Source organism: Myotis nattereri (genome assembly GCF_964212035.1).
Source record: "Myotis nattereri genome assembly, chromosome: 13".
NCBI classification, from domain to species: domain Eukaryota; kingdom Metazoa; phylum Chordata; class Mammalia; order Chiroptera; family Vespertilionidae; genus Myotis; species Myotis nattereri.
The window spans coordinates 53,672,010-53,896,260 of record NC_138088.1 but is presented as its reverse complement, the minus strand read 5'-3'; the positions used below and the strand labels follow the sequence as shown (position 1 = coordinate 53,896,260).

The 224,251-nt window shown below is 46.8% G+C and overlaps 6 protein-coding genes across 7 annotated transcripts; 2 read left to right on the top strand and 4 right to left on the bottom strand.

Annotated features, from left to right (window-relative positions):
- Positions 1–8,619: 8,619 nt before the first annotated feature.
- Positions 8,620–95,870, top strand: LOC308529330 (pancreatic lipase-related protein 2-like; the record flags this gene model as incomplete). Of its 2 annotated transcripts, XM_081105377.1 has the most annotated exons (13): positions 8,620–8,631; positions 8,790–8,838; positions 46,141–46,295; positions 47,970–48,095; positions 49,911–50,045; positions 50,745–50,856; positions 51,997–52,116; positions 53,646–53,765; positions 56,992–57,110; positions 57,585–57,714; positions 60,014–60,125; positions 61,800–61,967; positions 95,807–95,870. In XM_081105377.1, 12 exons carry the CDS (start codon positions 8,790–8,792, stop codon positions 95,868–95,870), a joined length of 1,410 nt encoding a protein of 469 aa, XP_080961503.1. The 2 variants fall into 2 exon arrangements, with proteins under 2 accessions (XP_080961503.1, XP_080961502.1); XM_081105376.1 differs by lacking the exons at positions 8,620–8,631; positions 8,790–8,838; positions 95,807–95,870 and adding an exon at positions 43,774–43,822 and having other exon boundaries at positions 61,800–61,971.
- On the top strand, positions 75,240–93,697 carry LOC308529331 (pancreatic lipase-related protein 2-like; the record flags this gene model as incomplete). Its single annotated transcript, XM_081105378.1, has 11 exons — positions 75,240–75,288; positions 77,564–77,718; positions 79,473–79,598; positions 82,435–82,569; positions 83,267–83,378; positions 84,295–84,414; positions 85,940–86,059; positions 89,304–89,422; positions 89,878–90,007; positions 92,278–92,389; positions 93,526–93,697. The coding sequence occupies 11 exons, from the start codon at positions 75,240–75,242 to the stop codon at positions 93,695–93,697; spliced, it is 1,350 nt and encodes a 449-aa protein (XP_080961504.1).
- A 2,481-nt stretch (positions 95,871–98,351) lies between the features above and the next one.
- Positions 98,352–120,104, bottom strand: LOC308528700 (pancreatic lipase-related protein 2-like; the record flags this gene model as incomplete). Its single annotated transcript, XM_081104448.1, has 13 exons — positions 98,352–98,415; positions 100,516–100,683; positions 101,804–101,915; positions 105,282–105,411; positions 105,872–105,990; positions 109,476–109,595; positions 111,101–111,220; positions 112,113–112,224; positions 112,920–113,054; positions 115,106–115,231; positions 116,914–117,068; positions 119,789–119,837; positions 119,997–120,104. The coding sequence occupies 13 exons, from the start codon at positions 120,102–120,104 to the stop codon at positions 98,352–98,354; spliced, it is 1,518 nt and encodes a 505-aa protein (XP_080960574.1).
- An 8,514-nt stretch (positions 120,105–128,618) lies between these two features.
- On the bottom strand, positions 128,619–142,271 carry LOC308529328 (inactive pancreatic lipase-related protein 1; the record flags this gene model as incomplete). The annotated part of the gene is made up of 12 exons (XM_081105373.1): positions 128,619–128,682; positions 129,309–129,476; positions 130,049–130,157; positions 132,769–132,898; positions 134,049–134,167; positions 135,606–135,725; positions 135,826–135,945; positions 137,394–137,502; positions 138,765–138,899; positions 140,925–141,050; positions 141,535–141,689; positions 142,223–142,271. The coding sequence occupies 12 exons, from the start codon at positions 142,269–142,271 to the stop codon at positions 128,619–128,621; spliced, it is 1,404 nt and encodes a 467-aa protein (XP_080961499.1).
- A 6,419-nt stretch (positions 142,272–148,690) lies between these two features.
- PNLIP (pancreatic lipase) lies at positions 148,691–161,895 on the bottom strand (the record flags this gene model as incomplete). Its single annotated transcript, XM_081105372.1, has 12 exons — positions 148,691–148,772; positions 151,018–151,182; positions 151,745–151,853; positions 153,310–153,439; positions 155,109–155,227; positions 155,776–155,895; positions 156,012–156,131; positions 157,418–157,529; positions 158,246–158,380; positions 159,560–159,682; positions 160,580–160,734; positions 161,850–161,895. The coding sequence occupies 12 exons, from the start codon at positions 161,893–161,895 to the stop codon at positions 148,691–148,693; spliced, it is 1,416 nt and encodes a 471-aa protein (XP_080961498.1).
- Positions 161,896–189,207: 27,312 nt separating this feature from the next.
- Positions 189,208–211,583, bottom strand: PNLIPRP3 (pancreatic lipase related protein 3; the record flags this gene model as incomplete). Its single annotated transcript, XM_081105370.1, has 12 exons — positions 189,208–189,271; positions 189,547–189,714; positions 190,119–190,230; positions 192,884–193,016; positions 198,122–198,240; positions 199,913–200,035; positions 200,132–200,251; positions 200,406–200,514; positions 202,076–202,207; positions 202,845–202,964; positions 207,232–207,386; positions 211,535–211,583. The coding sequence occupies 12 exons, from the start codon at positions 211,581–211,583 to the stop codon at positions 189,208–189,210; spliced, it is 1,404 nt and encodes a 467-aa protein (XP_080961496.1).
- Between the last annotated feature and the right edge of the window lie 12,668 nt (positions 211,584–224,251).

The following is a 224,251-nucleotide window of genomic DNA, read 5'->3' as shown; positions in this document are numbered from 1 at the left end:
CCATTCTGCAAAAAATCAATAAAGTATGTTTTAAAAAATGTGGTGCTCTCTTGTATCTTTGTGGTAATAAATGTTAATGCCCTCGGGTTGACTTTGAGCCATTAGTCTCCCATCCTCCAGGTTCTGGGGTCACATTTGGGAAATGATTTTTCAGACTAGAGCCCAGGCCCGGCCAGTGTTCTCAGTGGTTAGAGCACCAAAGGGTCTCCGGTTTGATTCCTGGTCAAGGGCACATACAAGGGTAGCGGGTTGCATCCCTGGCCCCGGTTGGGGTGCTTATGTGAGGCAACCCTCAATGCGTCTCTCTCATATGGATGTTTTTCTCTCTCTCTCCTTCCCTCTCCCTTCCACTCTCTCTAAAAATCACGGGGAAAAAAGTCCTCGGATGAGGATTAATAACAACAGCAAAATGCTGGAGCCAAGTTGGCTGCAGGTCATGTCTGAAACCGCCCCCCCCCCGCGGTCCGTTGCCACCACCTTTCTCAGGGCACCTGTGTGGCCAGTTCTAACGTAGACCATGCAGTTCTGTCCTATTTGAAAAGCTCATCATTACTTCCACGTGCTGCCTGCCCAGCTGTTAACATCCTAGGGCAGTGATGGCGAACCTTTTGAGCTCGGCGTGTCAGCATTTTGAAAAACCCTAACTTAACTCTGGTGCCGTGTCACATATAGAAATTGTTTGATATTTGCAACCATAGTAAAACAAACACTTATATTTGTGATATTTATCTTATATATTTAAATGCCATTTAACATAGAAAAATCAACCAAAAAATGAGTTCATGTGTCACCTCTGACACGTGTGCCATAGGTTCGCCATCATTGTCCTAGGGCAGGGGTGGGCAAACTTTTTGACTCGAGGGCCACAATGGGTTCTTAAACTGGACTGGAGGGCCGGAACAAAAGCATGGATGGAGTGTTTGTGTGAACTAATGTAATTTCAAAGTAAACATCATTACATAAAAAGGTACGGGCTTTTTTTTTTTAGTTTTATTCATTTCAAATGGGCCATATTTGGCCCGCAGGCCATAGTTTGCCCATGGCTGGTCCTAGGGGGAGGGAGCTGACCCCATTGAAGAGCCTCCTGGATGGCATGCATACCTATGAGCCAATGGAGGGTGAGGGCCTTAAAAATGTGAATTTGCACCAAATGCAAATGAGCCAGGGAGTATTCTGACACAAGGTATTTCTTCCAGCCTCGCCCCCAGACTCCCAGTTCATCTCCCAGGAACAACTTGAGGTTTTTCCAGAAATATGTGTGCACCTATCTCATATACCCCAGCCCCACTTCCACAGCTGGTAGCCTACAAAACACCGTTCGTACCTTGCTTTTTACACTATAAAAATAATTTGGATATTACGGTCTAACTAGAGGACCAATGCATGGAATTCCTTCAAGAAAAGGTCTTCCTTCCCCCGGCTGCTGGCACCGGCTTCCCTCTGTCACCCGGGACCCACGCTACCCTCCAGCCACCAGCAGGCACCTGGGACCCAGGCCTCATTTGCAGCCCCAGCTTCATCCGGAAGGTTATCCAGAAGGACTTCTGATCTAATTAGCATATTATGCTTTTATTTATTATAGATAGTGTAGAAAGAGCCTCTTTAATCTTCATGGGGCTTCACAGATGCCACCAAGGAATGGATGTGGTGTGCTCGTCCCTGCTGATGGGCATAGAAATGGCCTCCAAAATTTTCTTACTGCAAATTTGCATGCATCTAACATCCTTCTGTGATGTGTGTGGCGTGTGGGCCTTCTAGCCTGGCCTCTGCCCTAAGCCCTGGTCTCCCACTGACCCCCGGGCGACCTGCCTACTCACTCCTGGGAACCCGGGGAGTTGGATAGGCTGGAGAGGTGGAGGGTGTCACTTTCAGGGCTATGGATGGTGGAGCAGGGTCCGCCTGTTGAGCAGGAGTGAGAGCATCACCATGTAATTCTTAGCATTAAGGAATGGCTTCATTTAGCAATTCCCTGAAAGGCTGTGTGACAGGTGCGGTGGGCGCTCAAAGGGAACAAGGTGACACACCAAGGTCTTGAGAATGAGGCAGAAGGAGCTCTCCCTTCCCTTTAGGGGGCACCTCTCTACTTTCTAGCAGGACAGAGAGCCAGTTCTGTACCTGGGGATTTTCTTTCATTCTTCCTTCCTCTTTGTGTTTCCTACAATTCTCTTTCCGGAAGCACTGTCCAGCACTCAAAAGCTTGGTCTGCTGCAGTGAAATAGGTCCTTGTCTGAGGCCTTCGAGACTGCCTAGGCCCCAACAGCACTGCCAGTGTGGCTCAGTGCTTGAGGGTTGACCCCGGAACCAAGAGATCACCAGTTCCAGTCCTAATCAGGGCACATGCTCAGGCTGCAGATTTGATCCCTAGTTGGGGGCAACTTATAGAACAGAGGTTCTCGCCCTCGCTGCGTAATAGAGTTGACTGGGGAGCTTTCAAAGGAAATCCCATGTCCAGGTAGGAGCAGGGACCAGTAGGAATTTCTGGAGGGGTCCCAGCACCAGTATTTTTTAAAAATCTGTTGGACATGTATAGCCAGGGTTGAGAACCAAGGCGTGTCTCCTTCTAAGAGTCTAAATGGCACTTGCTAACCTTAAGGCTTACTCATTCTCAGAGTGTGAAATGGGGCTCCACAAGGGGGCGGAGCTGGCCTTGACTCCCAGCTGCCTCTATTTCTACCTGTGCTCCCAGGACCAGGGCAGCACCTGCCTGTGCCTGTCCCCCCACAAACCCCATCCTTCCTCAGTCCCCCACTGAGTCAGAGGTCAGCAGTGACAAGGGTGGGATACAAAGCCCTCGGTGGAAAACCAGGCATCTCCCTGCCTTCCCAGCCTCCCTTGGGAAAAATAATGACGACTTCACAAAGCTATTTCATAGAATGTTATGTTAAATGAACATCAAATTACTTTTCCTTTTACTAGCTTTAAATGCTAATAGTGCCATTCATTCCTGACCTTCAGGAATATGAGATGTTTTCCATGACAACATAAAGAGAGTTCTTGTTTGAAAACGCAAGCTACTTGGGACCACATCTTATTACTTCTAAGTATAGCGTGCGCCAGCTTCTCGCACTTCAGCCGCCCATCTATACGTAGCTGGTGTATATTTCAGTTGACATTTATTGTTCTCCTGCATACGTGCCAAATTCCGTAATGATGACTCTGACAAAGACGTAGAGCTGGGTATATAGAAATTACATCTGCTACCGTGTAATCAGTGTTATCTATCAGAACGCTATTTGTGACAAATCATGTTCAAAATAAAAATTGAATTGATTTTTCTGTGATTTTAATATGGTGCCCTCCCAGCAAGCCTTTGATTGATCCTTAAACACTTTAATGCTCTGTTTTTGTTTGAGGCAGATCAGGAATGGAGCTTGGGTATTCACAAAGCCAAAATGATCTGCAAAACAACAAATTCAAATTTCCAAAAGCAGCTTTATTTGCAAGCCCAGGGAATGAACTTGGTAAAGCTCTCTTTATGGGCTCGCAATGCAAGGACGAGAGCCTCACGCGCACGTTCCCATATTGCGTTTGTACGCATCCGTTTCCATCTAAATTAGACTGTAACTGATGCAGGTCTGAGAGGCCTCTGCCAGGCCTTCATCTTTCCTCTTCTCTCCAGCGAGTGCAGGCTTTTTCTTGGCTAATCCATGCTCCACCTCACCCCCGCCCTCTCTCTCACCAGTGGGTTTGGGCTAATGGCTCTGTGTCCTGGGCATATGGGGGTTCTGTCTCCCACATCCCCCAAAGGGGCCTCTCTCAAGGGGGCACCTGCTTGACCCCTTTTGTTTGCAAAATGAGTCACTTATGACCATCCATCCCCTTGGGTTAACTCCTGGTTAGGAGCAGGGGTGGTGAGGTAGGGCACAGTCCTCCAGCGAATAATGGTCTTCACATTTTTAACTGTGTTTTTTTTTAATTCAAAAAATATTTTGTGATACATGAAAATGACATGAAATTAAACTTTCAGTGTCTGTATATAAAGCTTTATTGGAACACAGCCACCCTCGCTAATTTCCATATTGGCTGGAACTGCTTTCCTGGTAACAGGGCAGAATTCCCACAGAGACCTCAGGCCCACGAAGGCTAAAATATCTAGTATCTGGCCCTTTGCAGAAAAACGTTCCTATCCCCGATTTAGAAAGCAGGGCCAGGAGCCATTTTGCAAAGATTGGTATCAGATGAATTAGTGGGAGCTTACATTTTGATGCATGATGTGACCCCGTGGATGAGGTTAGCACGAGGGCAGTTTTGAGGAACCGCTGTGGTCGTGGGTCCCCGTAATTTCAAGGGCAAAGATCTCAGTGAGCTTGAGCTCAGAGCAGTCATCCCCAAACTCTGTGGTTTGGGAGGGGGACCAGCCAGCTACACCTCCCGTGGTTCGTGTCTGAGAGACCGGACGGCAGGCTCACTGCTCCCGCCCAGGCAGGTGAGGGGTCTGTCTCCTGGTTTCTCTTCTTGGACTTTGGGGGTCACGCTCCCAGGGCTTCTGGAAACTGGAAAATATCCCAACTACTCGCTGAGCCTTGCCCCCGCCCTTTGAAGAGAGTGCCAGCTACCTTGTGCTGAGATGTGACTTATTTTTCTGCAAAGGTACAATCTCTAAAAGATTAAAATATCTCTTAATCAATCCTAATAAGGATTGTGTTATAAATATATTTTTATTGAATTCAACAGAAAGGGAAAGGAAGAGTATCATCTATTGGCCTCTTCCTGCACGCCCTCTGGTGGGAATAAAGCCCGCAACCCAGGCATGTGCCCTGACCAGGAATCAAACTGTGCCCTCCTGGTTCATAGGTTCATGCTCAACCACTGAGATATACCAGTTGGACTCAAATAAGGACTTAAAATACCATTTCTTCCTGATTATGTTAATCATAGCTGTTGCCTGTGGAAAATTGTGGGAAGGGGACTGACACACAAACAAGAAAATAAAAATTACCGATAGCACCATCATCTAAATAACCATTGTTGGCATTATGGTTTAGCTCCCTCTACCTACCCTTTAAAAAAAAATAGTGTTTATGTGTGTGTACACACATGGGTTTGCTGTTATGCCTGTGTTTTGCCTGTACTGTATCATAAATATTTTCCACAGCAGCATTTTTCTATCACACTGTTTTGAATAATCAGATAGACTGCAATCCCAGGTCCTGTGGGGTTTGGGCGGTTGTTCTGGCTTGTATGACACTCACTCTTTACACTCCTCCTTGGTTGCTTCCCTGGACAAGGGTCTTAACCATTTCTGTGCCAGAGGCTCCCTGGCTGCCATCGGAAAAATGTGGGCCTCTTCTCAGAATAATGTTTTTAAATGTAAAATAAAATACAGGAGCTGACAGAGGAAATGAATTATATTGAAATGGTAACCAAACAGTAAAAGGAATCCATTTGTGCAATAGCATCTTCCTTTAGGCCTGTATTGAACAGCAGCGTGTCAGACAGTGTGGTGGCTCTAAGAATCCCAATCATGGCAGAGTAGTGATCCCAGTAGCATCATCTCCAGCTGTTTGTAACAAATGTCATGAGTGTGAGGAGGTGTGAGATTTCCACTGGTCTAAGGTGACAGGTATGACTGTGGTGTGTTCCCTACATTCATGAAAGCAAGCCTAAGTTTCACTCCGTGAAAACAAAGATATAATTCGTTTTTCTCATCAAAGATCTCTTTTTCTCATTGAAGATCTGACTCCTGATTTCCACCCAAGGGGACACAGGGTTCCAGTAGCCTGGTGAACATCCCAGCCCTGGGAGGACCCCAGCAGGACCTGGTGGCTGTTGACCGGGGGAAACGCCACTCAGGTGAGCTGTTCTCTGATTCCTGGACTAATCTGTGGCAGGAACCAGGAGGGCATGGGTGATGGGACCCACTGAGTATTTGAAGATAATGTACTAAACCTTTGGCAAAAACTACAACCAAACCACAGAATAGGTTGGCTGCTACTGCACTGACCGGACAGATGATTATGACCACCCCATCAGTACTTCATTGGCACTTCCAGAAATACTGAATATGGAAAACTTCCTAAGCAAATACTCACAAGGTTTTATTATTATTATTATTATTATTTGCATAACTAATTCACTTCATTGTACTGACTGGGTGGTCATAATAATCTGGCCACTCAGTGTAGTGTGGGCTGCAAATCCAGAAACACAACAACTACACAATTCTGAACCTTCCCTGATAAGGACCGACATCCTCATTATGGAGTGAGGAAAGGAAGGTGCCGAGAGCCTAGCTAATCCCCCAGAGGGACCCCAGGCCTCTGACCCACATCCTTCCTTGGGGGGATGGGAGGGAGTTGTCCAGTGGCCAGCTGCACCTGTGAGGGGTCCCAGTGGCAAAGAGATGGCCCGCTCAAAGGGACTCCTTACAGTGGTGGACCGAGCTTAGCAGCGGCTGGAAGCTCTGACATCCTGGTAGCCTGAAGCCTGGACGGAGGGAGGGAGCTGTCATAGGAACATGGAAGGAGCTGGGGCCATGGGAGGGAGCAGCTTGACAGGAGCTGCAGTCCTCAGGAGAGAAGTACAATCTTGCCCAATGGCAGCACAGATGGGAGGGAGCCTGGGTAGAAATACTCTAACCCTTCCTCCTCCCCTCTGAACTCCCTGAGGCACCTCCCATTGGCTGAACCCAACCAGAGGGCCAAGGGCAAGGCCAAGGGAGGCCACAGAAGCATCCTTCCGGCCACAGGGCAGGGAGGGGGAGGCAGGAGAGATCTAGAAGTTACCCAGCTCACCAGCCCATGAGTCATTAGCTTCCAAGGTCCCATCCTTTCCTCCCGCAATGCCTGATCCCACAGTGATCAAGATATCTGCCAGGTTTGCTGTTCCCGGGAGGCACCTGGGTATGAGGACATGCGTATCCTCTTCTCCGGGGATTGACTGGGTGGAGAGCTGCCTCCAAAGGACCTGGACAGAGAACAAAAGCAAAGGCAACCCTGTTTAGAAACCTGTGCTAGGCTCTGGCCACACAGAAATGACCATCCACACTGTGACCCTCCCACCAAGGCAAGGGCTAAACAGTCACTGAAATATGATTACCAGCTGGGATATGTTCCATGGAAGGAAAATGGTAACATGATTAGATTGTAAGGAAGACCTGGTCCCACTCTGGGCAGTGAGGAAGACTTCTTGGAGGAGGGGGGATAGTTTTACTTCGGTCAGAAGAGAGTGGGGATGGTACGTGTTGGGAAGAGGAAACAATATGCTAAGACCCCAGGGTGGGCACTTTCAAAAAGTGCGCCTGGAATTCAGTGAGCAAGAGAGAGAAACTCTGTCCAGCCGGTGTTGCTCAGTAGTTGATTGTCAACCTATGAACCAGGAGGACACAGTTCAATTCCAGGTCAGGGCACATGCCCGGGTTGCAGGCTTGATCCCCGATCCTGGAAGAGACAGGCCGGGCCACCTCCACCTTCTTATCTCCAGGTCAAAGTACTGTCCACGCATCTAGGAAAATCTTTGAAAACAGACTATATGGTTTCCAAACAAAGCTATCTCTTTAAACAGTGTTTGTTTCACTCTTTCTTGCTCAACAAAGGGTTGCCTTTGCTTTTGTTCTCTGTCCAGGTCCTTTGGAGGCGGCTCTCCACCCAGCCCAACCCCAGAGAAGAGGAGACGCGTGTCCTCATACCCAGGTGCCTCTGGGAACAGCAAACCTACAGACCCCATTCCTGCCAACACCTACAGGCACCAAGACGGGCTTGGGCTCCTGTTTCCGAAGGGATTCTGAACAGGAGGCTGGTGTTCCCTCTTCTCACCTCGGTAACACAATCTTTGACAGCTAAACCTGTAGATTCAGATTAATGGGGTCCTTTCCTGTGAAGCATAGGCACTCCATCTTGCTCGCGTAACTTCCATGTTGCAAAAACTGCTATTTGAAATTGTCCACTAAACATAGATGGTCCTTTGTTCTATGAATTAACTCCGCTATTCTTGGTTCTGTAAACACACTTGCTCAAATAATAGGGAAAAGAAGCTCAATTACCTGGCCTTGCAAGCCGCTCTGCTCCCATCCCTGGTTACTGCCAGGTGAGGTGTGTTTGAGTTATCTAAATGGTACTGTGCTCAAGGCTACAAGCTTCCTGCAGAATATCTCCCACTACATAGGGCTCTTTGTAAAGCCGGCAAAAGTTCCGGAAACCCCATATTTAGGAGACAAGGAACTGGGAAGGTATAAAGGGAAAGCTTCCTCCATATTAGTTTGCTCAGACTCTGGAGATAACTCATCTGAGACTGGCGGCATAATTAAGACTCCAAATTTGGCTTACTGATTAAGGCGTCCTCTGTTTAGCTTGCTGATTTCCAATATAACACCTGTCCCAAAGTCTGTTTTTCCCCCTCTGATCTCACTTTAAAAACCTCTGATCCCTGCTCAGCTGACTATATGCGTTGATGGTAATCTCAGTGCAAAGCACACTTATCCATGTTCCTGTCCTTTCCTCTAAAGAGTCCAAAGGATAAAGCCTGTTTATAAAAGGCCACGGCCACAGTGCGGCTGAGTGGAGCACAGGTGTCTCACAGTAAGTCATGGCTCTGCCTGGGCAGGGCGCTTGGCAGGGATGGGCAGCCTGAGGGACATGGCCCAGAGGGAGCAGCCACTGCGCTGGGATGATCCTGCATCCGGGTTCCACAGAGGTTCTGCCCTCTCCCTGTGTGGGGAGGCCTCAGCCTCAGGGTCCCGCCCGGAGGGACAGCCCGATGGGACCCAGGCACCGGGCTTCCCTGGGCTCCAGTCCCCCTGCTCTGCCTGGGTTGGGCGATGGTTCCCACTGTCTGTGTTTTCATCCATGTAGATGCTGCCCTCCTGGATCGTCGGCCTCCTCCTGCTGGCCACCGTCAGAGGTGAGGGTGCTGTCCCACCCCCGTGGGGAGGAAGGGACCGTGCCTGAGCTGGCCTCTGAGAGGGGCAGCTAGAGGCCTCATCATCATTATCATCATAATGAACAGGGTTATCATTATTTCAACAAAAACAACAATTGCCACCATTGGGGGAGTGTTGACACTGTAGCAAAGACAGGGCAACATCTTGGACACAGATGACCCTGGGGACCCACCCACCCTTTCCCCCAGCAAGTGGCTGTGATGGGGTGACCCAAGTGGTAGGCTGTTGGGCAACGGTGTTGGGGGAGGGTGCTCTCCACAGGGCCCCAAAACCTCAGTACCTTGTGTGGACAAGTGCGTGTCTGCAGCCTAAGCTACATGGAGAACTGTCCTGTTGGGCCTGTGACATGAGTGCCCCCTCCTGTCCCTCCCTCCACATGACTCTTCCCGCTGTTGCCACCTCTGCCTCTCCAGCTCCAATCTGAGTCTTTCCTCTGGCCTCCCTTCTGCTGGGCTTCCTTCTGCACCACGAGTCCTCCTTTCCTCCTCACCTCGCCCAGCCCACTCTTGGCCTCCCTTCCATCTCAGCCATGCAGCAGGACCTGACTCCAGAGAGCAGAGCCCCCCCCCCCCCCCCGGGACTGGCTGCTACCTGGGCCTTTCTGGCCCCTCTTGGTCTCCTTTGGTCCTCTGCTGCCTCCTCCTGCCCTAAATGTGGGCGTCCCACAGAGGTCACTCCAGGCGCTCTCCTCGCCCTTTTCCTGTGGCTTCCTCTTTGCCCAGCCTCTGCTCCCCTGGCTCCACTGTCTCTCTTCCAATTTCCTGGCAGCTACACCAGGGGGTCCCACCACACCTCACACTCACTTGTCCAAACTCAGGCACCACTCCCTACCCCGTCTCTTCACCCTTCCCGTCATTTCCACTGTCACCCAAGACTAGAATGCCTGTTACCTCTCAGACCCACCACCCCTGTACTGCCCCACTCGAACCCCCACTTCTCCGAGGCTCTCCTGCCTCTGAGCCACCCACACTGGGTTCCCGAAAACACCTTCATGGAGCACCAGTCCCACCACCCTCACCAGCACCTCCCATTCACTATCCACCTCACAGCCCTGGTGCCCGACCCTGGCCTTCAAGCTCCTGCATTTGCCACCTGAAGCAAGACTTGCTTTAGTCTCAGCAGCCCTTCTTCTGGGACTGGTCCCTCTTCCTGGAAGGAAGTCAAGGTCATCATGATTCCTTCCCTGTTAGATTTCCCCTCCTCAAGGCTGGGTTTGTACCTGATGGGTCTTTCTCTCGCCTCAGTGCCTAGCTTTCTTCCTAATTAAACTCCCCCAGTTCAAATCCTGGCTCCACCATTGGCTGTGACCTTGGGAGCTTACTTTGTCTCTCTGTGCCTTGGTTTTAACATCTGTAAAATGGAAGTAATTCCTTATCATGGGCTATTTTGAGGCTTAAAGGGAATAATGCTGGTGAAGTGCTAGTGTGGTATCCGGCACAGAGTAAACAGTCTACTCTTGCTTCAGGTGGTGAAAACTGATGAGTATTGTCAGTGTTTGTGTGAATGGCCAACCTCTGGCACCATCAGCTTCGGAGTTGAGGAAGCCTAAGGGAGAAGACCCATTGAAATCCTCTGGATTTGAGCATGCGCCCTCAGTGGGCACTCTCTGTGAAAATGCTTGTGCTGTAGACTAGAGGAAGGACCCTCAGCTGTGGGCGTGGTTATTTGGATCATAGGTTGCATGTATTGAGCCCCTACTGGATACAGAATGAGGCAAAACTCAGTCATCCCTGGCCTTAAGAAATGTACCTTTTCTGAGAACAACAGGGAAAACCTAAAAAATGACAGAGAATAATTGGGGGGGGAGGGGCAATGTGCGTCCACGGGTGACATGAAGACAAGGGGATTGGACTGCACCCACGGTCGGCTGCTGTGCTGGGTGTGGCGCCAGCATCAGGGTCCACCCAGCAGCATCTCTGCGCTACAGAACTGCAGGCGCTGTCATCCCTGATGCCATGTGATGGCATGTAAAGGGCCGTCTGGGGCTCTCCCGGAAGAGGTAGTTTAAAGGCAGAAGGCTCCCAGGAAGCTCAGCCAATCCCCCTCTGGCCTGATGATCAGGGTGAAAACAGCATGAAACAAGCAGATCCCGGTGGCCCGCTGCCCTCCCTGTGAATCAGAATCGTCCAGGGAGGCACTGCGAGTGTGCACAGGCAATCCTTGTCTCCGTGGAATTTGGGGAGCACTGACAGCAGGTGGAGCCCAGCATTGGCCTCGCCACCCCAGGCTGCACCCTGAAACGCCTCCTGTGTAGCTGAGGCGAGGTCGCTCCTCTTCTGAGCTCACAGTGTCCCTTGTGCTTCTCTTTCTGCCCCAGGAAAGGAGGTCTGCTATGAACCTTTCGGCTGCTTCCCTGATGACAAGCCATGGGGAGGGATCGTACCGCGGCCACTGAAGCTATTCCCCTGGCCCCCCAAGCTCATCAACACCCGGTTTCTTCTCTACACAAATGAGAATCCCAACAGCTACCAAGTAAGAGGGGCCTGGCGGGACTGCAGGGCGGGTGGAGTGGGGCGCCCACACTGGCGTCTGCACGCGGTTGTCTAAGGGAAAGGCAGGGCCGTGGGGCGGTCGGGGCGATGCTCCCTCTCTACTGGCAGCCACCTTAGCTCTCAGGATCGGGAACCCCTGATGATGTCTATGGGTGCTGGGCCCAGAAACACCCATATTCCACACACTGTGCACAGGCCTTCCTGGCACTGACCCCCGATCCTGGGAGGAAGCGGGTAGGAGCAGCATTTATGGGGAATCCAGGCCTGGTGTGTCCATCTTCTTCCTGCACTGGGGGTGGGAGGAGAGAAGCCGCTCAGGGAATGAGGGTGGGGGTGTCAGTCCTTCCTGATGAGCCAGAAGACAGTGTGGGAGAGGGAGTTGTTGTTGTTGTTGTTGTTAATCCTCATCAGAGGACATTTTTTCTATTGCTTGTTAGAGAGTGGAAGGGAGGATGGAAGGGGAAAGAGAACAAGAGAGAGAGAAAGGGAGAGAGAGAGAGAGGGAGAAACATTGATGTGAGAGAGACACATTGAATGGTTGCCTCCCATATGAGCCCCAAATGGGGCTTGGGAATCAAACCTGCCACCCAGGTGCAAGCCTTTGACCAGGAATCAATTCTCTGACCCTTCGATGCATGGGCCAATGCTCTAACCACGGAGCCACTCCGGCCAGAGTGAGAGGGGCCATCTAACCACAAAAGCAAAAAGGGCCCTGGGGTGACCTCCAGTCCCCAGAGGGCCTTCGCGTGGAGGCAGGACAGGCTTCCAGGTGCTTAGAAGTGACCAGGAAGATTGTGCTCAGAGCTCAGCTGCTCACAGCTCCACCCCTGACAGTTTGGAGAGCTCGTGACTGGCCATCCATCCCTAAGGCCAGCTGTGGTGGGATTCTAGGTGACAAACTCCACCTTAGAGCCCCCAGCTGGGAATCCCCTTGGACTGGTGATTGGGCTGTTTTTATCTTCTGATCCTTCCTCAGGCGTGGTGCCCAGGGGGCTGGTGAAGGGGCCCCTGGCATGTAGGCCTCAGTTCTTAAGTGCTACAAGCTTGTGGTGCCCCTCAGGGCTCCACTGAACCGCATCTCCCCTCTTTCTGGTGCTTCTGGCCTGGGGTCCTTCACCATTTCTGTTCTAGAAACATCTTCCACCATCTGGGGAAGCCCAGGGGTCCCTTCTCAGGATGATGTATTTAAATGCATGAAATAAAACACATTGGATTACAAAGGAAACCAATTATATTGAAAAACAGTTACCAGAACATTTGAAATGATAAATACATGTCACAGTCATATATATGCTGCTTTATTATTATCTCACTAAATAACAAGATCCACGGGCTGGTCTAACTACGGCCACTACAAATAGTAATGAGAATAACTGATTTTTATACATCTGCGACCACTGTCCTTGACATGAAAATACCCATGGCTCCCATTGTTGACAGAGTGCTGTTATGATGACAGTGGCTTGTTGCCAATTTCATAATTAACAGAAATGCTAGGAAGTCCATGATTGTGGATCTTCCAAATCCTGATCTCAAACCCCAGGTCAGGAACTCCTGTTTTAGCCCCACCCAACTTCGTGGGAGCTGATCCCCTGACCCAGTCTCCCTGGAACTGGCTCTCACAGGCTATTGGCTTAGAAAGGCCAATGTCCCAATTCACCTTTTCCACTTTAACCAGCCGATCTCCTCCATGGACCTGGCGACCGTGAACATTTCAAACTTCCATCTGGACCGCAAGACACGCTTCATCATCCACGGCTTCATAGACAAGGGGGAGGAGAGATGGCTGTTGGACATGTGCCAGGTAGGGCCCTGCCCCCGGCCACTCCCCGCTGAGACCAGCACCCGGCACCCAGATTCAAACACTTTCCAAGTCACTGCCCCTGAGACTGGGAACGCAGACCATCCAGGGACAGATGCTCCTTCCTAAAAACTCTGAGAAAACCCTGGGTCCTCCGGAGCATCCACTGTCAAGTTCTCCCGACAGCCTGACCTGTAGCCTATACTCTCTTCTGGAAACCAAAGAGACCCAGAGCCCAATCCAAACGCCCCAATGCATCAGCAAATTACCTGGCATTTGTCTCGGGTGGTTTATGTGAGACATTAGAAACCAACGTAAACGTGGCCCCTGAAACCCTGCTGTCCCCAGAGCTCTCAGTGAGGGCCGAAAGGATCCATGGCGTCATGTCCCAACCAGAAGCCACTGCTCCCCTGCGCTCACCCAGCACCTGAAATGCGGGGAGTTGACCAAAGACTTGACTGTTAAATTGTATGGACTTTCATTCATTGTAAATAGCCACCTGGGGCCAGTGGCCACAGTATTGGATGGCGCAGTTCTGAAGGTATCAGGAATGTTAGGGATGAATCATTTTTCATAACATCCATTTTCTGAGCACTTCCTCTGAGCCTGACACTGTGATCATTATTTCACAGTCTTTGTCTCATTAGACCGCGCCCCCCCACCCCCCACCCCAAGCAATGTTGTGAGGAAGGTAGAGTTATTTTTCCCATTTTATAGATGAGGAAATTAAGGCAGGAGAAGTTCAACACTTGCCCAGACTTGAATCCAGAGGTGGGAATGCAAAGCCAGGTGTCCTGTCTATAAAATACCACAACCCTGTGTCTGTAGCTTTAGTCTTTAGAGGTGCCCACGGGCATGGCTTTCCCCTTAGTCTGCACTGGGGAGACCTCGAGCAGCTTCTTCCCAAGGGTGTGCTGCTCCTCTGGCGGTTTGGGTGTTCACACGTGTCCCCAAGTCCCAGAAGGACGCCATGTGAATGTGGAGCTGGGAGAGTCAGGGGGACGTGTCCATCCCCAGGCCCTGGCCTACAGGCCACTCCTCCCTGCCTCACTCCCCGGGGTAGTCCAGGCCATCCTCCAGTGAACACAGGCTCTGCAGTGGCTCTTTCTGACAGTTATTTGGTCCCATCACGGGACCAGTCTGAGCTTGGGCAGCACACGGCGGCCACACCACATAATATAAAGGATGCACATGTGGGCAGAGTTGTAGCCCCTCCATCTACATGTCACCCTGTCTGTTAATACCTTCTAGCTCCCCCTATGCGTTGTTGGGAAGATAAGAGCAGCCCTCCCGTGGCTTCAGCACCCAGTGCAGTGGCAGCGAACTTAGTACAAGTGGCAGCCAACTTCCTGTAAAGGACTGGGGAGTAAATAGTTTAGCGTTTGCAGGTCATATGGTTTCCCTCAACCCTGTTGTTGCTCCAAAGCAGAGGGAGAGAGGATGTAAACAAAGGGGTGTGCCTGTTCCCAATAAAACTTGATTTATATGAGCAGGTGGATCTGGCCCTCCCATCACAGTGGGCTAAGCCCTGATGCAGTAAGCGATCCTGTTTCTGCCTGGCTGTGTCAGTAACCATCTGGGAGACCTTAGGCCAGTCACTGACTCCATCCAGGCCTCAGATTTCTCATCTGTTAAGTGGGGATCCGGTACCGAGTTCCTGGTGAAGTGGTGAGGATTAGGACAAGTGGGAGGAATATGAAAACTCTGACACACATGAGATGCGTGGTGGCTGTGAATTCCTGTCTCTGGAGTGTGCGGCCTGTGCCTGTTAATACATTGGATTCTCCCTCTTGTTTTTTCTCCCCAGAGAATGTTTAAAGTTGAAAAGGTGAACTGCATCTGCGTGGACTGGAGACGTGGGGCCAGGACAGGTTACAACCAAGCCGTCCACAACATTCGAGTCGTGGGAGCCGAGACAGCGTTCTTAATACAAGAGCTGTCGGTAAATCCTCCTGAGCCCCATCCTGTGGGGAGGGCTCTGAGGGGGCAGGCAGACCCCGTGCACCCAGAGGCAGCCTGGGGACTGGTGCACAGGGGCTGGTCCTGGAAGCCTGGACACACAGAGGGGGGTTTCCTAAGGTGAAACTGCAGCCTTCCCCTCCTGGAGTGTCCTGAAGATCCCTAGTGGCCTGGGGCAAAGGAACCACTTTGGGCCTCGTTTTCCCCTTTTGAAATAACCCGTCCTTGGAGGCTGTTCTGGGAATGTCAGCCCAGAAGATGGGTCTCCTTTCTCAGAAAGGGGAAAGCCCCTACTGCCTTCTGGAAGGTCTATTCCCTGGCACCCAGAGCTGGGCCCGCTACCCAGGCTCTCCAGGCAGGCCCAGGCCCTGCGGGAGGGGAGGGAGGCCGGGGTGGGTGTGGATGGAGCAGGCAGCGCCTGGTCAGGCTCCCCAGGCCGCCTGCAGTGCACACAGAGGCCGCTGGTCCGCACTGTCGCTACTGCCTTTTCCCTCCCTTTCCCCCCATTTTCTCCTCCCAACCTGGGCAAAGGGACTCCGAGAATATGGTGGCTCAAGGTCCGGTCACGCTGTCCTAGGTGGTCCTGGAGCCAGGTCGTTCCTGCAGAGACCTGTCCCCATCCCCTTCCCCAAGCCAGGGCGTCTCCACCCAGGCCTGGGGTCCCTGATGCCCCATTCTTCCGCAGACCAAGATGGGCTACAGGTTGGAGAACGTGCACCTCATTGGCCACAGCCTGGGAGCACACGCGGCTGGCGAGGCGGGCAGGAGGCTGGAGGGCTCCGTGGGCAGGATCACAGGTAAGGGGTTGGGGACTGGGGTGACAGCGGCGGGATTTTAGGGCAATGGAAGCACAGACACACCCACTTCTCATGGCCAAGGGCGCCCCTACAGTCCTCAGGGACACTGATTTTAGGTGCTGCCAGACTTAGATTTAAAAAATAATTGCCTATACACATTCATGTAAATTACAAAAGATATAAGATTGTAAATGAAAACACGTTTATTAAAAAGAAAAAATATAACTAGCACATTCAACTCATGACTTCAGGGTTATTATTGCTAGAGTACGGCAGATTTTTGAAGAGTGAAATGGTTTTTTAATACGAATTCATCAGTTCCACAAATATTAATTGTTCTGGCAGTGCCAGCTACAGGCAGAAAATGAAAGTAGCTGAGACCTGTCACAGGAAGCACGTGGTAGATAATAAGAATGAATGAATGAATCTCTAGGGAAATGAAGGCACACAAGACATAGACGCAGACACCGCTGAGTCCCGTGTGTATGTCACTGTGCAAACAGTGTGATGCTGTCTCCTTTGCCCAGGGCTGTGTGCTAAGCATTGGGGGAAGAATGGGGGATTCATAGATTATGTTTACAGAGACTTTTTCAGATTGCAAAATTCTTTCTCTTATACCTTTGCATGGGGTTTTCACAATAGCCCCATAAGGTAGTTTGCTGTTATTCCCACTTTCGAGATGAGGAAACGGAGGCTCAGGGAAGACATGAATTTGACCTAGAGCAGAATCTGGGCTAGAATATAGGTCACTGAGTCTTTGGTCCATGCTCTTCCCACCCTTTGCTTCTCTTTGAAGATGAGCTGGGCCAGCCCTTGCTTCAGGGAGAAAGCCACATGGATTTTGTGGATCCGGGGGTTGGAAACTGGTTTGTCACTGTCCACCTCCCCCTTTTAGGACTGGATCCGGCAGAACCAGGCTTCCAGGGCATGCCCAAGGAGGTGCGGCTGGACCCATCGGACGCCATGTTTGTGGATGTGATACACACAGACGCCTCACCCATAGTCCCTAACCTAGGTGAGTACCTCTTGGTGGCCAGGGCTGTAACTGGTAAGAGTAGGTCCAGGGATGGTATTCAACATGGTTAACTACAGTAATAGCTTGGATGCCAACCAGTCAAAGTAAGTGTCAGCTACAAATAAACAGCCAGCCTAGCGCCACTGGTATCAGCCTGTGGCCCCAGGCAGGTCAGACACACACTGGTGTAGCCAATGGAAAGCTGTTGCTCAGTCCTCAAACCCTGTGACCGTCCCTAGGCTCCACTATCCATTCCTGCACTGGTGGTGCCGGAGGGGGGGTAGGGGAGGGGAGGGGTTGAGGGTCCTTATTGCTGCTGCAGAGGCGGGAGAGGCTTCTGCCAGCACTGCTGTGCTCACCAGCCAGAAGCCAGGCTCCCTGCTCCTTAATGCTACCTCCCATTGAGGCGGGAGAGGCTCCCTCAAGCTTGGCAGCTGTGAGCCTGGCTTCTGGCTGAGTGGTGCTCCCCCTGTGGGAGCACACTGACCACCAGAGGCAGCTCCTGCATTGAGCGTCTGCCCCCTGTGGTCAGTGTGCATTATATCAACCGATCGTTCTACTGTTCGGTGGATATGCATGTTAGGGTTTTATTCTATAGGATGCTTCAACAATACTTGCAAAATGCAAAGTTAATGTTTGAATATTTTGCTCACTTCTTTTGTGGAAACTTTGGTTATAGTGTGTGTTGTTGGAAACAAATTATATTCCTTTATTTAATGCTTCAAAAATAAAATGGGTGAATTGATGTTAATTTAAAGAAATGAAAATTTAAAATAAATAAAATTACATAAAAAATTTATATTACATAAACTCAATGTGTTTTTTTTCAATATTTTCTTATGTAACCCCTCATGAAACATGCCAACAAAGGGTATGTTTTTAATAATAATATTGGTTACCATGGGCTGCATTGGACATTTTCTACATAATCACTCCTTAATCATGGTAACAACACTAGAAAGTGGGCATTATTATTACTGTTTCATAGCTGAGGACACAGAGGATTGAAAAACTTTAGTAATTGCCTGAGATCACCGGGTGTGTAAATAGGACATGGATGTGATCACGGGTCTGTGTGCTTAAAAAGCCAAAGCGTCCAGCCATTATGCTGGGCTCTCAATACAACAGTGAGGTCTCAATATAACCTTCTAACATAGAAATCAAAATTTCAGAATGAGTAAAGGAATGGGAATTGCACCAGTCCTGATAGGTGTCTATGATGCATAATGGTATCAGGGGATTCGGTATTGTTCACAGCCTCCCCAGGACAGACAGACAGACAGACACACATGCAAATACACATGGAGGCATACTCACTGCCTGTGCTCGCTCCCTCTTCCTTGTCTTGCTATGGGCTCATGTTGGTGAGGGATCTGCAAAGCCTGGTGGGGTGGCTGTGCTGAGGGGACAGTTTGCCAAGAAGACTCTCGCTCTGGTCGGAAGGAATCGGACGCTCTCTGGGGCCATGACCTGGCCTGGGGACCCCTTCCCTCCCTGCTCACCTCCGCTTCCGATGTTTCAGGTTTTGGAATGAGCCAGAAGGTGGGCCATCTGGATTTCTATCCAAACGGAGGAAAGCAAATGCCCGGATGTAAGAAAAATATCCTTTCACCCATCGTTGATGTAAATGGACTCTGGGAAGGTACGTGCATTAGCAAAGCAAGATGGCAGTGCCCTTCCTGGGGAGCAGGCAGGTTGCGTGGCTGGGCCCTGGTAGCACTGAAATTGCCTTCACGTCCAGGGTGCTCATTCTGTCCCCAGCATTGTCACAGCGCCATGAGGGAATTACTCTGCTTATCCCCAGTTTACAGCTGAAGAAACTGGGTCTGAACAGTCATCAATCTTGCCCAAGGCCACCTTATATTAAAGTTCAATTTCTGGCTGCAAAGTCCCAACCTCATACCCAATTGAACCTGGGACCCTTGATTCTGCAGCCTGTGTCATCCCCCTCATCAGGATGCTGAGGCCTGACATGGATGGGCACGTTGGCAAATGCCAGTTCTAGCTGTGCCCACCCCCACCCCAGCTGCTTGCACCTCTTGCTCCTTGAAGGGTGCCCACAAAGACTTGCAGGGCTTTGACGTTCTTGCCTTTGCTGTGGGCAGGTGCTAGGATGGGAAAGGGACTGAGCTGGTAAAGGACTGAGTGGGGACACGCTCCGTGAATTTGGGGAGCTCGTGCAAGGAGTAGGCAGAGGCCTGGAGGTCTAGGGGGGATGAGGCTTGTGGGTGTCAATGTCAGAAATGTCCAAACCTGTAGAGAATTTTTATGAGTTTATTGGATCCAAACTGACGACAATTGCTGGGAAACATGATCTCAACAGACGGAGAACATGCTCCGGAGAACGGCAGTTTTATTGCTTATTTTAAACATTAGAATAAAAAGAGGAGACATAGGGGGTTCCATGAAATCCACAGGTGGTAGATTACAGAGGGGGAGGAAAGTAAAACCGGAAATCTCTGGAATTAGATAAAAAGTAAAATAGAGGCTCATGCTTTTACATTGGTGGGAACAGGAGAGTTACTGATCAACAAGGACAGCACATAGGGGTGGTATTTGGGGAACAAGGTCACAGTGAGGGGTTCTGGGGTCTGGTGCTCTTATAAGAGGGTGCCCTGAGGGATCTGGAAAAGATTACTCTGATATTTAAAAGGTGCATTTTCTTAGATGCAAAAAGAAAACAGTTTCACTTAAGGTAAAGGTTCCTTGTCACCCTGGCTGGATGGCTCAGTTGGTTGGAGCTTTGTCCTAGATACCAAAATGGTTTTGAGTCTGATTTCTGGTCAGGGTGCATATGGGAGGCAACTGATTGATGTTTCTCTCTCACATCAATGTTTGTCTCTCTCCTTTCCTTTCTCTCTAAAATCAATAAACATTACCTCAGGTAAGGAATAAAAAAAAAGATTGACCTTGGCAAGGAAGCCACAGGCCAGCGACAGGACTACCCTCCATGACCAGCTTTTATTTAGGAATTTTTATGTTCAGCCCACCCCACATGGTTACTTTCAGCCTCTGAGTTACTAAGGCCACCATGCAGGCCTCCCCTGAGGTTCTCAGGTTTAGTATGTGGCCCCTTTTTCGTCCCCATGAGGTCTGCGTTTACATGAGAGACAGGCTCAGTCCCCTACGATTGGTTGACTTACAGCACCACCTCCATCACCTGTCCTTGTCTGGCCTCTGCTCTTCTCCTGTTGCCTCTCCCTGGAGACCAGGCTTCATCTCCCCCCTGCACATGGAGGCTTTGAGTCTGCCATCGTTTCATTTTAGTGTTTATTTGTCTCCACTGGGAGTTTCCCGGTCTTTCCAGACACCCCAGTACCCTGCTCAGGGCCGAGCCCAGAGCAGGCGCTCAGTACAGCCCACTCCACTGAGCAGAGAGGCCTTCTGTGGCATTGAATATTCCATGTGCTTGATGTGAATGAATAGAGTCAATAAAGCAGTAGCCAACATCCACCGTCAGCCACTGGAGCCTTTGAGCGCTCTGCCCAGCACCAGGTAACTCCAGGGAAGACCCCGCTGAAGGAGCACTGAGTCACAATGAGGCTGCTCCTCCCAGAAGCCACCAGCAGGGCCCACATAATAGCAAGGAGCCCAGCTTTAATGAAAGAGGCAATTCACAGTGAACAAGCCCACAGGATGTGCGTCTATTGTGTGGGCTCCCAGTCACCCAGGCGCTGGGCTGGAGGAACAACTAAATCCACTTGCCCCTCTATTATGGGTCCCAGGGCAGCAATTCTGGGTGAAAGAAACAATTAAGGTGGAGACAGGTTGTGTTGTCTGGTGATGACTGTTGGTGCAGGAGTCGCTGGGCCCTGGGGCAGGCAGAGCTAATCCACCAGCACAAAGAGGACCCCAGACCTCCCAGAAGTGGTCCCCAGGTATGTCTGGGATCACTGTGCATCACGCCATGGGAGGTTTTGTACCGAGGAGCTGGAGAAATGAAAAAACAAAAAGAAAACCCCACATTTTCCAAATGAGAGAACTTGGGTTTAAAGAAAAAGGTGGTGGATAAAATGCAGTGACACAGTGGCCTAGGGCCCAGGGGACCTTGGTCTCCACTGCTTTGACCTCAGGGTTTCCAAGGAGGAGGAATTTCTCAGCCTGGGGCCCTGGGCACAGAAAAGCTGCATTCCTGGGACAGGCCAGGTAGGTATACTCTCAAACTGGGCCCTCTGGCCCAGCCCTGTCCACAGTAGCCAGTGGTGGGCCTTCACATGGACCAGTTTTAAAGAGGGAATGCACTGCTGTCATGTAAGCATGGAACATTGTCATGTCAAAGTCACGATGCAGGTTTCTCATAAAAAATCAGAAGACCAAGCAATCTGGGCCTTAACATTCAACAACTGGCTGACAGTGTAAGATTCATTTTGAAAGCTATTGCCTCTCTCCCTCTCTCTCTTCCCTGAAACCTCTCTCTCTCTCTCTGTGTCTCTCCTATCTGTATATATTTTTATCACTATCTCCTAAGCCCCCAGCCCTCATCCTTCACTTCTGTCAGATGCTTAGCCCCTGGAGGATAGAAAACACGTCCATGTTAGAACTCATCCCTCCCCAGCACATGCCCATCCCCAAGTAGGCCCTGCTCAGCACAAAGGCATGTGGGGGGCAGAGGAAAGCGACCAAAGAAAAACCCCATGAATAAAGAAGCCCCAGATACCACCTCTATGTGCTGTAAATGTTGATCAGTAACTATTTTCCCCAAAGTATGTCAAAGTCAATGACAGGAACTTGGAATTGTGACTGAGGCATTAGGGAATGCTGACACTCCTCCATGAAATGAGGAAGTGCCTCCTTATTCAGATCAGAACTTTCAAGCTTCAAAAATGAGAGTCTCCTGTGAGCTCCCGGGGCTTTTGCTTCCTCAGGAACCCGAGACTTTGCAGCCTGCAATCACCTGAGAAGCTACAAGTACTACTCCAGCAGCATCCTCAACCCTGACGGCTTCCTGGGCTACCCATGTGCCTCCTACGAGCAGTTTCAGAAGGTGGGTCTCCCCATGGGCCTGGGGAGGGTAGGGTGGCTCTGTGGTTGTTGGTTTTGTTCCTGTGGCTTGGAACAGAGCAGAGATGTAACTCCACGACTAATAAGAGGAGGTGCTGGTAATGCTGAGCCTCGCAGAGCCTTCTTCCTCCGGGGAGTGGGGTGGACAGGCGGCAGATGGCACAGACCTGACCCTGGAGGGCCTTCCCTAGATCCCCAACTTTTCATTCTGAAAAATTCTCAAAGGATGCCTGCATGGCATAGGTGAGATCCATGCATTAATAAATGGATGGAGGGTAGAGGGATAGATGAATAGAAAGATGATTAGATGGATGAGTGGATGGACTAGGGAAGGAAGGAGGGATGGATGGATGGATGGATGGATGGATGGATGGATGGATGGACAGGAAGATGAGTTGATCAATTGAGTGAATGAATGAGTGAAAGGCCTACCACTCACAGACAAATTTTTGTTTTTCCACTAGAATGGATGTTTTCCTTGTCCAGTCACAGGATGCCCCAAAATGGGGCACTATGCTGACCAATTTCAGGGGAAGACTAGGGCCGTGGGACAAACATTTTTCCTGAACACAGGAGCGAGTGGTAACTTTGCTCGTAAGTTTCCATTGTACGCATTTAAAAGCTGCAAATGATTTTAAAAGGTGTATCAACGTTGTTAGTTAGGACCCTTGGTAGCAATGGATAGAAACTCAACACCAGCCAGCTTAAATGATGATGGAAGGACGGTAGAATGGCATTTGTCTTGCCTCTCACGTTCATCCCTTTAACCAATAATCCTGACCAGTGGAGTAGGTCGACCGTGAATGGCCCCGGCTGGTCACATGTCCACCCAACCCTGTGGCAGGAAGGACGGATCCATTAATAGAAGAAGGCAAAATGGGGCAAAGGCACCCCGTGATTACCCACCATGCTAGTCCCCCTGTTTACAGACACGTGAACATGCTGTGTTTTTTGGTGTTATTTTGCCCAGCTTCTCACTTAAAAAAAGATAGTAAAAGCATCAAGATTTGTTTGTTATAATTAATATTACATGATGGCTAAACAGAAGAGCATTTATTTTCAAAGGGAGTTTTACATTGAAAAACATTTATGCAGCACTTCACAAAACACTGTTTATACACAGTATTTCATGTTACATTCGCGACACTTAGCATAAAGGATAACAGTTGGGAGTATCTATAAAGTCTTACAAACATATTCCTTTAAGTTATAACGCACCTTAGGAAAACATTTGCATGTGTGCGGGAGAAGGTATTCAAAGATGTTCACCTAAGCACTGATTTTATTTTTTTATTTTTATTTTTATTTTTTTATTATTGATTTCAGAGAGGAAGGGTGAGGGAGATAGGAACAAAATAATGAGAGAGAATCTCCGAGCTCACAACCTGGGCATGTGCCCTGGACTGGAACTGAACCTGGGACCCTTCAATCCACAGGCCAACGCTCTATCCATTGAGCCAAACTAGCTAGGGCTAAAATGTAATTTTTTTTTAAATTGTTTTATTGCTTAAAGTATTACAAAGAGTATTACATATGTCTCCTTTTTTTCCTGCCCTTAACATACCCCGGCCTCCCCTACCCCCCAGTGTCTTATGTCCATTCTAAGCACTGATTTTAATACAAAAAGAATGCGGGGAGAAAACTAGATATCCACCACTTGTTAAACAACCACATCCTGTATGTAACCATTCAAGGAAGGATCTAGAAAACCTCTAAGGCATATTAAGTAAAAAGGCAAAGAGCAAACCATCACAGCATATATCCTGTTCCAGTCAGGGTCTCTGCAGAAGACAGAGCTCATTCAAGTGGTTCAATGAGGAGACCTCACTGGAGGGCCCGCTTTTGGAGGAGGGGACAGGGTTGAAAGAACAAACGAGGGATGCTGAGGCGCCCAGAATCTAGTGGCTGCGGGGCGCCAGGAATGGGGTGAAGGCAGCTACTGCCAGACCTGGTACTAGAGCAAGGAGGCTGCAGGGGAGCAAGCACCTCCATCTCCCTCCTCCTGCTGCTGGCCTCCCCTGCAAGCCTCTAACGGGCTGAACCCAAGGGAAAGCTAGTTGCAAGGACCCCATGAGGCTGATCTTATGGAGCACAGGACAGGACAGGGAAGGGCGGTGAGTCAGTCTGGCGTGGGGATGGATGGAGAGAATAGAGAAGAGCAGTGCATACTCTTTACAGAAGGGGAAAATGCCTATATATTTTTATTGATATCAAAGAGGACGGGAAAGGGAGGATAAAATAATAACATCAATGAGGAGAGAGAATCATTGATCAGCACACCCCCTCCTGGGGATTGAGCCTGAAACTCAGGCTTGTGCCATGACCAGGAATCAAACCATGACTCTTCATTCATGGGTCAACACTGACCCATTGAGCCATACCATACAGGCAAAAGCCTAACTTTTTATACAGTCATATGTGTGTGTGTAAATGCTCATAGAGAGCTCTCGGTCAGGGTATCCCAACCTCAGCTCTACTGGAATCCGGGACTGGATCACTTGTGATTGGGGGGCTCTCCTGTGCATTACAGTATGTTTAGCAAATCCATGGCCTCTACCAGCAAGATGCCAGTAGCCCTGCACCCACACACCCCATTCCCTGGGTGGGACAATCAACAACATCTCCAGACAATGCCATTGTCCCCAGGCAGCAACTCACCCCACGGGGTTTGGTTAAGTCTACAGCCAAACTGGGGAGACCCTGAGATGGAGGGCAGGTGGACAGAGTGCTGAGAAAGGGTTTATTCACTTTTTAAAAATTATCTGTGTTATTTTCCCACTGAGAATATGTTCATGGCATAGGAAAATAACAAAAATAAAACCAAAGAAGGCAACAGTAAGTGATTTATCCAAATGTTGGAGCCCAGACGTCTCCCTCTCCCAGTGGTCTTTCTGATACAGTCAGTGGTTGGCCCCCAGGTACCCGGGTATAGTAACCAGCTGCCATCCATACATCGGAACACATACCTGGCTGAATTGGCAAGAGATTATGCTGAGCTGCAATATTTACTCTCCCCTGGGTCCCTCACCCCACCTAGCATTAGAATTCCTGGGACTCCCAACTGCATTGAAGGAAACCATTCATTATATTCACCCCTATCTCCCACTCATGGGGGATTCAGAGCTTGGAAAAAGGATACTCCCATGGGTCATTTTTTTTCCCAACAAGATGAGTTCATTGAACTGATAGTATCTTTTCTTTGCACAGGTTGGAGATACAGGGTATCAGTCACACTGGCTGGAAAAAAGGCAAGGAGTGGGTCCTTCAGAATTGCTTTATATGGAAGCAATAGAAACTCAGGGCAATATGAAATTTTCAGGTAAGTTTGAGAGTAAAGCGAAATGACCACACTTTCTCTAATAGATTGTTAATACAGGATTGGGTATAAAATTCTATATATATCTAGCCATACAGAACCTTTGAATCCTAGAATGTCAGGGCCCAAAGGAAGTCTCTTACCATCTAATTCAATCACCCCATAGGAGAAGAGGGAGGCCCAGAGAGGAAGCACTCGCAATTTTAAAGGCTGACTCCTTCTGGATTGCCAATCACTGCTTCCTTCCTGCTGAAGTTGTGGGGTTGTTGTTGTTTTTTTAATTTTTTAAAATTTTATTTCAGAGAAAGGAAGGGAGACAAAAAGAGAGAAACATCAATGATGAGAGAGAATCATTGATCAGCTGCCTCCTGCACACCCCCTACTGGGGATCAAACCCACAACCTGGGCATGTGCCCTGACCAGAAATTGAACTGTGACCTCCTAGTTCATGAGTCCACACTCTACCACTGAGCCACACCATCCAGGCCTGGCTTAAGTTTTTTGAATATCATGTTCTCCTTAGACAAAGCACAGTTATATGGCAACTCCTTCGCATCCCACACACATACCCCAGGCTCCACTCCTGCTGTGTTCCACCTGAAGCCTGAAGCTAGCTTCCTGTTGCGATGGTAGCCTCAGCTTCTAGCTCTTGTGGTTATATGAGGTGCGTGGTATAACTGTGTTGGATAACTGTGCTGTAAAATTAGATTCTGTTTTGGACTAAGTTTGCATAATAATTTTCATGTTAAGTTAAAGTTCTTTGACTACTTGTTATGCTATATATGTGATGCCCACAGATGACCCCGGCTAAAGCACATGAATCTTTAAAGGAAGATAAGGAGTCCTTCAGTGAAATTAAAGAGGCAATATGCCAACCCAAGTAGTTGACTTCCCTCTAGGTACCAATCAAGACAGTGGGACTCTAGAGTCCAGTATTATTCTAAAGGTGTGTTCTTCACAGATACGTTTGTATTTTAGCGGCCCTGGATGTGCATGGAAGCAGTCAAGGGAATTGCAGAAAACCAACAACAGCAGCCATTGTTTGGAATAACAGGTTGCTATCACCCTAGTATTCATCTATCCAGCTGATAGAACACTTTATGTCTATGTTTGCAGTGGATCACTCAAACCACATACAAAATATGTGCGTGACATTGATGTGGACATCAACGTTGGAAAAATCCAGAAGGTTACATTTCTCTGGAGAAAACATGGGATAAACCTGTTATGGTACAAACTGGGTGCTTCGAAAATCACAGTGCAAAGTGGAGAATATGGGACTGAGTGAGTATCATTCATTGCACCTGTCTTGTTCTCTATTTCCTTATCAATCTATCTCTGCAAACATACATGCATACATTCAATCACCCACACATCCACCTACATATCCTTCTACCCACCCATTCCTTCATCCCTTTCTCTCCATCCACTTAACCATTGACCTATGCACTTATCCATGCAGCCATTCATCTACCCAACAATTCCTCTCAACTCTGCATTTTTCCATGTTTCCATCTGATTTACTTGGAAAAATCAATCATCATTTTCCTTAAGTCAAATTCTACTTGGTCGGAGCAAGACATCAATTGTGAGGCATAGGTTTGAGAAACAGGCCAATAGGAGACTGTTTTATCTCAAACAAGAAGGAAAGCACCTGGGCAGTAGCTGTAGGAAATTTCGGGTTTATTTCCATTGGGTGCATTTATTCATACAAATAGTTTTGCTTGGAGACTGAGGCCTGAGAGGAATACAGACTGTGTGAGGATCTAGCTCCCAGTGGCAAGCTCTTCTCTTGCTGAGAGGATAGAATCTTACTTAGTGAGAGTAGGGAGAGAACATAACAGTGTTTACAATATGCAAGAAAAAGGGCGACCTTAAAAGAGGATGATACGAAACCACAGATGTTAGTGTCTGAAGGAAACTCAATCACCTCTCAACTGCTCTGATGTTAAAATGGGAAGAGTGGGGTTCGCAGAGTCAGATAACGTGTCTAAGGCCACCCAGGAAAGCCAGAGGGAAGAGTATTTGCAAACTATTTTCAAAAACACATATGAAGACCTTGTTCAGCTGCATGACTTAGCTGTGCTGACAGTTCATGGTCATAGGCCTGATTCCTGGGTGTGGTGCTGGAAGGGTCAGAGGTCACTGCGGCTGTGCCAGTACTTTGTTTATTCAAGAGCAGAGCTTGAGCCTGAGGCACGACCAGGACTTGGACCCCAGTCCTCTGACCTCCAATCCAGCCACATTCTGAAGCTGAGCCCTGAGTGAGGCTCATCTTTAGCAAAGACGCCCACAGGAAAGGAGGCGGCCAGGTGTCCTGCATCTCATGGCTGGGTTGTTGCCCCAACTGGACGGGCTTCACCCTTTTCAGGAGTGACCTCCCTCCGTGGTCTTTCCCCCCCAACATCTCTATGGAGATATAAATTTCATAGCCTGTGTTCACCCATTTCAAGTATATACTTCAGTGATTTTTAGTATATGTGCAGAGTTGTGGAATCATTTCTAAAGTCAATTTTGGATCATTTCATCACCCTTCCGAAAAAAACCCACACCTATCAGCCATCATCCTATAACCTCCCACCCCTTTCCACCAGCCCTGGGCAACCTGATTTCTATTTGGATAGATGTTCCTATTCTGGACATTTCATATAAATGGAGTCATACAATATATATAGTCCTTTGTGACTGTCTTTTTTCACATAGCATAACATGTTCCAGGTTCATCCATGTTGTGACATGTATCAGTACTTTATTCCTTTTTACTTCCAAATAATATTCTCTTATATGGATATACCACCTTTTATTTATCCATTTAGCAGTTGATGGACATCAGGGATGTTACCACTTTGGGGCTATTATGAATAATGCTGCTGTGAACATTTATGTACAAGTTTTTGTGTGGACATATGTTTTAATTTCTCTTGGGTACATACCTAGGAGCGGAATTGCTAGGTTATGTGGTAACTACTATGTTTAACCTTTAGAAGAACTGCCAGACTGTTTTCCAAGTGGCTGCCACATTTTCCCTTCCCAGAAGCAATGCATGAAGAATCCCCCAGGTTCTGAACTCTAGGGAAAGTCCCCTCTTGGCAGGTGGGGTCACCCCAGTCCCCAAATTCAATGCCAGGCCCACCCAAAGTCACCGATTTTGAAAAAAAAATGTGTGGTCTGACACAGCTGATTCACTTTTAGCTTGTTAAAGGCCACAGGAGGAGGGGGTATTCTTTAAGTGATTTTGCTTAGTAAGAACCACCTGGACTCTGCATTGTGCTGACGAGCCTTTGAGGCTCAAAGGCCTGAATTCCAGAGTTTGGCTAAATGCTGTTTATTCACCTGAGGTAACATTTTCACAAGCTGCCAAGCCTCACACTGAACATGTTCTCCTCCACAGGTATAAATTTTGCAGTTGCCAGACCGTGAAACAAAAAAGCTTACAAACCCTTTACCCTTGTTAAAAATGTGGTGCTCTGGCCCTCACCGGTTTGGCGCAGTGGATAGATTGTCGGCCTGAATCCTGAAGGGTCCCAGGTTCGATTCCGATCAAGGCCATGTACTTTGGTTGTGGGCACATCCCCAGTAGTTGGTTGTGGGCAGTAGCAGGAGGCAGATGATCAATGTTTCTGACTCCCTATCCCTCTCCCTTCCACTCTGCAAAAAATCAATAAAGTATGTTTTAAAAAATGTGGTGCTCTCTTGTTTCTTTCTGGTAATAAATGTTTGATGCCCTCAGGTTGACATTGAGGTGTTAGTTTGCCATCCTCTGGGTTCTGGGGTCATGTTTTGGAAATGATTGTTCAGACTAGAGCCCAGGCCCCGGCCAGTGTTCTCAGTGGTTAGAGCACCAAAGGGTCTCAGGTTTGATTCCTGGTCAAGGGCACATACAAGGGTAGCGGGTTCCATCCCTGGCCCCGGTTGGGGTGCTTATGTGAGGCAACCCTCAATGCGTCTCTCTCATATGGATGTTTTTCTCTCTCTCTCCTTCCCTCTCCCTTCCACTCTCTCTAAAAATCACAGGAAAAAATGTCCTCGGATGAGGATTAACAACAACAGCAAAATGCTGGAGCCAAGTTGGCTGCAGGTCATGTCTGAAACCACACCCCCCCGCGGTCCTTTGCCACCATCTTTCTCAGGGCACCTGTGTGGCCTGTTCTAATGTAGACCATGCAGTTCTGTCCTGTTAGAAAAGCTCATCATTACTTCCACGTGCTGCCTGCCCAGCTTTTAACATCCTAGGGCAGTGATGGTGAACCTTTTGAGCCTGGCGTGTCAGCATTTTGAAAAACCCTAACTTAACTCTGGTGCCGTGTCACATATAGAAATTGTTTGATATTTGCAACCATAGTAAAACAAACACTTATATTTTTTTATTTATTTTATATATTTAAATGCCATTTAACAAAGAAAAATCAACCAAAATATGACTTCACGTGTCACCTCTTACACGCGTGTCATAGGTTCGCCATCACTGTCCTAGGGGGAGGGAGCTGATCCCATTGAAGAGCAGCCTGGGTGGCAAGCTTACCTCTGAGCCAATGGAGGGTGAGGTCCTTACAAACGCCAATTTGCACATGGCACCCAATGCAAATGAGCCAGGGAGTACTCTGACACAAGGTACTTCTTCCAGCCTTGCCCCCAGGCCCCCAGTTCCTCTCCCAGGAACAACTTGAGGTTTTTCCAGCAATATGTGTGCACCTATCTCATATACCCCAGCCCCACTTCCACAGCTGGTAGCCTACAAAACACCGTTCTTATCTGGCTTTTTACACTATGAAAATAGTTTGGAAATTATGGTCTAACTCAGGCTGGGAAAACTTTTTGACTCGAGGGCCACAATGGGTTCTTAAACTGGACCGGAGGGCTAGAACAAAAGCATGGATGGAGTGTTTGTATGAACTAATATAAATTCAAAGTAAATATCATTACATAAAAGGGTACGGTCTTTTCATTTTAGTTTTATTCATTTCAAACGGGCCGTAGTTTCCCCACGGCTGGTCTAACTAGAGGCCCAAAATATGGAATTCTTGCAAGAGTAGGCCTTCCTTCCCCCAGCTGTTGGCTCCGGCTTCCCTCTGGCACCCGGGACTCTGGCTTCCCTTGCAGCCCCAGCTTCGTCCGGAAGGTCATCCAGAAGGACTTCTGATCTAATTAGCATATTATGCTTTTATTATTATAGATAGTATAGAAAGAGCCTCTTTAATCTTCATGGGGCTTCACAGATGCCACCAAGGGATGGATGTGGTGTGCTTGTCCCTGCTGATGGGCATAGAAATGGTCTTCAAAATTTTCTTATTGCAAATATGTATGCATCTAACATCCTTCTGTGATGTGTGTGGATTGTGGGCCTTCTAGCCTGGACTCTGCCCTAACCCCTGGCCTCCCACTGACCCCTGGCGGACCTGCCCACTTGCTCCTGGGAACCCGGGGAGTTGGACAGGCTGGTGAGGTGGAGGGTGTCACTTTCAGGGCCGGGGATGGTGGAGCAGGGTCTGCCTGTTGAGCAGCAGTGAGAGCATCACCATTTAATTCTTAGCATTAAGAAATGGCTTCATTTAGCAATTTCCTGAAAGGCTGTGTGACAGGTGTGGTGGCGCTCAAAGAGAACCAGGTGACACCCCAAGGTCCTGAAAATGAGGCAGAAGGAGCTCTCCCTTCCCTTTAGGGGGCGCCTCTCTACTTCCTAACAGGACAGAGAGCCGGCTTCCTTCCTCTTTGTGTTCCCTAAAATTCTCTTTCCGGAAGCACTGTCCAGCACACAAAAGCTTGGTCTGGGGCAGTGAAATAGGTCTTTGTCTGAGGCCTTCGAAACTGCCTAGGCCCCAACAACACTGCCGGTGTGGCTCAGTGCTTGAGGGTTGACCCAGGAACCAAGAGGTCACCAGTTCCAGTCCTGATCACGTCACATGCCCAGGCTGGAATATGACCCCTAGTTGGGGGGCAACTTATAGAACAGAGGTACTCGCCCTCGCTGCATAATAGAGTTGACTGGGGAGCTTTCAAAGGAAACCCCATGCCCAGGCCGTCCACGGGAACAATAGGAATTTCTGCGGTGGCCCCAGCACCAGTATTTTTTAAAGAATCTGTGGGACATGTATAGCCAGGGTTGAGAACCAACACGTGTCTCCGTCTAAGAGTCTAAATGGCACTTGCTAACCTTAAGGCTTACTCATTCTCAGAGTGTGAAATGGGGCTCCACAAGGGGACGGAGCTGGCCTTGACTCCCAGCTGCCTCTATTTCTACCTGTGCTCCCAGGACCAGGGCAGCACCTGCCTGTGCCTGTCCCCCCACAAACCCCATCCTTCCTCAGTCCCCCACTGAATCGAGGTCAGCAGTGACAAGGGTGGGATACAAAGCCCTTGGTGGAAAACCAGGCATCTCCCTGCCTTCCCAGCCTCCCTTGGGGAAAATAATGACGACTTCACAAAGCTATTTCATAGAATGTTATGTGAAATGAACATCAAATTACTTTTCCTTTTACTAGCTTTAAATGCTAATAGTGCCATTCATTCCTGACCTTCAGGAATATGAGATATTTTCGATGACAACATAAAGAGAGTTCTTGTTTGAAAACGCAAGCTACTTGGGACCACATCTTATTACTTCTAAGTATAGTGTGCGCCAGCATCTCGCACTTCAGCCGCCCATCTATATGTAGCTGGTGTATATTTCAGTTGAAGTTTATTGTTCTCCTGCATACGTGCCAAATTCCTTAATGATGACTCTGACAAAGACGTAGAGCTGGGTATATAGAAATTACATCTGCTACCGTGTAATCAGTGTTATCTATCAGAACGCTATTTGTGACAAATCATGTTCAAAATAAAAATTGAATTGATTTTTCTGTGATTTTAATATGGTGCCCTCCCAGAAAGCCTTTGATTGATCCTTAAACACTTTAATGCTCTGTTTTTGTTTGAGGCAGATCAGGAATGGAGCTTGCGCTATTCACAAAGCTAAAACGATCTGCAAAACAACAAAATCAAATTTCCAAAAGCAGCTTTATTTGCAAGCCCAGGGAATGAACTTGGTAAAGCTCTCGTTATGGGCTTGCAACGAAGGACGAGAGCCTCACGCGCCCGTTCCCACATTGCGTTTCTACGCGTCCGTTTCCATCTAAATTAGACTGTAACTGATGGGGGTCTGAGAGGCCTCTGCCAGGCCTGCCTCTCTCCTCTTCTCTCCAGCGAGTGCAGGCTTTTTCTCGGCTAATCCATGCTCCACCTCACCCAGAGCCCTTCTCTCGCCAGTGGGTTTGGGCTAATGGCTCTGTGTCCTGGGCATATCGGGGTTCTGTCTCCCACATCCCCCAAAGGAGTCTCTCTCGAGGGGGCACCTGCTTGACCCGTTTTGCTTTCAAAATGAGTCACTTAAGAACATCCCCTTGGAGGTGGGGGGAACACACAAACAAGAAAATAAAAATGACCGATAGCACCATCATCTAAATAACCATTGTTGGCATTATGGTTTAGCTCCCTCTACCCACCCTTTAAAAAAAATAGTATTTATGTGTGTGTGTACACATGGGTTTGCTGTTATTATGCCTTTTTATGCCTGTACTGTGTCATAAATATTTTCCACAGCAGCATTTTTCTATCACAGTGTTTTGAATAATCAGATACACTGCAATCCCAGGTCCCGGGGGGTTTGGGCAGTTGTTCTGGCTTGTTTGACACTCACTCTTTACCCCCTCCTTGGTTGTTTCCCTGGACAAGGGTCTTAACCATTTCTGTGCCAGAGGCTCCCTGCCTGCCTGCGGAAAAATGTGGGCCTCTTCTCAGAATAACGTTTTTATTTTTATTTTTTTTTTCCTTTCTTTTTTTTTTTTTTTTTTTCCTTTTTTTTCTTTTTCTTGTTTTTTTTATTTATTTATTTATTTATTTATTTATTTTTTATTGCTTAAAGTATTACAAAGGGTATTACATATGTGTCCATTTTATCACCCCGCCCTAGACAGTCCCCTAGCCTCCCCTATCCCCCAGTGTCTTATGTCCATTGGTTATGCTTATATGCATGCATACAAGTCCTTTAGTTGATCTCTTACCCCCCTACCTCCTGCCCCCCAACCCTCCCCTGCCTTCCTGCTGCAGTTTGACAATCTGTTTGAGGCTGCTCTGCCTCTGTATCTATTATTGTTCAAAAGTTTATAATGGTCTCTATTATCCATGAATGAGTGAGATCATGTGGTATTTTTCCTTCATTGACTGGCTTATTTCACTTAGCATAATGCTCTCCAGTTCCATCCATGACGTTGCAAATGGTAAGAGTTCCTTCCTTTTTACAGCAGCATAGTATTCCATCGTGTAGATGTACCACAGCTTTCTAATCCATTCATCTACTGATGGGCACTTAGGCTGTTTCCAGATCTTAGCTATGGTGAATTGTGCTGCTATGAACATAGGGGTGCATATATCCTTTCTGATTGGTGTTTCTGGTTTCTTGGGATATATTCCTAGAAGTGGGATCACAGGGTCAAATGGGAGTTCCATTTTCAGTTTTTTAAGGAAACTCCATACTGTCTTCCATAGTGGCTGCACCAGTCTGCATTCCCACCAGCAGTGCACAAGTGATCCTTTTTCTCCACATCCTCTCCAGCACTTGTCGTTTGTTGATTTGTTGATGATAGCCAGTCTGACAGGTGTGAGATGATACCTCATTGTTGTTTTGATTTGCATCTCTCGGATGATTAGTGACTTTGAGCATGTTTTCATATGTCTCTTGGCTTTCTGAATGTCCTCTTTTGAAAGGTGTCTATTTAGGTCCTTTGCCCACTTTTTGATTGGATTGTTTATCTTCCTTTTGTTGAGTTGTATGAGTTCCCTATAAATTTTGGAGATTAGGCCCTTATCAGATATGACATTGGCAAATATGTTTTCCCACACAGTGGGTTTTCTTGTTGTTTTGTTGATGGTTTCTTTTGCTGTGCAGAAGCTTTTTATTTTGATGAAGTCCCATTTGTTTATTTTCTCTTTAGTTTCAAGTGCCCTAGGAGCTGTGTCAGTGAAGAAATTGCTTCGGCATATGTCTGAGATTTTGTTGCCTTTGGATTCTTCTAGAATTTTTATGGTTTCCTGTCGTACATTTAAGTCCTTTATCCATTTTGAGTTTATTTTTGTGTATGGTGTAAGTTGGTGGTCTAGTTTCATTTTCTTGCATATATCTGTCCAATTTTCCCAACACCATTTATTGAAGAGACTATCTTGGCTCCATTGTATGTTCTTGCCTCCTTTGTCAAATATTAATTGAGCATATTGGTTCGGGCCGATTTCTGGGCTCTCTATTCTATTCCATTGATCTATATGCCTATTCTTGTGCCAGTACCAGGCAGTTTTGAGAACAGTGGCTTTGTAATACAACTTGATATCTGGTATTGAGATCCCACCTACTTTGTTCTTTTTCAGGATTGCTGCAGCTATTCGGGGTCTTTTTTTATTCCAGATGAATTTTTGGAGAGTTCGTTCTAGATCTCTGAAGTATGCCGTTGGTATTTTAATGGGAAGTGCGTTGAATTTATAGATTGCTTTGGGTAGTATGGACATTTTAATGATGTTGATTCTACCAATCCAGGAACACGGTATGTTCTTCCATCTGTTTATGTCTTCCTCTATATCTTTTTTCAACGTCCTGTAGTTTTCTGAGTAGAGGTCTTTTACCTCTTTAGTTAAGTTGATTCCTAGGTAGCTTAATTTTTTTGGTGCAATGGTAAACGGGATTGCTTTTATAATCTCTCTTTCTGAAAGTTCACTACTGGTGTATAGAAATGCCTCAGATTTCTTGGGGTTAATTTTGTATCCTGCTACATTGCCAAATTCATGTATTAAGTCTAGTAGCTTTTGGATGGAGTCTCTGGGGTTTTGTATGTATAATATCATGTCGTCTGCAAATAAGGACAGTTTTACTTCCTCTTTTCCAATTTGGATGCCTTTTATTTCTTCTTCTTGCCGAATTGCAATGGCTAACACTTCCAGTACTATGTTGAACAGGAGTGGTGAGAGGGGGCATCCTTGTCTTGTTCCTGTTCTTAGGGGAAATGGTGTTAGTTTTTGCCCATTGAGTATGATGTTGGCTGTGGGCCTGTCATATATGGCTTTTATTATGTTGAGGTATGATCCTTCTACTCCCACCTTGCTGAGAGTTTTTATCAAAAATGGGTGTTGAATTTTGTCAAATGCTTTTTCTGCATCAATTGATATGACCATGTGGTTTTTTTCTTTCAGTTTGTTTATGTGATGTATCACGTTTATTGATTTGCGGATATTGTACCATCCTTGCATCCCTGGGATAAATCCTACTTGGTCATGGTGTATGATCTTTCTGATGTACTGCTGGATCCGATTTGCTAAGATTTTGTTGAGGATTTTGGCATCTATGTTCATGAGGGATATTGGCCTGTAGTTCTCTTTCATTGTGTTGTCTTTACCTGGTTTTGGTATTAGGGTGATGCTGGCTTCATAGAATGAGCTTGGAAGTGTTCCTTCCTCTTGAATTTTTTGTAGTAGTCTGAGGAGGATAGGTTTTAGTTCTTCCTTGAATGTTTGGTAAAACTCCCCTGTGAAGCCGTCTGGTCCTGGGCTTTTGTTTGATGGAAGCTTTTTGATGACTGCTTCAATTTCTTCCATAGTTATTGGCCTGTTGAGATTTTTAGATTCTTCCTGATTGAGTTTTGGAATGTTGTATTTTTCTAGGAATTTGTCCATTTCCTCCAGGTTGTCTAGTTTGTTGGAGTAGAGCAGTCCATAGTATTTTTTAATGATCATTTGTATTTCTGTGGGGTCTGTTGTTATTTCGCCTCTATGGTTTCTGATTTTGTTTATTTGGGTCCTCTCTCTTTGCTTCTTGGTGAGTCTGGCTAGAGGTTTGTCAATCTTGTTTATCCTTTCAAAGAACCAGCTCTTGGTTTCATTGATTTTCTGTATTGTTTTTTTGGTCTCTATGTCATTTATTTCTGCTCTAATCTTTATTATTTCCTTCCTTCTGCTCACTCTGGGGTTTTCTTGTTGCTCTCTTTCTAATTCTTTGAGTTGTAGAGTTAGATGATTTACTACCATGTTTTCTTGTTTTTTGAGATAGGCCTGTAGAGCTATAAACTTCCCTCTCAAGACTGCTTTCATTGTGTCCCATAGGTTTTGGATTGTTGTGTTTTCATTGTCATTAGTTTCCAGAATGTTTTTAATTTCTTCTTTGATCTCATTGGTAACCCAATCAATATTTAATAGCATGCTATTCAGCTTCCAGGTGTTTGAGTATTTTTGGTTGTTTTTATTGTAGTTTATTTCTAATATTATGCCATCGTGGTCTGTGAAGATGCTTTTTATGATTTCAATCTTCTTGAATTTGGGGATACTTTGCTTGTGACCCAATATATGGTCTATTTTTGAATATGTCTTATGAGCATTTGAGTAGAATGTATATTCCCTGGCTTTGGGGTGGAGTGTTCTGAAGATGTCTATTAAGTCCATCTGATCTAGTGAGTCATTTAGGATTGCTGTATCTTTGCTGATTGTTTGTCTAGAGGGCTTATCCAGTGCTGTCAGTGGTGTATTAAAGTCCCCTACTATGATTGTATTGTTGTCGATCTCTCCTTTGATATCTTCCAGGAGTTTTTTTATGAATTTGGGTGCTCCTGCATTGGGTGCATATATGTTTACCAGAGTTATATCTTCTTGTTGTATTGATCCCTTTAGTATTATGAAGTGGCCTTCCTTATCTCTTGTTATGGCCTTCACTTTGAGGTCTATTTTGTCCGATATAAGTATTGCTACTCCAGCTTTCTTTTCCTTTCCATTTGCCTGAAAGATATTTTTCCATCCTTTCACTTTCAGTCTGTGTGAGTCCCTTCTAATGAGGTGGGTTTCTTGTAGACAGCAGATGTATGGGTCATGTTTTTTTATCCATTCAGCCACTCGATGTCTTTTGTTTGGAGCATTTAGTCCATTTACGTTTAAAGTTATTATTGAAAGGTACTTGTTTGTAGCCATTTCTGTTTTTGTGTGGCTGTTTTCTTTCTGAGCTTTTTTTTCTTATTTTTATACCAGTCCCTTTAGCATTCCTTGCATTGCTGGCTTGGTGGTGATAAACTCCCTTAGCCTTTTTTTGTCTGTGAAGCTTCTTATTTCCCCTTCAAGTTTGAATGATAGCCTTGCTGGATAGAGTATTCTTGGATTCAGTCCTTTGCTTTGCATCACTTTGTAAATTTCAGTCCATTCTTTTCTGGCCTGATGTGTTTCTGTTGAGAAATCATTTGACAATCTAATGGGAGAGCCCTTGTATGTAACTTTCCGTCTCTCTCTTGCAGCCTGTAAGATTCTCTCTTTGTCCTGAACATTTGCCATGGTAATTATGATGTGTCTTGGTGTGGGTCTTTTCGGGTTCACCTTGTTTGGGACTCTCTGGGCATGTGTGACTTTTTTCTTCCCCACCTCAGGGAAGTTTTCTGATATTATTTCTTCTAATAGGTTTTCTAATCCTTGTTCATCCTTTTGTTGTTCTGGTACTCCTATTATTCGTATGTTGTTTCGTTTCATGTTGTCCCAAAGCTCCCTTAGGCTCTCCTCCTGTCTTTTAATTTTTTTCTCCAATTGCAGTACATTTTGGGTGTGTTTTGCTTCCTTGTCTTCTAATTCACTAATTCGGTCCTCCGCTTCTCCTAGTCTACTGTTGATACTTTCAATGGAGTTTTTCATTGCAGCTATATCACTCTTCATTTCTTCTTGGGTCTTACTTAAGTTGTTGATTTTTTCATCTGTTTCTTCTAGCTTCTTCCATATGTTATCGATTTTTTCATCAGTTTCGTCTTGCTTCTTGCAGAGGTTGTCGATTTTTTCCTCCATCCGGTTTATGCACTCTAGGACCCTTATTCTGAATTCTTTTTCTGTCATGTTGCATGCCTCTGTATTACTTAGCTGCTTTTCTGGAGAGTCCTCCTTCTCTTTCCTTTGGGGGTTTCTTTGTCTACCCATGTTTGATCTCACTGACATATCTAGACGTTGAGTCGTTCAGTGGTTGCTCCCTTGGTAGCAGTGACTCCTTGATCTGTGGTTGCTCTTCGGGCGGTTGCGGTAGCAGCTGCTCTTCAGTTGGCAGCAGCTCCTCTGGTGGGTTCTGTTCACAGCTGTGGTGGCTCTTCTGGCTGGTGGGCGAGGTTTCACGTACAGCTGCTGTTCCTCGGCAGAGGGTGTGTTGCTCAGGAGGTTGCTGTTGCTTGGACCTGCTGCGTTGATTTAAAGGCGCAAAATACAACACAACAAGGCACCACGTACCAGGCACTATACACAAATATATTCACGATATTAATAACCCCAAATAAAGGTGATCACCCGAATTAAGAGAATTAGGGAACAAGGAAGAAGAAAGAGAAAAAGATAAAAGAGAAAAAGAAAAGAAAAGTAGGGACCAAAAAAAAAGGAGTGCAAAAATGAAATTTGGAAAAAGAAGGGGGGAAAATAAAAGCGAGAAAAGAAAAGAAAAAAAAAAAAAGAGCGAAAAGAGAGAATGAAGTGGAAGAGGGGAAGAGACTTTTTATATGAGGAGAATACTCCTATAGAACAGCCATTAATCCCAACAAATTCCAGCAACAGCTCCCTGGAGATGAATGCAAACTAGAAACAACCAATAATATAACGATGAAAATAGAATGGAGAACACTAATCCCAAAATAAAATAAAGAGAAAATAAAATGGCACTTTAAAAAATGGTAAAATGGTAGCAGTAGTAATACTGGTTAAAAATAAGAAGGTAGTAATTAAAAGGGTAAAATCAGGTGATGGAAAAAGAAGAAAAAAAAAAAAGAAAAGAAAAAAAAAAAAAGAAGAAAGAAAAAAGAAAAAAAGAAAAAAAAATTGGTTTCTTAGTTAAAAGGTGGAAAAAAAAAATTGCAGTAGTGAAGGTCCCTTGGTTCTTCTATTCTTCAGTGTGGCTCGCCTTAGACCTGCCAGGTATCCAGGAGAGTGTTGAATTTCCCTGCGATACACTGTTCCTCTGTGTTGTAAACCACAGTCCTTATTTTAAAGCATACCGCTTTTGTTTCCCAGACTGCCTTATTTTGTGTTTAGCAAAGAGTCAGTTTGTGGGTCAGCCTCTGGGTGGCAGTGTTTTGGGGTTGGCCTCTGAGGCTGTAGGGCCTTTCTGTCCAGTGGAAGTTCACTGCCCAGAGCTGGCTGCGTAATAGTTAGTTACCAGCGCTGTGTTGTTGCTGGGATTGAAAATCCCTCTATAGGCCAGACCCTGTTAACTCCCAGGGACTGATCAGGTTATTTTAATACTTGATCTTGTACAGGGTGGAATCTGGGTGTGGCTGTGCTCCTTGCCTGGGGGCTGGGGGGAGGAGTCTCACTCTCCGGAGAGAATGGCTGCCCCAGTCCTGTGCTCGGGGGTGTCTCAGCACTCAATTCGCTGCCACCTCTCCCGGCTCCCCCTCTCTCCTCAGTCTCTCCCCAGATTCCACTCCTCCGCACACTCTCCCTCTCTTCAGCACAGGTGAGTGTCTGTATCCGAAATGTCCCATGAACAGGATTCAGTGAAAACAATCAAACAAACGCCGGCCGCGGAAACGGGGAAGGCTTGGTTTCTGTAAGCTTCTTCTCTTACCGGCACTGCATGGTCTGGTCAGCTCTTCAGGCTGCCCCCTTTAGGCTCAGTCCTCTGTGATCACAGCACTGAGCTCTCAATTCCCCCGGCGGCGCCAGGAATCCCGCGGTTCTCCTTTCCCCCGTCAGGGGCTGTGCCTGTCCCAAGGGACGCGGCTGCCGCGCGGTCTCCCTCCGACTCTCTGGGTTCAGAGGTCTGGCAAACTTTCCTGCCCAAATCCCTGGGTTTTTTTTACCTTTCCTGGGGAGTTCTGCTCTTCTCGGCTGCAAACCGTCTCACCAGCTGAGCAATTTCGCCAATTCGGTGTGGGTGTTACTAGTTTCAGCTGCTGACTCCATTTGCTCCGGGACACGACCTGGGACGCGTCTGCCTATATCGCCGCCATCTTCCGTCTCAAAAATCAGAATAACGTTTTTAAATGTAAAATAAAATACAGGAGCTGACAGAGGAAATGAATTATATTGAAATAGTATCCAAATAGTAAAAAGAACCCATTTGTGCAATAGCATGTTCCTTTAGGCCTGTATTGAACAGCAGCGTGTCAGACAGTGTGGTGGCTCTAAGAATCCCAATCATGGTAGAGTAGTGATCGCAGTAGCATCATCTCCAGCCGTTGGTAACGAATGTCATGAGTGTGAGGAGGTCTGAGATTTCTACTGGTCTAAGGTGACAGGTATGGCTGTGGTGTGTTCCCTACATTCATGAAAGCAAGCCTAACTTTCACTCCATGAAAACAAAGACATAATTCCCTTTTGTCATCAAAGATCTCTTTTTCTCATCGAAGATCTGACTCCTGGTTTCCACTCAGGGGACACAGGGGTCCAGGAGCCCAGTGAACATCCCGGCCCTGGGAGGACCCCGGCAGGAGCTGGTGGCTGTTGATCAGAGGAAATGCCACTCAGGCAAGCAGATCCCTGATTCCTGGACTAATCTGTGGCGGGAACCAGGGGGGGCATGGGTGATGGGACCCACTGAGTATTTGAAGATAATGTACTAAACCTTTGGCAAAAACTACAACCAAACCACAGAATAGGTTGGCTGCTACTACACTGATCGGACAGATGATTATGACCACCCCATCAGTACTTCACTGACACTTCCAAAAATACTGAATATGGAAAACTTCCTAAGCAAATACTCTCAAGACTTTATTATTATTATTATTATTATTATTATTATTATTTGCATAACTAATTCACTTCATTGTACTGACTGGGTGGTCATAATAATCTGGCCACTCAGTGTAGTGTGGGCTACAAAACCAGAAGCCCAACAACTACACAATTCTGAACCTTCCCTGATAAGGACCGACATCCTCATTATGGAGTGAGGAAAGGAAGGTGCCGAGAGCCTAGCTAATCCCCCAGAGGGACCCCAGGCCTCTGACCCACATCCACCCTCGGGGGGTCAGAGCAGTCCAGTGTCCAGCTGCACCTGTGAGGGGCCCCAGAGGCAAAGAGATGGCCCACTCAAAGGGACTCGTTACAGAAGTGGACAGGGCTCAGCAGCGGCTGGAAGCTCTGACATACTGGTGGCCTGAAGCCTGGAGGGAGGGAAGGAGCTGTCACAGGAACATGGAAAGAGCTGGGGCCATGGGAGGCAGCTGCTTGACAGGAGCTGCAGTCCTCAGGACAGAAGTGCAACGTTGCCCAATGCCAGCACAGATGGGAGGGAGCCTGGGTAGAAATACTCTAACCCTTCCTCCTCCCCTCTGAACTCCCTGAGGCACCTCCCATTGGCTGAACCCAACCAGAGGGTCAAGGGCAAGACCAAGGAAGGTCACAGAAGCATCCTTCCAGCCACCGGGCAGGGAGGGGGAGGCAGGAGAGATCTAGAAGTTACCCAGCTCACCAGCCCATGAGTCGTTAGATTCCAAGGTCCCATCCTTTCCTCCCGCAATGCCTGATCCCACAGTGATCAAGATATCTGCCAGGTTTGCTGTTCCCGGGAGACTCCTGGGTATGAGGACATGCGTCTCCTCTTCTCCGGGGATTGACTGGCTGCCTCCAAAGGACCTGGACAGAGAACAAAAGCAAAGGCAACCCTGTTTAGAACCCTGTGCTAGGCTCTGGCCACACAGAAATGACCATCCACACTTCGACCCTCCCACCAAGGCAAGGGCTAAACAAACAGTCACTGAAATATGATTACCAGCTGGGATATGTTCCATGGAAGGAAAATGGTAACATGATTAGATTGTAAGGAAGACCTGGTCCCACTCTGGGCAGTGAGGAAGGCTTCTTGGAGGAAGGGGGATACTTTGACTTAGGTCAGAAGAGAGTGGGGATGGTATGTGTTGGGAAGAAGAAACAATATGCAAAGACCCCGGGGTGGGCACTTTCAAAAAGTTTACACAAGGCCAGCCCGGCCTGTGCGCCTGGAACTCAGTGAGCAAGAGAGAGAAATTCTGTCCAGCCAGTGTTGCTCAGTAGTTGATTGTCAACCTATGAACCAGGAGGACACGGTTCAATTCCCGGTCAGGGCACATGCCCAGGTTGCAGGCTTGATCCCCGATCCTGCAAGAGTCAGGCCGGGCCACCTCCACCTTCTTATCTCCAGGACAAAGTACTGGCCACGCAGCTAGGACATTCTTTGAAAAAAGACTATATGGTTTCCAAACAAAGCTATCTCTTTAAACAGTGTTTGTTTCACTCTTTCTTGCTCAACAAAGGGTTGCCTTTGCTTTTGTTCTCTGTCCAGGTCCTTTGGAGGCGGCTCTCCACCCAGCCCAACCCCAGAGAAGAGGAGACGCGTGTCCTCATACCCAGGTGCCTCCGGGAACAGCAAACCTACAGACCCCATTCCTGCCAACACCTACAGGCACCAAGACGGGCTTGGGCTCCAGTTTCCGAAGGGATTCTGAACAGGAGGCTTGGTGTTCCCTCTTGTCACCTCGGAAACACAATCTTTGTCAGCTGAACATGTAGATTCAGATTAATGGGGTCCTTTCCTGTGAAGCATAGGCACTCCATCTTGCTCCCATAACCTCGATGTTGCAAAAACTGCTATTTGAAAATTTCCACTAAACATAGATGGTCCTTTGTTCTATGAATTAACTCCGCTATTCTTGGTTCTGTAAAAACACTTGCTCAAATAATAGGGAAAAGAAGCTCAATTACCTGGCCTTGCAAGCCACTCTGCTGCCATCCCTGGTTACTGCCAGGCCAGGTGTGTTTGAGTTATCTAAATGGTACTGTGCTCAAGGCTACAAGCTTCCTGCAAAATATCTCCCACTACATAGGGCTCTTTGTAAAGCCGGCAAAAGTTCCGGAAACTGCATATTTGGCAGACAAAGGAACTGGGAAGGTATAAAAGGAAAGCTTCCTCCATATTTGTTTGCTCAGACTCTGGAGATAACTCATCTGAGACCTCCGGTGTAATAAAGACTTCAAATTTGGCTTACTGATTAAAGCGTCCTCTGTTTAGCTTGCTAATTTCCAATATAACATCTGTCCCCAAAGTCTGTTTTTCCCCCCCTCTGATCTCACTTTAAATAGCTCTGCTCCCTGCTCAGCTGACTGTATGCATTTATGATAATCTCAGTGCAAAGCACACTTATCCATGTTCCTGTCCTTTCCTCTAAAGAGTCCAAAGGATAAAGCCTGTTTATAAAAGGCCACGGCCACAGTGTGGCTGAGTGGAGCACTGGTGTCTTACAGTAAGTCATGGCTCTGCCTGGGCAGGGAGCTAGGCCGGGGTGGGCAAGCCAGAGGGACATGGCCCAGAGGGAGCAGCCACTGTGCTGGGAGGATCCTGCATCCGGGTTCCACAGAGGTGCTGCCCTCTCCCTGTGTGGGGAGGCCTCAGCCTCAGCGTCCCCACCTGGAGGGACAGCCCGATGGGACCCAGGCACCGGGCTTCCCTGGGCTCCAGGCCCCCTGCCCTGCCTGGGTTGGGCGATGGTCCCCACTGTCTGTGTTTTCATCCATGTAGATGCTGCCCTCCTGCATCATCGGCCTCCTCCTGCTGGCCACCGTCAGAGGTGAGGGTGCTGTCCTATCCCCGTGGGGAGGAAGGAACTGTGCCTGGGCTGACCTGTGAGAGGTACAGCTAGAGGCCTCATCATCATTATCATCATAACGAACAGCGTTATCAATATTTCAACCAAAACAACAATTGCTACCATTGGGGGAGTGTTGATGCTGTAGCAAACACAGGGCAACATCTTGGACACAGATGACCCTGGGGACCTACCCGCCCTTTTCCTCCAGCAACTGGCTGTGATGGGGTGACCCAAGTGGTAGGCTGTTGGGCAGCTGATTGGGGGACAGTGCTCTCCACAGGCCCCCAACACCTCAGTACCTTGTGTGGACAAGTGCGTGTCTGCAGCCTAAGCCACATGGAGAACTGTCCTGCTGGGCCTGTGACATGAATGCCCCCTCCTGTCCCTCCCTCCACATGACTCTTCCCACTGTTGCCACCTCTGTCTCTCCAGCTCCAATCTGAGTCTTTCCTCTGGCCTCCCTTCTGCTGGGCTTCCTTCTGCACCACGAGTCCTCCTTTCCTCCTCACCTCGCCCAGCCCACTCTTGGCCTCCCTTCCATCTTGGTCACGCAGCAGGACCTGACTCTGGAGAGCAGAGCCCCCTCCCAGGTCTGGCTGCTCCTCGGGCCTTTCTGGCCCCTCTTGGTCTCCTTTGCTCCTCTGCTGCCTCCTCCTGCCCTAAATGTGGGCATCCCACAGAGGTCACTCCAGGCGCTCTCCTCGCCCTTTTCCTGTGGCTTCCCCTTTGCCCAGCCTCTGCTCCCCTGGCTCCACTGTCTCCCTTCCAATTTCCTGGCAGCTACACCAGGGCCTCCCACCACACCTCACACTCACTTGTCCAGGCTCAGGCACCACTCCCTACCCCATCTCTCCACCCTTCCCTTCATTTCCACTGTCACCCAAGACTAGAATGCCTGTTTCCTCTCAGACCTACCACCCCTGTACTGCCCCACTCCAACCCCCACCTCTCCCAGGCTCTCCTGCCTCTGAGCCACCCACACTGGGTTCCCCTAAACACCTTCATGGAGCACAAGCCCCACCATATTCACTAGCACCTCCCACTCACTATCCACCTCACAGCCCTCGTGCCCGATCCTGGCCTTCAAGCTCCTGCATTTACCACCTGAAGCAAGACTTGCTTTAGTCTCAGCAGCTCTTCATCTGGGACTGGTCCCTATCCCTGGAAGGAAGTCAAGGTCATCATGATTCCTTCCCTGTTAGATTTCCCCTCCTCAAGGCAGGGTTTGTACCTGATGTGTCTAGCTCCTCAGTGCCTAGCTTTATTCCAAATTAAACTCCCCCAATTCAAATCTTGGCCCACCATTGGCTGTGACCTTGGGCAGCTTACTTTGTCTCTCTGTGCCTTGGTTTTAACATCTGTAAAATGGAAGTAATTCCTTACTCATGGGCTATTTTGAGGCTAAAAGGGAATAATGGTGGTGAAGCGCTAGTGTGGTATCCGGCACAGAGTAAACAGTCTACTCTTGCTTCAGGTGTTAAAAATTGATGACTATTGTCAGTGTTTGAGTGAATGGCCAACCTCTGGCACCATCTGATTCAGAGTTGAGGAAGCCTAAGGGAGAAGAGCCATTGAAATCTTCTGGCTTTGAGCATGCGCCCTCATTGAGCGCTCTCTGTGAAAATGCTTGTGCTGTAAACTAGAGGTAGGACCCTCAGATGTGGACGTGGTTATTTGGATGATCGGTTGCATGTATTGATCCCCTACTGTATACAGAATGATGCAAAACTCAGTCATCCCTGGCCCTAAGAAATGTACTTTTTCTGAGAACAACAGGGAAAACCTGAAATGGCAGAGAATAATTGGGGGACAATGTGCATCAAGGGGTGACATGAAGACAAGGGGATTGGACCTCACCCAGGATCGGCTGCTGTGCTGGGTGTGGCGCCAGCGTCAGGGTCCACCCAGCAGCATCTCTGCGCTACAGAATCACAGGCGCTGTCATCCCTGATGCCGGGTGATGGCATGTAAAGGGCCGTCTGGGGCTCTCCCGGAAGAGGTATTTTTAAGGCAGAAAGTTCCCAGGAAGCTCAACCAATCCCCCTCTGGCCTGATGATCAGGGTGAAATCAGCATGAATAAGCAGTTCCTGGTGCCCCCCTGCTCTCCCAGGGAGGCGCTGGGAGTGTGAACAGGCGATTCTTGTCTCCGTGGCATTTGGGGAGCACTGACAGCCGGTGGAACCAAGCATTGGCCTCGCCAGCCCGGCCTGCACCCGGAAACGCCTCCTGTGTAGCTGAGGCGAGGTTGCTCCTTTTCTAGCTCACAGTGTCCCGTGTGCTGCTCTTTCTGCCCCAGGAAAGCAGGTCTGCTATCAACCTTTTGGCTGCTTCCCTGATGAGAAGCCGTGGACGGGGATCTTACAGCGGCCCCTGAAGCTATTCCCCTGGTCACCCAAGGACATCAACACCCGGTTTCTTCTCTACACAAATGAGAATCCCAACAGCTTCCAAGTAAGAGGGGCCTGGCGGGACTGCAGAGCAGGTGGAGTGGGGCGCCCACACTGACGTCTGCACGCGGTTGTCTAAGGGAAAGGCAGGGCCGTGGGGAGGTCGGGGCGATGCTCCCTCTCCACTGGCAGCCACCTTAGGTCTCAGGATCGGGAACCCCTGATGATGTCTATGGGTGCGGGGCCCAGAAACGCCCACATTCTACACACTGTGCACAGGCCTTCCTGGCACTGACCCCCGATCCTGGGAGGAAGCGGGTAGGAGCAGCATTTATGGGGAATCCAGGCCTGGTGTGTCCATTTTCTTTCTGCACTGGGGGTGGGAGGAGAGAAGCCGCTCAGGGAATGAGGGTGGGGATATAAGTCCTTCCTGATGAGCCAGAAGACAGATATAGGAGAGGGACTTGTTGTTGTTGTTGTTAATCCTCTCCAGAGGATATTTTTTCCATTGGTTTTTAGAGAGTGGAAGGGAGGGATGGAAGGAGAGAGGGAGAGAGAGAGAGAAACATTGATGTGAGAGAGCCACATTGAATGGTTGCCTCCCATATGAGCCCCAACTGGGGCTTGGGATTAAATCTGCAACCCAGGTGCATGCCTTTGACCAGGAATCAAACCTGTGAGCCTTCGGTGCATTGGCCCATGCTCTCGCCACGAAACCACTCCGGCAAGAGTGAGAGGGGCATCTAACTACAATAGCAAAAAGGGTCCTGGGAGTGACCTCCAGTCCCCAGAAGGCCTGCGGGTGGAGGCAGGACAGGCTCTTCCAGGTGCTTACAAGTGACCAGGAAGAATGTGCTCAGAGCTCAGCTGCTGACAGCTCTACCCCCTGAGAGTTTGGATAGCTTGTTACTGACCGACCAACCCTGAGGTCAGCTGCGGTGGGATTCTAGGTGACAAACGTCCCCTTAGATCCAACAACTGGGAGTCCGCTTGGACTGGTGGTTGGGCTGTTTTTATCTTCTGATCATTCCTCAGGCATGGTGCCCAGGGGGCTGGTCAAGTGGCCCCTGGTACGAAGGCATCAGTTGTTAAGTGCTACAAGCTTGAGGTGCCCTTCTCACCTCCACTGAGCCCCATCTACCCTACTTTTGGTGCTTCTGGCCTGGGGTCCTTCGCTCTTTCTGTTCTAGAAACATCTTCCAGCATCTGGGGAAGCCAAGTGGTCCCTTCTCAGGATAATGTACTTAAATGCATGAAATAAAACACATTGGATTGCAAAGTAAACCAATTAGATTGAAAAACAGTTACCAGAACATTTGAAATGATAAATACATGTCCCAGTCATATCTATGCTGCTTTATTATTATCTCACTAAATAACAAGATCCACGGGTTGGTCTAACTACGGCCACTACAAATAGTAATGAGAATAACTGATTTTTAAGACATCTGCGACCACTGTCCTGTGACAGGAAAATACCCGTGACTCCCATTGGTGACAGAGTGCTGTTACAATGATGGTGGCTTGTTGCCAATTTCATAATTAACAGAAATGCTAGGAAGTCCATGAATGTGGACCTTCTGAATCCTGTCCTCAAACCCCAAGTCAGGAACTCCTGTTCTAGCCCCACCCACTTCCTGGGAGCTGATCCCCTGACCCAGTCTCCCTGGAACTGGCTCTCACAGGCCATTGGCTTAGAAAGGCCAACGTCCCAATTCACCTTTTCCACTTTAACCAGAGGATCTCCTCCACCGACCTGGCGACCGTGAACGCCTCAAACTTCCAACTGGACCGCAAGACGCGCTTCATCATCCACGGCTTCATAGACAAGGGGGAGGAGACATGGCTGACGGACATGTGCAAGGTAGGGCCCTACGCCAGGCCACTCCCTGCTGAGACCAGCACCCGGCACCCAGCTTCAAACACTTTCCAAGTCACTGCCCCTGAGACTGGGAACTGAGAACGTCCAGGGACAGATGCTTCTTCCTCAAAACTCCGAGGAAACCCTGGTTCCTCCGGAGCGTCCACTGTCAAGTTCTCCCGACCCACAGACCTGTAGCCCGTCCTCTCTTCTGGAGACCAAAGAGACCCAGAGCCCAATCCAAACGCCCCAGAAGCAGAGGCATCAGCAAATTACCTGTCATTGGTCTCGGGTGGTTTAAGTAAAGCCCCCGTGTGACATTAGAAACCCACGTAAACGTGGCCCCTGAAACCCTGCTGTCCTCCAGAGCTCTCTGTGAGGGCGGAAAGGCTCCCTGGCGTCATGTCCCAACCAGGAGCCACTGCTCCCCTGCGCTCACCCAGCACCTGAAATGCGGGGAGTTGACCAAAGACTTGACTGTTAAATTGTATGGACTTTCATTCATTGTAAATAACCACATGGGGCCAGTGGCCACAGTATTGGATGGCGCAGTTCTGAAGGTATCAGGAATGTTAGGGATGAATCATCATTCATAACATCCATTTTCTGAGCACTTCCTCTGAGCCCGACGTTGTGATCATTATTTCACAGTCTTTGTCTCATTAGACCGCCCCCCCCACCCCCTAAGCAATGTTGTGAGGAAGGTAGAGTTATTTTTCCCATTTTATAGATGAGGAAATTAAGGCAGGAGAAGTTCAACACTTGCCCAGACTTGAATCCAGAGGTGGGAATGCAAAGCCAGGTGTCCTGTCTATAAAATACCACAACTTTGTGTCTGTAGCTTTAGTCTTTAGAGGAGCCCAGGGGCTGGCTTTCAGCTTAGTCTGCACTGGGGAGACCTCAGGCAGCTTCTTCCCAAGGGTGGGCTGCTCCTCTGGAGGTTTGGGTGTTCACACGTGTCCCCAAGTCCCAGAAGGACACCATGTGAACGTGGAGCTGGGAAAGTCAGGGGGACGTGTCCATTCCCAGGCCCCGGCCTCCAGGCCACTCCTCCCTGCCTCACTCCCCGGGGTAGTCCAGGCCATCCTCCAGTGAACACAGGCTCTGCAGTGGCTCCTTCTGACAGTTACTTGGTCCCATCACGGGACCAGTCTGAGCTTGGGCAGCACACGGCGCCCACACCACATAATATAAAAGATGCACATGTGGGCAGAGTTGTAGCCCCTCCATCTACATGTCACCCTGTCTGTTAATACCTTCTAGCTCCCCCTACGCATTGTTGGGAACATAAGAGCAGCCCTCCCGTGGCTTCAGCACCCAGTACAGTGGCAGCGAACTTAGTACAAGTGGCAGCCAACTTCCCGTAAAGGACTGGGGAGTAAATAGTTTAGCGTTTGCAGGTCATATGGTTTCCCTCAACCCTGTTGTTGCTCCAAAGCAGAGGGGAGAGAATGTAAACAAAGGGGTGTGCCTGTTCCCAATAAAACTTGATTTATATGAGCAGGTGGATCTGGCCCTCCCATCACAGTGGGCTAGGCCCTGATGCAGTAAGCGATCCTGTTTCTGCCTGGCTGTGTCAGTAACCACCTGGGAGACCTTAGGCCAGTCACTGACTCCATCCAGGCCGCAGTGCTCACGTCTGTGAAGTGGGGATCCGGTACCAAGTTCCTGGTGAAGTGGTGAGGATTAGGACAAGTGGGAGGAATATGAAAACTCTGACACACATGAGATGCTTGGTGGCTGTGAATTCCTGTCTCTGGAGTGTGCGGCCTGTGCCTGTTAATACATTGGATTCTCCCTCTTGTTTTTTCTCCCCAGAAAATGTTTAAGGTGGAGAAGGTGAACTGCATCTGCGTGGACTGGAGGCGTGGGGCCAGGACAGGCTACAACCAAGCCGTCCACAACATTCGAGTCGTGGGAGCTGAGACAGCGTTCTTAATACAAGAGCTGTCGGTAAATCCTCCTGAGCCCCATCCTGTGGGGAGGGCCCTGAGGGGGCAGGCAGACCCCGTGGGCCCAGAGGCAGCCTGGGGACTGGTGTTCAGGGGCTGGGCCTGGAAGCCTGGACACACAGAGGGGGGTTTCCTAAAATGAAACTGCAGCCTTCCCCTCCTGGAGTGTCCTGAAGATTCCTAGTGGTGCCTGGGGCAAAGGAACCACTTTGGGCCTCGGTTTCCCCTTTTGAAATTAGCCGTCCTTGGAGGCTGTTCTGGGAATGGTCAGCCCAGAAGATGAGTCTTCTTTCTCAGAAAGGGGAACGCCCTTTACCGCCTTCTGGAAGGTCTATTTTGAGCACCCTAGAGCTGGGCCCACTACCCAGGCTCTCCAGGCAGGCCCAGGCGCTGTGGGAGGGGAGGGAAGCCACAGTGGCTGTGGATCGAGCAGGCAGCGCCCAGCCAGGCTCCCCAGGCCGCCTGCGTGGACACAGAGGCCACTGGTCCACACTGTCGCTACCCCATTTCCCCCCTTTTCCCTCCAGCCCCACCAGCCCGCGCGCAGGGACTCGGAGAATGTAGTGGCTCAGGGTCCGGTCACGCTGTCCTAGGTGGTCCGAGAGCCAGGTCATTCCTCCAGAGACCTTTCCCCACCCCCTTCCCCAAGCCAGGGCGTCCCCACGGGGCCTGGGGGCCCTGACAAGCCATCCTTCCACAGACCAAGATGGGCTACAGCTTGGAGAACGTGCACGTCATTGGCCACAGCCTGGGCGCGCACGCAGCTGGCGAGGCTGGCAGAAGGCTGGGGGGCTCCCTGGGCAGGATCACAGGTAAGGGTTGCAGGGCTGGGGTGACAGGGGCGGGCCTTCAGGGTAATGGAAGCCCAGACACAGGCACTTCTCATGGCCAAGTTCGCCCCCTCTGGTCCTCCAGGGACACTGATTTTAGGTGCTGCCATACTTAGATTTAAAAAATAATTGACTATACATTTTCATGTAAATTATAAAACATATAAGATTGTAAATGAAAACAGGTTTATTAAAAAGGAAAAAATAACCCTAGCTGGTTTGGCTCTGTGGATAGAGACTCAGTCTGCAGACTCAAGGGTCCTAGGATTGATTCCTGTCAAGGGCATGTACCTTGGTTGTGAGCACATCCCCAGTAGGGGGTGTGCAGGAGGCAGCTGATCAGTGTTTCTCTCTCATCTATGTTTCTGACTCTCTATCCCTCTCCCTTCCTCTCTGTAAAAAATCAATAAAATATTAAAAAATAAAATAAAATAAAAAGGAGAAAATATAACTAGCACATTCAACTCATGACTTCAGGATTACTATTGCTAGAGTACGGCAGATTTTTGAACAGTGAAATGGTTTTTTAATACGAATTCATCAGTTCCACAAATATTAATTGATGTGGCAGTGCCAGCTACAGGCAGAAAATGAAAGTAGCTGAGACCTGTCACAGGAAGCACATGGTAGATAATAAGAATGAATGAATGAATCTCTAGGGAAATGAAGGCACACAAGACATAGACACAGACACCGCTGAGTCCCGTGTGTATGTCACTGTGCAAACAGTGTGATGCTGTCTCCTTTGCCCAGGGCTGTGTGCTAGGCATTGGGAGAAGAATGGGGGATTCATGGATTATGTTTTCGGAGACTTTTTCAGATTGCAAAATTCTTTCTCTTATACCTTTGCGTGGAGTTTTCACAATAGCCCCATTAGGTAGGTTGCTGTTATTCCCACTTTCCAGATGAGGAAACTGATGCTCAGGGAAGACATGCCTTTGACCTTGAGCAGAACCTGGGCTGGAATATAGGTCACTGAGTCTGTGGGCCATGCTCCTCCCACCCTCTGCTTCTCTTTGAAGATGAGCTGGGCACAGCCCCTGCTTCAGGCAGAAAGCTGCATGGATTCTGTGGGTCCAAGGGTTGGAACCTGGTTTGTCACTGTCCACCTCCCCCTTTCAGGACTGGATCCGGCAGAACCAGGCTTCCAGGGCACGCCCGAGGAGGTGCGGCTGGACCCGTCGGACGCCATGTTTGTGGATGTGATTCACACAGACACCTCACCTACATTCCCTAACCTTGGTGAGTTCCTCACTCCACCTCTTGGTGACCAGGGCTGTACCTGGTAAGAGTAGGTCCAGGGGTGGTATTCAACATGGTTAACTACAGTAATAGCTTGGATGCCAACCAGTCAAAGTGGGTGCCAGCTACAAATAAACAGCCAGCCCAGCGCCAGTGGTATCAGCCTGTGGCCCCAGGCAGGTCAGACATACACTGGTGTAGCCAATGGAAGGCTGTTGCTCAGTCCTCAACCCTGTGACCTTCCCTATCTCCACTATCCATTCTTGCACTGGTGGCGGGGGGGGGGGGCGGCGAGAGGGGGACCAAGGAAGGAGTTGAGGGTCCTCAGTGCTACTGCAGAGGCGGGAGAGGCTTCTGCTACCACTGCTGTGCTCACCAGCCAGAAGCCAAGCTCACTCCTCCTTAGCGCTACCTCCCTTGGAGGCAGGAGAGGCTCTGGCTCGCTCTGCAGCTGTGAGCCAGGTTTCTGGCTGAGTGGTGCTCCCCCCTTGGGAGCACACTGACCACCAGGGGGCAGCTCTTGCGTGAGCGTATGCCCCCCTGGTAGTCAGTGCCTGTCATAGCAACTGGTCTTTCTGTTGTTTGATTTGCATGTTAGGGTTTTATTCTATAGGATGCTTCACCTATACTTGCAAAATGCAAAGTTATTGTTTGAATATTTTCCTCACTTCTTTTGTGGAAACTGGCTATAGTTTGTGTTGTTGGAAACAAAATATATTCCTTTATTTAATGCTTCTAAAATAAATGGGGGAGTTGTTCTTAGTTTAAGGAAATGAAAATTTAAAGTAAACAAAATTACGTAAAAAATTAATATCACATAAACTCAATGTTCTTTTTTCAATATTTTCTTATGTAACCCCTCATGAAACATGCCAACAAAGGGTATGTTTTTAATATTAGTGATGGTTACCATGGGCTGCATTGGACATTTTGTACATACTCGCTCGTTAATCATGGTAACAACCCTAGAAAGTGGGCATTATTATTACTGTTTCATAGCTGAAGATACTGAGGCTTGAAAAGCTTTTGTAATCGCCCGAGATCATGGAGTGTGTAAATAGGACCAGGATCTGATCACAGGTCTGTGTGCTTAAAAAGCCAAAGCATCCAGCCATTATGCTGGGCTCTCAATACAACAATGAGATCTCAATATAACCTTCTAACATAGAAATCAAAATTTCAGAATGAGTAAAGGAATGGGAATTGCACCAGTCCTGATAGGTGTCTATGATGCATAATGGTATCAGGGGATATCGGTATTGTTCACAGCCTCCCAGGACAGACAGACAGACACACATTCAAATACACATGGAGGCATGCTCACTGCCTGTGCTCGCTCCCTCTTCCTTGTCTTGCTATGGGCTAATCTTAGAGAGGGATCTACAAATCCTGGTGGGGTGGCTGTGCTGAGGGGACAGTTTGCCAAGAAGATTCTCGCTCTGGTGCGAAGGATTCGGACGCTCTCTGGGGCCATGACCTGGCCTTGGGACCCCTTCCCTCCCTGCTCACCTCTGCTTCCGATGTTTCAGGTTTTGGAATGAGCCAGAAGGTGGGCCATCTGGATTTCTATCCAAACGGAGGAAAGCAAATGCCAGGATGTCACAAAAATATCCTTTCACTCTTCTTTCATATAAATGGACTCTGGGAAGGTACGTGCATTAGCAAAGCAAGATGGCAGTGCCCTCCCTGCGGAGAAGGCAGGATGCGTGGCAGTGCCCTGGTAGCACTGAATTTGCCTCCATGTCCGGTTCATTCTGTCCCAGGCATTGTCACAGCGCCATGAGGGAATTACTCTGCTTATCCCCAGTTTACAGCTGAAGAAACTGGGTCTGAACAGTTATCAAACTTGCCCAAGGCCACCTTACATTAAAGTTCCGTTTCTGGATGCAAAGTCCCAACCTCATACCCGATCAAACCTGGGACCCTTGTGTGCGCAGCCTGGGTCATCCCCCCTCATGAGGATGCTGAGGCCTGAGCTGGACGGGCATGTTGGCAAATACCAGTTCTAGCTGTGCCCACCCCGAACCCAGATGCTTGCTCTGCTTGGTCCTTGAAGGGCGCCCACAAAGACTTGCAGGGCTTTGGCTTTATTGCCCTGTGCTGTGGGCAGGTGTTAGTTCGGGAAAGGGACTGAGCTGGTAAAAGGACCGAGTGGGTACAGGATCCGTGGGTTAGGGAGCGTGTGCATAGAGCGGGCAGAGGCCCGGCGGTCTAGGGGGGATGAGGCTTGTGAGTGTCAGTGTCAGAAATTCTAAACCTGTAGAGAATTTTTATGAGTTTATTGGAGACAAACTGACGACAATTACTGGGAAGAAAAATCTTCACAGACTGAGAACATGCTCCGGAGAACGGCAGTTTTGCAGCTTATTTTATACATTAGAATAAAAAGAAGAGACATGGGGTTCCATGAAATCCACGGGTGGTAGATTAGGGAGGGGGAGGAAAGTAAAACTGGAAATCTCTGGAATTGGATAAAAAGTAAAATAGAGGGGCTCATTCTTTTACATTGGTGGGAACAGGATAGCTAATGATCAACATGGACAGCACGTAGAGGTGGTATTTGGGGAACAAGGTCGCGGTGAGGGGTTCTGGGGTCTGGTGCTCTTATAAGGGGGTGCCCTGAGGGATCTGGAAAAGATTACTCTGATGTTTAAAAGGTGCGTTTCCTTAGATGCAAAAAGAAAACAGTTTCACCTAAGGTAAAGATTCTTTGTCACCCTGGCCGGATGGCTCAGTTGGTTGGAGCTTTGTCTTAGATACCAAAAAGGTTTTGGGTTTGATTTTGGTCAGGGCACATATGGGAGGCAACTGATTGATGTTTATCTCTCTCCCTTCCTCTCTCTCTAAAATCAATAAGCATATCCTCAGGTAAGGATTAAAAAAAGAAAATGATTGACCTTTGTCAAAGAAGCTCTAGGCCTGGGACAGGACTACCCTCCATGACCAGCTTTTATTTAGGAATTTTTATGTTCAACCCACCCCACGTGGTTACTTTCGGCCTCTGAGTTTGTAAGGCCACCATGCAGGCCTCCCCTGAGGTTCTCAGGCTTACTATGTGGCGCCTTTTTCGTCCGCATGAGGTCTGCGTTTAATTGAGCGACAGGCTCAGTCCCCCTAGGATTAGGTGACTTACAGCACCACCTCCATCACCTGTCCTTGTCTGGCCTCTGCTCTTCTCCTGTTGCCTCTCCCCGGAGATCAGGCTTTATCTCCTCCCTGTACATGGAGGCTTTGAGTCTGCCATCATTTCATTTTAGTGTTTATTTGTCTCCACTGGGAGTTTCCCGGGCATCCCAGGCACCCCTGTACCCTGCTCAGGGCTGGCTCAGAGCAGGCGCTCAGTACAGCCCACTCCACTGAGCAGAGAGGCCTTCTGTGGCATTGAATATTCCATGTGCTTAATGTGAATGAGTAGAGTGGATAAAGCAGTAGCCCACATCCACCGTCAGCCAATGGAGCCTTTGAGCGCTCTGCCCAGCACCAGGTAACTCCAGGGAAGACCCAGCTGAAGGAACAGAGTCACAATGAGGCTGCTCCTCCCAGAAGCCACCAGCAGGGCCCACATAATAGCAAGGAGCCCAGCTTTAATGAACGAGGCAATTCACAGTGAACAAGCCCACAGGATGTGCGTCTATTGTGTGGGCTCCCAGTCACCCAGGCGCTGGCCTGGAGGAACAATTAAATCCACTTGCCCCTCTATTATGGATCCCAGGGCAGCAATTCTGGGTGAAAGAAACAATTAAGGTGGAAACAGGTTGTGTTGTCTGGTGATAAGTGCTGTTGCCGGAGTTGCTGGGCATTGGGGCAGGCAGAGCTAATCCACCAGCACAAAGAGGACCCCCAGACCTCCCAGAAGAGGTCCCCAGGTGTGTCTGTGGTCAACGTGCATCACGCCATGGGAGGTTTTGTACCAAGCAGCTGGAAAAATGAAAAAACAAAAACAAAACCCCATAAATTTTCAAATAAGGGGACTTGGGTTTAAAGAAAAGGGTGGTAGATAAAATGCAGTGACACAGTGGCCTAGGGCCCAGGGGACCTTGGTCTCCACTGCTTTGACCACAGGCTTTCCAAGGAGGAGGAATTTCTCAGCCTGGGGCCCTGGGCACATAAAAGCTGCATTCCTTGGACAGGCCAGGTAGGTATGGTCTCTGGTTCTCAAACTGGGCCCTCTGGCCCAGCCCTGTCCACAGTAGCCAGTTGTCGGCCTTCACAGGGAGCGGTTTTAAAGAGGGAATGCACTGCTGTCATGTAAGCATGAAACATTGTCATGTCAAAGTCACAATGCAGGTTTCTCATGAACAATCAGCAGACCAAGCAATCTGGGCCTTAACATTCCACAACTGGCTGGCAGTCTAAGATTCCTTTTGAAAGCTATTGCCTCTCTCTCTTCGTCTCTCTCTTCCACCCAACCTCTTTCTCTCTGTGTGTGTCTCTCCTTTCTGTATAGATTTTTCACACTCTCCCCAAGGCCCCCAGCTCTCATCCTTCACTTCTGTCAGAAGCTTGGCCCCTGGAGGATTGGACACACATTCTTGTTAGAACTTGTCCCTCCCCAGCACCTGCCCAGGTCCGAGGAGGCCCTGGTCAGCACACAGGCATGTGGGGGGCAGAGGAAAGTGACCAGAGCCAAACCCCATGACTAAAGAAGCCCCCCAGATACCACCTCTATGTGCTGTAAATATTGTTCATTAACTATTTCCTACTTGCCTCAATGTATGTCAAAGTCAATTATAGGAACTTGGTATTGTGACTGAGGCATTCAGGAATGCTGACACTCCTCTATGAAAAGAGGAGGTGACTCCTTATTCAGATTAGAATATTCAAGCATCAAAAGTGAGAGTCTCCTGTGAGCTCCCATGGCTTTTGCTTCCTCAGGAATCCGAGACTTTGCAGCCTGCAATCACCTGAGAAGCTACAAGTATTACTCCAGCAGCATCCTCAACCCTGACGGCTTCCTGGGCTACCCGTGTGCCTCCTATGAGGAGTTTCAGAACGTGGGTATCCCCAGGGGCCTGAGCAGGGTGGGGTGGCGCTGTGGTTGTTAATTCTGTCCCTATGGCTTGGAACAAAGCGGAGATGTAACTCCACGACTAGTAAGAGGAGGTGCTGGTAATGCTGAGCCTCACAGAGCCTACTTCCTCCGGGGAGCGGGGTGGGCAGGCGGCAGATGGCACAGACCTGACCCGGCTGGGCCTTCCCTAGATCCCCACCTTTTCATTCTGAAAAATTCTCAAAGGATGCCTGCATGGCATGGGTGAGATGGATGCATTAATGAATGGATGGAGGGTAGAGGGATAGATGAATAGAAAGATGGTTAGATGGATGAGTAGATGATTGGAGGGAGGGAGGTAGGGATGGATGGATGGATGGATGGATGGATGGATGGATGAGAAGATGAATTGATCAATTGAGTGAGTGAATGAGTGAAAGGCCTACCACTCACAGACAAATTTTTGTTTTTCCACTAGAATGGCTGTTTTCCTTGTCCAGTCACAGGATGTCCCAAAATGGGGCACTATGCTGACCAATTTCAGGGGAACACCAGCGCCGTGGGACAAACGTTTTTCCTGAACACAGGAGCGAGTGGTAACTTTGCTCGTAAGTTTCCATTGTACGCATTTAAAAGCTGCAAATGATTTTAAAAGGTGTGTCAACCTTGTTAGTTAGGACCCTTGGTAGCAATGGCTAGAAACTCAACACCAGCCAGCTTAAATGATGATGGAAGGACGGTAGAATGGCATTTGTCTTGCCTCTCACATTCACCCCTTTAACCAATAATCCTGACCAGTGGAGTAGGTCGACCGTGAATGGCCCTGGCTGGTCACATGTCCACCCAACCCTGTGGCAGGAAGGACGGATCCATTAATAGAAGAAGGCAAGATGGGGCAAAGGCACCCCGTGATTACCCACCATGCTAGTCCCCCTGTTTACACACAGGTAAGTATGCTATGGTTTGTTGTGTTATTTTGCCCAGCTTCTCACTTAAAAAGAAGATAGAAAAAGCATCAAGATTTATTTGTTATAATTAATATTACATGATGGCTGAAGAGAAGAGCATTTATTTTCAAAGGGAGTTTTACATTGAAAAACATTTATGCAGCACTTTACAAAACACTGTTTACACACAGTATTTCATCAAATATTTGCGACACTTAACGTAAATGATAACAGATGGGAGTATCTATAAAGTCTTGCAAGCATATTTTTTTAAGTCAGAATGCACCTTAGGAAAATGCTTGCATGTGCGCGGGAGAAGGTATTCAAGGATGTCCACCGCAGCACTAATTTTAATACCAAAAGAACACAGGCAGAAAGCTAGATATCCTCCACTTGTTAAACAACCACATCCTGTATGTAACCATTCAAGGAAGGATCTAGAAAACCTCTAAGGCATATTAAGTAAAAAGGCAAATAGCAAACCATCACGGAATATATCCTGTTCCAGTCAGGGTCTCTGCAGAAGACAGAGCTCATTCTAGTGGTTCAATGAGGAGACCTCACTGGAGGGCCCGCTTTTGGAGGAGGGGACAGGGTTGAAAGAACAAACGAGGGATGCTGAGGCGCCCAGAATCTAGTGGCTGCGGGGCGCCAGGAATGGGGTGAAGGCAGCTACTGCCAGAACCTGGTACTAGAGCAAGGAGGCTGCAGGGGAGCAAGCACCTCATCTCCCTCCTCCTGCCGCTGGCCTCCTTACAAGCCTCTGATGGGCTGAACCCAAGAGAAAGCCAGCGGAAATGACCCCTGGTGAAGCCGACCTTATGGAGCACAGGACAGGACAGGGAAGGGCGGTGACTCAGTCTGGCGTGGGGATGGATGGAGAGAATAGAGAAGAGCAGTGCATCCTCTTTACGGAAGGGGAAAAAGCCTATGTATTATAACATATATTTTTTTAGATTTCAAAGAGGAAGGGAGAGGGAGGAAAAAATTGGAACATCACTGATGAGAGGGAATCATTGATTGGCACAACCCTACTGGGCATCGAGCCTGAAACTTGGACTTGTGCCATGACCAAGAACCGAACCATGACCTCCTGATTCACGGGTCAACACTGACCCATTGAGCCACACCATACAGGCAAAAGCCTAACGTTTTATACAGTCATATATGTGTGTGTAAATGCTCATAGAGAGCTCTAGGTCAGGGGTATCCCAACCTCAGCTCTACTGGAATCCGGGACTGGATCACTTGTTACAGGGGGGCTGTCCTGTGCATTGCAGTATGTTTAGCAAATCCATGGCCGCTAACAGCGAGATGCCAGTAACCCTGCACCCACCCACCCCATTCCCTGGGTGTGACAATCAACAACATCTCCAGACAATGCCATTGTCCCCGGGCAGCAAATCACCCCGCTGGGCTTGGTTAAGTCTACAGACCAGACTGGGGAGACCCTGAGATGGAGGGCAGGTGGACAGAGCACTGAGAAATGTTTATTCTTTTTTTTTTTTAATTATCTGTGTTGTTTTCCCATTGACAATATGTCCATGGCATGGGAAAATATCAAAAGTAAAACCAAAGAAGGCAACAGTAAGTGATTTATCCAAATGTTGGAGCCCAGACGTTTCCCTCTCCCAGTGGTCTTTCTGGTACAGTCAGTGGTGGGCACCTGGGTACCGGGGTATAGTAACCAGCTGCCCTCCATACATCTGAAAACATACCTGGCTGGGTTGGCAAGAGATTCTGCTGAGCTGCAATATTTACTTCCCCCTGAGTCCCTCACCCCACCTAGCATCAGAATTCCTGGGACCCCCAACTACATTGAAGGAAACCATTCATTACATTCTGCCTTACCTCCCACTCATGGGGGATTCAGAGCTTGGAAAAAGGATGCTCCCATGGGTCATTTTTTTTTTCCAACAAGATGAGTTCATTGAACTGATCGTGTCTTTTCTTTGCACAGGTTGGAGATACAGGGTATCAGTCACACTCACTGGAAAAAAGGCAAGGAGTGGGTCCTTCAGGATTGCTTTATATGGAAGCAATGGAAACTCAAAGCAGTATGGAATTTTCAAGTAAGTTTGATAGTAAAGTGAAATTACTATACGTTCCCTAATAGATTATTTATACAATATTGGGTATGAACTTCTATACACATCTAGCCATAAGAACCTTATATCCTAGAATGTCAGAGTTGAAGGAAGTCTCTTAGCATCTAAATCGATCACCCCATAAGGCGGTGATGGCAAACCTTTTGAGCTCGGCGTGTCAGCATTTTGAAAAACCCTTCCTTAACTCTGGTGCCATGTCACATATAGAAATTTTTTGATATTTGCAACCATAGTAAAACAAAGACTTATATTTTTGATATTTATTTTATATATTTAAATACCATTTAACAAAGAAAAATCAACCAAAAAAATGAGTTTGCGGGTCACCTCTGATACTCGTGTCATAGGTTCGCCAACACTGCCATAGGGGAAGAGGGAGGCCCAGAGAGGAAGGACTCGCGATTTTAAAGGCTGACTCCTTCTGGATTGCCAATCACTGCTTTCTTCCTGCTGAAGTTGTCGGGTTGTTATTGTTGGTTTTTAATTTTTTTTAATTTTATTTCAGAGAAAGGAAGGGAGAGGAAGAGAGAGAAACATCAATGATGAGAGAATGATTGATCAGCTGCCTCCTGCACACCCCCTACTGGGGATCAAACCCACAACCTGGGCATGTGCCCTGACCAGGAATTGACCTGTGATCTCCTGGTTCATGAGTCCATACTCTACCACTGAGCGACACCAGCCAGGCCCTGCTTAACTTTTATGAATATCATGTTCTCCTTTTACAAGGCACATTTATATGGCAACTCCTTCTGTAATGGGGCGACCCGCGGAGAGGACCACCAGGGACTCAGATCAAGATTAAGGAGCCTTTATTAAGCTGGCCAGCGACTACAGTTACAGCACCCTGCCAAAGCAAAGGCTGAACTACAGTGCCAACTACAGGAGTTACAGCATTTTTATTTGCAAAAACCACAAAGTTAGTTACAAAGCCTTGTTTACACAATTTGTTCCCAACACAGTACAGCATCAGTACAGTGACCACCTTCCTATCTATGTGTTCGAGGAACAGAGAGTACAGCGTGCCCCGCCTGGCCAAAGCACCAGATGTGCAGCCCAGCACACTTCCCATCCCACACACACAGTCCATCCCCCACTCCTGCTGTGTTCCACCTGAAGCCTGAAGCTAGCTTCCTGTTGATATGGTAGCCTCAGCTCCTAGCTCTTGTGGGTATATGAGGAGCTTGGTAAAAATGTGTTGGATAACTGTGCTGTAAAATTAGATTCTGTTTTTGCACTAAGTTCGCATAATAATTTTCATGTTAAGTTAAAGGTCTTTGACTACTTGTTATGCTACATATGAGATGCCCACAGATGACCCCGGCAGAAGCAAATGCATCTTTAAACAAAGATAAGGAGTCCTTCAGTGAAATCAAAGAGTCAATATGCCTGCCGCCCAAGTAGTTGACTTCAATCTAGATACCAATCAAGACAGTGGAAATCTAGACCCAGTATTATTCTAAAGGTGTGTTCTTCACAGATGCGTTTGTGTTTTAACGTCCCTGGATGTGTATGGAGGCAGGGAAGGGAATTTCAGAAAGCCAACAGCAGCAGCCAATGCTTGGAATAACAACAGGTTGCTATCACCCTAATATTCATCTATCCAGCTGATAGAACACTTTATGTCTATGTTTGCAGAGGATCCCTCAAACCACATACAAAATATGTGCGTGACATTGATGTGGACATCAACGTTGGAAAAATCCAGAAGGTTACATTCCTCTGGAGAAAACGTGGGATAAACCTGTTCTGGTACAAACTGGGGGCTTCGAAAATCACAGTGCAAAGTGGAGAAAATGGGACTGAGTGAGTATCATTCATTGCACCTAAGTCTTTTTTCTCTATTTCCTTATTAATCTATCTCTGCAAACATGTATGCATATATTTAATCACCCACCCATCCACCTAGATATCCTTCTACCCACCCATTCCTTCATCCCTTTCTCTCCATACACTTATCCACTTACCTATCCACTTATTCATGCAGCCATTCATCTACCCAACTATTCCGCTCAACTCTGCATTTTTCCATCTATCCATCTGATTTACTTTAAAAATCAATCATTGTTTTCCTTAAGCCAAATTCAACTTGACCTGAGGAAGACATCAATTAAAGGCATAGGTTTGAGAAACAGGCCAATAGGAGATTCTGTTTTATCTCAAACAAGAAGGAAAGCACCCAGGCAGTAGCTGTAGGAAATCTCGGGTTTATTTCCATTGGGTGCATTTATTCATACAAATTGTTTTGTTTGGAAACTGAGGCCTGAGAGGAATATAGGCTGTGTGAGGATATAGCTCCCAGTGGCAAGCTCTTCTTTTGCTGAGAGGATGAAATCTTACTTGGTGAGAGTAGGGAGAGAACATAACAGTGTTTACAATATGGCAAGAAAAAAGGCGACCTTAAAAGAAGATGATACAAAACAACAGATGTCAGCGTCTGAAGGAAACTCCATCACCTCTCAACTGCTCTCATGTTAAGATGAGAAGAATGGGGTTCGCAGAGTCACATAACGTGTCTATGGCCACCCAGGAAAGCAACAGGGAAGAGTATTTGCAAACTATTTTCAAAAACACATACGAAGACCTTTCTCAGCTGCATGACTTAGCTGTGCTGACAGTACATGGTCATAGGCCTGATTCCTGGGCGTGGTGCTGGAAGGGTCAGAGGTCACTGCGGCTGTGCCAGTACTTTGTCTATTCAAGAGCAGAGCTTGAGCCTGAGGCACAACCAGGATTTGGACCCCAGTCCTCTGACCTCCAATGTAGCCATTGTGCCACTGTGCCCGCCCAGCTCACACAGCAGGCCATGGAGCTGAGGGACGGTATTTCCTGGCTGGGGAATGCATTATGGAACTGTCTGGGTTTCATAGCATTTAGGTGGAGGTGAGGGTAGATTTTGTTTTCTCACCCCTATATATTCTAAACACCTATACATCTCACCCCATATAAGGGCTTCCTTGCAAGGAGCCACATTCTGAAGCTGAGCCCTGAGGGAGTCTCGTCTTTAGCAAAGACGCCCACAGGAAAGGAGGAGGCCAGGTCTCCTGCATCTCATGGCTGGGCTGTTGCCCCAACTGGGCGGCCTTCACCCTCTTCAGGAGTGACATCCCTCCATGGTCTTTCCTCCCCCTCCCTCCCAACATCTCTATGGAGAGATAATTTTCATAGCCTGTGTTCACCCATTTAAAGTATATACTTCAGTGATTTTTAGTATATGTGCAGAGTTGTGGAATCATTTCTAAAGTCAATTTTAGAACATTTCATCACCCTTTCCAAAATACCCACACCTATCAGCCATCATCCCATAACCTCCCACCCCTTTTCTCCAGCCCTGGGCAACCTGATTTCTATTTCAATAGATGTTCCTATTCTAGACATTTCATATAAAAGGCAATATTTATAGCCCTTTTTGATTGTTTTTTTTTCACGTAGCATAGCATGTTCAAGGTTCATCCATGTTGTAACATGTATCAGTACTTTATTCCTTTTTAATGCCAAAAAATATTCTCTTATATGGATATACCACCCTTTATTTATCCATTTAGCAGTTGATGGACATCAGGGATGTTACCACTTTGGGGCTATTATGAATAGTGCTGCTATGAACATTTATGTACAAGTTTTTGAGTGGACATATGTTTCATTTCTCTTGGGTACATACCTAGGAGCGGAATTGCTAGGTTATGTGGTAACTACTATGTTTAACCTTTAGAAGAACTGCCAGACTGTTTTCCAAAGAGGCTGGCACATTTTCCATTCCCAGAAGCAATGTATGAAGAACCTCCCAGATTCTGAACTCTAGGGAAAGTCCCCTCTTGGCAGTTTGGGGCACCCCAGTCCCCAAATTCATTGCCAGGCCCACCCAAAGCCACAGGTTTTGAAAAAAAAAAAAAAATCTGTGGTCGGACACAGCTGATTCACTTTCAGCTTGTTAAAAGTCCCCAGGAGGAGAGGGTGTTCTTTAAGTGGTTTTGCTTAGTAAGAACCACATGGACTCTGCTTGGTGGAGCCGAGCCTTTCAGTCAAAAAGATCTGTACTCCAGTGTTTGGCTATACGCTGTTTACTCACCTGAGGTGACATTTCCACAAGCTGCCAAGCCTCACGCTGAACATGTTCTCCTCCGCAGGTATCATTTTTGCAGTCGCAAAACTGTGAAACAAAAAAGGTTACAGACCCTTCGCCCTTGTTAAAAATGTGCTGCTCTTGTCCTAACCGGTTTGGCCTGCAGACTGAAGGGTCCCAGGTTCGATTCCAGCCAAAGGCTGGTACCTTGGTTGTGGGCACATCCCCAGTAGTTGGTTGTGGGCACATCCCCAGTAGCAGGAGGCAGCTGATCAATGTTTCTGACTCCCTATCCCTCTCCCTTCCACTCTGCAAAAAATCATTAAAGTATATTTTTAAAAATGTGGTGCTCTCTTGTTCCTTTGTGGTAATAAATGTTAATGCCCTCGGGTTGACATTGAGGTGTTAGTTTCCCATGTTCTGGGTTCTGGGGTCACGTTTTGCAAATGATTTTTCAGACTAGAGCCCAGGCCCTGGCCAGTGTTCTCAGTGGTTAGTGCACCAAAGGGTCTCAGGTTTGATTCCTGGTCAAGGGCACATTCAACGGTTGCAGGTTCCATCCCTGACCTTGGTTGGGGTGCTTATTGGAGACAACCCTCAATGCGTCTCTCTCATATGGATGTTATTTTCTCTCTCCTTCCCTCTCCCTTTCACTCTCTCTAAAAATCAATGAAAAAAATGGTTTTGGATGAGGATTAACAACAACCACAAAATGGTGGTGCCGAGTTGGCTGCAGGTCATGTCTGAAACCTCCCACTTAGGGTCCTTTGCCACCATCTTTCTCAGGGCACCTGTGTGGCCTGTCCTAATGTAGAACATGAAGTTCTGTCCTGTTTGAAAAGCTCATCATTACTTCCACGTATTGGCTGCCCAGCTGTTAACATCCTAGAGCAGTGGTTCTCAACCTTGGCTGCACATTAGAATCACCTGGGAATCATTTTAAAATTCTGAGTTCAGCGCCTCATCCTCCGGAAATTCTGTTTCTTTGTTTTGGGGTGGGGCCACAACATCAGTAACAAAGAAACAGAATTTCTGGAGGATGAGGCCCAGAAATCAGGATTTTAAAAAGAATCCCAAGTGATTCTAATGTGCAGCCAAAAATGAGAACTACTGAACTAGGGGGAGGGAGCTGACCCCATAGAAGAGCAGCCTGGGTGGCACGTGTACCTCTGAGCCATTGGAGGGTGAGGGCCTTAAAAACGTGAATTTGCACATGGCACCCAAAGCAAATGAGCCAGAGAGTATTCTTACACAAGGTACTTCTACCAGTCTTGCCCCCAGGCCCCCAGTTCCTCTCCTAAGAACAACTTGAGGTTTTTCCAGAAATATGTGTGCACCTATCTCATATACCCCAGCCCCACTTCCACAGCTGGTAGCCTACAAAACACCGTTCTTCCCTTGCTTTTTACACTATAAAAATAGTTTGGATATTATGGTCGAACTAGAGGCCCAAAGCATGAAATTCGTGCAAGAGTAGGCCTTCCTTCCCCTGGCTGCTGGCACTGGCTTCCCTCCGGTCAACAGCAGGCACTCGGGACCCAGGCTTCCCTCACAGCCCCAACTTCACCTGGAAGGTCGGGAAGGATGTCGGTTTAATTAGCATATCATGCTTTTATTATTATAGATAGTATAGAAAGAGCCTCTTTAATCCTCATGGGGCTTCACAGATGCCACCGAGGGATGCATGTGGTCTGCTCATCCCTGCTGATGGGCATAGAAATGGTCTCCAAAATTTTCTTACTGCAAATTTGAATGCATCTAACATCCTCTGTGATGTGTGAGGCGTGTGGGCCTTCTAGCCTGGTCTCTGCCCTAGCCCCTGGCCTCCCACTGACCCCCGGGCGACCTGCCCACTTGCTCCTGGGAACCCGGGGAGTTGGACAGGCTGGTGAGGTGGAGGGTGTCACTTTCAGGGCCGGGGATGGTGGAGCAGGGTTCGCCTGTTGAGCAGGAGTGAGAGCATCACCATGTAATTCTTAGCATTAAGGAATGGCTTCATTTAGCAATTCCCTGAAAGGCTGTGTGACAGGTGTGGTGGTAGCTCGAAGAGAATGAGGTGACACCCCAAGGTCCTGAGAATGAGGCAAAAGGAGCTCTCCCTTTCCTTTAGGGGGAGCCTCTCTACTTCCAAGCAGGACAGAGAGCCGGCTCTGTACCTGGGGATTTTCTTTCATTCTCCCTTCCTCTTTGTGTTTCCTACAATTCTCTTTCCGGAAGCACTGTCCAGCACTCAAAAGCTTGGTCTGCTGCAGTGAAATAGGTCCTTGTCTGAGACCTTCGAGACTGCCTAGGCCCCAACAGCACTGCCAGTGTGGCTCAGTGCTTGAGGGTTGACCCAGGGACCAAGAGGTCACCAGTTCCATTCCTGATCAGGGCACATGCCCAGGTTGCAGACTTGATCCCCAGTAGGGGGCATGCAGACGCAGCCAATCCATCTGTTTCTCTTTCATGGATGTTTCTCTCTATCCCTCTCCTTTCCTTCTCTCTCTAAAAAATCAACAAAAATACGTTTTTAAAAAACAAACAAAGAAAACACAAACTGCAAATTATAGAACAGAGGTTCTCACCCTCGCTGCGTAATAGAATTGACTGGGGAGCTTTCAAAGGAAACCTCATGCCCAGGTAGGACCAGGGACCAGTATGAATTTCTGGGGTGGGGCCCAGCACCAGTATTTTTTAAAAATCTGTGGGACATGTATAGCCAGGGTTGAGAACCAACACGTGTCTCCTTCTAAGAGTCTAAATGGCACTTGCTAACCTTAAGGCTTACTCATTCTCAGAGTGTGAAATGGGGCTCCACAAGGGGGCGGAGCTGGCCTTGACTCCCAGCTGCCTCTCTTTCTACCTGTGCTCCCAGGACCAGGGCAGCACCTGCCTGTGCCTGTCCCCCCACAAACCCCATCCTTCCTCAGTCCCCCACTGAGTCAGAGGTCAGCAGTGACAAGGGTGAAATACAAAGCCCTCAGTGGAAAACCAGGCATCTCCCTGCCTTCCCAGCCTCCCCTCGTGAAAAATAATGACTACTTTACAAAGCTATTTCATAGAATGTTATGTTAAATGAACATCAAATTACTTTTCCTTTTACTAGCTTTAAATGGTAATAGTGCCATTCATTCCTGACCTTCAGGAATATGAGATGTTTTCCATGACAACATAAAGAGAGTTCTTGTTTGAAAACGCAAGCTACTTGGGACCACATCTTATTACTTCTAAGTATAGCGTGCGCCAGCTTCTCGCACTTCAGCCGCCCATCTATACGTAGCTGGTGTATATTTCAGTCGATGTTTATTGTTCTCCTGCATACGTGCCAAATTCCTTAGTGACGACTCTGACAAAGACGTAGAGCTGGGTATATAGAAGTTACACCTGCTACCGTGTAATCAGTGTTATCTATCAGAACGCTATTTGTGACCAATCACGTTCAAAATAAAAATTGAATTGATTTTTCTGAGATTTTAATATGGTGCCCTCCCAGCAAGCCTTTGATTGAACCTTACACACTTTAATGCTCTGTTTTTGTTTGAGGCAGATCAGGAATGGAGCTTGGGTATTCACAAAGCCAAAATGATCTGCAAAACAACAAATTCAAATTTCCAAAAGCAGCTTTATTTGCAAGCCCAGGGAATGAACTTGGTAAAGCTCTCGTTATGGGCTCACAACTCAAGGATGAGAGCCTCATGCGCAAGTTCCCATATTGCGTTTCTACGCATCCGTTTCCATCTAAATTAGACTGTAACTGACGCGGGTCTGAGAGGCCTCTGCCAGGCCTTAATCTCTCCTCTTCTCTCCAGCGAGTGCAGGCTTTTTCCCCGGCTAATCCACACTCCACCTCACCCCGAGTCCTCTCTCTCACCAGTGGGTTTGGGCTAATGGCTCTGTGTCCTGGGCATAGGGGGGTTCTGTCTCCCACATCCCCCAAAGGGGTCTCTCTCAAGGGGGCACCTGCTTGACCCGTTTTGCTTTCAAAATGAGTCACTTATGACCATCCATCCCCATGGGTTAACTCATGGTTAGGAGCAGGGGGTGGTGAGTTAGGGCACAGCCCTCCAGCGAATAATGGTCTTCACATTTTTAACTGTTTTTTTTTTAAATTCAAAAAAATAGTTTGTGATACATGAAAATGACATGAAATTAAACTGTCAATGTCTGTAAATAAAGCTTTATTGGAACACAGCCACCCTCGCTAATTTCCATATTGTCTGGAACTGCTTTCCTGTTAACACAGCAGAATTGCCACAGAGACCTTCTGGCCCACAAAGCCTAAAATATCTAGTATCTGGCCCTTTGCAGAAAAACGTTTCAATCCCTGATTTAGAAGGCGGGGACATAGTAACTGATGCCAGCCAGGCAAATACAAGTGATTGGAGCTGGGGTCTGGGACTGTGGAGGGCACGGGGTGACATGGCCAGATGGAGAGGCCTGGGGAGAGTTGCCCTTGGTGTGACCTTCTCGAGAACACATACAGGAAATAAGGCTTGCAGGATGTTGGCACTGGGTGCCCAGCTACTCTAGGATATGGAGTGCCTGGTGCCCTATCCTGATGGCACCCCAGGCTGATCAGGAAAGATGGGGTACATACTCCCTCTCAGCCTTTGGAGCATCCAGACAAATCCTGTTTGAGTCGACATATGGACATGGGTTTTGTTGGGAACTTGTCAGCCTTTGGGGTGGGGGGTGTTGTATTTTCTCTGGGAAGGGGCTGACTTAGGAAGAGGATGGAGGCTGTCTAGGAGAGGACGGATGGGGCTCTGCCTGCCTGGGCCGTCCCACAGTGAAGCTCACCTGTGGAGGGCTCCCTCTGGGCCGGGCACCAGGGGACACCTGGCATCTTTAGAGAGGGGAGAGTAAAATGCTTATGGGACCCTGGGAAAGAAGCCAGGACCCTAACTTTTGAAATTCTGGGGTGGGGATGGGGTCTGATGAGCAAGGCCTGGGAGCAGGGCAGAGAGGTGAGGGCATCCGGTCTTGAGCCTTAATTGAACTTTTCATGTTTGCCTTTTTATTGTTCCTTTCTGGGGCTGTTAGCTGTGCTCAAAAGGAAGCAGAGGGCCTGTGAGGTTTATGTGAGCAAAATGCTAGGCTGGCGTGGCTCAGTGGTTGAGCGTCAACCTATGAAGCAGGAGGTCAAGGTTTGATTCCCGGTCAGGACACATGCTCAGGTTTCGGGCTCGATCCCCACTGTGGGTGTGGATGTTTCTCTCTCTCTCCCTCTCCTTTCCTCGCTGAAATCTATATCTATCTATGTGTCTATGTGTCTATCTATCTATCTATCCATCTATCTATTTAAATGGTAAGCCACACCCTTTGTGAACATTACCCCATTTAATCCTCCCAAACAACCTCTGAGGAAGGTATTCTCATTTTATAACTGAAAACTAAAGCTTAGGGTGCCTAAGTTTCCCATCGAGCACAGTTAGCAGGTATGGGGCACACACCGACGTGATGACACCGAAGCCCAGCTCTCAGCATCCGCCCTCCATTGTACTGGCTGTCACATTCATTATCCCTTTGTGCTTCCTGCTTGTACTCTCTTCTTTCTTGAACCGATTCGAGGTAGAAACCATGGTGCTAGAGCGAAGTGACAGCCACGGCTGAGAGCCTGTTTAGAACCAGCCAGTCACCACTCCCGGAGCGGGCGTGAGGCCCCAAAACCGTGCATCCCCTCCCACATTCCAGCCTCCAGGGCAACTGTCAGTTTTCACACCAGAAGAAAGAGCTGACCCCGAAGGATCGTTTTAATTGCCATGGAAGTTAGACAATCCTGACAGGAGGCCCTCATATCAAAGGAAACCAGGCAAGTTCGCACCCTCTGATTCTTCAGCCCTCCCAGCCCAGGGAATTTTCTCTGGTCAGGTAATGGCATTGTCTTCAAGGCAGGAATGAGCTCATTAAGGATGCAGCCTGTGCTAATCATGATAATTTGCTGGGCACTAAAATAATCTCTCTACCCACCCCTAAAATCATCTCTCTACCGGCCCAGACAGACAATGCTCTGGCAATTGTAGGCTAGGGGGAAACAAAAAGGATAAAGATTAAGGAAAGAATCGCCATGCAGAACGGTTTCAACAAAAGGAGTTACAGATTTGCACATTGAACCTGGTGATCTTAATCTTGAAGTTGTGGAGGAATTAGATATTATTAATCAATTTTTTAAATCGCCTTTATTCAACTTTGGTAACTGTCATTGGGTGGGTGTTCTCTTGTGTTTTACAGGAGCCATTTTTTATTTTCTTATATATTATTTTTTAAAATATCTTATTAATTTGTTTAGAAAGAGAGGAAGGGAGAGGGGGAGAGAGAAATATAGCAACACCAATTGGCTGCCTCCTACACACCCCCTACTGGGGGCTGAGCCTGCAAGCTGGGCATGTACCCTGATCAGGAATTGAACCGGAGACCTCTTGGTACAGGGAATGACACTCAACCAGATGAGTCTCACCTGCCGGGCCAGGAGCCATTTTGTAAAGATTGGTATCAGATGAATTAGTGGGAGCTTACTTTTTGATGCATGATGTGACCCCGTGGATGAGGTTAGCACGAGGGCAGTTTCGAGGAACTGCTGTGGTCGTGGTCCCCTTAATTTCAAGGGCAAAGATCTCAGTGAGCTTGAGCCCAGACCAGTGATCCCCAAACTCTGTGGTTGTGGGGGCGGGGGGGGGGGGGACTAGGCAGCTACACCTCCCGTGGTTCGTGTCTGAGAGGCCGGACGGCAGGCTCACTGCTCCTGCCCAGGCAGGTGAGGGGTCTGTCTCCTGGTTTCTCTTCTGGGACTTTGTGGGTCACGCTCCCAGGGCTTCTGGAAACTGGAAAATATCCCAACTACTCGCTGAGCCTTGCCCCCGCCCTTTGAAGAGAGTGCCAGCTACCTTGTGCTGAGATGTGACTTTTTTTTCTGAAAAGGCACAATCTCTGAAAGATTAAAATATCTCCTAATCAATCCAAATAAGGTTTCTTTTTAAACAAATATTTTTATTGATTTCAGAGAGGAAGGGAAAGGGAGAGAATCATTTATTGGCTGCTTCCTGCACGCCCTGTACTGGGGATGGAGCCCGCAACCCAGGCATGTGCCCTGACCAGGAATCAAACTGTGACTTCCTGGTACATGGGTTCATGCTCAACCACTGAGCTACACCAGTCAGGCTGAAATAAGGACTTAAGATAACATTTCTTCCTGATTATGTTAATGATAGCTGTTGCCTGTGAAAAATTGGTGGTGAGGGGACACACAAAAAAGAAAATAAAAATGACCGATAGCACCATCATCTAAATAACCATTGTTGGCATTATGGTTTAGCTCCCTCTACCCACCCTTTAAAAAAAATAACACACAAAAAAAATAGGATTTGTGTGTGTGTACACATATAGGTTTGCTGTTATGCCTGTTTTTTTTTTTTGCCTGTACTGTATCATGTTTTCCACAGGAGCATTTTTCTATCACACTGTTTTCAATAATCAGGTAGACTGCAATCCCAGGTCCCGGGGGGTTTGGGCGGTTGTTCTGGCTTGTATGACACTCACATTTACACCCCTCCTTGGTGGTTTCCCTGGACAAGGGTCTTAACCATTTCTGTGTCAGAGGCTCCCTGGCTGCCTGCGGAAAAACGTGGGCCTCTTCTCAGAATAATGTTTTTAAATGTAAAATAAAATACAGGAGCTGACAGAGGAAATGAATTATATTGAAATGGTAACCAAACAGTAAAAAGAACCCATTTGTGCAATAGCATGTTCCTTTAGGCCTGTATTGAACAGCAGCATGTCAGACAGTGTGGTGGCTCTAAGAATCCCAATCATGGCAGAGTAGTGATCGCAGTAGCATCATCTCCATCGTTTGTAAGGAATGTCCTGAGTGTGAGGAGGTGTGAGATTTCCACTGGTCTAAGGTGACAGGTATGGCTGTGGTGTGTTCCCTACATTCATGAAAGCAAGCCCAAGTTTCACTCAGTGAGAACCAAGATATAACTTCTTTTTCTCATCAAAGTTCTTTTTTTCTCATCAAAGATATGACTCCTGGTTTCCACCCAGGAGACACAGGGGTCCAGGAGCCTGGTGAACATCTCTGCCCTGGGAGGACCCCAGCAGGAGCTGGTGGCTGTTGACCAGAGGAAACGCCACTCAGGTGTGCAGTTCCCTGATTCCTGGACTAATCTGTGGTGGGTACCAGGAGGGCATGGGTGATGGGACCCACTGACTATGTGGAGATAATGTACTAAACGTTTGGCAAACCAAACCACAGAATAGGTTGGCTGCTACTGCACTGACGGCCAGATAATTATGACCACCCCATCAGTACTTCATTGGCACTTCCAAAAATACTGAATATGGAAAACTTCCTAAGCAAATACTCTCAAGGTTTTATTATTATTATTATTTGCATAACTAATTCACTTCATTGTACTGATGGGGTGGGCATAATAATTTGGCCACTCAGTGTAATGTGGGCAGCAAAACCAGACACCCAACAATTACACAATTCTGAACCTTCCCTGATAAGGACCAAAATCCTCGTTATGGAGTGAGGAAAGGAAGGTGCCCAAGGCCTAGCTAATCCCCCAGAGGGACCCCAGGCCTCTGACCCACATCCTCCCTCAGGGGGTGAGAGGGGTCCAGTGTCCAGCTGCACCTGTGAGGGGCTCTAGAGGCAAAGAGATGGCCCACTCAAAGAGCATATCAAAGGGACTACTTACAGAGATGGACAGGGCTCAGCAGCAGCTGGAAGCTCTGACATCCTGGTGGCCTGAAGCCCGGAGGGAGGGAGGGAGGGAGCTGTCATAGGAACATGGAAGGAGCTGGGGCCATGGGAGGGAGCTGCTTGAGAGAAGCTGCAGTCCTCAGGACAGAAGTGCAAAGTTGCCCAACCCAGCACAGATGGGAGGGAGCCTGGGTAGAAATACTCTAACCCTTCCTCCTACCCTCTGAGCTTCCTGAGGAGCCTCCCATTGACTGAACACAACCACAGGGCCAAGAGCAAGGCCAAGGGAGGCCACAGAAGCATCCTCCCGGGAACAGGGCAGGGAAGGGGAGGCAGGAGAGATCTAGAAGTTACGCAGCTCACCAGCCCATGAGTCATTAGCTTCCAAGGTCCCATCCTTACCTCCAGCAATGCCTGATACAACCGTGATCAAGGTACCTGCCAGGGGCTGTGCTAGGTTCTAATCTAGCCACACAGAAATGACCATACACACCGCGACTCTAATACCAAGGCAAGGTCGAAACAAACAGTCACTGACATATGATTACCAGCTGGGATATGTTCCATGGAAGGAAAATGGGATCATGATTAGAATGTAAAGGAAGACCTGGTCCCACTCTGGGCAGTGAGGAAGGCTTCTTGGAGGAGGGGGGATACTTTGACTTAGGTCAGAAAACAGTGGGGATGGTATGTGTTGAGAGAGGAAACAATATGCAAAGACCCCGGGGTGGGCACTTTCAAAAACCTTACACAAGGCCAGCCCGGCCTGTGCGCCTGAAACTCAGCAACAGAGAGAAACTCTGCCCGGCCGCTGTGGCTCAGTGGTTGAGCATTGACCTATGAACCAGGAGGACACGGTTCAATTCCCGGTCAGGGCACATGCCCGGATTGGGGGCTTGATCCCCGATCCTGGAAGAGGCAGGCTGGGCCACCTCCACCTTCTTATCTCCAGGTCAAAGTACAGTCCACGCAGCTCAGAAATTCTTTGGAAATAGACTATATGGTTTCCAAACAAAGCTATCTCTGTAAACAGTGTTTGTTTCACTCTTTCTTGCTCAACAAAGGGTTGCCTTTGCTTTTGTTCTCTGTCCAGGTCCTTTGGCGGTGGCTCTCCACCAAGCCCACCCCTGGAGAAGAGGAGACAGGTGTCTTCAAACCCACGTGCCTCCTGGGAACAGCAAACCTACAGACCCCATTCCTGCCAACACCTACAGGCACCAAGACGGGCTTGGGCTCCTGTTTCCGAAGGGATTCTGAACAGGAGGCTTGGTGTTCCCTCTTCTCACCTCGGAAACCAATCTTTGGCAGCTGAACCTGGAGATTCAGATTAATGGGGTCCTTTCCTGTGAAGCATAGGCACTCCATCTTGCTCCCGTAACTTCAATGTTGCAAAAACTGCTATTTGAAATTGTCCACTAAACATAGATGGTCCTTTGATCTATGAATTAACTCCGCTATTCTTGGTTCTGTAAACACACTGACTCAAATAATAGGGAAAAGAAGCTCAATTACCTGGCCTTGCAAGCCGCTCTGCTGCCATCCCTGGTTACTGCCAGGCCAGGTGTGTTTGAGTTATCTAAATGGTACTGTGCTCAAGGCTACGAGCTTCCTGCAAAATATCTCCCTCTGCATAGGGCTCTTTATAAAGCCGGCAAAAGGTCCGGAAACCCCATATTTAGGAGACAAAGGAACTGGGAAGGTATAAAGGGAAAGCTTCCTCCATATTAGTTTGCTCAGACTCCGGAGATAACTCATCTGAGACCGGCTTCCTAATAAAGACTCCAAATTTGACTTATTGATTAATGCGTCCTTTTTTTAGCTTGCCGATTTCCAATATAACACCTGTCCCCAAAGTCTGTGGTTTTTTTTCCCCTCTGATCTCACTTTAAAAAGCTCTGATCCCCGCTCAGCTGACTGTATGTGTTTATGATAATCTCAGTGCAAAGCACATTATCCATGTTCCTGTCCTTTCCTCTAAAGAGTCCAAAGGATAAAGCCTGGTTATAAAAGGCCACGGCCATCCCGAGGCTGAGTGGAGCACTGGTGTCTCACAGTAAGTCATGGCTCTGCCCGGGCAGGGCACTTGGCAGGGTTGGGCAGCCAGAAGGATATGGCCCAGAGAGAGCAGCCACTGTGCTGGGAGGATCCTGCATCCGGGTTCCACAGAGGTGCTGCCCTCTCCCTGTGTGGGAGGTTTCAGCCTCAGGGTCCCTGCCTGGAGGGACAGCCCGATGGGACCCAGGCACCGGGCTTCCCTGGGCTCTAGGCCCCCTGCGCCGTCTGGGTTGGGCGATGGTCCCCACTGTCTCTGTTTTCATCCATGTAGATGCTGCCCTCCTGGATCGTCGGCCTCCTCCTGCTGGCCACCGTCAGAGGTGAGGGAGCTCTCCCATCCGTGTGGGGAGGTAGGGACCGTGCCTGGTCTGGCCTCTGGGTGGGGCAGCTAGAGGCCTCATCATCATTATCATCATAATGAATAGCGTTATCATTATTTCAACAAAAACAACAATTGCCACCATTGGGGGAGTGTTGACGCTGTAGCAAACACAGGGCAACATCTTGGACACAGATGACCTTGGGGACCTACTTGCACTTTTCCTCCAGCAACTGGCTGTGATGGGGTGACCCAAGTGGTAGGCTGTTGGGCAGCGAAGTTGGGGGAGGGTGTTCTCCACAGAACCCCCAAACCCTCAGTCCCTTGCGTGGACAATGCGTGTCTGCAGCATGAGTGCCCCCTCCTGTCCCTCCCTCCCCATCACTCCTCTCTGTTGCCACCTCTGTCTCTCCAGCTCCAATCTGAGCCTTTCCTCTGGGGTCCCTTCTGCTGGGCTTCCTTCTGCACCATGAGTCAGCTCGCCCAGCCCACTCTTGGTGTCCCTTCCATCGTGGCCACGCAGCAGGACCTGACTCCAGACAGGAGAGCCCACCCGGGTCTGGATGCTTCTCAGGCCTTTCTGGCCCCTCTTGGTCTCCTTTGCTCCTCCCCTGCCTCCTCCTGCCTTAAATGTGGGCATCCCACAAAGGTCACTCCAGGCGCTCTCCTCGCCCTTTTCCTGTGGCTTCCCCTTTGCCCAGCCTCTGTTCTCCCGGCCCCACAGTCTCCCCTCCAATTTCCAGGCAGCTCCACCAGGGCCTCCCACCACACCTCACACTCACTTGTCCAGGCTCAGGCACCACTCCCTCCACCGTCTCTCCACTGTTCCCGTCATTTCCACTGTCACCCAAGCCCAGAATGCCTCTTTCCTCTCAGACCCACCACCCCTGTACTGCCCCACTCCAACCCCCACCTCTGCCAGGCTCTCCTGCCTCTGAGCCACCCACACTGGGTTCCCAAAAACACCTTCACAGAGCACCAGTCCCACCACCCTCACCAGCACCTCCCACTCACTATCCACCTCACAGCCCTGGTGCCCGACCCTGGCCTTCAAGCTCCTGCATTTACCACCTGAAGCAAGACTTGCTTTAGTCTCAGCAGCCCTTCTGCTGGGACTGGTCCCTCTTCCTAGAAAGAAGTCAAGGTCATCATGATTCCTTCCCTGTTAGATTTCCTCTCGTTCAAGGCAGGGTTTGTACCTGATATGTCTTTCTATCTCCTCAGTACCTAGCCTTATTCCCAATTAAACTCCCCCAGTTCTAATCCTGGCCCCACCATTGGCTGTGACCTTGGGCAGCTTACTTTGTCTCTCTGTGCCTTGGTTTTCCCATCTGTAAAATGGAAGTAATTCCTTACTCATGGGCTATTTGGAGGCTTAAAGGGAATAATGCTGGTGAAGCGCTAGTGTGGTATCTGGCACAGAGTAAACAGTCTACTCTTGCTTCAGGTGGTAAAAACTGATGAGTATTGTCAGTGTTTGAGTGAATGGCCAACCTCTGGCACCATCAGCTTCAGAGTTGAGGAAGCCTAAGGGAGAAGAGCCATTGAAATCCTCTGGATTTGAGCATGCGCCCTCAGTGGGCACTCTCAGTGAAAATGCTTGTGCTGTAGACTAGAGGAAGGACCCTCAGATTTAGATGATCGGTTGCATGTACTGAGCCTCCGTTCTGTACAGAATGATGCAAAAATCCCTCATCCCTGGCCTTAAGAAATGTACCTTTTGTGAGAACAACTGGGAAAACCTGAAATGAAAGAGAATAATTGGGGGACAATGTGCGTCAAGGGGTGACATGAAGACAAGGGGATTGGACCGCACCCAGGATCAGCTGCTCTGCTGGGTGTGGAGCCAGCATCAGGATCCACCCAGCAGCATCTCTGCGCTACAGAATCACAGGGGCTGTCATACCTGATGCCGGGTGATGGCATGTAAAGGGCCATCTGGGGCTCTCCCGGAAGAGGAAGTTTTAAGGCAGAAGGTTGCCAGGAAGCTCAGCCAATCCCCCTCTGGCCTGATGATCAGGGTGAAAACAGCATGAAACAAGCAGATCCCGGTGCCGCCCTGCCCTCCCTTCGAATCAGAATCACTCACGGAGGCGCTGGGAGTGTGCACAGGTGATTCTTGTCTCCGTGGCATTTGGGGAGCACTGACAGCAGGTGGAGCCCAGCATTGGCCTCGCCAGCCTGGGCTAAACCCTGAAATGACTCCTGTGTAGCTGAGGCGAGGTCGCTCCTTTTCTGAGCTCACAGTGTCCCGTGTGCTGCTCTTTCTGCCCCAGGAAAGCAGGTCTGCTATGAACCTTTTGGCTGCTTCCCCGATGAGAAGCCGTGGACAGGAATCTTACAGCGGCCCCTGAAGCTATTCCCCTGGCCCCCCAAGCGTGTCAACACCCGGTTTCTTCTCTACACAAATGAGAATCCCAACAGCTACCAGGTAAGAGGTGCCTGGCGGGACTGCAGGGCGGGTGGAGTCGGGCGCCCACACTGATGTCAGCACACAGGTGTCTAAGGAAAAGGCAGGGCCGTGGGGCGGTCGGGGCAATGCTCCCTCTCCACTGGCAGCCACCTTAGCTCTCAGGATCGGGAACCCCTGATGAGGTCTATGGGTGCCGGGCCCAGAAACGCCCACATTCCACTCACTGTGCACAGGCCTTCCTGGCACTGACCCCCGATCCTGGGAGGAAGCGGGTAGGAGCAGCATTTATGGGGAATCCAGGCCTGGTGTGTCCATCTTCTCCTGCACTGGGGGTAGGAGGAGAGAAGCCGCTCAGGGAATGAGGGTTGGGGTGTAAGTCCTTCCTGATGAGCCAGAAGACAGGTGTGGGAGAGGGACTTGTTGTTGTTAATCCTCACCAGAGGGTATTTTTTACATTATTTTTTAGAGAGTGAAAGGGAGGGAGGAATGGAAGGGGAGGGAGAGCGAGAGAGAGAGAGAGAGAGAGAGAGAGAGAGAGAGAGAGAGAAAGAGAGAGAGAGAGAGAGAGAGAGAGAGAGAGAGAGAGAGAGAGAGAGAGAAACATTGATGTGAGAGAGACACATTGAATTGTTGCCTCCCATATGAGCCCCAACTGGGGCTTGGGATCAAACCTGTAACCCAAGTGCAAGCCTTTGACCGGGAATCAAACCATGACCCTTCGGTGCATGGGCCAATGCTCTAACCACGGAGCCACTCCAGCCAGAGTGGGAGGAGCCATCTAACCACAAAAGCAAAAAGGACCCTGGGAGTGACCTCCAGTCTCCAGAAGGCCTGCGGGTGGAGGCAGGACAGGCTCTTCCAGGTGCTTAGAATTGACCAGGAAGAATGTGCTCAGAGCTCAGCTGCTCACAGCTCCACCCCTGACAGTTTTGTGAGCAGGTGACTGGCCATCCATCCCTGAGACCAGCTGTGGTGGGATTCTAGGTGACAAACTCCACCTTAGAGCCCCCGGCTGGGAGTCCGCTTGGACTGCTGGTTGGGCTGCTTTTATCTTCTGATCCTTCCTCAGGCGTGGTGCCCAGGAGGCTGGTGAAGGGGCCCCTTGCATGTAGGCATCAGTTGTTAAATGGTAGGAGCTTGAGGTGCCCCTCAGGGCTCCACTGAGCCGCATCACCCCTCGTTTGGTGATTCTGGCCTGGGGCCCTTAACCATTTCTGTTCTAGAAACATCTTCAACCCTTTGGGGAAGCCGAGGGATCCCTTCTCAGGATGATGTAATTAAATGCATGAAATAAAATACATTGGATTACAAAGGAAACTAATTATATTGAAAAATAGTTATCAGAACATTTGAAAAGATAAATACATGTCACAGTCGTATCTATGCTGCTTTATTATTATCTCACTTATTAACAAGATCCACGGGTTGGTCTAACTACGGCCACTACAAATCGTAATGAGAATAACTGATTTTTATACATCTGCGACCACTCTCCGGTGACATGAAAATACCCGTGACTCCCATTGGTGACAGAGTGCTGTTACAATGACAGTGGCTTGTTGCCCAGTTTCATAATTAACAGAAATGCCAGGAAGTCCATGAATGTGGACCTTGTGAATCCTGACCTCAAAGCCCAGGGCAGGAACTCCTGTTCTAGCCCCACCCAACTTCGTGGGAGCTGATCCTGTGACCCAGTCTCCCTGGAACTGGTTCTCACAGGCCATTGGCTTAGAAAGGCCAACGTCCCAATTCACCTTTTCCACTTTAACCAGCGGATCTCCTCCATGGACCTGGCTACCGTGAACGCCTTGAACTTCCAACTGGACCGCAAGACACGCTTCATCATCCACGGCTTCATAAGCAAGGGGGAGGAGAGATGGCTGACGGACATGTGCCAGGTAGGGCCCTGCCCCCGGCCACTCCACGCTGAGACCAGCACCCAGCACACAGCTTCAAACACTTTCCAGGTCACTGCCCTGAGACTAGGAACGCAGACCATCCAGGAACAGATGCTCCTTCCTAAAAACTCCGAGGAAACCCTGGGTCCTCCGGAGCGTCCACTGTCAAGTTCTCCCGACCCACAGACCTCTAGCCCGTCCTCTCCTCTGGAAACCAAAGAGACCCAGAGCCCAATCCAAACGCCCCAGAATCGGAGGCGTCAGAAAATTCCCTGGCATTGGTCTCGGTGGTTTATGTAAAGCCCCCGTGTGACATTAGAAACATACATAAATGTGGCCCCTGAAACCCTGCTGTCCCCCAGAGCTCTCTGTGAGGGTGGAAAGGCTCCATGGCGTCATGTCCCAACCAGGAGCCACTGCTTCCCTCTGCTCACCCAGGACCCGAAATATGGGGAGTGTGACCAAAGATTTGACTTTTAAATTGAATGGACTTTCATTCATTGTAAATAGCCACCCGGGGCCAGTGACCATAGTATTGGATGGTGCAGTTTTGAAGTTATCATGAATTTTAGTAATGACCTAGAGGCCCGGTGCACAAAAATTTGTGCACTTGGGGAGGGGGCTCCCTGAGCCGGGCCTGTGCTCTCTTGCAGTCTGGGACCTCTCGGGGGATGTTCACCTGCAGCTTAGACCCGCTGCCCGGGGGATCTGGCCTAAGCTGGCAGTCAGGCATCCCTCTGGCAGCCCAGGAGCCCTCGGGGGATGTCCACTTGTCAGCGGGGAGCAGGCCTAAGCTGATATCAGATATCCTTAGTGCTGCTGAGGAGGCGGGAAAGGCTTCCACCACCACCACTGTACTGGCAGCCATCAGCCTGGCTCGGGGCTGAACAGATCTCCTCCTGTGGGAGTGCACTGACCAGCAGGGGGCAGCACCTGCATTGAGCATCTGCCCCCTGGTCATCAGTGTGTGTAATAGTGACCAGTCATTCCCAGTTGTTCTGCTGTTAGTGTCAATTTGCATATTATCCTTTTATTATATAGGATAGAGGCCTGGTGCATGGGTGGGGGCCAGCTGGTTTGCCTTGAAGGGTGTCCTGCATCAGGGTGGGGGTCCTGCTGGGGTGCCTGGCCAGTCTGGGTGAGGGGCTGAGGGCCGTTCTCAGGATGGTCACACCCCTTTCAGGTTGGGGCTCCCCACTGGGGTGCCTTTCCAGCCTGGGTGAGGGGCTGAGGGCTGTTTTCAGGCTGGCCACAGCCCCTTCAGGGTGGGGGGATCCCACTGGGCTGCCTGGCATGCCTAGGTGAGGGGATAATGGCCATTTTCAGGCTGGCCACACCCCCCTGGAAACCCAGCTCCAAGTCCCTCCTTGAGCGGAGGCCCCTGCTGGCTGGAAGGAGGTATCTGGGATTTATTTATCTTCTATAATTGAAACTATGTAGCCTTGAGTGGAGCCCAGTGCGGGCAAGCACAGGCAGGAAGCTTGGCTTCCTCCATCGCCAGGGGCAACCCAAGCCTCCTGCTCGCTCCAGTTCCGTGGACATCGCCATCCTTGTGACTGCGTGACAGAGTGATGGTTAATTTTCATATTACTCTTTTATTAAATAGGATTATTATTCATAACATCCATTTTCTGAGCACTTCCTCTGAGCCTGACACTGTGATCATTATTTCACAGTCTTTGTCTCATTTGACTGCCCCCCGCCACAAGCAACGTTGTGAGAAAGGTAGAGTTATTGTTCCCATTTTATAGATGAGGAAATTAAGGCAGAAAAAGTTCAACACTTGCCCAGACTTGAACCCAGAGGTGGGAATGACAACCAGGTCTCCTGTCTATAAAATACCACAACCTGTGTCTACAGATTTAGTCTTTAGGAGGAGCCCACGGGCATGGCTTTCCCCTTAGTCTGCACTGGGGAGACCTCGGGCAGCTTCTTCCCAAGGGTGGGCTGCTCCTCTGGAGGTTTGGGTGTTCACACGTGTCCCCAAGTCCCAGAAGGACGCCATGTGAACGTGGAGCTGTGAGAGTCAGGGGACATGTCCATCCCGATGCCGTGGCCTCCAGGCCACTCCTCCCTGCCTCACTCCCCGGGGTAGTCCAGGCCATCCTCCAGTGAACACAGGCTCTGCAGTGGCTCTTTCTGACAGTTATTTGGTCCCATCACGGGACCAGTCTGAGCTTGGGCAGCACACGGCGCCCACACCACATAATATAAAGGATGCACATGTGGGCAGAGCTGTAGCCCCTCCATCTACATGTCACCCTGTCTGTTAATACCTTCTAGCTCCCCCTACGCGTTGTTGGGAACATAAGAGCAGCCCTCCCGTGGCTTCAGCACCCAGTACAGTGGCAGCGAACTTAGTACAAGTGGCAGCCAACTTCCCGTAAAGGACTGGGGAGTAAATAGTTTAGCGTTTGCAGGTCATATGGTTTCCCTCAACCCTGTTGTTGCTCCAAAGCAGAGGGAGAGAATGTAAACAAAGGGGTGTGCCTGTTCCCAATAAAACTTGATTAATATGAGCAGGTGGGTCTGGCCCTCCCATCACAGTGGGCTGAGCCCTGATGTAGTAAGCGATCCTGTTTCTGCCTGGCTGTGTCAGTAACCATCTGGGAGACCTTAGGCCAGTCACTGACTCCATCCAGGCCGCAGTGCTCACATCTGTGAAGTGGGATCCGGTACCGAGTTCCTGGTGAAGTGGTGAGGATTAGGACAAGTGGGAGGAATATGGAAACTCTGACACACATGAGATGCGTGGAGGCTGTGAATTCCTGTCTCTGGAGTGTGCGGCCTGTGCCTGTTAATACATTGGATTCTCCCTCTTGTGTTTTCTCCCCAGAGAATGTTTAAGGTGGAGAAGGTGAACTGCATCTGCGTGGACTGGATGCGTGGGGCCAGGACAGGTTACAACCAAGCCGTCCACAACATTCGAGTCGTGGGAGCTGAGACAGCGTTCTTAATAGAAGAGCTGTCGGTAAATCCTCCTGAGCCCCATCCTGTGGGGAGGGCCCCGAGGGGGCAAGCAGACCCCGTGCACCCAGAGGCAGCCTGGGGACTGGTGTTCAGGGGCTGGGCCTGGAAGCCTGGACACACAGAGGGGGGTTTCCTAAGGTGAAACTGCAGCCTTCCCCTCCTGGAGTGTCCTGAAGATCCCTAGTGGCCTGGGGCAAAGGAACCACTTTGGGCCTCGGTTTCCCCTTTTGAAATTAGCCGTCCTTGGAGGCTGTTCTGGGAATGGTCAGCCCAGAAGATGGGTCTTCTTTCTCAGAAAGGGGAACGCCCCTTACCGCCTTCTGGAAGGTCTATTTTGAGCACCCTAGAGCTGGGCCCGCTACCCAGGCTCTCCAGGTAGGCCCAGGCCCTGCGGGAGGGGAGGGATGCTGCGGTGGGTGTGGATGGAGCAGGCAGCACCTGGCCAGGCTCCGCAGGCCGCCTGCAGTGGACACAGAGAACGCTGGTCCGCACTGTCACCACCCCTTTGCACCCCCCGCCCCCAAAGCCTGGGCACCAAGACAATGACTCTGGAGACTGTGCTGGCCCAGGGTCTGGTCACTCTGTCCTAGGTGGTCCCGGAGTCAAGTCATTCCTCCTGAGACCTGTCCCCATCTGCTTCTGAGAGCCCAGGCGTCCCCACCCTGGCCTGGGGGCTCTGACACTCCATCCTTCCACAGACCAAGATGGGCTACAGCTTGGAGAACGTGCATCTCATAGGCCACAGCCTGGGTGCGCACGCGGCTGGCGAGGCGGGCAGGAGGCTGGGGGGCTCCGTGGGCAGGATCACAGGTAAGGGGTGCGATGGTGGGGTTGGGTGGGGTGATGGGGGGCAGCCTGTAGGGCAGTGGAAGCCCAGACACAGGCACTTCTCATGGCCAAGGGCGCCCCCACTGGTCGTCCGGGGAACTAATTTTAGTTGCTGCCAGACTTAGATTTAAAAAATAATTGCCCGTACATTTTCATGTGAATTACAAAACGTATAGGATTGTAAATAAAAATACATTTATTAAAAAAGAAAAATATAACTAGCACATTCAACTCATGACTTCAGGATTATTTTGCTAGAGTACGACAGATTTTTGAACAGTGAAATGATTTCTTAATACAAATTCATCAGTTCCATAAATATTAATTGTCGTGACTGTGCCAGCTACAGGCAGAAAATAAAAGTAGCTGAGACCTGTCACAGGAAGCACGTGGTAGATAATAAGAATGAATGAATGAATGAATGATTGAATCACTAGGCAAATGAAGGCACACAAGACATAGACACAGACACCGCTGAGTCCCGTGTATCTCACTGTGCACACAGTGTGATGCTGTCTCCTTTGCCCAGGGCTGTGTGCTAGGCATTGGGGGAAGGATGGGGGATTCATAGATTATGTTTTCGGGGACTTTTTCAGATTGCAAAGTTCTTTCTCTTAGACCTTATCATGGGGCTTTCACAATAGCCCCATAAGGTAGGTTGCTGTTATTCCCACTTTCCAGATGAGGAAACTGAGGCTCAGGGAAGACATGCCTTTGACCTTGAGCAGAACCTGGGCTAGAATATAGGTCACTGAGTCTGTGGGCCATGCTCCTCCCACCCTCTGCTTCTCTTTGAAGATGAGCTGGGCACAGCCCCTGCTTCAGGCAGAAAGCTGCATGGATTTTGTGGGTCCAGGGGTTGGAACCTGGTTTGTCACTGTCCATCTCCCCCTTTCAGGACTGGATCCAGCAGAACCAGGCTTCCAGGGCACGCCCGAGGAGGTGAGGCTGGACCCGTCCGACGCCATGTTTGTGGATGTGATTCACACAGACACCTCCCCCACAGTCCCTAAACTAGGTGAGTTCCTCACTCCACCTCTTGGTGGCCAGGGCTGTAACTGGTAAGAGTAGGTCCAGGGGTGGTATTCAACATGGTTAACTACAGATATAGCTTGGATGCCAACCAGTCAAAGTGGGTGCCAGCTACAAATAAACAGCCAGCCCAGCACCAGTGGTATCAGCCTGTGGCCCCAGGCAGGTCAGACACACACTGGGGTAGCCTATGGAAGGCTGTTGCTCGGTCCTCAAACCCTGTGACCGTCCCTAGCTCCACTATCCATTCCTGCACTGGTGCCGGAGGGGGGGTTAGGGGAGGGGTTGAGGGTCCTCAGTGCTGCTGCAGAGGCGGGAGAGGCTTCTGCCAGCACTGCTGTGCTCACCAGCCAGAAGCCAGGCTCTCTGCTCCTCAGTGCTACCTCCCTTGGAGGCGGGAGAGGCTTCCTCAAGCTTGGCAGCTGTGAGCCCGGCTTCTGGCTGAACAGTGCTCCCCCTGTGGGAGTGCACTGACCACCAGAGGGCACCTTCTGCATTGAGCGGATGCCCTCTGGTGGTCAGTGCTCATTATATCGACAGGTCGCTCTGCTGTTTGGTCCATTTGCATATTAGGGTTTTATTCTATAGGATGCTTGACCTATACTTGCAAAATGCAAAGTTATTGTTTGAATATTTTTCTCACTTCTTTTGTGGAAACTTTGGATATAGTTTGTGTTCTTGGAAAAGAAATATATTCCATTATTTAATGCTTCTAAAATAAAATGGGTGAGTTGTTAATTTAAAAAAATAAAAGTTAAAATAAATAAAATTATGTAAAAAATTAATATTACATAAAGTCAAGGACCTTTTTTCAATATTTTCTTATGTAACATGTCATGAAACATGCCTACAAAGGGTATATTTTTAATAATAGTGATGGTTACCATGGGCTGCATTGGACATTTTGTACATACTTGTTCATTAATCATGGTAACAACCCAAAAAGTGGGCATTATTATTACTGTTTCATAGGTGAGGATACTGAGGTTTGAAAAGCTTTAGTAATTGCCCAAGACCACGGAGTGTGTAAATAGGACCAGGATGTGATCATGGGTCTGTGTGCTTAAAAAGCCAAAGCGTCCAGCCATTATGCTGGGCTCTCAATACAACAATGAGATCTCAATATAACCTTCTAACATAGAAATCAAAATTTCAGAATGAGTAAAGGAATGGGAATTGCACCAGTCCTGATAGGTGTCTATGATGCATAATGGTATCAGGGGATATCAGTATTGTTCACAGCCTCCCCAGGACAGACAGACAGACAGACAGACACACATGCAAATACACATGGAGGCATGCTCACTGCCTCTGCTCACTCCCACTTCCTTGTCTTGCTACGGGCTCATCTTGGTGAGGGATCTGCAAAGCCCCATGGGGTGGCTGTGCTGAGGGGACAGTTCGCCAAGAAGACTCTCGCTCTGGTGCGAAGGATTCGGACGCTCTCTGGGGCCATGACCTGGCCTGGGGACCCCTTCCCTCCCTGCTCACCGCTGCTTCCGATGTTTCAGGTTTTGGAATGAGCCAGAAGGTGGGCCATCTGGATTTCTATCCAAACGGAGGACAGCAAATGCCCGGATGTGAGAAAAATATCATTTCATCCATCTTTGATATAAAAGGATTCTGGAAAGGTACGTGCATTAGCAAAGCAAGATGGCTGTGCCCTCCTTGGGGAGAAGGCAGGACGCATAGCCAGGCCTTGGTAGCACTGAATTTGCCTCCATGTACTGCATGCTCATTCTGTTCCAGGCATTGTCACAGCGCCATGAGGGAATTACTCTGCTTATCCCCAGTTTACAGCTGAAGAAACTGGGTCTGAACAGTTATCAAACTTGCCCAAGGCCACCTTACATTAAAGTTCAATTTCTGGCTGCAAAGTCCCAACCTCATACCCAATCGAACCTGGGACCCGTGCGTCCGCAGCCTGTGTCATCCCCCTCATCAGGATACTGAGGCCTGAGCTGGACGGGCACATTGGGAAATACCAGTTCTAGCTGTGCCCACCCCCACCCCAGCTGCTTACACTGCTTGCTCCTAGAAGAGCGGGCACAAAGGCTTGGAGGGCTTTGACATTCTTACCCTTTGCTGTGGGCAGGTGCTAGGACGGGAAAGGGACTGAGCTGGTAAAAGGACCGAGTGGGGACACGCTCTGTGGGTTTGGGGAGCGCGTGCAGGGAGCCGGAGGCCTTGGAGGTCTAGGGGGGATGAGGCTTCTGTGTGTCAGTGTCAGAAATTCCAAACCTGTAGAGAATTTTTATGAGTTTATTGGAGCCAAACTGATGACAATTGCTGGGCAGCAAAATCTCAACGGACTGAGAACATGCTCCGGAGAACGGCAGTTTTGCGGCTTATTTTATACATTAGAATAAAAGGAGGAGACATAGGGGTCCCACGAAATCCACGGGTGGTAGATTAGGGAGGGGGAGGAAAGTAAAATGGGAAATCTCTGGAATTGGATAAACAGTAAAATAGAGGCTCATGCTTTTACATGGGTGGGAACAGGAGAGCTAGTGATCACAAGGACAGCACACAGAGATGGTATTTGGGGAACAAGGTTACAGTGAGGTGTTCTGGGGTCTGGTGCCCTTTTAAGGGGGTGCCCTGAGGGATCTGGAAAAGATTACTTCTATATTAAAAAGGTGCATTTTCTTAGATGCAAAAAGAAAACAGTTTCACTTAAGGTAAAGATTCCTTGTCACCCTGGCCAGATGGTTCAGTTGGTTGGAGCTTTGTCCTATATACCAAAACGGTTTTGAGTTTGATTTCTGGTCAGGGCACATATGGGAGGAAACACATTGATGTTTCCCTCTCTCCCTTCCTCTCTCTCTAAAATCAATAAACATATACTCAGGTGAGGATTAAAAAAAGAAAAAGATTAACCTTTGTCAAAGAAGCTCTAGGCCTGGGACAGTGCTACCCTCCATGACCAGCTTTTAATTAGGAATTTTTATGTTCAGCCCACCCCACATGGTTACTTTCGGCCTCTGAGTTACTAAGGCCACCATGCAGGCCTCCCCTGAGGTTCTCAGGCTTACTATGTGGCGCCTTTTTCGTCCGCATGAGGTCTGCGTTTAATTGAGCGACAGGCTCAGTCCCCCTAGGATTAGGTGACTTATGCACCACCTCCATCACCTGTCCTTGTCTGGACTCTGCTCTTCTCCTGTTGCCTCTCCCTGGAGACCAGGCTTCATATTCTCCCTGCACAGGGAGGCTTTGGTCTGCCTTCATTTCATTTTCGTGTTTATTTGTCTCCGCTGGGAGATTCCCGGGCATCCCAGACACCCCAGTACCCTCCTCAGGGCCTGGCCCAGAGCAGGCGCTCAGTACAGCCCACTCCACTGAGCAGAGAGGCCTTCTGTGGCATTGAATATTCCATGTGCTTAATGTGAACGAATAGGGTCAATAAAGCAGTAGCCAACATCCACCATCAGCCAATGGAGACTTTGAGCGCTCTGCCCGGCACCAGGTAACTCCAGGGAAGACCCAGCTGAAGGAACAGAGTCACAATGAGGCTGCTCCTCCCAGAAGTCACCAGCAGGGCCCACATAATAGCAAGGAGCCCAGCTTTAATGAAAGAGGCAATTCACAGTGAACAACCCCAGAGGATGTGTGTCTATTGTGTGGGCTCCCAGTCACCCAGGCGCTGGGCTGAAGGAACAATTAAATCCACTTGCCCCTCTATTATGGGTCCCAGGGCAGTAATTCTGGGTGAAAGAAACAATTAATTTAGAAACAGGTTGTGTTGTCTGGTGATGACTGTTGGTGCAGTAGCCACTGGGCCCTGGGGCAGGCAGAGCTAATCCACCAGCACAAAGGGGACCCCAGACCTCCCAGAAGTGGTCCCCAGGTATGTCTGGGGTCACTGTGCATCACGCCATGGGAGGTTTTGTACCGAGGAGCTGGAGAAATGAAAAAACAAAAACAAAAACAAACCAAAAAAAACACAATTTTTCAAATGAGATGACTTGGGTTTAAAGAAAAAGGTGGTGGATAAAATGCAGTGACACAGTGGCCTAGGGCCCAGGGGACCTTGGTCTCCACTGCTTTGGCCTCAGGCTTTCCAAGGAGGAGGAATTTCTCAGCCTGGGGCCCTGGGCACAGAAAAGCTGCATTCCTGGGACAGGCCAGGCTGGTATGGTCCCTGGTTCTCAAACTGGGGCCCTCTGGCCAAACCCTGCCCACAGCAGCCGGTTGTCGGCCTTCACAGGGACCGGTTTTAAAGAGGGAATGCACTGCTGTCATGTAAGCATGGAACATTGTCATGTCAAAGTCACGATGCAGGTTTCTTATGAAAAATCAGAAGACCAAGCAATCCGGGCCTTAACATTCAACAACTGGGTGACAGTGTAAGATTCCTTTTGAAAGCTACTGCCTCTCTCTCTCTCTCTCTCTTTCTCTCTTTCCTTCTCTCCGCCCCCCCCCCCCCACGCTCTCTCTTCCTCTCCTTTCTGTATATATTTTTCTCACTCTCCCCAAGGCCCCCAGCCCTCATCCTTCACTTCTGTCACACGCCTGGCCCCTGGAGGATAGGACACAGGTCCTTGTTAGAACTTGTCCCTCCCCAGTACCTGCCCAGCTCCGAACAGGCCCTGCTCAGCACACGGGCACATGGGGGGCAGAGGAAAGTGACCAGAGCCAAACCCCATGACTAAAGAAGCCCCCAGATACCACCTCTATGTGCTGTAAATGTTGATCATTAACTATTTGCCCCAAAGTATGTCAAAGTCAATGACAGGAACTTGGAATTGTGACCAGGCATTCGGGAATGCTGACTCCCCTCTATGAAATGAGGAGGTGACTCCTTATTCAGATTAGAATATTCAAGCGTCAAAAGTGAGAGTCTCCTGTGAGCTCCCGTGGCTTTTGCTTCCTCAGGAAGCCGAAACCCTGTATCCTGCAATCACCTGAGAAGCTACAAGTACTACTCCAGCAGCATCCTCAACCCCGACGGCTTCCTGGGCTACCCGTGTGCCTCCTACGAGGAGTTTCAGGAGGTGGGTCTCCCTAGGGGCCTGGGGAGGGTGGGGTGGCTCTGTGGTTGTTGGTTCTGTCCCTGTGGCTTGGAACAGAGCAGAGATGTAACTCCATGACGAGTAAGAGGAGGTGCTGGTAACGCCGAGTCTCGCAGAGCCTTCTTCCTCCGGGGAGCGGGGTGGGCAGGCAACAGATGGCCCAGACCTGACCCGGGGGGCCTTCCCTAGATCCCCAACTTTTCATTCTGAAAAATTCTCAAAGGATGCCTGGACAGCATAGATGAGATGGATGCATTAATCAATGGATGGAGGGTAGATGGACAGATGAATAGGAAGATGATTAGATGGATGAGTGGATGATTGAAAGAGGGAGGGAGGGATGGATGGATGGGTGGATGGGAAGATGAGTTGATCATTGAGTGAGTGAATGAGTGAAAGGCCTACCACTCACAGACAAATTTTTGTTTTTCCACTAGAATGGCTGTTTTCCTTGTCCAGTCACAGGATGTCCCAAAATGGGGCACTACGCTGACCAATTTCAGGGGAACACCAGCGCCGTGGGACAAACGTTTTTCCTGAACACAGGAGCGAGTGGTAACTTTACTAGTAAGTTTCCATTGTACCCAGTTAAAAGCTGCAAATGATTTTAAAAGGTTTATCAACCTTCTTAGTTAGGACCCTTGGTAGCAATGGATAGAAACTCAACACCAGCCAGTTTAAATGATGATGGAAGGATGGTAGAATGGCATTTGTCTTGTCTCTCACATTCACCCCTTTAACCAATAATCCTGACCAGTGGAGTAGGTCGACCGAGAATGGCCCAGGCTGGTCACATGTCCACCCAACCCTGTGGCAGGAAGGATGGATCCATTAACAGAAGAAGGCAAGATGGGGCAAAGGCACCTCGTGATTACCCACCATGCTAGTCCCCCTGTTTACACACACGTGAGCATGCTGTGTTTTTTGGTGTTATTTTGCCCAGCTTCTCACTTAAAAAGAGGAGAGTAAAAGCATCAAGATTTGTTATAATTAACATTACATGATGGCTGAACAGAAAAGCTTGTATTTTCCAAGGGAGTTTTACATTGAAAAACATTAATGCAGCACTTTACAAAACACTGTTTACACACAGTATTTCATGTAATAGGACGACACCTAGCATACACAATAACAGTTAAGGGTATCTATAAAGTCTTACAAGCATATTCCTTTAAGTCAGAACGCACCTTAGGAAAATGCTTGCATGTGTGCGGGAGAAGGTATTCAAGAATGTACACCTAAGCACTAAATTTAATACCAAAAGAACGCGGGGAGAAAGCTAGATATCCACCACTTGTTAACCACATCCTCTATGTAACCATCCAAGGAAGGATCTAGAAAACCTCTAAGGCATATTAAGTAAAAAGGCAAATATCAAAATATCACGGAATATATCCTGTTCCAGTCAGGGTCTCTGCAGAAGACAGAGCTCATTCTAGTGGTTCAATGAGGAGACCTCACTGGAGGGCCCGCTTTTGGAGGAGGGGACAGGGTTGAAAGAACAAACGAGCGATCCTGAGGCGCCCAGAATCTAGTGGCTTTAGGGCTCCAGGAGTGGAGTGAAGCCAGCTACTGCCAGACCTGGTACTAGAGCAAGGAGGCTGCAGGGGAGCAAGCACCTCATCTCCCTCCTCCTGCTGCTGGCCTCCCGTGCAAACTTCTGATGGGCTGAACCCAAGGGAAAGCCAGCGGCAAGGACCCCTGGGGAGGAAGACCTTATGGAGCACAGGACAGGACAGGGAAGGCCGGTGACTCAGTCTGGCGTGGGGATGGATGGAGAGAATAGAGAAGAGCAGTGCATATCATTTATGGAAGGGGAAAAAGCCTATATATTTTTATAAATTTCAAAGATGAAGGGAGAGGGAGGAAAAAATAGAAACATCAATGAGGAGAGAGAATCATTGATCAGCACACCCCTTACTGGGGATTGAGCCTGAAACTTGGTCGTGTGCCATCACCAGGAATCAAACCATAACCTCCTGATTCATGGGTCAACACTGACCCATTGAGCCACACCATACAAGCAAAAGCCTAACTTTTTATACAGTCATATGTGTGTGTGTAAATGCTCATAGAGAGCTCTAGGTCAGGGTATCCCAACCTCAGCTCTACTGGAATCCGGGACTGGATCACTTGTTATTGGGGGGCTGTCCTGTGCATTACAGTATGTTTAGCAAATCCGTGGCCTCTACCAGCCAGAAGTCAGGAGCCCTGCACCCACCCACACCATTCCCTGGGTGGGACAATCAAGAACATCTCCAGACAATGCCATTGTCCCCAGGCACAAATCACCCCGTGGGCTTGGTTAAGTCTACACGCCAGACTGGGGAGACCCTGAGATGGAGGGCAGGTGGACAGAGCGCTGAGAAAGGGTTTACTCATGTTTAAATAATTATCTGTATTATTTTCCCCACTGAGAACATGGCATGGGAAAATAACAAAAATAAAAACAAAGAAGGCAACAGTAAGTGATTTATCCAAATGTTGGAGCCCAGACGTCTCCCTCTCCCAGTGGTCTTTCTGGTACAGTCCGTGGTGGGCACCTAGGTACTGTGGTATAGTAACCAGCCGCCCTCCATCCATTGAACACACACCTGGCTGGGTTAGGAAGAGATTATGCTGAGCTGAAATATTTACTCCCCCCTGGGTCCCTCACCCTACCTACCATCAGAATTCCTGGGACCCCAACTGCATTGAAGGAAACCATTCATTACATTCGCCCCTAACTCCCACTCCTGGGGGATTCAGAGCTTGGAACAAGAATGCTCCCATGGGTCATTTTTTTTTTTTCTAACAAGATGAGTTCATTGAACAGATAGTATCTTTTCTTTGCACAGGTTGGAGATATAGGGTAGCAGTCACACTGGCTGGAAAAAAGGAAGTGAATGGGTCCATCGGGATTACTTTATATGGAAGCAATGGAAACTCAAAGCAATATGAAATTTTCAAGTAAGTTTGATAGTAAAGCAAAATGACCATACTTTCCCTAATAGATTATTAATATAAGATTGGGTGTAAACTTCTACATACATCTAACCAAACAGAACCTTTGAATCCTAGAATGTCAGAGCCGGAAGGAAGTCTCTTAGCATCTAACTCAATCACCCCATAGGAGAAGAGGGAGGCCCAGAGAGGAAGCACTCACGATATTAAAGGCTGACTCCTTCTGGATTGCCAATCACTGCTTCCTTCCTGCTGAAGTTGTGGGGTTGTTGTTGTTTTTTTAATTTTTAAAATTTTATTTCAGAGAAAGGAAGGGAGAGGAAGAGTGAGAAACATCAATGATGAGAGAGAATCATTGATCGGCTGTCTCCTGCACACCCCCTACTGGCGATAGAACCCAAAACCTGGGCATGTGCCCTGACCAGGAATTAAACTGTGACCTCCTGGTTCATGAGTCCACACTCTACCACTGAGCCACATCAGCCAGGCCCTGGTTAAGTTTTATGAATATCATGTTCTCCTTAGACAAAGCACATTTATATGGCAACTCCTTCCCATCCCACTCACACACTCCATCCCCCACTCGTGCTGTGTTCCACATGATGCCTGAAGCTAGCATACTTTTGTGATGGTAGCCTCAGCACCTAGCTTTTGTGGGTATATGAGGTGCTTGGTAAAAATGCATTGGATAACTCTGCTGTAAAGTTAGATTTATTTATCTAAAGTTAGATATATGTTTTTGCACTAAGTTTGCATGATAATTTTCATGTTAAGTTAAAGTTCTTTGACTACTTGCTATGCTACATAAGAGATGCCCACAGATGACCCCGGCTAAAACACATGGATCTTTAAACAAAAATAAAGACTCCTTCGTGAAATTAAAGAATCAATATGCCACCCCAAGTAGTTGACTTCCCTATAGGTACCTATCAAGACAGTGGGAATCTAGAGTCCAGTATTATTCTAAAGGTGTGTTCTTCACAGATACGTTTGTGTTTTAGCGTCCCTGGATGTGTATGGAGGCAGTCAAGAGAATTGCAGAAAGCCAACAGCAGCAGCCATTGTTTGGAGTAAGAACAGGTTGCTATCACCCTAGTATTCATCTATCCAGCTGATAGAACACTTTATGTCTATGTTTGCAGAGGATCCCTCAAACCAGATGCACAACATGTGCGTGACATTGATGTGGACATCAATCTTGGAAAAATCCAGAAGGTTAAGTTCCTCTCCGACAACCATTGGCTAAATATCTTCCGGGACAAACTGCGGGCTTCGAAAATCACAGTGCAAAGTGGAGAATATGGGACTAAGTGAGTATCTTTCATTGCACCTAAGTCTTGATTCTGTATTTCCTTATCAATCTATCTCTGCAAACATACATGCATACATTCAATCACTCACCCATCCACCTACATATTCTTCTACCCACCTAATCCTTCACCCCTTTCTCTCCATCCACTTAACCCTGACCTATGCACTTATCCATGCAGTCATTCATTTACCCAACTATTCCTCTCAACTCTGCATTTTCCCATCTATCTATCTGATTTACTAAGAAAAATCCATCATTGCTTTCCTTAAGCCAAATTCAACTTGGCCAGAGCAAGACATCAATTGTAAGGCATAGGTTCAAGAAACAGGCCAATAGGAGACTCTGTTTTATCTCAAACAAGAAGGAAAGCACCCAGGCAGTAGCTGTAGGAAATTTCGGGTTTATTTCCATTGGGTGCATTTATTCATACAAATTGTTTTGTGTGGAGACTGTGGCCTGAGAGGAATACAGACTGTGTGAGGATCTAGCTCCCAGTGGCAAGCTCTTCTCTTGCTGAGAGGATGGAATCTTACTTGGTGAGAGTAGGAAGAGAACATTACAGTGTTTACAATATGGCAAGAAAAAAGGCGACCTTAATAGAGGATGATACAAAACAACAGATGTCAGCGTCTGAAGGAAACTCAGAGATCACCTCTCAACTGCTCTCATGTTAAGGTGAGAAGAGTGGGGTTCCCAGAGTCACATAACGTGCCTAAGGCCACCCAGGAAAGCAACAGGGAAGAATATTTGCAAACTATTTTCAAAAACACATATGAAGACCTTGCTGAGCTCCATGACTTAGCTGTGCTGACAGTTCATGGTCATAGGCCCGATTCCTGGGCATGGTGCTGGAAGGGTCAGAGGTCACTGCGGCTGTGCCAGTACTTTGCTTATTCAAGAGCAGAGCTTGAGCCTGAGGCACAACCAGGACTTGGACCCCAGTCCTCTGACCTCCAATCCAGCCACATTCTGAAGCTGAGCCCTGAGGGAGGCTCGTCTTTAGCAAAGACGCCCACAGGAAAGGAGGCGGCCAGGTGTCCTGCATCTCATGGCTGGGCTGTTGCCCCAACTAGACGGGCTTCACCCTCTTCAGGAGTGACATCCCTCCATGGTCTTTCCTCCCCCTCCCTCCCAACATCTCTATGGAGATATAATTTTCATAGCCTGTGTTCACCCATTTAAAGTACATACTTCAGTGATTTTTAGTATATGTGCAGAGTTGTGGAATCATTTGCAAGGTCAATTTTAGAGCATTTCATCACCCTTCCCAAAAAAACCCACACCTATCAGCCATCATCCCATAGCCTCCCACCCCTTTTTTCCAGTCCTATGAAACCTGTTTTCTATTTCGATAGATGTTCTTATTATGGACATTATATATAAAAGGACAATATATATAGTTCTTTGTGTCTGGCTTTTTTCACATAGCAGAGTATGTTAAAGGATCATTCATGTTATAACATGTATCAGTACTTTATTCCTTTTTATTGCCAAATAATATTCTCTTATATGGATATACCACCTTTTATTTTTCCATTTAGCAGTTGATGGACATCAGGGATGTTACCACCTTGGGAATATTATGAATAATGCTGCTGTGAACATTTATGTACAAGTTTTTGTGTAGACATATGTTTTCATTTCTCTTGGGTACATACCTAGGAGCAGAATTGCTAGGTTATGTGGTAACTACTATGTTTAACCTTTAGAAGAACTGCCAGACTGTTTCCCAAAGTGGCTGCCACATTTTCCCTTCCCAGAAGCAATGTATGAAGAAACCCCCAAGTTCTGAACTCTAGGGAAAGTCCCCTCTTGGCAGGTGGGGGCACCCCAGACCCCAAATTCATTGCCAGGCCCACCCAAAGCCACATGTTTTAAAAATCTGTGGTTGACACAGCTGATTCACATTCAGTTTGTTAAAAAGCCACAGGAGGAGAGGGTGTTCTTCACAGGGTTTTGCTTAGTAGAACCACCTGGACTCCGCATGGTGTAGCTGAGCCTTTCATTCAAAAAGGTCTGAACTCCAGGGTTTGGCTAAACGCTGTTTACTCACTTGAGGTGACATTTCTCCAAGCTGCCAAGCCTCACGCTGAACATGTTCTCCTCCGCAGGTATCAATTTTGCAGTGGAAATACGGTTAAAGAAAACCAGTTACAGACCCTTCTCCCTTGTTAAAAATGTGGTGCTTTTGCCCTAACCGGTTTGGCTCAGTGAATAGAGTGTCAGCCTGCAGACTAAAGGGTTCCAGGTTTGATTCCGGTCAATGGCATGTTCCTTGGTTGTGGGCACATCCCTAGTAGCAGGAGACAGCTGATTGATGTTTCTGACTCTCTATCCCTCTCCCTTCGTCTCTTCCAAAAATCAATAAAGTATAATTTTTTTAAAAAATGTGCTGCTCTCTTGTATCTTTGTGGCAATAAATTTTTAATGTCCTCAGGTTGACATTGAGGTATTAGTTTGACATCTTCCGGGTTCTGGGATCTTGAGACCAATGACCTCTAAGGTTTCAGACAAGGACCTATTTCACTGCCGCAGATCAAGCTTTTGAATGCTGGACAGTGCTTCCGAAAAGAGAATTTTAGGAAACACAAGAGGAAGGAAGCCGGCTCTCTGTCCTGTTAGGAAGTAGAGAGGCGCCACCTAAAGGGAAGGGAGAGCTCCTTCTGCCTCATTCTCAGGACCTTGGGGTGTCACCTTGTTCCCTCCAAGCGCCCACCACACCTGTCACACAGCCTTTCAGGGAATTGCTAAATGAAGCCATTCCTTAATGCTAAGAATTACATGGTGATGTTCTCACTCCTGCTCAACAGGCGGACCCTGCTCCACCATCCCCGGCCCTGAAAGTGACACCCTCCACCTCACCAGCCTATCCAACTCCCTGGGTTCCCAGGAGCGAGTGGGCAGGTCGGCCGGCGGTCAGTGGGAGGCCAGGGGTTAGGGCAGAGGCCAGGCTAGAAGGCCCACACCCCACACACATCACAGAAGGATGTTAGATGCATGCATATTTGCAATAAGAAAATTTTGGAGACCATTTCTATGCCCATCAGCAGGGACGAGCAGACCATATACATCTCTTGGTGGCATTTCTGAAGCCCCATGAGGATTAAAGGGTCTCTTTCTATACTATCTATAATAATAAAAGCATGATATGCTAATTAGATCAGAAGTCCTTCTGGATGACCTTCTGGACGAAGTCGGGGCTTCAAGGGAAGCCTGGGTCCCGGGTGCCTGCTGGTGGCTGGAGGGAAGTTCGTGTCCTGGGTGCCAGAGGGAAGCCGGTGCCAGCAGCCGGGGGAAGGAAGGCCTTTTCTTGAAGGAATTCCATGCTTTGGGCCTCTAGTTAGACCATAATTTCCAAAGTATTTCTATAGTGTAAAAAGCAAGGGAAGAACGGTGTTTTGTAGGCTACCAGCTGTGGAAGTGGGGCTGGGGTATATGAGATAGGTGCACACATATTGCTGGAAAAACCTCAAGTTGTTCCTGGGAGACAAACTGGGGGCCTGGGGGCGATGCTGGAAGAAGTAACTTGTGTAAGAATACTCCCTGGCTCATTTGCTTTGGGTGCCATGTGCAAATTCACGTTTGTAAGGCCCTCACCCTCCAATGGCTCAGAGGTACACGTGCCACCCAGGCTGCTCTTCTATGGGGTCAGCTCCCTCCCCCTAGGACAGTGGTTTTCAACCTTCCTAATGCCCTTTAATACAGTTCCTCATGTTGTGGTGACCTCCAACCATAAAATTATTTTTATTGCAACTTCATAACTGTAATTTTTCTACTGTAAACAATATGTAATTATATATGTGTTTTCTGATGGTCTTAGGCGACCCCTGTGAAAGGGTCATTCGACCCCCAAAGGGGTCGCGACCCACAGGTTGAGAACCGCTGCTTTTGGATGTTAAAAGCTGGGCAGGCAACACGTGGAAGTAATGATGAGCTTTTCTAACAGGACAGAACTGCATGGTCTACATTAGAACAGGCCACACAGGTGCCCTGAGAAAGGTGGTGGCAACGGACCGCGGGTGGGAGGTTTCAGACATGACCTGCAGCCAACTTGGCTCCAGCATTTTGTGGTTGTTGTTAATCCTCAGCCGAGGACATTTTTTCCTTTGATTTTTAGAGAGAGTGGAAGGGAGAGAGGGGAGGAAAGAGAGAGAAAAAAACATCTATATGAGAGAGACACATTGAGTGGTTGTCTCTCTTAAGCACCCCAACCAGGGCCAGGGATGGAAGCTGCAACCCTTGTAGCTTGACCAGAAATTTAACCTGAGACCCTTTGGTGCTCTAACCACTGAGAACACTGGCCGGGGCTGAAAAATCGTTTCCAAATCGTGACCCCAGAACCCAGAGCATGGCAAACTAACACCTCAATGTCAACCCGAGGGCATTAAACATTTATTACCACAAAGATACAAGAGAGCACCACATTTTTTAAGAATATAATTTATTGATTTTTTTTGCAGAGTGGAAGGGAGAAGGATAGAGAGTCAGAAACACTGATCAGCTGCCTCCTGCTACTGGCGACTTTCCCACAACCAACTACTGGAGATGTGTCCACAACCAAGGTACATGCCACCAGAATCAAACTTGGGACCCTTCAGTCTGCAGGCCGACACTCTATCCATGAGCCAAACCAATTAGGGCAAGGGCACCACATTTTTAACAAGGGAGAAGGGACTGTAACTGGTGTTCTTTCACGGTGTCGCCACTGCAAAATTGATACCTGTGGAGGAGAACATGTTCAGTGTGAGGCTTGGCAGCTTGGAGAAATGTCACCTCAGGTGAGTACACAGTGTTTAGCCAAACCCTGGAGTTCAGACCTTTTGATTGAAAGGCTCAGCTACACCATTCAGAGTTCAGGTGGTTATTACTAAGCAAAACCACTTAAAGAACACCCTCACCTCCCCTGGCCTTTTAACAAGCTGAAAGTGAATCAGCTGTGTCAACCACAGATTTTCAAAACATGAGGCTTTGGGTGGGCTTGGCAATGAATTTGGGGATTGGGGTGTCCCACCTTCCAAGAGGGGACTTTCCCTAGAGTTCAGAACCTGGGGGGGTTCTTCATATATTGCTTCTGGGAAGGGAAAATGTGGCAGCCACTTTGGGAAACAGTCTGGCAGTTCTTCTAAAGGTTAAACATAGTAGTTACCACATAACCTAGCAATTCCGCCCCTAGGTATGTACCCAAGTGAAATGAAAACATATGTTCACACAAAAACTTGTACATAAATGTTCACAGCAGCATTATTCATAATAGCTCCAAAGTGGTAACATGCCTGATGTCCATCCACTGCTGAATGGAAAAATAAAAGGTGGTATATCCATATAAGAGAATATTATTTGGCAGTAAAAAGGAATAAAGAACTGATACATGTCACAACATGGATGAACCTTGAACATATTATGCTACATGAAAAAATCCAGTCACAAAGGACTATGAATATTGTCTTTTATATGAAATGTCCAGAATAGGAACATCTATTGAAATAGAAAGCAGGTTGCCCAGGGCTGGAGAAAAGGGGTGGGAGGTTATAGGATGATGGCTGATATGTGGGGGTTTTTTTCGGAAGGGTGATGAAATGTTCTAAAATTGACCTTGCAAATGATTCCACAACTCTGCACATATACTAAAAATCACTGAAGTATATACTTTAAATGGGTGAATACAGGCTATGAAAATTATATCTCCATAGAGATGTTGGGGGGGAAAGACCACGGAGGGAGGTCACTCCTGAAGAGGGTGAAGCCCGTCCAGATGGGGCAACAACCCAGCCATGAGATGCAGGAGACCTGGCCGCCTCCTTTCCTGTGGGCGTCTTTGCTAAAGATGAGCCTCCCTCAGAGCTCAGCTTCAGAATGTGGCTGGATTGGAGGTCAGAGGACTGGGGTCCAAGTCCTGGTCGTACCTCAGGCTCAAGCTCTGCTCTTGAATAAACAAAGTACTGACATAGCTCCAGTGACCTCTGACCCTTCCAGTACCACGCCCAGGAATTTGGACTATGACCATGTACTGTCAGCACAGCTAAGTCATGCAGCTGAGCAAGGTCTTCCTATATGTTTTTGAAAATAGTTTGCAAATACTCTTCCCTCTAGCGTTCCTGGGTGGCCATAGACACGTTATGTGACTCTGCGAACCCCACTCTTCTCACCTAACATGAAAGCAGTTGAGAGGTGATCTCTGAGTTTCCTTCAGACGCTGACATCTGTTGTTTTGTATCATCCTCTTTTAAGGTCGCCTTTTTTCTTGCCATATTGTAAACACTGTAATGTTCTCTCCCTACTCTCACCAGTAAGATTCCATCCTCTCAGCAAGAGAAGAGCTTGCCACTGGGAGCTAGATCCTCACACAGTCTGTATTCCTCTCAGGCCTCAGTCTCCACACAAAACAATTTGTATGAATAAATGCACCCAATGGAAATAAACCCGAGATTTCCTACAGCTACGGCCTGGGTGCTTTCCTTCTTGTTTGAGATAAAATGGAGTCTCTATTGGCCTGTTTCTTGAACCCATGCTTTACAATTGATGTCTTGCTCTGGCAAAGTTGAATTTGTCTTAAGAAAAACAATAATTGATTTTTCCAAGTAAATCAGAAGGATAGATGGAAAGATGCAGAGTTGAGAGGAATAGTTGGGTAGATGAATGGCTGCATGGATAAGTGCATAGGTCAGGGTTAAGTGGATGGAGAGAAAGGGGTGAAGGAATAGGTGGGTAGAAGAATATGTAGGTAGATGGGTGAGTGATTGAATGTATGCATGTATGTTTGCAGAGATAGATTGATAAGGAAATACAGAAACAAGACTTAGGTGCAATGAAAGATACTCACTTAGTTCCATATTCTCCACTTTGCACTGTGATTTTCGAAGCCCCCAGTTTGTACCGGAACATATTTAGCCAACGTTTGTCCCAGAGGAATTTAACCTTCTGGATTTTTCCAACGTTGATGTCCACATCAATGTCACGCACATGTTGTGCATCAGGTTTGAGGGATCCTCTGCAAACATAGACATAAAGTATTCTATCAGCTGGATAAATGAATTCTAGGGTGTGAGCACCTTCTTGTTACTCCAAACAATGGCTGCTGCTATTGGCTTTCTGCAATTCCCTTCACTGCCTCCATACACATCCAGGGTCACTAAAAAAAAACTTATCTGTGAAGAACACACCTTTAGAATAATAGTGGACTCTAGATGTCCACTGTCTTGATTGGTACCTATAGGGAAGTCAACTACTTGGGGCAGCCAATTGACTCTTTAATTTCATGAAGGACTCGTTATCTTTGTTTATAGATGCATGTGCTTCAGCTGGGGTCATCTGTGGGCATCTCATATGTAGCATAATGTAGTCAAAGAACTTTAACTTAACATGAATATTATTCTGCAAACTTAGTGCAAACACAGAATCTAATTTTACAGCACAGTTACCCTACACATTTTTACCAAGAGCCTCACATACTCACAAAGCTAGGTGCTGAAGCTACCATCACAACAGGAAGCTAGCTTCAGGCTTCACGTGGAACACAGCACGAGTTGGGGATGGAGTGTGTGTGTGGGATGGGAAGGAGTTGCCATATAAATGTGCCTTGTTTAAGGAGAACATGATATTCATAAAACTTAAGGAGGGCCTGGCTGGTGTGGGTCAATGGTAGAGTGTGGACTCATGAACCAGGAGGTCACAGTTCAATTCCTGGTCAGGGCACATGCCCAAGTTGTGAGTTCTATCCTCCGTAGGGGGTGTGCATGAGGTAGCTGATCACTGATTCTGTCTCATCATTAATGTTTCTTTCTCTCTCTTCCCCTCCCATCCCTTCTCTGAAATAAAATTTTTTAAAAAATTAGAAATAAAACAACAATAACCCCATAATTTAAGCAGGAAGGAAGCAGTGATTGGCAATCCAGAAGGAGTCAGCCTTTAATATCGTGAGTGCTTCCTCTCTGGGCCTCCCTCTTCTCCTATGGGGTGATTGAATTAGATGCTAAGAGACATTCTTCAACTCTGACATTCTAGGATTCAAAGGTTCTGTATAGCTAGCTGTATGTAGAAGTTTACATCCAATCTTGTATTAATAATTTATTAGGTAACGTATGGTCATTTCGCTATACTATCAAACTTACTTGAAAATTTCATATTGCTTTGAGTTTCCATTGCTTCCATATAAAGCAATCATGATGGACCCACTCATTTCCTTTTTTCCAGCCAGTGTGACTGATACCTTGTATCTCCAACCTGTGCAAAGAAAAGATACTATCAGTTCAATGAACTCATCTTGTTGGAAAACAAAATGACCCATGGGAGCATTCTTGTTCCAAGCTCTGAATCCCCCATGAGTGGGAGGTAAGGACGAGTGTAACGAATGGTTTCCTTCAATGCAGTTGGGGTCCCAGGAATTCTGATGCTAGGTGGGGTGAGGGACTCAGGGGGAAGTACATATTGCAGTTCAGCATAATCTCTTCCCAACCCAGCCAGGTGTGTGTTCCGATGGGAGGGAGGCTGGTTACTATACCCAGGTACCCAGGTGCCCACCATTGACTGTACCAGAAAGACCACTGGGAGAGGGACACTTCTGGGCTCCAACATTTGGATAAATGACTTACTGTTGTTTTATTTGTTTTTATTTTTGTTATTTTCCCATGCCATGGACATGTTCTCAGTGGGAAAATAACACAGATAATTATTTAAAAATGAGTAAACCCTTTCTCAGCGCTCTGTCCACCTGCCCTCCATCTCAGGGTCTTCCCAGTCTGGTGTGTAGACTTAACCAAGCCCAGCGGGGTGATTTGCTGCCCGGGGACAATTGGCATTGTCTGGAGATGTTCTTGATTGTCCCACCCAGGGAATGGGGTGCGTGGGTGCAGGGCTCCTGGCATCTCGCTGGTAGAGGCCACGGATTTGCTAACCACACTGCAATGCACAGGAGAGCGGCCCAGTAACAAGTGATCCATCCCGGATTCCAGCAGAGCTGAGGTTGGGATACTCTGACCGAGAGCTCTCTAGGAGCATTTACACACACACATATGACTGTATAAAACGTTAGGCTCTTGCCTGTATGGTATGGCTCAATGGGACAGGGTTGACCCATGAATCAGGCAATTTCTGGTCATGGCACAAGCCCGAGTTTCGGGCTTTATCCCCAGTAGGGGGTCTGATGGTGGCAGCCAATCAATGATTCTCTCTCCTTATTGATGTTTCTATTTTTTCATGTCTCTCCCTTCCTCTTTGAAATTAATAAAAATATATGTAAAAATATATGGTCTTTTTCCCCTTCCGTAAAGAGTAGGCACTGCTCTATTCTCTCCATCCATCACCAGGCCAGACTGAGTCACTGCCCTTCCCTGTCCTGTCCTGTGCTCCATAAGGTTGGCCTCACCAGGGGTTTTTGCTCCTGGCTTTCCCTTGGGTTCAGCCCATCAGAGGCTTGCAAGGAGGCCAGCGGCAGGAGGAGGGAGATGAGGTGCTTGCTCCCCTGCAGCCTCCTTGCTCTAGTACCAGGTTCTGGCAGTAGCTGCCTTCACCCCATTCCTGGCGCCCCGCAGCCACTAGATTCTGGGCCCCTCAGCATCCCTCGTTTGTTCTTTCAACCCTGTCCCCTCCTCCAAAAGCGGGCCCTCCAGTGAGGTCTCCATTTGAAGCACTTGAATGAGCTCTGTCTTCTGCAGAGACCCTGACTGGAACAGGATATATTCCGTGATGGTTTGCTATTTGCCTTTTTACTTAATATGCCTTAGAGGTTTTCTAGATCCTTCCTTGGATGGTTACATACAGGATGTGGTTGTTTAACAAGTGGTGGATATCTAGCTTTCTCCACCACTTGTTAAACAACCACATCCTGTATGTAACCATTCGAGGAAGGATCAGCATTTATTTTGGTACTAAAATCAATGCTGCAGTGAACATCCTTGAATACTTTCTCCCGCACACATGCAAGCATATTGCTAAGGTGCATTCTGACTTAAAGGAATATGCTTGTAAGCTTTATAGATACTCCCAACTGCTATTGTGTATGCTAAGTGTCATCTTGCATGAAATACCCTCTGTAAACAGTGTTTTGTGAAGTGCTGCATAAATGTTTTTCAATGTAAAACTCCCTTGGAAAATAAATGCTCTTCTTTTCAGCCATCATGTAATCCTATATAATAAAAGAGAAACAGGTAAATTGACAATTGCTCTGCTATGCTCACCAGCCAATCAGGAGTGAGCGTGCAAATTAACTCAACAAAGATGGTGAGTTAATTTGCATACACAGGCGCCTGGCAGAGAGCAGAGTGGGAGAGCCAGCAGCTTTGGGGGACGTGGCTCCCTCAGTCGCTCCCCCCAAGCCTCCTGGCAGAGAGCAGAGTGGGAGAGCCGGAGGCTTGGATCCATACCCCTTCAACCGCCAGACAGAGAGCAGAGCTGGAGAGCCAGCGGAGAAGAGTGGAGTGGCTTGGAGGACTTCCCCAAGCCACCAGAGGGAGAGCAGAGAGGGAGGGCTGGCGGCTTGGAGGACTTGGCAGAGTGGGAGGCCGTGGGACAGAGAGCGCAGGGAGCACCAGGAATTCTGGGAATAGTAGTTCTGATGGCAGACGGATCTCCTAGACACTAGAGAAAAGTGAGCCTGGAGCGAGTTACTGTTGCGGTGGGGAATGGAGGGAAAGCAAAGGTGAGAGACATAAGTAAAATCAGAGTGTCTAGGATAAATTAAAGGGAAGCTATCCTAAAACTTCCAGGAAATCTCCACCAATGAAGCAAAGAAAAAAAAATGCCTCTATTATTCTGTGAGCAACAAACCAAACTGACTTGGGGTCTCAGACAATTCGCTCATATGATTGAAAAGACAGACAGAAATTCCAAGATTGGAGAGAGTTCCTCTGAGGGCTCCTAGATTGGAGAGGGTGCAGGTCAGGCTGAGGAACCCACCCCCGCCCCAACCCCGTGAACAAATATTCATGCACTGAGACCTTAGTATTAATTATAATAAACAAATATTGATGCTTTTACTATCTTCTTTTTAAGTGAGAAGCTGGGCAAAATAACACCAAAAAACACAGCATGCTCACATGTGTGTAAACAGGGGGACTAGCATGGTGGGTAATCAGGTGGTGCCTTTGCCCCATCATGCCTTCTGCTAATGCAGTGGTTCTCAACCTTCTGGCCCTTTAAATACAGTTCCTCATGTTGTGACCCAACCGTAAAATTAATTCCGTTGCTACTTCATAACTGTAATGTTGCTACTGTTATGAATCATAATGTAAATATCTGATATGCAGGATGGTCTTAGGCGACCCCTGTGAAAGGTTCATTCGACCGCCAAAGGGGTCGCAACCCACAGGTTGAGAACTGCTGTGTTAATGGATCCGTCCTTCCTGCCACAGGGTGGGGTGGACATGTGACCAGCCTGGGCCATTCTCGGTCGACCTACTCCACTGGTCAGGATTATTGGTTAAAGGGATGAACGTGAGAGGCAAGACAAATGCCATTCTACCATCCTTCCATCATCATTTAAGCTGGCTGGTGTTGAGTTTCTATCCATTGCTACCAAGGGTCCTAACTAACAAGGTTGATACACCTTTTAAAATCATTTGCAGCTTTTAAATGGGTACAATGGAAACTTACGAGTAAAGTTACCACTCTCTCCTGTGTTCAGGAAAAACGTTTGTCCCACGGCGCTGGTGTTCCCCTGAAATTGGTCAGCATAGTGCCCCATTTTGGGGCATCCTGTGACTGGACAAGGAAAACAGCCATTCTAGTGGAAAAACAAAAATTCGTCTGTGAGTGGTAGGCCTTTCACTCATTCACTGACTCAACTGATCAATTCATCTTCCCATCCATCCATCCATCCATCCCTCCTTCCTTCCCTCCTTCTATCATCCACTCATCCATCTAATCATCTTCCTATTCATCTGTCCATCTACCCTCCATCCATTGATTAATGCATCCATCTCACCTATGCCGTCCAGGCATCCTTTGAGAATTTTTCAGAATGAAAAGTTGGGGATCTAGGGAAGGCCCCCCCAGTCAGGTCTGGGCCATCTGCCGCCTGCCCACCCCGCTCCCCGGAGGAAGAAGGCTCTGCGAGACTCGGCGTTACCAGCACCTCCTCTTACTCATCATGGAGTTACATCTCTGCTCTGTTCCAAGCCACAGGGACAGAACCAACAACCACAGAGCCACCCCACCCTCCCCAGGCCCCTAGGGAGACCCACCTCCTGAAACTCCTCGTAGGAGGCACACGGGTAGCCCAGGAAGCCATCGGGGTTGAGGATGCTGCTGGAGTAGTACTTGTAGCTTCTCAGGTGATTGCAGGCTACAAAGTCTCGGGTTCCTGAGGAAGCAAAAGCCACGGGAGCTCACAGGAGACTCTCACTTTTGAAGCTTGAATGTTCTGATCTGAATAAGCAGGCCCCTCCTCATTTCATAGAGGGGAGTCAGCATTCCCAAATGCCTGGGTCACAATTCCAAATTCCTGTCATTGACTTTGACATACTGTGGGGCAAGTAGTTAATGATCAACATTTACAGCACATAGAGGTGGTATCTGGGGGCTTCTTTAGTCCTGGGGTTTGTCTCTGGTATCTTTCCACTCCTCCCCCTCCCCGCCCCCCACGTGACTGTGTGCTGAGCAGGACCTACTCAGGGCTGGGCACCTGCTGAGGAGGGACGAGTTCTAACAAGGACATGTGTCCAATCCTCCAGGGGCCAAGCATCTGACAGAAGTGAAGGATGAGGGCTGGGGGTCTTGGGGAGAGTGAGAAAAATATATACAGAAAGGAGAGACAGAGAGAGGTGGCGGGAAGAGAAAGAGGGAGAGAGAGAGGTTTCAGGGAAGAGAGAGAGGGAGAGAGAGAGGCAATAGCTTTCCAAAGGAATCTTACACCATCACCCAGTTGTTGAATGTTAAGGCCCAGATTGCTTGGTCTTCTGATTTTTCATGAGAAACCTGCATCGTGACTTTGACATGACAATGTTCCATGCTTACATGACAGCAGTGCATTCCCTCTTTAAAATCGGTCCCTGTGAAGGCCGACAACCGGCTACTGTGGGCAGGGTTTGGCCAGAGGGCCCCAGTTTGAGAACCAGGGACCATACCTGCCTGGCCTGTCCCAGGAATGCAGCTTTTCTGTGCCCATGGACCCAGACTGAGAAAATCCTCCTCCTTGGAAAGCCTGAGGTCAAAGCAGTGGAGACCAAGGTCCCCTGGGCCCTAGGCCACTGTGTCACTGCATTTTATCTTCCGCCCTTTTCTTTAAACCCAAGTCTTCTTTTTTAAAAAAAAATATATTTTATTGATTTTTTGCAGAGAAGAAGGGAGAGGGATAGAGAGTCAGAAACATCGATGAGAGAGAAACATCGATCAGCTGCCTCCTGCACACCCTCCACTGGGGATGTGCCCGCAACCAAGGTTCGTCCCCTTGACCAGAATCGAACCTGGGACCCTTCAGTCCGCAAGCCAACGCTCTATCCACTGAGCCAAACCGGTTACGGCCCAAGTCTTCTTATTTTGTTTTTTTCATTTCTCCAGCTCCTTTGTACAAAACCTCCCATGGCATGATGCACGTTGACCACAGACATACCTGGGGACCACTTCTGGGAGGTCTGGGGTCCTCTTTGTGCTGGTGGATTAGCTCTGCCTGCCCCAGGGCCCAGTGGCTACTGCACCAACAGTCATCACCAGACAACACAACCTGTTTCCCCCTTCATTTTTTCTTTCACCGAGAATTGCTGCCCTGGGATCCATAACAGAGGGGCAAGTGGATTTAGTTGTTCCTCCAGCCCAGCGCCTGGGTGACTGGGAGCCCACACAATAGACGCACATCCTCTGGGCTTGTTCACTGTGAATTGCCTCTTTCATTAAAGCTGGGCTCCTTGCTATTATGTGGGCCCTGCTGGTGGCTTCTGGGAGGAGCAGCCTCATTGTGACTCAGTGTTACACAAGCAGGTCTTCCCTGGAGTTACCTGGTGCTGGGCAGAGCGCTCAAAGGCTCCATTGGCTGATGGTGGATGTTGGCTACTGCTTTATTGACTCTACTCATTCACATTAAGCACATGGAATATTCAATGCCACAGAAGGCCTCTCTGCTCAGTGGAGTGGGCTGTACTGAGCGCCTGCTCTGAGCCAGCCCTGAGCAGGGTACTGGGGTGTCTGGAATGCCCGGGAATCTCCCAGCGGAGACAAATAAACACTAAAATGAAATGAAGGCAGACTCAAAGCCTCCATGTGCAGGGGGGAGATGAAGCCTGGTCTCCAGGGAGAGGCAACAGGAGAAGAGCAGAGGCCAGACAAGGACAGGTGATGGAGGTGGTGCATAAATCACCTAATCCTAGGGGGACTGAGCCTGTCTCTCATGTAAACGCAGACCTCATGGGGACGAAAAAGGGGCCACATACTAAACCCGACAAACTCAGGGGAGGCCTGCATGGTGGCCTTACAAACTCAGAGGCCGAAAGTAACCACGTGGGGTGGCTGAACGTAAAAATTCCTAATTAAAAGCTGGTCATGGAGGGTAGTCCTGTCCCAGGCCTAGAGCTTCTTTGACAAAGGTTAATCTTTTCTTTTTTTTTTTAATCCTCACCCAAGGATATGTTCATTGATTTTAGAGAGAGTGGAAGGGAGAGAGAGAAATATCGATGTGAGAGAGAAACAACAATCAGTTGCCTCCCATATGCGCCTTATCCAGAAATCAAACTCAAAACCGTTTTGGTATCTAGGACAAAGCTCCAACCAACTGAGCCATCTGGCCAGGGTGATAAGGAACCTTTACCTTAGGTGAAACTGTTTTCTTTTTGCATCTAAAAAAACGAACCTTTTAAATATCAGAGTAATCTTTTCCAGATCCCTCAGGGCACCCCCTTATAAGAAAACCAGACCCCAGAACCCCTCACTGTGACCTTGTTCCCCAAATACCACCTCTATGTGCTGTCCATGTTGATCATTAGCTCTCCTGTTCCCACCCATGTAAAAGCATGAGCCTCTATTTTACTGTTTATCCAATTCCAGAGATTTCCCGTTTTACTTTCCTCCCCCTCCCTAATCTACCACCCCTGGATTTCATGGAACCCCTATGTCTCTTCTTTTTACTCTAATGTATAAAATAAGCCACAAAACTGCCGTTCTCCGGAGCATGTTCTCAGTCTGTGGAGATTTTGCTTCCCAGCAATTGTCATCAGTTTGGCTCCAATAAACTCATAAAAATTCTCTACAGGTTTGGAATTTCTGACACTGACATGCACAAGCCTCATCCCCCCTAGACCTCCAGGCCTCCTGCTCCCTGCACGCGCTCCCCAAACCCACAGAGCGTGTCCCCACTCGGTCCTTTTACCAGCTCAGTCCCTTTCCTGTCCTAGCACCTGCCCACAGCAAAGAGCAAAAACATCAAAGCCCTCCATGTCTTTGTGGGCGCCCTTCAAGGAGCAAGCAGTGTAAGCAGCTGGGGTGGGGGTGGGCACAGCTAGAACTGGTATTTGCCAACATGCCCGTCCACCTCAGGCCTCAGCATCCTGATGAGGGGGACAACACAGGCGGCAGACTCAAGGGTCCCAGGTTCAACTGGGTATGAGGTTAGGACTTTGCAGCCAGAAATTGAACTTTAATATAAGGTGGCCTTGGGCAAATTTGATAACTGTTCAGACCCAGTTTCTTCAGCTGTAAACTGGGGATAAGCAGAGTAATTCCCTCATGGCGCTGTGACAATGCCGGGGACAGAATGAGCATGCAGTACATGGAGGCAAATTCAGTGCTACCAGGGCCCAGCCATGCATCCTGCCTTCTCCCCAGGGAGGGCACTGCCCTCTTGTTTGCTAATGCACGTACCTTCCCAAATTCCATTTATGTCAATGATGGAAGAAAGGATATTTTTCTGACATCCGGGCATTTCCTTTCCTCCGTTTGGATAGAAATCCAGATGGCCCACCTTCTGGCTCATTCCAAAACCTGAAACATGGAAAACAGCGGTAAGCAGGGAGGGAAGGGGGCCTGCGACAAGGTCATGGCCTTAGAGAGCGTCCGACCCCTTCAGACCAGAGCGAGAGTCTTATTGTCGAACTGTCCCCTCAGCACAGCCACCCCACCAGGCTTTGCAGATCCCTCTCCTAGATGAGCCCGTAGCAAGATAAGGAAGGAGGAGTGAGCAGAGGCAGTGAGCATGCCAACATGTGTATTTTCATGTGTGTCTATCTGTCTGTTTGTCCTGGGGAAGCTGTGAACAATACCAATATCTCCTGATACCATTTTGCATCATAGACACCTATCAGGACTGGTGCAATTCCCGATCCCTGGTTGCCTCCCCGCCTCCCCAGGTCGCGCACATGGCAGGGCCGTTCCGGGGTTTGGGGTGCCGCCCCGGGTCGGGTTGCACACGGATGCACGTCGCCCTGCGACACAGATAGCAGGCCCGATGGCTGCAGGGCAGGGGGGATGGCACTGTCCCACCCTGCCTGCAGTATGCAAGTTAGCTGCCATCTTTGTTGACGGTTAATTTGCATATTGTGCTGATTAGCGAATGGGAGGCATAGTGAAGGTATGCTCAATTACCATGTTTGTCTACTATTAGATAGGATACCCTTTGTAGGCATGTTTCATGAGGGGTTACATAAGAAAATACTGAGGGAAAAAAATTGCGTTTATGTAATATTAATTTTTTACATTAATTTATTTATTTTAAATTTTCATTTCTTTAAACTAACAACAACTCACCCATTTTATTTTAGAAGCATTAAATAAAGGAATATATTTCATTTCCAACAACACACACTATAACCAAAATTTCCACAAAATAAGTGGGCAAAATATTCAAAAATTAACATTGCATTTTGCAAGTACAGGTCAAGCATCCTATACAATAAAACCCTAATATTCAAAATGACCGAAAAGCGGAATGACTACTCGCTATGATATGCACTTACAGCCAGGGGGCAGACGCTCAATGCAGGAGCTGCCCCCCTGGTGGTGAGTGCACTCCCACAGGGTGAGCACCATTCAGCCAGAAGCCGGGCTCACAGCTGCCAAGCTTGAGGGAGCCTCTCCCGCCTCCATGGGAGGTAGCACTGAGGAGCAGGGAGCCTGGCTTCTGGCTGGTGAGCACAGCAGTGCTGGCAGAAGCCTCTCCCGCCTCTGCAGCAACACTAAGGACCCTCAACACCTACCCGACCCCCCACTACCCCCGCCCCACCAGTGCAGGAATGGATAGTGGAGATAGGGAAGGTCACAGGGTTTGAGGACTGAGCAACAGCCTTCCATAGGCTACACCAGTGTGTGTCTGACCTGCCTGGGGCCACAGGCTGATACCACTGGCGCTGGGCTGGCAATTTGTAGCTGACACCCACTTTGACTGGTTGGCATCCAAGCTATTACTGTAGTTAACCACGTTGAATACCACCCCTGGACCTACTCTTACCAGTTATAGCCCTGGCCACCAAGAGGTGGAGTGAGGAACTCACCTAGGTTAGGGACTATGGGTGAGGTATCTGTGTGAATCACATCCACAAACATGGCGTCCGACGGGTCCAGCCGCACCTCCTCGGGCGTGCCCTGGAAGCATGGCTGTGCAGGATCCAGTCCTGAAAGGGGGAGGTGGACAGTGACAAACCAGGTTCCAACCCTTGGACCCACAATATCCATGCGGCTTTCTGCCTGAAGCAGGGGCTGTGCCCAGCTCATCTTCAAAGAGAAGCAGAAGGTGGGAGGAGCATGGCCCACAGACTCAGTGACCTATATTCTAGCCCAGGTTCTGCTCAAGGTCAAAGGCATGTCTTCCCTGAGCTTCCTTTTCCTCATCTGGAAAGTGGGAATAACAGCACCCTTCCTTATGTGGCTATTGTGAAAGCCCCACACAAAGGTATAAGAGAAAGAACTTTGCAATCTGAGTCTCTGTAAACATAATCTATGAATCCCCCATCCTTCCCCCAATGCCTAGCACACAGCCCTGGGCAATGGAGACAGCATCACACTGTGTGCACAGTGACATACACGGGACTCAGCGGTGTCTGTGTCTAAGTCTTGTGTGACCTTCATTTGCCTAGTGATTCATTCATTCATTCTTATTATATACCATGTGCTTCCTGTGATAGGTCTCAGCTACTTTCATTTTCTGCCTGTAGCTGGCACTGCCACAACAATTAATATTTGTGGAACTGATGAATTTATATTAAAAAACCATTTCACTGTTCAAAAATCTGCCGTACTCTAGCAATAATAATCCAGAAGTCATGAGTTGAATGTGCTAGTTCTATTTTTCTTTTTTAATAAACGTGTTTTTATTTACAATCCTTTCTTTTTGGAATTCACATGAAAATATATGGGCAATTATTTTTTAAATTTAAGTCTGGCAGCACCTAAAATCAGTGCACCTGGTGGACCAGTGGGGGCGCCCTTGGCCATGAGAAGTGTGTGTGTCTGGGCTTCCATCACCCTACATGCCTACCCCTGTCACTCCAGACCCCCACCCCTTACCTGTGATCCTGCCCACGGAGCCCCCCAACCTCCTGCCCGCCTCGCCAGCTGCATGCGCGCCCAGGCTGTGGCCAATGAGGTGCACGTTCTCCAAGCTGTAGCCCATCTTGGTCTGTGGAAGAATGGCGGGTCAGGACCTCCAGGCCCAGTGGAGACGCCCTGGCTTGGGGAAGGGGATGGGGACAGGTCTCAGGAGCAATGACCTGGCTCCTGGACCTCCTAGGCCAGTGTCACCCGACCCTGGGCCAGCGCAGTCTCCAGAGACCCCAGTCCCAGTGTGCAGGCTGGGGCGTCAGGAGTGAGGGGGGAAGACAGTGCGGACCAGCAGCCTCTGTGTCCACTGCAGGTGGCCTGGGGAGCCTGAACGGGCGCTGCCTGCTCCATCCACACCCACCCCGGCCTCCCTCCCCTCCCGCAGGGCCTGGGCCTGCCTGGAGAGCCTGGGTAGTGTGCCCAGCTCTGGGTGCTCAGGAATACACCTTCCAGAAGGCGGTAAGGGGCGTTCCCCATTCTGAGAAAGAAGACCCATCTTCTGGGCTGAGCATTCCCAGAACAGCTTCCAAGGACTGGTTATTTCAAAAGGGGAAACCGAGGCCCAAAGTGGTTCCTTAGGCCCAGGTGCCACTAGGGATCTTCAGGACACGCCAGGAGGGGAGGGCTACAGTTTCATTTTAGGAAACCCCCCTCTGTGTGTCCAGGCTTCCAGGCCCAGCCCCTGTGCACCGGTCCCCAGGCTGCCTCTGGGCCCACGGGGTCTGCCTGCCCCCTCGGGGCCCTCCCCACAGGATGGGGCTCAGGAGGATTTACCGACAGCTCTTGTATTAAGAACGCTATCTCAGCTCCCACGACTCGAATGTTGTGGACGGCTTGGTTGTAATCTGTCCTGGCCCCACCCATCCAGTCCACGCAGATGCAGTTCACCTTCTCCACCTTAAACATTCTCTAGGTGAGAAAAAACAAGAGGGAGAATTCAAAATATTAACAGGCACAGGCCGCACACTCCAGAGACAGGAATTCACAGCCACCAAGCATCTCATTTGTGTCAGAGTTTTCATATTCCTCCCACTTTTCCTAATCCTCACCACTTCACCAGGAACTCAGTACCTGATCCCCACTTCACAGATGAGAAATCTGAGGCCTGGAATGGAGTAAGTGACTGGCCTAAGGTCTCCCAGGTGGTTACTGACACAGCCAGGCAGAAACAGGATCGCTGACTACATCAGGGCTTAGCCCACTGTTATGGGAGGTCCAGATCCACCTGCTCATATAAATCAAGTTTTATTGGGAACAGCCACACCCCCTTGTTTACATTCTCTCCCTCTGCTTTGGAGCAACAACAGGGTTGAGGGAAACCATATGACCTGCAAATGCTAAACTATTTACTCCCCAGTCCTTTACGGGAAGTTGGCTGCCACTTGCACTAAGTTCGCTGCCACTGTACTGGGTGCTGAAGCCACGGGAGGGCTGCCCTTATGTTCCCAACAATGCGTAGGGGGAGCTAGAAGGTATTAACAGACAGGGTGACATGTAGATGGAGGAGCTACAACTCTGCCCACATGTGCATCTTTTATATTATGTGGTGTGGCCGCCACGTGCTGCCCAAGCTCAGACTGGTCCCGTGATGGGACCAAATAACTGTCAGAAAGAGCCACTGCAGAGCCTGTGTTCACTGGAGGATGGCCTGGACTACCCTGGGGAGTGAGGCAGGGAGGAGTGGCCTGGAGGCCACGGCATCGGGATGGACATGTCCCCTGACTCTCACAGCTCCACGTTCACATGGCGTCCTTCTGGGACTTGGGGACACGTGTGAACGCCCAAACCACCAGAGGAGCAGCACACCCTTGGGAAGAAGCTGCCTGAGGTCTCCCCAGTGCAGACTAAGCGGAAAGCCATGCCCCTGGGCACCTTTAAAGACTAAAGCTACAGACACAAGGTTGTGGTATTTTATAGACAGGAGACCTGGCTTTGCATTCCCACCTCTGGATTCTACTCTGGGCAAGTGTTGAACTTTTCCTGCCTTAATTTCCTCATCTGTAAAATGGGAAAAATAACTCTACCTTTCAGCCCTGACCGGTTTGGCTCGGTGGATAGAGCATCGGCCTGCAGACTCAAGGGTCCCAGGTTCGATTTCAGTCAAGGGCATGTACCTTGGTTGTGGGCACATCCCCAGTAGGGAGTGTGCAGGAGGCAGCTGATCAATGTTTCTCTCTCATTGATGTTTCTAACTCTCTATCCCTCTCCCTTCCTCCCTGTAAAAAAAATCAATAAAATATATTTAAAAAAATAACCATACCTTTCTCACAACATTGCTTGTGGGGGACGGGGGGCGGTCAAATGAGACAAAGACTGTGAAATAATGATCACAATGTCGGGCTCAGAGGAAGTGCTCAGAAAATGGATGTTATGAATAATGATTCATCACTAACATTCCTGATGCCTTCAGAACTGCGCCATCCAATACTGTGGCCACTGGCCCCGGGTGGCTATTTACAATGAATGAAAATCCATACAATTTAACAGTCAAGTCTTGGTCAACTCCCCCCATTTCAGGTCCTGTCTGAGCAGAGGGGAGCAGTGGCTCCTGGTTGGGACATAACGCCATGGAGCCTTTCCGCCCTCACAGAGAGCTCTGTGGGACAGCATGGTTTCAGGGGCCACGTTTATGTGGGTTTCTAATGTCACACGGGGGCTTTACATAAACCACCTGAGACCAATGCCAGGGAATTTTATGACGCCTCCGATTCTGGGGCGTTTTGATTGGGCTCTGGGTCTCTTTGGTCTCCAGAAGAGAGGACAGGCTAGAGGTCTGTGGGTCGGGAAAACTTGACAGTGGACGCTCCAGAGGAACCAGGGTATCCTCAGAGTTTTGAGGAAGGAGCATCTGTTCCTGGACGGTCTGCGTTCCCAGTCTCAGGGGCAGTGACCTGGAAAGTGTTTGAAGCTGGGTGCTGGGTGCTGGTCTCAGCAGGGAGTGGCCGGGGGCAGGGCCCTACCTGGCACATGTCCGTCAGCCATCTCTCCTCCCCCTTGTCTATGAGGCCATGGATGATGAAGCGCGTCTTGCGGTCCAGTTGGAAGTTTGAAGCCTTCACGGTGTCCAGGTCCGTGGAGGAGATCCGCTGGTTAAAGTGGAAAAGGTGAATTGGGACGTTGGCCTTTCCAAGCCAATGGCCCGTGAGAGCCAGTTCCAGGGAGACTGGGTCACGGGATCAGCTCCCACGAAGTTGGGTGGGGCTAGAACAGGAGTTCCTGCCCTGGGCTTTAGGACAGGATTCACAAGGTCCACGTTCATGGACTTCCTAGCATTTCTGTTAATTATGAAATTGGGCAACAAGCCACCGTCGTTGTAACAGCACTCTGTCACCAATGGGAGTCACAGGTATTTTCATGTCACAGGACAGTGGTCGCAGATATCTTAAAAATCAGTTATTCTCATTACTATTTGTAGTGCCCATAGTAAGACCAACCCGCGGATCTTGTTATTTAGTGAGATAATAATAAAGCAGCATATATATGACTGGGACATATATTTATCATTTCAAATGTTCTCATAACTGTTTTCAATATAATTGGTTTCCTTTGTAATTCAATGTGTTTTATTTCGCATTTAAATACATCATCCTGAGAAGGGACCCCTCGGCTTCCCCAGATGGTGGAAGATGTTTCTAGAACAGAAAGAGTGAAGGACCACAGGCCAGAAGCACCAAAACGAGGGTAGATGTGGCTCAGTGGAGCCACGAAGGGCACCTCAAGCTTGTAGCACTTAAGAACTGATGCCTACTTGCCAGGGGCCCCTTCACCAGCCCCCTGGGCACCATGCCTGAGGAAGGATCAGAAATGAAAACAGCCCAACCACCAAGTCCAAGCGGACTCCCAGCTGGGGGCTCTAAGCGGGAGTTTGTCAGCAAAAATCCCACTGCAGCCGGCCTCAGGGATGGATGGCCAGTCACCTGCTTTCCAAAATGTCAGGGGTGGAGCTGTGAGCAGCTGAGCTCTGAGCACATTCTTCCTGGTCAATTCTAAGCACCTGGAAGAGCCTGTCCTGCCTCCACCCGCAGGCCTTCTGGGGACTGGAGGTCACTCCCAGGGTCCTTTTTGCTTTTGTGGTTAGATGCCCCTACCACTCTGGCCAGAGTGGCTCCATGGTTAGAGCATTGGCCCATGCACCGAAGGGTCATGGTTTGATTCCCGGTCAAAGGCTTGCACCTGGGTGGCAGGTTTGATCCCAAGCCCCAGTTGGGGCTCATATGGGAGGCAACCATTCAATGTGTCTCTCTCACATCAGTGTATCAATTTCTCTCTCTCTCTCTCTCTCTCTCTCTCCCTCTCTCCTTCCATCCCTCCCTTCCCATCTCTAAAAAGCAATGGAAAAAATGTCCTCTGATGAGGATTAACAACAACAACTCCCTCTCCCACACTGTCTTCTGGCTCATCAGGAAGGACTGACACCCCCACCCTCATTCCCTGAGCGGCTTCTCTCCTCCTACCCCCAGTGCAGGAGAAGATGGACACACCAGGCCTGGATTCCCCATAAATGCTGCTCCTACCCGCTTCCTCCCAGGATCGGGGGTCAGTGCCAGGAAGGCCTGTGCACAGTGTGTGGAATGTTGGTGTTTCTGGGCCCGGCACCCATAGACCTCATCAGGGGTTCCCGATCCTGAGAGCAAAGGTGGCTGCCAGTAGAGAGGGAGCATCGCCCCGACCTTCCCACGCCCCTGCCTTTCCCTTAGAGAACCGCGTGCAGACGCCAGTGTGGGCGCCCGAATCCACCCGCCCTGCAGTCCCGCCAGGCCCCTCTTACTTGGAAATTGTTGGGATTCTCATTTGTGTAGAGAAGAAACCGGGTGTCCACGTCCTTGGGGGACCAGGGGAATAGCTTCAGGGGCCGCTGTACAATCCCTCCCCATGGCTTGTTATCTGGGAAGCAGCCGAAAGGTTCATAGCAGACCTCCTTTCCTGGGGCAGAGAGAGCAGCACACGGGACACTGTGAGTTCAGAAAAGGAGCGACCTCGCTTCAGCTACACTGGAGGCGTTTCAGGGTGCAGCCTGGGGTGGCGAGGCCAATGCTGGGCTCCACCTGCTGTCAGTGCTCCCCAAATGCCACGGAGACAAGAACCGCCTGTGCACACTCCTAGCACCTCTCTGGGCGATTCTAATTCACAGGAAGGGAGCGGGGCACCGGAAGCGCTTGTTTCATGCTGTTTTCACCCTGATCATCAGGCCAGAGGGGGACTGGCTGAGCTTCCTGGCAACCTTCTGCCTTAAAACTACCTCTTCCAGGAGAGCCCCAGACGGCCCTTTACATGCCATCACATGGCATCAGGTATGACAGCGCCTGCGATTCTGTAGCGCAGAGATGCTGCTGGGTGGATCCTGACGCTGGCGCCACACCCAGCACAGCAGCCCATCCTGGGTACGGTCCAATCCCCTTGTCTTCATGTCACCCCTTGACGCACATTGTCCCCCAATTATTCTCTGTCATTTCAGGTTTTCCCTGTTGTTCTCAGAAAAGGTACATTTCTTAAGGCCAGGGATGACTAAGTTTTGCATCATTCTGTATACAGTAGGGGCTCAATAAATACCACTGATCATCCAAATAACCACGTCCAAATCTGAGGGTCTTTCCTCTAGTCCAGTGGTCGGCAAACTCATTAGTCAACAGAGCCAAATATCAACAGTACAATGATTGAAATTTCTTTTGAGAGCCAAATTTTTTAAACTTAAACTATATAGGTAGGTACATTGTTATTAACTTAATTACGGTACTCCTAAGCTGGCCTTTGCTAAAAACGTCCTCAATCTGAGGGGTTGACCTCAGCAAATGTACCCCCACTTCTTCTAATGCCACTTCTTCAAAATAGACTCACCCAGGCCAAAAACCCACTTCTGCCAATGGGCCACGAAGTTTCAATCGTACTGTACATGCGCGCCCACACGTGGTACTTTGTGGAATAGCCACACTCAAGGGGCCAAAGAGCTGCATGTGGCTTGTGAGCCGTGGTTTGCCGATCACTGCTCTAATCTACAGCACAAGCATTTTTACAGAGAGTGCCCACTGAGGGCGCATGCTCAAATCCAGAGGATTTCAATGGGTCTTCTCCCTTAGGCTTCCTCAACTCTGAAGCTAATGGTACCAGAGGTTGGACATTCACCCAAAAACTGATAATAGTCTTCAATTTTTACCACCTGAAGCAAGAGTAGACTGTTTACACTGTGCCGGATACCACACTACCGCTTCACCAGCATTATTCCCTTTAAGCCTCAAAATAGCCCATGATAAGGAATTACTTCCATTTTACAGATGGGAAAACCAAGGCACAGAGAGACAAAGTAAGCTGCCCAAAGTCACAGCCAATGGTGGGCCAGGATTTGAACTGGGGGAGTTTAATTGGGAATAAAGTTAGGCACTGAAGAGATAGAAAGACATATCAGGCACAAACCCTGCCTTGAACGAGAGGAAATCTAACAGGGAAGGAATCATGATGACCTTGACTTCCTTCCAGGAAGACAGACCAGTCCCAGAAGAAGGGCTGCTGAGACTAAAGCAAGTCTTGCTTCAGGTGGTAAATGCAGGAGCTTGAAGGCCAGGGTCGGGCACCTGGGCTGTGAGGTGGATAGTGAGTGGGAGGTGCTGGTGAGGGTGGTGGGGCTGGTGCTCTATGAAGGTGTTTTCGGGAACCCAGTGTGGGTGGCTCAGAGGCAGGAGAGCCTGGGAGAGGTGGGGGTTGGAGTGGGACAGTACAGGGGTGGTGGGTCTGAGAGGAAAGAGGCATTCTAGTCTTGGGTGACAGTGGAAATGAAGGGAAGGGTGGAGAAACGGGGGAGGGAGTGGTGCCTGAGCCTGGGCAAGTGACTGTGAGGTGTGGTGGGAGCCCCTGGTGGAGCTGCCTGGAAATTGGAGGGGGTGGGAGGGGATGGGGTGGCATGTGGAGAGCAGAGGCTGGGCAAAGGGGAAGCCACATGAAAAGGGGGAGGAGAGCGCAGGGAGTGACCTCTGTGGGATGCTCACATTTAGGGCAGGAGGAGGCAGGGGAGGAGCAAAGGAGACCAAGAGGGGCCAGAAAGGCCCAAGGAGCAGCCAGACCTGGGAGGGGGCTCTACTCTCCGGAGTCAGGTCCTGCTGCGTGACCAAGATGGAAGGGAGGCCAAGAGTGGGCTCGGTGAGGTGAGGAGGAAAGGAGGACTCGTGGTGCAGAAGGAAGGCCAGCGGGAGGGAGGCCAGAGGAAAGGCTCAGATTGGAGCTGGAGAGACAGAGGTGGCAACAGCAAGAGGAGTGATGGGGAGGGAGGGAAAGTTCTCCACGGGACACATCCATGTAGCTTAGGCTGCAGACACGTACTTATCCATGCAAGGGACTGAGGGTCTTGGGGGGCTGTCGAGAGCACCCTCTCCCAACTCCTCTGCCCAATAGCCTACCACTTTGATCACCCCATCACAGCCAGTTGCTGGAGGAAAAGGGTGGGTGGGTCCCCAGGGTCATCTGTATCCAAGATGTTGCCCTGTGTTTGCTTCAGCATCAACACTCCCCCAATGGTGGCAATTGTTGTTTTTGTTGAAATAATGATAACGCTGTTCATTATGATGATAATGATGATGAAGCCTCTAGCTGCCCCACCCAGACACCAGACCAGACATGGCCCCTTCCTCACCACAGGGATGGGACAGCACCCTCACCTCTGACGGTGGCCAGCAGGAGGAGGCCGACGATCCAGGAGGGCAGCATCTACATGAATGAAAACAGAGACAGTGGGTACCATCGCCCAACCCAGAAAGGGCAGGGGGCCTGGAGCCCAGGGAAGCCCGGTGCCTGGGTCCCATCAGGCTGTCCCTCCAGGTGGGGACCCTGAGGGTGAGGCCTCCCCACACAGGGAGGGGGCAGCACCTCTGTGGAACCCAGATACAGGATCCTTCCAGAACAGTGGCTGTTCCCTCTGGGCCATGTCCTTCTGGCTGCCCAACCCTGCCAAGCGCCCTGCCCAGGCAGAGCCATGACTTACTGTGTGACACCTGTGCTCCTCTCAGCCCCCGCGTGGCCGTGGCTTTTTATAATCAGGCTTTGTCCTTTGGACTCTTTAGAGGAAAGGACAGGAAGATAGATAAGTGTGCTTTGCACCGAGATTATCATAAACACATACAGTCAGCTCAGAGGGGAGGAGAGCTATTTAAAGTGAGATCAGAAGAAAAAAAAAACAAAACAGACTTTGGGGACAGGTGTTACATTGGAAATCAGTGGGCTAAACTGAGGACGCCTTAATCAGTAAGTCAAATTTGGAGTCTTTATTACACCAGTGGTCTCAGATGAGTTATCTCCAGAGTCTGAGCAAACTAATATGGAGGAAGCTTTCCCTTGATACCTTCCCAGTTCCTTTGTCTGCCAAATATGCAGTTTCCGGAACTTTTGCAGGCTTTACAAAGAGCCCTATGTAGTGGGAGATATTTTGCAGGAAGCTTGTAGCCTTGAGCACAGTACCATTTAGATAACTCAAAGACACCTGGCATGGCAGTAACCAGGGATGGCAGCAGAGAGGCTTACAAGGCCAGGTAATTGAGCTTCTTTTCCGTATTATTTGAGCAAGCGTCTTTACAGAACCAAGAATAGCAGAGTTAATTCATAGATCAAAGGACCATCTATGTTTAGTGGACAATTTCAAATAGCAGTTTTTGCAACATCGAGGTTGTGGGAGCAAGATGGAGTGCCTATGCTTCACAGGAAAGGACCCCATTAATCTGAATCTCCAGGTTCAGCTGCCAAAGATTGGTTTCCGAGGTGAGAAGAGGGAACACCAAGCCTCCTGTTCAGAATCCCTTCGGAAACAGGAGCCCAAGTGCGTCTTGGTGCCTGTAGGTGTTGGCAGGAATGGGGTCTGTAGGTTTGCTGTTCCCGGGAGGCACCTGGGTTTGAGGACACGTGTCTCCCCTTCTCCGGGGTTGGGCTGCGTGGAGAGCCGCCGCCAAAGGACCTGGACAGAGAACAAAAGCAAAGGCAACCCTTTGTTGGGCAAGAAAGAGTGAAACAAACACTGTTTAAAGAGATAGCTTTGTTTGGAAACCATAGTTTATTTCCAAATAATTTCTGAGCTGGGTGGACTGTACTTTCACCTGGAGATAAGGTGGAGGAGGCCCAGCCTGCCTCTTCCAGGATAGGGGATCAAGCCTGCAACCCGGGCATGTACCCTGACCTGGAATCAAAACATATCCTCCTGGTTCATAGGTCGACTCTCAACCACTGAGCCACACTGGCCAGGCAGAGTTTTTCTCTCTTGCTCACCGAATTCCAGGCGCACAGGCCGGGCTGGCCTTGTGTTAACTTTTTGAAAGTGCCCACCCCGGGGTCTTTGCATATTCTGTTTCCTCTTCCCAACACATACCATCCCCACTCTCTTCTGACCTACGTCAAAGTATCCCCCCTCCTCCAAGAAGCCTTCCTCACTGCCCAAAGTGGGACCAGGTCTGCCTTTACAATCTAATCATGTTCCCATTTTCCCTCCATGGAACATATCCCAGCTGGTAATCGTATTTCAGTGACTGTTTAGCCCTTGCCTTGGTGGGAGGGTTGTGGTGTGGATGGTCATTTCTGTGTGGCCAGAGCCTAGCACAGCCCCTGGCAGGTACCTTGATCACGGTTGTATCAGGCATTGCTGGAGGAAAGGACGGGACCTTGGAAGCTAATGACTCATGGGCTGGTGAGCTGGGTAACTTCTAGATCTCTTTTGCCTCCCCCTCCCTGACCTGTGGCCGGGAGGATGCTTCTGTGGCCTCCCTTGGCCTTGCCCTCGGCCCTGTGGTTGGGTTCAGTCAATGGGAGGCTCCTCAGGAAGCTCAGAGGGTAGGAGGAAGGGTTAGAGTATTTCTACCCAGGCTCCCTCCCATCTGTGCTGGGGTTGGGCAATGTTGCACTTCTGTCCTGAGGACTGCAGCTTCTCTCAAGCAGCTCCCTCCCATGGCCCCACCTCCTTCCATGTTCCTATGACAGCTCCCTCCCTCCCTCCGGGCTTCAGGCCACCAGGATGTCAGAGCTTCCAGCTGCTGCTGAGTCCTCTCCACCTCAGTAACAAGTCCCTTTAAGTGGGCCATCTCTTTGCCTCTGGGGCCCCTCACAGGTGCAGCTGGTCACTGGAGACCCCCTCACCCCGAGGGAGGATGTGGTTCAGAGGCTTGGGGTCCCTCTGGGGGATTAGCTAGGCTCTGGGCACCTTCCTTTCCTCACTCCATAATGAGGATGTCGGTCCTGATCAGGGAAGGGTTCAGAATTGTGTAGTTGTTGGGTTTCTGGTTTTGCAGCCCACACTAGTAGCAGCCAACCTATTCTGTGGTCTGGTTGTAGTTTTTGCCAAAGGTTTAGTACATCATCTTCAAATAGTCAGTGGGTCCCATCACCCATGCCCTCCTGGTTCCCGCCACAGATTAGTGCAGGAATCAGGGAACTGCTCACCTGAGTGGCTTTTCTTCTAGTCAACAGCCACCACCAGAGGGCAGAGCTAGAGAGGAAGGAGAGGATGTTAGTTCAATCCTTGCCATGTCCAGGTCACCAGGCCCTGTTCTACATGCCAAGGGCAGATGGTGGTCACCCCTGTCCTCCAGGGACTACCAAGGCAGATTTGTTCACTACAAGGAAAAACTTTCCAAAGCTTAGAGTCATTGGAAAATAGTTTCTCAGTGGGGTTGGATAACATTACGACTTGAGCAGAGGCAGACAGAAGGCAAGAATCAGGTGAGGGTCGATTTGAGGATCTACTTTGAAGGTCCTTTTCAAATCTGGGATCCTACAAGAAATTTTGGAAATTGAAACGTAGAGAAAAGACTTTCCCTTTCCATTCAAGCAACAGTTACCCGAGGGAGCACACCATCTGAACCCCCCTTCCCGAGGATAAGAAATCACCCAAGAGGTGACAAAATCAAAGGTAATGAGAATAAGGTGAGCAAACACATCTGGGGAGTGTAACCCCCAGGACAGGCATTGAGGGCTGAGCGTCGGAAAGGAGTTGGGTGGCCTTGGTCAAGTGGGGTCCTGGGAGGAAATGGCAGTGATCAAATCGTAGCTCTCAGAGCGGTAAATGCTCAAGAAATAGAGCGCATGTTTAGTCCCACTTTACAGCCAAGACCACCAAGGTCCAGAAAGGTTAAAGGGCTTCCTTTAAGGGCAATTGCAAGAGCAGGCTTTGGTCGTAGGGCTCCACCTCCTACTGTGCTGCTGCTCCCTCCTTTTGAAGGTCTTAGTTGATGACCTGTGTAATAGATGGAATCTAGACCACTGATGTAGGAACATTGTCCCTGCACCAAGCTGCCCCCCGAGGAGGGCTGGGCACCCCTGCCACAGTCACTAGTCTCAGGCAGTCCTGAGCCTGCCTGGTCTCTTTGGCAGGGTGGCCCAAAGCCGGCCAGTGGGGCACCAGGCTGTCTTCCATTTGCCTTCCCATGGCAGGGCCAGCTCAGCTCCCCTCTCCTTTCTGGGCATCCGAGGTTCTGAGATTCTGCCAGCTGTCTGCCTTGGGAAGAAGGGGAAGGCCAGCACCTGTGGGAAAAATCATTCACTTCCACCTGTTGGCTGGTGGCAGCAGGGTCAGGTCAGGGCCTGGGGGAGCCCTGCCAGCTGTCATAGCAGCTGTCGAGGTGGGGGGGGGGGGCGATGGGGGTAATTGGGGTCCTCCTCCTACACTGGGCCTGTTGAAAGTTTGTTTATTCCTCTGCTTCAGCAGCTCTTGTATGTGTGCCCTCCAGTCCCCTGACCTTGTCCTTGCCTTGCCCTTGCAAGGCTGCCATCACCTCTTTCTAGGTCCCTGCACCTCCCCCTTCAGGTCATCCTCCTGGCAGCTTCTTCCCAGCTTAATCCTGTGGGTGCTCCCTATGCCCTCAGATGCATGTCTCACGTGTTTGTTCAATCATTCATGTCTGTTGTTGTTGTTTTTTTTTAAAAAAAAATGTTTTTATTGATTTCAGAGAGAGGAAGGGAGGGAGAAAGAGAAAGAAGGCGAGAGAGAGAGAGAGAGAGAGAGAGAGAGAGAGAGAGAGAGAGAAACATGGATCAGCTGCCTCCTGCACACTCCCTACGGGGGATAGAGCCCACAATCCCGGGCATATGTCCTGACTGAGAATCAAACCTGTGACTTCCTGGTGCATGGGACAAGCTCAACCACTGAGCTACACTGGCAAGGCACTTATGTCTATTTTTATGAGGCTACAGCGTGCAGGGGGGGGGGGGGCGCTCTTCCAGCCTTGAGGGACGTTCTTACAACAGTGAGCAGAACATCCTCCCTCCCTGTCCTCATGCTGCTGATGGTCCATGGGGCACAGACACCGAGTGTCTACAAGTCAATACGCACCTAAACCGAAGACAGCCCCCGGAGGAGGGCCTGCCCCGGGCTATGTCATTCGGGCTTTTTCTAAAGAGAATAACTTGGGGTATCAGGTGAAGTTCAGGGGGAGTCCACGCTCCTAAACCAGGCGTGCCAAGTTGGCCACTGTTAGGGGTTGGATTATGTTTCCCCCAAAAGATATGTTGGGGGTCCTAACGCCCAGGATCTGAGAGCATGACCCTGTTTGGAGATCGGGTCGTCACGCAGGAAAGAGGAGTCGGGTTAGTCTGACTGGTGTCCTTATAAAAAGGGGAAATGTGGACACAGTGACGGGCACTCAGGGAGAACCCAGGGTGGCCACGAAGGAAGCGAGCCAGTGATGCTTCTCCCAGCCGAGGCGTGGCCAAGGTGGCAGCAGCCACCTGAAGGGGAGGTGTGGGCAGCTCTTCCCAGAGATCCGTCGGAGCCAGGCCTGCTAATTCCGGTCTCAGGCTCCCCAGCCTCCAGAACTGTGAGAGAATACGTTTTATTGTTTGAGTCATCCAGTCGGCGGCACTTTGCTATGACAGCCTGAGGTGACTAATCAGGCCACCACGTGGCCCCTGCCGGCTTCATTTCTGCCACTCCCCCTCCATACAGTCCGGTCCATGGAAGAAGGACAAGCTGTTCTGGAGTGAACCTGCTTTTCCTCTTCTGAGTGTCTGCACCTGCAATGTCCCTGCCAAGGAGTCGTCTGCCTCTCCATCTCCCCTGAGCAACCTGGCCCTGAGCTCTCCCTCCCAGGCCTGCCTCCTGCCCGCCAGGCTCAGTCCTCCACCACCGCTCCCTCTTCTCCAAACTTGCTCCTCCAGGTCCCAGAGCCGACTCTCTGCTCTCAGAGCCTGGGACCCTGGGCATGGCGTCCACAGTGTCAGTCCCAGATGCCACTCCCCATGGTTTCCCGGGCCTGAGTGAACACGTGGATGCCACACTTGCTGAAAGTTCTCACCACCCCGGGACCCTCTCATGATCCTCATTTCATTGCCCATCGACCAGGAAACAAGGGTCTTATGGCAAATGACTGCAGGAGAGAGAAACTTTGTCTGTTTCCTGGGTTAAAATGTGGATTGTCATCAAAACAAAAATGCAAAATTAATAATTTCTCAGAGACGAGTAGCCTACAACCCTGGGAGTGGAACTCCTGTTTGAATATCACTGGATACCGTATCCCAGCAGGGCTCCATGTGGGAATCACACGAAGGCCCTTAAAAGGCCTGTGCGCAGCCCTGGCCGGGGTGGCTCAGTTGGTTGAGTGTTGTCCCATGCACCGAAAGGTCACTGGTTTGATTCCCGGTCAGGGCACATACCCAGGTTGCAGGTTCAATCCCCAGCTCAGCCTCCATCCGCTGCCTCCCTGCCTCAGAGCACATGGCTACCACTGGACCTGCAGCCAAGACCCAGGTCACCCCAAGTCATCCAAGGCTCAGGGCAGTGCTTTCACTGAGTGCCTATTATGTAGCCCACAACCTTGGGGGGCTTGTTTAAACATTGTTCTCCCCAAGTCATCGGCCATGTCTGTGAGTCTGGGGAGGAGGTGAGACAGGCTGTCCTTGACCAGGGAGAAGGGCTCTCACCTGTGGCCAACCAGTCCCACCCCCTCCATTATGCCTCCGGTTTCCTCTCTGTCCTTACAGTCCTCTCTCCTCTCTCCTCCTGGCTGGCCTCCCAGCCTGCAGTCTTCTTGCAAGCCTTGGCCTAGGCCAGGGGTGGGCAACCCCTGGCACGTGTGCCAAACATGGCACGCCAGTAACTTTTGCTGGCATGCAGAACCCTCTCTTATAATCTTCCATTTACAATTGTGAATCTTTGTTCTCAGTGATGAATTTTGTTAAGTCTTGTAATAGGAGTAGCCTGACGGATGATAGTAGCAGCTCATGCATATCTCTGAAGGTCACGAAATATAAACCTGATGTAAAATCTCTGTCATCAGTGATTCAGCAGCAAAAGTCCCACTGATAATACCAAACGGAGTCATAAAGTTTTCTGTCGGACTATCAGTGTACATGTATACATTAAACAATAAATGTATTTTTCATCATCATATACTGTGTTTTTGTCGCTCGAATGAATTTTATTATTTCTTCAAGGTTCTTCACATACGTACACATTAAGAGAGATCAAGTAAGCGTAACATGTTCTTAAAAAATTAGGGTTGGCACGCAGAAGAATTTTGAGTCAGAGATTTTGCTGTTTTTGGCATGCACTCACAAAAAGGTTGCCCAACCCTGGCCTAGACCCAAGGATGGTGTTGAGCTTTCCCCACCTTGCTCCTCCCCACTCTGGGCCACCCTGTCCTGGGACATCCTTGCTTGGGGCACTAATCCGCCAGCATGGCAGTATTACTGAGGCGCTGGCTCCCTCCCACTGTGCTCGCCTGGAGGACTGAATGGAAGGCTCTGCTCTCCTCTCCCACCAGAGCCAGCCCAGAGCTGGTGGCTGGTAGCACTCAATGATGGAGCTCTTTTGCCAGCATGGTGCTGCTGTTACATTGGAAACCAGTGAGCTGAACAGAAGATGCCTTAGTAAGCCAAATTTGGAGTCTTTATTACACCAGTGGTCTCAGAGGAGTTGCCTCTCAAAGTCTGAGCAAAGCAACATGGAGGAAGCTTTCCCTTTGTACCCCTTTGGTTTCTTTGTCCCCCAAATATGGACCATACTTCGGGACCTTTCGCAGGCTTTGCAAAAAGCCCTATGTACTGGGAGATATTTTGCAGGAAGCTTGTAGCCTTGAGCACACACAATTCAGTAACCTTGAGCACAACACAATTCAGATAACTAAAAGACACCTGGCATGGGAGTAACCAGGGACGGAACAGACCCTTATGTCAGCAGAGCAGCCCGCAAGGCCAGATAACTGAGCTTATTTTCCCTCTTATTTGAGCAAGTGTGTTTACAGAAGCCAAGAATAGCAGAGTTAATTCACAGAACAAAGGACCATCTATGCTTAGTGGAAGATTTCAAACAGCAGTTTTTACAATATAGAGGTTATGGGAACAAGATGGAGTGCCTATGCTTCATGGCAGAACTGTGACCAAGAGGCCCCTGCCCGGTGCCCCCCACGCCTACCCTCATCATTATCGCTGTTCATTGAGCACTTGCCTCGTGCCCTTCACTGGGAGGCCCTCACTGCCGTCGCTCCTTTATCCCCCACAACATCTGTTGGAACTGCCATGTGGGATGCGAGGCCTGGTGGCCAAGAGGGGAGACACTCTGAGGAGGGGTGACTTGCCCAGATCTGCACAGCCCCCTGGGGATGATCACAGGACAGGCCGGGCCACCTTAAAGAATACCCCCCTCCCAGGTGAAGAATACCTGTGTAGGTGGGGCCCACAGGAGGGTCTGAGCAGCTGAGGGCTCCTTGGTGGTTTCAGACCACAGAGTGACAGGAAGTCTCCCTCCTCTTAGAAGCCTTTCGTCCTCAGTGCTGAGCTTGTCCGGGGATGGCACCTGCCAGGCAGGCGAAGAGGGGCCTGGGAGCCTGTCCATGATCTGCAAATGTGCCCATCACAGTCTCTGGATACTGGAGCCCTATACCTCACCAAGAGCGGGGCCACCAAGTGGTCCCATCACCACAGAATTTACCACCACAAAGGACACACCACAGCATGGGTCCTTCCCATGTCATAGCATGGTCTTTCCCATGTCATAGCATGCCTTTCCATGTCATAGCATGGTCCTTCCCACGCCACAGCATGGGTCCTTCCTATGCCACAGTATGGTCCTTCCATGTTACAGCATGGTCCTTCCATGATCCCTCAAGGTGATGGCAGAGTCAGGGAGGAGATGAGGAGTTGGAGTTAGGGGCCCGGCCCTCAGTCCTGAGGGGACTCTAACTCACCCCTGTGTGCTTGAACAGCAAGACCCCCGACCTGAGCCTCAGCTTCCTCAACTGTCTGATGAAAGGCTTTGCTGAGGCACAAGCACCCACCCTCCCAGGTGAGGAGGGAACAGTGGCCATGAGGACCAAGGAAGTTTGGGGGAAAGGGTGTGTGATCAGAGGTCAATGGCAAGAAACCCAAATATATGGAAATGCTCGGGAAATTTGGGAGTTTTAAGATGTTCAGTTCCCAAATGTCCCTGCAGGGGGCAGCTGGCATAGAGACAGACTGCGGAGATTGATGCATCATTGGATTTTATTGATGTTAACACAGCGACCAAATTGTGCCTGGCGTTTAACAGGGCGTGAGAGTGAGCAGGACGTCTTCCCTCACAGTGTCTGTGCTACAGAAGTTGTACCTGTGGAGAAAAAGGAACCCTCTTTAAGTGCTGGGCTTGCTTACTTAGTGATTAGACTTGTTCAGCAAAGGGATTTGCTGATTGACAATTCCAAAGCAAGGAGGGAAGCATTAGGGTTATAGCCTCAGCCAATTACTGGAGAAGTGATTGCCTTCTGGGCTGCCAGTGACAGGCAGCTGGGCTCTAGGACAGGCCAGCTGTTACTCAGAAGTGGCCCTGGTCTCTGGGTCCTCTGTCCCCTCTTCTCCACAAGCACACACAGGCCCTCCACAAACACTGGTTTACAGCTGGGCTCACCCTCGGCTCAGCCACTCTGGGGACCTGGCTGAACAGTATAGTAGCTACAATACATTGCGCTCTTACTGGCTGCAGACAATGACCCTCAGTGGGATTATCATGAGTCTTACATTACAGGAGAGGAAACTGAGGCACAGAAGACTCTCAGTTAACAAATGGAAAAACCAAGAAGTAAATATCTGATGACATCGGCCACATTTCTGTGGTAGAGTCCCACTTCAGACCTCTCTTGACCTTGCCTTTCATAACTTGACTTTCTGGGGTGAGTTGTCCCTACCAACAGGAATCTCTGCAAACACCCTTAGGCACAAGCCAGCAAAGATACATACACAGTCTTCTCTTCTCCCTTTTGCACGGTGATCTTGGATGCACCCACTTTGGGGAGGGTGGGGTTTACCACATGGTTATTCCAAAGGAACTTGACTTTCTGAATTGTTCCCACGTCCAGGTCTGCGTCAAACTCATTGGAATGGGTGGAGCCTGGTTTGAGGACCCCCCTTGAAAGAGAAATAGGAGCATTTTCCTTCATAGAAACAACTTCCAGTGACCAAATAAGGCCACACCGCTCTTTTATACTCTGAATTAATGAGAGTATTTTTCCAAATTGATTCCCAAATAAAGGATGGAGAAATGGAAAAGCCAGAAATCAAACCATTATTTAAGTGTTGGTTACTCAAACTCAGGTCAATTTCTCTTCAAAACTTTCTTATAGAAAATTATATAATTCCTTCACATTACTTTTTTCTGGAAGAATTATTTATATAATGACACGTTAGCCACTTGGTTTAACATAAGGACATGCTACTAAACAAATTAGAAAGCATGATATCTGGAGTAATAATTAGATTTGTTTTTTAGAAATATGACCTATTGAGCGAGAAAGAATGAAATGCCTGGATTTATAATAGAGGGGGAAAAGTTGTTAGTGGAAGTCTGAAATGAACTTTGGTTCACAAAGGAAAGAATTTAAAATCCATTGACAGATAAAGAGATGATGAGCATTTAAGTGATGGATCTGAAGGCCCTGTACATCATCAGATGAGATGGGGCGCTAAGATAGGAAATTTACCTGAAGATATCATATTGGTGAGTGTTACCCTTATTTCCAAACAGAGCAACTTTGACCTGACCAGTGACCATTCTCCCAGACATTGTGACGGAAACCCCGTATCTCCAGCCTGCACAGGGGATGGAAGAGTTCGGGTTATTCATGCACAAAATACTTGACCCACATCTCAGATGCCTGTCTCTGACCCTTACATTGATTGAGGCATCAAAGTGTAAGAGATCCTACATGTTAATCTACAACTCAAAGTAGGCCCGAGGGGAAATAAGTATTTAGCAGTGTCTCCCTTCAGATCTGCATGGCCCAGTCAAGGGGCCACTAGCCAGACATGGCTGCTGAAATCGAAATCCAAATTAAGTCAAATTACAAGTTCAGTTCTGCAGTTTCACTAGCCACATGCTGAGTGCTACATTGCTGCCTGGGGTTAATGCCACTTCTGTCACTGCAGAAAGTCCTTTGGGACAGTTCTGCTCTGAGTGACAGTCCCACGAGTTAAGGTGAAAAGAGAAAGGATGGCTCGTGCCCTCACCTGGAACTCTAGCTCAGCAGTGTCGTCCTGGGAGCCTGGAACGGGCAGTGCCTGTGTCTTATCTCTGTCTCCCCAGGACCTGGTAGTGTCCAGCACCGAGTGGGGCTCAGTTGTCACCCAGATTTATACCTGGAGTGCTGCCTCTGCCCACGAGCACACATACATACATACACACAAATCTATATACATACTAGAGGCCTGGTGCACAGATTCGTGCAACGGTGGGGTCCTTTGGCTTGGCCTGAAGGGATTGGGCCAAAACTGGCTCTCCTACATCCCCTGGGGGCGGGGGCGTGTCCCAAATTGCGAGAGGGTGCAGGCCAGGACGAGGGACCTCACCAGTGCACGATTGGGACCGGGGAGGGACTGCGGGTGGGCTCCAGGGCATGTCCGGCCCGACTCACCCAGTCCTGATTGGCAGCACCAAGCTAACCTGCTACGGTCGGAGCATCTACCCCCTGGTGGTCAGTGCGCATCATAGCGACTGGTCAAACGAACAGTTGGACTCAGCATATTAGGCTTTTATTATATAGGATAACCACACACTAACATTATATACATATAACCACACACTCACATATACAAACACACACTCATACACACATGTACACACACATCACACATCCTTTGTATAAACACACATACAGCCCTAACTGGTTTGGATCAGTGGATAGAGTGTTGGCCTGTGGACTGAAGGGTCCTGGGTTGGATTTTGGTCAAGGGCATGTGCCCAGGTTGTGGACTCCATTCCCAGTAGCGGGTGTGCAGCAGGCAGCAGATCGATCAATGATTCTCTTTCATCATTGATGTTTCTACCTCTCTCTCCCTCTCCCTTCCTCTCTGAAATCAATAAAAATATATTTTTAAAAAACACACACACATACACATACACACATCTTTTGCTTAATTCCTATTTGTCCTCCACATCCTCAGAGATGTTGTCCCTGTCCCTCTGGTCAGGGCCCGCCAGGCACAACACCCTTATAGCTGCTGGCTCCGGTTCTGTCTTCGCTGTTGGGCTATAAATTTCATGCGCAGCATGTCTTGTTCCCTGCACCCCCAGTGTCTAGCATAGTCTGATTTCCATCCATTAATGCTGGTTGAGGAATTAATACAAGGTGTGTGAATGCTTAATTTGTTGTTAACTATGGGCAAGTATGTCATGTATCACTACATCAGGGAAAGGTCTGATTAACCAGTGTCTTTTTAAAAATGTACCTGGTGATGGAAATGTCCTATGTCTTGATTGTGGAGATAGTTACATGATTAGTCATTTGTCAAAACTCATAGAACTATCCACTAAAAAGGGTGAATTTTGCTGTAAAAAAATATGTCTCAGTAAACCTGACGACTATATAAAGCAGGTTTTATATTCATGTATTTATATAATACAGCCTCGTTTTTACAGTGAAACATCTTAGGGACCCATTCATGGGCAGGGTCCATGCAAAGTAACCCAAACATGCCCGGTTTGTACCCCATGACCTAGTCCATCCAGCAGGTTTTTGAGAGAAATCACCCCTTTCTGATTCCCATCCACTCTCCACCAGAGGGGCAGCCCCTGGGTACCAGGTACTGGTGGATGGGAGGTGGGAGGGGAACGGAGAGACTGGAGTTGGGCTTCTTAAGGGGCTCAGCCCAGCAAAGAGCTGGTAACAAGTAAATATTTGTTGAATTAATAGAAGAGCAGGTGTATGTATGTGACATAATCTTAAGAGTAAAGGGGGTCAAATATATGGTGATGGAAGGAGACTTGACTTTGGGTGGTAGGCACACAATGCAATATACAGGTAATGTATCATAGAATTGTGCAATTGTACACTTGAAAACTATTTAATTTTATTACCCAATGTCACCCCAATAAATTTAATTTTAAAAAATGGAAAAAAGGGACCATGAACTGTGGAGCAGTAAAAATTCAGGGTAGATGCCACAGAGACATACAAATTGCTGCTATCGCATTAATTATACTATTTGCTTCCACTCATTTCATGCCACAGAAATAAAATGGGAGAAATGCAGGCTCTTTCTAAATCCCCAGGCGAGTCTTAAATGGGATGGTTTGGGTGGATGTGTCCTTTTTCTAAGATCATAAAAATGTGTCCATAAATGTTTCAGGTCAGAGACAAGCCCTTTGCTTATAACAGAAACTAAGCTTCCTTTAGCCGGGAGGGAAAGTCTAGGTGCAACTTACGGGCAAAACTGCTGGAATCGCCTGTGTTCAGGAAGTATTTCTGCTCCTCCGGGCTTGCCTTGCCAGCAAACCTATCGGCGTAGTGACCCATCTGCGGGCACCCTTCATCTGGGCAGGGGAAGCACTTGTTCTAATGAGAAGAGACACATCAGGCTGTAAGGAGTGAATTTGTCTTTTTAAGATCCATCCGTCCAGGGGAGCAATTGTCCTACAGTCTGAGCTTCTTCATTTGTAAGCAGAAGGGAACTGGAAGAGATGATCTGGAAATTACCTATGCAAGCCAGGGGCCCATACATTAGAACTGCTTGGGGAGCTTTAGAAAATAAGGATGCCCATATTTAGAAAACACTGGGCCCCATGTTCCAGGGGTCCTCAAACTACAGCCCGTGGGCCACATGCAAATACAAATATTGTATTTGTTCCCGTTTTGTTTTTTTACTTCAAAATAAGATATGTGCAGTGTGCATAGGAATGTGTTCATAGTTTTTTTTTTAAACTCTAGTCCAGCCCTCCAACGGTCTGAGGGACAGTGAACTGGCCCCCTGTTTAAAAAGTTTGAGGACCCCTGAATACACCTTCCAGGGAGTGATGTGCTGGTGAATGGTTAACAGACAACTGTGGGACAAAAAACAAACAAAACGAAACCCAACCAATCCTGATTGCAGTGTTTGCCAATTTCCATGGTGTAAATACTCTGACGGTGGCCGTTTTCAGGCTACCAACATGATGTCGCTGAATGTGGCAGTGGGAAGAGACTGCTCCCACCGGCTCTCATGAGCCAGAACAGGCAGGCTCCAGAATGCCATTCCCTCCATCTCTCCCTTCACTGCTGGCTGCATGAGCACAAAGTCCCGGACTGGCATTGAACCCCAGCATCCGTCTTTCCTTCCACCACCACTTTGTACCTCATGTGAATTCACCCCTGGTACATTCTTCTATTCTTGCTCTGCCTGGGCCAGACACAGACACTCCTTCTCTGCCTTCGAAATGTGATTTTACAGAGTCAAACATTGCCTCCTGTAGGAAGCCTTTCTAGATCTTCGAATGGACTGCTCTTTTCTCTGATTTTTCAGAGTCTTCCTCACCCACGTGACTCATCTAGAGTGCTGGTCACCGCCTGCCTACAGCTTTGTTTCCCTCCGCCCCACAGGACCAGGAACTCTGATGGGCCAGTCCAAACAAGGAGAGGAGGGTCAGGAGCAGGAAAGCAGGTACTGCAGATTCCAAACACAGCTGGACCACAGTCCCACAGTGGGACCCGGCGTGGGGCAATAACTCACCGACTTAAAGGCCCTGTAGGAAGCGCAGGGGTACGCAGTGAACCCATCAGGATTGAGGATGCTGTCTGCGTAATACTTGTAGCTTCTTAGGTGATTGCAAGCCACAAAGTCCTTGGTTCCTGGGGAAACAAGTGAAGAAGTCCACACAGGTGGTCAGGGAGCTGTGACAGCGTCTCTGCCTCTCCAGGTGGGATGGTTCCAGGGTGGGACTGTATTTTCAGAAATTTCAGGTCAGTCCCAAGTCCAGCCACATTAAAGCAGTTAGCACATAGAGGGTGCTTTCTGTGTGCTGGGCAGTGGTACTGAGAACGTCACATGGATCGTCCATATCCTCCTCTCCCTTCCTAGGAGGTGGATACCATCCCATCCCTAACTGCAGGAAGAGCTATAAATGACACACTCAGATTTCAGTTTACAGCTTGCAAATGGCTGAGCTGGGAAGTAAACCCAAGCCCATGTGAGTCCACACCTCTACCCTCTGCCATCCTATGTCCCAGGCACCAAGCTGGAGGTCCTTGAAGACACAACCAGATGTGACATTGACCTCCGAGACATGCTAAAATCAGAGTGACAACATGTTCATGCAAATGAAGAGGAGGGCTGAGTAGCTTTAGGTGGCTGTATATGAGCATCCCTACCACTCTCACGCATCTCACTCCTTACAATCCTCCTTGGCTTCCGTAACTCCTGCCAAGGGACAGATTCCTCCTTTCCAGGCCTGGGCTGAACTTGCTTGGCCATCACTGATGGAGAGTTTAGGCTGCCCTAACCATGCAAACCCTCATAAAGCTATAAAAGACAAACCTACAAGTCTTATCCTCAATATTTGCTTTGATAGTGTCCGTACTTGCCAAGCCATTTCGATTGAATTCAATAAAAATCTTTACTCATTAGATCTGGTCAGATCACCAAGGGTTTTGACCTCTATGATGCCAAATGATGCCTCTGGCTGAAAACCTTGCCTTTCCACTGTACTTTTAACATTATTAAGTACAGTCAGAGCTGCGTCTGAAGAATGCCCTTTGTCCCAGGGCTCTTGATCAATGACAAAGACTAACCACCTCGAATAGCCCAGTCTCCGCGCTAACCTTCCTCAGGTGTGATTGCTTCTCATTCTTGACTCAACACTGGGGAATGGTGACGCTCACTGTGCAAATGGAAACGGAAACGAAGCCAGTTGCATAAGCTTGAAGCATACCACTGACTCCCAAGGGAGAAACTGGCAGACAAATTCTCTTGGAGTCAGGATGTTTACTTTCATCGTTTTCCCTTACTTTGTTATGTGTATCTACCAATTTATTGTTGGAGTTAGAGCTTTAAGCAATGGTTTGGTAATTCTTTGTTGCTTGCACACTCCAGGACATCCACAACAATGTTTTATGGAAGTACAAAATCAGCAGAGCTTAGATACAACAAATGATATATAGCTATAGTTTTCAGAATTAAGGTCTAGAAGGGGGGTGGTATATTTAAAGAGCGGAGTGTTTTATTTGTTAAGATCTGCTGTGGGGAAGGCGCTGCTCACCCCAGGAAGGCAGTGTGCCAGTCTGGCTTTACCTGACCAGATGCCGTCCAGGTCCACAATCTGTGACAAGGCGTTCTTCTTGCACCCCGGCATCTCCTCTCCTCCATTGGGGAAGAAGTCAAGGTGACCAACCAGTTGACTGGTTCCAAAACCTGAAATGTGTGGAATAACAATGAGTTTTTTTCCAGTGCACGGCTCTCCTGGGTAAAACCCACCTGCACATGCGCACGGCTGGAGCATCATTGGCCTCACCCAAGGAGGGGATCAGAGGAGCTGCATCCGTGTGAATCACATCCACAAAGGCAGCATCGGAGGGATCAAGTCGGACCTCTTCAGAAGTACCCTGGAAACTTGCTTCTACCGGATCCAACCCTAAGAGAGATGGTCAGTGCTGCAGACCACAGGCCTCACTGTGGTGGCCACAGGACCGAGATGTACAGCTGCTCAGGCCATGCACCGTTTAACCAAAGGGGTGCCACAACCGGGAGGTGTCCAGTGCCATGGCCACCTGGACACAGAGTCTCAATTGCTCATCGCAAGAGGGCTCCAGTGGCATGGAGAGGGAAGGGCAGATGAACAGAGACATTTAGATTTTTTCTTTGGAGCAGGGATTTTTTTTTCTACATCAGATGCTCTCCTTTATGTATATATCTTTCTTCTTAAACATTATCTTTCACTTCCCAAATTTGAAGCAAAAGGGGGGCAAAGCCGTGTGGTATTGTAGATAAGAGCAAGATTCTGGGACTGGGTGCCTGGCTCCAAGCCCTACTCGGCTACTTCTTGGGCAAGTTGCATGACTTTGGGTGAATCACTTGACCTTTATTGTGCCTCTGTTTCCCCACTTACAAAATGGGGGTAATAATAGCATCTATTCCACATGGTTGTTGTAAGATTAAATGAGTCAATATATGGAGCATTAAGTGCCTGGCACACGATCATGGCTGTATAAGGAAAATGTTAATTATTATTATTTTGTCTTGACTATAGTTACTTCTTGGAAGGGCTCTTGGATTTGTCAACAGTTTTTTTTTGAAGGTTTGGTCAGAGCAGCCAAAAAGGCATGAACATAGTTAGTCTGCTGAATAGAAAAGGGAAAGTCCTTACAAAGGTAGAGACTTGTTTGAGCTGAATGACAGCAAAACGGGGTCTGAATCTCAGTTCTACCTCTAGTGACGTAACCTTGGACAAGCCACTCCCTTTCTTGAGCCTGTTTCTTTGGTTCTGAGGATTAAATGAGAAGGTGTAAAGCACTGTGTATAGTGTTTGGGGATAAGTCGACACTTAAACTATGCTAACAATTATATTATTATTATTATTCAGATATCTTTTGTTGCTATTGTTACAATGTGAAGGCTTTGCTTGGGCTAAAAGGATGCTTTTGGCCTGTTGGTGGCTGGGTTTCTTGTCCCAGCAGAGACCAGGGAAGCATACTTTCCATGTTCTATTCTGCCCTTGATTTCAAAGAGCAGGGGAGAGAGGAATGACAATATGGACCCTTCTGAATTATACCAGCCCACGTTCATACCAGCCTAACTCTGCCTTTTCCCGGGTGCCCAGTCCTGCTGAGCAACCCACATCACCAGGAAACTTGGTTTTAGAGAGAAGGGACAGGGGCAGAGGCGGAAGTAGCAGAGAGAAACAAAGAGGAATGAAGCCTCATCCCCGTTTCCCGGGGGCCTCCTGAAATGCTTGGTGCAAGCTCCCTGCCGCTGCCAAGGGGGACAGTCTCCTTCGGGCCAGTTCTGAGCTGGGCTGCAGTCTTGTACCATGTCGTGGGGTTACTGGGGACAAAACCCAGGGCCCCGCCCCTTGGGCCTTACCGGTGATCCTGCCCAGGCCTGGGGTCCTGCTCCCTGCCTCTCCGGCCACGTGGGCTCCCAGGCTGTGGCCAATGAGGTGAACTTGGGAGGGTGAGTAGCTGTAGTTTGTCTGGAGAGGGAAGATGGCATTTTGAGGACATTTCTTTGTGGTGGTTTTTGGGATGTGCAAACCTGATACTGTGACTCCTCTGCTGAGACCTTCTGTGGCTCCCCCTCCCCTTAGTATCAAGTCCAAGCTCATTACCAGGGCCTCAGAGCTTTCCTGACTCAACACATGACCTTCTAGACTCTTCTCTAGTGAATCCTTTGGGGAACTTTCAGGACCTCAAATATGTCACAGTCTCTGACCTCTGGGCCTGGTTCGGAACTCTCTTCCTGTGGTTGTCCATCTCCCCAACTACTTGCCCAGCTCTCATCCACACAGCTCACATCAGCCCCACCCCCGCCCTAAACGGATCAACTCGACCCACCCACCTGCTTCCAGATAGCCCGGGACCCTCCCTACCAGAACCTGACCACACTCTATTGGTCAGGTTCCACTATAAGCTCCTCCAGCCTCTGGGTCCTCATCCATCCTCTTCACCTCCTAGCACAGCTCCTGACCCTGTACCCCCAAAGTAGTGGATGAACAAACATAACATAGAGGTACGAGGTGTTGGCACATGTTGGTCTCACTGATGTTCACCCAAATATACTCATTTATTGGTCTCCGGTGCCTCTAGTACAAATACCCCAGCTTTTGATTGCTGCGGGGGTAGTTAGAACCAATTGGTTCTTTCACAGACTCTTGAAATATAAGACAGAAGTGGCTGGGACCTTTATCTGGTAGACAAAAGAGTCACTGTAAATTAGGGACTTAGACAAAGAATTAGGGAAAAGGAAGACCAGGGCAGGAAGACACAGCTGAATTGATTGTGCAGAAGGGGCTCCCCAGCATCAACAGGACCCCCAACAACGGGCCAGTGGAGTGGTACATGCTAACTGTACACAGTCCTTCGGCTCCACTGGCTCTCCCCGGACAAGCTGTTTCCCCCAAACAGAGCCCACTTGGTATAGTGGGACCCCTGGAGCTAGATGCTTGGGGCCCAAAGATAACTCATATTCATCGGCTCTATGAGGGGGCAAACCAGTTAAGCTTTCTTGTCTGTTCATCGAAGGCAATACAAAAGCCCCCAGTGTGCGCTCTTAGCGCTTACCCTTCCTCCCAGAAAATCCACTCAGGCGAATTTCAGAGTTTTCTAAGTAAGGCACGAGGAGAAATATCAATTCTTTCTCACTCTTCTTTAAATCTATAATGCCAGCAGCATCTTGACCCAAGTGAGACCAGGGCCCCGCCTGCCTCCTGGGCGGCCCCGCGGCCCCTCCACTCACCTTGAGCACGTCCAGCATCTGGGCCACCTGGGCGCCCACCACGCGCACGTTGTTGACGGCCTGCGAGTAGGTGGTCTGCGAGCCCCTCTTCCAGTCCACGCAGATGCAGTTCACCTCCTCCACCTCGAACATGTTCTGGTGGGAGACAGCAGGCGTTATCGCGCGGGCCCTTGAAGCCACATCCAGCCAGGGCTCAGGGACCGACGCTAGCAGCTGCGACTGGCCGTGCCCTGTCCTGGCCTGGGTGGGCGCTGAGATTAACTAGACGTAGGGAAGCCTGCTGTCAGGAGTCACCCCGGGTGAATGCACACAGATTCTCTCTCCAGCTGGTAGGAAAGCTGGCCGCTCCGGTATTCTCCCCCCAAATTCAACAAGGCTGCTTCGGTGGGGGGAACAATTCCATCCCTCACGGAGCCCCATTTGGAAAAGGGAAGGCCTCACGTGCAACCTCTGGGGGCCAGTGTCTAAATGTCCTTGTGGGTCTGACCTCAAGGGGCCCTGTCAGCTTCTGCCAATCGCCGGGCTTGCCTTCAGCCCAGCCTGCTGGGCCTGGACTAAGTTGGAAGGTAGAGGGAAGCATTATTGATTTTAGGGTCAGGGAAGCATAGACTCATGGAGAGAACACATGCTGAACATATTTGAGAACTAGAACTACCCTGACTTTAAAGAGGTTGAAGAATTCTGAAAGGAAAACTTCCTGGAGGTTAAAGGAACTGGTGTGTCCTTAGACGTCCTGCCAGGCGGTGCGCATGGCCAGCTGGAATTTGAAACGGTCCCTATAGAGACAGGAAGTATGGGACAGACTGCTTCCCTCAGAGGGAAGGCGGGGGAGGGTGATGGGTGGGAAGAGATCAACAAAAGAACTTGCATGCATAGATGCATAGCCCATGGACACAGACAACGGGTCGGTGAAGGCCTGGGGCAGATGGCAGGGATGGGTTAGAATAGGTCAATAGGGGGAAAAAGGGAGCAGATATCATACTTTCAACAATAAAGATTAAAAAAAGAAAAGAGCCCTAGCCAGTAGGGCTCAGTGGATAGAGCATCAGCCTGTGGACTGAAGGGTCTCAGGTTCGATTCGGTCAAGGGCACATGCCTGAGTGGCGGGCTCGATCCCCAGTGTGGGGCATGTAGGAGGCAGCCAATCAATGAGTTTCTCGCATCATTGATGTTTCTCTCTCTCTCTCTCCCTCTCCCTTCCTCTCTGAAATCAATAAAAATATATATTAAAAAAAGAAAAAAGAAACGGCCCTACAAATGTAAAACCACTCTGAATCTTTTCACGTCTGTGATACGAATATGTGCGCTCACACACACAGGGATACAGGAGGTTATTCCACAGGACTTTTATTCTTAAAGCCACCCTGAGGAACCTCTGGAGAACTGGGGCATCCGCTATATCTTACAGTTTATACGCTAAAGTGCTTATTCATGGTGAGACAGAGAGTTAAATGCCTGGAAAACCAAGGGCAAACACAGAATGCCTTCAATTTTCTGGTTTGTAACTTTTCCTGGTGGCGTTATAGATCAGGGTTACTAATGGTGTGCTGGGTAAATGCTCCGGTGCCGGAAAAGTAGACTGAACCAGTGTGTACACAAAAAGAAAGGAGAATAGTATATTCTCTGTGTGTGCCTGTGCACACGTGTCCACGTGTGTCTGTGTGTGTGCATACGTATGTATGTGCACATGAGTGTGTTTGCCTGCTGCCTGTTCTTCTGACCAACAGGTGCTATGTTACATTACAATTTGGGCAGTTTCTATGCTGCCCTTTTAGTCACCGGCCAATCTCAGTTTTTCGTTCTCACAGAAATGGCCCTAGCAACACGCGCCTGACTCTCAGGGATGGGGGAAAGATCTGAACGAAAAGAATAGAATTCCTCCTAGACAGGATTCCAAACGCCCTCATGGACAACAGGGCAGCAGACAACACTTAACCTTGATGTAGCCAGAAGCGAGGAAGCATCTGTCTACATAACAGGTGGCATCGTTTCGGGGTCGAGATGCAGTCCAGTGGGAAGGAAATTTTACTTTCGTAAAGAGGAGCTGAATTGCATTTCGAGCTCATTTACTGCGACTGCTTAAAGGGATGCAGGGACGTTGGCGGGACGCAGTGGCAGCGGCTGGCAGAGCGGGCCACGGGGACGGGAGCCGGCTCCTACCTTGCACATCTTCAGCACCCAGCTCTCATCGCCCTTGTCTATGAAGCCGTGGATGATGAAGCGGGTCTTCCTGTCTGTTTGAAAATTCGATGCCTCAATCGTTGATGGATCAGAGAGAAGGAGATTCTGTGACAAACGCAGAGGGATTGCATGTTTTTGCAGCCCAACCACTCAGGACTGCCCCTCTCTTCCATTTTCTACTTGTCCCAATGCTATAGCCTTCCAAAATGTAGCACAAAGGCCACCTCTTCCATGAAGCCCACCCTGACCTCCCTTTTCCTGCCCCACCTTCCCATGTCAGGACTCACTGCCTCCACTGGGTCTGGATCGTGGCTCAAGGTCTTACCTTTCACAGCGTTCTCTGGTAAGCTCACTGCCCAAAACTGAGTCCCATAACCAACTAGAGGTTCAGGGGAATGTGAGCCATTCATTCATTCAAGCCAACTTTTTACTGAAGACCTACTCTGCCCAGGCCTGAGGGTGCAGCTGGAGGGCTGGTGTGGGGCAGAGTGTTATGGAGGAGGTGGGTACAGAGGAAAGAACCTCCTGGTGTGCGGGGTGGCACAGCCCCTACCCAGTTACAAGGATGTTGAAATGACAGCGGCCTCACCTGGAAGGTGTCTGGGTTCTCGTTGGTGTAGAGCAGGAAGCGGGTGCCGATCTTCTCGGGGCTCCAGGGAAGGACTTTCAGGGGCCTGATGACAGTCCCACCCCAGGGCTCAGAGTCGGAAAAGCAGCCGAGCCGACCATAGCAGATTTCTTTTCCTGTGGAGAAAGGGTGGCTTGCTCAAGGGTTAACTCTGGAGCTGGGAGCTGGGATGTCACTGCTGCTCCGCCTGGTCACTCCCCTGCCTGGGGACAGTCTGAAGACTGTGCAGATGCCCGCCTCTGCCCCACCGTATTTTCTTGCCCCCAGTGCCACCTTCTGGTCCAGGACCTGTCCCATTGAGTCAAAGGCCTGTGTCCCAGCTCAGCTCTTCAAATATATTTATTTAACTAACGTGGGAATGGGCACTGGTAAGTCAATTTGTTAATTCAGGCAGGTGTTTAATGCTTTCTCTAGAAAAGTCTGGCCTACGCACTCCAGGCATGAAGGCAGGATGCTGGGGAGATGCTGCAAAGCGGGTGGGTCCCCCTCATACTGGCCTCGCTCCCAGACAGTGCCAGCCCCACCCGCCTCTGTCTGGATCTGAAGTTGCCCTCAGCTGCCAGAAGCCCTGTCAGGCCTCAGTGTCTCTGGCCGGAGCTGAGACGGGGGGCTCCAGTTCTCCCCAGGGGGCAGGTGTGCTGTTTCTCACCTTGGGCTGCTCCCAGCAGGAAGAGCGCAATGGCCCAGATGCTCACCATCTGCAATACATTCAGATGCTATCAGCCTCATCAAGTGGTGCCAGGGCAACGAGCAGACTCAGGGATGCCAGGCGATTTGCCCGGCCTCTCCTCCACAGATCGTGGGAGAATGGCCAAGGGGACTTACCCTGTCAGACGGTCCAGGTTTCCTCTCCCTCTGGAGCCAGTGCCCGGGCTGGCTTTTATACCCCAGCTTTATCGTCTGGACGCTGCCTCAGGAAACAGCAGGTGATGATAAAACATGCTGTGTGCACTTAATAGTTTAATCTGCACAAACACACAGAACGAGGTTAATAATCGTGGTCCGATCTTTCCACGAGCCTGGGAAGAGGAAAGAATGCTTGATTAAAAGGGTGTCCAAAGTCCCCAGCTTTGTACCTATGTACCTGTGCGTGTACTTGTGAGCCAAATGGGCCCCACTTTCTGATTTTCTCACTAAGTGGTATGCAAGTTCCAGTGAGGTCACCGCAGCAAACTGGAGGGCAGCATTTCCCACTGAGAAGAGATGGATGCGCCCCCACATAGGTGAATGTAAAGGGGAGTGCCTGATTAAGAAACACCTCCTCTCTCTGTCTCTCTGTCTCTGGCAGTCTAGTAATACCCAAAGACATGAGCTTTGGAGATACATTCAACAGCCCCACAATAGCCTCTGACCACAATTCCCCATTAATTACCTATCCCAGTTATCTACTGCGTTGTAATGAACCAACTCAAAACATAGTAGTTTAAAACAACAACAGCCTGGTCGGTGTGGCTCAATGGGTGAGCATCAACCTATAAATCAGGAAGGTACCATTCGATTCTTGGTCAGGGCACATGTCTGGGTTGCAGGCTTGATCCCCAGTGTAGGGCATGCAGGAGACAGCTGATCAATGATTCTCTCTGATCATTGAATTCTCTATCTCTCTCTCCCTCTCCCTTCCTCTCTGAAATCAATAAAAATATATATTTTTTAAAAACAATAGCAATTATTCTATTATCTCACTGTAATTTCTAAAAAATATATTTTTATTGATTTTTAGAGAGAGAGAAAGGAAGAGAGAAAAACATGGATGTGAGATCTGAACATTGATTTCCTGCCTCCTGCATGCTCCCCACTGGGGATTGAGCCTGCAACCCAGGCATGTGCCCCGACCAGGAATTGAACCTGCAACCTTTGGGTGCATAGGGCAATGCTCAACCAATTGAGCCACACCAGCCAGGTCCACTGTAATTTTGGGTTCAGGGGCCTCTAAAGCCCATGTCACCAGACACGGTCACATCTGCTGGGTTTCCCCAGGTCCTCTAAAGGTTACACACCCCATCTTGTAAGATCCAGCCTCTGTGAGGTCGTCATGAATTACCCACAGACATGCATCTGTGAGCAGCCTGGCCAGTTCACACAGCAGGCAGATAAGCCTTCTCGTGGCAAACACCATTGGTGCCCTCTACCTCCCCAAGTTAAATATGCCTCAGTGTCAAAGTTCACACTTCTCTAAAGTAACCAGAACACTGGGGGAGAGGAGGGGAGGGCAGTTAGAGAGGCTCCCCTGCTAAGAAAACAGAAAGGACTTCTCCCTGAATAACAAAGAAGAGTCAGCAACAGCTCTTAAGGCTTAGAGCATGCAGTCAAGCATTTCACACATGTTTCTGAATTTGAGTCTTACAGCAACCCCATGAAGTAGGTACCATTATTTGTCTCCCTTTGCATATGTGGAAATTGAGGCACAGAAAGATTAAACTGTCTCTAAAGTCACATAGACATGAGTGATGAGATGGGGTTTGAATCTAGTCTGTATAGAGCGAAGTAAGGAACTGTTGAATATTCAGAGCAAGTTATCAACAAGATCTGTTGAGTGTCAACCACGTAGAATAGGAAAATTAGTTACATAGAATAAGTTGAAATAGGAAATAAATGTCCTGCTGAACTGCCAGACTTGGGCCATCTGGTTGACCTAAGTGATGACGTATTTAAGCTTTGGCAGTCTGTTCAGGTGGTCTAAGAGGGGCTGGCGCGCTTTACACAGGCTGGGGACATCAGAGGCCTTTATGCTTTCCTTGGACACGCAGTGCTGGCCCCGGAGGAGATTCGGGCCTAGTGAGTAAATAGGTAAATGAGTCTGTAGGAGTTGTTACATGGCCCTGATGCCTCTCACACCTCTTCCTTCCTGCTTCCACTTTGCCCTTTACATATGGCAACATTGGCTTCCATCCAACATGCCTGGTCCTTTCCCACCTCGAGGCCTTTGCGCTGTTTCTATGGCCTGAAACTCTCTTCCCTAGACCTCCATTGGGCTGGCTCCATCTGGTTGTTCAACAACTGGCTTTAATATCACCTCTTCAGTGAGGCCATCTCTGACCACCCCTGCAGTTTCTCCACTGCCAGCCTCCCCACGTGACCCCAGCAACTTGTTTGCTTTTTTCTAGATTTCTCATTACAAAGTATAATTACCTATCCTATTTACCTGCTTATATATTTTCAGTCATTCTTTTCCCACCTAGAATGCAATTCCCTGAGGACAGAGACCTCATCTGTTTTGGCCACAGTTGGACCCCAGCTGCTGGCACCGTGCCTGGCACTGACGTGGTCAGGAGTTAATGCAAGAATGAATGTGCCATGAATGGAGTTCATGGGCATTTTCTCCTCCTTCTCAGTGAATTTCAGGGCAGAGAAAGATGAGAGGACACAGTTTTAAGAAGGGAGGGAAAAAAGAGATGTTATTCTTCAGAGAAGCAGGAAGAATATGAACATCTGACTAGATTTAGGAGAAATAATTATACGTGATCTGTCCCCTGTGCCTTTTTCACTTTTAGCTCACCTCACTGCCAAGTTCATCTGTGGGCTCCATGCCCAACCCAAGGGAAGGACCCTACCTGTGGGGGTTCAGTGGTTGAAACCACCATAAGAGCTGGTGTGTTTTCTATTGGTGAGAATTTGTTTGTTTCCAATATTTTACTATTAAAAACAATGCCTTGGTGAATATTCTTATACATGTGTCACTTTCCACATGGATGGTGTATCTGTGGGATAAACTCCTGAAGTTGAATTTCAGGGACAAAAGATCTGTTCATTTCACATGTTTCTATGGATGTTGGCTATTCTCCCCACCCTCACTCCCTGAAACAACAGTGAAGTACAGACCATGAGCTATTTAAACAGGGAAGTTTTTAGAGGAATGTTATGGGTCTATTGGTTGTAAGCAACAGAAATCTATTCTGGTTTGCTACATTTAAAAAAGGAGAGATTATTTGAACGAATATTGGGAAATCTCATGGAATCCATGAAATTATTGAACCGTGAGACCCAGGGAAGCCCAGGAAATGGGGCTATCCCGGAGGCCTCAGTTCTCCTCAGATCCCCGCAGCCTTGGACCTGATTCTGCTGCCGGGACCCTGGCTTTGTGCATCTCAGCTCAGAATTCTTAATTACCAGGTGACTGGCCTGGCCAGGTCAGGAGCTGTCCCTGAATTAGTTAGCAATGGGGAATGACTCTTATAGGGCAGGCAGGCTGAGGCCCACCCGTGTGCACCCACAGATGGAGCTAAAGTTGTGAACTGGGCAGCCACTACAAGAAGTGTGTGGCTCCACAGAAAGAAAATAACAATTTTAAATCAGCTTACTCCACTAAATTTGTACAAAAGTGCGCAGTTGGTAGCTCAGTGCTGGTGAGGAGGGGAATTCTTTAAAAGTATTGTGATTGTTACACCTTGAAATAATGAAGAGGTGATTCACATGAGTTAGCAAAAGTGAGTGATATTGAGAATATCATGCTAACTGAAGTAAGTTAGATGGGAAAAAACCAAGAACCATATGTTTTCACTTATATGTGGGATATAAAACTGCAAACAATAATTGAACAAAAACTCATAGACAGACAACGGTATGGTGGTTACCAGAGGGAAAGGGTGGTGGAGGGGAAGTAGAAGAGGCTAAAAAGGGTCAAATATATGGTGACAGGAGGAACTTGACTTCGGGTGGTGAACACATAATGCAATATGCAGATGATTGTACACTTGAAACCTATATAATTTTATTAACCAATGTCACCGCAATAAATTTAATAAAATTAAAAAAAATAAAAGAGTGAATGATGACTGTGGAGATTGGATTTCCTGACCAGAAAATCTGATCAGGACTATTGTGTTGTTTTAAGATAAGAAGAAGCAACTCTCCATTCATTGCCATTAGTTGTTTGACAAGAAGCATGTCTTCATGGATAAAGTCCAAGGTCAGCGAATCAAAAAGGTGCCCTCACTTCTGATGACAGCAGTGAGGAAAAGGCAGTGTAAGAACTTCAGAGACTGGGGCTTGGGCTAACCCATCACTGTAAAAACCCTTCCAACACCAGACTTATTTCTTCCCCACTCCCAGGCTTCCCAGGATGGAGAACCAGGTTAGAGATGGTGATAGGTGGATTGAGAAAATGGTCACAGTTCTCCACACTCTCCCTAAATATCCACACCCTCTGCAATGTGATCTTGCAGCTCCTTTCATCAACAACAGATGTTTATTTCCTTATGCCTTTGGCTAGATGGATGCCTTAATTTGGTCAGCAAATGTGATTGCAGTAACCACTTGGACCAGCTCAAAACCAGCTGACCTCCACGTATGTGAGAGACCCAGGCAAGATTAACAGCACTGCTGACTCAATGCACTGTGACCACAGACACGTGAGTGAATCCTGCCAAGACCAGAAGCAGCACCCAACTAACCCAGAGATTACTAACATATGCTTACTGTTTAATGCTACTGAGTTTGGTGGTGGTTTGTTATGCAGCAGTAGCTAACCAATACAGGAACCCAGCTCAGCCAGGCCTAGGATTAAGAGAGGGCAGCTGACATTGAACTCACTGTCACCATTCTTGGGCACACAGCACCAGTTCACCAGTAAGGGTGTATTCTTTCCTAACACCCACATTTCGTTAATATGCACTGTACTCTAATATACTGGCTCCTGTTTAAGTGCCCTGGGGGATATAATTGGACTAAGCCCCTAGCAAGACTGGGGCCTAATCTGCATCTTCTTTAGAGCCTCCTAGACCAAGTAATTCATTCCACACTGTTTGAGGCTTTCAAACAGTGTCAAAACACTGAAATATGTTGAATAAACTTATATCCCTCTCAGCTTTAGGAATTCGGGATTTGTATTCACACAAATCTATGGCTCTCTTTTGAAACTATGACTTCATTTCCACGGGAGAGCTGTATAGCTCGTAGAAGGTCACAAAGATATAGGTGAGGTCTCCGGCTGTCATCTGTTTGTCTACACATCCAGATGGAGCCAAACCACTGCTTTCCTACACCTGATCAGCTCTGTGTTTTACACTTTAATTTCAAGTTCAGAAGGTTCAGATACCTTGTCATTTCAATAGAGAACCTTCTTATGAATTCTGGGGGAAGAATAGGGTTGGCTCAAGCTGGGTTCTCAGAGCCCCTTAATTCCAAAGAAGTGTTTGTTCTGAGAAAGGTGTTCTCTAAATCTTTCTTACAACCTAGATACTCACCTGTATTCAACTGAACCAGGCACATACAACATGCAACCCCCTTAAGGAATTCACAAATAGGATATACAGGCAAGTAAACAAGCAACTAATATGGAGAGATAAGTGCTGAGATGGAGAAAGTCCTAGGTACAGTGGGAATGTAATGGGGTGGCCTATAATCCAGTCTTCAAGGGTGTGGGTAACGGAGGTGAAGAAGGTCTTCCTGGAAGAAGGGATGTCTACACAGACAGGAAGTTAGTCAGTAGGGGTTAAATAGACAGGAAGACATGGGAAAGGACATCCTAGGGAAAGGAAGAGTTTGCACAAAGGTGCAGCAGCATCTGAGATCAAGGCCCTTTTAGGGGATGTAGAGTTCTGGAAAGGGTGTGGTGAGAAATGATGCTGGAGTCATAGGTGAAAACCAGACCTCGAGGGCCCTTGCAAGGCTCACTACGGAATGTGGATTCTATCTTGGGGACCATTGGGAGGATCTTTGATTTGTACGTTAGAAAAATCAAAGAGGCTGCAGAGAAGAGAGAGTCTGAGGGAGCCCCACTGGGAACAGTTAGGAGAACTGGCAATCCCCAGTCCTCACCTCCTTATGTGCCATCGCTCCTGAGATGTCTGAGTAGGAGCAGATGGATAAAGCAGCAAAGGGGGGTAGCCACCAAGAGGGGGTCATTTTAGACCTGGACATCTGCCCTAAGTAATCAGACTGACATCAGTAATAGTAGGTAATGGACCATGTGTCAGTATCAACTAAACAATATTCCTCAGCTCAATGCCACATCATATGTAGCAAAATTCAACCGCCACTTGTGCTTCCTCAGACTAACTCCAAACTTTAGGTTTTAATCGCCGTATCCAAAAGTTTCATTGGAAAAATGAACTCATGATGACAAAGAAAGGACTGTATTGCTTCACCAACAGATTTTATTAGCAATAAGATTTAGTGGTCAGAAGTCAGCAGGCTCCCCACATGGGGTGAGAGTGAGCAGAACATCTTCCCTCACAGTTTCTAGGCTACAGAAAGTGTACCTGCGGAGAGAAAACAACGGTAAGTCAACTCCCTGTGGCCCGCAGTCGGCGTGTTAAGCAGGAGGCCATGCTTTGCTCTCCTCTCCAGCACACCCAGTGCTCGAGACCAGACATTGGCGGAGGGAAGACCTCTCTTCCGTATAAAGGACTGGATTCTCCTTTCCAGTTTTGTTTCAGGGCTGTGCAACAGTAGAGAGGAGGTGTTGCTGGACACCTCAAAGGGCAGGGAAGACTCAGTTGTTACATTCTAAAAACACCTACTAAACACTTGGCACATTGTCAACCAACACAACTGAGGAAGTGCAAGGTCAAGAGCATGACAAGAAATCAGCAAAAGAAAATATTCTGAGGTCCTGGTGTTCCATTGGCGAGGCCTTCCTACTTTAACTCAGTAACTGACCTGAAATGACTAATTGTGCTCATTAAGACTGAACAATACTTGGGATGCTTTGGGGCTAATTTTCTTTAATATATAAGCATAATTATAAATTTCCCGGTACGTACAAGTCCTCAGAAAATGCTCTTTTCTCTTCATCTTCATTTCCTTCCCTGTGGTCTAATGGCTGGCAACTCACAAATGGCAAATTAAAACTTAAAAACTAATATTGATAAGGGAATGAAGGGCACACAATAACTATATATGAATAAAGGTGAACTGAATTTATTTTATAGTAGTTAAGAATATGTTGGAGTCAAATTTCCTGCATATGAATTCTGGCACTAAGCCTTTATTTAATTATCTGTAAAATGGGGATAATAATAGTAACTACCTCCCATCTCCACGATCAAGAGAATAAGCATATCTACCATCTCCCAATTTTTCTTCTGCTCCTTTATAATCTTTCTTTCCCATCCTTTTTCATCTTCCCTCATCCCCAGGCAACCACTGATCTGCTGTCACTATGGACTCATTTGAATTGTATAGAATTTTACCAGGAGTTGAAATTAAAGATGTATGCACTCTTTTGTCTTTTCCAACTGGTTTATTTCCCTCAACCTGAAGGCCTTCCTTTAACATTTCTAATGTTGACCTGCTGGTGATAAATTCTTTTAGTTTTTGTATATCTGAAAAGTCTTTATTTCATCTTTATCTTTGAAAGATATTTTTGTGGGTATAGAATTCTAGGTTAACAGTTTTTTTTTTCCTTTCAGTACTTTAAGACAGTTGTCTCATTGTCTTCTCACTTGCATTTCCGATGAGAAATTTGCTGTAATTATTATCCTTATTTCTCTGTATGTAATGCATATTTTTCTTCTGGCTGCTTAAAGATTTTTCTCTTTATGACTAGTTTTGAGCAATTTGATCTTGATGTGTGTTGGTTAGTTTTCTTCATGTTTCTTGTTATATCACTGAGACCTAATGGTTTATAGTTTCACCAAGTCTGAAAATTTATTCAAATATATATTTTTATCTGAAACAATTGTAAGGGTCTACCTTATTTGTTTCTTATCTCTCGGGGGTCACTTTCCTTTGTTGCCTAATGTTCAATGTCTAGAAACTGTTATTTTATATATTTTTATCTGAATTTTTGGTTGTTTTCCAGTTGGGAAGGTGTATCCAGTTGCTGTTATTCCATCTTTGCCAGAAGCAAAAGCCCTCTCATTGGGCTTTTATGAGGACCGGGGACCATGATGACAAAAGAAGCATAACACTGTGCCTCAGAATTTGGCTTTATATTCAAATCACTGGGCTATTATTGGTTTTGTGCTGACCACCAACATCATCAGCTCGCTTTTTCTGGTGTTTCCCTCTGCTAAATATCTTTTGGTTCACACACACTTTAGTCTTGGTTAGAACCAAAGGCTGACCCTTGTCTTCAGTAAGAGGGTTAATGATCCAGAATAGCCTATTTGTATTCCTTGACAAGTTAAATATTTTTCTGATCATTTAAGTGGCAATTGGGTGAACCCAGAACATTTGGGGAAGATACACATGTTAAGCACACACACAGCACAAGGCATAGTAGCTGAATAACATCAAGTTTCTCACCTTAAATCATGAAACCAGATTTTCATGCTAACACCGCTTGTGTTAGATAACACAACACTCATCTACAAATTTATCAAAGTTGTTTCCCTAAAGTTCTGCTCTTTATCCTAAAGAAACAAGACGTACGAGGAAGCAGGTGTGGGTGGGATGTAGGAGAACCATCACAAGAGATTTAACTTAAAATCAACTTCCAGTGGGAAGAGAACTATAAATCTGATTCAATACTTCAAATCTCTTTGGATTTTTATTACTTACAGTTTCCCATCATTTCTTTGCACCATGATCCGGGATGCTCCCACTTTGGGTAGAGTTGGGTTGATCACATTGTTATACCAAATAAATTTAACATTCTTCAAATCTCCAACATCCACATCTGAGTCAAATTCATTGGTATGAATACTGAATGGTCGGAGAATGCCCCTTGGAAATTAAATAGTAAAAACATACATGAATTTACATACATATACATAAATAGATGTATTTCTAAAACCAGCTCGCATCTCTAGTACAATAACTGAGGGTACATTTGTCATTTGAATGTATTAAATAAATGCAGACATGTAGGCTCAGTGTTAGCTTGTCTGCCATTAATAACTCATATTACTTTAAAGTCATTCTTACTACTAATAAAACTTCAAATATGATTTAGTCACTAATCCTCTCACAATGTAATAAATGATGGCATCATTATATCATCTTTCCCCAGTTGTTTTGTGGACAGAATTATTCTTTACTGATTATAAATCAGATGCCACTCATCCCAGTAAACATCAGGGGTTTTCTCAGGAAATAGCAGAGAGAAAAATTAGAAACAAAATTCTGAAATGTGTGAAGGTGCAAGGGTGAAATCACCTCTTCCTTTTGATGATGGGTGGCAGTAGCTTATGCTCATTAGTAATAGATCAACTCTTATGTCCAGAACATACATTGAATGCGCGAGGTATTCCAGCACTTATGAAACTTAGAGTTGTATTTCACTCACTTGAAAACTTCGTACTGCTTAGAGTTTCCTCTGTCGCCAAACAAAGAAACTAGCACGTGTCCTCTGACCTTCTTTCCAGACAGAATAACAGTTACACTATACCTCCAACCTGTATGGGGCGGGGGGAGGGGGCAGAATGCAACAGGTCAGCTTGCAGAGAAGACACTGAAAACAGGCTACGTTGAATTCACTGCTGCTGCACCCTGAGTAACTTATATAGGGTGTCCCAAACTTCACACAAGATTTGAATTTTGCGTGAACATTAACAACAACAACAAAAAAATAAAAGCCTAATTTTACTTGGTTTATTGAATCAGATTCTAATATCTGTTGCCCTTTGATTTCAATTCCTTCAATTTGATAAGCATTACCAAGTACCAATTATGGCCCAGGAGCAGGGACAATGACGACCAATGAAGACCATGGTTTGCGTATGTTCCAGCAAAGCTGTGGAGGCCATTTACCTGATGTGCTATTCCATACATAACCCTATACTGTATACTTTATTAATCAATAAAAAATTTACAATTTTTAATTATAAACCTGTGTTTTCTATCAAAATTACTTCTTGTGTGAGTTTTGGGACACCCTATACATGTGTTGGTAGTTCTCCGAGCCACAGACATTCCTTTATCTAACCGTTCAGAGGACAGGCACTGGGGGAGGGGAGGAGCATGCCCTCTTTCCAAAGTCAATAGACTTCAAGACAAGGGAAAAGGTAAATCTTTTGCTTTCAATTTCTTTAACCTGACAATGTATTCTTAAATGTTAAAAGAACTTTATGTTAAAACATAGTAGAAAATATGACATTTTCATCAGTTTGCTTCAGTTTTATAGTAGCGTTATCATTTTCTTTGGTCTAAAGAGTGTACATTTATTTTAAAAATTCTACAATTCAACTTTCCATTGCCATTGAAAATGTATTAATTTGTGGTAACCAATTTATGGTACTACTCAATTGTAAACTATCGGTTTTTACCATTTTGAACTAGCCTGGGCTATTGGCGGGGCGGGGGGTGGGGGCTGGGAGTGGGGAGTGGATAACATTTGGCGTTAGTTTTTACAATGCAGCTAGTTTGATTCCTAACCAAATAGTGTTCTTCCTTTGTTAGTTAGAAGAGGAAGTTGGAGTCTGTCCCCACACTTGCCCATCCACACATCCTCCAAGTCCCAGCACCCGCAGAGTCTGCAACCCTAAATATAAATATCTCTTGAATCTGCTCATTCCTTTCGATTCCCACAACCTTGCCATCTCTTGCCTGGATTACTTTTCTCTTTGTACGAAACCTCTGAATTTTGCTCAGTGAAACTTTTGACTGAATGTGAAGGTCTCGGGCAGAAGCAGCCTCCAGGATCAAATAGGAAGAATTTTTTGTTTCATTTATAGTTCAGCCCCCAAACTCTGTACTACTACCCAAATTAGCTGAGCACAGCATTTGATTATTTTTCCATGTTGGGGAGGGGAGTTTAAAACTTCTGTACAGAAAAGCAATTTCGCGCATTTTCACTGGGCGTGATAAAATACATAACACGAAGAGTTTAAGGCAAATCAAGTAGAGACTTACGGGGGAAATAGCTGGCGTCACCCGTGTTTAGATAAAATGTCTGGCCTACTCCCTTAGTTTTCTCAGCATATCTGTCAGCATAATGTCCCATCTGTGGGCAGCCTCCAGTTGGACAGGGGAAGCACTTGTTCTGGGGAAATAAACAAGTGATGGATGAGGATGCTCTTATAATAGTGTGTCAGCTTTGACCCATGTGTTGTTACAATTCGAATATTCTAAAACCAATTCTGTTCTGCTGGTAAAAAGGAACTTTAATAGTGTCTCAGCAGAGGTTAAAAATGCATCTCATTATTTACAACGACGAGTCAGCAACTTCACTGTTAAGTAACACAATACTAACAAAATTACAGAAACCACACAAAAGAGAATTTATGCCTATATTTACATATAGATATTTTAATATTTTTCCTCTTGCTCCCATGGCCCCAACACATCCATCTGCCTACAGGTGGTTAGAATTTATTTTAGAAAGTCTGCAAGGGACAGAGCAAGAGGTGATAATTAGCGTTTGGTCCCCAAAATAGGACCCAGTAGGAGGACAATGGCTCAAAAGTCGGGTTTTCCTCAATTCCTTTAGCTCCCACTTAGCATATAAAAGTGTAAAGAATCCAGATCTCACAATGGACATAGACACCATGGGGGTGAGGGCATGAGTGGGGGAGTTGGGGGAAAATAGGGGGATAAGGACACATATGTAATACCTTAATCAAAAGAGAGAGAGAGAAAAAAGAATTCAGATCTCAGAATTCTCTCGGGCGGAGAGAAATGCCCCAGTTGGTTGTAAAAGCTTAGCCATAAGGTTGGCGTCTAGAAAAGATGGATATCATATAGGAACTGTGGGCCAAGGAATTCTGGGAAGAAAAGAGAGAAAGGAAGGAACAGAGTGGGAAGGAGAAATAGAAATTCCCACTATAGGAAGGCAAGGCTGCTCCATCCTGGATCAATGGACCAGACGGGGACTGGGCCGAGTACAGGGTCTGCATCCAGCAGATGCGAAGGGGGCACTGAGCCAGCCAGGAGGAATGGCCAAAGCTCTCTGAGGGCATTGCCTGAGCCAGAAGAGTGGATGTCCCCAGAATTCACCAGCAGACATTTGCCATGGGCCCATCAATAGGGAGGACCCCCAAGTTCTCCCTCTGCCCAACACATGCTGACCATCACCACCAGCATGATCACCTGGCCACTGGCAGCTTGGAGAGAAAGGCTGAGAGATCTGCAAGACTGAGGCTATCCTACAGAAAAAGCCTAATTTGCTAAGTGTCAGGCCATTCAACCGCTCAACCAGTCCCTATGATGCGCACTGACCACCAGGGGGCAGACGCTCCGACCTGTAGGTTAGCTTGCTGCTGGGATCTGGCAGAGGCAGCCAAGGCTGCGAGGACTGAGCCCCTTGCACGAATTTCATGCATCGGGCCTCTAGTTATTACACAGTTTTATAAAGTCAGCATTTAAGACAAGGTTACCATGTTTATCAGCATCCTGTAGCCACACACCCAGATTTCCATAGACTATTTTTTTTAACCTAGAATTATTTCCAAAACAAGATTGAGTGTTTATCTGACACGGGCAGAAGCGAGAGAGCAAGGCAGACGAGACATTTCCGTAGACAAGCCCATTTCTTGAAAGTTCTCCAGTACCTTAAAGTTCACCATTAAAAGCAATCTGTAGAACTAAAGGGTGAGGTAATGTGGCAGTCATAGAGTGACATCCAGTGAATGCGTGTCATGGACAGTGAACAACAGCAGCCACAATAAATGATGCTCACAAAATCCCTTAGGGCCCAGGTGGAGTCTACTCACTGCAGTGAAAGAGCTGTAAGAGGCACAGGGGAAGCCAGTGAAACCATCAGGGTGGAGGATGCTGTCGGAGTAATACTTGTAGCTTCTCAGGTGATTACAGGCAACAAAGTCACGAGAGCCTTTGAAATCAGACATGATTCCACATCAGTGACAGATTTTATCCTTGCAAGTTAATGTCATGATCAGAATGGAGTTAAGTTGTTCAATAGGTTTCTCTAATTAGTGTGAACTCATGGTGGTCACAGGACAAAAACATTTATGAACCGTATTTATGATTTGTAATGAAATCAGAAGTTAAGTACTGTTCAAGATGCTAATAGTTAGCCCATAGCTAATGAAAAATAGCAATTTTTGCAACTAGAAAAGTTGCTTTTTAAAAAAAATGGAAAAATAACTTTAGAAGGAAAAGATTGGTCCATATTGATACTTAGCAATGCATTTCCTGAATTTGACTCTTGGAAAGTTGACTACAAATACATTTTCTTTCTTACAGTCTCTTCTCATGCCACTTCCCCCAATGAAAACCCCATATCTTGGGGATACAATTAAAAGTCCTTGGTTATAGAAAATGTGAGTCCTGTACAATGTCACAATATTCAGCAAGTTTAGCAAAACAAAACACAAATCCTCCCCCAAGAAAAACCTGCCATGCACACAATGGTTTTACCTTCCCAGATCCCATCAATGTCAACAATCTGAGAGAGAATGTTCTTCTGACATCCGGGCATGTCTTTTCCTCCATTCGGAAAGAAATCCATGTGTCCCGCAGTTTGGCTCATTCCAAATCCTGAGGAATTTCAAAATATGAGGAAGATGATGTTATTGTGTGAACTGAAAACCCTCTAAAACACACTAACGTACAGACTCAGAAACCATTCTAGGAAGACCAGTGGAGGAACTCACCCATGTTGGGGATGATGGGGGCAGCGTCTGTGTGAATCACATCCACAAACTGAGCATCGCTGGGGTCCAGTCGGACTAATTCAGGTGTCCCCTCAAAGCAAGGTTCAGCAGGGTCCAAACCTAAAGAAGCAGGATGTGTGACATCAGTATCTATCAGCGCACCTGCGCATTCACCTGTGTTCATTCGTTACAGACCTGAGTGCAAGCATTGGCGGTCATTACGAGTTAGGCACGAAAGAGTTAAGCTAGTTCTTTCCTGCCTCACCATTTCTTGAAGGCAAATCTGTGTCTCATTTACTATTCACATTAAAGTGAATTTTCCTCAAACCATAGGATTTTGCTTCACTTATGAATACTTAAGTCACGAAGACAATCCCCATCACTGTTCTTTTTCATTTTATTTCTACATTAAATTTATTGGGGTGACTGCGGGCTAATAACCTTAATCACTAGCAGAAGTTATAAGGGAAAAGCCACACTCTGGGAAACACTGGTCTCTAAAAGTTGCTGAAGGCTAAGCCAGGCCCCACTGTACCCTAGCCTCCCATGAGGGCCCCAGGACCACAGCTTTGCACAGCGCCCGGCTGACTAGGCTCTTGTACACGTTTACAGACTATGGGAAAGAATTATTAAAGCATGTCCAGCAAATTAACGATAGACATTCCAGCTGTATCCACCACGCCAAGCGTAACCAACTTCCCCAAAGTACTAAGAAGAAACTGGGGGAGGGGGGGTGGGGGAGGGCAGAAGAGGGCAGTGGCTGCTTCTAGAAAGAGTCAGCTCTCAGATGCAGGATAACAAAGTCTTTCTTATAAACATACAGGTTTGTTGTAGGACCTGGGTATTCAACATGGGACCCCATTGGCCAGATGCAAGGAGCCTGAGATTTGTAAAATCATATCGTTTAATTAGCATCATGCAGAACTGGTAGCCCAGGGCCACGGGACCACCTGCCCCCCACTCAGCTCTTGGGTTGTGGTTGATGACAATTGGGCTCATTATCAATTGCTATTGAAGCAGAATAGAATTCGTGATACATTTTTGAGCTCTTTGGGTTTAATTCTATTTATTATTTAATCTATAACTTATGCTGTTTATCCTATTCCTGAAAGTTTTCCTTTGTGAATGCTTAAAAAAGGGAAAATAGATATGAATAAGACCTCTACATGCTTTTAATTCACATTTTAGTCCCATGCAATATTTACATGTTAAACAGAACTCTGTAAGCTGAAGACCAGAGTCATAAAAATCCACAAGGGCTCAGCAGACATTGATCATGTGGCTCAATTCAGAAAATATGAAAACCTGTCTCCTACTTTGGTAAAAAAACACCACGTTTCCATCCTTTCAGACACCATGTGGGCTACATGTCGTCTAATCGTGTAGTGTTTACTGTTTTGACCAACCTGTGATGCGTCCAACCGTCCCATTGGTCCTCCTTCCCGCCTCGCCGGCCGCGTGGGAACCCAGGCTGTGGCCAATGATGTGGACATCGGAAGGCGAGTACCCAAATGCTGACTGTTGGAAAGAAAATGTCGTCAGAATGTTCGCAAATTCAGAATGTGGAATTCAAGATAAATACAGAAGGGGAGCCTCTGAAAACCGGAGATTTAAGAAGACACCCTTCAAAGCAATTAATTTTGAGGTATATATATTTAAATATAATAAAAAATGGTGATGGGCTTAACATTTAAACAGGTAGAAGTAGGGCTCTCTTTTGTTGTTTTCCGACATACAGAGACCTTTTAATGGACACGAGGAATGGTTACCCAGTCAGTAAAGTACGTATTTGGATCAGAAAATAATAATGAAAGCAATTATTTAGGCACGTTCAAGTATAACATCTTCTTTGTTTTTAGTTAACAACTCAGGTTAGCTTGTTATCACTGTGCTTCTCTTAAAATTTTTTTAAAAACTAGTTTACTCTTGAGGCTGACATTACCATGTCAACTTGGTTTAATAACTGGTACAATTAAGAGAAATACTGGGGGAATTCAGTAGAAACAGTCTACCTGGTTGCTTGAATAATATCACATTTTAAAAAAACTAGTTGATTGACCCCAGTAGGCATATTGATGCAGCCCAATCTGGACTTCTTTTTTTTTTTTCAACCAAGGTGAAAGCCAGCCTCAGTAAAGAAATGTCTCTAGCAATGATCACACCTACAGCACTTATGTTGTCCTGTGGAAGGGAATCCAGAGAGGCCACGTGCGTGGGTTTTACACACAAGTTACCTGAAGGACTTCCACAAAGTAGGCCACCTCTGCCCCCACAATCCGGATGTTCTGTGAGGCCTGTGTGTAGCCCGTTCTGGAGCCACTTTTCCAATCCACGCAAATGCAGTTCACGCTTTCCACCTGAAACATGTTCTGGTGGGAGAGACACAATACATGGGTAAGCGATTCAGAATCTTTATCACTTTCCAGTGAATACCTGTGAGGACTAGGATTTACAATACCATGCTTGCTGATAACCCCAAAGCAATGAGCATAACGGACTTCTAGTTATGGATATAGATTCCCTTTTAAAGTTTAACATTGACTCCAAACTGGAGCGTTGGCCATAATCGGAACTGGATTCTTGGGATTTCTACTGCAACAGTTGCATAGACAACTGATTCAGGGAAAAATATATAAACTGTGGTACAGTGGGTTGTGTCATTAGAGCTTCATGATGTCATAAGATTACATCGTTCTTTACCAGAACACACTGCAGGACATTGCCTTTCTTGTTCGCTGCTGTATCTTCAGTGCCCTGAAAGTTCCTGGCACATGTAGGTGCTCAATAAATACTTATTGAATGAATGAAAGTATGAATGAATGAATGAAAGGCCATGTTAGGATCCCCTTAAATATTAACTATGTTGAAGGTAAATGAGTAAGCTTTTCCACAATGGAAGAACTAACCAGAGTTTTTAGACAAATGCATTCTCTTGTATAATGTTCCTTGAGCAGTTACCTAGCCATTCCTAGGCAATTTTGTTCTATTTGATTTTCTGACTTTTTTTAACCTTTCATTTTCACAGGGCACACAGCCAAAGACAAATGAAAGAAGATAGGATCACAATACGTGGCAACAACAGAAGCTAGAGACGAAAAGCTACCAGTACACAGTTTTCCTAGATATTGCCACCATAGGAGGTCACAGAGCAGCAAGGGAAATTCATTCTTTTGGGCTTACTAAGTAATATTAGCTCCTCACCTAGCAATGAAAACCTACTGAGAACACTTAAACCTATGGACAATGCAACTCCTGTTGTATCAGTACGGCAACATGTGTTGCTAAGTTTTGAAATATCTTTCTATTCTTTATTGGATAGCTGCTACCCAAAGCCTCCAAATGCCCGCCAATCTTGCCACCCTGACAGTGCCAGGCCCTCTGCACCGCCTCCACCTCCTGGACCTCCCCTGGACACCCAGGCCAGCAGCACCAGAGGCCCCTCCAGTGTCACGATGGCCAGCGTTTGTCCTGATTGGCTGGGGCTGTGCCTTCCCCGTGGTCGATGATCACGCCGAACAATCTTCCCTGCAGAGAGGACCCCGTCTCACCTTGCACATATTGGCCAGCCAGCCTTCTTCCCCCTTGTCTATGAATCCGTGAATAATGAAACGGGTTTTCCTATCCGTTTTGAAATTGGAGGCCTCGATAGTTGATGGCTCTGCACGGATTTCCTGTTTGGGGAGAAAAGTGTTTAATGTCAAGTCTCTCACAGACTCCGGCGGAACTGTTTGAAGGAAAGGGAGGCGGTAGGAGAAGACTGCCCGGGCGTGGGAGCCTGTGAGTGATGGTTCTCCCATTTCAACCAAGCTGTCTGCAACCAGCACCAAGTCGCTGCTTCCCAAGTCACAACATTTTTTCAGTTGTTCAACCTGGGATACGTCTGCTAACATAATGGTGGTAGAGGTCTCACCTCCGTGCACTGAAAGGGTTTGTGTGTGTCTGGATTTTATATATGTGCAATATGTTGGAAGAACCTGGCTGGTGTGGTTCAGTTGGTTGGAGCATCGTCCCATGAACCGAAAGGTTGCCGGTTCAATTCCTGGTCAAAGCACATATGTGGGCTGGGGCTTCGATTCTCTCTCTCTCTCTCTCTCTCTCTCTCTCTCTCTCTCTCTCTCTCTCTCCTTCCCTCCCTCCCTCCCTCCCTCCCTTCCCTCCCTAAGCATGACCTTGGGTGAAAATTAAAAAAATATGTTGGAAGAGTATATATATATGATCCTCAAAAATGTATACACACATTTTAAATAATTATAAAGGCCGTGTTTATTAAAATACATTTCATTTTCAAAATTGAGCGTTCAGCTGTTAAAGTATGTACACATTTTTGGGGACACCTGTATGTCCATATTTAAATGATTTATTAAATGGTACCATAGAGGTAGGATGAGAACAATGTCAAGTTACTGAACCTTCTATAAACAAAGTTACATAAAATAATACTGAAGCTCACAAAAATCTGCAAAGATGTACATTCCACTGACGTATTCCCCTTTAGAAGACTTAAAACTCAGTGTCCTTATCACATACAGCAGATGGGACTGAGCTCTGAAAGCAACGAGCACTCATACCTGAAAGGAGTTGGGGTTCTCATTGGTGTACAGGAGGAAGCGGGTGTTGACCTCTTGGGGGCCCCAGGGCAATATTTTGAGGGGTCTTTCCACAATCCCTGCCCAGGGGGCTTCATCGCTGAAGCAGCCAAGTCTTTGGAAGCAGATTTCTTTCCCTGCAATCACCCAGAAGGGTTTCAAGGATATTAGTTTAACCAGAATGTTCTTTTTTAATGGTCTCTATGGCAAAGTATGAGTTAAATTCTATTTTGTGGCTCATTGTCTTCCTCCTCATCCCCAAGCATTTTGCTATCTACACAGTCACAAAACAGTGTCAATAGACAACACCCAAGCTAAACACAGGGGCTGCTAGCCATCTCTACCATGTGGGACCACGTACCCCCTTCATCTCTCTGTGCAGTGCTGTGTGGGGTCCCGTTTAGCCACTCAACTCAGACGTCTTTCTCAAGCCATTGGTGCCCCTAGGCCTAAGTAGAGGGGGTGAGGCTCTCAACTCCTTGTAGCCATCTTCTGGCTTTGGGCTTTGGGTAGAGAGCTCATTTCCTGCAAAGGCCCAAACCTGATATCTGTGAGTGGCTGAGTATTTAGGTCCCTGACTCCTGTTAAAGGGGCATCCTGGATTCCATCATGAAGAAGCTCATCACAAACATCAAACAGAAAATTCATGGTTTGACTCAACTCTAGGCTTAAATATTACCCCAAAGAACAACACAAAGGAAGGGTTTTGGAGGAGGAGAAAGCCTAGATTCACAGTAGGAGTAGGAGTTGTAGCTTGTGGGGGCTGCATTCTCAAAGTAGTACCATAGGCCAGGTGCTGGGCACGATGGTTTACGTGACTTACGTGACCCAAGTCTCACAGTGATCCTATGAGAAGAGTGGTAGTATATGCCCATTTCACAGATGACGATAGTGAGGCTCAGAGAGGTTAAGAGTTTTGCTCAGGGAAATACACTTGTGGCTGCTGGAACCAGGGTTTAAACCCCCCATGACCCCAAGCTAGGGTTGCTGGATTTAGCCACTAAAAAGACAAGTTAGAGTATCAGATAAAAAATGAATATTTTTTTTAGAGAGAACGATCACATATTTGTTGTTTATCGGAAATTCAAATTTAACTGGGCACCTGAGCTTTCATCTGGCAACCTCCCTCCGGCTGCCTGTGCTCTTGACCATGCACCTTTCTTGCTCTATTCCTTGTCCCCATTGTGGCTTGAATTCAGCTATCATAGCCCTTCCTGAAAGGACTGAACACTATATAAATCTATTGACTTACCTACTACTGTTCCCAGCAGCAGCGAAAGTGTCCAGATTGGAAGCATCTAAACAAAGTTAAAATTTTGAGTGAATTGGGCTCAGTTAGTTTTCAAAAGATTGGCATAATTCAAGTCCAGTTAGACCTTTGGGGGGAAGAGGGGAGATAGGGAAATACTAATCAATTAGGCTTGGAAAACATGCTCCCGACTCACCGTGGCAGTTCCGTCAGGCCCCGCGCACAACCAGATAGCACCTAAAGGTCCTTTTATAGACAAGCCTTATCTTTTTGAGCGGTTCCAAGGATGCATTTCTGGTTTTAATCATAAATAAACCAAAATTGATAGAGTAGGTAAAGTTTTCCACAGTACTTGTGGGAAGATGGGAAAAGGTTAGTTATGAGCAATTCTCTCCCAGCCTGATTATATGCTCAGAATCACCATAACTTCCTGATGGTCAAGGCTCCAGCCTGCCTCTTTTTAAATGTACAATCTCTGTGCAGGGATGTGGGTATGTGTGAAACTAAATTGTGTTCACAGATTTGATAGCAACGGTCTTGAAAACAAATACTAAATGCTTACTAGCTCAGGCAGTTTTTGTTTAACCTTGCCTTCCCCTCAAAAACAGTGAAATAGAGGCAATTCTTCAAGAGAGTTCATTCCTCTTAGGAAAGCACTTGATATTTTAATTTAATAGTCCATAGAACTAGCTTATTTCTCAATGATAACATGGGGAAGAGAATAAATGAGCTGACAAAAGGAATTGAAGATACTTCTAAGAGCACAGAGGTGAAATCAGTGACCCCACCATCGAATGAAATTATGAATGAGAGAGAAAAATCAAATTCAACTCGGAAAAAATGGTTTGGAAAAAATAATCTGAAAGAGAAGTATTGGATGGAAAAGAACTGGGATATTTTCAGTGGGTGATAGATTGCTTAAAATAAATTTTAAACAGATGGTGATGGGATACCATAATTTTAAGAGATTGGTACCATTCAGTGTGACAGCATCAGCGATACAGACTGAGTCCTTTGAAGTCTCCACATTTGTAGGTCAAAAATGGTCCAATAATTCAGTTCCCTGACAAAGTTTACAGGTACAGGGGAAAAAGCAATAGAATTATTTGTCTATGAAGAAAGTTGGGCAAGGGAAATGTTAAAATCAGGATGGAAGGCACAAGAAAGAATTCCATGGGTAGTACATACCAGACCCTTAACATAACCCTGTTGAATGAATGAACAAACAAATGAGGGAATGAGAATAAAAAAACAACTTATTGCTACATTGCTACAGTATGAACTGCCTATACAATCTTACAGTAAAGAACTGTGATTTTCTGAAGCCCTTTCTCCTCAAAACAAGCAAGCAAGCAAACAAACAAACCCCCTCACAAGTGAGCCAATGTTCACTATTTGATTTACTATGAAGTAAAATATATTCTGTGTGACTTACCAAATAATTCACACAAAATTTCTCAGTTGGCCTTTTAGATAGTACAACATTGAATCCATAATGCAGGTGATCTTTGCTCAATAGAGGCTATAGAATTAGGACCAAGAGTCGTCAAATTCTGAGACAGAGACTAGAGTCCGTGAGGAATTATTTTATAAACTAAAATAGGTTCAAATCTTAGAATGTTTTAGGAAGATTCAATTTCCCAACCTGTTATAAAAGCGAAGAAGAGAATTGTACATGATCAGCAGTCTATCGGATGAGCTCTGGATAAATGACTACTAAATTCAATCTTGCTGAACCCTTTAGCTGAGTTGTAAAATTTTATCAACCCTATTGTTTCATGTAGACCACAAATGAGCTATCTAGGACTGTCTGTTTATGGAGCAGGTGGCAGAGATTGGTGGCCCCTTCTTATATGGAATAGAACTACACCTTACTACCTAACCTCCCTTGCAGGGAGACGGATCACATGATCAACATCTGGCCAATGAGCTGTGAGTGCATAGATATGCACCAGTCCTAGTCCTGTTCATAAAAACTCATACATGATCCTCATATGCCTTGCTGTACATGGCTTGATGCAGGAAAGTATGGTGACCAAGAATTCCATATGTTGAAGATAGCAGACCCACAAGATGGAAGGAGCCTGGGTTCCATGCTTAGAAGCCAGCCAGCCATCAATTATGAAGACCCATTTTGAATTTTACATGAGCAAGAAATAAATCCCCGTTGTTTTAAGCCGCTGATATTTCAGTGGTATAGGAACTAGCATTACCTTAACCAATAAAGGTTATTGTATTGTAGGATGATTTCTCCTACTTCCAAGAACTTATTTTTACCACTTAGCTATAGGGTTCAGCAAGTTCAGACACCAAACATTGAACCCTGGGCTATAAATTTTACCATGAGGTCTGGGTGGTACTTCTGTATAACACTGATATTTTGACAGATATTTTTCTAATTCTTCACTTTAAAAATCCATTTTCCGGCCATCTCCCAAATTATAAAAATTAGCTGCTCAATTCTTCATTCCATTTCTGTAGACTTTTAATTTTAATGGGCATTTTCCTGTTCAGTCCTGATAGTGACTGTTGTTTTCATGAGCAATCCGAGGCCTTATGCTACCTCAAGTTTTAGTGGAAACTTACCCAAGGTTGTCTGGGCCCCAGGTGCAATGCAAGTGTGATTGAAGCAGTTCAATCTGCTGGATACACAGGAAACTCTCACATACCACAAGGAGATGGACTGGAGTCCCCACCAGAACTCTGCTCCCCACCAGCCTTTGTTATTCCTCACATCTCGGGATTGCGGGCTAGAAGGTGGGCCCTGTAGAAGGTGGGCCCTGTAGAAGGTGGGCCCTGTAGAAGGTGGGCCCTATAGAAGGTGGGCCCTGTAGAAGGTGGGCCCTGCAAAAGGTGGACCCTGTAGAAGGTGGGCCCTGTAGAAGGTGGGCCCTGTAGAAAGTGGGCCCTGTAAAAGGTGGGCCCTGTAGAAGGTGGGCCCTGCAAAAGGTGGGCCCTGTAGAAGGTGGGCCCTGTAGAAAGTGGGCCCTGTAGAAGGTGGGCCCTGTAGAAAGTGGGCCCTGTAAAAGGTGGGCCCTGTAGAAGGTGGGCCCTGTAGAAGGTGGGCCCTGTAGAAGGTGGGCCCTGTAAAAGGTGGGCCCTGTAGAAGGTGGGCCCTATAGAAGGTGGGCCCTGTAGAAGGTGGGCCCTGCAAAAGGTGGGCCCTGTAGAAGGTGGGCCCTGTAGAAGGTGGGCCCTGTAGAAAGTGGGCCCTGTAAAAGGTGGGCCCTGTAGAAGGTGGGCCCTGTAGAAGGTGGGCCCTGTAGAAAGTGGGCCCTGTAAAAGGTGGGCCCTGTAGAAGGTGGGCCCTGTAGAAGGTGGGCTCTGTAGAAGGTGGGCCCCGTAGAAGGTGACAGCGCCATGGCAGTCCTTTCCCAGGAAGCTCATGGCCTTGAAAGTGGACTCTCATTGAAAAATAATTCCTGACCAGCCATGCATTGTACAACTTTGACTCAGCTTTGACCCTGCAACCTTGGACATTTAAAAATAAAAATGCCAAACTTGTATCCAATAGCTTTGTTTTGAATCCAATAGCTTTGATTGCAGAGGAATTAAATATTGATATAAGTTTAGGCTCGGATTCTGGCCACCTCGTGATACCGAACTCCAGGTGAGGGAAAGAGAGGTCCCGGGACACCTGTCTGGCCAGATAAGCAGCATGGGAACCAAACAAGGTCTCATTTACTTAACCTTCAGAGAGACGCCCTTATCCAGTCCAGTCTACGGCCAGGGCCACCGGCGGGAGGGAGAACACGCCGCCTGGGGATGCCGACCTCCCCCGAGCAGAGGACGATGATGATCTGGGGCTGCTGTTGCCTCCCACCCTCCAGAGCAACCATGCGGTCCCCTCTGAGAGGGTTCAGCTCACCCAGACTCAGGGAGTATAACTGTGGTCATCCCTCCTCTGTTGTGCATGGAGATGATTTACTCTGTGGACTAGAATAACAAGCAGACTTTAAAATTTATAGCATTAATTATTCAGCTTTACGTCCTTTCTTAGTTTGGGCATTTAATCTCCCACAGACATGAACTTGCCCAAGGACACACGGTTGGGAAGCAGCAGACCTCCTGCAGGAGGGGCAACTTCTTTCCCCCAGCCCAGGAGGCGCGATGGCAGACGCCCCAGGAGGCCCTGCGCTCCTAGGCTGTGCTCCCTTAGAGTTGATCTGGAAAAGAGTCAAGAGTGGGTTTAGCAGGAGGGGTCAGCACGGATGTGTGACACACATGTATGGAACCAGGGATCTGCTTTTCGAAACAAAGGCACATGCATCATTTATAGATAATCTATCTTATTTGCATTTAACTTTCCAACTGTTCGTGCAGAAAAGGGCAATTTTATCACATAAAAGTACTACTTTTATCACACTGAATATAATAATTATTTCTTTCCTGGGCCATCACAGTAGTTTTTTTATTATTATTATTTCTCTTCTTGCCATTAGACTGTCTCCTCTCTTGTCTGTCCTCTACATACTCCCGGGCAATCAGGTTTGAACTGCAGACTGGCCATGACATTACAACCCCAACCTCCTTCCCTGCCCTGCGCTTTCTAGATGAGGACTGCCCAACGGAAATCTATCGTAAGCCACATTAAGAAAAAGTAAAAGAGAAATAGGTGAAATATATATTAATCATTATGTCACGTAAAATATTCAAAATATTATCATTTCAACACGTGGCACTAGCCACATTTCTGGTGATCAGTGGTCACCTGTGGCTAATGCCTATTGTATTGGATAGCACGATTCTAGATCAAATTTACTCTTCTTAACATCACAAATAAGATGTTACAGACCTGGTTAGCTTCTCTGAGGTCTCTAGCCTTGCTGTATAACCATTTGACCCATTTTCCAAGCGACTCTGAACCACTTTCAAGATATAGTTGAATGGAATCCAACTATAAAGAATGCAATAGCAAGAGTTTCCAGGTGTCACTGAGCAGGAAGGGAGGGCAAATAGGCAGGGATGTAAAATTCAACAGACCCAGATCACAACTTGGATACTAGGAGCTGTGATGAAAGGCGGGGAAAGAGAGAACAAACAAAAGAAAGAGAAAATGGAAGGAAAGGAAAGGAAAGGAAAGGAAAGGAAAGGAAAGGAAAGGAAAGGAAAGGAAAGGAAAGGAAAGGAAAGGAAAAAAGGAAGAAATTAAGCTAATAATCTGTGCCCTTTGTTTCTGCTCCATACTTATGATTAGGGGATCAAACAATTAGAAATGACTTGAGGCCACTCAGAGGGGCAGGCTACCTTTTATAGCGTGAGAACCATACCTTTCCCTGCTGCAAACCCGTTGGTGTTCTGTCCTTACTTATCCCAGTGCATCCTTTTCAGCCTGTGCTATGGCTCACAAAATACCCACTCCATGGATAGTTAGTGATACACAAGGCAAAACACGTGTAAGGAACCAGCTCCTACTCTGCACATGAGTGAGGCCATCCGACTGCAATTGTGTGTCTAGCACAGTCTGAATAGTTTCACACAGTGTGCCATCAATACTGTGTGGCGCTCAACAATGCCATCTGATAAGGGAATTTGTCTGATGGCTCATTATTTGTTTTTATCCAAAAATAATATATATCATTATCGTTGTGGCTGATGGCTGGCTTTACAGGCCCCTCTGTGATAGCAGTTTTGCAACAGTTTTCACTATAAGAAATGCAATTTGAATAATGACTGTATAGTCTCAAGTTGATTTATGCCTTTGGTGGTCAAATTAATTGATTTTATCCTGGAAAGCAGTATTTTCTACTTCTTCTGGGGAGGGGGGGGGGCCAGAAAAGCAATTTGTTTCCTTGAGCATACTGGTGTAATATTTGAAAATAGCATGAAAACAGCAACATCATCAATTCCACTCTGGACGAATATTCATGACTAATCCCACTGGAGACAGGAGACCAGGGTGTCAAGGACAGATGAATGCTGATCTACCACAGTCCATGTTTTGGTCATCATTGCATATCCTATCAGCAGCACCACATTTTCCCATTGAATTCCAAGACCTAAAGATTCATAAGTTAGATTTTCCCCGGAGTCTTGTCTACCACGTAAGTGTATGAGCTGATGTGAGCGATGGCCTTTGTGTTACTATTCCTGTCATTGCCTTTTTCCGTCAAATGAACCACTCGTAAGCCACTGATCCTTATGTGTGTGTGTGAGAAACGAGGCTATAACTCAACAGAACGGGAATGACATACAACGCAAATATAAAACAAATGCGAAAATGCGTGAGCCTGCTCTTCTGATGGGCGTGGTATAAACATGATACCATAAACATGATACCACAGAGGCTCTCTCTCATCACGGCATGGAACAGAATCACTGGAGGAAGTAGACAGACACTGACGGGCACTAGGCCTGGCATCTCGGGTGTTTTGATGCGTTGGCCTGGCCCACTTCACAGGCCTTGGCATAAATGCATCGTCACAATGCATCTGATGAAAATATGTGTTTTAATGAAAATAAATCTTCGGTATCTCTCCTTCCCCAGGAATTAGAATCTCCTCTTATAATCTCTATTTGGGAGGTAAAAAGTAATCTTAGCCATGTTTAAAAAAACATAATTTAGTGAAAGACCTTTTCCCAGAGAAGACGTGTAAAGAAGGAATAGTTTTGCCCTAGCCGGTTTGGCTCAGTGGATAGAGCGTCAGCCTGTGGACTGAAGGGTCCCGGGTTCGATTCCGGTCAAGGGCATGTACCTGGGTTGCGGGCACATCCCCAGTGGGGGGTGTGCAGGAGGCAGCTGATTGATGTTTCTCTCTCATCAATGTTTCTAACTCTCTATCTCTCTCCCTTCCTCTCTGTAAAAAAATCAATAAAATATATTTATATATATATATATATATGTATATATATATATATATATATATATATATATATTTTTTTTTTTTTTTTTAAAGAAGGAATAGTTTTTCAGCAAAGGTCACCACGCTGTCGTTAGGGCACCTGGGTTTATGGCTCAGTTAAGTAAGACACACAAGGGGCTTCTCTGGCCATGCTGTACCCCAGTTCACATCCCCCTCACCCCTTACCCAGCCCCCCAGGAAGCTCTCCGCCCATCTCAGCCCCAAATCCCTTCCAGGCAGCAATGGCTGCAGGAGATGAGGTTGTTGTCCTTCCTTGAATGACTGGCTCCTTTTCTGACAAATCAGTGAGGGAAACAGAGGGGTGTGCTCTGCCCAGAAGAAAGGGGCACAATTCTGCCCTCCCTGGTCTGGCCTTCTCCTGCTGCTCAGACCCCCGCCAGGTCCTTCCTACAGCTTCGCCCCGGAAGAGCGGGCTAGACACCCATGGCTCGACTCTGATTGCTGTTGACTTAATATGAAGCTTCTCCAGCTGGTTATGCACGTGGATTGCTCTGCATTTTAGTTGTAACTCCAGTTTGGTCCTGGGAGGGAGTGAGTGTAACTTCCATCTACTGCACCGCCATTGTGAATCCCTGGTTGTGGTGCTTCTCACTAAGCCCATTGTAACTCAGTTTCCTCACCTGTGAAATGGGAATGTTATAGAACCTACATCACTGGGTACCTGGTAACCTTAAGTGGCATGCATGGATCTTCAGATGCATTGGCTCAGATTCTGTGTCTTTTGCTCCCTTGGCTTCTGGTCTACAGTAAGAGTTGATAAGTGTTTTTAATTCAGGGCCAGAGAGTAAATACCTCGGGTGTTGAGGGTCTGTGGTCTGCTGCTACTCCTCAGCTTGGCTGTTGTGACATGGACACTGCCATAGACAATGTGTAAACAAACGAAGGTGGGTTTGGGTTCCAACAAAGCTTTAGTTATGGACACTGTGATTTTAATTTCATATAATTTTCACATGTCACAAAAATATTATTTTTCTTTTGATTTTTTAAAAAATCAAAAACCAGCCCAGCCGGCATGGCTCAGTGGTTGAGCATCTACCTATGAACCAGGAGGTCGAGGGTTCTATTCCCAGTCAGGGCACATGCCCAGGTTGTGGGGCTTAATCCCCTGTGTAGGGTGTGCAGGAGGCAGCCAATCAATAATTCTCTCTCATCATCGATGTTTCTATCTCTCTCTTCTTCTCCCTTCCTCTCTGAAATTAATTTTAAACATTTTTTAAAAAGTAAAAACCATTCCCTATTTGCAGGCAGATTTGGCCTGTGGGCCATTATTTGCAGCCCCATCTAAAAGATGCAAAATTTTCTATACTTTTTTGGTGAGGTATTTGGGCTCTGAAACCAGCCTAGGTGTGACTCCCAACTCCACTGTGGGCCAATGTGACCTTAGACTTGTTGCCGAAGCTCATTGTATCTCAGTTTCCTCATCTGTGAAATGGGAATGTTATAGAAGGAGGAATGAAGGAGACAGGACATGTAAAGCATGTACAATAGGGTCTGGCACAGAGCAGGCACTTCATAGATAATATTATGATTCTGATGAACATTTTCTGTTTTATTTGTGTTTCTATAAGGCTTTGCAGAATTTACTAACCATCTATTTCATTTCTTCTAATTAGGCTCAAAACTTTCCCTCCTCTAAACCAATAGTTCTTGCCTGTGATTAATATCACACACTTAACACATAATTTAATATTTTAATTGTGAAATGATACATATCATCAAGTCTGAGTTTCATATATACATTGAAAACTTGCTTCTAAGAAATAGCTGACAAGCGATTAATAGCACATAAGAAAAATCACAGTTAACAGAACAGCAGATAATTAAGCCAATTACATATTTTTCATTTATATGATGACTATGACTTTTCTAGAGAATACTAAACATGCAGACGAAAAGTAAATATTTCGGATGAGGCAACCATTTGGATAATTGAAGTTTAATTAAATCTAGCTTAAAGTTCAATTAAATCACATTTTCTCTAAAACATCCTTTCCTGGATAAGCCGTTATGCAAAGTATTTCTTAAATGTCTGAGAAAATTGCATGAGTCGTAAAAATTACTGGCAGCAATGTCCCATTTTCTCTGGGTGACATCATTCCCCAGTCACTGCCCTGTAGTGACCGATACTTTTCTCGATTAACCATTGCAGGAAGGGCAAGGTGTCCTGCAAAGTTGTCGGGTGGAGAATGCTGCTGGAATGACCACTTCTAGGTGTTTACGCACCATAAACCAGCGGTTCTCAACCTGTGAGTCGCGACCCCTTTGGGGGTCGAACGACCCTTTCACAGGGGTCGCCTAAGACCATCGGAAGACACATATATAGTTACATATTGTTTTTGTGATGAATCACTATGCTTTCATTATGTTCAGTTTGTAACAATGACATTGGGGGTCACCACAACATGAGGAGCTGTATGGAAGGGTCGCGGCAGGAGGAAGGTTGAGAACCACTGCCAGAAACTCTCATGAAATCAGACTTGATTGCGCGTTGGTGACAGTTGTTTTTTCTGGTCAGTGTCCTGATTAGGATGTAGCAATGGGTCAGAATCACCCTGAGAGACAGCACAGCCGTGGGTTATATTTAACGCCTTCTGATTCATTTTTTACTTCCCAAGAGCTTCCCAAGTACTTAGATCATAGAAAAAGGGTCATAGAAAAAGTTCACAGACAAAAAATTTTAGACAAAAAATATGACTCCTTTAGACGAGTCTCACTCACGATTGGATAGTCAGGATGCTCAATGGTAACTTCTCCAACAGCTTTGTCTTTCCTAATCCTAGCAGCAGCCTCACAGAGCCCTGGGAGCCCCGGGGGAAATATTTGAAGTTATTTTAGCATTAAACACAGAACTTGATCATATCAAATATTTAACATGTTTGGCAAAACAAAACATTTCCCCAACGAAATCTCTCTTTCCACACAATGGTTTCACGGTCCCAGACTCGGAGTCTGTCTGCAAAGTGTGGGAGAGAATTGGTTTTGCATGTGGTGTTTCTCCTCCTCCACTGGGGAGGGATCTTGGCTCCTGCTGCTCAGAGTGTGGTCCATGGCCCAGCAGCTTCAGCATCATCTGGGACAGATTTGCTTTAGAGTTCACTCCAGAGTCATGGGCTCCCGTGGACCTGGTGGCAGTTGCCCGAGAAACACCCAGAAGAGAGGCGGCACCAGCTCCCACTGCCACTGCGGGACTGACTACGTCCCCTCCGCACTCTCTCCCCTGCCCACAGGGATGTGCTCATCCCTCCCACCTGAAAAATGCAGGAATTGTCCAGGGAAGAGGGAGATCATTCAGGACACAAGCGTCTCCTATTTTAATACATTTTTTAGTAAAATAAAATCTTCTTTATTTTGTACGTCTCATGCACATGGTTAATCTAATGGTAACTAGAAATAGCTGGGATAGAAAAAATGTAAAAGTTATAATCCTATATACGTTAATTATATATTTAAACATTGAATCCCAACTAGTAGTTTAACCTGAGCGAGAACTTGAATCTTCACAATCTTATTGTAATATAAGCATATACTAGTACATATGTATTTTTTAAATATATAAAATGTACTATCGTGGGCTATCAAATCTGGAAGCAGTTTCACTGTTGTAGTGCTATGCGCAGATTCTTCCACAAGAGGGCGCGTCAGCTAAATATATTGAAGGGAAGTGAAAAAGGTGCGTTTTCTCCATGATAAAAATACCATTAAAAAAAAAAAAATCAAAAGGCTTTTGAATCTGTACTCATTACTATATATCAGTAAAAAGTAATTTCACATGAAACCATCCAGATATTCACCTGGAGCTTTATAAGGTGGGGAGTCTATGATCAAAGAAAGTCAAAACAAAATAGAATCTTACTGAATTAGTGCTGGAAGGAAACTTTAAAAAAACTTACAAAAGATTTAATTTAGAAGTAGCCTCATCTCAGTCCAGATATTTTTAAAGTAAGAAATCTTAGAAATAGTATTTAAGATTTTACTGAAATTGGAGAAACAAAGGCTTAGAGAACTCATTTGCCCAGGGCCAGACTCCAGGCCCCCAGCCCCAACTCCATGCTTTCTTCCACTATGCTCCAATGTATTAATGCTCTCGATCTCTATCAACATCCACCCATATTTTTCTATCTGTCTAGAGCAGTGGTTGGCAAACCGCGGCTCGCGAGCCACATGAGGCTCTTTGGCCCCTTGAGGGTGGCTCTTCCACAAAATACCGACTTTTGCGCATGGGCACAAAGTTTCAGTCGCACTGTACGTGCGCGCCCGCACGTGGTATTTTGTGGAAGAGCCACACTGAAGGGGCCAAAGAGCCGCATGGGGCTCGCGAGCCGCGGTTTGCCGACCACCGGTCTAGAGTAAATAATCATCCTCCTGATTCTCAGGTCCTGGGAGAGGTCGCCGTAGCTCCTGGCTTTTGGACGGAGCACCGGGTAATCCTGCTGCTTGTGCCAGTGTGGGTGGAACGGGGCTCCTCCTGCCGCAGGCCTCCTGCCTGAAAGCATGTCACATGCTCCCCTGGGCCTCGCTGTGGCTATTTCTGATTATGTAAATAACTCATTGATTATACTTTCTTATCTTAATTTCTCCATTGGTTTTCTTTAATGATTCCTCTGTACATTATGAATTTGATGGTTGCTCTAGCGAGATACAGATATATGTGTATATTTGTATATGTAGATATTTAACTTTTCACAGTCTACTTAGAGTTAACATTGTACCACTGCACATAAAATGTTATGAGCTTTGCAACTGTATAGGTCCATTTCCTACTCCTCACCATCCTTTATGCTATCATTGTCATACCTATTATGTCTGTATAACATTACATATCCCACAATGTCCTTTTTAAAAATATATGTATTTTTTTATTGATTTCAGAAAGGGAGAGGGAAAGAGAAATAAAAAAAACATCAATGATGAGAGAGAATTATTGATCGGCTGCCTCCTACATGCCCCCTACTGGGGGTCAAGCCCGCAACCTTGGGCATGTGCCCTGACCAGGAATCAAACCGTGATCTCCTAGTACATAGGTCAACCCTCAACCACTGAGTCACACCAGCCGGGCTAAATGCCCTTTTGTAGGTAAATATTTCCTGTTGCCTACAGATCCATTAAAAAAAGGCAAGAAAAGAGAGAAGTTCCCAAGGACAGGTTTCCAACTTTAACCGTGGAAAAGCTTTTATCAATAACAACTGAGGGGAAGCCATCAGTGTGCACACAACATGCATCTCCACGTCTGGGGAAGCAATGCTTCAAGGAGTCTCTATTTTAAAGTGGTTCCACTTTATTCCACTTCTGAGGATAAGCAGGCTCGTGGGGGACAGGGCTTTGATACCACAGGGCCTGTCAGGGAGCCTGCCAAACACAACTGAAAATTACCCGCCCACATACTGTTTCTATGAATAGCTTGTGTCACCCACAGTAGATTCAGAAACACAAAACGAAAGATGGTTCTCCCTGCTAGCCCAACAAGCTCATTCAGTCATTCTCGAAAAACGGGTGTGATCTTGACTCAGCATAACGTCTGCCTGGCCCACTCACCTCTCAACAATAGGGTGGAAGAAAAGGCGAGCTAACCAGGGAGCAGCGGCAAAAGCATGAGGAAGAGTCGGTGACAGCCTGCCCTTGAAATGATGAGAGCAAGCTGAGCTTCAACTGGGAAAATTCCATCCAGGAAGCATGTCATCAGAAAAGACCTGGAGAGGAGACCTGGAGACCAGGTATTATTCAGTGTCTGTCTGGTCTACCAGCACACAGGCTGTGTGAGGGCAGGGGAAGGGTGTTGGGGTGCATGACAAAGGGGTCACTAGATGTGTGTCCCTAAAAAGGATGATTGGCACCCAGATAAGATAACAGGTACAGAAACAAAGAAAACACGATGGATAAATAGGCAGAGACCTTTATGCAGAACGAATGATCAAGAGGGTGGCTGAGTGCCCTGCAGGCGTGGCTCACTGGTTGAGTATTGACCTATGAACCAGGTCACGGCTCAATTCCTGGTCAGGACACAGGCCCAGGCGGTGGCTCAATCCCCAGGGAGAGGCCTGCAGGAGGCAGCCGATCAATCATTCTCATCATGATGTTTCTCTCTCTCTCCCTCTCCCTTCTTGAAATCAATAAAAAATAAATTTTTGGGGGGAAAGAGAGTGGGTGAGTGATCTGCTTGTAACGACACAACGTGAAGCAAAGAACTAGTTCTGATAAAATCAGGTTATGAGAGAGGAAGAGTAAATTGTCTCGGACAGTGGGCCCCGTCACCCCAGCTGCTTGTGAAATCTTGCCTTGGCATTTTATCAAGCTCTCATGATCTCAAAGCTGGGTTAAACCGTCAGAGGACAGAAGGTTCTAAGAACCAGAGTGATTTTTCAAGGCATGTGGGCATGTGGGCATGTGAGCGTCAAGCTAACCTTTCAGTGGCAGCCAGAGTCCAAGTCTGGGCTTGTCAGGAAGGTGAGTTCTGCGCAGCATCTCCTGACCTCCTGGCTGTGACTCAGAAAACACAACATCGGATCCCTGAGACACAGCCTTTGCTCTTTATAATCGCACTCCCATCTCATTCACTAACTGGAGTCCCGATGAACGAAATCTGTGCAAGGGGCCCAGCCCTTCGCAGCCTGGCTTTGTCTGGGAGGTTGTCTGAAGGTTGTCCGGCTGTCCGGTCTAATTAGCATATTACGCTTTTATTATTATAGATGGAAGCATTTGACTTGTGCATTCACCTGTTCCCCTCCTGGAATTCCATGGGCTCCCTTTCGTCTCTACATAGCTGCTCAAACAATGAATACTGAGTTGTCACAAAGGAGTATTTATAAATTATGTTATGGTATAAAGCAGTGGTTCTCAACCTTCCTAATGCCGCAACCCTTTAATACAGTTCCTCATGTGGTGGTGACCCCCAACCATAAAATTATTTTCGTTGCTACTTCATAACTGTCATTTTGCTACTGTTATGAATCGTAATGTAAATGTCTGATATGCAGGCTGTATTTTCATTGTTACAAATCGAACATAATTAAGACATATGATTAATCACAAAAACAGTATGCAATTATATATGTGTTTTCCGATGGTCTTAGGCGACCCCTGTGAAAGGGTTGTTCAACCCCCAAAGGGGTCGCGACCCACAGGTTGAGAACCGCTGGTACAAAGGATCATGATAAAGTGACTATTATTCCTTTGCTCAACCTTTCCTCTTCCCTGTGCTTCATCTTTGAGATCTTCGGCATTTATCACCATATAACAAATACAGCTAATTAGTTCTATTTGTTGTTTATCTTTAAGCACCAGAAATCGTCTTTTCCGTCCACTGCCTTTCCCCTGCACAAGGAGGGCTCTAAATAACATTTCTTGAATGCGCGTGTGAGCAACCTCACTTGTATCTACCACTCAACTGAAGGAATAAGACTAATCTCCTGCACGACCCTCCTCTATTCCATCCTCTTTCCTCCCCATCAGACGCGGCCATGAGTCTAAACTTGTTTATCACACCCCTGCTTTCCTTTACACTCTGGGTGCTTGAAACGCCACATGTGTTTGTGTCCCTAAAAACAGACTGTTTGGCTTTGCATTGTTTCTTACTTCCCATCAATGCAATCACACGATGCGCATTCTTCTGCGATTTGCTTTTCTCACCCAACATTGTGTTTTCGAAGCTCATCCGTGTCGTGTGTAGCGTGCTAGGGCATGATCATGCCACAGTGAATTGATCCATGTTGCTGTTTATTGCTATTTGGACAATGTGTCGTTTTGGTGTTACAAAGATCATCGCTATGAACCTTCTTCTGCATGACCCTGTACAATTGTGCCAGTTTTTTCACACTGCATATGTAAGCGTGAACTTGCTAGAATGTCAGGTCTTTCATTTTAGCCTTGAGTAGATAGTGCCAAATTCTTTCCAAAGAGACTGCTCCAATTTATATTCCCCTCAGCGCTGCCTAAATGAACTGGCTGTTCCACATTCTCCTATAACTCGATGTTATCAGACGTTTACATTTTTGCCAATCTGTTGGCAAAAAAAACAGTCACATGGTTCCAATTAGCATTTCCTTGATTATCGATGACATTGAGTTTCTTTTCTTTGTTTATTTGGGTTTCTTCCATAAATTATCTCTTCAACATTTTTTTTTACTGGGTTGTCGTTCTGTTTCTTATTTGTAAGCATCCCTTACATATTCTGGAAATAAATAACTTGTGAGTTATATGTGTTGCAATATGTTCTCCCAGTTGTGGGACTGAGGGATTTTTTACTTTATTTGTGTTTTCTTTTCATCAACAGAAATGCTTAATTTTAGTGTAACTGAATATATTTTTTTCCTTATGATATTTATACAAGGTGTCCCCCCAAATGTATGCACACTTCACAGCTGATGGCTCAGTTGATGTTTCTTTCTTTTCAGATTTAACCCATTGGAATTAATAATTCAAAAGTGTGTATGCATTTTTGGGGGTCACCCTGGCTATATTTATATCTTCACAAAGAAATCCTTCTTAACTCAGAAGTTATAAGGATATTTGATGCTGTTTCCGATTGTTTATAGTTCCCCTTTTTACACGTGAGTCTTTAACCCACCTAGAATTGTAAGGCACCCATGTGCATGTGTGTAGCCAGTTGTCCTGACACTATTTGTTGAAAAGTCCAGTCTGCTCACACTAGTTGGCGCCTGTCAGTTCCATAATGTGTCATTTCTATATTTGTACGGGTCTGTGTTTGTTGTTCCATTGGTCTCTTGGTCTATCCTTTCACACAATATTTATTATTTTAATGTAATTTTTTATTTTCTTGTGGTCAGAACACTTTACATGAGAGCCACCTTCTTAACAGATCCATGAGTGTGCAGTACAGATGCCTGTCTACAGGCACAACATCGTACAGCAGGTCTCTAAGCTTATTCATCTTATAACTGAGACTTCACACCCCTTGAGTAACAACACCCCATTTAAAAACACTTTAGTAAGACTCCAAAACTACCTCCCCAACATAATCAGAATACTTCTCAGGAACCAGAGCTTAATGGAGCAAAACTAGAAGCATTTTCATTTACACCAGATGAAAAAACAGGGTACTTGTTATTGAATACAATTTAAATTGTGCTGGAAGTGCTAAATAATGCAACAATTCAATACCAAACAGTCTACCAGCTGGGGAGGAGGAGGCAATGTTCCCTTATTTCCAGATGCTATCACTATATTTATGAAAAAAACACTGAAGACCATAAGAGAATTCTGTAAGGTGCTCAATTGTAAAATTTATATGCAAAAATCAACAGATTCCTTTCTCGGGAAACATTTTCATTTGAGAAGACATTATACTCATGAAAACAGTAAAAAAACAATGAATCATTTTTTACCCACTTACAATTAAAATATCATCTTAAAGAAACACACACACATACACACACAATCTCAGTAAGATACAAAATATCTATGAATCCCAATAGTAACTAATAATAATACCTTTTAAGCAGTTACAGTGCCACCGGTGTTCCAACTGTTTAAAATTATCAGAGACCACGAAAAGAAACTCGTGCTTCACCAAAGAAAAATATCTAAACATCGAAAAACAATATTACAGAAAAAAAAAACATTGCAAAATATAAATAAAAAAAGGAAAGGAAACTTTGGACCTTATGTACCGAGCAAATGCCAGGTCTAGCAAAAATAATGCTAGTCCTAGATTACTTACTGATTTAAAAACAAAACAAAAAAAATAGTAAAATATAAAAACAAATTAATGTTTTATAGACCGTGGGAAAAAGAATTTTCAGCAAAGTACAAAAATTTAAAGCATTCCTTTCTTTAATTTTGTAATTCTTTACTGTGGAATAGCTCAGAATGTCACTTCTTTTTTAAATAACAGAATTGATAACTGATCAAGGAAACGTAATTTGGATTATAAAATACTTGCTTTAATAAAAATTCTTTAAACAGTAAAAAAAAAAAAAAAAGAGAGGGATTTTTTACACTATCACTTAATCCTCAAACCAAAATATGGGTAGAAGTTGTTGTTATAAGCATTTTGTAATTGAAACACCTGAGCTTCTGAAAAATTCCATAGCTCCCCAAGGTCATTCACAGGACACAGCAGAGTCAGGGTTTGAACCAAAGTTTGTGATCTTAACCACTAAGCAAGACTACCACTCCTGCCTCTACAAAGAAGACTATAGGCCTCTACTGAGGAATTTGTAAGAACACCCCACTCAAGAGAGACAGGGTTTGAAGTGGATAACTGTGTATCATAAAGGATGTCTGTTCTTGTCTATATATATAAAAGCCAAGCGACCAGAACAACTGGAATGACTGGTCGCTATGATGAGCACTGTGGCCAGCCAACCAGCCTGATGTGGGCAGGGCCAGCTGGCCAACCTCCCATGGCCCCTCCCCTTGGCTGGCCCAGCCCCCAATCAGCCCTAATAGGGGCAGGCTGGCCAGACCACACTCGTGCACAAATTCGTGCACTGGGCCTCTAGTCAGTTTCTATTTAAATGCAATGCAAACCCAATAAAATCCTGACAATTTTTTTAGGTAACAACTTTATTCATATCAGGATTTTTTTCCTTAATTCACTATATTATTCTAATTTCTGGAAGTCTAAACATGGAAATTCATTAAAAAAGAGGATAACTTGCCCTAGCTGATATTAAGATATACTATAAAGTCACAGTCACTGGGAATAAAATAGGCCAGGTTCTCAGCCTGGGCAGTTTGCCCCTTAAAGGTATTCTGCAAAATCTGGTAACGTTTTTGATCATTACTGAGGATGGGATTCTCTGGCACCTGGTGATTGAGGTCAGGGATGCTGTTAAACAACTTACATTTCCCCCTCCACCCTCCATCCTCCAAAAAAAAATAAAAAAAGTCTCACAGTGCCCAAAACAACCCCTTACTCCTAACCCTGGCAATTATTGGGCCCCAAATAAAGAATGACCATGCCCCCAAATGTCAATAGTGCCAAGGTTGAGAAACTAAAATAGGCAAATAAATACAACAGAGTAGAGAGGTGTCCTCAAACCTCCTTTCCTATGCCAACTCTGACATTGCCTAAAATTAAAAATAACTCCACAGCATAAAAACAAAGACAAGATATAAACCATAACCTGGGGGGAATATTTGCAATATATATGTCAGACCAAAAAAAAAAAAAGAAATCCCTGATATACAAAGAGTTTTTACAAATAAGGAAAAGACAACCCATACAGATAATATAGGCAAGGCACACAAACAGAGTAGTCAGAAATTAAAAACATACATAAAATATAATAATACAAAGTGAAAATTATATGTAGACTACATCTATCAAATGTAATAATAAAATGCAGATTAAAATGAGATACTGCCCAGCCAGCGTGGCTCAGTGGTTGAACACTGACTGACCTATGACCCAGGAGGTCACGGTTCGATTCCCGGTCAGGGCACATGCCTGGGTTGCGGGCTCCATCCCCAGTGGGGAACGAGCAGGAGGCTGCCAATCAATGATTCTCTCTCATCATGGATGTTTCCAGCTCTCTCCCTCTCCCTCCCTCTCTGAAATCAATAGAAACATGAAAAAATAAATAAAATGAGGTATTATTTTGACAAGAAAAACACACAAAGCCTGCAAATACTGCAGGCACCGCCTTTTGAGTCAGACAGCCTGGGAAGGGCCCTTGGGGTCCTCTGTTACTGGCAGTAATAAGTACGACTAGTGACGAAAGCTTCTATTCTCCCATCTCAGAGGAAGGCTGCAAAGGGCGCCCACCGTAGATGTGGCTACCTAATGAATAGTCTCAATTTATGTTGACCAAGTGCCAGATAAACAGCATTCTTTCATATACACTGACCTTGTTTGACTGTATAAATCTGTACAAATCCAATCTTCCTCGTGCAAATCCACTAGAGGCAATCTCGGGAAATTTTATTAGCTGTAATGATTTATTCAGGCCTCTTGAGTGCCATTTATTTCCCAGTAGAAATGTTTAGAGTATTTCAGTATTTCATTATTCACTGATTTTTCCCCTAAAGTCCATTAAAAGTTAAAGAAAAAAAATTATATATGTATCTCCTACTGGGCTACAAATATCCCTAATGGTTTGGGCAGTGCTTAAGAATATCTCTGTAGAAATAATATTTGTACATAACCCTAATATCTTAAAAGGAGCTCTTCTATAAAAGGGAAAAAATTCCCTTTACATTTGCTGTTTCTAAATTAACTTAACTTCATGATTTGGTAGAGCATGCAAATATAAAGGTTGTCATTTATTGTGCCAATGGGAATTGTGATTCCCGGGCAGCGTGAGGTCAGGTGGAACCCCAAATTCTGGTATAGACTGACCCAGTGCTGCCTGGTCCCCAGACACCATTTCTGGGAAGCTCAAGTTGCCTGGTGGGCTGGTTCATGGAAGGCATTCCATCCCACAGATGGGCTGCTAGGACTTGCCACCGAAACCCGCCCTTCAGTCGCACATCACACGTGGAAAGAGCCCAGCCATGGTCACCACTTGCCCAGCGCCAGGCCCACAGTCACAGATGCCCGGGAGGGAAGGTGTTCTGAGCCCAGGGACTCTAAGGCCTGTGAGTTGTGTGAAAGGAGGACCCAGAAACAAAAGCCTTGGGGGAAGAAGACAGTTACTTGTAAAGTGGGTACAAGGAAGTCATTCTTCAGGGTTACTGGCTTGTTAAACAAAATGCCCAAGGGATTTGAAAGAAAACACGCAGGAGAGCATCAAGGCCGTCAGGTTTACCTTGAGTCTGTTCATGGCGAGCCTCGTTATAAAATGGGGACCTGTCTTTGGCCAACAGCTCCGCAAAGGTGAAGGGTAAGATTAACTTACAGAGCTGCCCCACACCTCCCACTGGCTCCCCGACTTCCTTGGAGAAGGAGTTCCAAGTCCCTTCCCAGGCCTCACAAGCCGGTCTCCGTGCTCACTGACGTCACATCCTCTTCCCTCCCGCCTCGCACTCGGGTCCGGCCACCTGGCCCCAGCTGTTCTTCAAACACACCCGCGCAGGCTCCGCCCTCAGACAAATGTTTGTTGAACGAATGAATCAGGAGGAGTTGGGGCGTCTGAAAAACAAGGAATTACAGATAAACCAACAGCTGTCCCTTTGTCTTTCCCTATGGACCCCAGGGAGTGGGCAGTGACAAGATTCCCAGAATGGTGCTCAGCAGAGAGGTGGAATTGTCCCAAGACCCTGGGGACGCAGGGCCCACAGCCTCTCAGCTCTGCTCTCACCTCCTTTTTTCTCAAAAAGAAGCATCATCTCCTGCCTCCTCACACCTGGGGCACACACAGCCTCATCTCCTGCCTCCCCACACCTGGGACACACACAGGCTCAATCCCCAGTGTGGGGCGTGCAGGAGGCAGCCAATCAATGATTCTCTGTCATTATTGATGTTTCTATCTCTCTATCTCTCTTCCTTCCTCTCTGAAATCAATGGGGGGGGGGGGGGCGGGGGAGCCACAAGAATGTCAGAAACTTTGTGCCACTTTTGGAGCAGTATTTATGTACTAGCGTCCCGAAGGAAAATGGAAGACCTCTTGCTGTTCAATTCGTTCTTCTCATCCCGCCAGGTTCATCTGACCCAGAGCTGGTGTGAAGTTTATTCTGTTATTCTGTGTTAGGAGGACTGCTACCATTGTCATCTCTGATTTTCCATCTCAGAGAACAACGTAGGAGCCACTGATCCTTTGGAGTGAAATTGGGGACAAAACAAACAGAAGTAGCAAGAAATTATGCAAATGATGCAGGCCATTAAAGAGTAAAAGCCACGAGTGAAGTGAGAATCTGAGAAGAATCACTCCTGGTGGGCAAATGTTTGCTGAGGCTAAAGGACTTGTTCCATCCTCACCACACATATTGCACTACTACGAAGGAAATAAGAGTTCAGTGGCGATCATAGCCAATGTCACATTTCATATTTGTCTGATGTATGTCAATGAAATTGTTCCATCCCTCTATTCCTCCAAAACTACCCAACCTCATGCTCAGCCCTCCACAGAACTCCCTCTGTGAATGTGGAACAGGAAACTCCATGAGGATGGGACCGAGCCTGGATCTCCTCCTTTTGAACCCTGCTCCCCAGCCTGGTCAATTCTACAGATTCTTGTTGAAGCAATGGGCCCAACACAACTACCAGCCTCAGACACAGGAAGTTCCCGTGATTTCTCTCACTTTGTCATCTTCTACGCTCACCCCCTCTGCATGCTAAGTAGATGCAAACAAATGGTACTTCCCTGCCTACTCAAAGCGCACAGGGGACACCAGTCACGCCTTGAGCCAAAGATGACAAATCGCGTTGGATTTGTGTGTCAATAACAAACTGGCAGTGGCTGCTTGGAGTGGGAGAATGTGAAGGATTCTGAGGCCACAGCTGATTTCCGTGGGAAAGAGGATGGTGATCCCTAGTCGGGCGTAGGGGTGGGGAGTGAAAAATGGTAGCCCGTTGGCCATGCACTTTCCATTCCCGTCTTCAGTTAGTTATGTTGCCAGGCAAAAGCTAAACGCTTAAGTCCTGATGGTGAATGGAAGGTGCCAGCATGAGGTAGAGGAAGGCTTGACCATCTCAGCCTGACAGATTCCCCAAACATCTCAAGGCTTCACCTGCCTCCAGCGGCTCCACGCAGGAGACTAGGTGAGGCTTTGGGACAATGAGTGACACCAACCCGTGGTTCTGACACAACATCGGAAACAACTGTGGAACTTGATAAAGTCAAGTCTTCAACCGAGACATGCTGATCCGGTGCTTGGGGACAATAGTTAGGGTTTGGCCTTGGAAGTGATGGTGAAAGAACGCTCTGCGAACAAGTCCGAGAAAGTCTTCTCTCCCCTGCAGCTCCAGAGAACCGGCCAACGGCACTGCGCGCAGTAGCAATGCTGTTAGCAGGACACCTGGACGTTGGGGTGATGCTGTGGCCTGTGAAAGTAACTCCCGTCCAGTGAGAGGCCTAATGCTCACTGGCCGACTTAGAAATGTTTTGCTGGGGAAGTTGAAATTCCTTTCTGCTCCCCAGAAGGCATAAATACACTATCTTCATTTCTGAGCCAGAGGAGATCACTAACCCTCCCCTTCCCCACACTTGCAGCTGGTGTGATGGTCTGGATAGAGTGCTCCTTTAAACAGAGCTGCAGGGTGTTGTCTCCTAGAAAGGAAGCCATCCAGAGGCGGCACCTGCTGCCCACATGTTCCTTCAGCTGAGTCAGGAAGTAACGGTGTCTCCCTCCCCTTTACGTGGCATTACTCGCCCTCCTGCACATGCTCACACATCCCCAGCCTACGCTGCTTTCCAGTGTTCCTTTGCTGAGGTTATTCCAAAATGATGGATTCAAGCCTGGTCACTGCACCTGCCTTCAGGGTCAACAACGGGCATTGTGCCGCAGTGGACTCAGTTAGGACCTCTGCACCAGTCAGAGACAGCTGAGTGGGTGGCCGAGGCGGGCTCTGGTTGGCATCATCCTAAATCTAGCCGGCCTGGCCTTTACCCCTCTTTCAGGGGCCCTCAGGGAAATGATGGCTCCTCTGTCCACTGTGACAGGCAGTAGGCCCTTGATGGATAGATGTCTGTGTGGGTGAATGAATGAAATGTCAGTTCTATTCCTCCAGGACCATAGCTGCTGGAAAATAAAGAACACTGAATCCCAAAATGAGATCACTTGTAGCAACAGACGTGGTAACCGCAGAATTCAGAAATGAAGACCTACTGGCTTCTCTCTCTCTGTCGTTACTGCTTCCATCGGAGGTCAGTGAGCGGAGGACAAAGGCCAGAAGAGAAATAGTGGAGTAAATTTTTTCTTTTCTCTGCTGCTCTTGTCCCCGTGCCTGCTTCTACCACACTTCTTGTTATGACATGTTGTAATCAGTGACTTCCTTTCCTGTATCCTCCTCGGTACTGTGTAGACCTCAAGAGCAGGGACTGTCTCATGATTGCTTGTTTTTCGTATAACCTCCTCATTTAGCACAATGTCTGATTCATAAGGGTAACTCAGCAAATTGTTGAATGAATGAATGAATGAATGAATGAATGAAAAGAAAAGAAAAAGGTAGGACTATGTAAAGGCTAAATGTTTGCAAAGCTCAAACATAGACTTAGGCTCTGAGGATAGAGCATCCGCCCGTGGACTGATGGATCGCAGGTTCCATTCTGGTTCAGGCCGTGTACCTTGGTTGCAGGTTCGATCCCTGACCCAGGCCAGGGCACGAGTGGGAGGCAACCAATCCATGTGTCTCTCTCACATTGATCTTTCTCTCTTTCTGTCCCTCCTCTTCCCTTCCACTCTCTCTAGAAATCAATGGAAAAATATCCTTGGGTGAGGATTAACAAAATAAATAAATAGCCTATACAAGGAAGGAAACATTTGCCAAAACCGTTGGCTCAGTCTCTGTAGAATTCGCCTCTCATGTTGGAATAAAAGCCAGTGGAGAGACTCCACTCTTCCAACTACAGGACTTAAATCATTTGGGCAGAACTCTTAGAAAAGCATGTGTACAATTTTTAAAAAGCCCATCTGGTGGTACAACATCAGTATGTATTTGGGAAACAAACTAACAAAACACAAAGCACACCGATCATTTTTATTACAACAATCTATGGAAAGTAAAGGTTTACAAAATCCTTTGGGCCAAAGGGTATATAAAACAGATTGATTTTTCCCATGTGGGGGTGTCAAACCCCAGGAGGGACGCGAGATCTTTATGTTTATCTAACACAGCTTAGGTTTTAAAAGGCTGGGAAATAACTCGGCATGAATTTTATTTCTGTTCCCGAGGCTCGCTGCTTGTTCTGGAGAGTTGCAGAGTCAACAAAACCCGAGGGCTTTATTCCACAGGATCCTTTCTATTATTTACTCTGACCTGAGGAGCCTGGGAACATGGCCACACAGTTCTAACCAGGGACCTGAATTTTCCTGAGCTGACAGGAGCATGTATGATCGGCCTCCTCCAGCTCTAGGCATGGTACAGAGCTCAATGCCTCTTGCCCCTTTCCTTCAGCCACCCCCAGAGCACAAAGCCTGTTAACCTTCATCTAGGCACCTTTTCCCTCTCCACTGGCCATGTAACAACTAGATGCCAAGCCACCCAGTATTCGATTTTACCTACAACTCTAATGGCCACAGCCTTTTCAGATTGACAAGGTGCTACTACATATATGATCCTTTAGAGAAAGTGGGCAGTGAGCTTGAGAGCTGTACGGCAGGTGCAGAAATTGCCCATCCCACAGGCCAGCAGGTAGATGGTCATTCCCACTGCCTAACCCTGCATCTCATCCAGTCCCTCCACCTCAGTCCTAGTTTACAGGAACATAAAAGTTCGAGAAAAACGCTAAATGATGCCAGGGGATCCCATCCGTGCCATGGAGACATTTGAAGGACAGTGACCTGGTTTATTCAACAACTGGGTGCAGAAGAGGGGCGAGGGGAACTGTCATAAATGAAAAGAGACTGAGGGATAGATCCATCTAAGGCAATGTGTGGATTTTGCTTGGATCCCAAGTTAAACCAACTCACTGCCAAAAGACATTTGTCAGACGATCTGGGAAATGTAAGTACAATCTGAACATAAGATGATATTAAGGGATTGTTAATTTTTTTAAGTTAACCCTGAATTCATTTGAACATTACTGTTAATTTTTATAAATGGATATTTTGTTATGTTAAACAAATTTGTTGTTTAGAGACACATACCAAAGTGTAAGTGGGAGAAAGAGAATGATGTCTAGGATTTGCTTTGAACCCCTCCAGCAAAAACACACACACAAAACAAAACAGGCGTGTGTGTTTGTGTAGGAACCAAGCAAACAGAACTGGCGAAATAGGAACGTTGTGAAACTGGCTGACAGCTACCTGAGTGGTTTTCCAATTCCCCTGCTGCTAAGAATATTTGAAAATTTTTACAATAAAAAGAACAATCTTGATGTTAGAAAGAGAGAGAGCAGGAGGGACTTGACAGTGTTGCATTCTGCTGAGGGATGAGATAAATGAGTAAAATCTCCCATCAGCTTTGCGATTGGCGGTCACAGGAAATTTCGGGGGGGGGGGGCGGGGGGAGTGTTGTTCTGAGTCAGAAAGGAGTGGAGGGGAATTTAGGGTTGGCCATGATTTTTTTCCCAATGGGAGAAACTTCAACTTTTAAAAATCGCATACAGTGAGAGCTTGAATAAACAAAAGAAAGAAAATGTAACCAATTGGATAAGGGTCCCAAGAAAGGAGGAGAGGATGAGAGCCAACGGACAGGCAGGCATTGGCCTTGGCTAGGAGAGGGGCAGCTGCCCAAGTAGAAAGAAAAAGAAGGAGTGGATGCAGATGTAGGTACTCGGTATGTTTGGACCAAAAAGAGGAGAGATTTGCTCTCTTGATGACTTCTGTTTTCTGTATAAAGCAGGAGGAGATTCAGGATAGGAGGTATATAAAAACCAAAATCTAAAAACCAAAAGAACAAGTAGTATTCAGAACAGTGTTGTTGACCAGTTTATAATCATGTATGTTCTCCCCATGATGCCATTTGTCCCAATAGCACTCAACTGTCAGGGTGCTGCTGAGAGAAAGAGAAACACTAGGTACATTCAGGTTGATGTTTTGCCTGACAGGATGCCAAAAAACGAACAAACAAACAAACAAAAAACAGGCAGCTTAGGGTGTTGATAGGCATTATTACTGAACGAAATAATCATGCAACTTAAGCTGGGTATAAACGGGTTGGTGGACTTCAAGGAAGCAGAAGGTTAAGGGATCAGAATTCACAAAGACATCTGGGAATGTCACTTCGTGAGCCCAAAGAGGGCTGTTGTGGTTGGAGTGGGGGACGCTCCCGTTAGCAAGTTTGGAGATAGGCGTTTGTGGGTGATACGATGAACCAATGGGAAGAGGGAGTGGAGGAAGTAATCGGCTAATTGGATTGTAAGTCACTTGCAGCATGAATGGCAAGAGCAGAACTTTCTAAGAGACCGCTCCAGAACATTTGCAGGCCCCAAATACCATGCCACTGTAGTACAGGGCCCTCGGAGAGAAAAGCAGCATTTTGCCGTCCTAGGCAACACAGATAATAACATTGTCTCCTAGAATTTTCAGAATCCCTTTGCCTAGATAGTCCATGCACTATTTGTCATCCTCACCATATTCTTATAATGCAAGGGGGTGGGGGGGGGCAGATATGAAGAACTGTGGGACAGAAAGTCCATATTTGATTAAAGCAGGGTTCCCAGAAATGGGCTCCCACTTGCCTTTTCAAGCTCAGAAAGAGTTGGCCAGGAGACCTCCTGGGCACAGAGGCTGGACAGGACTCCCAGAGCCTAATGCCATGTCCTGACTCATGACTTTTCCTCTGGGCCGGTGAGCCCTTCCAAAAGGAAGCCAGGCAACACAGAGAGCTGTGCAACCTCTGGACAACTGCTCTCACACTAAGGTCCCCCGTCCCCTCTGAGACCCAACTCCATGGCCAACTGGCTGCAACGCAGTAGGGCGGGGATCCTCCAACTGGGGACAGTGCTCATGGCCACCCTGCTCCCGGGCTGGCCTAGGCCTCAGCCTGACATGCCATCTCCTTTCCTCCTTCCACCAATCAGTCTTCTACCTCCCACTTGCACCCACTTTGTTCTCTGCTCTTTGCCACAGGTCGAGTTTCTGTCCACCCGTGGGTATCTGTCATCTTTTCTTTTCAACAATATGTACAGCTCAGTGCTGTGAGCTGAACACCGGGCCCAGCAACAGAAAGCAGAGGGATAAAAACATGCATCTTTCATTTCCCCGGAGAAGGACAAGTGAATCAGAAGAAATTGAAGCAAAATAAGAGAAAAAAACAACAACTGACATTTAAATATGACAATCTTGTTATTGCAAACACAAAGGGTTAGTCAAGTGCTTTACAAATGAAATGCTGCCTTCAGGCTAAACAGTATGTATCTAGGCCTTCAAGGCCCAGGGAGTTGAGACCTTCTGTGTGAGGAGGGTCAGTTCTAGAAGGGGCTGCTGATGCTCAGGGCCCTTTGCTAACTGAGGCACACACCATAGTTAAGCTCCAAAACCTCTCTTATCTCACACTTACCCTGAAGGCCAAGGAAAACTTTGGAAACACTAATGTACTCCCATTAGTTTTCATTATTAATAGGTAGACATACCAACCCACAGGGTTATAATCTATATATCATGAACTCTAGCCATAACTTGTCTTAGCAAGGTTGAACATAATAAATATTCTTTAAATCATTTTAGAACAATGATTATTCTTCCTGGAAATACTCAAAATATACCTCACCAAACTGTCATGTCACCTCCTCTCACCCGGGGAAGTTCCAGCCCAGCTCTGTTTTGTCACTGATTTCCTGACTCCTATAGGCGTCAGTCCTATACTCTGTCCTAGAATTCAGTCTATTTTTAAGGCACATGTGAAAGTTCACCAATGAGAAAAACATTCTATACAGAAAAAAACAACTGTACTTTTCTATCTCATTTACAAAGGCCACGTTGAGTCTGGTTACCAACCAAAAGGAGATTATATTTCACGCTCCCATTAAATAAATCCATCAAGACTGTATCTCGGATTAGCATGGCTTCAGGATTTGGACAATATTAGGTCCCTTCATGTCCTGGCTACAGAAGGTAGATCTGAGAAATTGAAAGGGGGAAAAATGATATTAATAGGAATCCAAGGGAAAAAGACATGGGTAGATCTTTGAATGAATAAGTATTATTTTGTAAACATTTTTGCAAAGATAGTATTCATTTCTCAAATAACGTTTCTTTATTTTAATTGCAAAATTTTAAGATGTACACATTTTTATACTAGCTGCAAATTTCAAATTATACGTGGGTATAATTTCAAATCCCACTTATGAAATTTAAACGAAGTTTGAAAATGCAAAGGGAAAAGTAATACTTACTCACGTCCATATTTCCCAGATATATCCACCACCATGCCTGCTCCCAACTTATTCCGGGAACGCCTAAATGAATGTTCCTTCCAGATGAACTCAACACTTGTGATGTTGCCAACATTAACTTCTGCGTCAATTAATTTTGTATAGGTCATGCCGGGCTGAAGTGTTCCACTGTCAAGAGAGAAATAAGACTCATTCTCCTGCACTGGGAATTCACAATGTCGCAGTGAAAGGCATCCGCATGTGTACCATGGAAGAGAAAGTTGCATTTTATAAGTCATTTGAAATTTTCACAAGTGAAAACAAATGCCGGGTCTGTATAATATTAAAGGGACTGGGTAGCAGGATAGCTCTCTCTCTCTTGCTGGCACTCTTGACAACTTTTCCCCACACACCTACTGTCTATGTCTGCGTTTTCATTTCCTAACACTGCTGGTAGCTTGAAGTAAAAAGACGAGTCACATAAAACATGGCAGCCTGCGGTACGAGAGGAAAAGGCGACACAGAGCTGCTCACCCAGCCAGTGAAACCGGGGCCCAGCACCATGTTACCCGCCGGGCCTCGGCCTTGCCTACCTGGCCACCCCAAACTCCTCCGTCTTCCCAGTCGTCCCACCGACACGGAGAAAGATGCTCCCCTCAGTGACATTGTTTCCATTGAGTGTGACAGACAATTTGTGCCTCCAACCTTGAAAGAGCAAGAGAGAGAATGAAGGGTTAAAACTATGCAAAAAGCATGCCATCCTGGCGTTTTAATGTAAATGACACTTTGTAATGTTCAGGGTTAGAGTGGTGCAAGGCTGCTCATGTTCATGAGAAAGAATACAACTTTAGATTGCTTGAGTGAATTTGGTGAAAAATGACATTCAAAAACACACATACCCCAGCCAGAGTGGCTCAGTGGTTGAGCATCGACCTATGAACCAGGACGTCAAGGCACATGCCTAGGTTGTGGGTTCAATCCCTAGTGTGGGGCATGCAGGAGGCAGCCAATCAACGCTTCTCTCTCATCATTGATATTTCTATCTTTCTTTTTCCCTCCCTTCCTCTATGAAATCAATAAAAATATACTTAAAATATATATATAAATGCTCTCATTTCAGTTTCCCACAAGTAAATAGTTTAATAATCTTACAGAAAGAATATTCTTCAAGGTTCCATGCACTCTCATGAGGTTTCAAAATGGATGTTGTGTGTCCTCTTCTACCCATTCCTTTCCTATTCTATGGCACGTGTTATGCTCCACAGCCAGGTTTTTACAGGCCACAGTTTGACAATGAATCTGGAAAAAATCTAGAAACCCCATTGGGCAAGGTCTGTGCTGTATGGTTACTTTAGAGGCAGAGTGAAGTGTTGCCTCTCTCCTGTGCAACATGAACTAGGAAGGCCTGGCTAGTACCAGTCTGGGTCAGCACAAACCTGCTGGTAGGATAAATCCCTTGCAAATGGGCAAGTGTTATTTTAAAAACCGTAGAGCTAAACAGATTTTTCCTTCTGAATTCTGTAATCACTACATGCTTATGCTTAATAACATGTTGAAAAATGCAATCCTTCATAAAGTTGTTTGAAAAACATCTGAAAGGGGGGAAAATCTTACTAGACTCTAGAGAATTTTCAATTCATGAGTGAATTATTGGCCAAGAGTTCTCTTTCCCCTCCTCAGCCCATTCCACAGCAAGCACTAAGGCTCCCACAGTCACTTCACATACACCGCTGCCCCCAGGCTCACCAATGACCACTTGGGTGCTTCATCCCACGAGCCCTTTGGAGTCCTGTCCCCCTTGACCTTTCAGCCCTTGTGGTGCAGGGAATGAAATCCACCCCCTCCCCACCTTCCTCACCACCTTTCTTTGGGCTCCTTTAACTACTGCCCCACCGAGTCCCCTTCTCCCCCTGCCCATTCCTCGGCCTCCTTGGCGGGGGCCTCTGACTCGGCTCCCTTTCTTCTCCATCTGAGACTCTTTGTGGGGGGCTAACATCGTTGACTTGCCAGCTCTGATTACTGGAGAAACTCAGCGGCTGAAGGCTCTGCCCTTAGCCCACAGCCATCTCCAGAGGCCGAGACCGCATCTCTCACTGCCTGGTGGGCAAGTCCATAGGCTTCTCCCCCCCCCCCACGTGCTAGAACCGAGCCTGTCAACTTACTCCAAACCAGCCTCTTTTATTTTCTTTAGTCTCCTTTCATTTATTTATTTTTCATTTTCAAATATATTTTTTTTCTGTTGATGTTATTACAGATATCTCCCGTCCTGTCCCCCCAGGTCTTCACCCCCTATTACCCGTGTCCATGGGCTATGCATATAAGTATGTAAGTTCTCTTCTCGTCCCTCAACCCCACATCGAGTATGTCAGTCTGTTCCATGCCTCCCTGCTTCGGCTCTTATTTTGTTGGTCAATTCATTTTGTTCCTGAGGTTCCACAGATAAGTGAGAGCATGTCTCTTTTCTCGTGCTAAAATGTGCAGAAAATGGCACATCGCCCACTCAGCCAGAATCACCGAGACTCATTTCCTGCACCCCTCAAATCCACTCTCCACGCTCCTTTTTGCTGCCACCTCCTAACCATCTCTGTATTCTCTCCGCGTCTGCCTGGATTCCTGCAACAACGGTCCTTTTTCTCCACCCCTTTATCCCCCCAGCTTTGTTGGGGTAATACTTACAGATAACACTGGGATTTAAAGCACATAAGGAGATGATTTGCTAGACTACAGGTATTGTGGCATGATGAGCACAACACAGTTAGTTCACACATCCATCCCCTCACACCGTGGGGAGTCACCCCTGTCCTAACAGGACACCCTGCCTCAACCTTGTCCCTGCTGATCCCGGCAGCTTCTCCTTCGACTGATTTTTCTAAAATAAGCAAATCTGATCATCTTAGTACCCTCCGGTGGCTTCCCTGAGCCCAAAGACAGAGCCTTAAGCCCCACGTGGTGCAGTTCCATTCTTTGGCCCGTGTCTCTCAGCCTCCTCTCACATGACCCTCCTCCTGGACTGTGTCACCCCCCCAGGGTCCCTCAGTGCCGCCTGTGACCTCCAGGCAGTTCCTTCTCCTGACACCCCTTTGAGGGCTCAGGTTGGAAACTGCTTTCCCCCAGAAGCTCCCTGACCTGGCTATGGAAGTTCCCTCCTCTGTCTCCTAACACAAGTTTTACTGAAACTGAGATTTTTGTAGTTTTTGCACATCTTCCCCATTAGCCCAAACTCACACCATTGTTCCTCAGGGCGTCCTCGAAGTCTGGCCCAGTGGCCACTTGTTTAGTAGACCCTCAGTAAAAACGGTCAGAGTTGAAAGGATAAGAACCTTAAAGCTTTACAATAAAACTGAGCTGTAATACTTACGGGCAAATGGGGAAAGAGCCCCGGTGTTTAAGAAATAATACGGCCTATTAGGCTTCTTATTTTTGAGGTGGAATTTGTCAGCAAAATGACCCATCGTTGGGCAACCTTCTTTGGGACAATGGAAGCAATTTCCCTGGTGACAGAACACAAGAGGCAATCAGCAATATAATTAGAAATGTTGTCCTTCGGTAAATTCATGATGTATTATTAAACAATAATAAATCTTTAGAATTTAAGTAAAGAATATGCATTTAAAAATGACTAAATTGAGAAACTAAGATGGCGGCATAGATAAACACCGGGAAATAGTCGCCTCCCACAACAATTGAAAATTAGCCCAAAGGACGGAGCAAACATCGTCCAAAACAACAGGAAGGCTGGCTGAGTGTAATTTCTACAACTAGAAGAAAAGAAAAGCACGCTGAGAGCCAGAGGAGCTGCGGAGGCTGAGTGCAGAGGTACGCGGCGGCGGCTCGCGCGCGCGGAAAGGGGGTGGCACCTGAGGACGCGGCTGTCTTTTTGAATCACAAGCTCCCGACTGCTCTGAACTCCGGTTCTGGGAAGTCTCTGGGGACTTAGGACTCATACGGGCAGAGGCTGCTCTCTCAGGCAGCAGCGGGCGAACTTGGGGGGCCGCTTTCCCTCAGAGGTGCTTGCAGCCGTTACCGGGACACTGAGACGCGCGACTCCGGGCGCGAAGAATCAGCCATAGCTTCTTTCTCTGGCCTTTTGCCTCCCTGAGACCCCGCCCCACCCAGGCTGCGGCAGAGGCTTTTGCATGTGAATGCCCCAGAACTTTGCAACCTGATAATTACCTAACTGCAGCCGGGCCAGCCAGACCCGGAACTTCCAAGAGAAGGCCCAAGGCCCCGCAGCGGCTTGCATTGCTTCACAGCTGAGCCTCTTCGTAGTTCCTGCTGTGTGGCCTCAGGCAGGGGCTGAATTAGCACCTCCTTAGATCCAGGAGCCACTGTACCCAGTGGTCAGAGGGGGACCATTCTCCCACTTCAGACACAGCTGCTTCCCACAGCCAATTGGCCTGGAGGTCAATTCCTTCCAGCGATCCTACAACAAGCGAGGCACCAAGAGTGCACCAAGAGTGTCCACCTCGGGTAACTGGGGAGGCTGAGCCACTGGGCCCTACAGGACACCTGGCGCGCAGGCCACTCTATCAACACAGGGAAGCAGCCAAAATGCGGAGACAAAGAAACAGGTCACAATTGGCAGAAACGGAGGAGGCCAGACGACTGGATATAGAGTTCAAGGCCACGTTTATAAGGTTTTTCAAGAATTTTATGGAAACCGCCGATAAATTTAATGAATCCCTCAAGGAGTATGGTGAGACCATGGAGGTCATGAAAAAGGACCAATTAGAAATTATGCATACACTGACTGAAATAAAGAATACTTTACAGAGCTCCAACAGCAGACAAGAGGATCCCAAGAATCAAGTCAAAGATTTGAAATGCAAAGAAACAAAAAATACCCAACCGAAAAAGAAAAAAGAAAAGAGATTCAAAAAATATGAAGATAGTGTAAGGAACCTCTGGGACAACTTCAAGCGTACCAACATCAGAATTATAGGGGTACCAGAAGGAGAGAGAGGGCAAGATATTGAAAACCTTTTTGAAGAAATAATGACAGAAAACTTCCCCCACCTGGTGAAAGAAATGGACTTACAAGTCCAGGAAGCGCAGAGAACCCCAAACAAAAGGAATCCAAAGAGGACCACACCAAGACACATCATAATTAAAATGCCAAGAGCAAAAGATAAAGAGAGAATCTTAAAAGCAGCAAGAGAAAGACAGTCAGTTACCTACAAGGGAGTACCCATACGACTGTCAGCTGATTTCTCAACAGAAACCATGCAGGCCAGAAGAGAGTGGCAAGAAATATTCAAAGAGATGAATAGCAAGAACCTGCAACCAAGATTACTTTATCCAGCAAAGCTATCATTTAGAATGGAAGGTCAGATAAAGAGCTTCACGGATAAGAATAAGCTAAAGGAGTTCATCACCACCAAACCAGCATTATATGAAAAGCTGAAAGGTATTCTTTAAGAAGAGGAAGAAGAAAAAGGAACTCTTACCATTTGCCACAGCATGGATGGAACTGGAGAGCGGATAAATACCACAAGATCTCACTTATTTGTGGAATATAATGAACAACATAAACTGATGAACAAGGACTGATCCAGAGACGGAGAGGCATTGATTGGACTATCGGGCCTTGGAGGGAAGGTAGGGGAGGGTGGGGGCAAGGGGGAAAGATCAACCAAAGGACTTATATGCAAGCATATAGGCCTAACCAATGGACACGGACAACGGGGGGGTGAGGGGGTGAGCGGGGAGAGGGGGGGTAGAGGGTACACATATGTAATATCTTAATCAATAAAAAATATTAAAAAAAAAAAAAAAAAAAAAAAAAAAAAAAAAATGACTAAATTGACTAACAGGCTACCCTGCCTGTTTTCCAGAACAAAACAAAATAAGACAAAATCAATGAACAGAAAAAGAAAAATGGCCTTTTAGAGAAATAAAAAAGGGCACAGAATGTGAACAGAAAATCCACAGGAGAGGAAACTTAGTCAATAACTCGTAAGAAAATGCTCGATCTTACTGGTTGTCAGGGATGTGCTAATTAAAACAACGTGTACTTTCATACGGAGCAGATCTGCAAGAACGAAAACAACCGGCAGACCCAAGGACCAGGGGGGACATTGAGTGGGGATTCTCATTTGCTTCTGATGAGACTATCAATTCACAGGCGCTGCAGACAGCGGTTTGGGAATGTCTAGTAAAGATGGAAATGCACATACACTTGGACAACCTCACTTCTTTTATGCATCATCAAGCACCTTCCGCCCAAGTCCAACAGGAGACATGCACAGGTGGTTATTGCCAAACTGCTTTTAATAACATTAAAAACCACCCAAACACACATTAATGGGGGGATGAATAAATAAACTGTGGCTGATTCCTACAAAATAAATATATAGCTCGATATACATCAACGTAGGTGTCAATTTTATAAAGTTTAACAACAACAACAAAAAGCAAATCCAGAAAGGTACTTAGGATATGATGCTATGTATTCTATATACTGTATATCTGATTCACTTCAAATTCTCCTTTAGTGGAGGTAGTGAGGAAATACAAGCTACTTCAATTCTTTAATTTTATCTGTACAAAATCTAAAGCAAAGGCCCTGGCTGGGTACCTCAGTTGGTTAGACTGTCGTCCCAATATACCCAGGTTGCATGTTCCATTTCCAGTCAGGACACATACAGGAATCAACCAATGAATGCATACAGAAGTGGGACAACAAATCGATGTTTCTCACTCTCCCTCCCCCTCTCTTTCTAAAATAAAATTTAAAAAATCTAAAGCAAAATTAACAAGATGTTGACTTTAAAAACGCTTGGGTAGGAGTGTTTGAGTATTTTCTATTTTAGGTTTTGAAGTTTCAGATTTATAAACTATGGACATTTGGGCTAGGACGACAGTTAAACACCCCATTTAAAACTTCATTTTCTGCCGAAACCGGTTTGGCTCAGTGGATAGAGCGTCAGCCTGCGGACTGAGGGGTCCCGGGTTCGATTCCGGTCAAGGGCATGTGCCTGGGTTGCGGGCATATCCCCAGTGGGGGATGTGCAGGAGGCAGCTGATCGATGTTTCTCTCTCATCGATGTTTCTAACTCTCTATCTCTCTCCCTTCCTCTCTGTAAAAAATCAATAAAATATATTAAAAAAAAAAAAAAAAAAAAAAAAAACTTCATTTTCTATAAAGGAAAATTCTAACAAAAATAACAACGGCCTCCACTTCCTGTGTGCTGACCATGTGCCAGGCACCATTGTAGGCACTTCCTGTGCATCCAACTCAACGAATCCTCACCAAGTCCCTTATTACTGTGATGCTTCCAGTCTCCGTTTTATACAGGTGAGGAAACTGAAGTCTGCACAGAAGTTCAACAATTTGTCCAATGTTGCACATCTGGTGGTGATGAAACAAGAATATGAACGGGACAACCTGATGCTGGAATGCCTCTTTATTTATTTTATTTATTTTATTTTATTTTATTTTATTTTATTTTATTTTATTTATTTTTATGACTGTTTGAGTTAAAATTCAATAAAACATGTCAAGGACACCGCCTCGATGTTCTCTAAGTTTGCAACCATAACTTGCATTCCTGTGGCACGGGAGCCTAAGGTTCTCCAATCGGGCAGAGTGAACCCCATTATCTCTGAATACGCCGTGAGCCTGAAGGCCACCCCTATGGTAAATGCCAGGACCCTGCAGCCTCTCAGAGCAGCACTGGGCTGGTGGAAGGGGAGGTGGAGGAAAGGGAAGTTAGGGGGGAATGCCAGTGTATGGCTGCCCAGCTTTCTGATAAGGGAAGTTCACCAGGGCACATTCAGAGTAAGGGGCTGGTGAAGGAAACAGCCCGAGGCACCCACTCCCCTCGCTCTTAACAGGAGGGCAAGGCTTCTTCCTCCCCAACCTCGCCCTCACGCACAAAGCGCTATTCCTCACAGTAAACTTCAGGCGGAAGCCCTGCGATGTTTCTCTACCCCATCAAACAGTGGTCTCCAAACACAAGAGGGAACCTCTTTCCACTTCCCACTACAAAACACATTTCCTTCCTCCTTTCCATAGCGATAACCAAGTGAAAAACACGCTCAGCTCAGATCTGGCACCACGTGCTTTATGTTTCAAGTAAAATCGGATTTGGTGTTGGTCACGTATTGATCTGTGTGGAATTTCTGTGAGCCATCTCTGCCCTCATTCTGCTCAGTATAAATAATTAAATTCTAATAAAATAACTTTAATGTTCCCAGTGAATAGAAACACTTTTGGTTGTTGCTATTGATTGGTTCAGCTTTCCTGGGGCATCTTTGAAGATGACATTTAAAATATATACACAGAAAAATGTTTGCCCTGGACTTATCCTAGCATCTAATTACTGCATAACAAATAGCCCAAAAGAGCAAAATTGGATAGAACATTCAGAAGAGCTGAAACAACCAGAATACAAATAGCTAGTTTACTTATTTGAGCCCTTCAGCAACCTCTGCTGCTGTTCAGTATTCAGCACAGAAAGAATCAACTATTTCCCAAAGTGGCAGGTGCATTTTTTTTTTTAACCACAAACTCAAAGCGCTAATTTTTAGTTGGCTGATCATGCTTCAACAAATGACTGGCTAATTAAATTGCACTGCAAAATGCTTTACTTACCGCTTTAAAAGACTCGTAGGACCTACAAGGATAAGCAATAAACGCGTGGGGATTGAGAATGCTTTCTGCATAAAAGCGATGACTTCGGGCATGGTTGCAATCAAAGAAGGAAGCCATTTCTGCAAAAACAATATCCAATGAACTGAGAGCAATGAAAGGTTAACTGATACCTGAGATTATGAACCATTTCTTAGAAAAGTAACTTTAAATGACAGTTTCTTGACTCAGGTCTGGACAGCTAGACCATGTGTGTGCGCTTGGATGCCGCTCAAGGTTGATCAGTATTACCAAGCATTTTCTTTGTGCCAAAGAATTCTTTGTGTGAATCTAAAATGACAGTCAAGCAGGGTAGATAAACAAATGCAAATGTAGATGACTCAGTGCTCTGACACTAATGTCCTCCTAGCTTCCCGGATCTCTGAAATAAGCACTTAGAGCTTTGAGCATCCCTGTGCCCATGGCATCGCCTCAGACCAAGTAATTTTGACTCCCTGACTGTAGGAAGGACCGAACTCCCTCCTATTCAAACACAGCACAGCCAGCACTGTTAAACATTGCCCGCCTTCAGAGGAGCTTCAAGGTGTGGCAGGTGGGAGGTGTTATAAAAGATGCTAAAGACAGATTCGCATTGTCATTGTCATTGTCATTGTCAGGCATAATGTTACTGCCGCCAATATTTGGGATTACTGCCATAATCAATAAGATAGATCTCCATACATCTGTGCATTCTGAAGTTCTCATAGCATCCTAGTCATCTGTCTTCTTTACCTTCCTTAACACTTTTACTCTGTGGCAATGGACCATTATTCCTATGACCTACACAGCTTGGTTGCTGCCCCAGGCCCTTTGCACTTGCTACCCCTCCCCTTAGCCTGGAATGCCTTTCCTCCAGATATCCACGTGGCTAACTCCTTCAGGTAATCTTTTTGGGAAGAACTCCCTGGCCACCTTATCAAAAATCTCCTTTCCCCAACTCACCCCCACGGTCAGCAATACATCATATTCCCGTTCCATGCTTGATGTTGTCTTCTTAGCACGTATTCTATTACTGCTTTTCTAGCAAATTAGAATATTGGCTTCACCAGAAAGAAATGTTTGTCTTTTGTATTCTGTCCTACACTGCTGTTCCCTGTTCCTAGGACAACACCTGGCACAGAGTAAGATCCAATACCGCTGTACTGAATGAATGGACCCCCCTGGTGTATGTTGAGTGTCTACAATGGGCTGGACATGCTGCTGGGGACTGTGGGTACAAAGGCAACCAGGACAGGATGCTGACCTGCGGGTCTCACGAGTGTATGGAGATACATGTGACTATATTTTGGACTAAAATATATATATATATATATATATATATATATTTTAGTCCAAAATATACATTTTTATTTTTTCCATTGATTTTTTAGAGAAAGTAGAAGGGAGAGGGAGAGACAGAGACAAACACCAATGTGAGAACGACACATCGATTGGCTGCCTCCCACATGCCCACAACCAGGGCCAGAAGCCTGCAACCGAGGTACATGCCCTTGACCAGAATCAAATCTGAGACCCTTCAGTCTGCAGGCCAATGACACTATCTGCTGAGCCAAACCAGCTAGTGTGGCTAAAATATATCATTATAATATAATACTTATTATATTATTATATCACATCACATCACATCATATCATATCATATCATATCATATCATATCATATTATATTTATTACATACAAAAGGATGTGGATCTTGTCCAAGTAGGGAGCTGAGTGAATGTGTAACAGCAGCCTTCATATTTCACAAAGTACTTACCTTCCTTGTAAGCATTGAAATCAAATTTTAATAGAGGTGTAATTAAGTCTTCACATCCTGGCATATGTTTCCCTCCATTTGGGTAAAAGTCCAGGTGCCCACAAGCGTTGATTGTGCCGGCCCCTGAAACAGATATTAGAAGTAGGAGGAATGCTTTTCAAATTCTCCTCTTTGCTTCAGGGTAGCTCTGTTTGTGTTTAAAAAAAAAAAAAAACTTACCAAACTCGAAGAGGAAGCGAGCTGCATTGGTGTGAATGACGTCGACAAAGCCGGCGTCCGAGGGGTCCAGCCTGACCTCGTTGGGGGTGTCGTGGAAACACGGCCCGGCAGGGTCCAGCCCTAGGAAGCAGGTGCCTATTACACGGAGTCCGTTCTGCTCAGGAGGGCCTACTCAGGGGCGCTGCGGGCACCCCACTGGGTGTTCAGATACTCGATTTTGTACATAAAAACAACAGGTAAACACAGGCAAGGCCCAGCGGCAGGGCAGGCTTACCAGTTATTCTCCCAAGGCCTGGCGTCCGGGCCCCAGCCTCCCCGGCCAGGTGAGCTCCCAGGCTGTGGCCGATCAAGTGCACTTTAGAAGGGGGGTATCCAAATTGTTTCTGATGGGATTTTAAAAAGGAAAACAGAACAGACATTTTGAAAAGAGCCAGTAGAATGGCTTAACTCTGCTTAAAGTGGGAAAGGGGCTGGCACCCCCCACTCCAATCACATGCAGGATGGGGTCTGGCAAGGTGACAGCGACACCCACGCCCACCTTTGTGCTCATCTGGGTGAAGGAGAGCGCACCAGGCAGGCCTGGAGGAAGCCTCTGCCGAGCCCCTGCCCTGTGCTGAGAGGCCTCATGGGTACAGGAGAATGCCCAGGGGCACCCGCTGTGCTGCCGGCCCATGCCATCCCTCCCCAGGCCCAACCCTTCCCGCAAGGCCCCAACAGCGGTCAAAGGCAGCTCCTGCCCTCGCTGCTATCCACCACCCATGTCCACCGCGCCCTGCCTGTTTCCTCCAGTTTAAGGCAACTGTAGCGAATGTCTGGGAAGACTTGGGACCTAGAGAGCCCATAGCTCCGACACCAGGACTAGTGAGAAAGTTCCCAAAAACTTAGGACCGGTTTTTCTCTGAGAAGGAGATTAGTTTAATTTCATTCTTTGTATAGAAAGACCCACTCTAAGTGCCTCCTTAACATCTACTCTCCCCTGACAGAGTGGGGGCAGAGAGAGATTTGTGGGGGAAGAGGGAGACTTGTGGGGGCAGAGGGGACGTGTGGGGGCAGAGGGAGACTTGTGGGGCAGAGAGGATGTGTTGGGGCAGAGACTTGTGGGGGGCAGAGGTGAGTATTGGCTCCCGATTCTGCTTGAGGCTGTTTCCTATCTGTGCTCGGTGTTTCACATCACCTTCCCGGCCGCACACCTGAGTTAGCTGCCGATCACATCCCTCTTCGTCCCCCTGCCTTGCATTTCCTCACAGCCCAGCCTGCACTCTGTGAGCAGACACTGTCCCGCTCACCGTGAACCTGCAGTGCCCAGAACAGGGCCCGGCTCACAGCAAGCGCAGATAAAACATTTGTTGAATAATGAGTGAACCCTCCTCAAGAATCTGAAAGGGTCATAAATCTTTAGATTTACTTCCCTGCATTTTGTAGTGGGACATTACTTTCTATAATGATAGAGCACTTGGACATTTGTAAGTGTCTCTGGGTATATCCCTTATAAATAGCAACATCTATTTTATTCTTTTAGAAAATGTTTAGGTTAAAGAATTATGGTTGGATTGGCCTACAGATCTAATTCACTGCATAGGACCAATTTCTAAACAGAATTCATAAGATGGAAATGGTTAATAATCATTCAGGATAGGTTTACAGTGTGATGAAAACTAACAAAGACGGTCCTACAGGCGGATCAGGGTAGTGACCTTGAGCGAGGGGAAGGTCGGGAAGCCTTTGGTAAGGAGCCTGTGAAGGAACACTGCCACCACGTGGCGCTTTGTGTAACCACAGGCGCTTTCCCAAGAAGTAACTGCTTTCCTGGCCACCACACAGGAGGGCTTACTGTTTCACATGTTCAGTCCTTGTGCAAGCTAATGAAGAGAACGGAAAGGTGCCACGAATTCTTGGTGAGGCAAAAGCAATTCAATATACTTTTAAAATAATAACTCTCTTTACCATGAGAACATCAATGAAATAAGCCACCTCGGCTCCGGCAACGCGAAGATTGTTGACGGCGTGGACGTATTCCAGCGATCCGTTAATCCAGTCTAAGTTAATGCAGTTCACATCTTCTGCTTTTAGCAACACCTGGGACAACGATTTAGTATAAGTATTAAAGGAATGAGAATGAAAGAAAACCAACTGATCCCATAATAAGCAACAACACTAGCAGGGCCTACTACATGCTAGATACTGTCCTAACCCTTTTAAGTATAGGAACTTATTTAATCCTTACTTATAGATAAGGAAACTAAGGCACAGGTAGGCTAATTAACTTTCCCATGATCACAGAGCTGGTAGGTAGAACCAGGATATGAATTCAGACAGCCCGATGCTAACACACTCTATCGCTTATAAATAATTCATCGCTTGCTATGGTAGCAGTGTATTCATCTTGAGTATACCATTAAGAGGGGAAAATTAATCTCTTGAAGTGAACTTAGAAATTTTTTCCCTTCATTAAGTAAGAAATGGATCATGCCATTAGTTTATTTTCAAAAGATGAGAATTTACCAAAGAATAATTTTTAAAATAGGCCCCCATTATAATCTATGCAATTCATGATAAGTGAGAAAAAGTGGGAAATGGGCAAGGCATGTCAGGCCTTGGGACATGGACCACGTGAGTAAGGAATGGAGGAGTCCATGAATATGCATTAATGCCACGCAAGGTACATTCGCCTTAAATGTGAGCGTTCCCGCTAAAGAGCGTGTTCCCGTCATACATTGCACATGGCCTGCTGCCATTTTCCGTCTGACTTCCACCCAGGTATGTTGATGCGGGTCATCCTGTCTGTTCTGAAGTGAGAGGCGTGGATAGTTCGATGGTTAACCGCACTGATCTCCTGTTTCGAGTGAAGAGAGATTAAAATGAAACAATCATTCCATTTTATTTAATATTTAGATTCTAAATCTGCTCAAAAGCCTTCCACTACAATTAATTTATATATATATTGATTTCAGAGAGGAAGGGAGAGAAATAGAAACATCAATGATGAAAGTGAATCATTTATTGGCTGCCTCCTGCATGCCCCCCATTGGGGATTGAGCCCACAACCCTGGCATGTGCCCTGACCTGACCGGGAATGGAGCTATGACCTCCAACCACTGAGCCACGCCAGCGGGCTAACTTTAATTTTTATCAACCTTCTTTAGTACACTTTTACCAAAGAAATAGTTACTGATACATGCTGGGAAAGGACTAAGAAATTATTCATGCGTGATGAAATGTAATACGTAAATGTAATCATGAGGAAGAGAAATAAACATGTTTGGGTTTAAAGCAATGTTTGTAAGACAAGGTTGGGCCGGTTTCCATCAGAATTTCAGCAAGCCTTACTTTGGTACAGACACTTCTCACTGACCGTCAATGTAATCCATGGGAATTGTCTTATTTGAGACTTGGAAGCAAGCTACCTGGTAGCAAAATAGACTATCCACCCCACTTTCTGAGTGAGGAATAGAGGTTAGATACAGGGGTGGGCAAACTTTTTGACTCAAGGGCCACAATGGGTTCTTAAACTGGACCGGAGGGCCGGAATAAAAGCATGGATGGAGTGTTTGTGTGAACTAATATAAATTCAAAGTAAACATCATTACATAAAAGGGTACGGTCTTTTTTTTTTTTTTTAGTTTTATTCATTTCAAACGGGCCGGATCCGGCCCACGGGCCGTAGTTTGCTCATGGCTGGGTTAGAATCTCACCATGTAAAAGGCAACAGCATACTGAAGATAATTTTATGTGATTACATTAAATAATATTTTGTATTTCTTATGTTTTGTTGCATTGGTTTTATAACCAAACTCTCAAAAGATTTTAGAATAAGATGAATTTGATTTTGTTATTAAGAGGATTAAGAGACCCAAGTACAAGCAATTCTATTACGACAAAAATGAATTATCAGCAGATAGCAAGTCTGACAGTAGTGAATCCTATGACTGGAAAGCCACACATTTAGATCCTTATGAAATCTAAACAAAGAGCCCATTGCGAGCTGCCTGAGTTAGCAGTGACATGCCACTAATCGTACACCTCGCTGGCTAAAGAATCAGAGGTTGGTTTACATAGTAATTTCAATAGAGCTGACACTCGGATCTGTCCGTGTGGCAGAACTGTTCTCGGTGCTTTATAGAGTAGCTCATTTAACCTTCACGGCACAGTGAGGTGGGTACAGATTTTACGGATCAGGAAGGGGCACAATGACAGAGGTCAAGTCACTTGCCCAGAAGTACGGTCTGTAGCCAATGAGTCCTGAGCAGGGGTCAAACCCACGTGGTCTTTCTCTGAAGTCATGAGCTTAACCGCTGGCTTCTCAAGTTATGATCTGAACATCGTGTTCTCCCCTGACAGGACCCAGACTTACCTGCTAAGTCCTGGAACCCAGGGGCAAAAACATTTGTCCATCTATGCATCTAAAAGCATCCAGATGTTCATTCCAACTCCAGCTGGAGCCCCCTAAACACCTACTCTACTCCTGTTTCTACAGGGAGGAATTTGGTAGAAAAGATTTGTTTAGGCTTTCCCCGTCAAGAGAATAGTTTGAGGAAGGGGGACCCCAAGCAAGTCTCAAAGTGGCAATCGGACAAAGATTGTGGGATCTGAGCATCCTCTGTTGTCACAAGGAGCCACTGAGGAATTTAATACAGTAGAAAAGGTAGAAAAAACACTTTGTTCACTCTTCATTCCAGCTGGCACACCCCTGTAAAATGGCATACTAACCTAGAAAATGGGAAATGCCAAACATCGCGGGATCAAAAGAAGGCACCTGGGATTCTGATGCCACAGGACCCATGCTGAGCTGGGTGCTCGGGCCTTTTCCCATGATTCTTATCCTGGAGGAGTCATGGAGCCTAGTAGGTACGAGATCAACCCATTCTACACCTGCTGACTACTTCGCAGGTCATCTCGTTTCCAGCATGTCAGAAACAGTCACCACTTAGGTATGTTCCAACCCTGACAATGGCTACAGGCACAGAAACTGGCAGACTTCTGCAAAAGGTACATCACCCCTCCCGTCTGCGTGAGCCACTCTAGGCTGACAAGTCATGTATTCGTGGGGGAAGTGGGACACTTACTTCTTGCAGAAACGTAGCTGTGAAGACCTATGAGTCTTAGAAACCTAGGTCATCGCACCAGGTTTCCCCTGACAATTCCTCCCTCGGGCAAAAGAGGATGTTAAACCTTTGCGTGGCTCGCTTCTACTTTCTCATAAGCAAAGGTGGCTAAATTCATACTGCAGAGCATTTGGTCAAGTCTAGGATAATCCTTTTTTTTGTTTAAGTATAACACCTTGACTCATCCTAAGCCCCAGCTGTTGCCAAAAACACTTTAACAACAAACTCTCAGGCTTCTATCCATTGCAAACTTCAGCTACAGATCTAGTGCGTCACCCAGGATTCCTCCCTGATGGAAGGGAGTGGAGAAGACCCAAGGAACATTGTTTTTATGGCCCCTTTATTAGTAAAGTACTTGGTTTCTGATGTTGTACAAGGTTCAAGTGCAGGACCACTGTGCAGAAGGATGAAGGACCGGCAAGTCCTCCGAAGACTGAGGGTCCAGACCAGGAGCTACAGCTAGTCCTGAATGGACACAGGTACCCTGACACTCCTAACCTACAGAGGTACCCCAAACATCTGTACTCAACACTGATTCTCTCTACATTTTATCTTTATTTTTTAATCTTTGTCCGAGGATATTTTTTCCATTGAATTTCAGAGAGTGGAAAGGAGGTGGGGAGGCAAGAGAGAGAGAAACATCGATGTGAGAGAGAAAGATTGGTTGGTTGCCTCCCACACCCTGGTCAGGGCCAGGGTTCGAACCTACAACCCTTTGGTGCAAAGGCCGAACGATCTAACCACTGAGATACACTGGCCAGGGCAATTCTCTCTACATTTTAAAAATCATGGTAAAATATACATAACATGAAAGTTACTGTTTAGTCCATTTTTACATGTGCAATTCGATGGCATTAAGTCAGTCCCACTGTTGCGCAACAGTGACCACCGTCCCTCTCGGAACTTTCCCATCATCCCAGATCTCAGGTCACAGACCACAATCTGTGTTGCGATAAAGGTATTTGTTTACATACCCTGTTTCCCCTAACATAATGCCTTTAAGACATGTCCTGCTTATTCAGTTTAACACGTAGTAGGCACTGTGGCTTGATCACACTCTTACGTGTGGAAGGCTCTCAATTAATATATTAACTGGACAAGAGGGGACAGATGTAATCCTTTCAACAATCAAGATTTTAAAATACATATATTAAAACACATTTTTAAATGGACAAAACACCAAATTTACCTTCTGTGAAACAACATGTGCAGCGCAATTTTCATATTTAAACACTAGGACAAATCGTATGAGAAGAAAATCTGGCTCACAATTGTAAAAAAGAAATACTTGCCTTAAAATCAATCGTTCCTACAATATAGAAATGATGAATTATAGAACTGTACACCTTAAACCTATATAATTTTTTTTATTGTTGACACTATTTCAGGTGCCCTCCTATATCCCCCCTTTGCCCACCTCCACCCAGCCCCTGCCACTCCGCCCCTGGCCTTCACCACTCTGTTGTCTGTGTCCATGGGTTATGTATGTATATACATGTTCCTTGGCTAACCCCTTCACCTTCTTTTAGCCAGCCACCCCACCCCTCTCCCCTCTCATCATGTGTCTATGCCTCTGGTTCTATTTTGTTCATTGGATTCCACATTTGAGTGAGATCATGGGATACTTGTCTTTCTCTGACTGGCTTATTTTGCTTCGCATAATACTCTCCAGGTCCATCCATGCTGTCTCAAAGGGTAAGAGTTCCTTCCTTTTTACAGTGTGGTATTCCACGGTGTAAATGTACCCCAGGCTTTTTAATCCACTCATCTACTGATGGGCACTGGGGCTGTTTCTATATCTTGGCTATTGTAAATAATGCTACTAGGGACACAGGGCGCATAAACCTATAAACTTTTTTTAACCAATGTAACCCCAATAAATTCAATAAAAAAGAAACCAACAGTTTCTGCCAGAATGGGTTACCACCTCTGTCTTCTGTGTCTCTTGCTACAGCTTCTATTTTAGAATAATCTGTTGGAAGGCAGGAGCCAGCTTACCTGGCAGGCTATGCGGTTGCGCCTGGTGTAGAGCAGGAAGCGAGTGTTTATCTCTTCCGGGGACCAGGGCAAACCAGCGAACTGCCTGGACAGAGTCCCGGTCCATGGGAAGCCATCTCTAAAGCACCCCAGCCTTTCATAGCAGATCTCTTTTCCTGTCACAGAAAGATGGCGTGTCAGTGCTGTAGGAACCAGAGAGGCTGTGTTCCCCACTCTGAAGGTTCATTAAAATTAGTGTTCAAGTTGAACAAGTCTGACTCGGGGAGCGTCTCTTCAAAAAATACCCCTCCCCCCACTTATGACCATGACCGTGGAGATCGCAATGCTGCTGATATGAGAGTATGGGCTTTGGAATCAGAAATTCCTGGCTTTGGGCAATTAGTTAACCTTTTTTGAGTCTCACTTTCCTCCTCTGCAAAAGGGAGATAATACCACTTACCTTACAGACTTGTTATGAAGACTAAATGAACTATAACATGGAAACCCCTTGTGACTGGGCCTGCGACATGAAGACATAAAATGAGATACTGTGCCCCAGCTGGGGAGCTCAGTGGATTAGACCATCATCCCAATATGCCAAGGTTGTAGGTTTGATCCCCGGTCAGGATATATAAACAAGCAACCAATGAATACATAAGTAAGTGAAGCAACAAATCAATGTTTCTCTCTCTCTCTTTCTCTCAAATCAAGAAATAAAAATTTAAAAAATAAAATAAAATGAGATACTGTGTCCTCCCTGAGCCCCTGCCTTTTCTTGTTGGAAGGGATCTCTTTTGTCCCCAGAGCCTAGCACCATGCCCGGCACACAGTAGGAGTCTAATGTACATTTCCTGAGAGCATAAATAAGAGCAAAGTTTCACTTAGTTTTAACCAAGTTTCTTCTTTCCAGAGCTCACTTTACTCACCTAAAGTGAGAGGCTTTGGGGAAACTAAGTCCTCATCATTTCTGTCATTCGCTGACTCAAATTTATCCCATCACTGTGACCTTCTGTTTTCATTTAATACTCAAAACAAACAACTTCATTTCATGCTGCTTTATGTAGGTAGAGTTCAATTTATTAAATTATGATTATACTTTACCATTATTTTTTCAACTTATTATTGACCATTTATTCAATTTACGGTTATTTATAATCTATTCACTTTATGGTTATTTGTTAGTATTGGTGAGAACTGTTTGAAGACTTGAATTTGAGGACTTTCTTCTATCACTTACAAAATATAAATAAGCTTTTGATTCTCAAATCCACCAGCTTTTAACTTCAAAATTTTAGGAGATTTCACATTCTGAAGAATGAGATGCCACATAAATGTAAAGAGGAGGAATAGAAAATTAAACTTACTTTTAATCAAATAAATTTTTGTACATTTTTAAAAAAATTGTACAGATAAGCAACATCCCCTGCCCACCCCCGGCCACAGCCCTCTCCCCAGAGCCAACCCCCTGAAACATACGCAGGCCCTGTGGTTCCCCCATATCTGTTCATTGTGCTGACGCAGCCAAGTTGCAAGTGATCAACTTTAGTCACCCGTGATCGATTAACCTGCTGCAATAATAAAAGAGGATGTAACCCATCTAGTCCCTGGACCAGCCCAAACCAGGGCAAGAGACAGAATCCAGGCCAGTTATTTTAACTGTGAGCATCTAATATAGGGATGGTTATTAATCAGGTTTTGGAGAAATGAAGACAACAGGGGCCTCTGTGATAGCTCTGGGGGAGCAGCTATCTGCTCCAGGGCTGGTGGAGAAATGGGAGAGGCTAAGTTACTCAAATGTGGAAACTTGGGGCTGCTAGAAGGGGAGGGGGTGCTGGTTCCCTAGAGCTGAGGTTCGGGCCCCTGAGGAGGGGTGTTAGCTCACTATTGCTGGCATCATTGAATGGCTTCGTGAGTCTGGTTCTGAGAGTATCAGAAGACTGTAAACTGGAACCAACACCTGCTACTGTAATGACTGCACTGCAGTGAAAAGCCATTGATGAAAAAATGCAGACAGGCCCAGCCGTGGCTCAGTGGTTGAGCCTGGACCTATGAGCCAGGAGGTCACGGTTCGATTAGGGTCAGAGCACATGCCTGAGTTGCAGGCTCATTCTCCAGTGGGGGCAACCCTGAGGCGGCCAATGATTCTCTCTCATCATTGATGTTTCTCTCTCTCTCTCTCTCCCTCTCCCTTCCTCTCTGAAATAAACATACATTTAAAAAAGAAAAGAAAAACGCAGACAGGATCCAGGAGCAAACAGGAGGGAACCTTCCCCTCTCCCTCCTGGACCATCAGCGTCCCCCCAGGGTCCTTACTGGCAATGCCTTTGAGGGCGCGTGCTAGCAAAGCAGGGCCTCAACTCCTCCTGCTGTACAATCAGTAACAGTTTTCAGCTCACTTTTGGCTTCCGCTGTAAACTTAGTCATCTTCCATTTTGTGATCCGTACCTGGCATTCCTTATAACCTGACTCCCTACCTTTGCAACATGAACTTGAAAGCGCGCCACCCCTCCCTCTGGTCTCCCTTTCACCTTCCCAGCTTGTCAGCTGCATTTCTGCATTCATGCTGTCAACATTGATAACATTCAGACTTTGTTCTGTCATCATAATTAGGTCTTCCATGTTCTGTCTGTAGGCTGACTCCAAAAATCAATAAACAGAATTCATATGATTATGACTAGAAATGTAAATATTTTTCTTCCCAGAGCCAGCTAGCATGCTATAATTACATTTCCTTCTCCGCACGTCTATTGTTCAGATTTCATTCCCTTCAAAGGAGAATATTCAAACGAATTCTCCTTTCTTGTCCATGAATTGCTCAAGATCAGGGTCATTTTCGTTTGGTCCATATGTGGACCATGCCTTTCTTGTGCCGTTTTTGGTTTTCCTGGTTTCTCTGGTCGCCTTTGTTTTTTCTTGTTGGAAGTGTAACTGTGCCTCCTTCAATATGTCCCTGGTACAGTGCGGCTCCTCCTCAATCTATCTCCTGCCTGCCATCTATCCTGTTTTTTCTCTTGAAACACACATATGTCCAGCTCTGATTTAGGGCAATGATTTCACATGTGGGTTTGGCCTTCCTAATACAACCTTCTGTTTTTCCTAGAATGTCCTGCTGCCTTTATTTTTTGCATTCCATGGCTTTACCCCCAAGTACTCAACTACATTATCCAGTCTATGGAAGAGCTTGGATTTTGAAATGAAGATTGTTGTAAATGTTGCATGTTGTCTATGCTAGCAACTTTCCAGGGTTATTGGTCACCATCCTTTTTTCCATAAGGAAATAGCGCAAAGAGGGCATAAAGTTAGAAGACAGATGTGATGGAGGAGACTGATCAACACCATAGGTATTAAAGCCACTTAGGGAAAAATAACATGTTTGCGATAAAATTAATAACTTGAAATTGGACCAATAACTTAAATGGCCAATATAACAATATTGAACTAGGATGGTAAGAGCAGACAAAACCAATAACCACTACACAGTAATTGCAGAAGCAGTTCACAGTATAAGGGGCACAAGTTGGTGAATATTGAGTTGTATAAGAAATGCCCGCAGACTGTCTTGGCCGATGTGGCTCAGATGGTTAGAGCGTCACCCATGCACCCAAAGGTTGCAGGTTTTATGTCCCATCAGGGCACATTCCCAGACTGTGGGTTTGATCCCCAGTTGGGGTGTGTACGGGAGACAACCAATCGATGTTTGTGTCTCACATCAGTGTTTCTCTCTCTCTCTCTCTCTCTCTTTCTCTCTCTCTCTCTCTCATCAATGAAAAACATATCCTCAAATGACAATTTTAAAAAAAAGGAAGAAAAAAAAGAAATGTCCACAGAACAATATTCCTTCTCAAAATCATGACACAAATGGAAAAAATCAATGTGGAAGTTCTAATCAGCATTACCCCCCTTCCTTCCTTCCTTCCTTCATTCATTCATTCATTCAACATTTACTGGGTATCTACTGTGAGTCAGGTACTGAAATTGGAAATGTGTACTTTCTCATTTTCTATTACATATCCATCAGAAAAGTGAAGACATTGAGACTTCAATGGATAAGTTATTTGACCAAGGCCATAAGGCTAGTAAATGGCAGATCTGAGAGCCAAGTAATGACTATCCAGTAACTTGTACATCATTAAAAACAGATGCTTCACAACTGCTCTTCAGATTAATCCAGTATTACAAAATGGATGCATTTTCCTTAGGTAATTTTATGACAAATAAAGCAAGGTATAAACAGAACCCATATTTCAAAGTCCATGTCAATTACATTTTGGATGTGAATACACTCATTATTTTTAAGGGATTTATTATAAGTTATGAGTCTTACCTGTTGATGTGCCAAAGAATAAAAGTGCAGCGATCCAAATTCCAAACATCTAAGTTGATTTTTCTAAATCACACAAAAAATCTTCTTGAAGATTTTTACTTATAAAATCCCCTCGCAATAAAAACTTCAGCAGTTTTCTTCAAAATGACACCCCTCACTAAGTTCTAGGTCCAGAAGAGCAGACCTAACTGCACCTTGAATTCTATGCCTGCAAAGTGAATGTGCTGTAGCCGATGCCTCGCTTCACATTGCGCCATAATTAGTGGGGTGTGTCTTGCATTGTGCGACTGGTAATTAAAACTTCTGAGGTTTTTCTGTTTCATCATTAGTAATATTTTGGGTAGGCACAGACTGAGTCACTCTTGAAAGTTATTTTAAGGCTTTAGGATGCTAGACAACAAACATTTAAAAGGTAAAAATGTTCCAAATCAGGATCATACACGTTGAGCAAATTTCCCCTAACTCATTTCTGAGTGCAAAGGTATACTTCATACAAACAGACCCTGCTAAGATGTGAGTTAAATGATGGACATGGCTAACCTGCCTGTCCTACCTGTGGGGTAATATGTCCCAGCAGTTGCTGTCCTCTACTCCAGAGCCTGATCACCTGGGTCCAAATTCTGGTTCTGCCACTTCTGAGCAGTGACTTTGGGCTAGGAAGCCTAGCTGAGCCTTTCCTCCCCTGTAAAATGGGAATAATCATGGTTCCCAGTTCATAGGGTCAATTAGGTGATGGAATTACTTATTCTATGAATGGTACCTAGTCTATAGTAAGTACTACATTCCGTGTTAATTTTATTACTGTCATTTTTCAACTCTGCTGATGGTTATAAGACCAAATTTATGTCCCCCTACAACTACGTACACCTTTACCTCCTTGTCCATGGACTTCATCATACGCCTGGATGGACAGCAAACTTGCCTCTCTGGCTGCTACATGAACTTAAAGTGAACAGCAAATTCAACCCACAGATATCCTTAGTCTGTGGCTCAACTTCTAAATGTTCACAAAAGAAGGTATTTCTTGGTTTTTCTTAATTTTTTTTTTACTCTCACCATAAAAACATGAACATTTTTAAGTACTTATGAGGCATTCAGCCATTCATACAAACCTAATTACATTATGCAAGAATCTAAGAAGAGATTACGAAGCAGTGGTTAGGGAACGGACTGTCCAGCAGGACCGAGCTTGGGCCTGGCCCATTTAGTGCCCAGTAACTACGCCATGGAAAAGGCACGTTCTAAGAGCCTCGCCAGTTACAACTGGTCATATTTTCCAAGCCGTGTTTCAGGAACCAATGGTTTCAGCCACACATGCAGGCTCAGCATGAATAGCATAACGTCAGTACGCCTCTGAGAAGACTGCATCCCAAGGGACAGGCACGATGCCTGAACTTAGTCGGAGTTTACTAAACATTTAAAAAAAAAAAAAAAAAGCAAAGATGGACAATGATAATGTGGGGGAAGCAAAGACAGAGTGAAATATAAAGAGAAATACTTGAGTGAGCTTAGCACTCATTGATTCATTTACCAAATAGCTGAGAGGCTACTCCATGCCAGGCACTATTCCATTTTCTAGTCCTACCTCAGTGGACACAAGAGACAATAAAGACCCCACCCCCTTGGATATTACAATGAGGGGAGCAACCAATATACACAGTAAACACGTAAATTGCGTCTGGGAAAGGGTGGCTTACGTGTGAAGGCAGTAAGCAAAGAGCGTAAAGGAGATTGGGGAATTGGGGATTTCATTGGAGGAAAGGTTGCTATTAAGTTGGGTGATCTGGGGAGGCCTCATTGAGTAGATGACATTTGAGCGAAGGCTCAAAGGAGGTAAGGGCGGTATCTAAGTGACTGTCCAGGCAGAGGGACAGGTAAGCCGAGGCCCTGAGTCAGGAGTGTGTCTCGTGTCTTTGAGGAAATGCAAAAAGGCCAGTGTGGCGGGCCCAGTTGGAGAGAACAGGAGTAGAAGATGAGGTCACAGAGGGCCTTGAGGGCCGAGTGGGTAAGGCCTTATTGGTCATTGTAACAACTTCATCTTTTCCTTTCAGAGAAAAAATGCCAGGGGAGGGCTCTGATCAGAGAAGGGACCTGTTTGCCTTTGGTGTAACAGGGTCATTCTGGCTGCTCTGCTGCCAACAGACTGAAGTAGGGCAAGGGTGGGCCCAGGAAGACCAGTCAGAGGCCGGTGCAGTGAGCCAGGTGAGAGATGACGGTGGTTCGGACCAAGAGGGTAGCAGTGGAAGTGGTGAGACTCGGGACACAGTTTGGAGGTAGAGCCAACAGGGTTTCCTTTGTTATCATCTCTTCTTAAGTGAGCACTCGAAGAATGCAGTGCCAGAGGGGAGTCCTCAGTGCATTTTGCAGAAGTAGAAAAATTTACTCAGCTTTTTTTCCTCTTTTATTCTTGAATAACACATTTTTCTGTCATGAATAATTCTTATGATGCAAGTCAAATGGAATTTAGTGGCGTTATCTACCCTCTCTGGCTGTGTTCCTCGTGAGTACACGGAGGTGACAATTCCACCTCGTGGTATTTGTGTGAACTAAATACAGATAAAAGCATGTCTCTTAGAAATGAACTGCATAGACCAGAGGAAGCCCTCAGCAATAACAGCCGTTTTGATTCCTCCCCCTGAGGAATGGGTTGAGATTGGCCTGAAGAAATTATTTCAGCGGTTTTCTTTAAAAACTATTTGGTACGTGGAGACTCCATTCTCTGGGGGAATCCCAAGAAGTCTGCATTTTATTTCAGTTTTTTAAAAAATATTTTTATTGATTTCAGAGAAGGGAGAGAGAGAGAGAGAGAGAGAGAGAGAGAGAGAAACATCAACGATGAGAGAGAATCATTGATCGGCTGCCTCCTGCACACTCCACACTGGGGATTGAGCCCGTAACCTGGGCGCGTGCCCTGACTGGGAATTGAACTGTGGCCTCCTGGTTCCTAGGTCAGTGCTCAACTGGCTGGGTGGAGTCTGCATTTTATTTATTTATTTATTTAATAGATTTTTATTGATTTCAGAGAGGAAGGAAGAGGGAAGAGAAAGATAGAAACATCAATGATGAGAGAGAATCATTGATCGGCTGCCTCATGCACGCCACCTACTGGGGATTGAGCCCACAACCCAGGCATGCGCCCTTGACCGGAATCAAACCTGGGACCCTTCAGTCTGCAGGCCGATGCTCTATCCACTGAGCCAAACCAGCTAGGGTTGAAGTCTGCATTTTAGAATACTGTAGTTATATCCTTGTTTCAAAAAGGTTCAAAGACAGGTGGACATGGGAAGAGTCTAGGACAGTGATGGCGAACCTTTTGAGCTCGGCGTGTCAGGATTTTGAAAAACCCTAACTTAACTCTGGTGCCATATCACATATAGAAATTTTTTGATATTTGCAATTTTAGTAAAACAAAGATTTATATTTTTGATATTTATTTTATATATTTAAATGCCATTTAACAAAGAAAAATCAACCAAAAAAATGAGTTCGCGTGTCACCTCTGACACGCGTGTCATAGGTTCGCCATCACTGGTCTAGGAGATGAAAGGAAAGAGAGAACCACAGGTCCAGGCCCTGGGATGACAGAGGAGAATGGGGTTCCCCTGAACCTCATAGTAGATAGTGAATGCATTGAAAGTGTCACTAAATCCCCAAACAGTGAAGAAAAATCAGGAAATGAAGAGGCAATGAGTTTGGTAGAGACATGTGATGGTAAGTTTCAGAAATGCCTCGTATATGGCAATATTACTTTGTCAACAATAAGATCTCTAAAGCCCAGGAATGACCATTCTCCCTGCATTTCTGAATCCAAACACTGGTGAAATATCTACAGGAGGAAATGTTGTTATAAAGTATTACTTTGTGAATAGTAGACTATAATTAGATAGTCATCACATACTTGTTAAATTATACACAATAAAAATACACATAGTTCAACACAATTCATTATAATTACAACTTACTCAAGGCTACTTGAAGTTCCCAAGTAGCACACTTTTCACTAATAGCAATATATTATACTAGAATGTGATATATTAAAATTATACTTTGAAAAAATAATTTAAATTCTTCCATGTTCAACAAAGAAATCTGAATGATATAATGCAGAAAAACATCACCATCCAAGAAGTGATTGCAAGGAAAGGAGAGGGTAGGGGGATTTATACCTGTGCCTAGAATTGGTAAATTTATGTGTGGGATGGCAACACAATTTAAAAAGGTCTGAATTCTAAAAGCAGGCTCTCACAGAAGGAATATAGTGACTTGGAGCCTGGCCTTGAGAATTGGATTTGGGCTCAAAGCCAGGCAGGAACTTGTTAGCTGTGTGATCTTTGGCCACTTATTCAACATCTCTGAGCCCCAGATTCCTCATCTGTGATATGGAGATTATGTACTGGGGGGTGATACTGTGAAGATGAAATGAGATCATGCTTGTGAAGAGCTTAGCCCAACATGAGGTTTACAGTAAACATTCGGTAAATGGGAGCTCTAGTAATTATCATTATTTTCTTAGGTCCAACCCCATCTCCTGTTATGCGTGGAGTGGTACTCAATGAGAGTCATTGAGAGACGGCTGGGTTACTTTTCCAAACAAGTCCAGGAGAAAGGCAGGACTGGAGCTGGAGTCATCGACGGGTACGTCTTCTGTGGGAGAGTAATGACAATAGGGAAGTCTGGATGTGAACAGCTGTGTAATTATGAAGGAATGGTCGGCCCAGTTGAAATGAACAACAGGGAGAGAGAAGAGAGTCATAGAAAACAGGCTCATTAGGAAGCATGATTAATTAGTTATATATAGATGAGGAAAGGGATGATTGCTGGGTGAGGATTTCAGGAAGAGGAAGAAGAAAAGTATGCTCAAGTACAGGTAAGCAGAAGGTGACTTACAGGTGAGCGCGCAGAGGGAGGCAGCTGATTGGTTTCAGTGCAGATAAAACTTGTTCCCATGAGGTTCTTGCATCGTGACCAACAGCATTCCTGACCTTGGCAGGAAGTTCTGTCATAGGCTTCCCCTCACCACAAGGAAACCAGAGCATGAGTAGATGAGTACAGATTCAGCCAAACAGCTCAAATGCTCATCATGAAAGGATCCCCATGAGTTTCAAGGCTCCCCCCTAATCCAGGCACTTTCCCACCCTGGAAGGGATCTCTGATGTTTCACTTTGATAAGATGCTTAAGACTCTTAACTCTCTGCACTCTGGCTTCCCTTCTATCAAGCTAAGGGAGACTTAGGGAAACATCTATAATAATAAAAGCGTAATATGCTAATTAGACCGGACAGCCGAAAGACCTTTCAGATGGACAAAGCCGGGGCTGCGAGGGCCAAGGCAAGCCACTGTGGCTGTGAGGGGCAAGCCCCTTGCACGAATTGCGTGCATCAGGCCTCTAGTTTTGTAATAAAGAGTCTGGCCTTGCCGTGGTGGCTCAGTGGCGTCAATCTGTGGACCAGGAGGTCACAGTTCATTCAATTCTCGGTCAGGGCACATGCCCAGGTTGTGGGCTCAATCCCCAGTGTGGATCGTGCCAATCAATGATTCTCTCTAATCATTGATGTTTCTATCTCTCCCTCTCCCTCACCCTTCCTCTCTGAAATAAATAAAAACCTATATTAAAAGAAATAAAATAAAAAACGAAGAGTCTGACTCCATTTTCTGATGTTTGCATGCTGACAGCTGTTAAGCCTCACCCTCCCCCCTTTCCTTTCTGTCCCACACCTGGGCAAGCTGAGGAGAAAGCCTGGCTACTCCCTCTTTGGCACAGAAGGGAAGGTTAAGCCACCCAAGCCCCTGCCCACATATGTGGAACCCTCGCTCCAGCCCCACCTCCTAACCACCATGGACACCCCAAGCCAGCAACCTTTCTCTCCTCTCGCCAGCCATTGCTAGGCCCGCCTGGGAGTCTGCCCTGCCCTCCCCAGAAAGGCTCATGATATAACTAAGAAACCTTTTTCTCTCCTCTTGGTGTGTCATTGGGCTTGACATCCAAACCAAATTTTGGGCGGTGGACCATCCTATCCTATTCAAGATGATCCAACCACATTCCATTTGGGTTTTAACAGAAACACGCAGGAGCCCAGGCCCAAGGATCCCCATTCCCAGGCCCTGTGCCGTGGAGGACTGTGGTAAACACACACACCCCACACCTGCCAGCTTATGGACATACATGTGCGTGCGCTGATGCTCAGATCAGATGCACAGTGCCCGTGGGCACAGTGGGTGAGTCTAAACATCCACTCTCAGAACCAACACTGTCAGACCCAGGTAAACACTTCACATTTATCTCCCCGGGTCCTCAAAATAAAAAGTGACTCAGTTTCAATGCTATGAATCTCCATGGGTTGTCATCAAAGATGTCAGAGAGGTGGATGCTTTGGGGTATGAGAGAGTTTGAGTGGTGGAAATTCTTAGATTTTTTTAAAAAGATGAACTAATGTACTGGACAAATCTCTCAGGTCAAGAGACTGCTGTATAACTAAGCATCATTTCCGAGTAATGCCTAATATTCATCTTATTGTTTCACTTACTATTCGATAAAGATGTACCTGGTGGGGAAGGCACACTTTATTAGCAATACATAATATGTGTTTTTTTTTACTCTGGCAATTAAATAGACTGAACACTAGAGCTGTTACTAGTTGTTGTTTTTTATTAAAAATTAAAATAAAAGTTAGTTAAATTTAAATAACTTAATTATTTATTATAATTAATTTATAATTTGCTACTTGATTATAGTTTTAAATATTTTGAAAACATTTTTATTTTTAAAAATATATGAAAAATTATTTTAATTTTTTATTTCATATATTTTAATCCATTAGATCACTATAACTATACTGAAAAAAATCTTGATTATAATACCTTAATTATTTTGCTGAAGTGAGGCAAGATAAATAAATGATATGGAGTACATTTATAAGAATATATGAATTGTGTATATTTTGATGACTTATACAAACATTCCCCAGCGATTAACAGAACATATGCAATTAATAATTAAATTCAATCATCTTTGATATTTTGTTGATTTAAACTATATATATATATATATATATATATATATATATCCTAGTCTTATCTGTATTTTTAAAAATGTTATTGTCATGTGTTAAGGTAGGATGATGAAATATGTTTTATTTAACTTTATTTTTTTATTTATGACATAAATGTTTTACATATGAGCTGCAGGCCTCCACCATACTCTTGCTCAAGATCCCATGCATGTTGGGGGCAGGACTAGCAATAGGAGTAGTCAGATATATTTATAGAGTTTGAAGTTACTTCCAGGTAGAGTGATATTATCGTTAGTCATGCAGGTGCAGGGATGGCTTCCAATAACACTGTGCTGACTAACCGGTTTGTGTCACAAAGGTGCAAGCAGGCCACAAGTCTCGCCAATAGAGAAACATGCCCAGCGGTAACCGGCATTCGCAGTGATGGAGAAACAAGGTTTGGAAGGTCTGAGCCAGAAGATGGTCTATGGCAATTTCAATGATCAGATGTGTGGAGTGGAAGTGGAGAACGCGCTGTCACTGATGCCTCCTCAGAATAAAAGTTCTCGTGTGCCCGTAACACAGCACATACGGTGTTGCCTGCCCCATACATTTTTTTCTTATTTATACATGAGAATTGCATGAAACAGAATTGATGAGAATTTTAGTGTTTAAATTTATTAATAATCTGACAGACATACTGACTTCCACAGAGCTGACCTGGAACTCATACGCCACTACAAAGACGACAGCGACAACGTACTGGTGAATGAGTGTCATCAACGTAAAGAATATTTACAATCAGTAACTTTGCAGGAAGACTTGAAGTGCCTGCCCTGAGCTCTTACAGCTTATATAAAAATAACTTCAATGAGGGTGACCTGCCCAGATTTGATAATCATCCTAAATGTGTAAACTAATTATGAGATGTGAAGCTGAAAGAAACTTTTCCAAATTACCAACAATAAAAATAATTTTTACCTAGCTGGAGGAAAGACTGTTCTCTTTATATTTTCTTCCTAAAAAAATATTTTATGAAAGTTTTGTCATATGAAGAGACATCAAAGAGTGTGTAACCAACAAGGAAGGAAAAAGAATATTAGAAAAGTATGCCAGCCAATTAGTAAAAATATCACATTTCTCAATTTTGCTGTTTGCAAGCTTTTTTAAAAAATATATTTTTATTGATTTCAGAGAGAAAGAGAGAGGGAAAGATAGAAACATCAATGCTGAGAGGGAATCATTGATCGGCTGCCTCCTGTATGCCCCACAGTAGGGATCAAGCCCACAACCAGGGCATATGTCCTGACCAGGAATTGAACTGTGACCTCCTGGTTTATAGGTCGATGCTCAACCATTGGGCCATGCCGGCCAGGCTGCAAGCCTTATAAATCATACTTTTTGTGACTTTTGTTCTTAAACATTCACTTTCATATCTGAGTATTATTTTCAGATTGAGGTTGCATAATCTCAAAGAAAGCCCTACAGCATATGGAACTTCCCATATGCTTACCTTACTGATGATATAAGGATAATATGATCATTTTCAGAAAACAAAGCACTTTCACCCATGAATGGTTCCTACTTTCTGAAATGCAAGGATCCCCATATTACATACTGTTCTCTTTGAGATACTAAAATAGGTATATGTATCCCAACATAACAAAAAGTTATATTCCCACAACATATAATGCCAAGAATTCAAAACTTCTAATCAGGCTAAAGATTGGATTATTTCATCAACTAGTTCAATATTAGTTATAGTACTTATGCTTCCATATCTCCGAAATGTCTAGTTGTCATCTTAATGAATTTAACTTTTCTGTGGAAAGGATGACTTGGGGATAACTTGAAGACAATCGGGTTTTCTCTTTCCACAAGAGAGCCAGTATTTGGGCTGCTGTAGACAGAAGGACATATTTCTATCTGAGGTTTATTAAATACATATCCTTAAGCTCCTTCCATGATAAATCACAAAACACATTGTAACCAAAGCACTTATTTCCCCCTGGCAGATTTTACATTTAAATTTTACGTGACAGTACATGATCTAGAAAAGACAGCCAATTCAACATCTGGAGAGAGTTGTGTGCGGGACATTCTCTGGAGAGAGATAAATAGAAATAAAGGGCCTTCGTCTCTTCTGACAGTGCCATTGGCCAGCTACGGCCTAGGACAACACATCCCCTGTTTATAAAAATGAGGACGTTGAACTTTGTGATATGAGGTCCCTTTTGTGGTTGGGAATCAGCCCAGGCTTTGAATTTTAAGGGTCACATCCATTGATATTTGAATAGACTCTTCTCCTGAGGAAGCAAGCAAGCACTGGACCAGTCTGGCTCTCTCCCTCGCAGTGATGCTGGTGCTGGCACCATACGCCACCCTGGAGTGTGATGACTGCTTGTCATCACGCTGACTGTGTTCCTCAGTCAGGTGGTGACTCCGGACCCCACCCAGCAGGGAGCAGGGAGCACCCCTCTTGGGGCAGGACATCCCTGAGTACTTTGAAGAATGGAGAATGACTTGAACTGTAACTAAAAACCCCCAAAGAATCAGCGTGTGTTGATAGGAAAGGAGGTAATTGCGGTCCAGTCACACCTGAGACCTTGCGGTGGCATGAGAAAAATGAGCACCATTGTTGTTCTAGTCCAGTGGTCGGCAAACTCATTAGTCAGCAGAGCCAAATATCAACAGGACAACGATTGAAATTTCTTTTGAGAGCCAAATTTTTTAAACTTAAACTATATAGGTAGGTACATTGTTATTAACTTCATTAGGGTACTCCTAAGCTGGCCTTTGCTAAAAACGTGGTATTTTGTGGAAGAGCCACACTCAAGGGGCCAAAGAGCCGCATGCGGCTCGCGAGCTGCGGTTTGCCGACCACTGTTCTAAGAGAACAGAAACGGAGATGAGCTTCATTATGCACTGTGAAGGGGCTAACAAGGAAGCAACAACAAGGAACTAAACACCTTTAAGCTCCATCTGAAGGATGAAGCCTCCCCCCACAACCCCCCACCCCGCCCTTGCGCTGGGAGAATCCTAAGAAAGCAACAGGACTATTTGACAGATGAAGAGCTCAGCTTAAGGAGGAACCTTCTAATAAATGTCTCCAAATCAGATCTCATTGATTATTTCAATAATATATTTGAGAATCTATTTATACTTGTTATAAATAGGATATTAGGGGTTTAAATACTGAATCGGCCCTTAAGGAGACTGCAGTCTAGTAGAAGTCATATAACATAGGCATAAAGAATCCCAAACCAGCTGGGCCTGTGTGGCTCAGTGACTGAGCATTGACCTATGAATCAGGAGGTCACTGGTTCAATTCCCAGTCAGGGCACATGCCCGGGCTGTGGGCTCGATCCCCAGTGGGGGGCGCGCAGGAGGCAGCCTATCAATGATTCTCATCGTTGATATTTCTATCCCTAGCTCTCTCCCCCCTCCTCTCTGAAACCAATAAAAACATATTAAAAAAAGAAAAAGAGAAAACCAAAACCTGATAGAAGGTCAAATTTATGAACTGAGTAGAAAAGTAATACATCCAATGTCAGCTGGCGATGTTCAAGGAGAGGCTGTGTGACTATTTGGGGTGACGTAAGAGAGATTTATACATCCAGTAGGAAGTTAAACTACACAACCTTCAAGATCCTTTCCAACAAATACTTGTGGTTTTATTAAGACTGTAACTCCAGTGAAGGTTTTTATACAAGACAGGACTCTCTGATTTTCTGACTCACTCACATCTCTATTACATACCACCATTTTCCAACATTAGTTCTTGGAACAAATATTCTCAATTAATTTACTTAAAAGATGTCTGAGAATTCAATCAGTTAGAAAAAGCCAATAGAGCATATTTAAAACTATTCCTAAAAGGCAGATGCAAAGATTTCCCCCCCCCAATATAATTATGATGGATTTTTAAAGGAAAACTTAATTATTTTATATACTACAAACCAGAAAAATGGGACTAATATAATAAGCTTACATACATCTATATTTTCCATTCACTCTTCATACCATTTTAACTCTAAGATTAATTGTTCGGAATCTTATTTCACAGTCACTCACTTTTATTGACTTTGATATTGACAGACTTGGTACAAGTCTTATGTGGCACAATATATAATTAAAATACTGTATCTCATAACTTAGATTAATGGGTACATGCCAGAGAATGTCAATGTGCCTCTGAGAAGAGTGTAAACTCACACTAATTAACTTATTGTGGAAAAGCCTATTAGGGCCTTTAACCACTTTGCCTTTGCCTTCCATACTGCTGGCAGCTACTAGCTTCCTTCATGTGACTTCGTTAACAATACATTCATGTTCAACTAGCCCACTGGGTACACTCTTCAAATGTAAAGCCACCAGGTTAGACTTTTAAAAAAAATTTTTAAAGCATTAGTAAAAACATCTTTCCCTGGAACGACCCACTAGCACTTTGATCAGCACTTTAAATTGCCCCCAAATTTCTCCAGTCTGTAACAATGCCTAAGCTCACCCATTTAAAAATATATATATGTTTTTATTGATTTCAGAGAGGAAGGAGCATGACAGAGAGATAAAAACATCAATAATGAGAGCATTGAGCGGCTGCCTCCTGCACGCCTCCTACTGGGGATCAAGCCGGCAACGTAGGCATGTGCCCTGACTGGGAATGGAACCATGACCTCCTGGTTCATGGCTCGAACCTCAACCACTGAACCACACCGGCCAGGCTAAGCTCACCCATCCATTTTTACGTGGACTTTATCCTAGGGTCATTTTCCCCCTAAGTTATTGTGTAAGGGAGCCTCACTATTGTTCCTAAATACTCATGCACAACTTCAGTTGAATGGCAGTGAGTACGGTCCCACCATTTCTAGAACACTTGGTTTTGGTTATAACTAACTACCAGGGTCTGGTCCACTCTTTACAGGTCAAGATACTCACTCTGTTCTTATGCCCAAGGCTGGTAAGTAACTGATGTAGCCACCCAAACTGACCAGAGGCTGCTATGTAAACTGGACAGCAAATTTATTAATGTGTAAGGAGCAAAGATACTCTACTGTCTGGTAATTATGGTCTCTCCCCCAGGCCACATCCATAACGTTCCTGTTGTTTGGTGAGCATAGCATCTGATCAGGGAAAGCTTGTCGAGTAATATTTATGGCCACTGCCATCCATCTGGGAAACTGATGCATTTATCTCCACAATATCCTTGAGGCAACTGGCTGGGTACATTTTTCCCCTACACAGTTCTGGGGACACTGACAAATCCTTGCGCTTTGGACTCTCATACAGGTCATTCTCTTTAATACAGCCTTTCATCGAAGGATGACTGAGCATCACAGAGAGGCTTTGGTCAAGGTGGGGGTTACTCATTCAAATACCTACAGGACCAGCGAGTCACAGGGATAAGTAAGGCAGATGGGATGGGAGAGAAATGAAGTGTCAGAAAAAAAAACAAATTTGTTTTATATTCCTGAACATGGTACAAATAGGCATGTATACTATTTACAGATATTTGACATTTTAAAACAAAAAACAAGATTATAAAGATATTTTATTACTGACATTTTCTCTCATACTTTGTTACTCCCTAACTTGTCATTGAAACTAGCATAAGACAGCCCTGGCCAGGTAACTCAGTTGGTTAGAGCATCATCCAGATGCACCAAGTTTCCAGGTTCAGTCCCTGGTCAGGGCACATACGAGAGTCAGCCAATGAATGCATGAATGG